The 288,358-nt window shown below is 38.3% G+C and overlaps 9 protein-coding genes across 17 annotated transcripts; 6 read left to right on the top strand and 3 right to left on the bottom strand.

The window, feature by feature from the left end:
* Positions 1-80,816: 80,816 nt before the first annotated feature.
* glb1l (galactosidase, beta 1-like) lies at positions 80,817-98,081 on the top strand. 2 transcript variants are annotated; one of them, XM_088930351.1, is made up of 16 exons: positions 80,817-81,068; positions 81,884-82,053; positions 82,680-82,830; positions 83,462-83,522; positions 83,723-83,817; positions 84,410-84,590; positions 85,171-85,229; positions 85,497-85,618; positions 87,036-87,076; positions 87,462-87,580; positions 88,742-88,816; positions 88,948-89,037; positions 89,579-89,692; positions 91,739-91,870; positions 94,039-94,266; positions 94,736-98,081. In XM_088930351.1, exons 1-16 carry the CDS (start codon positions 81,012-81,014, stop codon positions 94,937-94,939), a joined length of 1,899 nt encoding a protein of 632 aa, XP_088786477.1. In that variant the 5' UTR covers positions 80,817-81,011; the 3' UTR covers positions 94,940-98,081. The 2 variants fall into 2 exon arrangements, with proteins under 2 accessions (XP_088786477.1, XP_088786478.1); XM_088930352.1 differs by having other exon boundaries at positions 80,900-80,970.
* Positions 98,072-117,088, bottom strand: ankzf1 (ankyrin repeat and zinc finger peptidyl tRNA hydrolase 1). Of its 4 annotated transcripts, none has more exons than XM_088930348.1 (16): positions 117,049-117,088; positions 116,017-116,166; positions 115,139-115,251; positions 113,601-113,703; positions 112,152-112,363; positions 111,426-111,535; positions 109,338-109,491; positions 107,564-107,786; positions 106,606-106,707; positions 105,847-106,014; positions 103,614-103,757; positions 102,581-102,860; positions 101,392-101,503; positions 100,779-100,946; positions 100,064-100,134; positions 98,072-98,966 (listed from the first exon to the last, which is right to left on the bottom strand). In XM_088930348.1, the coding sequence occupies exons 2-16, from the start codon at positions 116,141-116,143 to the stop codon at positions 98,840-98,842; spliced, it is 2,214 nt and encodes a 737-aa protein (XP_088786474.1). In that variant the 5' UTR covers positions 116,144-116,166; positions 117,049-117,088; the 3' UTR covers positions 98,072-98,839. The 4 variants fall into 4 exon arrangements, with proteins under 4 accessions (XP_088786474.1, XP_088786473.1, XP_088786476.1 ...); XM_088930347.1 differs by having other exon boundaries at positions 116,853-117,055; XM_088930350.1 differs by having other exon boundaries at positions 105,847-106,011; positions 116,853-117,055.
* Positions 117,089-118,236: 1,148 nt separating this feature from the next.
* atg9a (ATG9 autophagy related 9 homolog A (S. cerevisiae)) lies at positions 118,237-134,199 on the top strand. Of its 2 annotated transcripts, none has more exons than XM_088930377.1 (16): positions 118,237-118,379; positions 118,757-118,812; positions 120,562-120,711; positions 121,317-121,360; positions 121,777-121,841; positions 122,122-122,283; positions 122,582-122,723; positions 123,842-124,590; positions 125,154-125,307; positions 126,076-126,255; positions 126,715-126,936; positions 127,810-128,051; positions 128,244-128,361; positions 129,257-129,461; positions 129,845-129,990; positions 131,014-134,199. In XM_088930377.1, the coding sequence occupies exons 3-16, from the start codon at positions 120,609-120,611 to the stop codon at positions 131,020-131,022; spliced, it is 2,541 nt and encodes an 846-aa protein (XP_088786503.1). In that variant the 5' UTR covers positions 118,237-118,379; positions 118,757-118,812; positions 120,562-120,608; the 3' UTR covers positions 131,023-134,199. The 2 variants fall into 2 exon arrangements, with proteins under 2 accessions (XP_088786503.1, XP_088786502.1); XM_088930376.1 differs by having other exon boundaries at positions 118,258-118,379; positions 129,254-129,461.
* Positions 126,234-139,941, bottom strand: LOC148821832 (uncharacterized). Its single transcript, XM_088930381.1, has 6 exons — positions 139,741-139,941; positions 139,379-139,479; positions 138,581-138,721; positions 137,048-137,220; positions 134,786-134,942; positions 126,234-126,312 (listed from the first exon to the last, which is right to left on the bottom strand). The coding sequence occupies exons 1-6, from the start codon at positions 139,810-139,812 to the stop codon at positions 126,282-126,284; spliced, it is 675 nt and encodes a 224-aa protein (XP_088786507.1). The 5' UTR covers positions 139,813-139,941; the 3' UTR covers positions 126,234-126,281.
* On the top strand, positions 129,985-155,877 carry LOC148821831 (hatching enzyme 1.2-like). 3 transcript variants are annotated; one of them, XM_088930379.1, is made up of 9 exons: positions 146,291-146,386; positions 147,840-147,891; positions 148,566-148,631; positions 148,855-149,007; positions 149,600-149,717; positions 150,646-150,824; positions 151,627-151,708; positions 153,893-154,017; positions 155,708-155,877. In XM_088930379.1, exons 1-9 carry the CDS (start codon positions 146,321-146,323, stop codon positions 155,719-155,721), a joined length of 855 nt encoding a protein of 284 aa, XP_088786505.1. In that variant the 5' UTR covers positions 146,291-146,320; the 3' UTR covers positions 155,722-155,877. The 3 variants fall into 3 exon arrangements, with proteins under 3 accessions (XP_088786506.1, XP_088786505.1, XP_088786504.1); XM_088930380.1 differs by lacking the exons at positions 146,291-146,386; positions 155,708-155,877 and adding an exon at positions 129,985-129,990 and having other exon boundaries at positions 153,893-154,034; XM_088930378.1 differs by lacking the exon at positions 155,708-155,877 and having other exon boundaries at positions 153,893-154,034.
* Positions 155,878-159,241: 3,364 nt separating this feature from the next.
* Positions 159,242-166,105, top strand: LOC148821830 (hatching enzyme 1.2-like). Its single transcript, XM_088930382.1, has 9 exons — positions 159,242-159,307; positions 159,661-159,706; positions 160,864-160,929; positions 161,613-161,765; positions 164,089-164,206; positions 164,427-164,605; positions 164,705-164,786; positions 165,515-165,639; positions 165,971-166,105. The coding sequence occupies exons 1-9, from the start codon at positions 159,242-159,244 to the stop codon at positions 165,982-165,984; spliced, it is 849 nt and encodes a 282-aa protein (XP_088786508.1). The 3' UTR covers positions 165,985-166,105.
* Positions 166,106-166,398: 293 nt separating this feature from the next.
* pcnt (pericentrin) lies at positions 166,399-238,917 on the bottom strand. Its single transcript, XM_088930798.1, has 55 exons — positions 238,792-238,917; positions 231,041-231,220; positions 229,036-229,086; positions 228,216-228,392; positions 227,136-227,285; positions 226,510-226,674; positions 223,758-226,013; positions 223,340-223,435; positions 222,947-223,111; positions 221,913-222,168; positions 221,422-221,501; positions 218,688-218,859; positions 218,156-218,289; positions 216,699-216,810; positions 216,130-216,376; positions 214,109-214,187; positions 213,522-213,738; positions 212,520-212,761; positions 211,006-211,472; positions 209,615-210,152; positions 207,531-207,764; positions 204,574-204,726; positions 203,490-203,636; positions 201,240-201,391; positions 200,820-201,019; positions 200,283-200,500; positions 199,559-199,721; positions 198,761-198,952; positions 195,950-196,182; positions 195,447-195,566; positions 193,867-193,887; positions 192,108-192,344; positions 191,858-192,025; positions 191,064-191,216; positions 190,683-190,853; positions 189,342-190,352; positions 187,006-187,176; positions 186,006-186,530; positions 185,586-185,685; positions 184,737-184,933; positions 182,111-182,305; positions 181,558-181,725; positions 180,924-181,119; positions 178,697-178,919; positions 178,243-178,393; positions 177,001-177,720; positions 176,473-176,723; positions 175,873-175,978; positions 174,125-174,295; positions 173,202-173,354; positions 171,562-171,797; positions 170,981-171,069; positions 168,451-168,598; positions 167,450-167,580; positions 166,399-166,815 (listed from the first exon to the last, which is right to left on the bottom strand). The coding sequence occupies exons 1-55, from the start codon at positions 238,837-238,839 to the stop codon at positions 166,772-166,774; spliced, it is 13,380 nt and encodes a 4,459-aa protein (XP_088786924.1). The 5' UTR covers positions 238,840-238,917; the 3' UTR covers positions 166,399-166,771.
* Positions 238,918-242,214: 3,297 nt separating this feature from the next.
* c13h21orf58 (chromosome 13 C21orf58 homolog) lies at positions 242,215-254,991 on the top strand. The gene is made up of 9 exons (XM_088931016.1): positions 242,215-242,271; positions 245,868-245,925; positions 246,664-246,737; positions 247,812-247,970; positions 249,404-249,518; positions 250,808-250,962; positions 252,133-252,374; positions 252,883-252,929; positions 254,024-254,991. Exons 1-8 carry the CDS (start codon positions 242,215-242,217, stop codon positions 252,926-252,928), a joined length of 906 nt encoding a protein of 301 aa, XP_088787142.1. The 3' UTR covers position 252,929; positions 254,024-254,991.
* A 3,863-nt stretch (positions 254,992-258,854) lies between these two features.
* On the top strand, positions 258,855-279,358 carry senp2 (SUMO specific peptidase 2). 2 transcript variants are annotated; one of them, XM_088931035.1, is made up of 18 exons: positions 258,855-259,303; positions 259,954-260,009; positions 260,517-260,632; positions 262,663-262,747; positions 263,786-263,864; positions 264,424-264,583; positions 264,919-265,025; positions 268,904-268,941; positions 269,163-269,220; positions 270,911-270,992; positions 271,146-271,232; positions 272,657-272,812; positions 273,004-273,135; positions 275,746-275,949; positions 276,715-276,794; positions 277,037-277,121; positions 277,210-277,305; positions 277,402-279,358. In XM_088931035.1, exons 1-18 carry the CDS (start codon positions 259,149-259,151, stop codon positions 277,462-277,464), a joined length of 1,839 nt encoding a protein of 612 aa, XP_088787161.1. In that variant the 5' UTR covers positions 258,855-259,148; the 3' UTR covers positions 277,465-279,358. The 2 variants fall into 2 exon arrangements, with proteins under 2 accessions (XP_088787161.1, XP_088787160.1); XM_088931034.1 differs by having other exon boundaries at positions 258,884-259,318.
* Positions 279,359-288,358: the final 9,000 nt, after the last annotated feature.

The following is a 288,358-nucleotide window of genomic DNA, read 5'->3' as shown; positions in this document are numbered from 1 at the left end:
GGAGAAAAGTGAGAAACTAGGATTTTTGTTATCCTTAGCAATACTTTGTATAATATATACATACGCACACACATAATGCTCTAATCACTGGTCATATAAATAATGTTTATAAAATCACTTTATTAGCCATATACAATTTCTTCCATTAGAATTAGTCAATTTGTCTTTTTCGAATATCCCAGCTTGCTCTCCATGAATAATGGAGAACAATACGAGTCTCAATGAGTCCCTTTTGAGTTTGAATAATGCACATTCCTTTGCATTGTATTAATGTACTATTTTAAAATGAAACAAAATGTAACTTGCAAGGAGCTTTCACAAGAACAAACAAATCAAATTCTCTTGGGGTCTGAAGCAGCTGATTTACAGAAAACCCAATATCATGGAAAATAATTGCTTGTATGTAATCTCTTTATATTTCATTTAAGTCTTGTAAAAAGTAAATTATGCAAATGTTGTAGCTAGAGTGCAGTATTCTTATTGTTGTCAGTCTTCTCATTTACTTAATATGTTTTTAATACAAGACTGAGCAGTGGGAGATTGCTTGTTGCGTCATGGAATGATAGAATTAAATCCATCTCTGAATCTAAGGAACGTTCAACCTGCTCAGATCAGATCTTGCAAGTCAGTCTGCACATTAAAATCAACACGACGTTATGGCTGTGGAGCCTTCTTCAGGTGTCATCAGGTGAATGTGCATCACACCCGAAGAAGGCTCCACAGCCGAAACTTTGAGTTTCTTTTCTTCTTTTTTCAGCATGGAATAAACCTTTACTTGTTCTTTTACATTTGTATATGTCTGTTTGTTTTACTGCAAAGAGCCTTGTAGTGATGCATCATGAAAAATAAGCAACGTTTATTTTGTTGAACATTACCGCATCTTATTCAAGAGACACACGCTCTGTTACAGGCAATATGTAACTTCAGGTGTCCTGGACAGTGACCAACATACAAGTCCTCTTCAGAATCACCAAAGAGCACATTTCATTTAAAGGGTATTATTCCCTCTAGACTACAATTTCCAAATCAATAGCTTAATGGAGACCAGGATGCTGAGTTTGTGGGAGGTGCTGTCCTTTGAGATTAAGCCAAGATCCTGACAACTTGGTCATTAAAGATCTCATGGCACCGTTTGTAAGTAGGGCTATTAACCCTATTGCCCTGGCTAAATTCCATTCTGGGCTAGCACAGTCTGCTCTCCACCTTATCTAATGTGTAGCAGGCTTGCAGATGCAGAATGGTAGCTAAATATGAGCCAGGTAGGGGCTAATCTGCAGTGGATTGTGCTCTGGGTCTCCTACCATACATAAAGTGTTTTGTTATAGAACTTATCAGAAGAAAAGTACACTTTTAAACTTCAAACTTCTTTTCACTTAAACCTAACACCATCAGCAATTGCTAAAAGCAATGAAGATTATATAATCCCTCCATCAAAAGACAGTGATAAAATATTTTCAGAAGGCTATATTTAAAACAGACATGAATCTGCAACAAAAAATCTGTAATTATCATTAATGCCATGAACAGATTTATAAATGGCATAAATGAACTTGGGTTGAAAATTCACTCCCTTTCTCATTTCCCACTAGCAAGTACATTAACAAAAATACAAGTAATAGGTTTATTCCATGCTGAAAAAAGAAGAAAGAAAACACAACGTTTCGGCCGTGGAGCCTTCTTCAGGTGTGAGCTCTCTCAGGTGTTTTCTTTCAGCATGGAATAAACCTATTAATTCTTCCTTTGCAGCCTACGCATGCTGATGCAGCTACCCACCTGAACTATTAACAAAAATATCTACTATCTGCAGATAGCTGCTATAATTTTCTTATTTAAACTCAGAACGGTCAAAAACAATATATGGATGCCCTAAATATGTTTCCCTAAAATATACACTTACCAAACTTGATGCTTACCTCATGTAAGCTTTCTCGTCTCTCTGAATTTTACTTACCAAAGCAATAGTCCGTAATTACAGTATTTAGGGGCTGTAAAATGTAAAGACAAGCCATATTTTTTCATTAATTTGATTTTTAAGGAGACAATAAAACAAAAAATACAATTTCCTAAAAAGAACCCCCCCTCCCCTCACGTCCATCAGGCAAAATTCTGAATTATCCTCCCGAATTTACAGGAGGAGCTCCTTACCGACTTGGGACCTGATTTGCAGTCTAGTGACAGAGTAGCACTGCTATATCCCATTGCATCTGGGGAGTTTCCCTGCTCCCTCATACAGTCTGAACATTAGTCACCCTGCCAGCATGGAGTTTCACTGAGACTACTTGTTTCCTTGTGTATGCCAATGTGGGCACAGACAACCACAAAAAGGACATGCACTGCCTTTAGCTCTCATTGCATCAGCTTGAGAGCAAACCAGACTAGCCAGGCTACTGTGTCTCTCTCCGAAATCCTGAGACATTTGTACTGTAAAATGTAAATGACATATTTCAAATAGTTAAAGAAGTTTTTTTATGAACAAAAATTATCCAACATTACAATTAGTACAACAACTCATAAAATAAAGACTGAACATACAGCCAATTAAAAGTTTATGTTTGATACATTTGTGCAACATATTAGAGTGCTGTTTTGTCATGATCTTATTATTATTATATAATAATAACAAATAATTTCTTACACTTATATAGCGCTTTTCTGGACATTCCACTCAAAGCGCTTTACAGGTAATGGGGACTCCCCTCAATCATCACCAAAGTGCAGCATCTACCTGGATGATAATGCGACGGCAGCCATAGTGCGCCAGAACGCTCACCACACACCAGCTATCAGTGGGGAGGAGACCAGAGTGATGAAGCCAATTCAAAGATGAGGACTATTAGGCCATGATTGGTAAGGGCCAATTGGAAATTTGGCCAGGGTGCCGGGGTTACACCCCTTTCTTCCATCACAATATAATAATTGCATGCTGATATTAACCACTAAAAAGTAAGACGTTTACGTGTCATATATTAAGTTACTTACCAGTTGCTGCCAAGGACAAATCCCTCATAATTATCTCTAACTTGTTTGTTCCAGGAGAATATAGGATATCCAGGACTAATACAGGAGAACTCCTCACAGGTTTGCTCATCAGTTTCACATGAGATCAGCGTCTTCTCAACATTTTCAGATTACCATAATTGCTAATGGTGCTAATCAAGTCCTGAATAACAAACCCGCCTGCTTTTGGTGCCTCCGGCTAGTGCATCATGACACATCCTCTAAACAGCCACTGCCATCAAGAGTCAAGTCATAACCACTCATGAAGACCTACAGTATTAGTCTATTAGTCAATGAGCTAATGTGTCTTAAGAAAGATTTGTCAATCCGGAGATTCTGAAGTAGCTCCCAAGCATTTATTTTTATCTCTAATAATTTGATCCTTTACACATACAGAATTCAAAAACATTGGAAAGGTCCCACATCCCCCCTGTATACTCATGGTTACAGGACAAATATCGGCTTTTTGCACAACAATTCAGATCCTACACACTACATCAGGCAATTATAGGCGTTTGTCCTTAAAAAGAAAATTAAATCAACCTGTAAGAGGAGCACTGTGAACACAGTAACAAGAAACTAATGTTTTTTGTTGTTACATCTAAAATAGTGACTTAAAACTCATGGAAGGACACTGCTTGTTTCTTTCCTGTCGAGGCACTCGAAATCCCAGGCGTGTTTAAGTCATGAAGTCCACAGCCACCTCCGTTCCCAGCCCCCTGTTCTAACAGCTGATCCCTGCTATCCTCTGAGCAGCTCCCTCCCAGGTGCGGCTCCTCCAGGAAGAGGGCCTGTGGTTCCTGAGGAAGCCACACGGACCAGCTGTAAAGCTTCCTGGCACAGCAAAAAGCTGAATGTATTCCCAGCTGGGCATTCCTAGCACTGCACAAAGAGCTAAGACAGCTTCCTACAGGCCACAATATTTCACAGGCCAGTAAACAACCCAACATAATGATAATCTTCGGAATGAATCACCTACCTTTAGTCACACCAGCTATTCATTTCACAATATCTGAACCTACATTAAATATTAAAAAAATGAAGAAAAAGAGAATATTTGATGTTCATTGTTTTTATTGGTTTCTTTCACACTGATCACCTAGCCATTTAACCTGGAATACACTAGCTGAGCAGAGAAAGAAAGATAACTACCACCTAGCTCGTCTGGTAGGTAGCAGCTTGTTGATCTAAGGTTCTCAGCCAGTTGTTTAAAGAAGCCAGAGTATGAGCTGTCAACAACATGGCTGGGTAGTTTGTTCCATACACCCAAAGTGCCTTCTTATCTCGGTTTTAAATACACTTATACATGGTTTCCACTTGTGTTCCTTTTTTCACGTTTGATCAAGCAGGGGAACTGCTTTATAACCAGGTACAATAACCACCTGGCTGCAGGCATTAGATTACAGCAGGCCCACTGTACAGTAGGTCAATCTGAGCAAGAAAATTCCTTCATTAGAATAATTAAGAAAGAAAGAGTATAAATAGAATAGATAATAAGGCATGGTATCAAAAATAAAGCTATTTTAAGTTTGGTAGCCATTTCCCAAGTACCACTGTTAAGTCTAAAGACGTTTCATTATTAAAGCTCAATTATATGTCATTAATCTCCTAATCTCAAACATTAAACTACAGATGCTCTGCATTAAACCGTCCTTTAACACCTTTTAGCTCTAGTAATGGCAACCAAATGAAAAGGAAGAGCTGAAACCCTTATTTCCTTCACTTTATTGTGAGGAAATCAAATACTTATCAGAACAGCATGCTGGGTCATGTTTTGTAGTTTAGGATTTGATGGCTGGAGGCAATGTTAATGTAACTTCCCAGTTGCTCAACAAAGGCTTTTCGATATCTATTGCTTATAAGATTTAGGCCTTTCCCAAGAAAGGACTACCTGCAGCAGGAAAAAAATATTGCTTCTTATGTACCAATTAGTATAGTATAAAATTCACTCTGTATCTCACCCAGACTAGAGAGATCAGGCTTCAAACATAACACATACTATGACAACCTTAAAAAAAATGTGAATTAGGTTTATAAATCAAACCACCAGGTTGTGTGTACATTATTACATGCAAAACTCCTTTAGTACTGGAGTTCAACCCAAGACCTTTATTCTTTAGTTTACTCAATCACATTTACACACTTCACAAAGACTGTTTTGTTTAGTGTCTTATATTGTCAAATACAGCAGTCCAGTTATTAAAGTCACTAATTTAAAAACAGGTTCTTGTCCTTATGATCAGCAATTTCCTCATCACCTCCAAAATAATGAAACAACAAAGCAGAGCTGAAAATAAATGAAAATAGTCATATTTTGGTGGTGATTGAAAACAAATGTCCAGGGTGTAAAAAGAGGGTGAAGACCAAGACATCTTGTACAGTTACGCAAAATATGATCAAAAACTCAATTCAAGTCCAAAGGTCCTGTTGTGAGTGTCTGTGTTTGTGTCTTGTGATGGACTGGTATCCCTTCCAGGCTGTATCCTGCCTTGCTTCTGTTACTTGCCAAGAGAGGCTCCTGCTCCCCCACAACCCTGAATTGGATGAAGTGGTTAGAAAATAGCTGGAAGGATTGGCTCAATATTAAAATTTGGTAAGCATGCTAAATGAATCTGGTTTGTGAATATTGTTAACTCCGCCTTGTTCATCCAATTCCAGAATGTGTGTGCAAGAGAGAGTAACGCTCAATCTGTTCCAAGATTATTGTATATATTTTGCAGACCTTGTTTAAAGATCTTTATTTGTTGGTTTTGTATTTTGCTTACACTATCTTGTTGAACAACTTTAAAAAGATTTTTAAATCCCATGCTAGTTGTGCACAAAAGAAACACCAGCAGAGCAGTGGCAAAAAAAATTACTGCCCAGATTGGCTGAAGGAGCAGAATAATACAAATAAAAACTTAATTGAACCCTCAGAATACATCTTTAAGGTCACAGCAAATGTTTAGGTATAAACTGGTTTGGGGGGACAGCTCACACACAGTATAAGGATTAGCACAGAAAGGTGACACTTGTGTTTAACCCATTTGATGTTGATCTGCATCCTCTGTCCTAATTACATCTGAAGAGAAACAGATTAATTAGAATGTTTACTAAGATATTCTATTACGAAATTGGGCCTTCTATCATGAAACTCAACATTGGTTGCAAATGGACAACAATAAAAATGTTTGCTCAAGTCAAGCAAAATTTGCTCAATGCTCTAAATCTATAAATAAATCTAAATCAATTATTATTCCCATCTCAAAAGCTGCCAGGCTAAGTGATCTTAACAGCTACAGGCCAGTTGCTCTAACATCACCCCAATGAAAAGTCTGGCGAAAATAGTGAAGCAACACATTAAAGAACACACAGGACCTTATTGACTCCCTGCAGTTTGCATACAGAGAAAGAAGGGGAATAGAGGACACAATACTCACACTGCTAAACATGGTTTATCAACATCATGACAAGGCACAGACATTTGTAAGAATAAGAATCTTATTTGGCATTTTTTCTTCTGCTTTCAATACAATACAACCACTCTCAAAAACTCTCAAAGCAAACCTTCAAACTAAACATTAACTTGATCAGATGAGACTTAAGACTTAAGACTAGGGGTGTTAAGACTTCTTAACAGGTCTCAGCAGGCCAAAGTGGAAAAATGGTTATATGATATATGTTACATTTCTACTGCATCATCACAGAGATGTGTCTCTATTGTACATTTTGTTTTGCAAGAGCAAAAACACAGACAGACATCTCATTAAGCCTGCTGATAACACAGCCCTGGTTAGCTTATTAAAGGACCTAGAAAATCACTAAGGGTCTATTCTAAATTATTTAACTAATAAGTGTGATGAGTTGTGTTTGATATTAAATGTTTTGAAAACAAGCTGAACATTAATTTCAGGAATATTGCAACACCTCTGCCACTTACTGTCATGAACAGACTGACTGTAGAGGTTGTCAGTGACTACCAATACTCTGCATTGGTCATAAACAAAAACCTGAGATGGCACAAAGGTTGTGACATCATTTAAAATAAAAGGTCAATCTTTTTTCCTCTGAAAACCCATCTACATTAAGGTAGACAGAACTATTTTAACACTTTTCTACAAATCATTTATTGAAAGCGTATTACGACGCTGTCCCACTGTCTCATTTGTTGGTTTGGCAACATCAGTACAGTAATTGTAACAGATTGGGAAAATTAGTGACGATAAGCAGCAAAATCAATGGGGGAAATTAAATAAACCTAAATGCCCTGTATTTTTAAAGACCACAGAGTCAGGATCTCAGTTTTACACCTCATCCGAAGGACGGCACCTTTTTACAGTATAGTGTCCCCATCACTATACTGGGGCATCAGGACCCACACAGACTACAGGGTGAGCACACCCTACTGGCCCACTAACATTACCTCTAACGGCAACGTTAGTTTTTCCCAGGAGTCTCCCATCCAGGTACTGACTATGCTCACACCTACTTAGCTTCAATGCGTTGCCAGTTGTGAGTCGCAGGGTGATATGGCTGCTGGCAAGATGTTTATGTGTCCCCAGCTGTAGTAGTGATAGACTCAGGAAATCTTTCATTCCCCCGTAAATGCCACTGTAAAACAATATAAATTTATTATCTTATGTCCTATAACACTGTTATACAGTATTCTTTGTTGATGATGTTTGTCTCCGTTTGTTGCATTGTTGTGTTATATGGTAGGTCCAACACATCACCCCCAGATGATGATAAAGCTTGAATCAATTGAATGAAGGTAAGAGAGCATATCAAATCAGTGTTTTTGACTGACCATCACAAAAATTGTATACTTGTAGTATGAGCAGATAACAAAGGTGAGTTGTATAGGCTCTGTATGTAGGAGTGTCACCTAAACATTATTAAAAAACCAACGGAAAGAATACTGATTGCTGGGGTAAAAATAAACTTAAACACCATGCATTTACATAAATATATTATAATGTTTTTTTGACAAATTTCAATTTATATACCCAATATTGAAATTTAAGATTTTACTTTTTTAAATTGCTTCCATCAAAAAATACTGAAGGTACAGTGGGATTTTCATGTTAAAATAACATTTAGTTACCATTCAACAAGAGCATTAATAACTTTGTAAGCTATTGTATATAGTTCAAGTAGTTCAAGTAGCTGCGTCAGCATGCATAGGCTGCAAAGGAACAAGTAAAGGTTTAGTCCATGCTGAAAAGAAAAGAAGCACAACATTTTGGCTGTGGAGCCTTCTTCAGGTGTGCATATCAGTGTGTTATATATATATTATATGTATATAGCTTGTTTTAAACTTAACATCCTGTGGAATATTGAAAGAAATGGTACATAATACCAGATTAGGCTTAGACTAAGCGTGCAATAACAAGTAACACACAGGAGCCTTTTCATATGATCAAAAAGTATTTATAGACATTTCTTATATTGGTTTCCTAGCTATGGCAAAGCAATCATTGTGTGCGACATTGGTATGTCTAACCACACTGGAGATCTGAAACATAAGAGCTAAAACTGAGGTTTCAACCAAAGAATCTCTATGGCCGATATAAAACTGAAAACTGCATCCTGATATACATCTATAAGCACATGATGGCATACCACATTGGAAACTGTAAGTTATATACAAAACGATTAAGGCTGAATTTTTTCCTCCTCCCACATCCCCAGACAAAGCTTCAGCAGACAAATTTCTAATGGACCTGCATTTTTCAGATGACCTGTTTCTTTTGGTTCTCTGTAAAAAAAAAACTTTTCTCTACTGTCGGGCTCCTAAACATCTCTAGCCTAATGCTGTCATTTTTGTTGCATTTCATTTTTTGTAATATTTTCAAAAATATTTGCTGGCTATCGCATAAATCATACGTGCAGATAACACACCCAAATTAACATCATTCTATTATTCTATATTTCTAATTAACACCTTCCTAGAATATCTGTACAGCATGGCACTCTCATACCACTGAAAATTATAGTATATGGTGACTACTTCTCACCTTCTCTCAATGGGATATGCAACTAAAACTTCTTGGATATCACAAATTTTTAATTCTTACCTAAATTAAATCCAAATGAAAAAGTGAAGAACAAAAGAGCAAATTGATTGTACTAAGTTTACATTCACACAAACTAAAGAAAGACTGCAGTTTATATAATCTGATAACATTGATATCAATATATCAATGTTTTCTTACTGAATGCAATTATGTGGAGAAAAACGTATGTTTTTAATTTGTAGAATGGAACTTTATGATTACAATCTCCAGAAAACCCATCAAACTTCTATCATGACCAAGATGATTTCTTTTATAGGTTCACAGAAAAGTAAAGGAACACACAAGCTTTTGCAAGATTTGGCTATTCACTTACAAAATAAGACACAGTATGATTTAATTAGGTCAAACAAACAAAAAAAAATAATTTCTACTTTCAAAATAAAATTGTATGAAATGTTCTGATGTTGTAAAGCAAACAGCACATTTCAACTGCTTTGTCACAGAATAAAATGTAGGTTGCACAAACTCATTTTCATGAATACTGAAGTAAATGAAATCTGCTTTACTGCTAGGGACTAGGTTAATTTGATATTTGAATATTTTTAACAACAAAGTTTAATATACAAACTGGATTTGGTGTTTAAGGCATAAATTATTCCATCACAAAAATCAGCACATAACTAAAGATAGCCTGGTACAAACAATGTTTAATAACAGCAGCATCACAAATAGATCATCCTCTCTCCTTAAGTGCAATGCTCCCATAAAGCACTGTTGAGAAATGTTTTTTGTACTATATATATACACAATATATATACAAAATGTAAAAAATGAAAAGGCTGCATCTCAACAAACATCTGATTTCAGAAAATGTGTATATAAACTCTCATTTTTTACTGTGGATTTTAAAGTGTGTGAAATTATTTCACTAGAGTTTCAAACCTGAGATCAAAGAGAAATTTATCCTACACTGTGATACAGATACAACAGAAGGTCAAGGCTTTATTGAGGACATTGCTCATTAATGCAGCCATTAATGGCAAAATATGTTACCAAGATGCTGATAAAGGTTAACTTCTAAGTGAGGTAAGAATTATTTGCTGTAATAAATCCATGAGTCACACCATACTTCAGAGCTACCAAACAATGTATCCCTCCTTTTTCAAAAATATTGCTCAGCAGCCGTTTTTCATGCTCTTTTTCAACCAGGAAAATGTGTATAGGCGTCACCAGTGATTAATAATAAATGCTAACCCAGTGATTTTGTTGGGCTTATTCAGGAACAAGGAAGAGTATATCACTGTGAGCATTCTACAGTACACTTCAAGTTTGAAATGTGTAAAGCCTTGCAATATTAACAACGTATAACTGATTTATTATGCTTTCAACTGTTCTGAAAATGTAATAAGTCCTCTCAGACAAAAGACACACAAACATTATCTCCAAGGACACATTAAGTTAAATTAGCAAAGCTTGCAATGGCTTCACAGGTAGGATTTCAAGTTGAATCTGAGCAGCAGGCTAGGGTTCAATATATGGTCAAACACCTGTAGTAAAAGACTATGCTAACAGAGCACACTCCACAAAACACAGGCATGGCCTCAACCTACCAATAACAATAAGAAGTAGCTTACACAAGACGAATAGAGGCAAAGGGTTCCAAAGTGATATAATCACATTAACACTTTTACTTAAGTTCAACCAATATATTTTCTCTAAAATTGAATTGATCTACCTACAATGTACAGCTGAATAACACTATTTTTAGATAATTATGCAGTCTGGGCAATTTACTGTAATTCACACTATATTGCCAGATCATCAGCAGTACCATGTGTAGCATGCTGTGCTGGGGTGCTTATTTCATCAGCATACGGAGCTCAATCTCTGCTATAGCAGCACTAAGTCCAGCACAGCAATAATACAGCTAACAATCAGGTTGGGTTAGCTGAAAAAAACCTACAATGAACACACTGCAGGCACTAATTTGGACACTGAGTGACACATAATTTGGCTTTATCCCCCAGCTATCAGGGAGACTAAGGGTTAATCTCAGTAGCAAGTGAAATGAATAAAATGCATAATTACATTTCTGTTTTTAGTGCTTTCTTTTCCTATAAACAAATTTAGATCAATCAATTCACCCTAGGGTACAGTGGCCTTAAACAGAATTGATCTGATTTCAGCATTTCAAATAATCAATTTTTAGTGTTGAGTTATATCACATTATAGCCAAGGGGTGTTAGAATTTGACTTTTTTTCTCAAGTTAAAACTATTTATATCATACAGACAAAGATTAAATTCAAGTGTCATTTTCCCACTTCATTACTTTTGTTATTAATTCCATCATTATGATACTTATGGAGCAGAAACCATGACGTATCATATCTAGACAAATGACTATTGATACATGAAAGCAATAAAATGGTCTCCCATCATCAGAATGTTAGCTGCACGGGGTACAGTTCAAGGTCAAAGTAAATGTCACCTGCAGTTCTGTAGCTGAAAAATCCTAGAGTAGATATCTATCATTTAGTTCCTGATGTATGAGATATTACGTTTTCACTCTATGCAGTAATTGTCATCTTTCGTTCTGCCACTGTGAAGCCAGCGGACTGCAGCGTGACCAGCACATGAGGGCAGAGATCAAGCTCCAGCTTAAATGTCCCATTTAAGCTTCGGGGGTTTTATAGCGTTGAAAATAAAGCTCCTCTCAAATGATTCATGAGGGTTCAAAGTGGCAGTGAGAGCTATAATGCAAACACAACTACACAGGCATTCTTAAATGCATCCCCCCAAAAAATCAAAGATGATTCCAAACAAAATTTACAGAATTAAAAAAAAAGATTATTTAATGAGAACACCAGATAACAGTTCAAGTATTTGCAGCATTATGCACTTTAGACTCCACAGTTGTATTTCCTGCTATGTAAATGACAGCTCATCTGAGGAATTGGGGTTATTAAATGATTGTTATTAAATTATTTGGGTTATAAAGGTATTACAATTTCACTTTTTGGATAGAAAAGGCCTGGATATTATTAACTGTAAGCATTATTATTACAACAGAACTGACTACTTTTTCTCCTTACACTTACCGGATTGATTTAGTTGTGCCAAATTGTAAGAATGCCCTGTCCTTGCCTCTGAAATGATTTCTAATTCCTGTTCTTAATCTTGCGTGTTCTGTGTTAAGTGCAGGGCAGGGTAACAAAATGAGTTGCTTCATTTCTGATACAAACATCACTGCACCTTAGCCCTAACCCTGTATCTTTCCTCCTCCTGCTCCACTGTAGTTATTTATTTTTGCCTTACAAAGTATTTTTAATCCAAGTGCCTTAAATGAAAAGGACAAATATATTCTCATTTATCTAAAAAAAAAGAAAAAATGTGCTTTAAACCTTAAGTGATGATACACAGTAAACTTAAAACAACTCGCAAATGGTGGACAGTAAAGATGGCACAAAAGCATACCGATATGGTAGAGTGAAGATTAAATTGTGTGGTCCATTTTCTGAGGCTAGAAAAAAAATGACCTACTTTAAATCATTAGTAAACACACAGCCTGTAGCTAATTAAATTTCACATCTTTTCTCTAACAAGCATGACTGAGCAGCTGATATGTCTTGTACTGTCCTTGATGAGAGCCAGGAGTGAAGTATAAAAAACAGTACTGCTTATGGAATAACACAGCAAATGTAAACTGCATCAAAGTTAATGATACTTTTTAATCTCATTTCAGAAGTAATGTGCTTATCAATTAATCTGTCAGAATGAACAGTTAGATAATAGTAGATAATAATCTACTATTTTTATATGCAATATCATTGGTGGTAAATTATATACTTTTAACACTGTTAACAGGATATAATGGCAATCACGTGATCAATAAAGATAGTAGCAGAGCCTCTATTACTAGCCTTCCATAATGATACTAATGGTCTTCCTGTGCTTAATGGGAGTGATATTTCATTATGGTAATAGTATATGGTACTAGCTCAGACCTCGAAATTGAGTTTGAACTTCCTTTCAGTACTCTAGTCTTCAAACCACAGGTTCTCTACAGTGTACATTCTTTAGAGCAGTACTGTACCATTGTACACCATTTGGACCATTAGAAATAAATCAATAATCCTCTCTGGGCAATGCAAGGGGTTTGTACTCAAACAGCTTGGGACAATCGATCATCCTCGTATTGAAAGAAAGTGCAACAGCCAACATTTATTCATTAGAATGACTAGTTTCTTATATTAAAGACTTCCATTTGGTCTCATGTCAACAAATCCCACAGCAAATGAAAATAATAATCAAGCTTCAAAAAGACAAGCAGAAAGAGAGGTGTACATACAAGGCAGCTGCAATTACATTTTTATTGTTTTCCCGTTTCCTTTACAACTGGAAACAATGGAAGTGCAATGATTTCAGATGGCTTAATAACCTTAAGAAAATGATCAATTGAAGGGAAGTGCTCTGCCCATGCGCTAAAAAGTCAAATGGGAATCAGAGGTGGGGCTTTGTTTTGTGACAGACACTGCAAAGAAAGCTCCCTTCAACAACTGGGCAATGAAAGGCGATACTGCCAGTATGTTTCGTTTCATCCCAGGACTTCCACTCATACCCAATGGCACCATGAAAAGCTAATGAAGCAAAGGATTAAGAGATCGATAAGTGAAGCACATGGAGTGGAGTGGAGCAATACTTTGCTTTTTTTCCCCAAAGGACACAGGATGGTGAATCTAAGGAGGTAGGAAGAGCAACAGTGAGAATGCTGTGAGGCCTGGGAACAGAACTTCCAGGAATTCCAATAACACATATGGAATTTAGGCAATTTAGCAAAGGAATGTTTAAGATAGAAGGAAGTAATCTGGGCGTTCAGGGAGGCCCTTGTCATCGCAAAGAGTTCACATGCCAGCAGCGACCTGCAGACAGCTCACAAAACTTGAAAAACATGTGAGCGTGTGCTGTCTGTCAATCGGGAACACATTTATTGGACACAGCAGCTGTCACAGATCGAATGGACCTGTGAATGGAGCTGTCTGATCAATGATTTCAAATATCTCACTTGAAAGTCTCTTGTATTCATTTGCAAGTCTCAATCAAAACCAGAAATAACATTTGAAAAAATCTTAACTTTTTTGACCAATTTATAAAATATATTGGATTGGGCTAAATAGCCAAGATATTCACACTTTGACATCTGTATAGAGTACATGGATTGGTACACTGGACATCAGTCTGTGGTGCTGTTAATCTGTCATCTTTTATGAGGGAAATAATCATGCAGTATGCATTACACTAGGATGATGCAATAAGTCAATAAGATGGACTGCATTTTCTTGGTTTTAATGAGTCAGTTACCAAACCCTCATTATTAAATTGGTAGGAAACTGAGTCATTGTGGCAAATGTAACCTTCAACAGAGCAAACACTTTCTTTTTGGTTCTGTCAATCCACAGTTTCTGATAAATTTGTCCTTTTCGTAGTGTTAGTCTGGTATTATCCATTTACTTTTGTGTTTTACTCAAAACGTCAATTAGATATGGCAAATACACCTGTGATACAGACCTAATGAGTATTAGGTATCTTATTACACTTCCCAAAAATGATGGCCTGATTCAGTCTCAGACTCACATTAATAGTATCTTAATAGTTGGGTACATATCTCAGCACACTAGGAATGCTAAAGGATAAGCAGAAACAAAATTAGGTCATATATATTTTTTTTCTTTCAATACACTTCAAGCTTTCTACATCTATAGCTGTGAACTTAAGAAGCAGAAATACTTATAACCATGATGTGAGCTATTACATGACATGAGCATTACAGGACATGAGATTAATTCTGCTGCAACCCACTTTGTACTTCAAGGAGTGAATGGAAATATGTAGGAACAGTCCTTCTTGCCTCTCAAGATTGCCAAATCTTCTGGTATTTTAACAGGGGTATTTTTTAAATAAAATTGCTTTCAGCTCTTCAAACGATGAATGGGATTTGTAACTGTTGATAAACCGCTTAAAATTTTCTGAGTTTCAGTATTTTCCTCATTCTGCTGTGTGGCCTGAAAGCCAACCAACAGGACTTCTGCGGGGAAAAAAAAAACGTATTGTTTGTTTGCTACACTGTCAATCTCAAGTGCGTCTGGCCTTTATGAAATTGATCACTTATTAATACATTTTTAAATATATTTAGTCAGAAATATATGTAAACGAGTTAAGAAGAGACTTCTTAAAATTGTGTTAACTTAGACTATTGGACAAAATACATGCTTGAAGTATTTTTGTAACTCAGAATGTACAAAAAAGTAAAAGTCTAAAGAGGCAAGCAGATCAATTAAAATGATAAATGAGCACTGCAGTTGAGAAAATGTAGTAACTGCACAAGTGTTACAGGAAACTCCTTCTCTCGCACTAGGTCATCTGCTTTACCACTTTTCTACCACTTCACTGAAAGATTTTCTGTGCTTCATTTATGCTTTTCCTTTCACTGCCTCCAAAGGTGCAGCCTGTTGCTCCTGGCTAATCTTCACATTACTGATACCTGTACTTCCAAACGATTCTAGTTCTCTACATCCATCCTTCTAACCAATACCTGGGATACATGTATAGATAAGGGTAAGATACATCTAGTTCAGATAGGTAACTGCATCAGCATGCGTAGGCTGCAAAGGAGCAAGTAATAGGCTTAATCCATGCTGAAAAGAGAAGAGAATCACCCAAGATTCTAATACTCTAACAATTTAAGAATTTGCTCAACCTCGTTCAGACATAGCCAGTTATGCATCGCTATTGTAATCAGGCATCTCCAAAAAATCTATATTACAGTCGTATAGAGTTTAAAACAAGTGTTTTGCTTAAAAGGAAACAATCAGTTGGAGAAGTTACTCTTTTTGTTCACCACCAAACTCAATTTTTAGCAAGTGAATTAAGTTGAATTTGAGAATTGTGGATTGTAGAGAGTATGGGGCGCTACTGTGAAAATTCTGAATTTCAGTATTTTGCCTCGGCAGGTTGCTTTAAAACAAGATGTCTGTCTCAGTGTTGGGACATCCTGATTAACAGTAGTTTTACAGTAGTCATGATTCAGGGACCAGTCAAGGTCCTGGAATGCCAGGGCGGCAACAAAATAGCTGTGTCCATCAAAACACTCTGAGAACGTGTTTATATATGTGGTGACTCACTAAAACCAAGGCCAGTGTCTGAGGAAGGAAGAAACTTAGTTTGATGATATTTTTTGTAAGCAACGGAGTTGTACAATATCCAGTGAATTTACAGTCACCAAAGACTGGGGGAAGTGGTTTACAAATAGACAGGGGTAGGGTTAGAAACTCACTCTGCTGTACTTTCTTGTATGACACAGAAGCCATGCTCTTCCCAGTTTGCACAGCCACACACTAATACATCTCACGAATGTCTCAATTTGATGTAGGGGAGACACTGAGAATCAAAGCTTATAACTGCCTCTAGTAAAACATTAATATCAGCATTTCTGAGCACATTGCAAAATAATTAATTGGATAAAAACAACCTATTTGTTAATTTCTCCAACAGTCAGATCAACAATAGATAAAAGAAACTATGTGGTCTTTAACTGCACTGACAGTTTAACAGAATCCTGAGTTTGCTCCAACATCTGTTCAATAGAAAGGACAGTTACTGTATATACCATACACACGACCGTTCACAGAGCACCATATTTTTATTTGACCAAGTCATAGAAATATAGAATATTTCAGCATTTTACAATCCAAATTCTGTAACAAATGTCTTAAATCAGTTCTGATTGACAAATATAATAGTTACATTACACAGCAATGACGTTTGCAGATATATATTTTTTTATGTTACGGCTGTTATTATGTTTTTCAGTTAACAAGGAGTTTATCTGGGGCAAACTTTGATGCACAAATAGATCTGCTTGCCAAACTGTCTGTGGTAATGGTATTCTTTCTGAAGTCACCACTGCCTTAAGGGAATGACAGAACATCCCATTTTACAGAAGGTGACTTGTGTCTGGATAATCTGACCTTCTTTTTGTTTGTGTCATTCCTACACAAGCTTCTATCCACAACTTAGCTAATGCAATTTAAATGACAAAAATGTGCCCCAACCTTGTCTGAGCTTTTAAAGAGTACCAGACATCTGAGGTTTCAGTAACAATAATACTTTACATTGTAGGACTACCACATGCCTGCTTCACTGGCAAGCAGCATGGAATAGTCTAAAAAAAGTCTAGGTTCAGGGCTTCCATTTCTTGTCCTCATAATTCAGCAGTTTTTCTGGGTTTCCTTCATTTATTATTACTATAAAACCCAAGGTATAATGTTAAATTTGTCCAATTATTGCCAATATTGTTATACTGGACCATTGGCCTGATTAAACAGGATAGGCTACTGATCTTGACGTTTTGGCCAGCACTGTCTGTCTGCATTCTCTTCTTCAACTAGATCACAAAAGTATATGAGCAGCAATCTAAGCACCACATTTAATGACTGTCTGTCATTTTTCACAGCAGTGTTGTCACAGGTTATACAGTATATGCTACATCCATCCCAATGATTTGGGACAATGTAGTAGCAGGTATTGTCATTGCTTTAGTTGTGCAACAAAGGTCGTTTAAAAAAAGTTCACCTCTTAATGAATATCACCTCTTTTTTCTAGCATTCCTTAAACTTGGCAGATTAGACGAGAGACCAGAATCTTTCACTAGACCACAGTTTCTCTCAAACCATGTTGAAGCACAGCTGCCACTTCAAAGGTGTTTCTGCAAAAATTCCTGGGTGCATAAGAACTGTCAGTTTCCTTGATTCAGCACTGAAATAATGATAATTAAGAGAACGGTGAACTGATTCAGTATCCTACAATGATACTGAGGTTAAATCAAGCTATAGTCTTCTGCTTGTTTCTTGAGCAGTATTAATTAATTGCAGTAAGTGAGGTGAAATGTCTCGTTATTATTATAATATGAAACTTCTATTCATTTGCTTTCCTCTCTATGATTCCTTATTTATCCAAACAGATGAAACAAAAACATACCCCCGAAGAGTTCCCGTGCAATTCCAAACAAACAGAATCTGACAAACATTACACCAGACCACATTTCATTTGATGAGATACGTCTACAATTAAGATGCCAGCCAGGTACTTCAGATCAAAAACGTTTACAGACAACCATCTTCCTCTTTTCTTAGTGACAAATGGTTGGGGGACTTGGGCTATGACCTCTGGACAAATGGAGAAATAGTGCCCCTCTCTCATGTATGCAGTAGAGATGGTTGGCATCCAACAGACAAGCTGAGGAAGCAGTGCTTCTGGCAAACATAACGTTCTGTGCATGCAGGGAACACATAAGCCCTAGTGTTTCATCTCTGGAGAAGGAAGACTGAAATAGAGCATGGGAGCTCAAATGTATGGAATAGTGAAGAGGACTGGAATTTCACATCAAATACATAGGGAATTACAAGGTGCCTATTTTGTTGTGACCCTCACAAAGCATGTGTACATACAGAGTTGACGTCAAAGTCATATACTAAAAGGCTTTAGAAATCTTAATTGCACCTTGTGTAATGTAATGCTAGATCTAACCCTGCAGGGAAGAGGTTTAACTTTTATTTATTAGGGCTGACACATTCCTATGCACAGTCAGGGGTGGGATGAAGTCAGTCAGTGGTTTTAGGCACCCTTGTGTATGACAGATGAAAAAGAGTGCACAGGTGTTCTGAAAATGGCCCTGAATTTGAGAATCTTAAGAAAAAGATGAAAGGCACGGTGTTGTATAAGTACAAGCATTGGCATGAAATTAACACCAAAAGAAAGCTGCTTAAAATACTTAATGTGTTTTGGTAGAAAGGCTTGTCATCTTAAAAAGCTTATTGCAGATTTTGCAATATGTCAAAGGATTTGTATGCAACAACTATATACCCATTCTATACATACTGAGCTTTACACTATGGATAATCTGACATGGATCATTTTTATGATAAAGCCACTGAAATGAAATCATGAATTTAAAATTTTACAGTCATATTGTGAATGATCCTTATGTAATGATTGCAAAAATAACGTATGCACTCAAGTTCCGACAAAATAAAGATAATCACAATCTCATGGTACAGTGTACATAACGTGCAACAAATTAACGGTTTTAAAAGTATTTACACTACATATTTCTCTTACCGACTACACTTAAGCAAGATTAAAAAAGCTCTGATGCTCAAATATATTTTGGGTAAAAGAAAAAATTTGATAACACTCATGTCTTTAACACCTCACCAACCTTAACTGAAAAACAACACATTTGCCTAAATTGCTAAGAACCATTAGTTTAAAAACGTTGCAGTGTGGAATAAAGGAACATCTAAGCCGCAAAAAAGCAGCAGATGCACTAATAATACATCCATCCAAAGTGCCATCGTCTACACTAGACGCAATGACAATCTCTACCTGGGATGACGGCAGAATTTGTCCTTGATATCACCGCCAAAATACACGAGTTAATAACGGGTACGATAGACAGATATGTACCGTAGTTTCTTCGAGACTGCAGGCGCTTATTGCATAAGCTTAGATCTGGAAAAGCAATGAGCGAAGCACCAGTTTCACCTTGGCCATAGACAAGGTGTTGTGTGGAATGTTTAATGCTACATTTTAATGTTAGAATCTACTATCTCGACTTTGAATGCGTTTTCGGTGGCATTGGTTTAAGTCTAATAACGCTTGTTACTCGGGTCACTAATATAAGCCTCTGAAAATCCATACAATACGTTTTGACCTGTATGGAAAGACGATTTTCTCTAGTAGCTCAAAAAATTAAAACCGAACATTGAATTTAAAACTACGTTTTCTTGACAGGATATTTCTTAATACAAAAGGATTTGAATAGCTTATCTTTGTGTAGCCCCCCGCCCCCTCCTATCTCACCCAGACTGATAACTTGGTATCACAATTTGCATCTGACTGCCCCCCTACTATCACAGCTGTATCATGCAATAGCTTTAAATGCAACGGCTCCGTAATGTCTGTTACTGAGAAAAGAACATCACTGTAAAGCGCCTTTGCTGAGCAGGGAAGTAAAAGCTTCATTCCTGGGTCAGACGCACTGCATCACAGTTGATAACTAAAAAGTCGAACAGTTATTCCAATTCAAAGGAAAACTACTCTGCATCTAAAATGTAATATAAACAGCATCGATTACGGAATTATATTTGAATTGTATCCTTTACAAAAACGTTTTAATTTTTACATGCGTAATCACGACATGTTGCCACATGAATCGTGTTCTCAGAACAACCATTGAATGCTCGTCCAACAGTAATCGTAAAGAAAACGAGAAACAATGGACTAGTTTAGAAACTCATAGCGTGTAACACAAAAATCCTCTGGAAACTGATCAACCAAAAATTCTTCAAAGAGACGCTATCAGCCCCTCAGGCTTAATGACATCATCCACGAAGTCTTACATTTAAAGCAGCATTTCGCTAGTCTTTGCGCATAACCTAAAACCACAGACCTGTAAAGCAGCGATTGTATTCAACTTTCATCTCCCTGTCAGTGAAAAGACTGCCTAACCACACACATACACACAAAATACATAAAAGGTTTTATGAACGCAATATAACACATACCTCAACGAAGAAGTTATCCATTTCCAAAAGTGCACGTCAAAATGACCCCAGTTGCAGTTATCAGTGAATTACACTACAACAGCTTGCGTACTGGAAGAAGGAGCTGTGGTCCAGTTTGCGGGCGCTTTCCATTCACAAGCCCAAGTAAAGCTGAGGAGGTCCCATCCGCATTCCCTCTCCCAGACTAAGAAACACGAGAAACAAAGCCGGTACCCTGCGCTTTCACTGCATCAGCAGTAACACGGACGTCGCTTGCCCTCAAGCAAACGTGATCCTACTTAGACCTTTCTTGCCCTCCTTGGACAGTGACCACTCGGTGAAATCTACTACAGAACAGCGTTCTAACCTCCCGGGTCTCCTGTCTTTCCTAACCAATCTAGTGTGAAATTGTGTACACCGGCAGTAATGAATGGACCCGGCAGACAGGGATTTAATTCAGGGTAGGCGGTGCATAACGCCAAAAACCCTGCCTCCAAGCTATATATGGAAAAGGTACAACCCATTTCATGACTTCACAGAATAATAACAAAATATTGAAAATGTATTTTTATTTATCATTTGTTAACAATACTACTTATTAGTAGCGGTATAACTGAACAATATTTTATACAATTCCCATTATTCTCATTAACATGATATTTCCTGTATAAAATGGAAGAAAGGTCTTTCCTCCACCTTTTCACGTTTCCACCATTAAATGCCTCTTTAGTATTGACAAAGTTAAACCAGTGGACTTCCTTAGTATCAGCACTGAAACCTGAACCACAGATCATAATTACAAACTATGTGGAAGTGCATTTATAGCTAAGAATAGGAGGCACTTCTTTACACAAAGGGTAGTGGGCATTTGGAACAAGTTACTCAGCCATGCCGTTGAAGCTGAAACCCTAACTTCTATCAAGAAAGGACTGGATGAGATCCCTGCATCAATTACCTACTACTAATTACTTTCAGATATATTTAAGGGCTTCTTCTCATTTGTAACTGTTCTTATAGTCTTTGGTTCTTAGAAGGAGCAATTTTCCTAAACGTAAGGTAAGAAGAAACTCCACTTATAATTATATATTACTATGAAAACTACAATTACTGATGCTAATACGACTGCCATGACATAGTTAGTAATAATAACAATGCTACTACTGTTGATATTACTAATATTGGTTCTAATACTTCTAGACCTACTATGTAAGACTGTAAAAAAAGGTACCAGTGAGAGGAGATCATTTAGCCTATGTACTGCTTGGTAGCTAATTGATCTGAAATATATTCAGCCATTTCTTGAAAGAAGCTTCAACAACATGACCAAGTGTCTGGTTCTAGACTACCACAACTCTTTGTGTAAAAAAACTTTATTTTCAGTTTTAAATGTATTTCCTCGTATTTTCTAGTTGTGCACACTCATTCGTATTTCACTGTTGATTAAAAGAACTTCTTGGGGTTAACTGTAACAATTCCTTTGAGCACTTCCTTAATTTTGGAGTACCCCCGTACACTTTCAGAATATGATCCAAAGCATACAATATTATGATCACAGGTCCATATTCTCTCACCTATTTTCTTACTCTATCTTGATTGTATGAAAAGAGTAGTAGCTCAATACAGACATTGCCTCTTGAAGGTGTTCTGACAAACCAAGTAAGAAAGTAATAGCTTGTGTATCACTTTGGTTTCTGGTGCTTAGCTTTTTGCTACCAATAAAAGTATTTTAAAAGTATTTAAGTAATTTTCTGTTGTGGGAATATTTCTGTGACATTATTCATAGATGTCCTGAAACACAGAAGAAACTATCTTCCAATATGACAATGCAATACAGTACCGTAATACTGTTATATAATAATATAATGTTGTATTATCCTCCTGAGTTCATATTTTAATTAAGTATTTTATGCTTTGATACAAAGTGCATCACACATAATTATTTTTTTCTAAGTTGTATAGGTGATACACTTCTGACTGCAAAACACAGGTGAGTAATCAATATTCATGGATGAGCTGATAAATATAACTAAATATTTTAGTTTTATGTAGTTAGCCTAACACATTCATTAAATGCAGCAAAAACATTTATGTGGTGGATGTGACTTCTGCTATTCCTTGCACTCAGATAGGGTGACAGAATAGGACTCAAGCAGTTGATATGATAGATAAATAGATATTTTATTAATCCTGTGAGGGAGATTGCAGGCAGTAAAGCTCCATCTCTCAGATCCACAACAAAAGGTGATTGAGGGAACCTTCTTTCACACACAAGATAAACTTAATAAGAAACGCACTGTAGGTTTCAGCCTTAGTCCTCTGTAAGGTAATGTTTTATTTTATTTTTTTTCCAGCAGGCCACTTTTATGCTATTTCTCTCCTTCACTGGAGAAAGAAAGGACTGGCTTTAAATGTGTATTATAGGATAAAATCCTCACTGTGATACTGTCATTCACATCATCAAAGCCAGGTCTGCTGTTGTACAGCATGATAACCAACATATTTGTGAGTTTAAAGCAAAAGCTGGTCATAGGAGTTCCTTGTAGTGAACTGTGTTTTCACAGAAGAAGATAATGCATATTTTGTGCATTCCTGGTTGTTCATTTGGTGTATTACAAACTAAGATATACAAAAATGTATCTCTTTAAATTCTGCTACATGTATCAACATTTTTTTTAATTTAAAAGAATGTATCTCTAAGATTTAAGTGGTCGACATAATGTCGAGCTTATCTTAATTGAGCTCACGCATACTTTGAGAAGTCTTGCAATTCTTTCATAATCATTTCATAAAAAGATAGAAGGACAAAAATTACACAGCCAAAAGCTAAAGCCAAAAGAGAAAAACAAACAGGTGAGTTTACCTTTAAGAACATTACATTTCTCTTATAGGAATCTTTCCACAGCCATGGTTATGCAACTCCTGGTGCTAAACTAACCAATGAGGTGTTAGCCTGAAGGTGTGACCTGAGCAGTGTTGTAGGTAGCTTGGGATATGAAACACTTGGACGAGTCACAGAGAGTCCCGGGGAGAGCAGGCCAAGGGAAGGGAGTGAGTGTGAGTCAGAGCGGCTTATTCACCCCTCTGTTAATGAAATTGATTGAAAGGTAGACTTGCAAAACATCCTTATTGTGAATAGATGCATGCAACATGATGAGACAACCAAATTACTCTATATCCATACAAAGCACACAAAGAATACAAGGAAGATAAGAAATGCTGAAGTGATAATAATAATAATTGCTTACACTTATATAGCGCTTTTCTGGACACTCCACTCAAAGTGCTTTACAGGTAATAGGGACTCCCCTCCACCACCACCAATGTGCAGCATCCACCTGGATGATGGATGGAAGTGATGGTCAAACCTTATCCAGAGCATAACTCAAACGGCCGTAAAGAAGTATAAAACCTAATTCTGTTTTCATTTTTATGTCATTCTTCATTGTAGTTACAAATTCTGAAACGGAAAATGTACACCATGAAATTGGGAGCTTCATTCACCAGGGGCTTTTCAGGTGCGGAGCTGGAGTATTCACAGCTGACTTCAAGATGACAAAACTGAAAGTGACAATGAAATATATGACACTGGCCTTCTCAGATGATAAGAGTTTAATGACTAAAAATGAAGCTTTATGCCTTGGGCTGTGGACAATGTGGACTATGGTTTAACCTGATGTAGCATTGACTCAATTTTTGAATACAGAGCCAGAACACTACCGTAACACTACAATGTGAGCTAGACAAACTGGTGCAGAGCTCAAAGAACTTCAACCTGTTGTTCAATTGTATAAAGTTTTAATCCTAGAGTTAAGCGTGTGGTCCCTGTTTCCTTTACACAGAAATATTTTAATGTAAGGATCTATATATAAAGGATGTGGAATGATAAGAACAGCTCTTTCATTTTAGGTTTTTGCAGGTTTACAGTATACGCAAGTAAATACTCAACAAAGTACTGTATGTCTTCAGAAGTATTTAGAGCACTGTGGCCTATTTTAAACAACCATTTAACCTTTTCAGATATTCACTATACTTAATATTTCAAATATTAAATATACCTGCATTTCCCCCATTTGCTTTGAACAGCAGAATTGTTTCAAAAGCTCAATACTATCCAAAGAGAGAGATTCTGTTAGGAGTGAATTTACAATCCAGTAGGTTACCCCCAAAAAACTTTGACCCATGTAAAAGGAAGCCATATGAATAAGTTATATATCTGTCCACACAATGATGCTTGCCTATACTAACAAAAAGACTAAGAAGAGCATGCTCATCTACACATCTTTGCCTTTAACTTTTGAAACGCAACGTAGATCAGTTGAAGTCATTGTGTTCTCCTCAGCTGGGACATAATTTAAAAAGTCCTTGATTGCATTACAGAGCTGTGAGGTATCTCAAAATTCCAATGTTCTTGGTGTCTGCATCTCTTCTAGTTTGTCTGTTATGTCACTCATCTGATAATAATGTGATAATGTTTGTTTATTAGCCCTATACAATTTCTTGCATTAGGAATTCGTCTTTTCATATATTTTCTCCATGAGACACAGACAAGGAGAGAAGCTTGGGGTCAGAGCACAGGGTCAGCCATTGTACAGCACCCCTAGAGCAGTTGGGGTTAAGGGCCTTGCTCAGGGGCCCAACAGAGTAGGATTCCTCTGCCAGCTGCAAGATTTGGCAACCTTCCAGGCATAGGCACAGATCCTTAGCCACAGAGCTACCGCTCCACCCCATAACTTTGGAGAATGCAGGCATCGATCCCGCTACCTCTCGCATGCGAAGCGAGCGCTCTACCGTTTGAGCTAATTCCCCTTCTCTGATAAAGGTAGATGACAAAAGAGGAATGAGCTCTTCCCCCAGCTTTTTCTGAAACTGTGAGCTACGAGGTGTAATTTTGTCATTAGCAATTTTCAGCACTTCAACTACAAAACAATCTTTCCTTTTTGTTGTTTTGTGAGAGAGTAATTCACAGCAAGGGCTATAAATATCACAGCGGCTCTGGGAATCAAAATAAAACACTTTCTGACACTTTTCTAAGTTTTCAGAACAGAACATGTTTCACATCGCATCAAGAAGAACCAAGACAGATAACCTAGTCTCTGAGTGAAGCATCATTAAACATTTTAAAAAACATTTGCATTTTGAAACTCTTGTAATTTTTCAGTGTGATTAGGTAGCAGTTGTTTTTTTTTAACTTCCCCAGATATATTGTTGAAACAATGAACAGGGAAAATAAGTTATTTAATGTTTTATATGTGCATAATCACAAGCCCATCAGTGAATCACATTCCCTATACTGGAGCTCCTTTTTTCATTCAAAGTGTAAACAGAACCACTACAGAAAACCATATTAGTCTATTATATTTGTAGATCATTAGATTTAAATGTCATAATAGAACTGCATATTCCATTCATCTCCTGATGCCACCAGTTCCTATTAAAATACTTAAGAAGCTTTAGACTCCACTCCTGTGCAGCAAGGTTATATCCAGCAGACATAATCCATAAAGAGTTGATTTAACTGAAGCTAAGAAGTTCCTCCATTATGAGAATCTTGCTCTTTCTCCTAGACTGTTGCTCTTTTTTGGTTCTGAAGTCACATGGCCATAATTGTCATAAAGCAAAGCCTATACAAAAGAGAATCTGGATGATCTAATCAAAATACCATTCTGGAATAAAGTAAGCTAAGAAAATAAGATATTTAAAGTCCATCATACAGACAAGTGTCTATGAATGTCCAAATAGCTTGTTAAATTACAGTACATATTGCATTTGTGATCATGCATCTTAGTTAGTGTTAGGTAGACATAAAGACCTCCTTAAACTTTTTGTAATAGGTTTGACATAAAAAGATGTTTCTTTTTTAAAGTGAACTTCACATCCCTAATTTTTTACAAACAAGTGATTGTAATCAAACCTCTCAGGACAGGTTATGAAACTGAACTGATAAAAAATCTAATAACTGTAGAAAACCATCTTGCAATTCACACAAAATATCCATTGCGATAATATACCTAAATCCATGAAACTGTCAAAGACACTCTACAGTTCTTATACTACTTTAGATTGAGAACCTGATCTTTGAGCTAATGTGGACTCAAAATGAATTTTAGATGCCTAGACAATAAACTATAAACATTTGTGTGGTGGAAAGTATGTCTGTGTTTATAAATTTACCATTCAAAATAGCAAATGTCAGCAATTCAAGTGAATTCAAGCTTAAATAATAAAGCTTAAATAGACAAGCTTAAATATGTTTCCTATGTAATTAATGATATATTCATAACAGATTCTTGCAGATACTTCATAGTTTTTTTGCCATACAGATAAGTTTGATTCACATTTGCTTATAAACAGTTAATTGATACTGTAGCTTGATATATTATATCTTGCTTTACTCAAGAAGGAAAATCAGACAACACTGTCCTTTGCTTGAACTCACCCCTTAGTAAAATGTGTTTATCCTCAGATGAAAGAATTAAATCTTTCAAAAAGTTTGAAAAATCAAAATTAATATTAAGCCAGGGCTGTCCTTTTTTGTTGTTATTTATCATTCATGTTTATCAATGGGGTGATAAGAGATTTTTCTTCTGCATGGAACAAGAGCTCTGTTTCTTCTGGCTAGGAAGTGGTCTGGTTTACCTCAACAAGCGAGGGTTTAAGCCTCTTTTCGGTTATAAAGGATGAAAGCCTAACCCTTTCTTTCTAGTGTTTTATCTGTCACCTGAGGAACAGTGCAAAGGAAGGATTAGGAGCAGTAATACTTATTTCAATTTAGTATTTCATTTTCATTTGTGCTTGCAGCTATTTAATGGCCCAACATGAATCTGCCTGGTTTTCTGCCTCTCTCATCTTTTCTCAAACCACAGCCTGACCTTTCTAATCCAGTTTGCCTTTTAATAGCGGTTTCATTACATCGGAATTCTTGAAATTCTTAAAATTGCAGAACTTCACAAGAGTTTTACGTAATATTCTCTGCCTTTTGTACTGGGTGTGCCTCTGATGCAGGCCTGTTGTGTGAGACTTGCAAATTCTTAAATTGCCGTGTGGCTCGAAATTTTGTATTTAAAATTAGCTGAAGAGAGTGACAAACTAGGTGTTCCATAAAATGAGTGTGGAATTCCAGGAAGCATTTCTTAAATTCCAGACAAGAAAATTTAAAACAGGTGCCAATCCTAGATTTAGCACTATTAAAGAAGACGGTGTTAAGCCCCTGCTCACTGATGACATTTGACACCAACGTCCATTTTCACTGGCAGTAAAATGCAACTGTTTTTTGGACTTGTCTTGATGGGTTCTTGAATCTCTACTTAGCATTTCTAATTTAGGCCTACATGCTACACAGACTGCAAGATGTAGTTTGGGGACCATGGCTTTAGTCCAAATCCTGAAATACTTGTCATTAGGACTTACGAAATGTTTCAGCCAAGAGGAGACCATTCTTCCCATCTACATCATTGCAATTGCTAATTGTTACACTAAGTGAACCAAAAATCACATTCAGGGGTTTCTTGATACAAGAACAACTTCAGCAACACAGTGGGTAGCTTTTTTAGAATGCTGTAACCTGTTGTGTTAGAGATTGCCCCTTTGTCTCAACTCAAGATGTACTGCCCTGTAGGTCCCACTTCTGTTCTCTGATTTGTGTTTCATTGTTTTGTCTTGGGAAAATGAATGAAGGAGCTTTTGAAGAAGCTAATTTAGGTCCAATGTGTATTCTTCTAAACATGTGTACATCATTCCATACAATTTTCAAATATAGATGTACTGTAGAACTGAAATTCTTATATGTTTTATATGCTTGTATTTTTTTCTTTTTGGAATTTACAATGATTTGCTCTTATATATTTACCAGATTTAAAACCCGGCAACATCTCTTGTACCTGGTCATGTGAGAACAAGGGATGTAGACTCTCCTATGGCACACCGACGTGGGTATCCATTCATCATTGTACACACTGGAAGCTCAAGAGCAGCACATCTCCCAGTTAGACTAGGACTCCCACATCTCCCAGGGTGTTTCTCGAAAAGATATTGTGTAAGGAATTATTATTATTATTATTATTATCATCGATGTATCTGTAAATCTGCATGTACCCTGGAAGTCAAAGGAATCGCTGTTTCGTCAAAAAGACAAGAGGACAAGTATTTCCACCCCCAACCAGTCAGTGCTCTGCTATTTGTGTGCTATCGTTTGGGGAATTTGACTCGCATTACTTAGGCATTACTTAGGCATGCATTAGCTTCATTTGGATAAAGAGATTTTAACTTCCACTGCAACCAAACCACTATTGATTGAGCCACTAATTGAACTCCATAACCCTGTGTTTAATCACCATTTCTCATTCCATCTACATCTATATTGCAGCCCTACACTGAGCCAAGAGGAAATTAAGTACAAACTCATGTTTCCTACAAGACGCCGACGTTGCTCTTTTTTCCTGCAATGTTCAGTCTCAATAAAGAATGATTTTTAATTGCCAAATTCCGCTTGATCAAAGACCAGTTTTCAAAATTCAAACCAGCACAGCCAAGGGTCCTCTAGCAACCGATCGGCTGTCGCTCAACAAGATTTCCACCATCAGAGGATTCTGACAGCCATCGCAGGTGAGCTGCACAGCCTTGCTTGTATTTTTATGACTCATACTTAATTTCAGATGGAGCTGGATGGATGTTTTATTTTGGACTAATATTAGCTTATTTAAGTTACAAATCCAGACAAACCAGTACTTTGGTAAACAGTTTATGGATCAGTTCTGTATGTACTGTAAATATAAAAGGAGTGCAACAGTCACACTGATAGTTAAGTTTAGAATTCAAGTTGTACTTAATTTTAGGGTACTGATCAGTGGGCAGTGTACAGAGGTGTGTCAGTTTAGCTCTTGGTGCACTCATTAGCACAGAATTAATTTTACATTGATGGCTTTGCATTTCCCTTAAATAGAACATGTATGTATCCATTCAATGGCAGGGTTGTTAATGACAATTCAACTTAATCAGTTATCATTTTAATATAAGCAAGAATCATTATTGCAATACAGTATTTCCCTTTGGTCATTCATAAACTGGATTAAAAATAACAGAGGTACTACTTTGCATATTCCCTAGTGTGTGTCTGGAACAAACGGTTTTGCCATTTTGCTGAAATTCCTTCCTAGGAATAAAATAGCTGTATGACACTTTAGAGTGCATTTGTATAATGCAGCATGTATACTGTATATTGTGGCATACCCAGGGATTGCGTGCAGTAACAAGAATTATTTATAGGAAGACCACAGGAAAAACAGGCACAGAAAACAGCTGTGAAGTAAAACAGTACTATTTTACTTACAGTGCAAAGAAAAACGAACCAGAAACAGAAGGCCTAGATCTCTCCTAGCTCTAGCCAAACGTTTTCATTCAATCACAGCTTTATAACCGCCCAGTGATGCTTTAAACATGTCTCTCTCCACAACACGTCCACAGATCCATTGTTCGGTCAGTTTCTTGTTCCCTTTTCCATCGGAGGCACTGCATCTCAGAGGGTCTGACCTCCGTCTTCATAGCAGTGGTCAGCAACCCCTGGAAGCCTCTTCTTCCTTGTTCTTAAATGTCACCTGATCATTGCTCTCTGGGGAAAGTGGTACAAATATCTGCATCTTGTCTTCACCTACCATCCTTTTATCATGCATTGAACTACCTTGAAATAATGACCAGTGTAGCTTCACATTCAGGATTATCAAAGAACATGATTTTGTTTGAGATAATGTCTAAGGTTTTAAGTATATGTCCACAGGTAGCATGTTCATTGATGAAAAATTCAACAGAGTTTAAACCTATTGTTCTGTTCTTTTTCTATGTATTTGGTAGGTGGCTATATTAAATCTGTTTTATAATACATTTCGGCCTTTGTTTCTGCCATTCACTGTATATGTCAGGGCATCTCATACATTTACAGGTCTTGATTATAATCAATACCCCTTTTGAATTTATAAATCAGTGAATTATTGCTTTTCATGCAGAATTGATATTTTATTTTAGGAGTGCAAATGCAAAGACACTGCCTTCATAAAGGATCCTGAGCACAGAAATCAATAAGCACAACAAAGCAAAAATGGCAATATAACCTTTCTAAGCCTGGCTACCTCCCAGCTGGTTAAGTAGAAACTACTCTTTGCTGTTTGAAAGACAGCATAATGCTTACCATCTTTCCTTTAAGAGCCTTAAAAAACAGCTGTGTAAATTACACTGATAGTCTTTTACTCTATAAATGAACAGTGCATAAAAGATTTCATTGCTATTTTTGCTTCTCAGTTGTACAGAAGATAAGTGATTGTCAGTCCCAAATGAATGAATAATACATACCTAAGAGTATATAAGAAAGTATTCATTAGCCATTCTAAGTAAATTAAAAAAATAATATCTACAAGTTACAAACAGGTATTTATGTAGTGAAGCTGAGAGTACAGGTAATGTTTCTCAGAAACATTAACAGTTGTAGTTCTCAAGAAATTTGCATTATCATCATCACAGTCATCATTATCATCACTTGCTGTATTCAGAACATAAGAAAGGTTACAAATAAAAGAAGGCTATGTGGTCTAAATCTGGTCATTTCTTCTTTAGCTTGATGGCTCTTTTACACTCCCACAACCCTATGTAAAGAAGTGCCTTCTGTTCTCATGCATTTAAATGTTTTTATATAGAGCATTCATATACTGTGATTTTTATACTCGGGTATCCCAAAGCACTATACGCACAAAGTGGACCCATTTCCACAGAATATCTCTTCATCTTTAAAAGATGAGAAACACAATGTTTTTAATGCAGGATATGTATACACACACACAAGCTAACAGGAAATTATTTTTTCCACAGGGTGGATATGAAGCACTAGGAATTCAGAATTAATAATATGGTATCTGTATAACATGGCTTGGAAATGCCTGATAGGAGAATCCTGAAATAAAGTATTACTGGATGCTTAACATTACAGGATGCTAAAATTATCACTAAACATCATTGTGTGCTAGCTTTTCTTTCATGGACTGGAATGCAGAACGTTTGCATGTCCTTTCAACTCCAGAGCAGTTATCACACCCGTAACTGCACTGAATGGCTTTTGTGCTCACAGACAAACAAACTAGCCCAGTGAAGTAGCTTTCACTCTCCAGCTATCTCAAGATTCCCGGCTAGTATAAATGGGTCCCTTCTGTTGATGTGGGCTGTCAGCAGATACCTGCTGGGTGAAGATGAAAGCAAATAAAGTACTCATTTCTTAATTAAACACTTGACACCTTTTTTTGAAGGGCCCTCCAGTAGTCTTCAGACTACTCATCAGCACGTCTCAGTAAAAGTTGTCTACAAGACCAGGGGTTATCACTACAGTAACACAGAAGAACAAAGAACCACACCAAGGGACTGATTTTACATAAAGCAATCAGAAGCATCACAATGAAACACAAGACCTTGGACGGCCCTCCCACTGTCTGAGGCACCTTTTCACCTAGTCATGATATTTCTGCTGACAATAGAATTACATTGGTTGCAAACAAAGCTAGCAGATTATATTTTGACGCATGCACTGTAGTCATACAACAATTAGATGAAGTGGTGCTGGAAACTGAATGCAATCCTCAGGCACAATCATTCTCGAATACTCGGTGAATGTTTGGGAATCTTTACTATCAGGCAAAAGTCAAATGTTTTTTAAATGTTACTAAACATTTTTAGTAATTAGTGTTTGAAGAGAAAAAATGGTACATAATGTAACATTTTATTCACTTTATCGCCCCCTTGGGCAATCTCTAACTTATTTTTTAATGTTATTCCTACCTTTTTCAGTTTTAAAATTCACACTATAATTTGCTATCTCAAAAGGTTCTAAAGCCATATAAGACATAAATGAAAAAGGATAAATTGGCCACCTGTAAATTCTGTTAGTATAATAAGCAGTGTTAGTATGTCACTCCTAACAATATTTTTGGTCCTGATTGCCAGAATGATATAATAGAGTACATAATCTATTCTGCAGCTTGAAATGTGATTTGTGGTCTTAGTATACTATGCACTAATTACATTGCAAAAGCTACAAATTTCTACAGGTTGGTAGACATTTTGAGCCTTTTGGTGCAAAGACAGCAAGAACAGAAGAAATGTTATCTTTACTTGAATGTTACTTGAATATATTATATATTATTGTTATACTAAAATAATAAGAAGGAAATTGGTTGTATCCAAGCATTTTTTTTCAAATTAGAATGTGATATTTTTTAAGATTATTGCTGTAACGTAGCAATTGAGTATATTATATTGCAACCCAGCCATGCAGGGTTACTCCTGCATGCCGGTCCCAAGCCCGGACAAATGGGGAGGGTTGGGGAAAGACCTGGCGACCTACCCTAGAAAACTATTGCCATGATAATACATGGAAAATCTCTCACATGTTTCAAATATGGTACCCAATGGTAGACCCCCCAGGCCAGCAGGTATCCAAAAAGCGACTGGGGAAGAGCAAGGATCATTTGCGAGTAATCCGGGATTTTATGATGCAAATGGGGGAAATCCTTCGGGAAACCCAGATGCTGATGCTGCCTGCAATGAAAGAAAGAATCTGCGCTGCATGAAAACGCACAAGATCTCAACATGGAACGTCCGCGGAATGAGTCATGGGAAACTGGACATCATCGAGCGAGAAATGATCAGACTCAACATAGATTTGCTTGGAATCAGTGAATTACACTGGAAAGATAACGGCCACTTCCAATTGGACGACTTTTCAGTGTATTATTCTGGGCATCAAGAACTTAGAAGAAACGGAGTGGCTCTCATAGCACACAAAAACATAGCCCATGCAGTCGAGAGCTACACCACCATCAGCGAACGCATAATGGCCATCCGTATCCATGGAAAGCCGCTAAATGTCACGGTTTTATAAGTCTATGCTCCAACAACAAATGCTCCAGAAGATGAAAGCGAACGATTTTATGCCAAAATCGAGGAAGCACTGGAACAAGTGCCCAAAAAGGATATCATTTATATCATGGGTGATTTCAACACGAAGGTCGGCAGTCAGGAAGAGGCGAACATCATAGGTCGGTGTGGATTGGGCGAAACGAACGAAGCTGGTGATTGTTTGGTCCAATTCTGTCATGAAAACCATTTCAGGGTCTCAAATTCATGGTTCATGCAACCGAAACGCCGTCTGTACACCTGGACAGCCCCCAATGGACAGCATCGCAATCAGATAGATTACATTCTTTGCAGTCAACGCTGGAAAAGTTTAGTCCTCGCCATCAAAACTTTCCCTGGTGCTGACTGCGGTTCTGACCACGAACTGCTTGTAGCCACCATCAAGGTGAAATTCTGCAACATCAAAAAGAATGCTCCATCAAAGCGTTTTGATGTCTCCAAGGTACCTGTTTCATACGCAGTCGCAGTAAAGAAAAGATTCGAACTGCTTGGCAATGGCAATAAAGACAAACAGCCTGACGATTTGTGGCAGGAATTCCAATCCACGATTATCAAAACAGCGCAGAAACACATACCATACAAGAAACTAGAGAAAAGGAGCAAGTGGCTGTCGGCAGAAACCATCAAAGTCGCCGATCAAAGAAGAGCAACCAATGCCGCTGGGGACCAAGACGAGGCTAGGAGGCTAAACAGAATTTCAAAGGGCAGCAAGGAAGGACAATATGTTCTTCATATATGTTGATATGTTCCCCATATCATTGTATGGGTGTGAAAGCTGGACCCTGAAAAAAGTTGACCGAAAGAGGATGAATGGTTTTGAGCTATGGTGCTGGAGAAGACTGTTACGGATACCATGGTTCTGGAGCGCATCAAGCCAGAAATTTCACTTGAGAGAAAGATCACCAGACTCCGGCTCACTTATTTTGGTCACGTGATGCAATCAGATTCATTGGAGAAAGCAATGATGCTTGGAATGGTCAGTGGAACAAGAAGACGAGGCCACCAAAGAACGCGGTGGCTCGACGCCATCAGAACGGACACTGGCTTAGGTATAGAACAGCTGAAAGGGAAAGTCCAAGACTGGAAAGCGTGGCGAGAGATGGCCTATAGAATCGCCAAGAGTCGGATCCGACTGACCGGATAACATCATCATCATCATATTATATTGCATTGATTTTAGATATTTCATTTAATGAGTAATTACAAATATAAAACAAATATCCAGGAATACTGTTTAACAGGACTGAAGCCAACAAAATACACCTTGTTGCTTAAAAACATCAAGAAAAATAGCACTTTATCCAACACTACAACCAGTGAAAATGGGTAAGAGGTAGCTTAGCAAGGTCAAAACCATTAACTTTCTGCAAAACAACTGAAATGTTAAATGGTAAAGAAGAAACTTAAACAGATTAATCTGTTATCTTTAGCAGAGTCTGCATTTCATGGACAATAAAATTATTTGTATTGTTGGTGGTGGTGGTGGTGCATTTAAAAATAAAAAAACATTTACACTACATGTAAAAAAGTTAAAAAACAAAAGGAATGTGATCGTGTAGACAGGTAATGGGTTTCACACGCTATACCAATTTATTAAGTTATAAATTTTAAATTCTTACATATTAAATGAAATTATTAAATATTAAATTATTACATCGACCATTTAAATTATTAAAATTATTAATTGAATTATCAAGCAGAGAAAACTTGAAAAGGAGGTGAAGCAGCAAAAACAGGCATGCAAGGAGGAGGTGTAGTAGTGGCAAGTGTGATTGAGAGAATGTGATGGCAGATATTTTTAATCTTGGTTGTAAATAGTGTTGCAAATAGTGAGCCAGGTAATAGGTAGTAGGGCAGTTAATAATAATAATAATAATAATAATAATAATAATAATAATAATAATTGTTTACACTTATATAGCACTTTTCTGGACACTCCACTTAAAGTGCTTTACAGGTAATGGGGACTCCCCTCCACCACCACCAATGTGCAGCCCCACCTGGATGATGCAACAGCAGCCATAGTGTGCCAGTACACACAGAACACAGTGATGAAGCCAGTTCAGAGATGTTGAATTGAATTTAAAGTTAGGCTTTAGCAATCAATTAACAATAAAGGATGGTTTTAGTTATTCACAATTTAATGGAAGAAATCTCTGGATCTATCAGACTTCATTGCATCTTTGTATTCAATCAGGTACTCCTTCCAAGACTGTAGATGCACATTCAAGCCAGAAGGATGCCACCTATGCCATATTCAAAACGATAGAAAAAGTGCTTTTAGTTCTCATATTGTTCTACCATAGTGTAGCTGGAGTGACTGACCAGATGCCACTCCCATAGTACTAGCATTGTGGCTAAGCAGAGTAATCAGTGCTCCTACAGTCAGGGAAAGTCAGGAAACCTAGGAAAAGGCTAAAACCTTCTGGATACATTCTTTGCTTTGTTTGCATATTTTAACTGTCAGCAACACTCATTGAACAGCTGTGTGGTGAGACTATGCAGGCTACATACACAAGAACAAAATTACTGTTGAAGAAAAAGAGTGTTAGACATTTTCTCAGTTTAAGGATAAACAGAAAACAAAATCAAAATGATTGGCCCCAATAATAGTCAGGTGTCCAGAGCTAGGCGGGTCGTTGATTGACGTAGTCCTCTGAGCTAAAGAACAACCCAAGTTTTCTGAAATTCTATAAAATTGCCTTTTCAATCACTCTGATTGCCTCATAAAACAGGCATATAGGTGTTTTTCATAATTGAAAAAAATCCTAAATATTAGGAGATTTTTTTAGACGCTGAAGTAAGAAAATTCTTCAGAAGTACAAGCCTATAAGAAATTTTACAATATGAAGGCTGGATTAGTTTTATATTGTACATTTGAAATGTTATACATAACATAACATAATCAAGTTATATTAGTTCAAACTTACAGTATATCAATGCTACAGCATAAATGCGTACAAATGACCATCTGAATTGTTGTTTACATGGAAATAGAACAATAAAAAAATTAATTATCTTTTTAAAGTGTCTGTGTTGTGAGTCATCCGTTGCCTTTGGGAATTTTTATCAGTTTCCTGTTAATATCATTTTTTTATATACTTGATAGGATGCCCAGAGATTGATAGACACTTCAATAAAATATTATTAAAAACCCATATGATGGACAGATAATTATGACATATCTATTTTGTGCTGCTACGCTTCACAGAAACTTGCCTATAAGGCCCTGATTCATACAAATGTGCCATTATCTAGTGTATCTCAGAATAGATGCAGCTATACAGTGTCCTCCATATTAGAGTTTTCCTATGAGAAATCAAGTTATTTTGATAATATGCATCAGTTCACTTGAACCACCGTGACAGAATTAATACGGGCTCTCAAGACTGAAATGACTTTTACTTCCAGTGAAACTTTCTACTATCATCCGGCCCCTAACATATTGTGAGCTTTTGCAAACTGATGATATCTGTTGAGTTTCTTTTACATGAAAAGTACATAGATTTTACAGTCAATGCAGCTGGGTTCCCAGGCACCTTTTCAGAAGGTTGTAAACATGTGGCTTCAAGCAGGGTCAAGCCAGCATCTTGCACCAGTTTTTCAATTCCTTAGCCCTCCATCAGAGAAAACCAAATAAATCCCTTTCTGATGAATGACAAAGCAATCAAAGCTGTTAACGTCAATAGTAATGATTTGTGAAAAAAGTCTAGTACAGAGAATAAAAAAAATAGGTTCCTCAGAGTTACTCACTTCCTAAATGATCTGTCTTAAGTTTAAGACTACAACATGCATTTGTTGAGTTGCACATTTACGTTTAGGTTGAAGAGAAAGATCCAGCCACTTCATAAGGCTGTAATGTTTTCAGCAAGATTTTATGAGATATTCTGAATAATTGAAGAGCTGCTTTTATGAAGCACAGAATCTTTAAAGTGATGAGATTAATGTCCCCCAATGATTTCAGCTCATTTAGAAGATGGAACCTCTGTACGCCCATGAGCAGATGAGCATGGCAACATCTAATTATTTAAAAGAGACAATATGGTGACAAAGGGGTTAAAATGTCTGGTAGCAGCACTAATGAAATTAGCCCAATTCCTAAAGGGAGAGTTAAAAGGGAAGGGAGGAAAGGGAGAACAGGAGGACGTCCAGCAGAGAAGAGACTTCAGTGGGAATGACCCAGAATAGCCATTACCATGCAGCTGCTCCTTCTGTGAGATGTGCAAATGAGTACGAGGAGTAAGGGTTACCAGATCGCTCCAGGTTCTTCCTAAAAATCAGATGTCATTTAGTTTCTAATCTGTGCACCAAAGTTTTAGGACTTTTATGCTGGTTGCAAGCTAAACACGTACAAAATGCCTTGAGAAGAACACTTGAATTGGCCTGATCTAATCCCCATACTTTTGGATCAGACAGGTTTTCTTAGGATTACTAAATCAATAGCACAAATTCTGTCACAGCTTGGATGCTCTCTTAGGGAGATCTCCAAGTACTTCCCAGGACACTATTTAAAACTGAAAGGATTTTAGAAAAACGACTAAAGTAACGTGCAATGTTTGCATGTCATTAGCCCCAACATGGATAATGAATTATATACAGACATCCCAACTTGGAAAAATTGATTTCAGGGAGGGGGGGTCCTCCCTCCCGTGAAAACTCGTAGACCAGGGGGGTTACCCCCCTTGAAAAAAATTGCAGCTATATAATTAAATAATTTGGTGATAGATGCTATAATATACATGCAATAAACTAAATACTATACTTCATCGGTCCAGTTGAATAATCTCCCTTTCTTGGAAAAATTTAATTGTACAGAGATGCGGGTCATATTATATAATTAAATGATTCACTTATGATTTTTTTGGACTGGGGTGTCGCCAACAGAAAAATTTGGGAGCGGGGGGCAATTTCTGGGAGATTATGGATCAGGGAGGAGACGCTGATTCCCAGGAGACTCCCGGAACTTCCAGTAGACTTGGGATGTCTGTATATAGTTTATTTCTTGTGCATGTTTTTGGATATAACCACCCTGTAGAAACATTCAGCCGAGTTATAGGAGCTATAAGCTGTTAATGAGAGACAAAATACAATTTACCCTCTTGGCCTTTACTTCCTTTTTCAATAATTTAACAGAAGTTAAACTGCTAGTTAAACACTGGGCAGGCTAGCCAAGATAGTTCTACTCATTCATCTTCACCTTGTCCCAGGACACAGATACAGCGGGTTGCAACTTGTCTGTACACAAACACACTTGTCCATGGCAGAAGGCATCAGTGTCTGTGGGTAAGGAAAAGCATACAGAAGCGGAATGAATTTCTTGTGCAATGTCTGGTTGCCTGCAGAAACAAAAACATTTAAACAAGTCAGTTTATTTTCTTTTTCACCAGAATGAAAGAAAAAATGAAAGGGAAGGAGACCTCCCAAAATCCAAAAAATCCAGAGGGGGGATAACTTCACTGTGGAAGTCTGCTATTACTCAGAATGGTACTGCCCCCTACACAGGACTTTGCTAGCCTTGATAGCCTTCTGCCTGAAGTTCTCTGCAACCGGACCAGGCCAGGCCACCACACACTGTGTTACTGAAGCGCATGAATGTGCATGACGGCTTCCTCTCTGGCCTCTTGAGGGGAAATACATAGACACTGCTCCAACTGCTTACACATTCTGTAGATTATACTGGTGCTCCCCTGAAACAATTCCACAGAGTGTCCATTAACAATCTTAATAGAAAGAATAGAATTTCAGAGAAACTACACTTGCTTCTTTGATTGCTGGTAGCTTATTGACAAAGGGACCACAACAAGCTGTATGTTGATGAATGCCAATATAGTTAGGCGGTCATTTCTGAATAGCTGTATTTCTTGGAATACCTGCCTAAGACACTTACATCATTATCAATACCAGAATTGATGCTTTCATGTTTTTATTTTGAAATACTAGACTTCAATCAACACCTAGGAAAACCACATTTGGATTCTGATGTAAAAAAATACATACACATGTAAGGAAAACAATTACCACATTACAACAAGTCATTTCATATCCTGCTGAAATATTCCTTCATTTTAGTCTATTCATTCAAGACCTTTGAAAACATATTTCTGTGGAGTTATATTTCACAGTAACTCTTCCTGTTTGGAACTCCAGCTTTGCTAATCTTCACTGATATAAAGAGATGTTTTTAAGAAGAAATAATGCATGACCTTTGGAAGCAACAGTGTTTGTTTGAACAGATTTTTCTAGATGTTTTGATTTAAGGGGGATGCATTTGCACCCTTCCCTAGGGAGAGATGGAATGTGAGAAACTAGCATTTAGGCATGTATGTACGGAGAGAGCTGACACTGACTGGAAAACTGTCACATTTCTGAAGAAACGAGGTGGAGATATTGGCACTGTTGAAGACCCACACACGGGTGCCAAGCATGCATTAAAAAAACAGCAACCAGAGGTGGTACCGGCATGATAACACAGAGGTTTAAATTAACTGCTTAAGAAAAAAGCATTTGTTTGTAGTCTAAAGTACCCCAGGCAATACTTGACTCTTTTCCTATAAAAACCTCTAAAATCTTTTAGCTCAAGAAAGCAAATTATACATAGAGAAAAACAGAGAAAACCCATATGAACCATTGCTTACATGGGTTGAACACATTATTTCCTACTGTTCACTGGCATTTACTGTTATTGTAAAAGGAAGATGAGCAGTGTCAGTGCTGGCACCAGTCAGGGTTCCAACCTGAACTGTCCAGTTTTTGTCCAGAAATGAAAAGTGATACAGTTTCATAAAGCTGAATCTGTATGGGAGTTCTCTGGCAAAACCAAGAATGTAAATTGTCATGTTATGTACTGTATTTTTCCATGTCATTCCTATGAGAGGTGAATATGGTTTTGGAGCAGGTTTTTCCACTGAAATTACTAAAAAGAGATGGAAATTGCACTTACAAAGTGAAACATTTTACCTTGACAGACATGAAAGAGCAGAGGAGACAAAAGGGGGTAGCTCTCCACAGTAAAACTGACTCACAGCAGGGGTGAGTTGTATTCAGACGGTCAGAGATAAAAAAGGATTTCACTTTTGAGAATCTGGTTCAAATCCATACAAGACTTTAGGGATAAAAGATTCATAGTCATATTTGCACAAACATTTTTCTATGAAGGGATTTAAAAAAAAAAGAATACTGTGAGTGTTATTTAACACCAATGTAACACAAACGATAAGTGCATGCTATCAAGGACAACTTGCGGGCTAATGCAACATAATTCTAAATTCGAAGACTACTGGGAAACACAAAAGCAGCAGACAAATGGAACCACAAAATGTCAATACCACTAAGCAACCAAAATGTGCTGCCATAAAATCAGGCAGAAATGTCCCTAAACATATTAAAATTAAATTGAGATGCATTGGATATGTTTAGCAAGGGTAGAAAAAGTCAGAGAGTAGGAAATAATTTTACAATGTATCACTGACAACAAAAACAACCAAGTTTAATAGCGATTAAATAATTGGAATTCACTCTTGGCCAGATTTGAACTGTGTGTTCAATATATTTAAAATTAAAGTAATGCAAATAGTACCTTCATTTTAGCCTGTAAGACACAGTTTGTATATTGGGGCAATGTTTAAAAAAAATCAAATTTTTCTGTATGGAGGGTGAAATTTGAAAGTATAATGTAATATATGTAAAGGAAAACAAAACAATTATTCTTCTGTAACATAAAATCTAAAAAGAATACGGGTCATATATCCCATTCTCCGCATTGTGATTGGCTTGTTGATTAGTGTTGTAAATATCTGAAAACTGCTGTGAGTATATACAGTACAGTGTATGCTTCTGAAAGAAGCTGTTTCTCCAGTCAGTAGGTTTCTGTAACAACATCTATTGACCCTACTGATATGATTTAGATCATATCAGACAGGCTTAGAAAATACTAGAAATATGACAAATTCATTGCATTGCTGGCATCTCAGCTGATGTTGTGTAACATTTTAGTGAATGAAGCTCTCATCCTTCTGTATGGACACATTTTTCCATGTTTCCATAATTTCAAATTCAGAAACAATAGTGCATGTGCATATCTAATCCCTCGAGCACATTGTGTCTATCTCAACTGTCAATCACTTTCACCATTTATAATGTAAAAATGTTTCAAATCTATTCAGCTAGGCCTTTTAAAATACCCATACAACTATAGAAGCAGACGTTGGCATAACTGACATATTACATTTAGGGTATAGCATGAAGAAATGCATTAGACTGCAGTTTCTTTCCTAAACATAAAATGTGAGTAATAGTATTAGAGCACCAAAATTCCATGTTGCCTCAAAAAGCCACAATGTGACTTCTTTTCTGTTTCTGTGTTGGTAGAACTTTTAAGTTTATTGTCTCCAAAACTAAGACAATAACTCTTAGAATGATACTAAAATTGAAAGTTGTGGATGATTGCTGGTATTACTCAGTAGCAGTGGCATATAAAGACAGTGGGTCAGCTTTATGTCCTAGCAGATTTCTGCAAATTATTATTATCAATGTTACAGTATAAGGTTATTTTGTTTAGATTATTAATTTGTTTAATCAGTGCTTTTATTCAAAGCATAAGTACCTTCTAACCTGATCTTGTCAGATTACAAAAGTTAAAAAGGAACTGCAGTCCCAATTTCTCAGGGTGGTTAAATCTTGATAACAAAATAAATTCATTGACAGTACAGAAAAACCTATACAAATTTTGAATTAAGCATAAACAAATCATAAACATTGTGAAAGTCCTGTAAGTCACTATGTTGTGGCATCCCCTAGTCTCGTCACGGGCAAGTATATAGAGGGTGTCAGGACCTCAGTTTTATGTCTCATCCGTAGGACGGCGCCTGTTTTCAGTATGGTGTCTCCATCACTATACTGGGACATTAGGACCCACATAGACCACAGGGTGAGCACCCCCTGTTGGCCCCACTAACACCTCTTCCAGCAGCAACCTTAGTTCCAGCAGCAACCTTGGTTAATTGATACACATAAGGCATATGATATGGTGTATAGATTTTTAGAAGGTTTTTGATAAAGTTCCATATGAATGATTCATTCTCAAATTAAAGGCAGTAAGTATTAATGAGAACATGAGTGTTTTGATTGAGAATTACTTATTATATAGGTAACCGAGCTTACAGATAAGGGATGAATAGTTAAATTGTGGAGAAGTAATTTATGCAGTACCACAGGGATCTGTTTTTCTCAATTTATATCAGTGATTTGAGTCCTGGAATAGTTAGTTAACTAGTCAAGTCATTTAGATAGAATTCAAGACTGGACCACTCCTGGCAGATGACATTTATACAAGAGCAGGGTATTTCATGCAGGCAGCAAAAATGTATACTACAAATACAGAATTGGAAACACTGAGCTTGAAGAGGCTATTTATGAAAAACAAACTAAGGTATTTGTGTTGAAACATTTACATCATTTATATTCGGATCAATATGGGGAATTAATTAAAAAGGCAAACAGAAATGCTTGGATTTATAGTTAGGCATAGGACTGAAATCTAGGGATTTTATACTAGTGATGTAATGCATTAGCAAGGCCTCATTTAGAATACTGTGGAAAAGTTTGGTCACCACATTATAGCAAGGAATCAGTCCAGAGAAGAGCAACTAAATACATTCTGGTGCTTAAGAAAATGCCCTTCACTGACAGTCAAAAGCAAGTGACCATTCTTAGTCTTGAACAGAGAAGACCATCAAAAAGTCAAGCGAGTGGATTACTTCAGAACGAAGTACAAACCAGGACACAAGTGGAAACTACAGTATGTTGAAGCGCATTAAAAACTGGAATAGGGGGCACTACTTTACCCAGAGGTTTGTGGAACATGCAACAAACTACCCAGCTATGTTGTTGAAGCTGGTGGACAGGCCTTTTTTTCTTCCAAAAACAGCTGGATGTGATTCTTGGATCAATTGACTATGAAGTAAAAAACTGGATAGCTGGGCCGAATGGCCTCCTCCTCTTTGTACCATTTATTATGTCGTTAAACTGGTAGACTAGTATCTGGCACTTTTCCCAGTGGGCCAAAATTTACAAACCTTCCATCCAAAGCCTGAACCACTAAGCCAGACTTTTCAGTGTTATTTATTTGTGTTCAGTTTTGACAACTGCACTTGTGAGTTTTATAAAGACAAGCTCTTAAATAAGAACCCCTAAACGTGAGTATAACAGCATACCGTATAGGTTTTATGCTGTCCAACACAATGACCAACTACAAAATAAAACAAATGACTTATGTCTGAGTTTTCTTAATAGGTTAAAATTTATCTTAATCAGATTAGTATTTTCTATTCACCTGTTGCAATGTTACAGATCTATTTTGCACAGTACAAAAAAAAATGGCTTCATCGGGTGTTGCTGCCATATTCACAGAAAAGTTTGATTGCAAGCTGCCAGTGCAATATAATATGTGTAAAATGAGCGCAGAAGTAACAATTATTAAATTCTTTAGGCTTTGCCAAGCTTTTTCATATTAAACTGTGAGAAACCTAAATTAGTTTGGATACTATATTTAGTTCATTCCATAACTGAAGTTTCCAACACCACAGAATGATGAGTAAGAGCCATTTGAAGGTGTATTATTCACCAGGGAGTAGCAAAACATTAACATCTCAAGGTGAATCCAAACCTCAGCAAAAGCACTTTTGTTATGTACTGTACAGCCCCAATATTCCTCATACTCCCAGGCAGACTTTGATATCTGATATACTAAATTACTTGGAATTGTAATTCTAGTCATTTATTGCATTATGTGGATTTATGCACGAGAGTCAGAAGAAATGAAATATATTGCTTTGGTGATAAAGAAGAGCTAATCAGCATGTCATCCACAGCTTGAAATAAGACTCTTTGGCATCTGTGGGGAATTTAATAAATTCCTGCAGTTTTTGTCATTAATGCTAGTATTATTTTATGATGCAGCCTAGACAGAATCTGGGTAAAGTCCCTTCACATTCAAAAGACATCACTTATTACATTACATTTAGAAAAATGGTCAAAGAAAAACTGGTATCGTGCTGTTGCCTTCTTTATGTACTTAACAAGGAATAAAATAAACAGAAGTGAGGGTGCTAATTTTCCATTCTCTGTATGATAAGGTTCATACCGGGGGAAAATAATCACCAGCTCTTAGATGGATGTAATTGAATGTGGCTAGCTGGTTGTGATTTGTGAAGACATTCAATATACATGTACATGTACTGTATGACAGATGAAGAAAAATACAAATGAAAGTGAATGACACTTCCTCTTTCAGTCCCACCCCCAAAACTTCTCATTTCCTAAAATATTCTATTGTGAAGTGGTTTGCAGTCATATAACTCTTTATTACTTAGGCCTCTGTGCTGGAACCTACTGTTAATCCCGAGTGATAGATAACACAGATCTTGATAGTGGCCTGAATACTTCTTCATACCAAACCACCTACAGTACTTTGTTGGAATGTGGTTTTAGAGCATACCTGGATACACAGTTAGAAAGAAATGTTTATACAGTCCATCATAGTTAATATTGTTGTCTGTCGTTAAACCCTTTTGGATAAGTACAGAAACCTATATTACTTCTCATCTTTGAACTAGGGTTCAGCTTCTTAGTTAATTAAGAAGGCATTAGGCACACAGTTACAAAGGAAAGAAGAGACAAAGGAAAATTAAATTCATTGGCATATTAATTGCAAAAATGGATAGCTAATTTTAGGTTGAGGTAAAGCTTAGGAGTATGGAGTGCATTACGGTTGGAATACTTCACTTTTGTTCTCACGATGACGCTTCAAAAAATAGTTTGTTCAGCAAACAATTTCATTCTCCCTATTTGGCATTTCTCCACTGGAAATTAAGAAAAAGACTTAGATTTTTAATGTATTAAAACATATCTAAAACCATATATAATTTATTAAATACATACAAAATGTGTTTTATGCACATCTGTAATGTGAAAAAAGATATACGTATATTTGCAATGCAAAGCCTGTAATACTTTTCTGCATAAAGAAACCAATCTTATTAACATGCAAAATAAATATATACAGCTTGAGAAAGCTCGGGATGGATCAGGATATTCCCATCTGATAAACTTTGGAGAATCAGCACACTGCTGAAATAATGTAAAATAAACATTTTATATGAGACCACATTACTGAATGGGTAAGAACATTGACTATAATTGGGAACCATTGAAATTAAACTGTATTTTTATTTGATTTTACAAGACAATAAAGCACAGGGTGTGCAGTGATTTCTAGGAATCTTTGCTGGCCACAACACCCAGGGGAGGGCAGCACTTTTCATAAACACCCCACACCCTGCTGAGAGTCTGCTACTGCTGGCTTGACTGGTGCTGTACTGTACAAAATCATTGTAGACATAATAATAATATTTGATTATATTTGTGTAGCACTCCACTCAAAGCACTTTACAGGTAAGGGGACTCTCCTCCACCACCACCAATGTGCAGCATCCACCTGGATTATGCGACGGCAGCCATAGTGCACCAGACGCTCACTACACATCAGCTGTCAGTGGGGAGGAGAACAGAGTGATGAAGCTAATTCATAGATGGGGATGATTAGGAGGTCATGATTGGTAAAAGCCAGGGGGCCAGGACGCTTGGGTAACACCCCCACTCTTTTCGAGAAACACACTGGGATTTTTAATGACTACAGAGAGTCAGCACCTCAGTTTTACATCTCATCCGAAGGACAGCACCTTTTTACAGTATAGTGTTCCCGTCACCATAATGGGGCACCCCTGGGTGATCACAGGGTGAACGCCCCCTGCTGGCCCCACAAACATCTAACATGTAGCAGAAGAGTGGAAACTTGGCATCCCATGCGTTTTATTCACTAATCAGCTCTTACACTTTTCTGCCAGTGGCACAGTTAGCACACTTAATATTGTGAGCCAGAAGTTATTTGGCACTCACATAAAACATGGAGCTTCCGGTCTGAAGCTCATTGTCAGTGTTTATGGGTTCCACATTTCCATGTATGAACTTATAAAGCATAAAGGAGATCTAGATGCTAACACATTTATGTTCAGGGCTAACAATGAGTGGTGTAAATGGTGTCATTTATGTACTATTCCATGAAAACAGCTTTGAGATAAATAGCTTGAAAAGACAGGAACTATAGGAAGGTCAACAGCATATTCAGTATTACTGTGTGTTGCTGCTTTCTTCCAGTTCATCGTAGCATAGTATATGAATACCCCCACCTGCTCACCTCCATCACCCGGGCACTTTACATGCTTTCGCTTCAGACTTTAGAAGTCTTTTCAGACGTATGTGTTTTATGAAATATTAAAGAGATTTTAACAAGTGCTAGAATTTCAACAGCAGAGGTGTTAAATATAAAATTGATCATATAAAACGCTACATCTGCTTTGACAATGTTTATGTTGGCAGTATTTGATGTGCTATTCTGCAATAGCACAATAGCATAAGAACATTTAGAATACTGGCAACAATGCAATTTATAATACATGCAACAATAGTATGAGAAAAATACATCACAGTACAAAGAAATACAATTGCGAACCCTTATGTTTGACAGGTCATAATTACTGTAGAAACCAGTAGCTTTAAATACTAGACTGAAATCATTCATCTTATTTATATAACTAATAAAATATTCTTTCATTTGAGTATTCACTGCACATTGTCTCTAAAAGCCCCTCAGCCCTAATTCTTGAGAAATACTTTTGCCTCAAGAATGAAGTCCAGTCATTCCTCCCCCACTCAGCTTCCTGTTCGTGTTTTTAGTAATTTATAGCGCTGCCTGTCTGTGAACAGTCAACATTTGTGGATGACTCAGTGGTTTTGAAGCCGTATGGTCTGCACCCAGCACTAATTAAATATAACACAGCTGATGTCTTTGGTACAGGAAACATCAACTGATGTGCACTTTGACAAAATAAACTTGTAATGTTTTTATTGATGGAGAACAAAATATATACTTCTGTAGCTAGAGGTGTGAAAAGAATTGTGCCCTAGTGTCTGGCAGAAATGTTATTGCAATAACAATTATTCAAGAGAATGTCTGATTACATATATGAAATTCCTGCATTTTCCAAGTTAGCTCATGACCTATCAAGAAGACCTCCCTGCAAGAACAAAGAAGGAATCAAATTTAACACATGGAACTGCTAGAAATGTGTTAATTTGCTGATAGTCAGCACATCTTTAGCATACCAAGCAAGCTACAGACATCTGGACCTGCTGCTATTTTAAACCAAATGCAAACCACCCTAGAAACAAGCAGAGAAAATAAAAATAAGAATCGTGTGTCCATAACTGGAAGCAGCGTATTCAGATTAGCACCCAAAAAGAAGATAAACTGAGCAAACTAAGATGTTAAAGTTCTCTAAGATGCGTGTTTCTTTATTTTCACAAAACTTCTGGGAATAAATCATGTTATTAATGTGGTAATAACTCATAATGTAATGTCTCATAGCTGAAAATGAGAGTATGATCAACTAACATGGATTACCAGCTTCGGGCCTATGGATCATTATTCAACGTGTCTTTATAAACAGCATTTTTTGTTTGACCTAAACAGACTTCATACAAAGACATTTCTAGCCCATGTGCTGTAATCCAGGCCCAGGCCTCTCCAATATTCTTTCCTCCTCACACTGATAGAGAAAATTGTACTCATTTATATGTAACACATCTGACTCAAAGTAATAAAAGCTAAGATTATTGCAAGAGGTGATGATTTTAAATGAGGTCCAAGCCAAAGACAATCTCTTGTGTCTCCTGAGAGCTTTTCTGATCTATGATATGTTCCCGGTTTGTAGTTGTTTTGTGTTCATTTTCCACTCAATAGTAAAGCATTAGTGTCTCCAGTCATCTATTATCAGAAAGCTGCTTATTTCTAGTAATGAGCCTATCAAGGAAAGATAGGGCACAAGTGAGACTACAATATGGATGGGAATGAATCTAGTACATTGCAGGGTACACAAACTGATACAATTTAGAGACACCAAATCATGTTCACAGCTTGCATTTTGGAAGGTGGGAGGAAACTGGAGCACCTGGGAAGCCCCACATGCACATGAGGGGAACATACAGACTCCACACAGAAGGTACTTCTAACCGGAATTGAATCCACAACCCAATACGTGTTGAGGCTGGCAGCAGGACAAGCCATCATACACCCACACTGGTAACAGTTTAAGCACAAATTCTAACTAAATTTGAAAGGAACTTCGGAATGCAAATTCACCTTTATTGGAATTAATTTTTGTATCTCTTGGAGAAAAACTTAACAACCCAGCACCACATATTCAAAAGACATGTTTAAGCATAATTATAAATTATGCAGCTCCAATCTTTATTTTCAATTAAGCACACCTTTGCACCCTGACATTTTTAATGTTCCACCAGATTAGTTTCTCTTATTGGGAGTGAGACAAATCTGTTAAAGCTTTCTGTCTCCTGCAGGTCACATTTCAAACCTGTTTGACGCAGGTAAGTTGTTTTATTTGCCCTGTCTTACATTGATTCCCTTTTCTAGACCACAATTTTTCATTTGTTTTCAGAAGCGATTAGCCCAGAAGGTACCCAAAAGTTTTTCTCATTGGCGTTTCACTTTCATATTGGTTAACTTATAATCACCAATAAGAATTAAATTATTATCCTGTTGGACCCCTTTCCCATTAGACCCTCCAGTACCCTGTAAAAAGTATTTTTAAAAAGCAATAGATACAGATAATAGTATTCTTAGGTTCGCTTTTAGAGTAAAGTTTTATTGTCTTTTACATCACTTTCTGTGTATCAGAATATAATGTAAAACTTAAATTATTTACAGTGGAAGGGAGAAACAGAGGGGAATACTATAGCTGATAAAATATCTTAGTGATACAATGATAAACCATGATTGAACTGTCCAATTCCAACCTGAAATCACATTTCCAGTTAAGAATTCAGACAGCATTCAAAGGTTTGCTTCAGAAACCTATGGTGCAACCGTCTTTTTAACATTAATAACTTTCTTCTCAGCTTGTATAAAAAACCTTACAAAGACTGAATGAAAACCATGAATAATGTCTTGGGTTACAACAATAAGAGTAAGGTTTTGTTGCTATTGAAAATGGTTTACTCTGCTGAAGAAAAGCATCCCTTGTTTATCACGTATAAACTATGGCTCTGATATGCAGTCTTATGTCCCCACAGTTCGCACTATGAAGGAGGCAGTTGATAACCCAAACTACAATAATCAACATGTATGAGAATCTGGTTTGAAAATGTAGACAGATTTTCTTACTCCAAGGATATCATGTGTTTGCACAAAACACAAGACATTCCTGGTATGTTCCCTGTGGCAATGGGGCCACAAGAATCTCTGCTCTTAAATGTTTTTGCACACATTATTGCAACATGCCCTAATGAAAACAACTGTGATAAAGCAATATTTGTAGACAAAAGAATATCACCATAACTCCACTCAAGAAATGTCTAGTAATCATTGTGAGTTGAAAAATGTAAATGTCCATGAAATCTGATTTTGTTTAACATGGGCGTTCTAGATCCTACCACACAATATATGTTTCCACTGGCACTGCAGAAGTAACAGAACATATTTAACTTGACACTGACAGGCAGTGTTACCTCTCTTACTCATTACACTCTGTCGTGAAAATAAAAGAAACTGGAAATTGCCTATTTGTTTCCATGCAACCCAAACTACTTAACTTTCAATGAAACAGAGTTCACAACGAAGAGGATAAGCAATCTCCTATTCCTTCCGAACTCTAAAACCCCTCCTGTTGGAGGGGACTATTAGATTCCACAATCCACTCCTACAATAATGTACCAAAGGCCAAATTAATCTGTGGACTGCAATTAAGAGAAATGAGCCATTAATGGATAATCAAGTATATTGAGATTTTACCTTTTTTATGTCAAAGCTACCAGAATGAAGACAGTGACATGAAAGAGTTATTGTACCTCACATTACCTGTGAGCACAGGGAGAAATAAAACTGCAATATTTGTGTTTTTATAAAAGGTATATTGTGCAGAAAACTGCATTTTCTACAAACACTGTTTTGGGATGCTGTTGTAGTAGGTTTCTGCCCTCCATGAATTTCCCACTGTTGACTACAATATTCAATGTCTTCAGATTATTGATCACCTGATCACAGTAAATATTATCTCCTGTGTTGTTTACAGCTGTTATATCCAGCCCCGACTCCAGCCCAGTACTGACTGGGTGCATCCAATAACAATTATAACTTGCTCTATGAGCAAACAATGACACATCATTAACCTGAGAGAGATATCATTTTGCAGATGTTAAAGTGTTGGTATTTTATGTCTTTATATTTCAATACCAACAAAAAAAAAGTTTTTAATAGAAATAACTACCAGTCATCATGCCCAACCTAAGGTAATCAAAGCATTAAGATGATACATGGATGGGACTTAAATAAATGCTTTTGCCTTTTAGCATAATCAGTGTCCTGTTGCTGTGGCAACATACAGTATGCACCTTTGAAAGAAGATATGGACAAACACTGAACTGAATTATATAACTCATGGGATCCACTCTGTTACATCTAACATCAAGGTTTAAGCAAATTAAAATTCACCAAGTATATTGCTGCTCTTGAAATATCAAAGAATGATCCTCCTTTAAGACCAGTTGTGTGTGTGTGCTTTTGGCCTAAGCTCTATTCACCAGCAGTGTTATTAGAAAGTGAGGATTTCAATATTAAAGTAATTCAATAGATATAATGGTCAGTCTGTTTCAAAGCCTGACTGTCACAACAGCATAAGAGATACTTAACAGATAAAAAAAAATCAAGTATTGGTGAAATTGTACACCAAGAGATCAAATTTTAAAAGTTCTTAAACTACTGTAGTCTACATCATTAATACTCTCCCATGAAAAAGTAGATACACCTCAGTTATTAGTGTTCCACAATGAGAATTATGTATTTTTAAACCAATCTGATTTTGACTGGATGCCAGGACCCATATGATAGAAATCTTTCATCTGCAAACAAGCTCTCAAAGCCTCAGATCTTGCCAAAATGAAAATAAGGATGAGAACCCCCCCCCCAACCACCATTACAGCAGCCTGTCAGAACTGATGAATACTTCTGAGGCAGTGGGAAGAATGCAATTTAAATCATCTTCACAAAATGGTCCTGCTGAGTAAACAGTGAATGTTTAAAATAAGCACTTCCGTGTTACAATGCACTGAGTGCATTTTTATAATGAACCCAAATGCACAAAAAGTCACAGTAAATAATTTATCAGATTTTGAGGGAAAAATCAGAAAATTGTGAGTTGTTATTTTTCATCTCCTGAAACCTCCAAGGGGATACAGATAAAGCAAATGTCATTCAGAAGACAGTCTGGACAAGAAGGGTGTGGACTCCAGTAAGGGAATATGATGTTGCAATGAAAAAAGGTCTTAAAGCTGAATCTTAACACAACACTCCTGTTTGGCAGTGCAGAGGAGAGTGTATTTGCATATCCACATGAGGGCCTCTACTGAATTTCACAAATTATATAGTGCTGTGCCAAATGAAATTGACTGTTGTGATGTGGCTTAGAAGCAGTATGAATTATTGTCTTTAAAGGGGAGGGTGATGTAGGAGTGTGTTTGTTACTTAGTGATTAGTGTGTTTGTGTTAGGTGACAAGAAGTCCATAAAGACCTTAAGAGTTAGTACATGACATGCAGTTAGCAGGTTCGCTAAAATTTGTTGAAATTTTTTCCCAACGTCTTAAAAATGCTGAATGATAACCTGTTCATTATAAGTAAAAGAATTGCTGTAAAGTGAAGAAATCCATTATCTATATTAAGTTACAAAATGTCTGTGCATGCCAGGGATAATTTAAATCAGGTCTGTAAATCCTGTAATCACAGCTACTTACAGATAAAACCTGACGATACTCCTACCAGGCATACCTTAACCCTAATCTATTCTCTCAAATCATCTCCTTTTATTGACAGAGGTCTTACATAATATGCAAAATTATATAAAAAATGTTATGCACATTTTAGATTTATTTTCGATAGGGTAGCATTTGTCATTGGCACTACTGCCTCACAGTTCACGAGTCCTGGGCTCAGCTACAGGCTGGGACACATTCTGTGTGGAGCTGGAGTTTCTCCCCATGTATACGTGGATTTTGCTTCCCAAAAAAATTCCAGTTTTTAGATAATTGATGGATGGAGGGAATTTAGATAAAGTATAGATCCAATGTAGAAAACACCCCAAAGCAAAGGTCGCTCTTAAAAAGCTCTAGGGTGTCATATGCATCAATGTGTTTCATGAGTATACGTAAATGCAGTTCAGACTTCAAAGCATTCTGCTTAAACATATCCATTTACCCTATGAAAATATGACAGAGTGGAATGCTAAAATAAAAGCAACCACGTACAGTATAACTGGCCATTTACATTTTGCCTCTCCAAGTAGCGTGGGCTCTGACCTCAGTCTAAACTATTACTCAAGAGTTGTAATCTCCCTTAATTCTCATAGAGACTCACTTGGACACAATTACAAAGTGACAGGGCTGATCTTTCTCATAACCCACTGATCCCTTAAAATATTCCATGAAAGCTTTCCCCCAGGAATGATACAGTATTTCCTTCATCCTCTGACTTGCATGGTACCACATCCATCTGAGTCAGGTTTCACTGAGAGGAAACCAGGGGGTGTGGGGTTCTCTGCTGTGCTCTGAATCATAATTTTAGATTGTACTCATTACCCATCTAGGCAAGAGCCTCTGATCCACAATGTGGGAAAACTAGACATTTAAGATGGTATGAGGAAAGTAAGCAATGAAACTTTAGGGAAAAATAATTTGGCACACACTGGTTCTGTTGAGGAAACCAAATTGGGGAAAGCCTATTTCAACAAAAAGCCTATATATTCAGTCACCAGGAGAAAACTGAGCAGACAGGACAAGTAGACATGTAATAGGAAGAGACCAGGGTATTAGCGATAAGTAGACAATGCGATGGAGTGGAGTCGGGAAGGTAAAGAATTTTGGATTTTATACATGTAGAAAATTAAAAGTGTAACAAAGAGCAATTGCCTGTAGAACTCTGTGGCTGCCTTTAAAACTTCGTCATGGGCCTCCCAAAGTCGTTCAACAGTTAAAGGGACTTGTCTGAGTGCAGATTGAGCTCTGTGATCATGGATTGGACACTAGCTTTCTGTGAATGGGATTCCCCATGATTTGGCAGACATTTCAATAAGTGTCACTGGATAAGGCAGGATTTATTTGCCAGGGCTCTTTTGGGTCTCACTAACAAGATGGCCATTGTGGCCTCCTGGGAGCTTGCAGTTAATGAGAAACACCCCTCTCCTTCAATTGGCTCATGGTCTCTGGAACAGGACTCTGCTGTCTGTGAAGTGTTAAAAAGACCCAAGGTGCTTGGGTCAGGGGAATCGGCCTGCACTTCATTCTCCTTGTGTGCAGTTAAGGGGTTCATAGCTTCAAGCTGATGCATGAAAAACAAAGTTTCTTATTAGAAAATTGGCATACTTTTTCATTTACCTGGTCCTTTGCTTCTGTAATCTGAGGCACACAAATGAGGAACTCCCTTTGCTGCAAGTATTCTGTGAAACAAGAATGTATATTACTGTTTTCTGTGTTGCCTTCTTCCAACAACACTAACAAAAAGAAAAATACAAAATACATATATCAACAGACATCATGAATTAAAATTGTGATATACGTGCTATTGTCATCCATTTATACAATTTATAAGAAATGTGCTTTGTTATTGTCTTACTTTTGATATTAATACACTTCCTTAAAATTGTTCTCGGTAACTGTGAAAAACCTATGCAGACACCTTTGTTCATATACAGTATATATATATATCCTGTAGATTTTATTTGCAAATACCATGCAGCATGGCATCTGTTAGGTGGTCTGGGTTGAGAGGAAGAGGGAACTCAGACATTAGCAAATAAGAAGAAGCAACAAAACCCCCTTATATAAGAAAGAACCATCTCATTTCATCATGAAAATGCAGGTGACCCTTCAACAACTGCTTAACAAAATGAATGAGATTCCAAGCTCCTTTGAAGTTAACAGCCCTTTGACGGTTTAAATGGTTTTCAAAATATTCACTTGTTTCATCCGCCCATTTTCTAACTGCTTCTTCTGTGGGCAAACTTGTTTTAATTATGTTTTTTTTTTAATTAGATGAACCAGACTTATTTTGCTTTATTTTTTATATTTCATAATGTGACGGTGAGTGTACAGTTCAGTTCAAGGCACTGAAAGCCATTTTTCAGGTTAATTGTTTGCTGTTCAGTGATATCAGAATTACAAATTTTGAAGGCACTGCGACTGTAAGCGTGACAGCCATCACCATATATTTTAATTAACACTCTTATCTGACTTACCTTATTTATACCATTAAATACCTTATTTAGTGCCTTATTTGCATCTTCATCATTAAGTCACACAGGGGAGCACAATGGAGTTAAACCAACAGCTATATCACCCTGCAACTCACAACTGGCAACCCACTGAAACTAAGCAGGTGTGAGCCTAGTTAGTACCTGGATGGGAGACCTCCTGGGAAAAACTAAGGTTGCTGCTGGAAGAGGTGTTAGTGGGGCCAACAGGGGGTGCTCACCCTGTGGTCTATGTGGGTCCTAATGCCCCAGTATAGTGACGGGGACACCGTACTGTAAAAAGGCACCGTCCTTCAGATGAGACGTAAAACCGAGGTCCTGACTCTCTGTGGTCATTAAAAATCCCAGGGTGTTTCTCGAAAAGAGTAGGGGTGTAACCCCGGCGTCCTGGCCAAATTTCCCATTGGCCCTTACCAATCATGGCCTCCTAATAATCCCCATCTATGAACTGGCTTCATCACTCTGTTCTCCTCCCCACTGATAGCTGGTGTGTGGTGAGCGTTCTGGTGCACTATGGCTGCCGTCCCATCATCCAGGTGGATGCTGCACATTGGTGGTGATGGAGGGGAGTCCCCATTACCTGTAAAGCACTTTGAGTGGAGTGTCCAGAAAAGGGCTATATAAGTGTAAGCAATTATTATTATTAAACCAAGAATTACAAATTAATTTGTAAGTAACAACTTGATTTAAAAATACAAGGAAGGGTACAAATGAGATTCAAATGCAGCACTTATTGAGAAAAACAAATTTATTTTATCTGCAGCAGGGTTTGCATGCATGAAATTAATGTATTGTCCCTATTAGTAACTGCAAACAAAATGGACTACAAGCAAACATGAGACAATCCTGTAATCATGTAGGACAACAAGTAACAAATTCACAGTGCATCTGTGGCTTCCAGTCAGACCAAAAGAACATAAGAATGTTTGCAAATGAAAAGAGGCTCCTCCTAGTTTGGTTTTTATTAGGTAAGATGATAGATATTTTATTAGTTCAAGTAGGTAGCTGCGTCAGCATGCGTAGGCTGCAAAGGAACAGGTAACGGGTTCTTCACACCTGAAGAAGGCTCCACAGCCGAAAAGTTGTGTTTCCTTTCTTTTCTTATCAGCATGGAATAAACCCGATACCTTAGATATTTTATTGTCCACTGCTGTGGAAATTTGTCTTTGGCTTCTCCCACAAAACACCCAAGCAAAACATAAGAGTCACATTAAATCACAACAACAGTATGTGATACATAAATAGATGGACTTCCTAATAAATGTTTTTATTTGAATTTGGTCCCCTATACCATCTTCCCGGTGGGAGCATTATGAATTGAGAATGGAGTGGGTGTGTGGAATCAGCTGTGATATTCCTTGCCATTCTGAGGACTGTATTATGATATAAGTCGCAGAGCTGGGGCTGCTGCTTCCCGATTATTTTTCCTGCCATTTTCACAATCCTGGGCAGTTTGGTTTTGCTTTTCAACCCCAGGTTTCCATACAAACTGTCATGTTAAACGCCAGGATACTCTCAACAAGGCATTTATATGCCATCTCTAGGACATTTTCACTAACATTAAAGTTCTTGAGTCTTTGAATTAAAAACCTCTGATTTGCTTTCTTAAAATTGTTGTCTATATTCTCAATGTAACTCATTGCCTGTGATCAATACGTGTTCCCAGATATTTAAAACACTCCACAATCTCGACAGACTGACCATTGAGTACTATTGTCTGCAAAGATTGCCCTCCATCGGTTTTAGCATTGAAAAGAAGCTCTTTAATTTTGGATCACATTTATTTCTAATGCGCTGGATTGGCACCAGCTTTCAAGGATACTGATGTTTTTAAAGTAAGTTTTCTCACCCAGAGGTTGGTCCTTTAAATAGAGTCCCACGAGAACCATGTCATCTGCATATTTAATCAGACTGGCTGTGCTACTCCGAATCTGCATCTCACTAGAATATATTGAGAACAGAAGAGGTGAAAATACACAACCCTGGGGGGTACCTGTATTTAAAACTAGTACGTCTGAGAATACACCACTCATATGGACTCTCTGAGGTCGATCTGTAAGGAAATCTTTGATCCAGTGTATAACATTCCCATTCAAGTCAAAAAGATGTTGTAATCTGCATATCATCTGTGATGTACTGTATAAGTAATGTGAAGATCTCAGGTTGTTACAGTGGCGCAGCACTCTGGCCCTGGGTTCAGTTCCAGACTTGGTGTGCTATCTGTGTGGAGTTTGAATGTTCTCCGTGTGTTCACATGGGTTTCCTCCAGGTGCTTTGGTTTCCCAAAGCCTAAAAAAATACTGTACTGGTAGATTCATTGGTTTCTGGGAAAACTGGTGGTGGTGTGAGTGTGTGTTCATGCCTGTGCCTTGCACCTGATGCTTCCTAGGATAGGGTCTGAAAAACAATGAATGGATGTAAGCTTCTCATCCAGAAATCTCTTGAAAAAAGTAATGATACAGTATAGTACAGTGATTGATAATATGGTTCATATTTATATTGATGGTTTACGGTTTTTCATACCTTCAAGTGACACTCACCATGTCTCTATATTAAATGGCATCACCCAAGTATTTGCCTGGTTCTGAATCTTTTCTAAACATTTTTTACTATCCTTTGCAGTTTCCACCTTGTTTAATAATACACCTACCATTTTGTGAACATATTATTTATTATTTAACTATGCCAGAATCATAGATCATTAATATAAATTGGGAAGTGCAATGATCCTAAAACAGATCTCTGTGGTACTTCTTTTATTATAATTAGTATTTCCGCCTCAACTGGGGCATTCACCCTATGTTTGTATCATTTGGTCATAGCAAATAATAATAATAATAATAATAATATTAATAATAATAATAATAATAACATCACTTTATTAACCCTTTACAATTTATTGCATTAGGAATTGTCTTTTCGCATACCCCAGCTTGCTCTCTATGAGACACACAGACACACAGATAGGGAGAGAGCCTGGGGTCAGAGTCTGGGGTCAGAAGTAATTACTCTGCTTGCTTTTTCAAATCTTTTAACAGATTAGTTAAGCAAAACATATTTGCTAAATTCATGCTGTCTTTAGTTTCAGAACTATAAAGATGAGCCTATTGTTTAGTTTTAATGATTGTTTCCTTAAGATTACATGTAATATAAGTAAGACTTAATGGTTTATCAGTATTAGTTCATTTTTGTCTCCCATTTCATGGATAAGTGCGACATTTGCAATTTTCCAAATAACTCCCCCTTAAGCAAGCACTTGTTTTAAGCCATTTTCTATGATTAACACCTCTCATTTCCTTAAACACAATAGCTATGATACCATCAGGCTTTGGGTATTTGTTGGTATCAAATGCTTCCAATACTGTACCTCTAACACTTCTACCTCTATACTAATATCATTTAATATATAACTTTGTTTTTCCTTAGTCTGAAGAAATTTGTTGTTTTTTTCCTTGGTAAAACCTAAGAGAAAAATTCATTTCATACATCAGCCATTTACTTGCATCACTGAGGCACTTAACACTATCTTTCACTCATCTTATGCTGTTATAATACTCTTTATGTATTTTAGCCTCCATTGTACTGTTCATCCCTATCACTCTCTTGGAATTTTTAATATCTACATTTACTTGTAGTTCGTTAAGACTAATTTTTAACTACATCCCGCACTGTTGAATCTTCTAATAAAGTGCTTTGTTTCTCTTTATATTTTTCATAATTTATTACTACATTATGACATTTGCTTTCCTAATTTCGATGTACTCCAGATGAGAACTGATTTGTGCTTCAGGCAGAATACATAACTGTTGTTACCTCACTCCATCACAGTCTGCTTACCTAAAATTGTAAACCTGGTTTCTGTCTGTACAGTTTTTGATTCCATTTAACATTCACTCTAGTAGGCCTTCAAAGTGAGTATGGAAGCAATCATTCAGCTTCATCTGCAATGTTGACATCCCTGATGGATTTTTCCTATCTATGTGAGGAAAATATTTGATTGTGGTCATCTGTAGCCTATTCCTAACACTATATCTTTGGAATGCTTTTTATACAGTAGGTCTGACCATATAAATTTGGAGAATCTAGGTCAGCATTAGTTAACTTCCCTGTGCCTGAATAATCTTTTGATGTACAGCACTACACCTACACCTCTTCCATCTTTCTTTTATTTTCAGAATGCAGTGTATCCAGTTATGTTTTATTCTTCACCATTGCTCTATGCTAGCCATGTTTTGCAAACAACAGAATCCATATGTCTCTGCATTCAACCCAAGAACTTTACATGTATACAACTCCAGATCTGGTATACAAATACCACTCATAGACTTTAAATTATTCATATTGTATCTTTTGTCTGTCATATTTGTTCTGGTACAGAGAAAACAAGCTTCTGTTAATGAGATGTGCCCTGAGGCCAGTCCCTTAATAGAGATCCCTGCAGGGGTGTAGACCTGTACAATTTGATTTTGTCCTCCACTGGGGTTATCGATGCACCGTACTAATGAGGGTGGGCTCTATTGTTTCCATGCAGGTGACAGGACAGAAGTTCCTTTACTGAATTAGCTGCCATAGCAACACAATACTATTAGAGATACCGCCTTACAAAAAGAGGCCTATTCTTTGGGATATACTAAAGTAAAAAAGAAGGCGTTGGAATGACAAGAATGAGTTATGGAGTTTATTTGACTGTTTTGTCAGTCATCATGCATTAACTATATAAAATACGGCAGTTTCAGGTTTATAAAACTGAGCAGGGAAAAACTACGCAGTACAATATTGCTAATGAGGATATTCTAACTCTTTCAGGAAAAGTATGCCTTTCTCCTTTTATTACTCATTAAAATAATTATTATCTTGAGTTAAATTATTAAATTAGCAGATTAGTTAGTAATTAGTATTTACAGAATGTATAACTGCATCATTTGGACAAACCCTTCTAACAGTAGAGTCATAATTCTTAATTATAAAGAAAATATAAAAAAGAATAGAAAAATATATTATAATTTATCAAAAAGAGTTTCAGATTGGAAGGAAATAAGTGTTATTTCATATTTAAGTCATTAATATAAGCATGATTTAATATGCGTGCCCAGGTGAGATATAAAGAAAATATCCTGAGGTGGCTGAACAGCATACAATTACTTCATCTCTGCAGACATATTTGCCTCATTAACATAAATTACACTTAGAAACAGTTTAAATTACATTGGTTAAAATAATCATGAGGTTACAGACATAATATACAGATTCTATAATTCTTAATTCATCCCTTCAAATCTGTGAGATTCATGTCTGAATAATCACTATTTTCACTGTAAATTAAACATATTTTAAAAAAGAAAATATTGTAATAAATATATCAGCGTAAATGATGAGAAAATGTCTACTTCTCATCACAGTCCATGCCAAGAAGTTGGAGTTAAAACAGAGCTTTACAGGCAGGGGAGAGACAAGTCCAATGATGTAATGCAATTAGGTTAGAGAATCAGGTTCCATCCTTGAGTGCTTTCATAAACCACAATTGAATCAGCTATTCTCTCCAAAAGGAGTGTGACAGATGGCAGACAAATATAGTTATATTAAATACACGTGCATGGCAGTCAGGATCATAAATCTTGTGTTGTTTTTCTTTTCTTCTAAGAGGGAGGCTTAGGGGCTGTTTAATTTTAAAAAATGAAATGATGATGGAAATCATTTGCATTCTGAAATGCATATTATAAACTTCACCAGACACAAAGAATCAAGAAGCCATCTTATTACCAATAAAAATCTCATCGCATGACTGTGTGGTTTTGCGCGGTTTGTTTTATCCTTTTTTTTTCCATAACTGTGGTTTTGTTATTGTTCTTTCTCTTGTAATGTAAGAAATAAATACTACTGCTGCCATCTGGAATGTCTCCACTTCATTTTCATTTACAATGCAAGTTACAGCACACGGTTGTTTTCTTTGTACTTTTAGGTGCAGTGGCTTATGTAATAGATATTTTTAAACGTGCATGTGATTCAGAGTAACAAAACGATATATTATAAGAAGTAACACAGCACGCAAAAATCAGATGAAAAAAGAAGCCAACATCTGGACGAAAGTTCTACAAAAATGTGCAATACAGTATATCCATCTAAATGAATACTATGTCCCTGTATGCTACTATTTCAAAGATGCTTCTGTGAGTTTCTGAGAGATGATTATTTACACAGTGTCTTACAACAACAAAAAAAAGGATACTGGAATCTATACAACATGTGATTGATGGCAACCATCCAGCAGTGACAGTAGAAGACTGTGAGGTGGATCAGCTACAGTATCTTCCATTCGAGTTAAAAACTACCAGCAATGTCAAAGAGTGAGACAAGGTATCTATCATCAATTACATGGATACAAATTACAGTATCCTCCTTCAGCCATAAAGAGATTCAAGAGGACAATACACACTGAGCCAGAGCATCACAGAACCTCTTGGCAACAAGAAGCTGAAGAAATCTTACTTATCTTGACTTATTCTGACTTCAGGAAGTCAGTTACAAAGGGCAATTAACTAAAGAGAGGTGATAAAGGAATTGAAAAATTCCAGTGACACCCCTAATACATCACTTTTTTCCATTGTTGCTTTAATCACCACTGTCATCTTATTATCACTCATTATTAAATATCTTCTTGAGGCAGTGTTTGGGAAAAATCAAGTCTTTTGGTTGTGGAACAGATTATCATTAAAACAAACAAACTGCTAATGTCAGAAAGAATAGTCAAAATAATAAAATCCTTTATTATTTTGTCACTCTCCCATACTACATGCACCAAAAAATGACAGTACTCATTGTGCCAAAATGTGTAGCTTGCGCCCTGATCCGTGACAACTACAACATTTAAGATCTGAATGATATCGTGCATAAATCAACCAGCTATTTAACGTGATACCACTTCTTTCCTCTTACATTTACTCCATGGGAATAGCGTTTTCACCAGCATACAGTATATCATTGAAAGTCTGAACAAGATCTAAAACAAGACTATTAACTGTGAAAACTATCAATGCCATAAGAACCTGTCTTAATTCTATGACTATATTAACCTAATGACAGTTTATCTGAAATGTAGTCTAAAAGTAAAGAATGAGAAGACTGAACCTTTAAATGACTTTAGACTTTAGACTGAAAAGCAGTCTAAAAATAAGCCATTCTCTAAGCATTATTGTTTTTGTTTCTTATGCCATCATACCAAAAAAGGAAAAAATATGAACAAAGCAGTAAACAAAAGTAAAACTCAATGGGAAAGGAATGTATTTGTTGTTAAGATGTTGTTGTTCTGTCTACATAATTCAAATTGTTCAACTGACCACTTTCAGTTTCATTGTCGAAGCCAGGTTTACCTTCCTGAACATATACATTTCTAGAACCGGGTTTCTTCTCTTGACATGTTCTATTCAGTGCCCTGTAGAAAGAAAACAGCCATTGTAGCCATTTCCCCCATGAAATGTGAAAACCTATCTCTGGTAATGCTGGCAGCACACAACCTCTCATAATACACATTGGTGCAACAGATGGGGTTGTCACAATGGCTGGCAGGAGTGAGTCAATACCATAAAGATCACGTTTTATTTGTCTCAAGTAGTAAACAGTTAAAGGCAGACAGGTTTATCATCAAAGGGAAAGGCAGCTGGAGGCTGTTCAATGAATAGGCCACATGTTGCTAAGGTGTTTCTTGACAATGGCATTTGCCCAATAGGTTGTGCCGATTCAGCTTTATAACAGTCTAATAAGTAGATTGACACATCCCTGTGTCTCCTTTCCATCACCAGATATTTTCACACCATAGAGGTTTAATTGCTTTCATATTTTGTTAAGCCTTTGGTCGAGATCCTTATCTGCACAGTTCCTAGCTCACAAAACACATAATTATTATTTTAGAATGACTCACTAAAATAATGTATGTAACTCACAGCTAATGTATTTAATAATAATAATAATAATTGCTTACACTTATATAGCGCTTTTCTGGACACGCCACTCAAAGCGCTTTACAGGTAATGGGGACTCTCCTCCACCACCACCAATGTGCAGCCCCACCTGGATGATGCGACGGCAGCCATAGTGTGCCAGAACGCTCACCACACATCAGCAATCAGTGGTGAGGAGAGCAGAGTAATGAAGCCAATTCATAGACGGGGATTATTAGGAGGCCATAATTAGTAAGGGCCAATGGGAAATTTGGCCAGGACACCGGGGTTACACACCTACTCTTTTCGAGAAACGCCCTGGGATTTTTAATGACCACAGAGAGTCAGGACCTCGGTTTTACGTCTCATCTGAAGGACAGCACCTGTTTACAGTATAGTGTCCCCATCACTATACTGAGGCATTAGGACCCACATGGACCGCAGGGTGAGTGCCCCCTGCTGGCCCCACTAACACATCTTCCAGCAGCAACCTTAGTTTTTCCCAGGAGGTCTCCCATCCAGGTACTGACCAGGCTCACACCTGCTTAGCTTCAGTGGGTTGCCAGTTGTGAGCTGCAGAGTGATATGGCTTTAACATTACATGGGTGCATCATCTCTCTCTCTCTCTATTATTACTCTCCAGAGAATGCGGGAAATGAAAATGCCCCCACTGTGACCCTTTAGCCTATCCACAAAAGTTCATCTTGGTCCAAGAGATTCATTGATTAGACCATCCAGGGATGTCATACTTCAGTCCTCAAGTCATGACAAAACTCTTCCACTGGAAAACTCTTACTCCATGGAATCAGGCAGAGAACCCCATTGTTTGCTTTCAGTGTTTGAATCCACTACTCTACAACACTAGACAGCATGAGTATTGTAGTCTATCGGTGATGTCCACTGGTATGAATGAAAGATGTGATCACATCATTGAGTTACCTCCTCTTACACACCAGGGAAATGGGAATTCTCTGGAGTCCTCTATAAAATTCCAAATTCCTTCATTGTACTTCCAAAGAGCTTCTACAATATTGTAGATTTGTTTTGTCAAATGTTTTTATATAAAGGATTCCCTACAGGTGTGACCCATGGTTTTTTGGAATTCAATTATTTATGACAAATATGACTTTGCTCATTCAATTCTATTATATTACAGTATACAATTTTAAGAATTGCTTTAAATGAGACACTGGAAATAGTTTGAATTTATATCAGTTTCTGTACTTTATTATGATTTCACAATCTACAGCTCTGAGGCTTCTTGTGAGCTAATTTAACTTTTTTTCACTGACCATGCTCCATCAAAGATTTATTTTGAAAATGTGTACCTTAATCACCTAATAGAAGTATAATGCATTTCCACTGTATGTTATCTGATTTTCCTTTCAATATATAGATGTGGAGGAGACAACGACTTAAGAGACTCTAAGGGAGGCCAAAAATACCCTGCACAAACCAGACCTAAATGAAGAGCAGGATTTACATACAGCAGAAATGGGGAAGTGAAAATGGGTATCATAAAAAGTACCCATTACTTTTAGACAATGTCATGCAAAGTCAGACAGGGAGTGTTATTGTAGTATAAATAGATACTGCTGTTTTTGATTAAATCAATAAATCTAGGTGGCACTGTACATTAATCCATTGGCTATAAAACAGTTTATGTTTACTACAGTACCTTTTGCTTTCAAAGACAGTCCGGAATGGCAATTTTTAGATTTTAGTAAAAGATATTTCAAGAGACGAGATAGATACTATACTTATTTGTTGCACATATAGAAATGGCTCTCAGAAATATTGAGCCAATTGCTGAAGTTTGAACTTTTTAGATAAAAATTATGATAAAGATAAATAAGAACTTAAATGGTGACTCGTTTTACTGTTTCTTTTGTCATTTTGTCATTGTTGGCAATTTCGGGTTTTGAATATTGTGTTTCAGGAATACACTTCTTTTTCTCTCTGACAATATGGCTATTTTATGTGTTGTTAGTAGCTTGTTTTTATTTTTTTATTTTTAAACTGTAAAATGGCTCACTGGGTGACTGGGTAACACATAGCATGATAAAATTGTTCTCAATGCAGGATACATTTTGAATTCCCTCACGTTAGAAGAAAATATTTTTTACAAAGTTTCACAGCCGAAATGTTCTGCCTATTTTCTTCTCTTTTCAGCATGGAATAAAGCTTTACTTGTTCCTTTGCAGCCTATGCCTGCTGACACAGCTGCCTACCTGAAAAGAAAATTAAGAAAGAAAGGGATTAATATTTAATTTTTACATTTATTTTAGATAAACAAATGTGGATGTGCCAGAGAATGTTAATTCGTGTTGAAGGTGAATTAATGACCGTGTTTACTTACAGACTTACTGAATTTCTTAAGAAGTAGCTTATCTTAGTTTTTGTAAATTTAGCCCAAATGATGCAAACTATTGCCTACGTTCTCATGCTGTTCTGCATCATTGTTGCAAAGTATTATTCCTTGTAATTATTTACAGTATATATCAATAATCTTAATTTCAATGCCACCGTTGTTTAGCAAGGATCACCTGCCTTTTGATGGTAGATTTTGGTGTACCTAATCTTATGTAAAAAAACAATTTAAATATGTTTGGCACCTAGAGAGGTAAGTGTTTTCCAAGTAAATGTTCAGATGCATTAGTCACTGGCCTGAATAAAAGTTAATGGTGAGCTGCTTCTATGAATTAACAGTTCCCTTTCAATACAAAATGTAGACTACAACAACAGGGAATTCCCTTGTCACTAACATCACGCTGTGATCACATACTAAAGTAGTCCAAAAAGGACTCAGTCATCCCATCTCCATTCTGTCAAAGTTGGAATGCTTGTGGCTGGTCAAGGGTGCATTACCTAACATAGTCTCAATAGCATTACCTTGACTACCAGCTTTTGGAAGCTAAAGAAGTTTCAGCACTACCCTGATATCAAACCTGAGACAGGCAGGGCAGTTTGCTGATGCAGACAGATACTCCTGCTGGATGCCCCAGACACATCAAGATGAACTTCTCTTTAGGTTACAAAAAGCAAAAAGCACCAGATGTCTGCCCTGGAACCCCACTACTGTGTATAACCACTGGCTCCTAAACACTAAAATTCAACAAATGGCTGAATTTTAAACATTTTACAACTTGCTAAATGTAGTATAAGAGACTACTACAGGTAGTGCACACCATCAATCAATCCTTGAATTGAAAAAATAAAAAAACTAACTAAGTTTTTCTGCAGACACAGACAGCTTAGGAAACAGCCTGGCAATGTTTCTAGAAAGTAAAAATGTAAAAAACTCTCCAAATGAGGTTCAAAAGTCAATCCAGAATTGATGATAACTGCCAAAGTCTTTAATGTGGCTCAAAACTCAAGTACAGTTCTGTTAACTGACAAGGTCACAGCAATTGTTTTTGCTGCCAGATTTTCTACAGTGCCTAGGGCCTACGAAATGTTTAGGGCCTACGAAGGAGGGTAACACTAGTGACTAACGAAAAATGAGCTGAAACAACATGCTTGTGATCGACTCTAGGTGCTCCAAATAATCATACGGCTGTTCTAGAAACTAGAAGAATCTCAGTGATGGTTGCTCGACTTGCTCCATCAATCACGTGGTTTAGCATGAGAATAGTTGAAAGTACATCATGTCAAACGACGTGATTCAATTGGCGTTTACCCCTCTTTTTGCACATTTTGGAGTGAAAGAGCCTAGGGCCTACAAACACCAAAATCCTGCCCTGCTGGTTTTATGTAAGTCATGGGAAAAACTCGATAACTCAACCTCAGTCAAATTACAGTTAAGCTTACATTCAAACTATTGTGTCTCAAATGCAATCATAGAGTACTGAAACAGCTACATTACACTCAGGTTATACATTTGATTTGAAAATCATCTGCTTCAAAACAATAATTAAGAACATATTTTGGTACTTGACCAATAAGAAATACATGAGTACCAAATAGCAGAGGCTCCAGGATTGAGCCCTGTAGAATGCCAGATGTAACCATACTAACTTCAGAACTAAACCCACGAAGAAGAAAAAATAAATGCTGCTTAGAGTGTTAAGATTTCAACCATTTAAAGGTAGTACTACAGATGCAAAACACACACTCAATGTGAAGAAAGAGGACACAATAACAACTCAATAATCACATCTAAACATGTGCAGTACGTGTAGCAGGAATTGAATGTAAACAAAACCTTTATATATACATTTTTAAGCAAAAATATTGTTAAATTGTCTGATTTGTCATTTATACTTTTAAAAATTATATATATGAACTCAAGCTTATCCGGGCAAGATGTACAGTAGTTCTGATCTAAGTAAAGGGAATTCTAATGTCGGTAACTGTTATTTTTCAGATTTAATCATACAGGAATATGCATTCAGAAAGTACTCACCAACTCAAAATTATTTCTGTTCAGAACAAGGTGTGCCTGGTCCTAGTACATATTGTGAAACAAAAGTCTTCACCATGACTCTGTACTGCTTTAAAGAAATTGTTCTAGATATGTATCACAAGCAGAAATATTAACATACCTGCTAATGTGTTGAAGATGGGACATTCCACTGATTTACAATTATACAAAATGTGACAGTCTTTAAAAGACAGAAGAAAGCAATACATGGGAAGGAAAAAGTACAGAGATATTTATTGCAATTAGCAACCCTTGACCAATATAGGTTGCAAAGTTTGCAAGAAAAACTCAAAATAAATAATCTACTGAATTTACTATCCATCAACTACATACCATCCATCCATTTTCTAACAGCTTTTTACAATACAGGCTTGAGGAGGAGCCAGAGTCTATCCCAGCAAGCAACAGGTGCATAACTGGATTCACCCTGGATAAGAGACCAGTCCATCACAGAGCACATAGACAAAAACACACACTCTCACACCAGTGTCAATTTTCCCAGAAGGCAATTAACCTACCAGTATAGTATGTCTTTGCATTATGGGAGGAAATAAGAGAAAACCCAAATTGTCCCATAGGTCCAGAACTGAACTCAGGGCTCCAGTGTTACGAGGCACTGCGTTGTCCACTGCATTGCCCTAAAATGGCCAAATTAACTAAACTATTATATGCCAATATCTTATCATATTTATAATATTTTTTGTAAATAAAACACCTGTTAATTCAATAGAGAAAGTACCTCTGCTTGCAAAGAAAGACCACCTGCACATATCCTGGGAGAGGTCTTAATTAGTTTTCACACTGCAAGTTCCCAGGACCAAAAGCAGAGCTAAGGTCCTTATTACACAACAAATCTTCTAAATGATCATTCCTATGCTGATGATACTCAAATCTATGTCCATACTAAACCTGACACTGAAGTAGCTGTCTCTAATTGCATCTCTAATGTAGAAACCTGGATAGAAATATAGAATATAGACAATATAGAATATATTAGAGGTAATATAGAAACCTGGATGAATGAAAATTTCCTTTCCTTAAACTGCAATAAGACTGTTGTCATTGCTAATGCAGTAACCCTAACCGTGAACTGAACCGTGCTTGAATTATAATCAAAATTAAATAATTTAAGGGAGATGTTTAATCCTGGTTTGACTTTTGAACCTTATATGCAGAATATTGTAAAAGCATCATTCTTCCACCTGAAAAAAATAGCTAGACTATGTCTTATGTTGTCTTTGACTCTAGCAGAAAAGATGGTCAACACCATCTGTCTTACTGCAATACCCTACTCGCTAGGGTATCTGAATCCACGCGGAACAAACGTCAATATTTTCAGAAATCTGCAGCCAGAATCCTGATCAGTCTACATCAGAATTCTCAGGCTCATCTACAAGACTCTACATTGCTTGGCGCCTATTTGATTTATTATCTGTCTGCTCCCCACCTTACAATCTTCATTTGACTCTGGTTTTCTAAATGCCTAAATGCCCCTCAAGCTCATTGACATTGTATGAGTGACAGGGCCTTCTCTTGTTATGTCCCAAAGCTCTGGGTTTCTGTCCCCAAGGACATCAGAGTCACCTACCCAGGGTGCAGTTAAATCTAGAGTCGAACCCTTTCTTTTCAGTTTTTACTTAAATAGTATCTGTGGCTGCTCCATTTTCTAACTTGCTTTGTAATTTGTTATCTTTAAAACTGTTTTTTACACCTACTGTAAGCAGCTTTGAGAATTTACTTGTCAAGGCACTGCATAGAATAAAGTTTTATTATTATTATTATTATTATTATTATTATTATTAGATGATGATGATGATGATGATGATGTTCCTGTTTTATTTTCTTTTTTGTCTGGGGAGTAAAAGTCTCCACATAACTTCATAAATATTTTCATTAAATTTGAAAGTGTAATAATATTTAAGAAATAATCTCACATCCCAATGTCATATAATCTGTAACTATTTATGAGTTTCAAAAGAGGAGTCACATCAGTGTAAGAGCTGGAAGAGGACAAGTGGAGTTTAATTCCAAGCTGAAAATGACAAAAACACAACATTTTGGCCTTCACCCTTAACACACCTGAACACTTACAAAACATAATCTATTACATGTAAGTTTTGAATTCAAAGGTATGAATTTCTTGGAAATCTGTTTGTGAGTTGTTTTATAAATAATATGGGAAAGCTTGATGAAACATTATGAGAGGTGTATGAGAAATGTTGAGTATTTAGAAAGATGAACATTCCAGATATATGTTTAATACATTTCTCATTCATTAACACTTCTGATTATAAGAACAGAAACAGGAGGGCGATTGCTTAAAAAATTACTTCAAGTTGATGATTTTACCTAATCTAAATCTCACTTCTGGTAACACACACAGCAGCACTTCAGGTTGGCTTTCCAAAAAGGTCAAAAACAAATGATGAAATATTTAAGTGCAAGAATATTAGATTACCTTAAAGAAAGTAGTAATTGTGGATCTTGTAATTGCAAAACTTATTCCTTTACACTATAAATGGTACAATCTTACATATAAGAATCAGAGATGTATAATTTTTATAAAATTCTATACATCATTAACATCATTAAATACATTTTTAAGTCTTTTAACATTCATCCATCAATCTTTTAATCACTTCATCCAATTCAGGAGCACAGGGGAGTCAGAGCCTATCCCAGCAAGCAATGAGTACAAGACAGGACATGTCCAAGGCCCCAGTACTGAGAGGCATCAATGCTAACTACAGCACCACTGTGCCAGCACACATTGTAATATGATACATATATTCAAATTATATATAGATTTCAGCTGAACCAAAGTCAGAAAATGCTGATCTTAATGCATCACATACTTGACTCACCAAATAGTAATGAAACTTATGTTGGATGTATCCATCAATCCAGTTTCTACCTGCTTCTTCCAATTCAGGATCATTTGGGAGACAGAGCCTACCCTGGCAAGCAATGGGCACAAGGTACAGTGCAATGCATCCAGTCCACTGCAGGATAGGCACAGCCACAAACACAGACACACTCATACTGAAACCTAGAGACAGTTTTCCCCCACGCAAACCCATGCAAACATAGAGAGAACATACAGACTCCACTCAGACAGCACCCCAGGTCTGGAACCGAACCCAGGGCCCCAGTGCTGTGAGGCAGCGATGCTAATTACTGACCCACCTTGCCTCCATGTAAGATTTATTTGTCATTTAAAACATATACCTTGTGTTTTGCATTTATCTTTATATTTATATTTTGTCTTGTATTATCTATACTTTAGATTTTAAACTAAAATTATATTTTATTATATAAATATTATCTTCTAATATCATAATAACCAAAAACGGATAATTTTTTTAAATCCAGTTAACACCTGACTTTTTTTATCATAAGTCTAACTGATGCCCCTAGGGACAAGGACACTTACATTCAAAATAATGTCGGACTGAAGAAATTAACCATACAAAGGATGTAGAATAGAGTGATAAAACAATAAGTATAGAATTAAATATTAATTGGAGAACCAGGTGGCACTGCCATTAATTCACCATACATATTGCAGTTCCACAGAAATGGTGAAAGAACTCCTTTTAACAATGAAAAGGACATCTAGCATATTGTAATAAGTTGCTTTTTACTGTCCTCTTATGTTCAATATGGAGAACTACAAGTTTGGCTTTCATTTAGAATCAGATTTTTGTATGGATTTTTTACATTTATAATATTAATAATAATAATAATTGCTTACACTTATATAGCACTTTTCTGGACACTCCATTCAAAGCACTTTACAGGTAATGAGGACTTCCCTCCACCACCACCAATATGCAGCATCCACCTGGATGATGCAACGGCAGCCATAGTGCACCAGAACACTCACCACACAGCAGCTATCAGTAGGGAGGGAGGAGAGTGATGAAGCCAGTTCATAGACGGGGATTATTAGAAGGCCATGATTGGTAAGGGCCAATGGGAAATTTGGCCAGGATGCCAGGGTTACACACCTACTCTTTTCAAGAAACGCTGTGGGATTTTTAATGACCATAGAGAGTCAGGACCTCGGTTTTATGTCTCATCCGAAGGACGGCGCCTGTTTACAGTATAGTGTCCCCGTCACTATACTGGGGCATTAGGACCCACATGGACCACATTAGCACCCCCTGCTGGCCCCACTAACAACTCTTCCAGCAGCAACCTTAGTTTTTCCCAGGAGGTCTCCCATCCAGGTACTAACCGGGCTCACACCTGCTTAGCTTCAGTGGGTTGCCAGTTGTGAGTTGCAGGGTGATATGGCTGCTGCTGCTTTTGTGAAAATGTTATATTTATATTTGTTTTTTTTTTCACCTTTCTGGACATCACACAACTAATTAACAAGAATTTAGAGTGGGATTGGTACTAGCAGGTCAGCTGAAAAGGACCTGATATAGGTTAATTCCACACTGAAAAGTAAAAAGAAAGAAGACAAAATAATATTTTGGATTGGAGCATTCTCCACGTGTTCTTCATTCCTGAAGAAGGCTTCACAGTCAAAATGTTGTGTTTTTCTTTTTACTTTCAAGTGTGGAATTATCTAACCTCTTCCTTTGCAGCAACAATATAGACCATTGTAAATAATAATGTAAATAACTAAACTCAGCAGCTGTCTTGTGATTAAAAACTGGACTAAGAGACAAGCACTGGATTGAACACAAAGAATGTTTTTGTCCTAATAAAATGTATGAATGGAATCAGCCAAAACTAAATCATATTGTATGTATTATTCATACTGATCTCATGATCACAAATACAAATTGCTTGACTGTTAAGCAAAAAAAAAACTGTTTAAACTTCTAGACCTTACTGCTTTAATTTTTTTAGCACTGTAGATATATACTGTACTCTCAGATGGATGAAGCAAAACATATAAGATAATCAGCTCTACACTTTTTTCTATAAAAAGAGAAGCAAGTATCCAGGTTCGTTACAGCCAGGCTTTGAATGTAGGTAGTCTGTCACAGCTGGCATCACATACACTATGGAGTGAGATTCTTGTGCAGATTGTGTTTCTGTTCAGTTTATTTTATTTTGGGAATTCACTGCAATGCCAATTCAGGCCAAAACTTTTAACATTTCAAGTTAAACCCCAAACTGTCTTAACACATTTAATGTACAACAATGCTGCAATTAGTACTAAATTGCATGGTTTGTCTCACCAGAGTTGTATTCCAGCCTCTTTTATCCAGTCCTAGTCAAGTCTTGAATCATGGTGGTCAAAGTTGAAGGCTATATCACACAAAGATCAACTAAAAGAATATGCAAAACAACACCACAGCAACTGAAGCCAAGACATTACCTGTAAATAAATTCACATCTTCCTTTTTGCTTTTTGTCAAAAATATTTTTTGATGAAAAACCGTATGATTTGTGGATGAATTGGAATTTGTCTGACTGTATGGTGAATAAATACGTGAGGAATATGAACTAAATCTTCTAATCTTTAAAAAATAGAGTGAACATGTTACCCATTAATAAATGTGGAAAATATTTTGTATAATTGTGACTGCTGTCATGTTTTTCATTTTTAAAGTATAACATATACATATCACTTGCAGATAATGTCATATAATATTTTCTCCATTGTAGCAGATTTTCTTATGACTATATTATTTTTAGAACCACAACTTTATGACTGGCTACACTGAGTCTTCTTAGTCTTCTAAGTCTTTATGTTTCTTACAATTATGTTATTGCAATGAAGCTATAATACATATGTTCTGTGAAATGAGTCAGATAACAGAAGGAAATTATGCTGCATTTGACTCACTCTTTCAGCCCAACCTCAGCCCAGCCCAGTGAGGAGGGGTGACATAAACGTTCAAACATACAAATTATTTTTTCCCTCTCAGTGTAATTTATACTCAGAATATACAATGTTTGCAAAAGCATCCCCCCCTTCCAGTGTACAATATGTAAGAGGGCAGTAGCTGGAGAAAAACTGTAAAATTGTTGTCTTAACCATACTCCCTAGAGAGCAATGGGTAATGACCTGCCATCCTCAGTCACTTGACCAATTGAAGGAAAACAACTGGTCAGGTGCCACGTAAACATTGGCCATTAACCTCTGCTAGCTAGGAAAAGAGCAGAAGCCTTTATACACTGCACCAGAGAGAGCAGGGAGCAGAGCAGGAAGCAAGCAACCAATGGAAACACGAGACCCTTGGACCTCTTGAATTTTAGAGCACGAGTTATTGGATTTTATGTAAGTTTCGAAGAAGAATTTTGGAATTTGCTCTCATTAAGCAGCTTAGCTGCCCGCTTACTCATAGAGAAAAACTCAAAGGAGAAATGTAGCAAGAGGCTTGCTAGCAAGATTTTGTTTTGTGGTATGTTCTTTTTTGGAGTTTCTCACACATTATTATTAGTACACATTATTATTACTATTATTATTATATTACATTATAATAAAAGACTACTGTCTTTATATCTTATGTCTGCATTTGTCTGTTCTCAACCATTTTAAGGATTACACCTACTGCACCCGACTCCCCAGGTATCACAGTCTCATTTTATTGATTGATAAATGATGTGTGAATGTTATCGAATTGTCAAAATTAAATTTCACACAAATAATCAATGGCGGCCCTTAATACCACTGAATCTGTATACGTAATCCTAGAAATAACACAATACTTGTTGACTATGAAGTTTGATTTGGATCTGAGTATTATTTCTCTGAAGGTGTGAACAAATTAATTTGAAACTTGACTTTGGTCTTGTTTCTTTGCACATACTGTATGAATTTGCGATTGATTAGATGTGAAAAAATGGATAGAGAATGTTAGAAATTCTACAACTTTATTGTTAGAGTTCCAACAGGGTAATAACTGTGTTTCAATATGAATTACTAATAAGACATTTTATTTAAAATAGATTTAGCATTAAGCCTAACAGGAGACAGAGAAATAAAATCGACCCAAACAAAAAATGCAATCCAAGGATAAACTACATATCATATTCTCTCATTTCAAGCTTTTAAAATGCTAATGTAGCAATACTTTTTATCAAAGCCTTTTCTACACCTAACCTCAGGGGTCAGCTCAATGCCTTGTTAACACTATGGTGTACATTTGGCAAAATTTTCAATGATAAGATAGAAAATAAAAGTAGAAATCAAAATCTACCTGGTGTTAAATTTATTTTGATCTGACTGTAGATGATATTGCAGGCCTTTCAGTCTAAATTGTTATACATCACATAGTGCAGAAAGCTTTACATATTATTTACAGCAGACCTAGGGTAGTTATAAAGCATTGCTACTTTTGATGTAAAACCAATCCAAACAAAGCAATATTTGTGGTTCCAATTACTTTACTCAAATAATTGCTATGCAACTCTGGCCCTACATTCCATTTATGTCAGAAATATTTTTAATATACATTAGACTACTAACATAGATTAAAATGTCAGAGCTATTTTTTTTAACATAGTATTAAAAGTACCATTCATCTATCCATTTTCTAACTGCTTTAGCCAATAAAAGATTGTGCAGAAGCCAGAGCCTAACCCATCAACAGGCAGGATGTACCCTGGGCAGGACATTGGAGGCATTGCATTGGAGGGCATTGAAGAAAATCTGAACCCGAACCCTAACTACCCAAACCCTTAGCTAGGGTTAGGGTTAGTATTATTAGAAAACATAGAGGTTGTTTGATGGCATAGCTGTGTTTTAGGACAGAAGTGAAATTTAGGAAAAGTGATACTTTAATGTTGTCTTCACATTTTTTTTTCTTGCATATATGGCTCTATGTACTGCATTGCCCTAAATGGGAATGTTGTCTAAATGCCCAAAAAGCAAAAGTTTGAAAGACAGTGGTTAAACGTCTCAATCTTTTACATTTACATTGGCATTGAAGGCACTGGCATTTTAACAGTTGTAGCTAAAATGTATTGGGTTTTCCAGACTCTTAACCTATTTAACGCTGATACCATGCTCGTGGAGAGTACCATTCCACACAAAATTTCCAATTACAGAATACTTGTCAAAAAATGAAATTGTACCACAGCTGATACATTTTGTTTGGTGTGGCAAGGCTGCTAAGTCTTTTCAGACTAATATTTTGATGCCCTGAGTTATATGTTCTGCTTAAATGAATGTTAGGTTGCATTGAAGAAAATCTGAAGACACAATCATGCACACAATCACACCAGGTTCAGATTTCCCAAAAGCCAGTTAACCTCCAGTATGTCCATGGAGTGTGGAAGCAAAACACGACACCTGGCAGAAATCCACACAATCACAAGGAGATCATATATATTCCAGGCCTGCAATTGAACCCAGGACTCCACTCTGGCAAGCAGCAGCACCAACCACACTGCCACTCTTAAAACTCTAAATATCCTCAAAATACACCAATACCAACATTCAAAGTATAAGGTCAACGAAAGCATGATACTCTTATTTTAAGCATTTAAAATGCAACTACAAAAGCTCCATTCATCAAAGCCTTACACTATTCTTAACCCTGTCTCAGACCAATCCCCTCAGTCAGCTCAAAGTCTTGTGAACACAATGATCCCCTAAGTGTTATTTAGCACAAATTTCAGTTCAGAGCTAGAAAATATTAATATAACACAAAAGAGTTAGTCTCTATGTTTTGAAATGTACTTTTACCTGATTGACAATGATATTTCAGGATCAGCATCAATATTTAAACCTATTTGCATTTTATTTAGATCTGGGTTAGTTCTAGCAAATGCTAAGGTTAGAGAGTCAACAGAGTCATATGTGTGGTTCAAATGATATTAATTATTATTACAGTGTAAGTCCTGCCCTCCTTTAAATTTTGGACATGGAATTACTTTACAGATAACTTTAGAATGAAAACTTTAAAAAAAAGAGACCCCATAATAGACCTATATAAAAATCAAGTTGAGGTCAAATTAGACACCACACAATCGTATTTTAAGCATTTAAAAAAAAGTTTTTTTTTTCTCCATGGCTTACAGTTCCTAACTTTCCCAACCCTGACTCAGATCAGTCCTGAATATCCTCAGCACATCATTAGCTCGTATATTTTAAATTTCAGCTCATTTTTAAGATAGAAAACACTACTATACAATAAATTAAATGTAGTGCACATGGTGTGAAGTTGACCTCTCTCCTCATTGGAAATTATGTTTGGAAGAATTTGTGTCAAAATTAAGTTTCAGAGGTTATTTAGATTTTGGGTCATTCTAAAGTATACCTAGCTTAACCTGTATTGTTCCAATACAGTAATGGTAGTAATAGAACTGGGATTACTAATATGATTGTAATGTGCCCTACACAGAAAGTTTGTGAGAACATTTACAGAGGTAAAATGACAACTCATAGCGATGACTTGGTGGAAAAGCCACACACTTTTTCAGGCTTCCACGGGCAGAACCATGTATGAGCAAGGGTTTCCATGCAAATACGAAGAATGGTTCTCGTATGTAAAGCATGTACAGTATGGGTTCAGCAGTTAGAAAACTCACAGCTGGCCAGAAAAACAACTGTAGTTACACATATGTGACTACAAATATTGAGATTCCATTTTTTAATCTTGTTCATTTTGTAAAAGAGTTAAATGAAAAGAAGTCCTCTTTGACAATTTATACAGTATATACTGTATATTTTTAACAATATTTATAGGAAAGAGAAAAGGTTGTTGCACAAATGTTTAATGGCATGACAGAACATGCAACCCACTGAAGCTCAGCAGGTGTGAGCCTGGTCAGTACCTGGATGGAAGACCTCCTGGGAAAGCTAAGGTTGGTGCTGGAAAAGGTGTTAGTGGGGACAGTAGGGGGTGCTCACCCTGCAGTCTATGTGGATCCTAATGCCCCAGTACAGTGACGGGGACATTATGCTGTAAAAAGGCACCGTCCTTCGAATGAGATGTAAAACCGAGGTCCTGACTGTGGTCATTAAAGATCCCAGGGCGTTGCTCGAAAAAGGTAGGGTTGTTACCCCGGTGTCCTGGCCAAATTTCCCATCGGCCTTTACCAATCATGGCCTCGTAATAATCCCCATCTATGAATTGGCTTCATTACACTGTTCACCTCAACACTGATAGCTGATGTGTGGTGAGCGTTCTGGCGCATTATGGCTACTGTTGCATTATCCAGGTGGATGCTGCACATTGTTAGTGGTAGAGGGGAGGGGAGTGACTGGAGTGTCCAGGAAAGTGCTATATAAGCATAAGGAATTATTATTATTATTATTGATAATTAACCTACTGTGGCTGTTTGCAAACAATTTGGAGGCACTGCAGCTGTCACGGATGTTGGAAAGGACGAACCGTGGAATGGCAGGAGAGCGTAAAAGACCCTATGCGTAGCAGCGAGACAGGGGTTAGCCCGGGCTCAGCTGTTCAGGAAATACCATATAGAAACCAATGCCCTCAGGTAGCGGACGTGGGGCGACCTGGTGCTAGGCGGGACTCAGGACATCCGAACGTCAATGCTGACCCAAGGCAAATGAAAGACCCAGAAATATATAGCCCCAGAGAGAGAGAGAGACCGGAAGGATAGCAAAGCACAAGAGACAGGAACAAGAGACAGGACAGAGAAGGAGCGCCCTCTGGCTGCAGAGGGCCTGACAGCAGCAGTCTTGGGCAACATAGTGGCACAGTAGTTAGCAATTCTGCCTCACAGAGCTGGGGTCCTGAGTTCAATTATGGACCTGGGGTGCTATATGTGTGGAGTTTGCATGGTCTCCCAGTGTTTATGTGGGTTTCCTACGGGTGCTATAGTTTTCTTCCACAGTCTAAAGACATAGTGGTAGGTTAATTGGCGTCTGGGTAAATTGAATCTGGTGTGTGAGTGTGTGCATGTCTATGTGTCTGCATTGGCCCCATGATGAACTGGCGTCCGGTCCACGGTGCACTCTGTCTTGCACCCAATGCTTGCTGAGATACTGTAGGCGCCGGCTCCCATGTGACCCTGAACTGGTCAGAAATGTGGCGAGAAAATGGATCGCCGTAGCAGCCTCTAGTGGCAGTTCAGCTGTAATTACAACCGTCTCAGCACCTGGGCTGCCACATTGCTAGATATTGTGTTGCTTACAATATCTAGCATTTACAATTTAAGTAAAGATTATTATTTAAAACCTTGCCAGTGATAATAAGAAGCCATGTTAAGAGAAATCAACATATTTGACATACAGAAATGCAAGCTGATATACTTGAAAAAACACACACACTACTAAATTGCACGGTTATATAGTAAAATTGCCTATAAAACATGGGCATATTGGAACAGGTAATAGGTTTATTCCATGCTGAAAAAAAGAAGAAAGAAAACACAACGTTTCGGCCATGGAGCCTTCTTCAGGTGTGTGGGTGTGCTTCGGGTGTGCTCACACCTGAAGAAGGCTCCACGGCCGAAACGTTGTGTTTTCTTTCTTCTTTTTTTCAGCATGGAATAAACCTATTACTTGTTCCTTTGCAGCCTACGCATGCTGACGCAGCTACCCACCTGAACTACATGGGCATATTGGGTTCTCTTTACCCATTAACACATCTTTAGGGTATAATTAAATAGGAGATATTTACTGGTTCAGGAAATCAAAGATATTAGATTTAACTAGGCAGTTAATCTACTAGCTAGTTAAGAAGAATAAATTGCATTGTTCTCTCTCTGCCTCTTTGTCTGTGGTGTTTCCAAACATTTGAACGGTTCTGTATATACAGTAAATAGCTACACCATATGAAACAATACGTAAGGCCTGTTGGGATGACTGAAAGTAAAATTCAGCATTCTTTCCCTGGTCTGTCTGCTCAATGAAGTCAAACCAATGGCCATTGTTCAACAACATGCATGTCACTGTGCTCATTTCAGTCAGCTCTCTGGAGGTTTTTTGTAGCCCATTCATTCTGAACCAGTTCATATAGTGTCACAATGTCAATGCGTCTGTGTGTATTGAGAAATCTGGAATTACAGAGAATGGTCTAGATTTGTCCATTTTTTCTCAAGCATGCTGAAAATAGATTACAGATATGTACAAAAACAAACTAACGTTTCATGCCAGAAGACATGTATTGAAGGGTAATAGTTATTAACAGCAATGTTATTATTCACTTGCACTTACGTGCTTTTTACTGTAGTCTAGATATGGTGATGATGAGCCAAAGCAAGGCCAATTCCTTAATCATTGTTTAAATAAAAAAGCTGTTATACATAGAGATTTTTTTTTTCCTTATCTGCTACCACAGGGACAGTTCATTTGACCTACATAGGGCCCAGTTTATGTGGGAAATTTGATGTTGGGTTGTGCTTATTTTAATAATTTTTACAAATGTGTGCTCATATCCAGTTGCCTTGCAAAATTATTCACCTCTTCCAACTATGTTTAGATTGAACATTCAAATTTTCACTAAAAATTTTCACTTTAAAATACAGTATGTCTACAAATTTGTAGTTCTTCCAAATGGGATGTCATTGGAAAGGGGTGAATAGATTTTGCTAGCTGTTTAATTTAGTAGTGACCAGGCAGTACCCTTAGTCAGCTATGCTATCTAGCAATTATAAGGTTCAAGGACCCCTTTCCCTACACATTGAATCCCCCAGAACCACGGGCACACCCAGAGACCAGCCCAAGAAATTATATCACATACAGTAATTGTAGTTTTGTTTCCTCTAGAAATTACAACAAAGTATCACCATCTACTCAAAAAGAGAGAGTTCAAACAAGTATCCGTAAAGGATGGACATACACAAAATAAAATGAACAACATCTACTAAAAAAGAGAGTACCGAAAGAAAATGTCCCAATGAGCACTCCTTACATGCCATAGCCACAGCCCTACACCAACTTTTAGCACCCTATGACAAAGGCGCTATATGGACTCAAATATGTACATATCGTCACTCAACAAGGGAAATATAATCAATTGTTACAAGCATTGTAATTCAACAAAACTGTGTGCAAATATAACCTTCGTAATAGTCACAATGTATCCGTGCTTTATTTATTCCTCCATTCCTCCTATCTGCTTTTTGTTCTTGTTTTCTATTTGAGGGATATTAGTATATAGTAAACGCTACTATTTGTAATATATAAAGTAGAATGTTTTGTACTAGATTAAGTAAACAGCTTCATTGACCTTGCACATACAGTATAGCTGACCTCCTTGAAAAAACAGAAATTGTTACCGAAACTTCAACTGCAAAGAATGAATTTCATATATTCATTCAACACAGAGCAAATTAACCACTTTTAAAATAACAATACGTTGCTCTCTGGGATTATGACTGCTGCAAAATGTAACGTAGATATTTTAATATGGTTTAAATCATATATATTTATACATATATTTAAAAATATATATTCGATATGTAATGCTGCATTTATTCTAGTTAATTTTTCACTTGACAAAATCCCTGCAAAAGAGGGAAATAATCTGATCAGCGTTAGAAGATGCCTGCGTCCGCACGTAGCAGAAAGCTCAATTCTGTTTAGGACCCAGCGGAAACACCTAATTTGAATCACATGATGGTCTTCTGCAAACTGGTCTGCATGATAGCTTCTGCGAACTCTCGTTACTGCAGACGAAAGAGAATTTTGTGATTGGATCGAAACATTTTTTTTATTTTCTATATTACTGAAAAACGTTTTGTAGAAAGGAATATGCACGAAGTAAGAGATGTGTTAAATCAGTAAATCGACTATTCGAAATTATGAAATTCAGGGTTGGTTTCGTTTTCGCAATAAGCTTTCTTTTTTTAATAATAAAGGTATGTTAATTTTGTTTCAATTGAAGTTCACATCTTGTGCAGGAAAGTGTAGCCCGCATTATGTCAGTTGTATGAAGCTGAGATAACATTATATGAGTGCAGTATATGCTGTTACATTAAAACTATTTGAGATATACTGTACTTGGCTTGCTTTTTAAATGGAAATGATGTTACTTGTAATTTGACTGAAATGTCACGCATAAGGTGAGGGCAAGTTTTGAAAAACTGGTAAAAGAAAAGATTCAGGAAAACTACAGTCTCATCAGGCAAACTCTGGCCTGATCTGAGATCCTTTTTTTTATTTAAAAAGTGACTTTTCAGACCAAATTTTTAATTTTTAATTTTAAATACGACAAGGAATGTTTTAAGGTGTTCAATGTACCTGAATCAATGCCATTAGATTCCGGAAGACAAAGTAAAATAATTCTTACGACCAGAACAGGTCTCTTTTTATGCTTAGGTGTCATTCATAACAGCGCAAACCAGACTGGATTCTCTTTAAAAAGTGTTGGTTCACCTTTCGTTTTCCTTTAAACATATAAAATATGCGGTTTACAGCATCGAAGGTTATAACTGTATGAAGTACCAGAATGGCGTTATTTTAGTGCAAATGCTTATTTCTCGTAGTACATTTAGAAATTCTGATAAAGGTACACATACATATCTTTATATGACAACTAAGAACCCCAAGAATGCTACATTAGCAAGTAATGAATCAAACTGGTTGAGAGCTGGTGAAAATGGAAAATTCTGCAAACTCTGTTTACTCACCTCTGCCATAGATGGGTTAAAACATGATCCCTCTGTTTGTCCAGGCATCAGAAAGTCGCAGTTTCAGTATTGACTACAAGAACAACTGCTTCCTGAAGGATGGCGCTCCATTCCAGTACATCTCTGGAAGTATCCACTACTCTCGCATCCCAGGGTTCTACTGGAAAGACAGGCTTCTGAAAATGTACATGGCTGGGCTCAATACGATTCAGACGTAAGTTCAGACCGAAGCATAGTTAGAATAAAAGATAAAGGGGAAGCCTTTTACAGTTGAAATACAAACTAACAGTATATTATTAAGTATAAAACGATTAATAACCAACAGTGAGAAATTTGCCATTATAAGAAATTTTAGGTTTTTCTGTGCCATAGAAAACTGCATTGTTGGGGGAAATATTCAGACACACTTTGTCAAAAGCAGGTTATCCCAAATTACGTTGCCTTCATCCTGCTGTAAGACTGAGAAGTTTACATTTTTATCAATTTCTGTTAATAGCTTGGGTGCAGTAGAAAAACTCTCAGGTACAGATGTGATTTCAAATCATAGTAAATAATCCTTATTACTAAATTAGTAGTAAATAAATAATGAGAGAGAAGAAAAAAAAACTTGATGTCAGTTGCAAATACATCTGTACTATCTATGTTTCTATGGCAAGCTCTGACCTTAAACATCTTGAAATTTTACATTTTAACTGTAACATGCCTCAGCACCCCTATGTGGTGTGAGTACTTAGAAATGATATGATAAAATGCCTGTTATGACAAGAACACAAACAGGAGTTTGTCACCATGGATGATTCACATGATAATCAGATGGTTTGGTCTCCTGTGACATTACAGCTATGTGCCCTGGAATTACCACGAGTCTGTGCAGGGGACCTATGACTTCAATGGTGACCGAGATTTGGAGCGTTTCCTGCACCTTGCGAACCAAACAGGCCTGCTGGTGATCCTGCGGCCAGGCCCATACATCTGTGCAGAATGGGAGATGGTGAGTTTCACTGGCAGGGCCTTCTCACTGCTGTGTGATAAACCAAAAACGGTTGTGTGTTGGGGTTAGGGTGAGGGGCTGTTTAAGCAATGTGTACACATGAAAGTAACAAGGTTAAGCACTTAGATTATACAGTAAGAAAAACAGAAAAGTCTTACCTTCCATTCATTTATGAACCTTTAAAATGCACTCATGGGCTGTTGGAGCCCTTCATTCTAATCTTTCTGATATGAAAAATGTGCAACGAATCCTGCTTAAACACACCAGTTTAAAGTGCAGATCACATTTATTATAGTTCTTGGTTTGTAGTTTATAGAGTTACAAGGTTCTCTTTTTTGAACAGTGTTAAATTACATATTTTAGCCACTTTTTCCCCATAGTTAATCCAGTAAAACGTCATAGTTTACTAGCAGTGTGACAGACAAACCAAGCAAGTGGAAAACTGATATATATGTAATATTTTTTTTGACAAGTCAGTTTGTAAAAATCTTTATCATGGTTTAGAATTTTATTGTCAGTCCTGGTCCAGGTGTACACTATTTACAAATTGACTATTTGTTGTTCCAGTAACTAATGTGCCTACAGGTTTAGACCTTTTATAAAATCACTATGATATTTCAACTTTTCCCAGGGCGGCCTTCCTGCCTGGCTGCTCCATAAACCCAACATTATCTTGCGCTCCGCAGACCCAGGTATGACCTTAATGTGTGCTATCAGTTTCAGGGAATTCACATTTTTTTCAATACTCATTTACAGAAAAGAAAGAAAAGCATATGGACATTGTCATGCTCATTTAACTTCCTTTTGAGTAAAATATCTTTTGTAATAAATTAGACTTACAGACTTATTCCAAAAGGTGAGGAGATGGAGTCTCTCTTATTTCTTGTTCTAGATTACCTGCAGGCGGTAGACAGCTGGTTAGCAGTTCTCCTGCCCAAAATAAAGCCCTGGCTTTACAGCAATGGAGGAAACATCATCAGTATCCAGGTACTACCGTCCTACTCTGAATGCTGATTGACTGTCAGAGCTGGTGTCACTTGCACTGTGAAATGAGATTCTGGAACAACCGGGTTTATGCTTTTCTGCGAAACTTAGAGTAGTACCCTCAGTTTTGAACCTTCAAAGTGTTCTTCAAGGGTGTGATTTCCATTTTAGACAGAGCCCACGTATTTTAAATTATCAGCACAAATAGTGCAGTTATCTACCTTTACCATAACGCTTCTCTTCTTATGGTATAAATTAAGGTTCCTCAAACAACAAAGGATCTGTGACAAAGGTGTGAAAAAGGTCAAGCTGTTATTACTAAAACAGCTATGTGTGTGACCCTGCTTCATTTCCGTCAACTATTATTTTTTTATCCATACTGTATACCACAAAATATTAAAAATGATCATTTAGTCTTACGCTGCCCGTTACAAAAAGAATACAAGCTCATGTTAAAATCATTTACAGTAACATGCTTTATCTTAATGGTAGTGTTAAGACTTAACTGTTTCAGCATTGTTAAAACAGTCTATGCATCTTTTAAATGAATTCAACTAAGAAAGTAATAATGGTTTGTACTGTATATATGGAAAAGGTGGAGAATGAATATGGAAGCTACTTTGCCTGCGATTACAACTATCTTCGTCACCTGAAAACGATATTCCAGTTCTTTCTGGAGGAAGACACTGTCCTTTTCACCACAGATGGCAACACCAACTGGGAGATGACTTGTGGAACCCTGGAAGGCCTTTATGCTACTATCGATTTTGGGACAGGTAATAGAGACAGCCCTACAGTGCCACAGTACAGCCACTTATTGAAAAGATTCATAAAGCACCACTATGTTGAGAGAATGACCTCATTAGTGTCATTCAGCTTGTTTCTGAATATGTTAGCTCTTCTCCCATTTAGGTATTTTAATCAGCAAAATGTTTTGAATGAGAAAAGGTTTAAAATATTTTTTTTTGTTGAACGTAGTTTAAAACTCTGGAGAATTTCTCAGGAATTGCTAAATATAGTACTTGGCATGACATACAGTTGTTGTAAAAAAGCCTTCACACATTAGGAAATCTGCATAGATCTTGTTCTACTACTCCCTACAGCATAATTTGGTAAAATGAGCTTCCAGATTGATTCTTATTTGGCAATACTGACAAGTTGGAGAGAAGGTTTTAAGCTTTGTTCAGAATGTTCTATCTGCCATTATAAATAAACTGAGTATATTTGGATTTTAACGTAACATGTACAGCTGTATTGGTTTTGCAATGCAGTGTCAGTATCCTGCATGATTTCATGCAGATATAGAAAGTTCAGCATGATTTTGCATGAGCTGATGCACAGTGATTTCTACCTTAGACACCAACTTTACCACAGCTTTCAAAAGACAAAGAAGATTTGAACCAAAGGGTCCTCTGGTGAGTGAACTGTGATCATAATTATTGGTACAAAACATCATCTAGACTGCCTTTACATTTTTAACTTGTGGTTATTCAGTACTAAATAGAATACCCTTAAAAAAGCAATAAAAGCTTCTGAAATTAGAAAAACCTACTCAGTGTTTGAAATACTCAATTTTATTTAGCAGTCTCTTTGTAAATTCCAGGCAGTGCTACTTTTTGAAGAAACAGCTGTGCAAAGAGGAGTGAGAAAGCTCTCACTGACGGAGGTGTGCTGTGTTGCAGGTCAACTCGGAGTTCTATACAGGCTGGCTAGATCACTGGGGGGACAGTCACGCCCAGGTGGACACACAGAAAGTCAGCCAGATGCTGGGGGACATGCTGGCCATGGGAGCCAGCGTTAACATGTAAGATACATCTCACATTGTCAGGACAATGCCCTCACCCATCCATCAGCGGTTCACATGGCGCTTGGCCTTGATTCTTAACCCAAATCATGTAGATTCCACTTGTGTGTTTTCCTGTTGATTGAAACCTCCATTAATCTAATTAAATGATCTTAATTGTTCTTATTGTACATCACAGAAAATTCTGTAATTTCAAATTGGCATATTTTTTTAAGCTACTGGAGACTTGATTTTACTATTCACACAAAAAATGCTGTTATTAAAATGCCAAACATCCACACACATCCCTCCCGCCTCTCCACCCCCCACACAGACTGAAAATGTAAATTTCCGACAAAACGAGCAGGTATTGTTATCCTCACATTCAGTAATTAATTACATTAACTATCAAGAGTGTGTTACTTTCAAGAGACCGATTAGGTTCTCCTGCACCAGTATAGGGGTGCCGAGTAAGATCACGCCTCCCCCAAAATAGATGATATATCTTGGGAATGAAAGCAGCTCAGAAGCTACTTTCAACAGCACAAACTAGCACTAAAAAGTGAGATCAGTTTGGTTCTCCAGCACTTCTGTAGAGGGAGCTGAGTGATGTCACATCCTGAAAAAAGCAGCTATATCTCAGGAACGAAAGCAGCTCAGACACTATTGTTAATGGCACAAATCAACATTAAAGGAGCACTAACGAATGAGACTAGTTTGATTGTCACATGATGTCAGGAACAAAAGCAGTACAAGTGCTACTTTCAGTGACACAAATGAAGCACTAACGAATGTTGTGGGTGTCATTGTTTGTAGGGGGGCCAACTTCACTTCACACTGTCAGTTTTTAAACTGTTGGATGACTACTCATCCTGGTCATGAGTAATGGCCTCGGGAATGTGAGTGTACAAAAATAAAAGATCATTCAATCCATTACTGCATCATCCATTATTAGAAATCCTTATTCCTGAAGGGTTGCAGTAAGCTGGAGCCTAAATTGGTAGACAATGGGTGCAAGGCATGGTACACCTGAACATGATGCCAGTTCAATTTAGAGACACCAGTTCACCTAGCTAGCATTTCTTTGGAAGGTGAAATTAAATTGGAGCATTTGGAGGAAACCCATATGATCAGAGTTTATGCTTTAGAACAGACAAACTGTATTTTACTGAAATAGGTTTATTTATTTGTGACCTGCCAAACAGGATCTTTAAGCTTGAGAATCAGCCTTGATACTGCATTGTTGAGAATTGAGTATAGAAGACTTTGTCTACACACCTAAAGATAAGACTATCGACTCTGACTCTTTTAAAGATCTTTTCTAGAGCTTGTAGACACGACATTGAGAGTTAAGACCAAACAGCATGGCTTTTCAAAGCTCAGGTCCATTTCCCCTTGTAGATGTAGAAGCATGACTTAATACAGTTTCTCTTTGCAGGTATATGTTTGAAGGAGGAACAAACTTTGGCTACTGGAATGGCAAGTTCTCTTTTTTATGACTTCTTTAAATTAGTCACACCATGTTAGTTTCTGATGTTGTAGAAACATCCAGCATAGCTTCTGTATATCAGATTCCAAATTAGTGTTCGAAGCTGTCAGGGGTTTTTCTTGAATGAATTTAAGGTATTGTATTAACCTTTACTGAAGAGTTTATGGAGAAAAGAGGGTTGTGGGCAGTTAAAAAAATAACTCAATTGCTTTAAGTCCCAGAAAAGAAGAAAAATATTAATGAAGATCAATGGAGATAAAACTAACAATGCCTATCTTTTGTATTTTTTTACTGTTGAAGAAGGAAAAGTTTTGTAATACAGAATAAAGTGCAGGTTTGGGGATATGCACTGATTTTAAACCAATGCTGCTCTAGGTGCTGATCATGACAGCAGATTCAAGCCCGTGGTGACCAGCTATGACTATGATGCCCCGCTCTCTGAGGCTGGAGACCCCACTGACAAACTGCTGGCTATTAGGGATGTGATCAGTAGGGTAAAACTATGTTAAACATTGATCATTTGTATTTCAGTACTTGAATCACATTCTAATGATGATGAGACATGTCATCAATAAAAAGGGATAGCTTACTTAATATTTTAGTGTTTGGCATTAACTCACCAGGCTGAGGAAAGGACAGTCTTTGCTGTAAGGTTAGGACTCCCCTCATCCCCGAGAAATGAACCAGGGAGTCTGCTGCAAAGGTGAAGATAGGGTGGAGGGAGAGGTGTTAAAAAACATGTGTGAAGTTGTACAGCAGGCAGGTATTATAGCAGGCAGAACTGAGCAATTACACTGTGAAGTCCTACCAGACTTTTGTTTAGCACCTCCTTTTCAGTAGTTTGATAAAAAAAAGAACAGAATAAAGGAATCCCAAAACTCTAATGCTGATTTCTTTAGTGTGTGAGCTTTGCTTGATCAAGTTGGTTAGGATATGCAAGGTTGGTATGCGATGTGCACCGTAGCGTGATGCAGATGATTGAACACAAGTCAATGAACAGGTGACAGTCAAGTCACTGAATCCTAGATCAGCCGAGACTGGAATTCTGTGATGACCTGGAAAGCATAACCTGAGGTCAAGTGCACTGACAGAAAAGTAGAATAAGAACTGATAGTGAGTTTCCACTTGCTGAAGTTTGCTACAACTGGAAGGATGAGGATGGATTACACTCAGAACCCCCGAAAGAAGAATAAATACTGGCTATGAAGCGGCCGCAGTAGTTCCAGAGCTCCAGGGAGGGTTGACAACATCAGGAGAACTGAAAGAAAAAGAGCAGACACCATGGCAATTTCAGGGAGCTGGTTGTTTTCTGTCGAGAGGCTGAGGGTGAAGGGCTGTGTGTTAAAAAAGAGGAAACAAAGCAGCTCCTGTCCAGGATGGAGCTCACTGTGCGAAAACAGATTGGCAACAACAAGTGTAGAAGACACCAGTCTCTGATGAGACAGATTTATTTTCTAACAAGAATATTTCTCTGTAAGAAGTACACTTTGGAAAGGATTTGGAAGACAGGAAACTGCATATCAATAATTATATCAACTGCATATTGACTTCTGTTAAAAGCCAAGCTTATGTTTGAAGTAATTCTAATATACTTTTAATGGGTGCAACACAATCTCTCCTGTCACTCAGTGTTATTTCCTCTCTTTTTTCCCCAGTTCCGTGAGGTACCTGAGGGACCCATGCCTCCTGCCACACCAAAGTATGCCTATGGATATGTAACACTGAAAAAGGTTGGCATCATTTTTCAACATTGTTTAGTTCCAACACATCATTAGAATCAGAAATACATTCATTGTTAGTACACATTTATTTTGTTTTTTGCAGTACAGATGGCCAGTACTCTTGACCTCCTTTTTTTCAGGTTGGCAACATCACAGGACTGCTGGATACGCTGTGCCCACAGGGTCCCCTTCAGTCTCTGTATCCTTTGACCTTTGAGGCAATGAAACAGGTAAGAGTTGCCATGAGAACAGGAAGCTGAATTCCATCTATCCGACGAGGTAAGAATAAGGACGTCTTAGACAATGCCATAGGGTCCTATACCACCAAAGCCTCTAACCAAGGTGAAGAATAATAAAAATTATAATAATAATGGCTTAATATGCTTTTAAGTGCAAAACCTGCAGCCACAGTATCTGTAGACTGACCTTCAGATTAGTATTTTGGCCCTCGCAACATAAAGCTGATGGGACATTCTGAAAAACATAGAATGCTGTTTTAAACATAAAGACTAACATTAATGTGGACCATTTTGGTTTTTTTTTCTCATTGTATGTTCCATTTGTTTCTTAAATCAAAATAAGCCTGATTTTTCAGAGCTCCATAAAAACATCTTCTGTCAGTTTAAACTTGAACATACAAAATTAACATGCCAAAAGTTCTTCTGAACAAAAACGTGAAGTAAAAAAGGTGCAAGAATCTGTGTAGCTGGATTAATTGAGATTTTATCTGTCCCTGCAGTGCTAACCTCACTTTGCATGATTGCTTTTCAGTATTATGGCTACATGCTTTACCAGACTAAGCTGCCCAGGACACTAGAAAAAGCCACGCCACTGATCTCACCTCTGAATGGTGTTCACGACCGTGGATATGTGCTGGTCAATGGGGTAAGAGACCTGAGGAAAACACCCTGGTCTGCAACACTGCCACACAATCATGTGCCCATCAATACCTGAACAGCAGCCCTTCACCAACACAGAAACAAATGTGAAATAGAATCTTACTACAGATTGCAAAACAACAACAACCAAAGAACAGACACACTACACAATTTCCTGTTTTGAAATTAACAGTACAGCATTTTGTTACTTCTGTGTAAAACTACCAGTGGCTTAATTGGTTAAATTTAAATTCTTCCAGTAGTAAAGTTTTTATTTAAGATATAGAATACTTTCTAAGCTGTGTACCCTGAAGACCAGTGTTAGAATTCCCTGTACCAAAATGAGAATAAATATGGACCATCTCAGGTAGAGTTAGTTGAAAAATCACATTAAACAGAACTTCATGCATATGCATGTTTTCCATTATGTTTTCCATAAGGTTGTTTCTAAGTTGGTTCAGAACATAACACAGAGAACATATTTCCCATAGAAACCAATTTCCCATAGGAAGAATATCAGAAATGTTGGTGAGGTTCCCAGCATAAACTGCAAAAACCTATTTAACTCATAACATGTCATGCTTGCCCTGGCTGCTGCACTGAGGGGTGAGCAAGCTGTGATGTCATCCTCAGCCTGTCTCTCTATGCTCCTACTGCAGAATCTAATCACCTGAAGATACTAGCACCTGGAGTCTGTTTACAACCACACCTGTTCCTCCAGGTGCTCTTCACAAGAAATACTCAGACCTGACCGTGCCTGGGGCTCTGTCATTGCGTTTTGTCTCTGCTTTGTCCCCGGACCTTGTCTCTTGGATTACCCTTTGGCTTTGAACTTGGACTGGACCTCAGCCACATCCACCTGTGCATTTCTACAGGGTCTCCCCCATTTCAGCCTTCACTTGTTTGGATTTTAGCCCCAGACTGTGTTTGCTTGCATAACACTCTGGTTGCCTAGCTAGCCACAGCACCATGGCTGTCTGTGTGCGTGGCTACTCGGCTCGCCAGTCAGCAAAAAGCCTGCTCCTCACTCCCAGAGTGGGCGTTCCCCGTTCCCTCCCATCTCAGTAACACTCTGCTCTAGGGAAGTCCCTGTGTGCTGTTTGCAGGCTCTGCAACTCAGCTGCTTTTCACCCAACAAGTGGGTTCTAGATAGATAGATAAGACTTTATTAATCCCGAAGGGAAATTGATGAAAGGTTCTGAGGTTCTTCCCCACCTCTGTAGTGCAACATTACATAATATAACCGAAATGTCTACATTTGCATTTTTTATATTAATATTACTATATTATATGATACTATAATATCATTATATTATAATGATGGCATAGATGTAAATTCATCCATGTTTTCATTCAGATTGTAGAACTACTTAAACCAAGCATGTACCCAGTCTCCGACAGTGATTCTCATTTCTCTAATGAGTGCTTGATATTAAATCTAATTTCACTTCCAAACTCAGACTTTTCATTGATACAGGTAGATCACATGCACTATTCTCACCTCTTCTTAGCAATTATTAGGGTGATTCTTTATCTCACAAATAGAACAAATGCATGACACTCTCACTCGGAGGACGACAAACAACTGAGTAGCACACAAGCAGTACTGTACTGACCTCATCTCAGAATTGCTGCAATTTTTTTTTCCAAAAGTATTTAGGTGCATAGGTGTGCTCAAACAAAATTAAGAAAAAAGTAAAAATGTTGCTTTGAATAAAAGCTTTAGATTAGCTCAATGATTAACCTGTATTAAGCCAGGCCATTATGGGGTAATCTACCTCTAAAGAACTGTGCTTCATAAAACAATAAAGGGCTTGATTGAAATGTAAATTCATCCCTCATCACGCCTCACTGCTTAAGTGAACAACCTGAAACAAGCTGGTCAGTGTTATGGTACATAATTACTCTGAAACACACCCTCTTACAGCAAGACAATCTCTTAGCCAAAATATTACTAATCACTTGCTTTCAAGCGTAAGAAAATAATCACTCTCCTGTATGCTGTCTTTCTAAAGTTGGTCTGTTTCTCTGTTTGTCCCATCATGTGTTCCAGGTGTTCCAGGGTGTGCTGGAAAGAGACACCACTCTGGTGTTGAATGTGACTGGAAAAGAAGGAGATCAGTTAGACATCCTGGTTGAGAACATGGGGAGGGTTAACTTCGGGAGTCACATTAACGACTTCAAGGCAAGAACAACCTCCGAACTGATGAAAAGAACTCAAGTTAAATAAATAAGAGTCATTGCTGGTTTGTTCTAGCTGTTGTTTATGGACAGAAGTACTTCTTAACTGAAGTCATATAGTAGTTTGTTTTATTTATTTATAATTCAGCTTTGGATCAGTCTTTTCTTTTCTTGAGAGCTGATCCGTGGTTGTGCAGTGGTTTGCAGTTATTTACTGGTATTGCTCTGAATAAGCATAAAATGCAAGTTTTCATTTAATAATATTGAGACTGTGGGTAGCTGAGTAGTTAGCGCTGCTGTTTCAGGGCTCCGTGGACCTGAATTCAATTCTAGCCTTTGGTATTTATATATCTGAAGTTTATCTGGGTTTTTGCTCCAGCTTCTTCCCATCTCCCAAAGACATCTGGTCCAGAGTGACATAGAGGAGGGTTGTGGACATAAGATTGGTGTGTTGCTCTTGTATAAAACCAGACTTTCTTGAGAACCTCCTCTGTCGAGGAATTCTATATATGTATATATACTGATGGAAAAAGAAACACAACATTTTCTGGAATGAGAATACTATATTTAAGGCTTATGTACTTTCACAAAAAGTTGTCAAATTGTTTTAAGCCCTCTGCTCCAATACAGCTTGTGCAGTGTGGCATTGCAACTTGCCAATCACACGAAAGCTCGTTGGGTGCACTTTTACCCAACGAGGTCCAGGTGGAACAATGCCTGATCAGGTCACCTTTAAAAAGGCCTTAAGTCAAAGCTTAGGTCACTGCAAGAAAAAGGCCACATTTAGTCAGTTTTCTGTGCACTCCATAATGCCTCGAATGTCACCAGAAGCAAGGGAGAGGGCCATTGGCATGCTGCAGGCAGGCATGTCATGTGCCAGCGTTGCCAGACACTATGGAGTAAGTTGCTCCACTGTGTCCCGACTGCAGAGGTTTCAGTAGACCGGCAGGACAGATGACCGTCCAAAATCCGGTTGCCCTCGAGTGACCACACTAGAGCAGGACTGACACATCAGACTGGTCCATCTGAGAGATAATTTCAGATCTGCCACCTGTACTGCTGCTGAAACTGCCGGCAGACACAATGCCCACATTAGTGACAGGACAGTGAGGCTCCATGCTGCTGGCCTTAGAGCAAGGCGACCTCTCAAGGGCCCTCTGCTCACACCTCCTAGACGTGACACTCGACTGGCTTGGGCCAGACAGAAGCTGCGATGGATTCGTCAGCAGTGGCATCAGGTCCTCTTCACGGATGAGTCACTCTTCAGCCTGTTCCACGCAGACGGGAGGGCCAGAGTGTGGAGGAGGAGGTGTTGCGTTTCTTTTTTCCATCAGATTATAATCGACGTACTGCAATCTTCATCTATGCTACTAAATACAACTCCTCTTAAAAGTGAGAATGAAACCAGAGGTCCAAAGAGACTAAACCAATTACTTTTTAACAATAATAATAATTGCTTACATTTATATAGCGCTTTTCTGGACACTCCACTCAAAGCGCTTTTACAAGTAATGGGGACTCCCCTCCACCACCACCAATGTGCAGCATCCACCTGGATGATGCAATGGCAGCCATAGTGCGCCAGAACGCTCACCACGCATCAGCTATTAGTGGGGAGGAGAGCAGAGTGATGAAGCCAATTCATAGATGGGGATTATTAGGAGGCCATGATTGGTAAGGGCCAATGGGAAATTTGGCAAGGACACTGGGGTTACACCCGTACTCTTTTCGAGAAACACTCTGGGATTTTTAATGACCACAGAGAGTCCGGACCTCGGTTTTACATCTCATCCAACGGACGGCGCCTGTTTACAGTATAGTGTCCCCGTCACTATACTGGAGCATTAGGACCCACATGGACCACAGGGTGAGCACCCCCTGCTGTCCCACTAACACCTCTTCCAGCAGCAACCTTAGTTTTTCCCAGGAGGTCTTCCATCCAGGTACTGACCAGGCTCACACCTGCTGAGCTTCAGTGGGTTGCCACTTGTGAGTTGCAGGGTGATATGGCTACTGGCCAAGTTAATTTTGCACTTAAAAATACTTCCTGCTGAGTTATGGGAGTCATAGGCATGGCTGTATAAAGTTTTAGTGGTCACAACTTACAACTCACATCTTGCAAGAAATGTAACTTTCTCAGTGACTGTTTTTTTTCTGCACTGTTCATATTAGGGCCTCGTGAGCAACCTCTACCTGGGAAGAGACGTTCTGTCTAACTGGTTGATCTACTCTCTTGACATTGACGGGGCCATAGCCTATGGTTGGCCACACTCCAAGCTGAAACACTCCAGGCACAAAGGCAGCAGTGAGGATTCCAAAGGACCCACCTTTTACATGGGTATCCTGGAGCCAACAGGCTTGGCCTGGGACACCTTTCTGAGGCTCAGAGGGTGGACCAAGGTAAGTGTCATGAAAGTCATGAAAAGTAAGCACTCAAGGTTTTCCTTCCTGTAATCTATTGCCAACATGCCAGTAAATCTCAGATTAATATTTCAAATCTAAACCAGTCTGTTATATGTGGGTCTGCCACAAATTAAAACGTTATTGATAATGCCTGTATGTGAGTAAGGTTTGAATCATGATGGGATTCATATTCACTTTATACTCTTAGTTGTTTGTGCTAGAAATGTGTCACTTAAAATGTATTTTAATAGTTACTATTAAATATATTGTTTTAAGTAGTTGCAATGTAAGGAAAACCATTCTAAAAATGATTTTTGTACCTTAAGTGAAATGTCATAAAAAGTCCATCTTTTACAAAGTGAAGGTGAAAGTGTATCTTAAATACTTTATTTTAAAATGTCTCTCAATACAGCAGATTTTCTAAAGAACCCTGTCCCCTAAACATTGTTTGGTTTGACTTTCTTAGGGACAGGTGTGGATTAATGGAGTAAACCTGGGTCGATATTGGCCCCAGAGAGGCCCTCAACAAACTCTGTATGTTCCTGGACCACTTCTCAGTACCTCCCAGCCCAATAACATTACCATTCTGGAGCTGGAGCAGGCTCCTTCAGACACTCGAGTGCTTTTCATGGACAGGGCTCAGCTCAACAGAACTGTGGGGAGATTGTGACACTGTTGCCATACAAATCAGACCAGGGAAAGCAAGATCACCACACAAGGTCCGTCTATCAGTGCCCTCAGGTTTCATTCCATACTACTGTCCGATGATGTCCACAGTTCTCTGTCTGTCTCAGTGTCCAGGAAAAGCCACTTGTATTTACATATCAGGTGTACACACTTCTTATCTAAAGCTATGCAGTTCATTTATGGTGTAGTATGCTTTGACAATCTGTTTCTGGTTTCCTTCACAGACTAAAACATCACAGCTTAGTCTTCATATTCACAGTTAGAGTGTTGAGCTGCACCTCAACAGGCCACCTTAGACACTTAAAAAATCACTGTCTTGACTGCAGTTTCGTGGAATGCTTTGCGAGAATGTTGTTGCTAATAAATATAGACTGACTTCAGACATACACGTACATCAGCTCATTAGCATGCATTTTCAGAGTTGCATTTCAACAGATACGTTCCAAGCATTACAGCCATTTAAAAATTGAATTTTTGTTGGAATTATTTGTAGAAAAATGTGCCTTTAAAGCTTGCCTGCCTCAACTGCTAATTCACATCTTGTAAGTTTTGAGAGTATTAAATTTGTGCTGCGTGATTATTTGCATTAAAATGTGAGGTTTATTTTAACAATCTGGTAGCATTTAAAAGAATGCTGTAAATCATGTAAACTTTTTTATTGGCTTATAAAACAAATCTGTAGTTAGTGTAACAGAGGTCAATCCGACTTTCTCTGTACACCTAAAGTATAAAGTACTGTATATGAACACCCTAAAAAAATTCTTACATGACTTTGAAATGTGCGATCACTAAAAGGAATCATGAATTGCCTAGTGTTACCATAATTCTTCACAAGGAGGAAGTAGTTATTGTGGACAATATGTGAGAAAGGTAACTGGTAAATAAAATAGTTGCAATTTAATGCTGTGCAATTTTGTCTCACTCCATGATTCTGTAACATGTTGCAACAGAAAAAAAGATATTCAGGGTAGGTTGGATAAAAAACAGGTGAAACTACGTGAACACAAAAAATAATTAAAAATAATTAATTAATAATAATAATTAAACTCATAATAGACCCACAAACATCACTCAAAGATTTACTAAGTCTTTCAGTCAGTACCTACAGCGGGAGTAAAGAAAACTGCTTAGGATTGCTACCTTTGACTGCCTCTGAAAGTGAGGAAGAACTTAAGTCTAAATGGTACCAAAGGATGGTGCAGATCAAGGAAAAGGACAGGTAGTGTCACAAAAATATGTTCTGCCATAACAATTCTTTACTTGACATGCTGAATGTAAATTCAAACTTAATTCTTACAAGTAACAAACCCCCCATAGACTTAAGCCAAGTGTTCATGGGCAAGTATCAACAGGTCTACATGCTCGTTGTTCTTTTGAAAGACTTAGTGCAGCAAAAAATAAAGGTGGGTTACCTAATTTTTACAATTATTACTTGGTATTTGGCTCAGTCCAAGCAAAGGTTTAAAGCAGAAATAGAAAAGCACTGGGTACAAATTGAGCATGAAACAGCATCGGAGCTAGATATCTCCTTAGAAAGTTTGTATTATAGCAAGGCATGTCCTAAATCTTTAATTGAAACACCAATTGGTTCTTCTTTTAAAATATAAGAAACAGCTGCAATACAATTTTATCTTATGACACTTCACTATCTGTACAACCATTATTTAGATCACCAAGACTTTCTGTACTGTCAAGACCAATTAATTTAATTAATTTAAAATGTAATTAATTAAATTTAAATTACTCAAAACTTACAAGTTTTCTGTCTAAAACCTTTCCGTTAAGTGAATTAAAACAAGAACTGGATAATTACAGCAATAAACTATTGCATACTACTATACAAGTGAAGGCTCGAACATTTTACAACCTTCTTAACGCAAGGTCAGACACGTCTTTTGATAGGTGTGCATCTCTGTGGACAGCTGATCTCTGTATAGGGTCAGAGGACATAGACTGGGATACTGTGTGGCATAATGTTAGTTATCCATTTAGAGCTATACATAACAAACTGCTTCAGTGCAAAATTTTAAACAGACTCTATTATACCCCAGAAAAATTGAAAAAGATGAAGTGGTATAATACAGGAATGTGTTCCAAATGTAACACACATAAAGGATCACTATTGCACTTATTATGGTATTGTCAGCACATACATTCTGGACCTCCACAGTGGGGAAAGCTCAGGTACCTAAATATCTCAATTCCACTTACTCCCATTACATGTATCCTTGGTGATTTATCAAAGGTTAAAGTAGCAATTCAATATAAAAATACTTTTTTGACTGTATTATTGCTAAAAAAATAATATTGCAAAAATGGGTAGACAGTACAGGACCATTGACAGAATGATGTCTCAACATAAACACCCATGTGGCCTCTTCTGTCTTTTCCGTTTTGCACATATTCATAGGTTTTGCTACCTGCATGCAAAACCCTATTACGTTTATATTATATGTCATCTGCCAGGTGTTTGCCCACTTTTGTCCAATAAATGTAGTACAACACTCAACAATGATTTTGTGCATTTGGAGTGCCTCGTTTTGCAGGCAGACGCATAGTGTGCAAGGCAGGACTAGATGGGATGGATGCCAGTCTTCCTCTGAACATAACACATTGAAATCAGCTATCTTGCCATCTTCTAGTAACTATTTTTGATAATGCAGTATGAAAATGTGAAACCCTTCTTGTATCAATTATGCAAAAGAACAGGTTGCTTGTTCTATAAATCACAGATTACTATAAAAATACCTAATGATGTAATAATAAGTCATTTTTGGGGAAGGAGAGGGGAATGTGTACCACAGGAGATCAGGTTTCTGACTTTGTATTTTTTTAATCATTTTTAATTTTCATCTAGTATCTCTTAAATTCAAAGAGTCACACTTTTGAAAGCGGGGAAACATGGTGGTGTGATGGTTAGCTTTGCAGCCTCTCAATGCTGGGGCCCTGGGTTCAATTCCAGACCTACAGTAAGATTCTTTCTGTGTGGATATGGTTTTTCATGACACCTTCTAGTAATGGAAATGCAGAACAGTGTAAACGTGTTTTACTGTCTAACATAACTTCTTGACACAAATGTGACATTACTGATAATGAGCCAATAAACAATCTTTCCTTTTTATCACATTTGACATGTCTGATTTATTATTTCAAATGAAAAACCCGGCAGGTTTATCTTGAAACTTTTACTTCAAAGGAAACAAAAAAATAACTTCTGCAGAATCCTTTATTTTCAGTAAAATGTTTTAAAATGTTTAGAAGCTTTTTTAAATTATATTACAAGCATGCCTGTTTAAAACCAGACTCCCCTTTCACACAATTGCGGGGGAGTTGGATTAAAACACTTGCGATAGATTGTGACGTTTCAGAAAAACATATTCTGAATCTGGAGCTTCCAATAGACTTTTGCCATAAAGGAGATCTTGCAGTGTGTTAGCCAATCACCTGTACATTCTATGAGCTTGCAGCCTTATTGAGATTTAACTCAAACTTCAATTTGATGCTAATTAAAATAATTGCCAAATCTACACTGTTGACTAGTGAATATAAAATGGGCATTGGAAAAAAAAAATGGTGATTTATGATGAAGACAAAATGGCTGATGGAAAAATAGATCAAAGTGGATTTCTTATAAGTTCTGCAAAAAAATGTGCAGCATCAGTTTGTTCAGTGCTCATTTCTATTTGTAGTTAATGAGCTCCAACATGGAGATAATAGAGCTTCTTCCTGTCACCAGCGTTAGCTGCTGCTCAGTGATTTGAAGCTGGGTTGGCCTACGGTGGTCCAGACTCCATCAGGACTAGGTCTTGGAGGTGTGAGCTGTCAGGACAAGCTTCTTGGCCTTGTCCTGGCTGGGGGACTGGGGGGCTAGGCAGCTGCTGCATCAGGGCCTGGCAGTGGGAGCTCGGCTCCTCCGGTGCTCCTGCAGACAGCGTGTGGTGCAGAAGGAGAAGTCCAAGTATTCAAAAGGGATTTTTCCCAGGAGTGATTCCCCACATTGCCAACAGCGTCTGAAACACAGGGCCAGAGGTCTTCAACAACAACACAAGCTCCCCGTTGAGTCACACAGTATGTCAGCTTCTGAGAGTTACTACAGCTACAGTACATACTACAGCTTAGGAGTTCACAGGTACCAAACTGCAGGACAGAGTGAAATGTTCAAAGAGCAGTAGTGTACAGACACACAAGCACATTAATTTGGTTTTGTGTTTTGGACTTGATATACATGTGAAATCAAAACCACTGTAACTATAACTCCTTGACAGTTTGCAAACTCGACTAATTGCCATCCAGTTATGTACTATTACCACTAGTTTCATCATTGAATAGTAAACAAAAATGGAAAACACAACCACAAATACCAAGTTGAAAGGAAATGTTATCACTTCACATGCTTAATTTACTATAAATACGTATGTAAACCATGTTCCTTGTATTCTAGGATTTGTTAACTCCACAGAATAACTCCCTTCCAGGATTGATGTTTTGTTCATGCACACTATTAAAATGATCAAACTTGTATCTTTACAAAACTTTTATCTCTACAAATCACAGTCATAGACATTAGACTGCTCTTTTATTAAAATATTCAGTTCTTAAATACACTATATTTTTACAGTAAATAGCTGTAGTATTTTACTGCAGTATGGTGACTGTATTGTATTGTAATCATGTGAATTATCATGTCTATAGCACACATATTTTAAGAAAGCAGGTAGGGTGAAGGCATAGCAGAGGCCTCAGCTACTAGAAAGAATTATAGTCTGAGTCCAAACAAAGAAAACTCCTCCTATCAAATATTCAATAAATACTAAACATAAAGAATAAAATCAGACACAGAGGGTTCCATTCCTGTTCCAGGAGAGCCCCATTCCAGCGAGTTTTGTAGGTAATAAATAATCAATGAAAAAGCATATCACAATTTAAGATTTCCGAGTTTGTTTAGAACAAATATATGATCTTCATCTTTCAAGAACCAGAGTTCCCAAACCTGAAAAAAATAAGTACTGTACTTGATTTATTTAATAACTCACCCATTTTCCTAATCTTTATTTTTTTCTCCATAGTTTTTATAGGATTGAGGATTGAGTATATAGCCCCACTGTACCTTGCATTAGAAACTGTGCCTCCACTTGTTGCCATCTGGTGTGCCAACCTTCTCTCTGCTGCCACAGCTCTCTGTGGAAGAATTAAAGAATTAATTATTTAATTCTTTATTATTATTACAGAGTTCAGAGTCTGGCTATTAAACATTGTTTTTACAGTGAATTTAAAATGGCTCCATAGTTTATACACGCTGCACTGTTTTCAGATTTTCAAATTGCTTGAAGACTCTATAGTCACATTGGGGTGGGGATTTTACAATGCTAGTATTTTGATCTCAAAGTACTGTCCAATAAAATTAAAATTCAGAGGTCACTGAATATGACAGTATTATATACTATACATAATTACATTCATTTTCTGTTTATGAATAAAAGAGTCATTCTGAAAGTTTGAAAAGGCAATTTTCTACAGAGGAAAAACTGATTCTTTCCAGAGATAAAAAAGACCAATATTATTATAATATTATTTATATTATTCTGCTGTGTATAAGACATTATGCCAGACAAATATGCTTTTCTAATAAACAACAGATCTCGATTAGTGGATTAGCAACTGAAGAATTAACAATCTAGTCACTATATTTGGTATTAGTAATTTTCCCCTTCTAAAGGACTAATCTGACTCCCCCCAGTGAGTGAGCACATTAAAGTTCTGTTTTCTCGGAGAGATAAGTGAACACAGCAGGTGGTTCATTCAGCTCCACGACTCTGTCTTACCTTCTCTCGATCGCTGAGTGCCGCATATCTCCTCTTCTCTTCCTCTTCCACTTCCTGTTTCTTCCTCTCCTCTCTCTGTTCCTTCTCCCGCTGCTTCTTTGCGGCTTTCTGTGCCCGTTTCTTCTCCATCTTTTTCGATTCAATCTCCGCCGTCAGTGGTCCTGGGACCTCGTACACAAACACAATCAGTTTATTCCACACTCTCAAATCCCCTGTGTATCACAGCAATTATAACTGCCATCAAGCTTTCACAGCACATTTCCTTGAACCCTTTCATGTACTGTATATCACTATTAAGATCTAATCACAGATTACAGGTTAACTGAATTACTTGAACAGGGCAATATCACCTTGGCTAATGCATGATACAATTTTAACATTACAACTCTTGATTAGAATTCTATGCTTTTATCTATATATTTGAAGCATTTTGTTTGCCTTTAATTTATCTCCTGGCATTGTCTGGAAGATATAAGCAATGTGTCAACATAAACACCCATGTCTTTTTCATACGTAGCTTGGTCTGGTGGAAAGTTAGCAACATAAAAGCTCAGATACTTAAAGTTGTTTCGCAACACACAAAATGTTTACAGAAGTCATCCAAAAAGCCTACCTGTGCTTTGCTATAATCGTATTTGTTAGGGTTCTCAGCCATGTACTTGCGAAATTCATTTCTGGTATCCTTCTCAGCAGCCACTGCGTACGGAGTCTGTCCTTTCTTGTCTCTAAGAACAATAAGAGAAACTCAAACTAAAAACACAGCTTCAGCTAAGCACTTTTTTTAGGATAGATGAGTTATTTTTATATTTCTCTGCAACTTTATTTGTATATTTTACAATGTATTTATTACATTTTTATCCAAATAATTATTAATGATTAATAATTTAAAAGGGAACTGCAATTTCTCAGACAAGTTATTAAATCTGGGTAACAAAATAAATTAATTGATGATACTGCAAAATTTTATAAATTCCAAATTAAGCACAAAATAGTGAACTTTTTTACAGTATGTGAAAGTATTGCATAGTCGCCATGTTGTCGAGTTTGCAAGAATTGAGATGTGAAGCGGCCCTTCCTGCTCACTAGTCACTGAAATGACTAATGTAATGTGATGTAAAAGCAAATAATTAAGAGTTGTACAGCAGACATTTTCAAATCGTGAGCCGAGAGTTAACAAGTAGTATTTGTCGGCAAAAACTGTCTCGAAATCGAGAGCAATATTTCTATTGGATTATAAGAGATGTATTCACAAGCCTGCTTGTTTACCATGTAATAGGGACACTTCACCTAAGCAGAAGACTGGTTGCCTTGTTCTGAATCGCAGAATATGGCACTGCACATACCTGGAAATGTCATCTATTTTGTGATGTAAATTAGAGGTTTTACATGTTACTGTGTACATTTTACTTTCAGTGTGGTTTGAAATGCACTCATCAATGCCAGTTCTTTCTAACCCCAAAATCTAAAAATAATAATAGCTAATAATTACTTTAAAGAACTGAAATTCTTACCACAGGACAATCAAATCACAATATACTGTACATTGTTTAAAAATCCTACAGGCTTTCACTGAAGACCATTACAGAATGACCATAAGAAATTAAAGGTTAAACAATTCTACTGTATATTACTATTTAGTATTCATTTTCTTTTTGGCAAAAGGGGCTTAAAGAGGTGCTGTTAGCTCATTTTAATCCTAGACAGGAAAGAGTTAGACAAAATGAAAGTTGTTTGTGATACTCTTGTTTCCCCTCAGTTTTAGACATCTTGTTCATCTGTGCAGATGACTCTGCTATGTGTACCTGCATGCAGGGTCGCTACCAGCATCCAGCAGTAGCCGGATCACAGCTCTGTGCCCTGCTGCAGCTGCAACATGCAACAGGGTGAATCCTGCGGGGCCAATCTCACTATTCAGCAGGTCAGAGGTCACTGGAGCCTGCGTCTCCACAGAAGGACAGGTCCCATCCTCCCTCCCTGGGCCCTGCGGCTGGAGTAGGCTCAGCAGGGTCTCCACATCTCCAGTCTTACAGGCAGTGTATAGGGAGTCCCGCAGGCCGTACTCAGGGTATTCTGCGCTCATGCCTGGAAAGGAGCAGATCAAACTGCGATGTCATTAAAGCACAGCACAGGAATCTTGCTGAGGTTTTCCCTTTCCTGTATGTCCCGGTTCTGTATACTTTCATGGAACATTTTTGAATAGAATACACTTTGCTTCACTGATTACTCAACTGTCTAATAATACTTCACTGTGTATTGCAAGGAAATGTACTGGGGAAGAAAACTTGTATTATTCAATGTTCTGAGATTCACAGGTAAAACACTGTAAGCCCAAACCAGCACAACACAGAAAGTGAAGATGTGATGTTTACCAGACAGTTAATATGATAGAATGTTTTTTCCAGCTTGTAGTTTGTTTATGACAAACTAAACAGAAATCTTTACAAAAATTACTTACTAACACATAATAGGATACTGTGAGATGTAAAAGTGAAACTAAACGACATAAAGGAACAAGTAATAGGTTTATTCCACGCTGAAAAGAGAAGAAAGAAAACACAACGTTTCGGCCGTGGAGCCTTCTTCAGGTTTGTCAAGAAGAGAAGGCTCCACGGCCGAAACGTTGTGTTTTCTTTCTTCTCTTTTCAGCGTGGAATAAACCTATTACTTGTTCCTTTGCAGCCTACGCATGCTGACACAGCTACCCACCTAAACTACATAACCTTCCTTTTCAATTTTTAATTAACATATTGCTCTTCATTCACTAGGGAGAAATACCCTTACTACAAAACATGTCATAACAAAAGAAGGAAGGTAACCATTCTCATTCCAGCTCACCCTGCTCTGGAGGCTGAGCTTGAGCCTTCCTGCTCCTCCTGGGTTTCTGCTTTGCCACAGACCTCTCTGGTCCCTCCACGCTGTCTGCTGGCTCTGGGTTCTCAGAGTACTCTCTCTGCTGAACTGACTCCCTAGACACCAGGTCTAAACACAGACAGCCATCAATCACATTTCAAAACTGCCTGCATCTGACTCTAAAGTCACAGTTTAGAAAATCTGAAATAGAAAACAATTAGGAATCAAACCAAATGCCCGGTACAACCAGGAAACCTGTAGAATTAAAAAGGTGAAATATACAGCAAACCCCTTCAAGTAAAACATGAGATAAATTCTGATTTTAATTCCATTTTTGTGTCACTTATCTCCTTCTACAGTATTGAGGGTTAGCAGAAGCAAACAAATTGTGTAAATCTAATCCATTGAAACAAAATGTAATAATAATTAGCAGCACCTGAAAGCAGTGATATAACTTGTCAAACCACACATGTTAATAATAATAATTGCTTACACTTATATAGCACTTTTCTGGACACTCCACTCAAAGCGCTTTACAGGTAATGGGGACTCCCCTCCACCACCACCAATGTGCAGCATCCACCTGGATGATGCGACGGCAGCCATAGTGCGCCACAACGCTCACCACACACCAGCTATCAGTGGGGAGGACAGCAGAGTAATGAAGCCAATTCATAGATGGAGATTATTAGGAGGCCATGATTGGTAAGGGCCAATGGGAAATTTGGCCAGGACGCCGGGGTTACACCCCTACTCTTTTCGAGAGACGCCCTGGGATTTTTTACGACCACAGAGAGTCAGGACCTCGGTTTTACGTCTCATCCGAAGGACGGCGCCTGTTTACAGTATAGTGTCCCCATCACTATACCGGGGCATTAGGACCCACACAGACCGCAGGGTGAGCGCCCCCTGCTGGCCTCACTAACACCTCTTCCAGCAGCAACCTTAGTTTTTCTACCATCCAGGTACTGACCAGGCTCACACCTGCTTAGCTTCAGTGGGTTGCCAGTTGTGAGTTCCAGGGTGATATGGCTGCTGGCATGTTGAGAGTTTATATTTATTTTTGTTTAAATAGTTCTGACACTTTCCATTTCCAGTCTTACACTGTAATGACCTCTGTATGTCAATGGTAAATATGGCAACTCTGGTGTTTAGTTCATTTTAGGGGTCTCTCAGGGCAAAATTTAAAATTAATAATGAATTGAGTCCAGTAATGAAGATTGCAGGGTAGACAAAAAACAAGAGACAAACTGTCCAAAACTGTCACTAGCTGTGCACTGTGGAACATACACAGTGACAAATACCAGACAAGAGTTTAGTTCTGCATCTGGGTGACTCTCCCCTTTAATTTATTTTCTGTTTTTCTTCTATCCTAAGCCACCAATCAGGGTCCGAGCAGAGCCTTCCTTGTTTTGGAATTCCATTCCCTGGGCTCCCTCTGGGACTGTGTTGTTGGACAGGTTTTGAAGCGAGGATCCATTCCCAGCAGATATCTCTGTCAGTCCTGTCTCACAGGCACTGGGGATTCTGACTCCTTCCATACAGACCACCAGGAGAGGAGTTTCCTGCCCTGCCACTGTAGCTGAACCGCCCTGCTCTCTGAGGCCTACCAGACACAGCACGGTTACTGACCTGAGTGCCTCTCCCCTTACTTTTTCTTTTTCGCCTCCTTTTCCTCGGGAGCTCGGCACAGGACCCGATCGCTGGTGGGCTCATCATTCTGAATGATGATTGAGCGCCCGGTCCATCAGAACCAGTGCCAGTTTCCTATTTTCCAGGCTGTCTGGCCAGAGTTATTTACATTTAATCGCCTTTCTAATTCTTCACTTTCCCTCAGTTGATCCTGAGAGTTCATAACCCTCACACTCGGCTCTTTTCGGGCTACTCCGTATCTCTCCGGTCCCTTGCGCTTGGATTCTGACCAATCTCACCCACAGCTGTGCCCTGTGTACAGCAGCACTGTAACAATACCACTCATAGCTTGTGGCATACAGAAATACAAAGCATGGTGAACTGGTCATCAACCATCAACCATGGTGAGTATGTCATCAACTTTACATTTGAAGTAAACAAGTGCGAAGTGTGTGGATCAAACTCCTATCTGATTTACTCAAACTCTGCTTTAACAGCTTGAGATAAGATAGCATGAGATACCTTTAATGCATAACCTCATTTTTATTGTCACTTTTTGTAACTGTAAGATGTTGACCACCTGTACCTGTTGCTGCTGCAGCCTGCTTCTTCTTTTTCTTGTGCCTCTTCTTGCGTGGACAGATCTCGAACTCCTTCAGCTCCAGCGTGCTCAGGCTCAGCTCCACTGTCTCCAGCTCCACTGCAGGGCTCTCCTCTCCAGAGCACTCCTTCTCCACCTCCTCCTCCACTGCTGCTGCCAGGGACAAAACACACAGCAGATCTGACAGGTGTCTGACTCCCATGCCATGGGACAACAGACACATGAGGGAGAAACTGTCCTTGGGAAAGCATACACACATACTGTCGTACATTAATCAATGGAATATTTCAAAACTAGCTAGCCTCACTGTAATTCTTATGCAATATATCCATCAGTTTTTGCGGGTTGCTTTACATTATCAGCCCTCTGTCAGCAAAAGTGAAACAACTAACACAGTAATAACTTGATTGTTTAAATTGTGAAGAATTAAAAACCTGCAGATCCCAAGGTCCTATACAGAATAACTTTCATGCACATTGACTAGTTTTTATTTAAACTTATAAATGGTTCAAAGCTCATTTCTGTGTATGAAATACAATGCAATGAAAAAGCAAGAAAAGATTATCAGTGTACTTGGGGTTAATGAACAGTTTTCTGGAGACACAAAATTCACAGTAGTAACAACTTCAGGGAAAACAGAAAAAAAGAAAATCCACAAGTCCAAATCACTGCCCTTGTAAAATGTTAATTCTGTAGTCAATACTATCAATTCAGCCCATCATGCTTTTAGGACCACTAACTCACCATTTATCTGCAGGACGGGAGTGGCTTTTTGTGATGGTTTCAATGCCTTCTTCCACACCTTCTTTGGAGAACTGATGATGTTGGCAATATCAGTGTCTTTTCCTGCAATGCAAAATCAATACTTATCCTCTTGGTGTAATGTCTTCTCCCATGGACACCACTAGAGGCCACCAAAAATATGGGCACAAAAAATTCTCATCCCTGTGGTTTTTTAGCACGGTTCATCGACCCAAACCAAGACAAAAATACAAATTTTATACATGGGATTAAAACATAGCTCATTATGAATAAGCAAGATTTAGCTTTACATACAATGTTTTCTAATTAACACTATAATTTACTGACCACAGTATTAAAAACAAGTCTCTTCTTTATAAATTAGAAATGTCAACTATTTTTATTATAATCACTGAATTTGGAAGAGTCAACTGATATTTTTCACATCTTGGTTTACACGATGTAAGCCAAGCGATCACACATCGGGAAAAACAAGACTCGCCCACCTTCAAACCCTCACCTTCGTCTTTTAACACATCGAATGGCGGTGCAGTGCCAATCAGAGGATAGGCCCACTAACACCACTCCGAGCCTGAAAGCACCTTGGAGGCCACAGGAGTTGCCGAGGGCCGAGAGATCCCAGGCTGACTAATATCACCCTAAACTTGCTAGCGCCTGGGCAATCGTGTGTTGCTGCTTGGGGAATCCATGTCATAACCAACTTAACAAGCTTCTCTTGGCAGAAGTGTTAGTGACTCTAGTGGCAGCTATTCAGGCATGGCGTTCCTTTGTCCAAGATACAGCTCCACGCTGAGAATTAAAGATAGCTTAAGCAATAGTGAGAGTGGTTACCATTCATGTCTCTTTTCCTTTCATAGCTAGCATCATATTGATCCACAGATCTCAGCTAAGATTATTTTATGCAACATTTTTTTTAATTCTAATGCCAAACATTGTTTACCATAGACATGTAATGTGGAGAGGGCCTCATGTACCCTCTTGACCTCGCGGAAGGTGGGGCGACGGGTTGGAAAGGGCAGTGTGCGGATGCGCTGGTCGTTCCTCTCCAGCGGGGCTGGGCGCCCCCCAAAGAACATGGCCCGGTTATAGGACGGGGCACGAAGGAATATGGCATTGGCGTCACTAAGGTGATTCGCCCAGCTCTCCAGCAGATCCTGGATATCCTGCAACACAGCGCATGGTACCTTCACCAATCTTAAGTACTCTACACCACTCTACACCAGTCCCATGTACAGGCTCTTCATGGGAGCCCTAATAACATGTTTAGTTAGAAAGAAATTGTTGCTGCTGATCAATAGGGACCAGGAGGGTATAGCCACATCCACAAAAATATGAGAAAAAACACACATAAAAATAAATGAAAACAAACAAGCACGTGGCAAGTGCAATTCATTGTACATTCTGTACTAAATAATGTTCTGCCACTCGCCGAGATTAACATGCAGGCAAGTGATGAGGGTGGCTACATGACAATAGTACAAAGCAGTAGCTGCAGCCAAACACTGTATTACTGAGGGCCAGAGTAAGCCAGGACCATCCTGCATTGCTTATTCTACATTAATATGAAACGGACAGTAGATAATGCTACAGATGTTGGTGCATGTACTGTACCATAATGCCCTTTTTATTCAATCAAGAGACCGAATTCACTTCAGCAACATGCGTTCAAATGCAAGTGTCTGTGACAGGTTTATTTTTTTATTAAAATCTTTTTTTCCTGCATTTTATTTGGATGCATTTTTTACATACAAAACAAAGCACTTTTATAATAAAACAGAAAGTCATGCTGGGAAGCTCTTATCAGTTCTTGTCAGTTACTTACTTAAAGAATAAGGCTCTGTACAGTATGAACAATATAAACACCCATAAATGACCAGTATAAACACCTAAAAATAAACACTGTGGAGTTTTTATAAGGATCTACTTAAAATTTTAATAAAAGATACAAATAGAGCATTTAAGGCCTCATATCCTCTCCTATGTATTGATTACTAAAACAAAAAACACAAACTTTTAACTACATTTTATTTTTTGATTAAGAACACTAAGTTATGTTGAATAAATAACAATTAGTATTATTACAACTATTACTTCAGCATTTTTTACACTGGCCAACACCAAAAAGAAACTAGTGAGCTGTAAAATGAGTTTATAATGAAGCTTGATGAGACTCCTGAATCCTTCTCAAAGTGTGTATTTCAAAATTCACAAACGTTTATATTTGCAGAAGAGGAAGAAAGACAAGCGACCAAAACCATTAATCACAATAATATAGATGTTTATTAAAACAGCAACAGCTCTTCAAAAGCAGGAATGTGACACCTGCACTCCTCAGGCAAAAGAGAAATGTATGTCTCTCAGTCCAAATAAATTTGACTTATTTGTTCATTCATTTTCTTAACTGCATATAATGTCATAAGCAATTGATTACCTAAACCTTTTCTAGCTTTAGAAAAACCCCAATTTAACGGAATCACTTTGAATAACAACATATGAATTATTCTATTATTAAGTAAAAAAATAAAAAGCACAACAACAAATGAATAAATCCACCACGAATACAATCAAAAGCAGATCCATTACATTATAATGTTGATTTTGCACACTAGTACTGAAAAGCTTCCTTGACAAACAGCTTGAGACTGTTCAGCATAGAAACTGAATGGGAAAGTGGTCGAGTTTAGTAAGAAAGCAGACGGAGGAGATGGCCCTACCTTCAGCAGTGCAGCCTCATTGTACCTGCGCAGGGCTGCGCCAGCAGATTTGGGAGCATGGCTGCGGTTCTGGGAGTCTCTCAGGCCCTGTGCAGTACCACGCTTCGCACGAACTGTATACCGATGGAAGGTCTTGTGCTGCAGAATGTCCCTCCTGGAAAATCAGAGGAGAAAGAAGTCTACACAATTGTTTACGTGCTCCAGCTAACAGAACAGAACTGGAGATGAAAAGTATGTCAACAGGTGTCTCTACAGATGCAGCATAGAGACTATACATATTGTAGATGCCAATATCTCATCTATAAGAGGATTTTGCCTTTCTTTCCTAGAATTAGACCAATGATCTAATAAAACTCAGTTCAAACATCAGAACAAAGAACGGCACAGTATCACAACGAGATCCTTTCTTATTAAGACTGCTTCAACAACCTTTATTTCTATAGCCTTTCCATTTATAACAAAAGGTCCTCAGGTGTTTAATAATTTCACCCAAAGTTAATACATGGTTTTACAATGAAGAGTTATTCCACAGACGAAAGGATACACTATACTGTAAACAGGCGCCGTCCTTTGGATGAGACGTAAAACCGAGGTCTCGAGGTCTGACTCTCTGTGGTCATTAAAAATCTCAGCGAGTTTCTCTGAAAGAGTAGGGGTGTAACCCCGGCGTCCTGACCAAAATTCCCATTGGCCTTTACCAATCACGGCCTCCTAATAATTCCCATCTCTGAACTGGCTTCATCACTCTGCTCTCCTCCCCACTAATAGCTGATGTGTGGTGAGCGTTCTGGCGCACTATGGCTGCCGTTGCATCATCCAGGTGGATGCTGCACATTGGTGGTGGTGGAGGGGAGTCCCCATTACCTGTAAAGCGCTTTGAGTGGAGTGTCCAGAAAAGTGCTATATAAGTGTAAGCAATTATTATTATTAACATGTGTGGTTTGACAAGTTATATCACTGCTTTCAGGTGCTGCTAATTATTATTACATTTTGTTTCAATGGATTAGATTTACACAATTTGTTTGCTTCTGCTAACCCTCAATACTGTAGAAGGAGATAAGTGACACAAAAATGGAATTAAAATCAGAATTTATCTCATGTTTTACTTGAAGGGGTTTGCTGTATATTTCACCTTTTTAATTCTACAGGTTTTCTGGTTGTACCGGGCATTTGGTTTGATTCCTAATTGTTTTCTATTTCAGATTTTCTAAACTGTGACTTTACAGTCAGATGCAGGCAGTTTTGAAATGTGATTGATGGCTGTCTGTGTTTAGACCTGGTGTCTAGGGAGTCAGTTCAGCAGAGAGAGTACTCTGAGAACCCAGAGCCAGCAGACAGTGTGGAGGGACCAGAGAGGTCCGTGGCAAAGCAGAAACCCAGGAGGAACAGGAAGGCTCAAGATCAGCCTCCAGAGCAGGGTGAGCTGGAATGAGAATGGTTACCTTCCTTCTTTTGTTATGACATGTTTTGTAGTAAGGGTATTTCTCCCTAGTGAATGAAGAGCAATATGTTAATTAAAAATTGAAAAGGAAGGTTATGTAGTTTAGGTGGGTAGCTGTGTCAGCATGCGTAGGCTGCAAAGGAACAAGTAATAGGTTTATTCCACGCTGGTGTGTGGCGAGTGTTCTGGCGCACTATGGCTGCCGTCGCATCATCCAGGTGGGGCTTCACATTGATGGGGGTGGAGGGGAGTCCCCATTACTCCCAAATTTGGTGATTTTTGTGATTTTTGTGATTCTTGTAATTTTTGTGAGCTCGCAGAAAAAGACATTTCATTGCCAGCAACTACTGCTGCACGCCGTATTGTTGTGCATTTGATAAATAAACTTTGATTTGATTTGATTTGATTACCTGTAAAGCGCTTTGAGTGGAGTGTCCAGAGAAGCACTATACAAGTGTAAGCAATTTTTATTATTATTATTTGTTACATTATCTCTGGGTCAGACTCGTTGTTGTTTTCTGGCTATGTGGTGGTGTAATTATGAATCTAGAAATAACTATGTAGCATCTGCTGAAATAAATGTGTCAACAATGTAGTGTCAACACTTTCCTGTCATAAAAACTCTTTCAAAAAGGGAGTTATTGTACCCTTGAAAAACTGCTCCAGCAAAATGCCCTCCTCCAGCCATCAGGATGACCCACACAGCCTTCTTACTGAGCTTCTTTAGGGAGGCTGCCAGGTCATTTTCACTCTCCATCTGCAAGACAGCAGGAGAACTGAGGAAGAGTTTGACACAATTAAACTTTATCCAAAGGACAATATCATTTGGGACAGTACTGACAGCATTAACATCAAAGCATTCTTAACTCCCCCTAAAACTTACAATAATGCTGGTTCTTAAATTGTAAAAACAGCTGGACTAGTTAAAAAATAAATTGAATCAGTCACAGTTGCCTAGTTATAAGCAAAAAGCATTAAACAGGGGGGTACAGAACCATAACATTAGACTATCATTTTTGGAGCATTCTGTCTTTATATCAACAGCACCTGGGGATCACATTATAAAGTACCTGCACTGCCTGGTGTTAAATCTGAATTTATAACTGAGAGGGAAGAAATTTAGAAGAACCTCATTTCACTCTGGGGCATGGATGCAAGAGTGGCCACAATGAAAAAAAGATTTTTTTGTATTTTTAAAATCATGGCTTTTACACTCAATATTTAAAACTGACACATTTGCCAGAAATGATCCAACCATACAGTCTGTAGACCCAGGCACCCTAAAGTGAGAGAATGTATAGAGAAAGGATACACAAGCAGTATACGACAGTGTTTCTGCTCTCGACTGGCTTATCCTCTTTCCTTGCTTGTACCTTCTTGCTGCACAGTATGCAGCGATAGACAGACAGATACTGCCCCTTGGAGTTACTGAAGAGGACTCTGCAGGAAATGCGCCCAGTCGACACCTCGCTGTCAGGAGGACTGTCTGTCCCAGCTGAGCCACTGTCCCGATCACCACGGTAACCCCAGTCACTGTCAGAGCCTTCATCTTCAGAGTCTGACCCAGAGATACTGGACAGGTCACCTGACAGCAAACAGCAAGCACTGTTATTTCGCAAGCATTCAAAACAATAAAATCCTAGGAGCTACTCTTGCATCGCTTTGTTGGTAATCAAGGAGCCCTTCAAATACATCTCAGCGCAGGTACTAGATCTTGTGAATAACAAATCCACCCCTGCAACGTTGTTTTCAAGAGAATATTTTTAAAAGCATCTTTCTGATAAAGGTGCAGTTGACAGAGAAAAAACAGCAGACTTTCCAAACCGCAGACATTTCAAGTGTCAATAATCAATACTATTGATCAATAATCAATAGTTCAGACCCATCAAGTAAGAGAAATAAAACACAATACCAAAACGTTTGTGAGGCAGACTGACCTGTAAATGAAAAAAATGTATTTTCTTTTACTATCACATGGATTGACATTAAAGTACAGTGTTAGCAAATCAAACAGGAACTTATGAAACAATTAAAAACAGAGGAAGAATAATCAAAGTGAAATACCCAATAAGCCTTATCTTGAGCTGTGCTTCCATGTAGAAAATATAATGCCTAAATCTAAAACAATGCTCATTAAGTATCAAATAAAACTTCTAAAGTCAGGATTTACTTTTAAAAAATGGTAAATGCTCTATGTTGTCTGTTATATAAGACGTGGGTTACCTACCACAAACCTACTGGTTTTGAATCCAGTCGACCCTAATTACCTACAGGTAACTAGAGCCTTAACTGAACTAACAAGCTGCTTAATTGGAATATCTGCAAGTTTGTTTTCTACTCCAAATTTTGGGATTTTATTTTATGCAACAGTTAAAAAGGCAACATGTTTAGAAACTGAAATAAAACTATTGTTAAGTCCAAAAGGGTACAACTGTGTAACTGAGAGTTCGGCTGAAACAAAAACCAGCAGGTGTGTAGGCTTTTAGGGCCAGGATTGGGAACAGTTGAAATAATAAACAACATTCTTTAAAAAATCTAAAGAAGACCAATTTGCCACTAACTTCACAGGCAACCCACTGTAGCTGAAAGAGTCATCAGCTTTCAGGCAGGTCATCTTTGCACTGCTACTTAAACAACTGCTCCAAACTCTGCGCCAAAACTCTACTCATTATTCAGTTCATTAGAACATTTGACAATTTTATGGTGGGACTGTAAGCAACCCGACAGCATGACTGTTTCTGAGGTAGTGTGAAAATCTGTAACTACTTTCCTATCACGCCTGGTACCCCTGCCAATCTAGACTATGCAGCGCCATGAGGTACCTGCTCCAGTCCGGCTCTCAAACTCCTCTGCAGTGGTGGGCTGTGACCCCAAAAGCCGCTGCCGCAGGTTAAACCGGTGCCAATCCAGTCTGTAATGTTCTGTCTGAGAGCAAAAGGAGACCAGCACACATCATTGTTTTCAGACGGTCTTAACCAAAGCACCTTAAGCATGGGTCATCTCCAAGACTCTGTATATAAGTGCAGCTGAGAGTCACTTACAATAGGACAATAGACGACAGGACAATCAGATTACATCTTATGTTGAATTGATTACTGCCATACCCCAATCACTGTGGGATCTAAATCCAAACTAAATAAATTTCAACTTCAGTACGTACAGAATTCGGCAGCCAGAATTTTGAACAAGCTGCTTGCAAGCAATCACATTACTCCTGTCCTGGAGTCCTTGCACCGGCTTCCTACCAGGTTTTGTGTCTACTTCATAATCCCCATGCTCACCTATAAGGCTTTATGTGGCTTGGCACCTCAGTACCTCATTATCTTCCTACTCTCCACCTTGCAATCTTTGTTCAACTGATTCTGGTCCCCTGTTTGTCCCCCAGACTAGCTTATACTTTATAGGTGACAGACTTTCTCTTGTTATGCCCCAGATCTCTGGAATCCAGTCTCCAAGGATATCATATAATAATAATAGTACAAAACTAGTAGTTTCTCAGTGAAGGATGCATTCAGACATTGCTGTCTCTGAAAGTGACATACTGTGTTTGTGAAGAGAAATCAGAAGAGAAATAAGTTATGTGAACCCCACCCTGGCTACCTTGAAGGGAATTTTCAAATATTTAAATGTAAATTTTAAATAAATAGACGTACTGAAGACATACTAATTACAATTGTATTTTTTTATTTACATTCGAGTCTAGGCTGTGTTTTCATTACCTATCACTGACTGGTGAATGCCTTCTATGATATGATTTGATATTATTTAAAGAAAAGTAGTGAGTGAATTATAAGTAAAAATAGCAAATTAAATAGGCCAGTATATACTTGAGTATATAATAATTATTAAAAAAAACAACAAATAATAACCGAGAGGAAAATTACCGATGTATTCAATGAACTCAGGTATTCACCAAGGAAGAATGCGCCTCAGCCTAATGAACTAACATTAGTACAGAAGAGTTAAGTGTCACAGTCACTTAAAATAAAGAAATCTCTTAAGATAAGGAATTCTCAATGAATTCTCAATCTCAATGGCATTCTAATGTGAGTGAAATGTGAAATCTCATGTTGTTAGACGACAGACCACCTTGTTTCAAAACTATTTCTAAAAATGAAATCATTTCTTTTTTGAAGCAAGCAAAGTACTTATCATTACACTTCTGAAACTGATTTAAAAGGATTAAAAGGATTACAGAATACTATCTACAGGTATTTGTCAAACATTGGGATTTTGGAGGCTTAACTGTTTCTTCTTTACTAAACTGTTTATGTTGTCTACAGACTAGGGACTTTAGACTGGGACTTCTGAAATTGTAAATGAGCTTACAAATCAGTCTTTCAAAGACTAAGAGGCTCACCTGCTCTTCCCGACTCTCAAAAGGGCACTGGCAGGCAGAGCAAAACATCCTGTCAGATACCTCGACGATAGTTACAGTCGGACCCTTACTGCTATCTGCTAAAAGTTTTTCATCTGGAAGAAGGAAAGAAGTCTTCATTAGCGACATACCCACACTGTAGAAAGGTCTTGTGCATAGGCAAAGCCCCCTCTTGTATCACCACCACTTCAGCACACATTTGGTCACCTTTAGCTCTTTTGTGTATTACAGCAGGAGAACTGTAAGAGCTCCTAATGACTGATGATCGCGATGGAGTTAAAGCAGTCTTGCATCAGAAAATGATCTGACACTGTCTAAAGACAGCTGTAAAAATGCTGTGAAAAACACTTACCCAAACTCTAGCATTAATCAGTATGTGGTGGTAAAATACTACAGAGTATTTTTGAACTATATTTTGCTCTACCATCCAGTGAACAATGGAAAACCTTCAATGTAAGTAAAAGAGATAAAACTGATTCATTCACTAACAACTGGAGGCATAATTTACACTACATTATTTACAGTTTTTTTATAATCCTGTAATTGACATTTTTGCATAGCTAAAAGTTACAAGTAAAAAGGCAAAGTAGAAGAAAGATCCATAACTTCCAGATTTAATAAAGCACAATAGAGACATATATTGCATTCCATAAATAAATGTTTAAATTGGAGGGCAGCAAATCTCTCAGATAAAACTATATGAAGTTCTAATAACATTTTTGCTAACGCTTAAGCAATGGGTTTGACTAGTGTCTTGGCTTTAAGGTGAGTTAAAACACATTTTATGATCACAGGGGGATCTTTCTGGAAAAGAGGGTGAAAAGAGGCAGAATGAAAGCAGTGCACACATTAAAATGTACCTGTATTAGGAGAGATGGCATTGGTAGGCATGGCCAGTCCTTGGGTGTCAGTGACCTCCTGCAGCCCCTCCAGCAAAGAAGGTTCTTGGTGGCAGTCAAACACTGAATGGGATTCTGGATGTGCCATGGCTGCCAACACGATGAGATCACCTGCACCACACAAGATCTGACGCTCAATAATCACTAAAGACACCTCCTCTGACTCAGGTCACTGCTAATGACTCCAATACAACCATATGGGAGAATGGATCGAACTACCCAGTGACAAAAGTACCAGTAGTTGAACAGCTAAAATAAGAAACTTCTTAAAGACGCCTACTATCTTGTAAAAACTCGTTGTTTACCGTCTCCCAAGATAATGCTTACTCGTCTACAACATTTGCTAAACACGACTGTTGTCACACATTGTGTTTGAATGCAAATGATGCAATACCGGGTTTCCCAGTTCAAAGTTGGCTGTTGCGCTGTATGTAAAGTAAGTAATGGAACACCAAACCAAAAGACTCATGAGCAAGTTAAATTTGATATGACTAAGCAACACCCAACTTTGTCTTTAAATGGAAGAAAAAGTACTATATATATACATATGTGAACATTATAAATTCTCAAAATGTTTCGAAAAATTACTATAAACACCTCGGACTCTAAGTTTAAACTGATTTTTGCGCTGGTATCGTATTAACAAATTCTTATCTGTGTCAAAGTTCACTCCTGAAAGTTAACACGTGTCGCAACAGCATAAGAAGCACCAGAACTTTGTTCTTGCCATATTCCCCCGCAAACATATAGTTCGGAAAATCAGGTATACAGAAATACTAATTGCAGGCTGTACCCACAAGTTAATACTGTAATAGTCCAGAAATGACAATGTCTTTTGCGTTTTCCCCGTCAGGTTATTTTCGTCTTTATAAGAAAGAATCAAATCGTACATCGATTATATTATACTACTTGTATATTTCCAACGATACGATTATCAATTCAGAAACTCGTGCTATTTAAGCATACCGTACTACCGTTTCAAAAACAACCTACCCGAGGAGGACTTGAATTACTGCATAGTACGGAAGCTGAAGGGGGACAATCAAAATAGATTTTACTACAATCCTGGCGGCAGCACATTCAGTGCATTTTCTGGTGTTGCTGCTCAGATTCTGTGTCCCGTTCAAGCCTTGACTGAAAAGCTTTCTGTGTGGAGTTTGCATGTTATCCTGTCTTCATGTGTTTCGACTTCACCCACCTTCCAGAGACGTACTGGCTAGGTGTGATAGTGATACTCTGTTCTATATTGTAATACTAGTAATGGGTAGATTTTTGGGTTTCTTTTTTAATTGCAATTCAACACTCAATAGGTTAGACATACATAGTATCTATGACTTGGAAAATTCCATATTATATTGACTATTTAAACTTACAATGTGCCCATTTAGAGCTACGAGTTTGTATTGAATTACTGTAAAATACTTAAATTACAGCACAACTGTAATGAATTTAATTTAATTAATTTGCGCCTCTCCTTGAATAAGATCAACCAGGCTAATTATTGAAATTATTTTACAATGCATGAAATCTTATCTTTTTAAATAGCAGAATAAATTATTGGTCATGAGATATCCGTTTACATTTTTATTTGGAATTAAGAATATTATTAAGAATAAAACGAACAAAGCTGGGACACCTATTTTTAAAAATTGAAGTAGATTTCACTTCTTGTGTTTAATTTTCCAGGTTGTTTTTGTCCCCGAAATCTATAGTGTATTGACAAAAATGATATACATCAGACTAAATCCTATAATTGCATTATGAATTCCATGAAATTTTAAGTACTGCACCGTATCAATATTTGCCAAATTAAATAATAATGATGATAGATGGACAGGCAATTATGATTCATACTGTATGTATTGCCCGCGTTCAGGAGAAAAAAAAACGTAAAGGTCCAAAATTATTTGGCAGCTTCGTATCAAGTGTATAAAGGACTCCAATCATTATGTTAACCGGTAACAATCTTTGGTTTCAGATTTCAGATTATGACTGGTATGCACATACATAAAGTACATACTTCTGGAGTCTCAATTTGTAGAGGTGCACACTGCACGATTGTGTCATTTTGGATATATTATCAGACAGAAAAAAACGGAGGGGGATAGTCGAGGACTGCTTCGGTCTAAATCGATTGGTTGTTGTTGTACTTTTTCTTAAAGAATCCGTCGTGGATTGGCTGTAGTGGCTGTCGATCACTACATTGACAGGTTCTGGATGTATAGTGTGAAATGAAACCAAAACTGCTTGTCTGTGACTTGCCAGAAACATATGAAAAGATACATTCTCTCAAATACAGGTTTAACGGAAACGAAAATGTAGAGGTAAGTACTTGTGAAGGACAACCTGCAAATTACCAACCGCACTGCCGTGTTTATGTAATGGTTTACGGATCTACATTACATGTACATTCGATTTACCTATGACAGAAATGGATGTCAGTGACTTCACTGTAGGTTTTACATTAAACATAATTTTATCGATATAAGTGTATTGTTCATAACGACATGTAATACAGTTGCCAAGTAAATAATAGATGTGGTCGAATGTGGACAGATTATGGGATTTACAATAACACGAACCAAATCATACTGCGATGCACAGCTCTCCAGACCAGTGTGACTTCGTGTGTAAATAATGATTTGAAGACATTAGATTATCTAGAGGAGATGTAATTCACTGTGTTGTTTTTATTCCACAGACGCAGTTTATGAGGCTAGGACTGGAATTTTAAACAGGTCGATTGAAATGCAAGAGGTAAGAGGTTGGAGTTGAGCTAGGAAAATCTTGTCGGAAAGGAAACTGGACCTTCGTTCGGAAAAAGAGAAAGGATACCGCACTCGTCTGCTTTTCTGTTTTCGTTTTAACATGACATAGTGTTGACCCGATTGAGGGTGCTGTGTGTCCACTAATTACTCCAAACGCCTGTCCAAAAGGAGTGTCGCGACTTAGGAGTTTGGCGTCTTTGTTAAATTGATATTTTTAAGAGAGTTCGGCTAATATAATACACCAGGTAATGAGAAAGCGATTATTACAAAACGCAGACGGATTAAGGAGTGCTGGCGATCGTTGTGTGGGTGGTGTGCAAAGCAGGCCAATCCGATTCAGCAACCCTGCTGCAGAAACTAACTTAGTTGTTTACCATTGTGGCTTTGGCTGGTGATAGAGGTATTCAGAGAGAATCAGAAAACGGAAAGTATGTCCATGACGTTTGTCGTTTTATATATTACGGTCTGAAATTTGTATTGGCGTTTAGTGCAAAGATCCATCTGTAGAAGTACCTGCTCAGATTCACCAGTCGATAGCATAGTTACAGCTCTGCACTAGTAGTAGAGACGCAATTTACTCTTCAGAGAAGTCAGGGCTGTTCTCACCAGTTCGCGAGAAAAAGCTTGCGCTTGCTATACTATAGTGTATTTATCCAAGTTTTCCTTTTCACTTTTGTTCCCTCTCTGCAGGGAGAATATCATACAGTTTTATAAACAACAGACTTTTAGGGTTACCCGCCTTCTCACCACAAAAATGAATAATACAGTATTTTTGCAAACCAATAATGTTTCAGTAAAATGTACAATAATTAATACATTCTGCAGAAAAAACACCAAAAGAAACTAGACAGAAAGCTAGAAACATTATAAACCAAATACAAATCATGACGGTAAGAATAAAGGTAATTTTAAGAAATCATCCTTGTTACATGAAGTGATATTCAGCATGATTAAAGGTTTATTTGTGTCTCCTCCATTTTACATGGTTCAACAAATCCAACTCCTCCCACAAGTGTTTGGAACATAGAAGAGGCATTAGCACAAGGTGGTGACTTCAGAAAGACTAAAAGATCAAGGATATGTGTGTAATAAGTCACCTCCTTGTTTTATACTTCTTTGGTTATAGTTTTAAACTATCCCTTGGTTATCTCCTCATTTTGATGGAGGTCCCAGCCTCCTCATGCTACGACCATGGGGTCAAATCTTACTATACTTAAATACTCAACAAACATCCTCAAACTTTGAATTGATTTTTTATTGGGTTGGTTATTCTCAGCATGACAAAGATTGAGAGTCCAGTCTCACAGAAGTTGAATTGCTTCAGTTATTTTCTTGTGGACCTAAATGATTACATCATCACATGCAATACAGAAAACTAGCTGATTGATTCTTTGGCTTCAGAAGAGCTGGCAAAAATGAAATCATTTCTTTTTTGAAGCAAGCAAAGTACTTATCATTACACTTCTGAAACTGATTTAAAAGGATTTAAACTCATACATATTCATATAAAAACACCTACAAATAAAAAAAGGAGAAAGGAAAGGAGATTCATAATATTTCTTTTACAGAATACTATCCATTTGTCAAACTTAAGGATTTTGGAGGCTTAACTGTTTCTCTTTACTAAACTGTTTATGTTGTCTACAGACAAGGGACTTTAGACTGGGACTTCTGAAATTAAGCTTAAGCTTAAGATTACATGCAGAGTTCTGTAGCTGTCCCTGTGTCTCCCACCCAGACGAGTAATGGCTCCGAATGAGGCATGGTGTGGAATGAGACAGTAACATGGCCCACTTTGACACCGAGTACCAGCGTCTGGAGGCTTCTTACAATGACTCGCCACCAGGGGAGGAGGACATGCTGGTGCATGTCCCAGAGGGCAGCAAGTGTAAGCATCACCTCTTTTCATTCACTTTACCCTGGAGATTGTGTTTTCTTAATCCTTCATTTTCCTTCCATTAGGTACCCGTGTAGGGCAAAACCTACTGGGCTTTGGCACCCTTCTAGTGATACCTGATTATTGTCACCTTTTTAAAATGTACATTCTTGAAGATGCAATGGTGCCAAATTATTGGAACCTGGGGAAGAAAGCTCAGCCTTTCTACATATTTCATTATTGTTAATGTGCAGTGATATGTTTTACTGTTATCATTTGAGTTCTGTGTTTGCTATAAAGGAATGTTGTGCTTTAAACAGTAAAACAACTGTAAATAACTGTTCTTCGTGTAAAAGACCAAGCCTAGCTTTAGCCAGAAGTACCATTATATTTAGTCAGTCGGAATACTGTCCAATAAATCACATGGCAATCTGTGAAAAAAAATATCCTTCTCTTTCTAATGGTTTTAGCTTCAGTGATGAATAAAGATGGTTTATAAAAGTTAATTCATTTATTGGTCTAATACATCTTACTGAATATACAGAGCACACATTGTGCAAAATTTTTTGTACTTGTTGATCCTGTTTAATAATGTACTCTTTTTTTCTTGCATGCAGCCCAGTGGCATCATATAGAAAACCTGGACCTCTTTTTTCAGAGAATATCCTTTTTGTGAAGCCCTGAATACACGGTTAACTCAGAACAGTGATCAGTTTTCCTATCTAGACTATTTTATTGTAGCACATGTATAGTCTGTTTGAGAGTTTTTATACAGCAAAAATGAATTGAAAGAAATAAGAGACACATACTGTAACTCCAACCAAAATTGTTTCAGTTTCTGTATCACCACATCATACACAATGTGCACATTGCTGAGGATGTGTTGAGAAACTGGGGGTGTTTTCCTCCTCACTACTCAGTCAAGGCAGAGTCTTCAGTCTTTTTGCCTCACAGAAGTTTTCACTTTCAAAATGAAGAAAATATATTTTATTTTGTAATAAAATCCTCACAAGCTGTTACTGGCATGGAAACTGTTGCACTGTTTACTGAACTATCCCCTTAACTTTGACATTCTACGTCTATAACCTGCACCAGAAAAATGGCTTCACATGTATGCTGCTTGGGGAGATCTTTGAGCTTGTGTGAGTACATTTAAGATATTTTAGTATACTTTAGATCTTTAGATTTCAAAATTCACAAATCATTTTTGTCTAAAGCCTTTATTTCCACTTTGATATTATTGATTGTTTTAGCAATGTTGTACTGGTGATTGGAAGGCCCTAAAACAATTCTCTTATAAAAAATACATTCTTCAAAATTAACGCTGAACTATATGTTTTACTTTGTCCAATTGATATTAACTGTTTCAACAGGTTATACATCTGTGATTATTAAACATTATTGTTATTTTCTGTCTCACAGGCAATTGGTATTTGTTGTCACCTTTACCGTGTTCCTGGCAAACTGCATTGATTATGACATTTTGTTTGCTAACAAAATGGTCAACCACACTCACCAGACACAGGAGACCTTTAAAGTCACACTTCCCGATGCATTTCTGCCTATGAATGTCTGCAGTTCCAGGTAAAACCAGCTTTATGCTTTAGAACGTCTCCTTTTGATGGCCTGTTCTAAACGTAGATGTACTTTTTGAGGTAATATTACCCTTACAAATGGCTCCAAATGACTCCCTTTTGTTTCATATAATGTCATGACTATGTCATGTTTTGGGTCAAGTCATTGATAAAGGGACTTTTTTTAGTGTCATTAAAGTGTTACTGTTTAAAATTTTTTGAAGTTAATTTTACTGTACTTCACAAAGTCATGCTTTGTTTTCATTCATAAAAAGATGAAATAATCTTGTGTCTTATCTCTTTTCCAGGATCCGAAACAATGTCTTTGTCATCTTCATTTTGATAATAGCTGGAGTGTTTTGGCTCCATCGCCTGGTTAAATTCATCTACAATATCTGTTGCTATTGGGAAATCCGTTCTTTCTACATCAATGCTTTGAGGATGTCCATGGTAGGGAATGTCCATTGTATTCCTGGAAAAGTTTTTTAACTTACTGCAAATTAATTTCAGCTTAGTCAAAAACATGTTCCTGTCAATAAAACTGCCAGCATATGCTGGAGAGAAAGTAGTAGCACACTATGACTCCATAGTCTCCATCTTACTAGTTTTCTTCTGATTATTGTTATTATAAATGTGTAAGGTCTATATTGATTAATAGAACTAAAAGTTCTGCAGTTTATTGTTGGGTTGTGGATTTTTAAGAGTGTCTTTTTGAAGAGTTAGCTGTACATTTGAATTCTATACACTTCCAAGATTGAAAGATGACCTCTGATTTGGGCATCAGTTTACAGAATCTGAGGAACTCTTGAGCTGAATAAGAACTTGGAAATGTACAGTGTATCCTAACACTAGCCACAATTGCATAACATAACAGAACATCTGATCATGCATTCATAAAAATGTGCATGGAAATCACTAAATTATAAATTGAGCTAACTGAAACCAAATTCTTTTTTTTAGGATTCTTTAAGGATTGCCCTGAAACTTTTAATTTCTATTTACTATTTTTTTTGCACACCCAGTCAAAGTACCATACTCCTGTTTCTTGATTATAGCCCATGCTGAGTAGCTGTTTAAACCTAATTAAATGTGTGCAATTGATGTAAGAAGTGCATTAGGACTGTGCAAAGTTCAGGATTCTTCATCCGTCTACTGTGGATTGATGTCTACAGTGGATAAAAGTACTGTGCAGAAAGTTTATTGCAAAATGGCAATATAAACTGAAACACAGATTTTGATTTTTCACAAGGAACATCTCAGTCCTTTTTACTTTGCATTTACAATGCCATCATGAGCCAGCAATCCCACAGTACAGATCTTCATGATATTAGATGTGCAGTATGGTCATCAGCACCTATACTGTAAGTGTTTCATTCAGTGGCACTGTGAACAAATATATTTGCATTCTACTACCTGTTGTTACATCCAGAGCAAATAATGTACTACAAAGTTTGATGTCTTTGAAATGCGCCTGATCTTGGAGTATTATTAACTTAAAATAAGTTAATTTCATTTATTATTTTTCACAATGGAGAAATATGAACTAGCTCTGATCTTGACCCCCACAGGCTGACCTGCCCTACTTCACATGGCAGGAGGTACAGGCGAGGATCATCGAGATCCAGAAGGAGCACCAGATCTGCATCCACAAGAAGGAGCTGACTGAGCTGGACATCTACCATCGCATCCTGCGCTTCAAGAACTATATGGTCGCCATGGTCAACAAGTCCCTGCTGCCCATCCGATTTCGTGTGCCTGTCCTGGGTGACGCCGTCTTCTACACCCGGGGACTCAAGTACAACTTCGAGCTAATCTTTTTCTGGGGCCCAGGCTCTCTCTTCGAGAATGAGTGGAGTCTGAAGCCTGAGTACAAGCGAGGTGGCAATCGACTGGAGCTGGCAGATAAGCTGAGCAACCGGATCCTATGGATCGGTGTGGCAAACCTACTACTGTGCCCTGTCATCCTGATCTGGCAGATCCTCTATGCTTTCTTTAGCTACACTGAGGTCATCAAGAGGGAACCTGGCAGTCTAGGTGCCCGCTGCTGGTCCCTCTATGGGCGCTGCTACCTGCGCCATTTCAACGAGCTGGATCATGAGCTCATGTCCCGGCTCAGCAAGGGCTACAAGGCTTCCTCCAAGTACATGAACTGCTTTATGTCACCGCTGCTCACTGTGGTGGCCAAGAATGTGGCCTTCTTTGCTGGATCTATCCTGGCTGTGCTCATTGCTCTCACCATCTATGATGAGGATGTGCTGGCTGTGGAGCATGTGCTGACCAGCATCACCCTACTGGGCATCTGTGTCACTATCTGCAGGTGAGTTTGCCCAGCTGTCAGGAAAGTGAGTCTAAACTGAGGTTTAAAAAATTGAGTCTTAGAAATGTTTAAGGGACTATAGACTGTTGTCTCATTTTCAGATTTATATAAGTAAAACTTGCGGCAGAGCTCCTTAGAAGAAATGTCATTTTTTTACTCTTGGGGCAGCATAGTGTAGTGTCTATGGCTCGGTATTCATAACTAGAAGGTTTTAAGTCCTTGCTGTAGACACTGTCGTTGTATCCTTGAGTAAGATCATTTATCATACAAGCATTTCTGGTGGTATACCAGTAAAGGACTAGCATCCAATTGAAAACAGGGAAAATCTATTAAAAAAAGACCAGATGAGCATCAAGTCTTGAACATGAGCCTTCTTTCCAGTGATAATGCCTAAATGAAGAGCATGTAATTCTCGTGTAATCTTACTGAGTATGGAATACAGGTTTCAACAATAAGCTTATTATGAAGAGAAATACCATTCTGAGTCTTCAAAAGTTTACTTTTGAGTCTTTTATGAGTTAATTGCTGTTGTACCATAGTCCATTTCTACTGCTTAATTGCAGGTCCTTTATCCCAGACAAGCACATGGTGTTTTGCCCAGAACAGCTACTGAAGGTGATCTTAGCCCATATCCACTACATGCCTGACCACTGGCAGGGAAACGCCCATCGCTATGAGACTCGTGACGAGTTTGCACAGCTCTTCCAGTACAAAGCTGTGAGTAAGAGAATGCAGGAAACTGTAGACTTTGTGTTTGGTTAACTTTGGAACCTTTGAGATAATTAAGAACTGTCCAGTGTACCGTGATGCACATTATAAGGTGTTTCCAGATCAAGATGAAATTGGGCTTACAAATCCTAATTTTACAGGCCAAAACATCTATTACTATAATTATATTTTCTTTTCAGAAATCTACACCTTACCTCAAATGATTATTAAAAAAACTTGTAACTGGGGATAAGTTGCTGAGGTTGAATTATTGTGGTCCTTCTAGTATTGCTGGGTTGAACTGAAAACCTAGCCTTCTCAACAAAAGCAGAGGATTCTAAAAGGATTGAACAATCCCCTGCCTCTTTTTCCATATTTGTTCTTGAAGGATTCATAAGAACATAAGAAAGGTTACAAAGGAGAGGAGACCATTAGGCCCACACATCCTGTTTGGTAGTTATTAGTTAATTGACCCAGGGATCTGATCCAGCCATTTCTTGAAAATACAACCGTTAGGGTACTGCCTAAGTACTGCAAAGTTGATTGATTAAGCATTCTGTAATCTAGATCATTTACACAATTAAGACAAGCAGTGGCTCTAATACAGCCTGCAGTACTCCACTAATTACATCACCCAAATTTCAGTATTTACCCCTTACTTGTGAATACTCAGATATTAAATGTATAAAAATAAAATCAAACAAATTATTCTAATTATCTGTTTAATAACCACATTTTTAACATTTAATTTCATTAACACTTTCATTTTCCTGTTAGGTGTTCATTCTGGAGGAGCTAGTGAGCCCAGTGATAACTCCTCTCATTCTGATCTTCTGTCTGCGCCGGAAATCCCTGGAGATCATCGACTTCTTCCGCAACTTCACGGTGGAGGTGGTGGGAGTGGGGGACACTTGTTCTTTCGCACAGATGGATGTCCGGCAGCACGGCCACCCGGCAGTAAGAGCTTTGGGCTTTGAAGGGCGCTATGTTTGACCAGGCTTTGCCAGTCCCAGACTGTTGGAGAGAAGTTGTTTTAGACATTACTGCTGGCTCATTTTGTCTGATTCATTTATCATTTTTTTCATGGTGTTGATATCTTTCATGTGTTTAAAACACATCAGACTACGGTCATACAGTACATGCTCCTAGGAATCCAGTGAAATTTACAAAGCATGCTGCATAGACTTTATTGGTTTTGCAGCAAACTATAACATTACAAATAGGCATCAATGATGAAACCTTCTTCTCTATTTTCAAAGCTCTCATTGTTCACTTAGTAGCATGTCATTATATTTTGAGTTTTTACACTCATTATTACATATAGGTTATGTGTATACTGTATACAGTATTGGTATAATTATTTCATTGCAGTCAGTCTGTTATGTCTTTGACTGTAACTTACGTGCTGTCCTATAGTGGATGTCAGCTGGGAAGACCGAGGCCTCAATCTACCAGCAGGCGGAGGATGGGAAAACAGAGCTGTCTCTCATGCATTTTGCCATCACCAACCCACACTGGCAGCCTCCTCGCGAGAGCACACACTTCATCAGCCAGCTCAAGGAGAGGGTGCAGCGCGAGGCAGCTAGCGCGCCACTGCCAGAGAACCACCTCTTCAGCTCAATCCAGTCGGAGTCTGAGGTACACAGGCTTACAGTCTTGCTGCCTGTCCTTTTATTTTATGCTAGTTTGTCTATCACCACACTTGCAACTTATAGGGCAACTTCCCATAGTTACAATACAAGCGATTTATGGTGAAACATTTTTGACTTTGAAAATGTTTTTTCAAAAGCCACATGTGCTTATGGCTTGAATTTCTTTGAAATGTTAAAAATGAGAGGATGACATTAGATCCATTTGCATCTTATTTGCACCTATTTGTACCTTATTAGTCCAAAGAACTCATCCAGATATTTCTTGAAGGATCCCAGGCAAATGGCTTAGACACCACGGCTGGGTAATTTGTTCCAGACATACATGACTCTTTCCAGCGAAGCATGCCTCTTATTTTTAGCTCCTCTTAGTTTCCACAAGTGCCCTTGCACCTTTTTTTCCCACTGTTGAGCACAAAGTTACCCATAGAACGGGCTTCGTCAGTTCCTTTAAGATTCTTCTTTATGCAATATTAACAAAAATGTTTTTCCCTGTGTGCTACTTTGCAATGCAGGTCCAATTTTCATACACAGTATCTGCCCAGTGCATTGTGTAATCTTTACTTCCCTTGATTCCAATTTTACACTTTATATTGGATGCCCAACATTTTGTCAGACATTTCTAGCACTTCTCCGCATGATCTAAAGGAGAACTCTTCCAAGTGTGGTACTAATATTGCATTTTTAAGTCATTATTAGGTTTACATAACAGTACTACAAATAACATTTGTAGTGCAAGCATCCCACTACAAGGTGGGTTTGTTTCAGTGGTTAATATATTTCACATTAAGATGTTCAGCAGAGAACCTCTGTATTTACCCAGGGTTTTCAAAAGACCACACTGCTCGTTTCTGTCTTACAGCCTCACAGTCTGATCGCTAACCTTCTGGTGGGACCCCCATCTCTGCTGTCGCTCCAGATGGGCCGGGAGGGTCCTGTGGCCAATCAAGTCTCAAGCACAGCTGGCAGTGACGTGGCCTCGGCCCTGCGCTCCCTCTCCCCTCTGAGCACCAGCCAGCATCTCCGGGGGAGCTACACCTCCACACGTCTGCCCCGCAGCGACCTGGCCCCTCTCACAGGGACCAGAGCCATGGCGGGCTCAGGGTAAGAGCACACGCCTGACCTCGGGCTCATTTTACAAAACAGTCATGTGCAGAAGCAATAATTACATTGAAAAAGGAGATTAATCCTTTTGGATCATGTACTATACTAAAAACCGACTAATACTAAAAGCATATCTTAAATCTTTTAGAAAAACATTCAGTAACACAGGTGTTTTCTATTCTGACAATAAAGAACTGATGCCCACACAGCCAGCTCTGGCAGCAGCGCGTGGGAGGGTCAGCTGACCAGCCTGGTCCTCTCTGAGTATGCCTCTACAGAGATGAGCATTCACGCACTCTACATGCATGAGGTATGGTCCTTCAATAGAAAATAAAAAATACTCTTTACCCTGTGTTCCAACAATGCTTAAAATTGCAGAGCCCACAGATGGCCATTTCCATTGTTTGTGCTCATATAGTAGGTTGCACCATTTAGTGAAAGCATCATACAACAGTTGTAAATAAAATTGTGATTTATTTCTTAAAGTACTAGTCTTTTCTAGACCTCTGAAAAAGAAATCAATTGGCGGCTTAAATGTAATTATTTTAAACTTGCACATACAATGTACAGTATACTGTGGAACATTACAGCAACAGTTCCAGAGGTAGGATGCACATGCACTGAGGGTGTAGCCTGTAGCTTCCTCTTTTGTGAGTGTATTGTGATAGAGCATTTTTGAATTTACAGGGTTAATGTGCTGGTGGTTGTCACTAGTGTGACGATAACACTATCGTCCTAGACTGCTCCTTCTTAATGATGGAGCTATAATTAGAGAGTTATAATTAGTAGGGAGTTATAATCAATGACTATTAATTATGTGGGACTGAGGCATGTCAATAAAAATTCTAGGGTTGGGTGGAGGATTGGATATTTTTTTTGTAGATTTTGTTTTTAAAAAGTCCTGCTGTTTGCTAGGACAGCATGGTCTATGCCTTTTCTATGGTATATGCTCCTGTTTAACTGGTCATCTTCTCCTGTTTTTTTCTTTTCCATGTGAGCTTCCACTCTTGCTTATTTTTTTCTATGTATCCTATCATTTTGTTCTCAAACAAGTAGAGATTTATTTTTTAAAAGTCCAAATTTTCTTTCCCAGTATGATGAACTGAAAAGGATTCATTTCAGGGACAATGTTAGTACTTGATGGTGTTCAGAATATTGCATATCTTGACATCTGAGACCACCAATTGGTGTTGGTCTTTAAGCAGGTCCACAAGCAGCACTCCAGAGCGGAGGTGTCACGGCACACATGGCACCGGCAGGAGAGTGACGAGAGCAGCGAGAGTGTTCCCGATGAGGGTGAGGCACTGCCCACCCTGCCTCGCTCCAACACCTTTCCCTCTGCTGCCACACACCGACAGGAGGGGGCGCCGCTGCACCCCACTGGGCAACGCCGCTATGGCGGAAACACAGGTACAGGGCATCAGGAGGTAGTGGGACAAGAAAACGGGAAGGACGATTGTGTAAGAAAAGAAGATAGCCTATGGGGGAAAAACTGAGGGAAAGGATTTCTTTATTGTAGTCTTGGTGGTGGTATTTACTTCTTGAATTCTTTGTTTTCCTACAAATATTGAGTAGATGCAGGAAGTGATTTTATGTACCATCTTATAATATAATAAAGTAAAAGTCCAGATTTAAAAGCCATGCTTTCAATTTGTTTTTCAAACTTTATATTAATGTATGCTAAACGTGTCGAGGCCTGTTGTTGAACTCCCACACCAAGGTCTACGAGATCACTTATGGACGGCCTCAGCAAGGGAAGAGAAGTTGTGATGCAATCTGTTTCATCTCCCTAGATATTCTCACCGGAGGAGCCAGAACCATTGCCAGGGGCCCCCGCCTCCCCATGGGCGGCTGGGCAGACGAGGCCCAAGCAGGACGGCACCATGACACCGTGCCAGAGGAGGGCTCTGAGGATGAGCTGCCCCCACAGATCCACAAGGTACCTTGTCAATCACAGGATCACCTATTATTAATTGAGCAGATGCTTGTATCCTAAGTAACTTACGTAGATGTTAATAACCTGTTTTTTTACAAACAAATCCAGTTACCTGTTTATACAGCTAGGTTTGCTGGAGCAATCTGGGTAAAGTAGCTTGCACAAGTGTACGCACAGCATTGTTCCCACCTGGGAGTTAAACAGTCCTCTGCTCAACAAGTCCAGAGGCCTAACCGCTACTCCACACAGCCACCTCCCTAGTCACTGCCTACTCATACAGTCTTTATTGTTTATGGGAAAGCTTAACAAAGAAAAAAGGCTCATATGTTGAATAATGCAGTTGTGTTTTATGATTCTTCTATAGGCTAACAACACAAGAATGTGTTCTATTATTGTGCTACATAGTGAAGTACAATAGGGTTGTCCCACTAACATTAATGTAATATGACCATGTAACACCTTTGGTTCACAACTGATAAGAGATTCAGACCAACACTCTTAAGAAATGTTCAGTTAGTGTTTGTCTGACTACAAATAGTGCCTATGTCAAGAGCATTACATTCACCAGCAGTGAATATCGTGTGCCTAATTAGGCTCTAATCAGTTTGAATTGTGTATATCTCAAAAGCTTTCTATGGGACAGAGACCTTTTGTATATGAGCTTTTAAATTCATGTGTTCTTCACCTGAACCTTACCCCAGCTACAGTACATCAGAACAGCACCTTAGTAGAGCTACAATAGACAGGGTAAATTAATGAGGCTGGGGCCCCATTCTTGATTCTAATGGGAAATTGGGAAAAAAGTTTATCTTTGGAAGGTGGATGGAAACCCATGTGAACAGATGCGCAAACATCCCTACATTCACACACTACAGAGCACTAAAACACACTGCTAAAAGTAGGCAACCTCTGGAGGAAGGTGAGTTAATTGTAATTGTGGAGGTTGCATCAGGGATGCTCATAATACACTGAATTGTACACAAGAGCCTTAGTAATGTTTTCTGATTGTTTTTGCCTCGGCTTCAGGTGACGTAACTGACATAACCATTCACCAAGAAAGTGATGGCTACACTTCCACGAGAACCTCAAGCACCATCAACAGAGACACATCCTCTCTATAGTTATCAACACTGTGGGACTGCAGGAACGTTTTGAGCAAAACTCTTGCAACTCTAGCATTCACCATTCTTTCTCCTATCTTTTCTGTTAGAAAAAATCTTTCAATGTTTTGTGTGGGGAGGGTGATGAGACATTATACTAATGAATACTCCTTACAGCCATATGAGACATTGACTGAAGTCAGTGCCAAAGTGGAGACTACCACACCAAGTGACTGTCTGTGTTCTTATGAAAAATGTTAGGTAATTGTGCTTTGAATCACTGCAAGAGCCAGGTTCCAGAGAAATTTGACATCTATTCTTAAAGTAAGGAATATGAATAGTTTTTTATGCCGTCCTGCCTCTTTAGGTCTTGGCAACCAAAGGTGACCCAATGAATTTGAAGTCATACAATAGTCCAAACAATTCAACAAAAACAGATTGTTATGTTGACAAATGGAAAAAAAATAATTCTAAAGAGAATATCTCAAATCAGTAGCATGTTGCAACTAAGGATAGATTATCATGTGAAACGTAATTGCTGTCATGTTTTATACAATTGAAGACAGTCAACCAGAGAAAATTATTAGATTAGGATTATTAGCAGGCCATGATTGGTAAAGGCCAATGGGAAATTTAGCCAGGACGCCAGGGTTACACCCCTACTCTTTTCGAGAAATGCCCTAAGATTTTTAATGATTACAGAGAGTCAGGACCTCAGTTTGACGTCACCTTTTTACAGTATTGTGTCCCCGTCCCTAATTTTTGAAAATTAAATTAATCAATGAGTCCAGTTTCTTCATTATAAATATCAATTAAGACTGGAGAAATAAACATTTCAAACATCTAGGCTCTCTAGCCTACTTAAACTGTCTTACTTGATGATGGGTTTATATGCAGTATTCCAAGCCACTGTGACTGCTGGTTTTGTACCATATGACCTCTAAATCATCCGTACTAAATGACATCCTTGATTAATTTCTGATGTATAGACACAGGTGGGACTGGTAAAGTGTTAAACAGTCCCACAATGAATATTACTGATTACAAATACCATTTAGCATTTTAACAACTGACAGCAAATTTAAAAATGACCCAAACAGAATATTAAATTAGCTTGTCATTATGTACTCAGCTGGAGCAAAAACCTAAAAAAGCTTAATAATAGCTTAACAACCAGTTTAACACCTTCTCCCAGCTCTTCCGTTTGTCATTCTTTAAAGAGTTCTGGAAAACCTGCAGACACTGGCTCTCCACTTGGCCCTTGAAGACACTGCAGTGCTCTTCCCAGCAGATGGCAATCCTCAGCAAACAGGAGAGCTGACCCTGGGGAAGTGCTGTACATATGTCTTGTGAACTAAGTACATTCAGAAGTTCAGTTAAATTAAGATATTTTATTTTTGCACTTTATTAATCTGGTATGGATAACTGTTAAGTTCTGGACCTGTGTTTTAGAAGGATGTTTATATACAAACCTATTCCATTTTTTTTAGTGATTTTTATATGACATTTCTAAATATGGCATGTTATCCTTGTAAAGACATGACACTGAAACTATCATTTTGCTAGTAGTGACTCTTCAAACAGTATATAATTACACATAAAGATAACGGTAATCTTAATGGCAAAAAATAGAAATGCAAAGTAATTCTTTGAATATATGTTAATACAAATAAGCAGCTTATATTTTGCAGTGTCCATGTGGAAGTACACACAGTACACAGTACACACAGCCTGTGCTGTGAGTAACTATAAAGTAAATGTTTTGATTTGGGAATAAGGATTTAATTTAAAAATTAAAAACTATCATTAAACTGACAACAGTTAATTGATCAGAAACTTTAAAAGTTTTTTTCAAGAAATTTGTCCTGAAATGCCTTCTTTCAAGTTAAAGCAGTCTTTTTGCAGCTGTGCTTTAGTTTAATAAATTGTGCCATATTTAGCAATGCTTAAAATTCCCCTATGCTTTCGAGAATTGTAATTTGTACGTATGTTCCGTTTGTAAAAACTGCTTAGAACCACTAAAAATCATAGCTAATATCATTGAGTGAAAGTAGCCCTGTGGTTACAGTATGTAGAGTACAAGCACATTCTTGAGATTAGGGAATTATGCAGTCAATAGAATGTTGTTGTTTGTCGAAATGTTTTCATCTATTCAAAATGCACTATTGTTTAAAAAATCTTAAGGATGTCTTTTACAGTCAGCATTTTTGGGAGGAACAGTTAGAGGGTTTTCAACTATATCTCCTGTTTTAAAAGTGCTTGATTATTGATTATTGTGAATATAAAAGGGTTCACAGAAACACGTCATAGGGTTTGAGGTATATAGGGCTTGGAGAGTTTACAGTGTTAGAAAATACAAATGAGAAGAGACTAAAAATATACACTGAAAATAAGAAGGGAATGGAGGGGAAACCATAAACTATAAGATAAACTTGAAAGTATGCTTCATTTTATGACTGAAAATCCAACTTGCTGGTTTGACTAACGCTTCTGTACTGAAGGAATTTTTTTACTTCAAACATTGTGAGGCCCAGTTTCTGATTAATCAATTCCATAATCCAAGTTTACAATTCTTAAATTCTAATAAAACCGTTTTTTTTGGCACTTGAGTTAACTTATAAACAAGTCACAGAAGTAATTGTTTTTTTCATAAGGGAAAGAGAAAATAACCCATAACTAAACCTAAATGAAGCGTTCCCAGTTGCAAATATGAACAATGGTGCCCACGGCCTTTGCACAACACCAATATGAATTGTTCCAAAGAGCTGTACAGACTTCAGCATAAAGTTAATTTTCAAAGGGGTGTGATAAGAGAATCCTAATGTAGAAATGTCTACACATTTCCTGTATTAAACTGAGGTTCTTGCTGCAGAAATATGGTTCTGAAATGTTTTGCCAGACAGTGCATGACTTGACTCCTTCAGCTGCTGTCATGGATGTGTGATAGTAGATAACATCAATCTGACATTTACTGTAGGTCAGATTAGTTTTCAAAACTCAAGTGTGACTATCAATAGTACTGTGCATAAATGTTTCTTTTTTATAGATTTAATGTCTGTATATTGCATATTTTGTACAGTTAGATATCCATTAATAAAACATATACAGTATAGTGAGTTTTTCTTCATTAAATGTGACTCAATGCCTTCAACGCCCTCACTGCCTCCAAATATTAGGATTTAGTACATTAGTCACAAAAAACTTTAAGCTATTCACTTAAAAACTTACTACTAATATCAGTCTTTAATAAACTTAAAATACACATACAAGGAGGTAAAATATTTTCCTTTAGATTTACATTTTCTTTTGCAGTATAATACACAACATTTTAAGAAAACAAAAAGCTGGATATTCCTTTTCACCACAACACACAACAAAACTTAATATGTTCTGTTTTTCCAACAGAAATGTCAAATTATACTAAATATTACATACATGGATATTGAAAAGCTCTGTTACATCTTTACCAGTACTTCCCTATTATAATGTTTATTTAAATCAAAAGTTATTGCAAACACAGTGAGCTATTGGCTCCTACGATTCACAAACCTACTCCTTTTGCAGACTCAATTTAACATAGTAAATTCCAAGATTAAGTGAAAACTATAATCCAGGTAGGCTTGCAGAACAGAAAACACCTCTATCTTCTAAAACTGCATGAGAGGATGTTCTCACAAATGTGTGGATTTTAGACTCACTTGACCGTCTTAGCATTCCTTCGTGCAATGCCAGCTTTTCCTAAAGTTGCAGGGATACCCAGGTTGGCGACATATGCTTCCAACAGCAGGTCCTCCTTCTTTTTCTGGGAATGGTTGGATCCTCTCTTCTGGGTATCACTATTTATTTTCTCCTCCACTGATATACCAAAGGAGACAAAGAGAGGAAAACAAACACTATTTCCCTTATGTTTACTTCATTCAAGCCCCAGAGAAATCTTCTAGCAAAAGCAGATTTGCAGTGTGTAGTGGATTTGTTACTAGTCTGTAATAATTCCTTCTACTCTCACTGCTTTCTGGTCAAGTCATCCCAACACGTGCAATGCCAAAAAATGTTTATGAACACCAAGATAAATATGGGGTCATAGTTTTTAATTTAATTACATTTCGTATGTTTACCATGACAGCCTTCTTGAATCAAAATGATATATTATATAAATATCCAATAAAGTTTATAGTAACTAATTCCATGTCTCATGAAACAAAATAGTGTATGAATTAAAACAATAATGAGTAATTAAGGAATTAGGGAATCTCTAGTTTTATTAGCTCAGTTAAGGGAATAATTAGAATCAGATGTTTTAACATTTAGGCAGAGTGTAAACGTTACATTTGAAAAGTCCCACCATATATAAAGATCAGAAACCAGAGTTTAGTGCTCCCCATACAGGTGTGTATAAACAAGTTATACCATAATCTGAGGAAATCGCCAAGGATCTCAGAAAAAGTTATTGATGGTCACGGGTCCAGAAAGGGTTACAAAACCATTTCTAAGGATTTAGAGTTCCGACAACCCACTGTCAGACAGTCTAAATGGAGAAAGTTCAAGTCACTTTACCAAGTGGTCGTCCTACCAAAACCCCTCCAAGAACAAACTGGAAAGCATTGAAAGAGTTCCAAAGAAACTCAAGAGCAAAATCTAACGAACTGCAGGTCACCTTTTGCCTTGGCTGATGTCAATGTTCTGGATTCAATCATCAGAAATTGGCCAAACAAGAATGGTGTTCGTGGAAGGATAACAAGGAGAAAATCGCTGGCCTTCCAGTCTGAGGTTCGCCAAAGAGCACACAGATGATCCACAAGGCTTCTGTAATAATGTTCTCTGGACAGACTAGTCAAAGGTTGAACTCTTTGACTTCAATGAGAAACATTACGTTTGGTGAAAAGAAGAACTAGTAACCTCAACCATCAATCATGATGGGGAGTGTGTGATGGTTTGGGGCTGCTTTGTTGCCTCAGGACGTGGATGGCTGGCATTCACTGACACAACCATGAACTCTGTATTGTATCAGGAGATTCAAGAGTAGAATGTCAGACCATCTGGCTGTGACCTGAAGCTGAACTGAAAGCAGGTCTGTAGCAAGACATCCTAAACATACAAGCAGATCTACAAAAGAATGGCTAGATAAGAATAAATTCTGCGTTTTACATGTTCGAGTCAAAGTCCTAAACCTCAGCAAAATGCTGTGGCAGGACCTGAAGCGAGCCGTCCGTGCAAGCAGTTCTGTAAATACGAATGGGTCAAAATTACTCAAAGACAATATGAGAAACCTTACAACCGTTACAGGAAACCATTCAGATGCTGTCATTGCTGCGAAAGGGGGTGCCACCAGTTACTGAATCTACTTTTTCACACATGGATATTGAATGTTGCATCATTTGAGGATAAATAAATTTTGAGAGAGTTTGTTTCATCACTTTACCTTTATCTGTTTTTAGGCCTTACATTAGGATCTAATAACATTTTAAATTTCAAATATGTGAAGATCCTAATGGGATCGCAAACTTTTTCTCAGCAATGTGTTTCAAACTTGCTCCATGTTTTTGTACATTAATTGTTAAGCATCTCGAGACTCAGATGAAATAAAGTTACTATACTATTGCAAGTCAATTTCTTTGTTAATCAGTACTGCAGTACTTTATAGGTAACACAGTATACCTTTACTCTGATTTGGTGTTGTAATACAACTCTGCATAAGATAACATATACATTGCTCTTCTTATCTGTACTCTTTCAATCCCCTCAAGAAGAATGTCTTAACTGTTGAGTGTATTTCTGTAAATGGCCATTGATTCCATGATACCTAGTGAAATTCAATTAAACTGGATAAAATGTCACGCAGATGCCCTTTTCAAAGATAAGACAAAACTACCATTTAAACAACATCCCTTCTTAAATGTCTTGCTTCTTGGGTCAATCAAAATAAATTGCTTGTTTTCACTGATGTTCTGTTTTGGACTAACCTGCCTGGCACAGGGCCTCTGTCTCTTCGAGAGACTCCCTGATCTTGCTGCACTGGAGGCTGACAGCTTTCTTCTGCTCCCACAGGGAGACTTGTCTCTTCTCCAGAACATCCATCTCCCTCCTCATGTCTTTCTCCATTGCCTTCTGCTTCCTCTCCATGCTTTCCAGAGAGCTGCAAAGAGAAAGTTCAGAAATATGCACGCACTAGGTCTATTAAACCAAAGTGTATTGTAATCAATTCATATTAAAGGACTGGTTTGCGCACATCGTATTCCATGCACTGATGAAGAATACATACAACCTGACAAAATATCTACAGTACTTGTGTACAGATTAATTGATCATATTGACCAAAATGACCTGAGAGTGGCTAATGACTTGAATTATATTAATTTTTATTGAAGATAAATCCTGCATGAGGATGGAATGATGTTTGACCCCAAATTAAAAAGGAAATTAAAAAAGAGAAAATGTGGAAGATGACAATACCTTTCTTCACCATTCCACTTCCATGTGTAATTTTCACTCGTCATTGTACAAGCAATACATGCAACTAATTCTGAACTCTGCAGTCATTTTGCAGAAGAACAAAATTAATGAAACATTCAAATTCGTTTACAACAAAAAAATCAAGTACAATAATGTCTAAAGTAGAATGCTTTTGTTAAACAGAATGCATATCTTGCAAGAATGCAAGGATGGCTTAATCAGAGCTCATATTAACAGATACATATGTTCAGTTGTTCCTTGTTAACCAGAACAAAACAAATACATTAATGGTCTGTGATTTTTACGAGACATGATAACAGATAATTATATAAAGAGTATTGTGCTTATGCTTGCACACAAACAACCCACATGTACCATTTTATAAGTTTGTATAGGCTTCCTCTTTTTGCATGTTGAAATGTTATTTTATCATTCCCTCCCTATGTTCTTGAACATTTCAGTTAATTCTGAGCATTCCCTAATACAGTCTGAATAATTGTTCTAGTGTGTGCTGCTAAAAAGCCTCTCAAAGTGTCTTTTAAAACACAAGAAATTAATGTGCTCTGCGCCTTTATCAAAAATGCTTCGCAAGGGAATATTAATGAACCCACATCTCAAATGTGATATTAAGTCACTGTTGCAGTTCCATGTGCAACAACTAAGGTTATTTCTTTAAGATTCCTATTTATGTTCTATCCCATTAGCCCTAGAGTAAATACTTTACCCTGTGATCAAAATCTGGCCCATGGTTACCCATCTCAGTGAAAGGAAGCAAAACTAAATACCACTAAATTTTAAAAAGTCTACAATCTACAAGAAGATGAAGAAAACAAAAATCACACGTAACTAGACCGAATGTTAAGTTGAGCTTGTCAGACCTTTATTTTACTAAAACTGGAGTTACTAATTTTAGTATAATTTTGGTACAATTATAGATTATCTGGTTTTCATTATGTGTGAAACATCAGTTGGTCGCCCATGAAGTTTCAAGCAGTGTATTCTAGGTGCAGGGTGTCCGAACAATAACCAGGAAGATACAGTACCTGTGATTTGCAGCAGTTTGCTCCTTGAGTTGATGGGACAAGTCCGCTTGCTGCTGCCTCACCCTATCCAGTTCTCTCAACGCTGCGCCCAGTTCTCCTGTCTCAGCCTGCAGTGGTTGCAGTCGGTCCCGCTCCACAGTGCTGGAAAATGGACAGGGACTGTCACACAGCATGGCACATGTGCACGAGTCCATAGCAAAAATGAATTCACATTTTCATTGTCCGAATTAACTCAAATTAACCAATTTCTCCAAAACTGTATTTCAGCTAAATAAATTCTCTTTTCAATGCCTACTCTGCCTGATGTTGCTTGATGTATATTTCACCTTTAAAGTGCTTAAAAATATGAGTAGCAAATCATATATACTCTGGCACAAAAAGCTTTGAAATGTGTGCAAGAAACTGTCAGAGACTACAAAATTCTGATTCTTATATAAGAGAGTAGCAAGTTTTGTTTCCACAGCAACTAAGGACTTGAGGAGGTAGTGTCAAACAGGCACAGGTGTGTGCACAGTGTAAATGTTTAATCAATGTCACATTTCCAGTGCTTTTAATTACTAGTTAGTACCTAGCCAACAATGACAAGATGAAACAGATACGATAGGTGGACATTTTTATGGCTACAGTAACAAGCAAATAAGAAAGATAAACAAGACAATAAGAAATAACACTCGCCTTCTGCAAAAAGCTTTTTACAGTTTCTGGCAGCCTTCCACACAAAGAAATGAGTGCCAGTACTGTCTGATCTGTTTATGATGCAACAAGACACCGGTAAAAAGAAAAAAGGAATTGGGGTACCTCTGCTCAATATCTTCCTCAACCTGTTGAATCTCATCTCTGACAGCTCTCAGTTGCTTTTTCGACATTTTGACCGCATTTCTCAGTTCATTCAACCGTGCCTACATGTTGTGGAGAAACAACACTGCGTAAGCTTTTATTTACCAAAAGTCTTTAATTTTTACAATTGTCAAACTGATTCCTCTGCCCTAAACATTCTGCTACGGCAGGGTTGTCCTAACATCCGTCTTTAAAACAATGTTAACTGTCCCTTGCTGCCACATTTTAGCTATTTTACTTTCCTAGTGTGGTTAAGATAATATTACATACAAATGCCATACAATATAAAATAGAACTAGGAAGGAGACTTTTTCGACACTTACCTCCAGTTCGTCTTTGCTGCAATTAGACTCGTTGTCTTCTAAAAGATGTTCATTTTCTAGATGCTTCTTCATCCTGATGCGTCCTGAAGTAGTAATAAGCGGGGAACGTTTATTTAAATGGTATAAGATTATACAAAGCAACACAGCACTCCGGTACTGTAAATATTTCTATACTACAGTGCAATTTGCTTCAGAACAGAGTGTTAGAAAAACAAGGCCGGACACTATTCTTCCTAACCATGTTCCAAATCTACCGCCATCCTTCCAAAACACTTCTCTTTTTCCGGTTTCCTCTCGCACCGCCCATTACGTCTTCGGTCTGCTTATACGTGCTGTAGACCGTCCAACTCTAAGAAGGTGACGATCAATTCAGTCGAATTAAATGCGTTTTATGAGGTGGGGGATAGTATTGACACTTATCTAACTGTGCATTCATCGTTTTGGTTAAGTGTTATACTCTGATATTAAAACTGACAACTTGCTGAATAAAAATGTAACAGCAAAAACGATGTAATTGAAGAGTGATGTACAGTATTTACAAGCTAATGTGTAGTGGTAGATGTTATATATCGAATATAACGTATATTGTGTGGTTACCCAACCTTTACAGTAAAAGAAATTTGGAAAACCCTGGATTTTGCAGACCTGTAACAACATGCACCGAACCAACAGTCAGCTTGAAAAGTAGAGGGGTTTATAACTGCGTAGATGGCAATCCGTAGACCATCATGTTAATGACGTGTTATATTATTCTGTTGTTCTGTGGACTTTTAAACAACCGCATCGAAATGTTACTTGTTCTTATATATAGATCTTTTAGCAGTAAAATATTGTTACATACTGGGGATTACGAAAATGGTGAATAACAGGAAATGACCGGGCGGCTTAGTCAATAACTAAAATTTAAATCATAACTCCATCTTGTAAGGATATCTCCAAGAATATACTTGAGCGGCTGGTATAATTAGAGGCACGTGAATTCGTTGTCCTCTAGCACAGTTTTGGTGAAAAGAGTAATATTTCAGGCACACTTGGTTAAACAAATGTTTATCAACAATGACCGTGACACCCACTACACAATATGATCACTCGCCACATAGGTTACTGTATTTACAAGTTTACAAACAAGGAGTTTCAGAGTCTAGATCAGCAGGTAAACCTCAGACTGCCACCAGGTATTGTCTATAGAGGGCAAAATAAGAGATTAGCTGCCTTCTAAACCAAATGCAATACAACCTGCAGTTAAATCTCTCTCTCTCTGCAAACCCACATGCCGCAAAATAAATAGGAACCTACCTCCCTATTCTAAAAGTGCTCCCACCAAGCAGGATAGGCTATTTTAACTGAGATATTCTTCACTCAGGAAAGCAAGCTGTCTTTAGCAAGGTTCAAATACTTAGCTCCAAACAGGTCTTCTCTGATGATCTTGAAATAGGGACTCTGGCCTGACTTCTAGTTCCCTCTCCCCCGTTTGTCCTCTCTCTCTTGTGGTATGTTCTTTTTCTCCATTATCTTTATCTTGATCTAATCTTATAGGTGTCTTTCTGGACTGTTGATTGACACTTAATCATTTATCCAGAATTAGATTATCTAAGGTAAACCAGAAGATTCTTGTGATCAGTGTGTTGCACGCCCAGCACAATTAAATAAACATCCCTTAATTTAAAGCTCTAGCAAGTGTAAATATTGACACTAGTTAGGTATTGCCTATTGGGTCTAAATTCTCAGAGAGATCTTCATTTAAGTCAGCCTCAGGTCATCTAGCTCAACCTGTAACAATATTACAATCTGAATGTAATCTGCCATCAATAGAAATATAATTTCAGATTTGTTTGAAAACCTTACCACTCTTCTGCAAGGAAGATGGGTGTTATTGTTGGGGAATACCGATTATTTGGCTCTTAATTGGATTTGATATTGATGCTGTATAGTCTCTACTTGAGAGTTTTTGACAGCAAAATAAAGACTTAATGTGCAAATAACACTAGTCTATTATGAAACTGTACCAGTGAATACACAAAGATTATGTTTGTATGTATATTAGTTTGTTTTTGTGTGAGACTACAAATCTGTTAAGAAATCCTTTAATTTAAGTTTCCTGTTGACACTTTTGTGTCCCATCTTACAACATTAAAAAGTCAAAGTAAACCCCACTTCAGTTTAACCTGTGAATGGTTGAATGGCTTTACCATTTCAAGATCATTATCAACAGTAATTCAGCTTTGATATTTGGAGATAATGTGTAGAATGTTACTTTAAAATAAAAGGGGAAATGTAACACCATAATAGAATAATTCAGCTATGAGCATATTCGACAACAGAGTATAAGCAATTATCATAGAGAGTATGAGTATCAGCTTGCTGTGAGCATGTCTAAACTGACTCTCGTAAGACAGATATGACTCGAATCATATGCATTAGTCAATGTTCCACAACCACTAGATCTGCACATCAGGAATTAGTAAACAGGTAGCACAAACATATGGTACAGTAGCAGTCCTGAACTGAAGTGCTGTTTAGCTAACATGACTTTGCAAAAACTAGCAATCACTTTGGAAAAAAACACTGCAGCAGCAACTACTGTCTAGACAGGCAGATATAAATGTAATTCTTCATAAAAAGTAATAACAATAATGATGGTGGTCAGATTTTCTATAGGCAGTCAATATATCAAATCACAGAAAATGGTATTTGGGAAAAGGTAAACTACAGTATGTAAACAAGCACAGCCCAATGATGAAATGAAATTACAGGACAAGAAGAAAATCTCTGGACCCTATTTATTTAAACAAATCACAATTTTGTTATTTCTTTAAAGACTTATAGAGGCTTTAGATGAAGACGAAGAGTTATATATTCAATGTTCAGCTTTAAGAAACTGTTTTACAATGCAATACATTAAAATGAAATTATAGCACCAAATACAAAAACATTTTTATGGATTTATTTGAAATGTACTGTAGAAACCAGTGGCTCTCCTGTTGCACTTTAAAAGGAGAAAATTATTATTTCATATGCACTACAATAATATATGTGTTATAACGTATTGTATTGACTCGGGGTTCGTGCAGGACTTCGCCAGTATCACCGCGCCGCCTCACTGAAAAAGGCTGGCGTTTCCATTGGGACTCGGACTGTGACGTGGCTTTTCGCTGGCTCCACGAAGCTCCGGAGGGGGCCCTCGTCTTGGCCTTCCCCGACCCAAAGTTACCGTATGTGTTGGACACTGATGCTAGTGACTCAGAGGTGGGCGCAGTATTCGCACAGGAGGGGCCGGACAGGGAACGGGTTGTCGCATTCTTCAGCCGGGCTCTAATTAAGGCCCGGAGAAATTACTGTGTGACCCAACGAGAGCTGTTAGCAGTGGTGATGGCTGTCCGGCACTTCAGGCCGTATTTGTTTAGGACCCGATTCCAGCTGCGGACGGGCCATGCGTCCCTAACCTGGCTGCTTAACTTCAAAGAGCCGGAGGGCCAGATGGCACAGTGTATTAAGATCCTGCAGGAGTACAATTTCACTGTCATGAACTGCACGAGATCTCGCCACCGCAATGTAGACGCTCTCTTGCGGCGACCCTGCGAGGCAGCGGACTGCCGCTACTGCGTCCAGCGGGAACTGCATGAAGGGGCCATCCGCGTCAGGGGCGGAGGCGAGTATCGCAGCCACAGCCCTGGACGGGCTGCTGGGGCTGGATTTCGCGGGCCTGGCACAGCAGCAAGAAGTGGACCCCGACATCGGGCCGGTGCTCCACTGGAAGACAGCTCACTCCTCACCCCAAGTCCATCCAGGCTCTCTGCTCGTGAGAGACTTTGAAAGTAAAGGACGGGGTGCTGCGCCAGGGATGGTGGGTGCCCTTCAGCAGCGAGATACGGTGGCAGCTGGTGGTGCTGTGGGTGCTCTGCGAGCAGGGCTCCGAGTGGTGCCAGTCAGTGGGGCGTGGGGCAATTCGGTTCCAGGACCACCATGCGGGATTCGCGTGGAGGTGGCCGGTACGGAGACCCAGGAAGAGCCCAGGGCAGCCAGAGCTGGGGCCTCCCAGTGGCAGTGGGGCAAAGGATCGCCAGCCATCACCTCGCCAAGGCTGGCGGACGCATATGGTCCCTCGCCAACTGGAAGATTATGAGTACAACCAGTACGGTCTGTTTGACGACGGCGGGATGCCGGATGCCTCAGGTGGGGGCAGTGTGGCGCTCGCGGGACGTCTTAGCGGCTGCACACCCAGGTAGAGGATGCGCCGCAGTGCAGGTTGGGAATCGCCGCCAGGGGATGGACTGAGGGTCAGCCGACTGGCAGCTGGCTGACCCTGGTCATGTACATAGTTGTGTAGAGAGATAGTAAGCACGGATGTAAATAGTTGTGTTGCTGTTTAGACCTGTTTCTCCCAAGACCTGTATCCACCCTTGTGTGCCTGTTCCCATTGCTGCCCTCGTGTATTCAACCCTGTGTTCAAGAATTTCTATGGTCTCTGTTGCTCTTGCTGGTGGATGGAGGTCCAAAATGAAGTGGTGCCTGTGCATCCAAATAGGAGCGTAGTCCTGTTTATTTCCCACACTAACCCCCAAGTTGCTACAGTATTATAAAGTTATACTGTTTAAACAATGTCAGTTATCAGACATGCAGACTTTTTAACAACATATTCATTTGTGCTAGCTTATCTATCATCACTTTGAATCAATACAACATTAAAGACCTACCCCACTGCCAATACGCTGAGAATAATATTTAATATTATTAGTTAAATCTATAAATATGATCGATATTTTCATGTGCCTAAATGCAAAGCAACTCAAAGTATTATACATTTAAAGTTGCAGAGACAAGAAAAACATTAGGATCACAAAAAAAGAAATTCAAAGTGTGAAAAAAACACAATTAAAAAGACAAGAACCCAAATTATAAACAGCAATTACCGTACAATATACAAGAAACTTTGACCATGATAAATCCTAGTGTTTTAAAAACATCTCTGGTTCTGAATACTTTGATTACTCATTCCAGAGCCTAGATACATAATAGCATAATGTCCCATTGAACAAAGCCTTAACCTGGCAATTGGTAACATTTGTGATGAATACAACACAAATTATACACAGTAATATACAAATATTCCAATATAACTATATGTAATAGTTTAGTGATGTAGGTGGGTGCTATCCCATTAATTAAGGGCCTTATGGGTTAGCAATAATGGCTGAAAATCAGTGCTGCTTTATTTTATTTTTTTATTTTTTCATAGCTGGCTTAACTATTGTACTTGAAATGTTTTTTTTTATTCTTCAAGGGTATTTTAGTATGTGAGAACCAAGATAAAGATATAAAGTGTATTTTCTAATGGATGGTCATGTGCATTGACTTAAAATACAAAAGGCAATCAGAAGAAGACGGCACTTCTTTACAGAAAGGGTTATAGTTGTCTGAATCAAGCCACCCTGTAGATTCTCTGGGATGCTTCATGAAACATGTAGGTCAGATCTTCCAATCAGAAAGTAATGAACAACCATGTGTGTAAGATGGGCTGAGTGTCCTCCTCTTATTTGTAACGTTTTCTGTGTCCTTACAGGACAAAGAAAAGTGCTCAGAGACATGACGTTGATAGTGTATTGATCAGGGTAGCTTCATGAAATGTTTATGGATGAAAACAGAACTGAAATGATAAGAAACATCTAAGAGAAAGCGGAACTTTGGGTACTAAAGTAGAAGAAAACTAAAGGGATCTCTTGTGTTTTGGATATGAAAGCTCATCTACTATCAAGCACATCGCATTTTCATTTCCAAGAACAAGATAAGACCATAGTGTTATAAGAGACCACTTTATTGGCCATATACAATTTCTTGTATTAGGAATTTGTCTTTTTGCATACCCTAACTTGCTCTCCATGGGATACACAGACAGAGAGAGAAGCCTGGGGTCAGAGCACAGGGTCAGCCATTTATACAGCACCCCTAGAGCAGTTGGGAGTTAAGGGCCTTGCTGAGGGGCCCAACAGAGTAGGATTCCTCTGCCAGCCGCAGGATACGAACCGGCAACCTTCCAACCACAGGTGCAGATCCTGAGCCACAGAGCCACCGCACCACCAACAATGTTGCTGCTGTCATTCAGACTAGAGAAGGTCCAATCTATAATTATATGAATTCTGTAATATTTTTGATGGAGGTGTACATGACAGCAAAATAAAACCATACAAGGCACTCTTAAAGCTACTTTAAAATTAGGTAGTCGGTTATAAATGCAGGATGTATCCAACAGGATTGCATCACCAGCTCATGAGAGAAGCAGATGATAGGTGCAGGCAATGACTTCACTCATCCTCACTCAAAGGCCCTGTGTGGATGGTTCAACCCTAAAAGTGTTAGATAGGTCGAGCCAACTACAGGGTGTACAACAGGCAAGGATCATCCATTTTTTGATGACCATTTAAACACAGTGACAGAAGGGCCTCTGCTTATTTGGCACGTGTAGGATAGCTGTGCATCAGCAAATCCCCTGTAAAGCACTTGGGGCAGAGAGGAGTATAAATGGCCAAAGCTGGGACAGACCCAGAGCAGTACAGCTGGAGTCAGACCTATCTGGTGCTCGGCAATGAACTCCACTATGATCTTCATTCTCCTGGGCCTCACTGCATATGCCTGTGCATTTCCGATTCAGGTACAGTACACTTTGTTGCTACTGCTGTTTCAGGAAAAAGAATAAAAATTCCATTGCACAGGAATTTGATCCCGTACCTGTTTTAAGAGTAGAAGGCACCTGTAAACATTGCATTGACGAAGAGGAAGAAAACATGTTTATGTGTGCTAAATTTAATTTTCAATCAACCATTTTCTAACCTCTTCTTTCAGTTCAAGCCCGCTGCGGTGCGGGATTCTAACCAGGCAAGGAGCAGGTGCAAGGCAGGGTACACCCTGGATGGGAAGCCAGTCCATCGCAGGACAGAGACACGAACAGGAACACTGGCACTCATACCTAGGGCCAATTAACCTATCATGTCTTTGAACTGTGGAAATAAACCAAAGCACCTGGGGGAAACCCATGCAAACATGGGAAGAATATACAAACTGCACACAGAGAGCACCCCAGGTCCAGAACTGAACCCAGGGGCCCAACACTGCAAGGCAGCAGTGCTAACCTCTGTGAATAGATTGAAAACTGTGTTAACATGAAATACCCATCATCAGATGCTGGATAAGGGAGAGCCTTCAGCTCAGGTTTACTGAAATTACTCTAATGTCTATACAAGGCAAGTTTCATTTTCATCCATATGACTGACATATGGAAATCTTTAAACTGTGCAAACATCTGTTTGATCTGAAGAGTCATTTGAGAGGCTGTTATGTATCTCCCAAGACATAAACTAAACTGCAGGGAAATTAACATCAGCTACAATTTCTTAATAGCTCTTGTTTGCCAGTGATTACATCTTTTTTTGCAATTAGCAAATCCAATTTTAGGAAATATATTTTCAATATTTAACTTGTTTTTGGAATGTCTCCTACCATTTGAATACCTCACAAAAATATGGGGTATTATGTAGCAATGCATATTCAGATATATAGTGAGGATCTTCGTAGTACGTATCTGCCAACCAAATGTTTTATATTAATATATACAGTGTATATATATAGGGTTTATTTTGCTAACTGTAAGCACACAGCTCTGAATTCTGAGGAGCATGTTACAGAAAAACTGGTTAATGTGTTATTGGAAAACACAATTGGCAGTTTCTAGTTCTAAAGTAAAACCCTAATAACACATCACAATGCAATATGCATTTAACTCTGCTATGCATGTCAACTATAGTTATATAAACACAATTCTGCATCGGTAAGGTTTAGTTTGTTTATCAGTTATTGCTCCCTGCGCAGGGAGGTAAGTAGATTGTATTCATATCACAACCGGCCATTGGGCCTGGTTTCCATGACGTTAAGTAAACAGAAAGTACGTGACTCCCCCTAGATGGGATGCCAGTACATCACAGAGCCTACTCCCAGCAAACACTAGTCTACATTCATACTCTTGGGTTGCTTCAGAGCAATCGGGTTAAAGGTACGAAAGATGCAAAACAGTTTCATATTTTTATGTCTCCGTTTAATTTCTTTTCCAGAATGCATCTGACATAATTGAAGAAACCAAAAGATTTAAAAGAAGCTTTTCAGGTAAGCAAAGCCTATTTACTTTGGTTCAAAGTACATTGTTTATGAACAGCCATCTCAGGATCTAACACGTGATATCTTCTGTGCGTCTATGGAACTGTCTTTTGTTGATGCCAGTTGTGCTTTATGTACTGTATGCTTGTATTTTTCATTTCTCGTGATATTCCCTCATGTTAATTCATGAAGGGTGGCACTATGGTACAGTAGTTAGCATTGTTAGCTCACAGTGCTGGGACCCTGAGTTCAGTTCCTAGGGTGCTATCCGTGTGGAGTTTGAATGTTCTCCCTGTGTTCATGTTTGGTTTCCTCCTGCAGTCCAAAGACATACTGGTAGGTTAATTGGCTTCTGTAAATTGGCCCTGGCATGACTGTGTGCATTATATAATTTCTGTCTGTGTGTGCCCTGCGGTGGACTGGCATCCTGTCCAGGGCATATCCCGCCTTGTGCCCATTAGGCACGAGGTTAGGCTGTGGCTCCCCTCGGATAAAACTGTTTAGGAAATAGATGGGTGAATTAATGGAACCAGATTTGTCATTAATGTCTGTTGCAGTTGCTTTCTTCCTAAATTGAGATTTGAAAACTATCATTTTAATCAAGTGGCAGAATGTGCTGCAGTGTTAGGAAAATACACAGACTCATGTAATGTGTCACTGTGGTGTTAATACAATTATTTCAGAAGAGCTTTTATCTCAAGATGAGATGACTGCGATGGACAAAATCATGGAGGCAAACGAATATCAAGGTAAATGTCCATCCTGGGCAGAAAAAAAAAGGAGGTGACATTTTCTTTTATTATGTTTATTCAATGAAACTGCTTTCTTAGTGTTGAAAAATGCCATTATATAAATTGGTTTATAAAAAACCGTCAGCCTATTAGCAGTGTATAAGAAAGATGTGATTTTTCTTTGCCTGTTATATATTTTACCCTGATATATATATATATATGCACTTGGTGTACACTGCAGCAGCTCCACCTATGCCAGGAATGAGCTTCAGAGAAGGTGACATTGCGGTCTCAAAGGGACAAAGATCGATGTCCTGTTTTGCACGTAGCTGTCTGTGGCCCAAGTCTGTAGACGGATATGTCTATGTTCCCTATAACATGTCATCAGACTACAGTAAGTATACTCTCTTGCCTCGATCACTAAAAATGCAAACATTACAATTTCAATGGGTGCTTACTACTGAATATTTTTTTCTGCAAATAAAGTAGGATAAAGCAGCGAAGACACGTATTTATTCTGTTGTTTGTTTTATTAATCCATTTCTGTATAGAGAAATACCTTTACAAAATCTTCTCTAAAAGCAGGACTTTCAAGTCCATGAGTGACTTGTAATAGTGGAAGCAAAGATCAAAGAGGTTGTTCAGGATATAGATGTCGAAAAGCAAGAAGCAAATGTAAGATTTATGAAAAGAAGAATCCTCCCTTAAAAAATACAGTTTAAAAGGCCCCCAGAAAGGAGCTAATATTTAATTAACAGACAAAAAGGGAAAACAGTGATTTTTTAATTGAAATCAACTCTTCTGTTAAACTAAAGAATCACCCACATTATTTAATCTTTTTAAAAAGAGGTCCTCTGTTTTGTAAGGAGCTATATGCTGATAATAATTATTACAAACTGGATCTGTGGATTTTCAGTCTTCATGCTGACTGGTATGTTAATCAGCACTTTTAAGCACATGCTTCATCAAATGAATCTGTCCTGTAGATGAAATTGACCGAATGATCATTGAAAGTGGGATGGAGAGTATTTCTAACAGCACCTGTATCAGGTTTGTGCCATGGACACACCAGAGGAACTATCTCAACATCCAGCCCATGTCTGGGTGAGTCACGTTTTCTTATTATACTGCTTTAACAACCAGAAGAATTTTAGTTTTTTAAATTAGAACCCTTTTTCTTTTCATAATTATTTCAATGGCATCACTTCATTAATATAAAAAACTAAGATCGAAAATGTCAGCACTTTAAATTAGAAGAAAATCTAAAAAAACAGTTTTACGAGACCACAGATACCTATATATGCAGGACATAAAAAACTGTAAGAAAAACTGTATGAATCCAATGTGCCAACATAATGAATCTAATTGATCACATTTCAGATAAAGTAAGTTTTTAGCAGACAGTTTGATTGTGTTTAGCAAGAAGAATTCTAAGAAGGATGTGAAGCCATAAGAAAGTTAAATGATATAAAGCTATTAAAAAATTGTTGTGCTCTAGATTCAGGCATCCCTGGTTCTCCTCATCTCTGTTTTTAAAGGCAGAAAACAGGCTTAGTGGAGCTTATCAATAACTGGGCAAGTTATAACTGGGTTTGCATTTTTATATTCATACTTCAAACATTCATATTCCATGAATTTACCAAGTCTTTTGTGTAGATTGAGCTGTGGTTGTATAAATTCCACACCAACTATATCAAATTGGTATCTAAAAGAACAAGGTTAAAATGTTGCAGTTTAAAAATGGAAGATTCTGTCGCATTAGTGTCAACATCCATTAGGTGAAATTTGGCACTCTAAATGAATGGACCCATGCAAGAGCAATCCAACATGTTTGTGAAGCTCCAGAACACAAAAGCAAATCAGTTGATATCAAGTTAGCACTAATTTGCCTTTGTTAAAAGTCATTATTGTGATAACAGTTAAAGGAGAGATTCGGAAATAAAACAAAGGCACTGGCCGCATCTGTCCCTCTGAGTGAATCTTCCTACAGTTTGTCAGCTGTCTCCTTCAGGTGCCTCTGTGTGTTTTGCAGCTGTTGGTCCTTCCTTGGTGTCCACGGTGGAGCACAGACACTGTCCCTCCAGAATCCTGGCTGCATGTGGGCTGGCGTCGCCACTCACGAGCTCATGCACGCCCTGGGCTTTCTCCACGAACAATCGCGCGCTGACCGCGACAAGTACATCACCATCCTGTGGGGTAACATCTGGAAAGGTAGGGAAGATGGCACAAAAGACATGAATCACCATACTGTATACTGGTATCCACACAGTGAACATACGCGCCTTTTATTGAGCTCTAATTTTTGGGGACCTCTGTTATTATTGAATAACTATTAATATAATTATTGAATAACTGGCCTATGTTATTATTTAGCTCTGGAGTGCTATCCTTGTATGTGGAGTCAGCTATGGCTATACTTTCTTCAGCCTTCTTTGCAACGCCTTGAACACTGTTACAATAGTAAAAGTGAACTGATCGTATTAATTATTTGCAATTCCAAAACAGAAGACAAATACCTTAATAAGCAAATATTGATTTTATTAAAAAAAGAGCAATGGAAAATCAGTGTCCAAACCACTACACTTGCAAATGTTTATTTTTTTATTTTCTTTCTAGGGAATTTTTGGTGCATCAATTTACTACGAGAGTTAGTTTTGAGAATACATTGTTGTTGTGTCTCTTACATATCTGTGCATGTCACGCAGAAATGGTTAGGATAAATTCTATTTGGATGGGAAATGAGAGCTGCAAGCCAGGACAGTGGGGATTTACTTTTGGATCCCCTTTGATGGTAGAATAACAAATCATGACTATTCTTTCCTTAAACCCTTCCTAAAAATAACATTCAAATAGTGTGCTCTTTTGCAATTTTGCCTGACAGATATCAGGGCTCTACTGGGATTTTGGTTTCCCTTTATTTGAAATCCATAAACACAAGGCCAGGAAACTGCTTTTTTCTTCTTTGCATAACTTTCATTAATTATTTAAATCTTACCTCTTCTAACCCTAACAGACCGCGTGAGTAACTTTGAGAGATACAAGACTAACAATATGGACTCTCCCTACGACTATAGTTCCATCATGCACTTCGGAAAGTGAGTACTTTCAGTATAAACAAGGCATTTTTTGAAAAGCAGACTCTTCACGAAAAGGGAATCTGTGAATAAATCCTAAATTCAATACAATAATCACTTAACATAAATAATTATATAAATTAGTTCAGGTGGGTAGCTGCGTCAGCATGCGTAGGCTGCAAAGGAACAAGTAATAGGTTTATTCCATGCTGAAAAAAAGAAGAAAAAACGCAACTTTTCGGCCATGGAGCCTTCTTCATATGTGTGTAATTATATAAATTATATATATTTTCTTTTAGTTCCTACTTTATCAGCTTCTTCTTTACACACATAAGGAAGATTTCACAGCTAAAATTTGTGTAGTATATTTTCCTTAACTTCTGAATATGAAATTTACTTGTTCCCTTGCAGTTCCCACATTGATACCACTCCCTACTCTTACTCTTAACTTTTCACCTGATATAAAACTCAAACTGCTATAAAGCTTCATTTTGTCAGTACAAATGAAAGATAGTAATTTCATGAATGCTTAAAATATTTTATTACACATCACTTTTCACTTTCAGTTAATGTAAGATTGCTGAAACCTACTACTGGCCTTTTATTCCATTTACCCCACTAAGAGATGTTAAGGTTTTTTTAAAAATTGGTCGTGACAAAGCTCTGTGGAGAAAGGATGGATGGCAAATATGTAAAGCTAGAATGTGTGTGTTTGTGTGTATGTGAGAATTTGACTTCTTCTTATCTGCCTTCACTAAAAACTACTTACAACAAAATTTGCTCCATTTTAAACATTTTTAAACAATATATACAAATTTGCAGCATACCCATTTTTTCAAAATAACATAATATTCTGTCTATGCAAATGGAAATAAAAAATACACAATAACATGTTATGGCATGTAGAGAGAGAACTGTGGAGAGTATCAGTACCACTGATACAATGAATTCGGCGGAGACCTTCAATTGACTAGATCAAAAATCTGAAAATGCTCGAATCTCAAATGGAGATTGTATGTCAGTTTTTCTAGTGGTAAAACTACAGCTACCTGTGAGAGCCACATTTCAATAGTCAGACCCTTGGAAAAAGACCACAGCAACAAAATACATTTCTTTGCAAAGTGAACAAACAGAGAAAATAAACACTCTGAATCTGGGTCCAAACTGACTGTATAGTCACTGTGTTGGAGGTAAAAGTCTGCAGACATAGTAAAATGTTTGCCCAAAGTTTTTTCAATGATACAATGCAATGTAACATTTAATTTTATCACATAAACATAATAAGTGAATGAAGATACACTATCTGAGAACAGCATTTAAAACACTGGTTAGTCTATCTGGGAGTATATTTTGTAAGCAGACTGGAGTAAGAAATAATTTGTTGATAAATTTTAAATTAAACTTTTGTATTACAATAGAGGTGCACTTTGGACCAGTCTAAAAGAAAGCATCAAATCTCCCTCCCATATAGATTTCAGGGTTGTATAATATTTACAGTTATTAACCAATATGCTATGTAATTTTGATCACATTCCTTTAGAATTACCAGGAGTTACCAATGCTATTTTGATCTCTGCGAGCACAAAATGTCCATCTATAATCTTTAATAAGAGACAAAATGTAATTGGAGAAATTTGTAAAACTCTGATCAAAAGATTTTAAGATTTCTTGTGAAAAGGCACGGGAAAATTCTCTTTCTAGTGCTATCCAGTGGTGCTATATTTTGATTTGCAGAGGGTAGTCAGGATTAAGAACACTTGGAGATAACAGGAGATGGACAAATGAATATATTAAGACGTGATTTAATCCTTCCAGACCAGAAGAGTATTGTATACTCCAAATTTATCTGACAAACTCCACAACTGATTAAAGTTATAAATAAAGGGGAGGGATTGCATGGGTAATGGGTAACATGCTATTGATTCTGTACTAACTCAAAGACAGTAAGACCTATCAATGTACCAACAAACCATGTGCTTTAACTGGGCAGACCAATAATACAACTGAAAAATTAGAACACTAGAAACTCTCTTGTTAGTTTGCTTTTCTTATAGTTTAATTTTGAAATATGTTTTCAAACCTACAAATTGAAAAGCGTGCTGGGATTTTAAAGGAATAAGTTGCATTTCACCATACTTTTCCGCTTCAAGCTATCAGGATGCAATGGGCTACTGCAGAGTGAATAATTTTTGTATTCTGATGCAGGTATGCCTACTCTGAGGATGGCGACCCAACTATTCTTGCAAAATCCAATCCAGCCATTCAAATCGGCCAGAGGTTTGGCCCAAGTGCTATTGATATAATGAAGATCAACAAGCTCTACAAATGCGGTGGGTTCACAGAGTAACAAAACACTCCCTTGCTTCTGCAAGTCTCGTCCTAAATACACAAAACTGCTATGAAAACTGATTTCACATTGACGAAAAAGAGGTCTTACTAGTCAAAAACTCACAACTAGCAACCCACTGAAGCTCAGCAGGTGTGAGCCTGGCCAGTACCTTGGATGGGAGACCTCCTGGGAAAATTAAGGTTGCTGCTGTAAGAGGTCTTAGTGGGGCCAGCAGGGGGAGCTCACTCTGCAGTCTGTGTGGGTTCCAATGCTGCTATAAGACATTGTAGCATAAAAGGCACTGCCTTCAGCTGAGACATAAAACTGAGGCCCATTCTTTAAGTGGTCATTAAAAATCACAGAGCACTTCTCAAAAAGAGTAAGGGAGTTAACCCTGCTGTCCTGGTTAATCACAACCCCCTAATAATCCCCATCTAAGAATTGGCTTCATTACTCTGTTCTCCTCCCCACTGATATCTGATGTAGCGTCAGCACACATTGGTGCTCTTACATCATCAGGAGGGTGCTACAGATTGGTGGTGGAAGGGAGTCCCCACCCCTAGTTACCTGTAAGTGCTCTGAGTGGAGTGCTGGATACACAGCACTGTAAAAAGTACTATATAAGTGTAAGGATTTGTTTATATTTTAGGACAGTCTGCAAAACAGTCTGATTCCATTTTTGTAAAAAAAAACTTTGAAAAACGATTTCTGTGATGATGAGTAAAAAATTTTAATTTCAAAATAGTTTAATTTTGTTTTGTTAGTTTAATCTGGCTAGCTACATCTCTGATTCAGGTGTTATTTCACCCTATCATAAAGCAGCTTTGAAGAGTGTTTTATGTTAAAGTAGGAGTAAAGGAAGTCTGCATGTGTGATAAAGTAAGGCTGCTGCTACATTATCAGACATGCTTTGTTGACTTTTCTCTATTTAATACTTAGCCTTTATTTTTGAAATAACCAGAAACAACTAGTTTGAAAAAAATCAGAAAACAAATTAACTAAAAAGTTAAAAAAATTAAATGGTCCATCACTAGTCAAGAGTTTGTTCAAGATTTTGACATTGATGTTGATGTTCATCTAACAAGTAAAAAGTAAACAGGTTTTTGAAAGGCCTTGATCCTGGTCAATCACTTTTCCACACAAAACAAATAAGTGTTTTGTACAACAAAGAAAAGACCAGCATACTGTAGGCGAGCTTTATGACTGACAGGCTGACTGCCTGTGATGTGAAGAAGAGCATTCTCATGCTGTTCAGTCAGACAACATTATTAATTAATGTGAAAATATACTTATGTGTTTTTGTGGATTCACCTGTTCATTTGGGTGCTTCTTGTCACTATTGGAAAGATTCTATAGTATTCACTGGTATTTTTGTGTGTCAAGACACAGTTTTTAAAAAGGCTCCATAGTGCAAAACTCCTCCTTCTCTTTGAACAGTATCCAACTTCTTCTTGTTTAAAGGGTGTTTGGAGCAGAAGGTCTGACATTTGAGTACGCAGTCTGATTGCCTGTGTTGTCTTTATATAGTACAGAAGTCCTAACATCCATAGGTTTTCCAGATTTGCCATTAGTTCTGAATGCTATTTTTCCTTTTTAATGAGTGTGAAGTCAAAGACCTGAGTTAAAAGTAGCAGTAAGGTTTAAAATATTCTTTTGATTCATAATACTGCTTCTTTCCCTTTCTTTTACAGATAAAGACTTGTAACAGGACAAAGCAGCAAGACAGAATCTAACCCGAGGCCCACCCATGAGACCTTAAAGAAGAGCTAGTAGCAGAAAAACACTATCTTATTTAGAACAGAGTTATTAGAACAGTGCTAAATTATCAACTAGTCAATAAAGATTTTCATGCCTCATCTCAGATCATGTCTGTTGTTTTATTTTCATTTAGAATCTCAAGTTGTTTTTGTTATGCCCGCCACTTGGTATAGCCACTTGTGTATTTTTCATGTCTTTGCTCACAGCTACAAACTCCATGACCACACACATGGGAGATTGAGGAACAGTAGGCAGACTCCACCAGCCCACCTACACGTGTTTTCATAGGTAATGGTTGTAAAACACTAAAATAAGGGCCCAGCTGAGCTAAGCAGTACCACACTGCTATCACAAACACATTTTGACCCACACCCAATGTCTGTCTTATAGCACAAAATAGCACACATTACTGCAAATATTACACATAACTTTGAAAAAACTTGCAAAGCTAGTGGATTTATTTTATAAGCGAATAATAATGGGGTAGTGTAATGAACTGCTTATTCTCACAGACAGCTACTGTAGGTGTTTGTGCACAGCAATTTTATACCATGTCTACAATCCTCAAAGTGAGTGCAGAAATGAGGTTCATGGAAAACATACACAACCACAAGTCCTTCATCTTTGTTGTCATGTTATTTAATAAGCACATTTGTGATTAAAAACAGTGGTTGTTCATGGTTTAGTACTCTTAAATGGCACACATAATTTGTTGGTTTCAATAACCTTTGAAAGCTTTTGATCAAAAACTTGCTTTATGGATGATATTAAGGATAAAAGTTCTAGGTGTTCTGAAGATCCTGCTGTCTTCAGAAAGAGTCCAACCTCAAGCTTATGTACAGTACAGCAACCTTTGCTATTTAGCAGGAGTCCACCCAGTATAATTTTATTCACATAGTTCTTTTTTATAGTACAGGTTATACAACACTGTACATTCACCAAATCTTTAGGACAGAAATAGGCACCAGAAAAAGACATGATCATAGAGAAAATAAAAGGATGTATGTTTTTTTAATAAAGTCAAGGACTAGTTAAGATACCAAAAATTATATTAATCCTATGAATTCCTCAGGGATTGTACCGTGAACAAGAATGATGATAGACAAGAATCATGATTGGAAAAACCTGAGCTTGCATATCATAACAAAGATCCTGAAATCTTTGTCTAATAGACAGTATTGCCACCTGCTTGATTTCCAGTAAGTTAAATAACACCCCATCACCATTCATCAGATAATATCAAGCGGGGGGGGGGGGGGTGTTCTGAGATAAAGGGGCACAAATCAATAAAGGCATTTGTAAGATCTCCAGCACACAACACAGTATTGGGTTTCCACTACCTTGGCAGAAAGCCTTATAAATCAACCAAGTGCCACAAAATACCATTTTAAAGATATAGCTCTTAAAGATTTTTTTTCCAAATTCTCTGCTTAGAAATTCTATTTCCAGTTTCAAAGTGAAAACATTTATTGCACACATACACAAAACAGCAACCAAAAGCCCCCTTTTATATAAAATTATTTTGATGACATTGGCCCCAGTTATTTTTGAAATGGTGTTCTACTGACTTCTCCCCAGTCAGTTTGTTACTTTATGTTCATTTCCATTATTAAAATGATCGTAGGCTCCCCCACCTAACATTGTTTCCAGGGCAGCAACAACCCAATAATAATTATAGTTCACTGTCTTGGGCACCAATGTATGGAAGTCCCATTTTTTCCAAGCTCAGGCACATCCTGCTGAGATTAACTCAGGAGCAGCTGCTGCGCATGAAAGACAGGAGGAAAGAATTTACACTGATGTGGGCAGCTCCTTCAATAGGTCACCATCACCATCATCAACATCACCTGCTTCTTTCTTTCACTGTAAGCACAATGATTTCATGGGGTGTTACTAAAGGCAAATGTCAGTAATAAAGTAAAATTTTGAAAGGTTAGATGATTTTGAAAAATTATAAAAGGGTATGTAGACTTTCAGAGTGCCTTACCTAATCAGTTTTCAGTCTATAAAATACTGTATTCAGCAATGCTATACAAAACCTAAGTATGACTTAACTACAAAGCTACATTAAGGTATAGAATAATCTTGCCATCCATGGAAATTGTCCAGAAAGTCCACCTGAATTATTCCAGCACTAGTCTTGGTGGACAGATTTGTGGAAGAACCAACCCTTGTCTTGGAATTACACTGGGAAGGGACATAGAGAACAGATAACACACAGACCGGAGGGCATGTAAAAAGAAAGCAGCAGGGTTCCAGTTATACAAAGCTGTTCATCGCCATGTATCTTTACTGCAGTTAAATTACCTATCTATACCTTTTCTTTCCTTATTTAAAATCTTGGTAACTTGTTAATAGTAAAAGCAGAAGTATTGTAACCTTTGTCCCCACCCAGTCTTGGCTAGTTGTTTGTCGTGTCCGATGATGACTGAGACCTGTGTGGGAACTTATTTTAAGTGGGAAAGCTGTTGCACTTGGGCTGTCTCACTTTCTTGACCTTAGGAGCCTGGGTCCAGTAGTATGAGGAACTGTCATGACTGGAGACTTCCTTGGTTGCAGAACCTTGTGCCCAACATAGGAAATGAACCCACTACCCTGAGATTATGAGGCTATGCTCTACCAACAGAGCTAGTCGGGGGCACCCCCACCCAGTAAAATAATTTTTAAATTCAGGAATTGTAATTTACTGCTTATGGTATGGGACATGTTACCATAAAAAGGACTCACAGAATCAAAGTTCTGTTGCCATGTGTGGGAGAACTATATTTTTCAGAACCACGGTGTTTGATCATTAAATTGAAATGGTCATGATAAGAAGGAGATAAGAATGTGGAAATTCTTAGAATAATCTTACAATTACAAAATACAATTCTAACAGGAGGGCATTTTATCTGAAGATCTTCTGCAGTTTCTGGAAAGAACCCCTGTTGTACTCATTCAGGCAATGATAAATAAGGAAATCAGACTGATCCTGTATATTTTTTTCCAAATGGTATAAAACTAACTTTTAGAACAAATCTATGTATAATGGAAAAGCAGACCAACTAGAAAGATAAATGAAAAATAATGTTTACATGAAGCAAATGGAACATTGCATAAGCAGCAAGTTAGTAGTATAAGACCACGTCACACTAATCGGAGAAGATGGATAAAAAAATCCACCCAATTCCCATTTTAAAATGCTTATTCTACAGGGTGTGGTATAATCCCAAAGCCCCTTTCTCAAGGTGAGTTTTGACTCACAGCAGTTGTAATTAGGGCCTATGTTAATATCAGCATGACTTCATGATCTGTAGGTGACAATTGGAGGATAGGTGCAATGCAAGTCACTTGTCTGAAACTTGTAGGAAAGTCGCGCATCAGCAAATCCCCTGTAAAGCACTTAGGGTTGAGAGGAGTATATATGGCCAAAGCTGGGACAGACCCAGAGCAGTACAGCTGGAGTTGGACCTGTTTGGTGCTGTGCAATGAACTCCACCATGATCTTCATCCTCCTGGGCCTCGTGGCATCCATTTATGCACTTCCTATTCAGGTAAAGTACACTTTATTATCACTGCTGTTTCATGGATGAGAATAAAACTTCCAGTTCATAGAAGGTGTGTTCCATTTTAGGTTTTAAGAGACACTGGCTGCTGTGCAAATTGTGTTGAATAAATTAATGCACTTAATTTATATACATTTTACATATATGGAATTGTCTTCACATTTCTTTGGTATGATATTCCTTTGAAAGGCAGTTATATGCAAATAATCTCACAAGATACAGTATTAGGTGAACCACAAGGTAGTTAATGTCAACTAATAAAAGCCATGCCTGTATCTTCTGCAATCAAAACCTCATTCGACATTGCCCTGTTTGTAAATTGTCTCATGTTTCCTTCACAGAATTCTTCTGTTACAGAAAATCACAGGTTTAAAAGAGGATATTCAGGTAACTGCTTGTCTTCAAATTTAGTATTGAATGACAATTTTCAAAGGCAAGGTGGAAGGGTATTTTTTAAAGTATTTGTAGGTCCAGCCAGACAAATACCAGCCTTATTAATCTATCCCGTATCAGACAAGCATAGTGCATACAGCATAGGCTAGTCAGAAACAGAGAAGATTGGGAGAAACTCGTACAGATGAACAGAAAAAGGGAAAACGAAGAACAAATCTGTAAACTACACAAATACTTTATACACACACAGGGTGAACAATAGAGTGGGAGGTTTTTTGGAGCATTACTTTTCTGCAACATTTCTCAAGAATTGTTTTTCTGAGTAGGAACAGGGACCCTAAATGTTTTTCCCAGTATGTTTGGTGATTCCCAGGTTGAAACACACTATGAACAGCTATATTTTATAAGTGACTTTAAGATTCTTTCACTCTGAGTCCTACTACAAGGCAGGTTTGTTTAGAGACCTACAGTATAGCGAGCACAAAACACACAGGTACTGTAATTCCTTGTTGATACAGAGAAAGATATCATGCTGGCTACTTTGTTCACCTCATTGTGTCAGAATAATACCACCTAAGCAGGAACCAGCATTGTCAAGTGAAGGGAGTTTAGTTAAATCAGAGGGAAAACTTCAATATTTATACTTACTGTACATGTGAGTCATTGTTCAGGTCCAGCATCATTTCTACACATAAAGTTCTCAGCAGTTCCATTCTGGAAAAAGAAAATTAGGTACTCCTTCACTGACAGTGCAGGAGAGACACCACCTTCCACTGATGTCTGTCACTGCTGATGAGCATTACAAGTCCTTCAGAACTTTAACTAAGACACAACAGCACAACAGGACATGCACACACGTGGGAGTGAATTTTAGCAAGTGACACACTCATTGAGCCAAACGTCATGACAGTAATAATGTCACAGGCTAAACAATGACTTGAGATGAGTTTATTCTGTCCCTTTAGGCAACATATTTTGTGGTGAAGTGAAAATTGAACTGATCATGATAGGTGGATGAAAACAATTGTCATAACTGCTATTATATAAGAGTGACATTTTTAAAGGGTTTTAACAAGTAGCATCAGGGACTGTGCTAGTAGAAAAAAAAACAAAGCTGTTAGAATGTAACCCAAAAACTTTCTCTCACACAGGAGAGCGCATGGCTGAAAATGACATGAATGCAATGGACAAAATCCTGGAGACAAACGAATATCATCGTAAGTGAAATACTTACACAGAATCAAACTCTTACATTGTTGGAGAAAAAGCATATACTGTAGTTGTAGCATAAAAATACCCAAAAATGATCAGAGAAAGGCAGCACTGCAGTGAAAGACAGAAAAGTTAAGAAGTACCAATGAATGATACAAGCAGGAGTTGGCAAATAATGGAATACACTGACTTAGCCAGCAAAGGTCTTCTGGCAGACAGCCTAATGAGCCTAATGGTCTAGAGGTGTTCAGACTAAGGCTACTCTATATCGTAAGACAACTTTGGCTGGTGTTCCTCCAAGGGTAGTGTGGAGCTGGCCAAGAGCTGCCTGGATCAGGAGAGTCAAGCAGGGTGTCCTGTACATCAGCTGGTCAAATGGTACTCGAGTAAGAGGTTTCAGAAAAAACAGCAACAGAAAAATAGCACATTGTTTTCTTGGTAATATATATTGTTTTGCAAAGTGGAATACAGCAACAGGAAAGCAGTCTTGAGAGCTCTAACATTGTTTTCAGAAAGTCATGAGCACAAATGGCACTACAAAAAAACAACAACTTGGGAAATGTGAATATTTCAGGTAATGAAATGACCAAATCACCATAAAGGCCAAGAGACGCTCTGTGAAGATTTTTCAGGTGCTCCCAACTATGATGCAATCCATGCAATTTTTTTACTCTCTGTGTGCATGCAGTGTCCTCGAAACATGCAGGCTTAACCTTTAAAGAAGGAGACATCGCCGTGCCCAGTAAACGCAGCGCAATTATCTGCGAGGGGAATAGTTGTCTCTGGCCGAAGTCTGTAGATGGCTATGTGTACGTGCCTTACATCATATCTCCGGATTACAGTAAGTATATCAACTCACTTTCTCCATAGCTGTTGCTCCAAGGTGCTTTAACTTCTGAGTGAATTTAGAGCACAGAAATAATCACAGTGCTGGCGTCCCAGCCAGGGTGTGTCCTGCCTTGTGCCCTCTGCTTGCCGGGATAGGCTCTGGCTCCCCCGCGACCCTCTATTAGATAAAGTGCTTTAGAAAATGGATGGATGGAAGTCATAAGAGTCATTTGGCAGATATTTTTACCCCATCCAGCAGACATGCTGCAGATTGTGAGCCACGCTTTAAAAACTGCTGCTGTTGTTCAGCTACGATTGGAAAGCATTTGCTAAGTGGAGAAAAATCTTACAGGAGTCAGCTTGAGCAAACTAACAGGTAGTGAGTCTGCGCAAAGCCAAAGTTCAAACCAGAATCTTCCAGGAATCAAGCCTCAGGCCTCCTTAACTACATCATTTCATTTAATATTTGCACATTAACAAGATCATTTTTACATTTCTTTGCTTTAGCTGGGTTATCACTGAAAGTATTTTTGGCAATAGTTTTATCTCCATCCCATGCAAGTTATTGTTTTTACGCAGTTTATTTATTAAGTAGTTATTATTATTATTTAGTAGTTGATTAGTATATATTTCATGGTATAAGTAGTTTCATTCCATAGAGAAAAGAGAAAAAAACTATGAAACACATGTGAAGACACCTAAAGCAGGGTCCCTAGCCAAAACTTTGTATTTTCTTACTTCATTTCAGCATGCAATTTACCTCTATTTCTTCCTTTGCAGCCAACCTACACTGATGCAGCTTCCCATTCAAACTACTACAGCTTCCATTTCTCTGCTCTGGAAAAAAAATAGATACATAAGCTTTGTTTTTATGAGCATGAAGTAAACTGAGCACCAAGAGAAGGTTATTGCCCTATAAACAGTACGCATGTTTTTTGGAGACATACACAGATTTTGGATAATGTTTTCAGCTTGATTTTGATTAAGAAATTATTCATGACAGGGTGCCACTGTAGCAGAGTGGTTAGAATTGCTGCCTCACAGCACTGGCATACTGGGTTCAGTTCAAGGCCTGGGGTGCGGTTTCTGTGGAGTTTGTATGTTATCTCCATGTCCCTGATGGTTTCCATCCACAGTCCAAAAACATACTGGTAGGTTAATTGGCCCTGGTATAAGTCTTTGCATCTCTGTATGTTTACCCTGTGATAGGGTGGCATCCTCTCCAGGGTGTACCATGTTTTGCACCCATTGCTTGCCAATATCCAGCCCAACCCTCAATTTGAAGAAATGATTAGAAAATGAATTGATGGATCATCCATGACTGACCATGATACCCTTGATTGAGAGTGTATCACTAAATCATCTCATGACTCATGAACCATCCAAACTCACCAGCAGCAGCCCTCTTTAGCAATGAATTAAGGCTTTGTATAAACCAAGCAGATGGACATCAAGGAATTTGTCACATCTGTAATGAATGATATACTAATTGATGGGGAAGTCCAAGTGGGATGGTCTGGGTTTCTGGACGCTAAAGAACTCTACATTGATCATGTCCTTTGACCTCAATTTCTGTCCTTCCTGTGGGCTGATCCTCACCCTACAACATTCCTGTAGAACAGCACGCATCCTCTTGCTGCACATGTAACAGCATTGACACATGAAAATGTGACTATGACACAGACGCCTAGTCCTAGACCTGAGCCACATTTACTTGTTGGAGGAGCTGGGACATTGTGTAGCCATAGCGCTCAGTGACCAGCTTATGCTTGCTCAAATCTCCCAGAGGAATGGAACAGAATCCGACAAGACAGTATCTGCACCCTGCTCTGTATGGATGTGGTTTGGCAATGCGCACTAATAGCCTGTGAATTAAAACATTAGAACAGTTACAAATGAGAGGTCATTGGTTCAGCTATCCCATTTGTTAGCTAGGAGCTTATTGATACAAGAATTTCATTTTGCCATTTCCTATAAAAAGCTAAAGCATTCCTATAATACCTACAGTATAAGCTTTAACAGTATGGCGGTCGAGTTTATTTCATATTCCCACAACCCTTTACTTTAAAAATTGCCTTCTGTGCTCAGTATTTAATGCACTTGCATATAATTACTAATGCTTACTTTCACAGCAGTATCTCTAGTTATGAATAATTGTCATTTCTATAATGAATTTACCTATGACTGTTCAATAAAATAGTGCATCTGCTTAAAAAAAACATTTTCTGATAACTGAATTCATTGCCATTATAAGCACTTAGTTTCTGCTCAGAGTATATTTGAAGCATTCAGCTGTACAGAGAGTGGCCTATCAGTCTGCTATTCTAATCTCACAGACGACATGGACAGAATAACCATTGAGATGGGAATGCAGGACATCTCCAGTGGCACCTGCGTGAAATTTGTACCACGCAGCCATGAGACCAACTATCTGGACATTAAGCCTAAATTCGGGTGAGCCCTTTCTTAAAATGAGTTTTACTGGTCAGTGGGAAAGAAATATGGAGAAAAATGTATCTATTTTAAAATAAAACCATTCAAAATGTTTGTCATTGAGGTAACTACCATCTAATTTGAAATCTTGACTTTACAATTAATGAGCTTTAGCATTTATAAATAACCACAGCAGCTGAAACGGTTGTAAAGTCCATGGTGTTTTTATCCTATCATGCAGCTGTTGGTCCTTCCTTGGTGTCAATGGTGGAGCCCAGCCACTTTCACTGCAGGCTCCAGGCTGCATGTGGTCTGGAATTGCCTCCCACGAGCTCATGCACGCTCTGGGCTTCGTCCATGAACAGTCTCGCTCTGACAGAGACAACCATGTTACCATCATGTGGGAAAACATCATGAAAGGTCAGGACAGCATAATCCTCTGGCAGTTTCACAGAAACCAGAAAATATTTTCAGAATAAAAAAAACTAACAGCCGTTATCTTGTATTTTGTCCCCACAGACAGGAATTATAATTTTGAGAAGTACAACACAAACAACCTGAATACTCCCTATGACTATGGATCTATCATGCATTATGGAAAGTAAGTATTGCCATATAAGGAAATGTGCATTTCTGGTAAAGAAAGTGAATTAGAAGAAGGATTAAGATACAGAAAAACAGTAAACTGTTTACTGAAGGCAACTAACCATTAAGCACATCTTTTTCTTAAAGATCGTAAAGACAAGACGAGATGAAGTAGCAAGAGCTTATTATGGTTTTAGGTTTAAAATTGTCAAAAGTCATAATAGTTTGTAGTGACATCCTGACAAATAGAAATTGCAGCACTGGAACTAAGCTTCCAGTGCTTGTAACAGTAAAGAAATGGCTCAGTTTTAATAACGTCTTGAATAAAAATATTCTACATAGAATTGAATATACTTGTTAACTTATAAATGAATCATAGCAAAGGAATTCAAGATTGCAAGATTCAGTTTTACTTTAATAGAGCCTTGGATTTACAGATTATGATCCAAGAATACTCCCCCCCCCCCCACCATGACACAGCAAAACTAGTCAGCAGATAAAACGCATAAAAATCAATACTGTTGAGTGAATTATGGGAATTCTGATACATTCACAGCGTTCCTCAGGTCACCGTGACAAGCTAGGTGAATGTAGGAGTATATGAAACCCAGGGAGTATTTGAAGTGTCTAAGAGCTGGATAATTGTCATTATACTTGTCACACAGGTCATCATTGCTATTGGTGTAGATTCAGCACTGATAATTGCTGAACATCACAACTTTACATTGAAATGTTTTTATGCAGATACGCTTTCTCAGAGGATGGTGATCCTACAATTGTCCCCAAACCGAACCCTAATGTTCCAATTGGACAGAGAGAAGGCCCCAGTTCCATTGACATACTGAAAATAAACACCCTCTACAAATGTGGTAAGAAACACTTCTAGACTTCCCTACCTCTCTCGTAATGCCATTTGTAACCTGAACTACTAGTTATTTTGGACAAGTTCCACAGATGACCACCTCTGACAGCCATCAAGACCACGACCATACAGCTTTTAATTAGATGCTTTTCAACTGCTTAAGACCTCTAAGGAAGTAAATTAGTTTGTGGTTTGAAATCCCCTAGATCGCACGCACCCTCAAGAAGAGTTTAGAATATACTCTCCCAATGTCTTTTAGTCAAGTGAGATTTAAATACTGAAGCACCTTAATTGGATTAACCGTTTTTTTAAATAATGTTTTGCATTTCCTCCATAAGGTGGCCTTGTGTAAGAAACGGAAAAATCAAGATGGATTTGGTTACGAGACTAACCCGCAACAAACGGAAGAACTTACCCCTCAACCCCTATCAAATTCCTCAGGATGTCTGAACTTCAATAAAAAATGTCACTTATGAAATGGATCGTTTATCAATTTTGTGCAGAGAACATTTAAGCAATCTTAGGGCACAGGGCAGGCAATTCATCTACCAGAACCATGTAGCCACAGTAGGGAAAATACTAGGTTTCTCAAATATGCTTCACCTCCCATGTAGTTATTTAGAAATCAGTACATGGGTAAAAAGGATAGAATACTATTAAAGTATAAGGGTATTTTCATTACTGATGTATGAAAAATATTTTGTCAAATGTTCTGACCAAGTACGCTTATTACTCAATGACCATACCACCAGTTTCAAGATTTATTGTCTTTAAAATATTTATTTAGTAGAAATGCCAACATAAAAAATAATTTTAAAAAATAAAACCTTTGTGCTAAACATTGTGCATTCAAACAGTGATCAACCTATTTGGCTTCATTTACAAAATTATAGAACATGTGCAATAAGTGTAGTAACAGGCATTAAGAAAACAGGTAAATATTTACAGAACAAAAACAGGTTTCAGTCCTTCAAACCTTTCATATCGACACCTCAAAGTGATTCAATTTTCTTGGGCAACTTCAGATTCAGCAATTTAAAAGACACAACTAAAAAAAGTTATTAAAAATCTGCTGTTCATTACATATACAGTGATAAAGAAGCTTCTACAGACTAAACAGAGGGCACTTCAACGTTCCTTCATCGGTTAGATTTCCTGGAGTAGGGAAGCCCAGCAGGAGAGCCTGCAGAAGATGATTGCAATGTATTAAAGTAAAAAAGGTTACCACACTTACAAAAACAGCCAAAATGATCAAGGATTTAGACTGACTCTTGTATAAAGCATTATAGCCCAGATAAGCAAATGTTCACACAAATTCGGTCTTTTGAAACATGTAATTTCTCAGCAATCCTGCAAATTTCGGAGTGATTCAAAAGATATTCACCTGCGTTGTACTGGAAAAAGGGTAGCAGACACTCTATAGTTCTCAAGCAACCACTTCCCAGAACAGCAAATCATACCAATGACACTACCTGACACATAGTAACGAATAATAACGCATTAAAAATCTGCAAAGGGGAACTCGGAATTCAAATATATTTTTACCTGGCAAAAAGAAAACTAAAATGAAAACTAAAACTAAAACTAAAAACATCACTGAACAACTAATATTTGGTAATTTCACAAATTATTCAACTTAATATTTTGAAAGGTCAAAGTACAATGTATTAAAGATTACAATAGTAATTTTCACAGAAAGCAGATAATCATAAGGAAAAAGTGAACTTCATGTCAAATTTTGCCCCCCCATGTGATTATTAGGTTGAAAATCTATTCAATTTTATCTCTTTGGGTTTATTTTGGTTCCCTCTCCTCACCTGGCTGCAGACCCCCGAGACGCTGCTGTATGGCCTCCAGGTGATGAATGTACTCTGTCAGGGAGTGCTCTGGGTCCTGGGATGGACTGTGGGACTGATCGGCTTTCAGCAGGATAGAACTAGGGCAAGACCTGAGGTAAAGAGTTCACATGGATTTATAGCACAGATCTTTAAAATTTCAAAGGAAAAACCAAAACTGGACCAGAATTAAGAATTGTATACTCCAAGGCATTTCTTTTGCCTAACTTTAAAATTTCAAGTCAGTCCTGTGGGTATAGGTTGCTGCTTAAAGGTAAACTAAAGCAAATGAAAGAGGCCACATGTAACCAAAGGAAAATTGTTTTCTGCAAGACGTCTGGCAGGTCAGACAGGTAAGCACTCATTTTACACATTATGCAAATAATCATGGCTGTTATTTGTACATAAATTGTAGATTATAAAACCCATCATTTCAGTAAACCACTTAATGTTTATAGTATATTCTGAATTAGATGTTTATTCTTAGCTTAAATGAAAGTGTAGAAGAGCCAAGCTTTCTATTAAGCAGATGCTACATGGCGCATTTAAATAGCTAACACCAACAGTTACGGGGTGAGGGGTGCTCCTTCAGAGAAACTAAGAAAATAGAGGCCATGTCTCCAGTAACCATGGGATTACATGGGATCCAAATGGCTCCATGAGCTATTGATGAACTTCAGCAGGTATCGTGCCCTTTGAATATTGAAATCACATAGGACTGTGCTGACGTGCCCTTCAATAATGTGAACCTGAATACTTTACCTCCATAAACGTTACCTACACAAACTACTGTACCTTGAGGTAATTACAAAATTCATAAATTCTTCCAATGCACTGCCTTACAAATTCAAATCCCCGTAAGTCACAAGTACATGATCCCTTATTGTAACAGTTACAAGATAAAGGTAAAAGCACAAAGGGAAAGAAAAAAATCAGAAGGACCAGAGTCTCCTATCTAACTTGCGACTTTGCAGATTTCTTACCTGTTATGAAGCCTGAAAGGTGATTTGGGTGAAGAGACCACCTGTGAAACAAGACTCCTCTGGTGAACTCCGAAGTCTCGAGTGGGCGGAGAGTTGAAGACGAGGCCAGAGTGATGCGGTCTCAGCACTTCAGTTCTGATGCCAGGGACTGCAAAAACGAAGTTATGATTTTTAATGCAGATGTTATATTGTTATACTGCAGTATCCTCATGCACTGAGAAGAGCTGTAAACATAAGATTGAGACACATGCTTATCTTATTACATTTCTTCGGGAAATTTCATGAGACAAGTGAAGCGACAGCTTCTGACCACGTCTGAACAGATGATGCATGATAAACCAAAGATTTCTATCTCACTATTAATATTTCCCATATTGAGCTGTTGTACTGCCCGAGTCCATGATGCCCAATGATGTGCAATTCATCCTACAGTCCATGTAAGAGCTGGCATAAAATCTGCCAAGAAACACTACAAATCCTAGATAGAACACCAACGCTAACCCACGACGCATGTGGCAAGACAAATACAATCACAAGCTACAAGAACAAAACAAGCCCTGTAAACGCTACTGACCCCTCCCTCCCAAACAAGCTGAACACCTTCTACGCACGCTTCGAAGCTCATAACCCTGAACCAACCACCTGGACCACTGACTCCCCTGCCACCCTGCCACCCCACCCCCCCACACTATCCAAGCTACATGTGTGGAAATCACTAAGTAGAGTGAACACACAAAAAGCTGCTTGACCTGATGGTATCCCTGGCCTGGTACTCAGAACATGTACCTGGCAGATAGCTGATGTCTGTACTGACATCTTCAACATATCCTTGGCCCAGGCTACTGTACCTAGCTGCTTCAAGACAACCACCATCATGCCAGTACCTAAAAAATCAGCACCCACATGCCTGAACGACTACCACCCTATTGCACTCACCCCATCATAATGAAGTGCTTTGAAAAACTACTTACTCCACACATTAAAGCCAGCATTCCAAATCCTCTTGATCCTCTCCAGAGGATGCAATTTCTATACCTTTACACACCACACTAAACCACCTGGATAAAAGGAACACCTATACAAGAATGCTGTTCATTGACTTTAGCTCAGCATTTAACACCATCATAACCATACAACTTGCTACCAAACTCTGGGCTCTATGTCTAGAAACCACTCTCTGTAGCTGGATCCTAGACTTCCTCACCAGCAGACCCCAGACTATCAGGATTGGCAACCTCACCTCCAACACGCTCACCCTTAACACTGGTGCCCCTCAAAGCTGTGTGCTCAGCCCACTGCTTTACTCCCTGTTCACCCACAACTGTACTGCCAAGTTCAGCACAAACACCATCATCAAGTATGCTGACGATACCACAGTCATGGGCCTGTAGGATGAGACTGCCTACAGGGAGGAGATAAAACAACTTGCAGACTGGTGCTGAACCAACAACCTATGTCTCAACATCAGCAAAGCCAAAGAGCTGATCGTTGACTTCAGGAGACAAGGAAAAGTCCACTCCCCCATCTACATTGAAGGGTCTGCGGTGGAGATGGTGAATAACTTCAAATTCCTAGGTGTTCACATCTCTAAGGACCTCACATGGACACTCAACACCTCCAGTCTCATCAAGAAGGCACAACAGCGGCTGTACTTCCTGAGAAGGCTGAAGAAAACACGCCTGCATCCAAAGAGCCAACTTCTACAGATGTACGGTGAAGAGCATACTGACCAGCTGCATCACAGTCTGGTACGGCAACTGCACCGCATCCGATCGTAAGGCACTGCAGCAGGTGGTAAAAACCGCCCAACACATTATTGGCAGTGCCTTACCATCCATCCAGGAAATCTACACCACCAGAAGTTTGAAAAAATCCACCACAATTATGTCTGACCCCCCTACCATCTGGCATAAGGTTCCAGACACTCCAGTCGCACACAACCAGATTCCAAAATAGCTTCTTCCCTAGAACCGTCAAGCTGGTAACGCCCCCACTCCCTCCCATCATACTATGATCTCTCCTCACTTCTTCCTGTACCCACAATGACTGTACTCCAACACCACTACATACACAACAACCGAATGTAAGCCGAAATTGTACTTAAAACTGTACTAGTTGTAATATTTATTAATCACCGTATTATTTTTGCACTGTTTCACGAATTACTTTTGCACCGTTTTTGTCCGTTGTATACTTTTCTTTTTGCATATTTGCACTGTTTTTGATTACACTGTTATTGTGTTACTGTCTATTGTCTTGTCTTCTGTTCTATTTATATACTGCACCTGAGAGACTAATAAGAAACACTTTTCACTATACTATGCACCCATGTAAGTATAATGACAAATAAAGTTGAGTTGAATTGAATTGAATGTATTGAGGTCTATAACTCTATAAAAACCTTAAAGAGTACAAATGTTTATCAAATTCCTAGAATGCACTTGTTACAATGAAAAATCGTAGGGACTTGGATATAAACTTAACATTCACCTCTTATTTTTCATACTACCATAACTGGTTAGCCACTTACCCTTGCTGTGTTCAGCTCCATTTACAACAGCTGTAGGCAGCTGACCTTTTCTGGTGGCCTTCTGCCACTTTTTAACCAAAAACCTCAATCTGTGCAAGAGAAGACAGAGAAACAGTTGACAATTGCTAGTCAGCAAAATGGCCAAAGAAGTTTCTGGTAACCATAGCTCTAAGAGTGGCTTTAAATTACATGATTGAAAATGCTGTAAAATGCTTTATATTTTAGCTACACATCACTGGCTTACCACACAACCAAATAATTTGGGGGATACCAAGGCTACACATGTTGGGTTCCTCATAAAATTGCTGGCTCTCACCTAACTTCCAAACTAATATTGAAGTCACTGCAATAAGCAATTCACACAAGGCAGAAAACGCTGATGAGCTGGTATTAGTCTTTCAGTTCTAAACTATTCAACTTCCCTTTAGTTTATTCTACCAAACCAACAAGTGAGACTCAGCACTATTTTCATGTTGTCACTTTCGAGTGCCACTATTTACTGCATTCTTCCCACTACTCAGTTTAGATTTCCACAGTAATGGAGCCAGTTGTGCAACAGAGTCTGACCTGGCCATACTTACCGGGATATGGCAATGACGACGCGGACTGCAGATCTGAACCTGCTGATCGGTTGTGAACGCGTTGCCTCCTGGAGGTCCCCTGGAGAGGGATAGACATCCATTCTGGCAATCAGGGACAACGTGGCCTGCTCACAGTCCTGAAACCCTCCCAGCAAAAGCAGCAGGTACTTCTTCTGGTACACCAGTGCCTTCCTGAAGCTCTCTGCCCTCAGGTACTTCCCATAGAGTCGCTGTAGCTGTTTAAACACAAACAAAAAGAGTTACTAGCAGTTATGCCAGTATTTTGCCTATTCTTTGAACTTGCTACCAAATTGCCCCTCCCATTTTTATTTATTGCTGAATGAAAAAGGATCAAGTGTGCTCCTTTGTACAGAAGCCATGTACATTACCAATGAATATACATCAGGTACATATATTATAGTTATTAAAATGGGATTTACTCGCTTAACCTTAATTTACATGACCCAACAACTATAGAGATGGCACAGCATGAACTGGAGTTGTGATTAGTCAAGTTCTTTTTACACTAAGACTGAGGGACAGTTTGCAAAATGCCTCTTAGGCTCAGGTGACCCAGGATAGCCAATTAATTTAAAGCATAATTAAAATTAGTTTGTGCAAATTGAGCACTGTTCTGAAGTGATTTTAGTAGTTTAAAGGATGTACAATTGAGTACTTTTGGGGAGCACTGCAGTGTACAATCAGGTTACTATTAACCTCTACAAGTGAAGATCTACTGTACAGCAACTAGACATTGTTGATCGAATATTTACCTTCATATCAATTTGTTCATTGTACAGAACAATAAGTGCATCGTTCCGCATGCTTGCGCTACACTCACTGATTCATTAGGATGGTCTACAGAAAACCTTCATTCAGTAAAGAAGAGGACTTTGCTCCAGTTCCTAGGTGAAGTGACAATCTAGCCTCCAAGATACCAAAGGAATGAAAGTGTCGATGTCTTGAGAAGCAAGGCATATTGGTCTGTGTTTTTAATTTATCAGGCCAAAACATTTAACAGGTTTAATTCTTACTCATGAGGCGATTACAAACTTAGCCAAGCAGCAAGTCCCCGATTCTGATGACCGGGTTTCTGCACGATTGAGTTTTACAGCTCAAAGGCAATAAATAAAAATTACCTCAATGCTCAGCTTTAATTCAAAAACACAGAAAGCCCTCAAAAGCCTCTATGTTCTTTTTATTCAACAAGACTCTTAGACTTGCAGGATTCAAGTTCCCATTCTATATGCTTTTTTGCATTTGTTAGCCGAGAATATCGCAATCTACAACTTATCTTTACTGGTATTGTGGTTAAAAGTGAAATAACATGCAATTTATCACTTTGGTTTACCTGCTATAATTTTTTTTTTAAATTAGCTGTGATTCTCAAGGCCGTCAGAATTGAGCAATTAATCAAATTGCAAATTAATCAACCCCCACCAAAAACATTAAATCAACATTTTCTAAGTTTCTTTTAATGTTCAGTATCTGCAGAATGTTGTAAAAACTGTAATAGTACACAGAACTGCACAACACCAAACTAAAAAACCAGTGGTGCCCTTTAGGTTTTTTGTTTATTGACCTACCTCTTTAAACTGCCAAAGAAGAAACACACTGAAGTATAATCTGGAGATAGTTACCTTGCTGGAGCTCTCAGGAACTGGTCTGTTCTCTATCTCTGCAGTAACGTGGGAAAGCTCGGATTCTGCTTTCTTTAGGGCCATCTGTAGGGCTGCCTTTTCCTTCTGCCAAGCTAGCTTCTCAGACAGTGGGACAGTATCAGCTGGCTCCAGCTTTGGAATACAAAGATAATGAAGTGCAACTGACTGCTCTTAATGATTTATACATTTAACTCAGACTTGTATAATGCTTTTACCCCATTTCACTCAGTATTTGATGTTCCAAATCACATTTAATGGGAAAGGTACAAAAACATTGGCAAAGTAAGAAGCATACAAAGCTATCATAAACCATATTGCTTGTGCCATGATGAATAAAGGCTGATTAATTCCAATTAAAAATAAATTGTCCAGGCTTTAGAGATACTAATCAATTATGTATGGGAGAATATTTTAAATCTACCATATGTTTTGACACATATTGCACTATTGAGGATGATCACGTGCAAACACTCCATTTCAATAATGGAGTACTTGATTTAAATTAATTTTGACTCTAGTAAACATGACAGAGATGACCACAGAACTATGCTTACTTCAGAATACCATAAGACCTCAATAAGATCTGATTGTAAGTTATACTATAGCAATACTTGCTGATTCATGGCTATAAAAAATACCTGACATGCATAAGCTAAAGTACTGTACAACTTAATTTTCGTATTCTACAGATCCACACTATACTTGTGCTCTCTTCAAGATTTCATCCAAACAGATTACCTAGTCAGCTTCATCTGTACACAAGCCGCAAACTCAATGCTCAAATATTTCTAAAACCTGCTGTATATCTACAGCAAAATTATTTATGGACATTAACAGACCACTGCTGAGGTATGCCAGTTCGAACGGAACTAGAATGAAGACTGAAGTGAACCTCCAGTTACCTGGTCTCTGGCTTTCCTTTGCTCCGTGTACATCGACCGTTCCTTCTCCAAGCGGGTTACAGAGCGTTTCAGCTCCAATTTATCGGCAGTCAGTGCTGTCAAACGGCAGGTTAAATGTGAATTCTCTCTCAGCAATCGGTCAGCTAGGCTTGAAGTGGTTTGTGCTGGGCTCTGCAGTGGAAAAATTGAGGTGCTTTTATTCTTTCTGTAAACATCACATACTGTAAACTAGACAAACTATGGCTGTATTGCTTCTTGATTAGAAAAGACGTGTATTGTTTGTATTTTGCTACATACTAGCAGGGATGTCAAGACAATCTAGTGTTATATTCATAAAACTTAACATTGAAGCTTGCCACTCCAATTGTCTGTACTTGAAACTGCATGAAACAAGTTTAAATTAAAATGACCAAAGACAAATTTAGTGATAAGGAAATTTAAAATAAGTAACAGGATAAAATATCCAATTTACTAAAACATTCTTTTGATTTCACCTATTGAGCTCTTTGTTGATTATATCAAATATACTTGCTGTTTAAAGAGGGTTTCTCTGCATATCTTATTCGGGCCTAAACGAGAAGAGGAGTTTTTGTCGAGTGATAGAGGCAAGTCTTAAAACAATCTGCAATTCCAAATGTGTGGCTTTGAAACCAAAGGGCTTGTCAGGCAGATATATTGATTACATAATTCACATTCTGCAAGAACCTGAAACCAAAACAATTCAACAAAAACTGTTTACATACTACTGTGGAGAAATATACAGTATTAAGATATCATGGTTAACTAGTGCAATTGTAACTGTTACATAAATTAAACTAAAATCTAACTTGTGGCTGTATTTGTACATTGAAGAATTCTAGGAGATTTTTATATCCATCTAATTACTGTTACTCAAACTGCCTATCCAATCACACCTTATTTCATAACATTACCTTCAGAAGCATTTCACAGTCTTTCACAGCAGTAATTTGTTTTGGTTCTTTATAGGATCATCCAATTTTCAGGTTTAAGAGCAATCTTTACATCTTTCTTTTAGCCATATTTCAAATAAATTGACATCCCATCTACTTTTAATCAAATGTGCCAGCTGAAAACTGTTCATGACCAAAAACAATGCTTCATTTGTAAGTGGTTGAACAAAATGCAAACCTTGTACACAAGTATTTGTGCTGCATTTTATAAATCTACTTAAATTATTCTCTTTATTTAAAAACAATGTTCTGAATCCAAGAAAATCATCACAACACTGGCTCAGAATCACAATACAAAGTTTTTTGATTTACAAGATCAACAGACCAGCTTAGTTTCACTCACCTGTGTAACAATGAACAACTACCAACTAAAAACACTAGTGTGATGTTACAAAGTTCTATGGCACTCAAAAGCCTAAAATTGTATTGGCAATTCAACATTTCCCATGGTTTATCCTTAGGGCCCAAAGCAAAGGAAGTGACCAACTACATATTTGATCACTAGGTAAAATGTAGTATATTACTGCAGTCTCTGATATTCTAAAAGTAAAAATGATCCCAATGCAAACCATCTTGGAACAACAGTGCTTGGGAAAAAAATACAAAACCCAAATGTATTTCTCAGATAAATGCAGAAAGGCCTGACAGGTGATTTGCCGAAAAACTTTCATTCCATTTAGAGAGCACAAGAAGCTAATACGAAGAACCTGTATATGTTCAATCCTTTGCCAACCTGTCACTTCATTGCAAAATGCCAGACATCTGCATCCCACTCACCTGACTGCTGGAGCACAGCGTCTTTAAGTCATTGTCCAGGCTGCTCAGGGTACTTAACAAGTACTGCAGATCCTCTTCTTCAGACTGACTCTGGCCAGGTCCACCCCTAATAAACATTTCAATAGAAACAAAAGATCTGTCCACTACTGTCACAAAGGATTGTTGAGGTCTGGAAGAGGCTGCTTTTTGAAGCCAGTATTCTGACTTCTTTCAAGAATCGATTGAAGATTAGATCCTAGAGAACCTAGGATCAATTCGCTATTAGCAACCCAACAAGTTACTCTATAGTTGCCAATCTTACTTGCGATCTTTCGGTTGTTATAAACAATGCCTGTTTTTTTATAAGAAAGTTTCAGAATATGCAAAGAAGTGGTTAAGGGGTAAAACCAATACATTTTCAATGCAGAAAACTCCCGTTTTCTGCAGTAATGATTAATAAATATGGACATGTTCCATACTAAAAATATTTTTAAATCCATTCTCTTACACTGTATGTAATGCATTTGCAAAACATTTTACCAAGGCAAAAGCTTCCATACAAAGTTAAGGTTTATCTACACAGAGGTGGCTTGGCTCTTTTTAAAGTCACCACTCCATTACCTGTCTTGGGAACTGTGTATGAAGTCCTTCAGTCGGAGCGTGGCCAGCTGAAGCTGCTGCTGCATGAACTGCAGTTGTTGGTGGTGCCACAGGAGAGCGTCTGTGTCCCGAGCTGGACGGAGGTTGGGTGTGTGAGCTTGTTGCCGCCTTTGTGAAGTCAGTTCCCTCTCCTGTTCTTCCAGCTCTGCCAGAGCCTGCTGGAGCTGCTTCATGCGCTGCTGGTCCCTCTGTTTCTGCAGCTCCATCTCATGCTGTGGAAAAGCAAAGCACATGAGTGCTCAGCTACACCTCATAACCCAATTAGCACGTGCCCAGGGAGGAAAACGGTCAGAAAACAACAAAGACATCCACTTTTATATTCTAATTTTTCAAAAAGGTTAATCAAGTCTTAATGCTAAACTTGAACACTGGGATGTTAATATTGCTGTGCATAGTTCTTTATGCTGTATATGTTATTTTGCTGTATCACCTAAAAAGGCTCTAGAACTGGAGCTTAATGGCGAGATTCATGGAACCCCAAATCCTCACCAGTCTTTCAATGGTCCTCGCATGTTTGCGCTCTCTGTCTGCCAGCTCTTGCTGCTCTTGTTTTCTTATTCTTTCCCTCTGCTCCTCCCGGGTCCTCTCCTTCTCTTTCATAGCCCTGATTTTCTCCTGCAGTGCTTCAAGGTCAGCCTGCAGTTGGGAAACTCTCTGCTTCTCTGTGTCCAGGCTACAAGCCAGCTCCTGTTTCTGGATCTGCAGGTTCTCCAGAGCAATGCGGAGTTTGACGCTGACCTCCTGCTCTTGTAGCAGGCCTTCACGGGTCTGCTGGGTGTCTGCCTCCAGCTGTCGTTTGGTTTGTATGGCCTGCTGCTGGGTCTTCTCCATCATGGCAGCCAGCTCCACGCTGCGTGCCCTCTCCTGCTCCAGGTGGGTCTGCAGCTCTTGAATGAACGTTCTGTCCTGGCTAGCTGCTCCTTCCCTGCGCAGCGATTCCTCCTTCATCCTCTGCCGGTACTCCTCCACCAGCTGCTGCTGTTCATGGCTGAGGCTGTCCCGAAGCTTGTCACAACGGGCCCGCTCTTCCTCGAGCTGGTGCTGCACCTCACTGAGCTTGCTCCTCTCCTGCGAGATGAGAGCCTCACAGCGGGACTGCTCAATCTGAAGTTCCTTGCGCAGATTACTGGAAACGATGCGCTCTTGTTCTAGAGCGCTACACAGCTGGCTGTTCTGGAGGTTGCGTTCTTCCAGTGACGCCCGCAGCACCTGAAGAATTTTGTGGGAGGGAAGGGTGAAGTGTAAAGCAGAAAAGGCTTAGAGCACAATTTTCTTATTTTCTGTCAAAGCACGTTCTCAACCTTTTTAAATCAATACACATGTATATAAAATGAGTGAGACATACATTTTACAGATACTAATTATAGGTAAAGGAAAAGCATGATTTAATGGAAAGAAAAAGATAAGTTGAATTTATCTCTGACAAGTTGAGGACAATGATAAAATTATGAATTGATCAAATGTTATTTAAAAGAGGAAAAATGGAAAGGAAAATAAACTCAGGAATTATGAACAGCTGACCTTTAGATCACAGACTCCACTAAATGAAAACCTAGAGACAGAAATTTATTAACAGAAAATAAGCTTCACCACTGAGTAATTGATTCTAGGGATTACTCTAATTGCATTATTAGTTATTGCCCATTCTGTTAAGAGAATGTAACACGTATGTATAAACTGAAATCACTAGGTTGTTTAAACATATTTAAACAAATGTAAAGTGTTGTGTACCTCATGTGTCTTTCCCTCTTGGTGAAGTCTTTGTTGAGATTCTAGTCTCTCCTGGTCCAGGTCATGCTGCAATTCCCAAATTTTCTGTTTCTCCTTCTCCAGTGCTTCCAAGCTAGTCTGCTGCCTAGCTTCCTCATTCTCCAGCTTAGATCTACAAGGTGTCAGATCATTCTGAAATTAATTCTTTACATTTATTCACTAAAAATTCTTAACATTTTAAGAATGCCGTAATCTCAAAGTACATACATTGACTTTTCCCAGGGCTATCTTCCAACCTGCCCAATAATGCTAATGAAATACATTTACTAGGCCTAAATTCTGTTCTCTGCACATCACAACTATAAGTGGCCAGAAAAGAACAGAAGAATACTGAACTATGTAAGGCGTAACTTTCAAAATAGACCAAAATAATAGACCAAAAACATATGTAAGCTTCCTTAAATTTAAACTGTACCTGAGCCTTTGGATCTCATTCTGAAGCTCCTGCTGGGCCTTAGTAGCTGTATTCAGCTCCTGGCTGGAGCTAGAGAGCTCCTTCTTCAGCTCACACACAGCCTCCTGCTCTGTCCTGAGGTGAGCACGCAGTTCAGCTGACCTGGTCTGCTCCGCTCTCAAGGAATTCTGCAGATCGCTCACCAGTGTCTGCTCCTGCTGCAGCTTGTACTCCAGCAACTCCACTACAAAGAGACATTGTTACTATTGATGGAGCCTGCTAGCAGCTTTCACGTGCTGAACTCTGACCATCACGCTTACTTAAGCACAGATGCTTCCCCCCCGTACTAAATCCCAAATGGTGAATGTTTACACTAAACTCCTGATGAGAAAGGAAGGTTTAAGTGCTGTCTGAGTCCTGGAGTATTGTGAGAAAGTTACCTCAAAAACAGGAGGGGGAGAGTGTAGAGAAACGTATATATAAGCGGTGCAGAGTCATATCCCCTTTGAGCTACGATAGGTATACTATAACTACTATGGTCCTTATTGTGGTTCCTTGAATGCATTCAATAAAGCTTGGCTGGACAAACGAACACTTCAGGCTCACATTTCTTGGTTTCTATACTATGTATCGAGTGCATCTTAAAAAACTAAATTAGCATTTTGCTGATCCCATGTTACAGACTGAAAAGAGTATTATTAACACAAAACCTTGAAAAAAGTCATCTTTAAAACATGAATATTTCAGGTGGAATAAAAAAAATGTAAACAAATCTTCAACAATCAAGACTCAGTGCTAGATAACATCAGTAGATAACGTCTCCGGGTGTGAAGTCTCACAAGCAAGGGCCATTACAAGCAGGTATCGTAATGATACACCTTCAGCAGCAATGAAGACCATATTTCTGCTGATCACAATCCTTTAAAAACAACTTTTTCCCCAAAATTGGCATAAAATGCAATGCATTAAACCTAATGCAGCCCCAACCACATATACATAGCTAAACATTGGTAGCAAAGTCACAAAAAATGTAATTAGTTCTGACAGCTTCCCTGTATAACTGTACCAGTATATAGTACAATACAAAGATTACCAGAATGATAAAAATATAAAATAGTTTATTACATTTTTGTGTTATTTGTTTTTAATCATATACACACACACACACTACTAAGGAACATCTCACTTTGGAACACTCTTACCCTAAACTCTCAGAGTTGGCACAAATAATTGCCATCTACTGGTGTAGAAAGTAGTGTAGGGTAACCAGGCAGTCCCCAATGGATGTCAGGATAAGGGACTGAAAAGTAGCAACTTAAAGCAATACATAGCGGAGAATTTGCCCCACAAGAAAACTTTTAAATACTGAGGGCCAAAGACTGCAAAACCATTTTCTTGTATAAGAATAGGTAGAGATGTATACCATCTCCTTAAAATTCTCTTAATATAATATAAATGATACTTATTTAACCTTAATGTACCTTAGATGCTTTTAAGTTGTTTGCTTGATAACCTGTTGCAGTATGAGAAAAAATGTTACTATCATAATTATATTAATGATGTATTTATACCCTCATCATAATTATACAGTTAATTTTTCTGAAAAACATGGACAAACAAAACATGACAAAAAAACATGGAAAAACAAAAAACTAGGACAGAAAAGACCATTCATGGGTAGTCTTGAATGGTCTTTTCTGTCCTAGCTCCTTCTGTAAGTATTGTAAAAGCTTATGGCTATGTACTGAAAGAGGGCTAAACTAATATGAGATCTTCAATCCATAATATCAGCAATTGTACCATTTCTTCACGGTACCATTATCTCACTCCTGTGCCATGCCTTTTTATACTTCTGAATGCTTTAAACCATCCATTTCAGCAGCAAGTAACTACTATATGTACTGATCTTGGTGGCAAACAGAGCATGGCCAATGTCCACTGCACGTTACCCTTATTTACTACATTCACATTGAATTTAACATCCAGTATAATACTAAACTGAGAATCGTGCTAGTGTAGTTTGTACATTAAAAAAAAAACACTGTTACATGACTGAGAAGATAACACAAAGCATCACATCATCTCAATGCGAGAGAACATAATAGGACCTAGAAGCAGCTGAACATTCTGGTACACAAGTTGAAAATTTGTGAAGCTCCTCAGTTCATCAGACTCGAGTGTGAATTCTAACCACCTGTACTCATATGCAATGTGAAGAGGTAAGCACACATGAACAGAACAGACTCACCCTGTCTGCGCAGCTGGTGCTGGCGCTGGTTGCTCTGCTCCTCGACAGTACTCAGAGTACTCTGCAGCTGCTGCAGCTGCTCCTGGCTCTGTAGGCTGGAGATGCGAAGCTGAGCCTGCAAGGCCTGCACTTCGGCTAGTAGGCTGCTGCGGTCTGCCGTAAGAAGTCGCTCCAGAGACACTTTCCACTGCTCGTCCTGAACACAAATCGGAGGTGGTCAAGTTTTCAGGATCTAAACAGCCACAACACACAACCCCAAGCCAAGCCAGTGTAACACAATTAAGGGGATGTGAGGTGAGGAAAAGGCATAAATTGTTCAAAAACATAACTTGGGTCAATCCAATTAACCTAGAGAAATTACAGCCAGTTTACTTAACTGACTAACTGGGTTTGTTTTACATAACATTAGTAATTTTATACTCCTTTAATAATTCAGTATGTGAGATGACTTCACTGCAAAAGCACTTTAGCTCGTCATTAAAAGGTTTCTTGATTGGTCCATAACTTATATGAATACAGATGAACATCTCTTAAACTTAATTTGTAACAAATGGACACGGATTGTCTACCTGAACTGCCCACAGCTCATTCAAAAGCAGAGACCAGATCTGACATGAAGGGCTGGTGCCGTTACCTGTTCTTTTAGGAGTCGCTCCAGTCTGTCTAAGAGGGGGCTAATGTCTGCAGGGCCCCGTGAGCTGATGGAGTGGAGCTCAGATCGGAGCCAGTCCCTCTCTCTGTCAAACACACTGTGCACAGCCTGTAGCAGCTCTCCCCACCAGTCTGCTCCATCATTACACTCCTGTTTGCACAGTGGGACAAGAGTTATGAACCGGAGCTCTTACTGAACTGTTAAAAATCGTAAAACTTTACAAGCAAATGTCAATGGACTATTCACTAAGATTTTATAGTCTATAATTTTTAATTCCCTAAACCTAAGGTAACCAAAACATCATGGCAAACTACATTTTTTAAAGTTTTGCACTATTTTGCAGTTTCTCAAAATCTTGGTTAAGAATTCTAGTTTCTAGATCTTGCATCTAGTTTTGCACAGGAATAATTTAATAGTAAAAATGTGTAAGTTATTTTGCTACACTAACATCTAATTGCCATAGAAAGTTGAAAAATTGTGCTGTGATTCAGTTTAAGAGGAGAAACTAGTTGCAGTGTATTCAAACCATACTGACCTTTTCCTTATCAACCAGCTTGGAAAGGAGATCTTTGAGTGATTGGATGATTTCTTGCAGAGCTACCTTCTCTCTGTGCCAGCTCTCAGGCATAACACCAGTTGGAAGCTCAGTGGGCATAACAGAGACGGGGACAGAGCGTTCGGAAAGCAAAAGCACCCGGCAAGCCTCATCATACACCTTCTTCAACAAACCCTGGTAGAATACACAACAAAAAAATTGAGATTTTCATCTTCCAGTCTCAAGCCTTCTCACAAGAGAACTATGTGCTATACTCCATTGTTAATTCTACTAATGTCCTCCCACGTTCTGCCCTGTCTTTGTATCTGAACTGCTGACAACACTAAGGCCTATGACTTGTCCAGTCCAGCCTTAATGCTTGGCGGTTTTAACATTCATGTTGACTGGAATGCTTTGATCTGTCTCAATTGGTGAATTTTCCTACCCATGTCTGTGGTCACACCCTTGATCTTGTTTGTGCTTCTGGCCAGAATGCCTCTAAAATTTGCCATCTTCACAACATTGACCTACACATTTCTGATCACAAAGCTATATTATTTGATGTCTGGATCAATCTTTCTTTCTCAATCTCACAATTGTTTTTGGAAATCTGAAATCTCCAAACCACTCCGATTTCTCTAATGCTGTATTTAGTTCTCTCCTTTTAAAAAACTGGTCATTTACAACAGCTGAACTGTCGATATTCTAACGGTATTGACTAATGCTTTGGATAAACTCGCATCCCTTAAAACTCACTTGGTTTCCTTCAAGCACTCGTCTCCATAGCACACATCTGAACTTCAGAATCTGAACGGCTTTCAGAACGCTTAAGTGAAAAATCCAGCCTAGTGGTTCACACTCTTATAACCATTACCTACAAATTTACAGAGCTGCTCTAGCTTCTGCCATATCCTCCTGTATCTCTGATACAATTAGCACAGGACTAGGAATTCGTAAAGCACTCTTCTCCGTCATCAATAAGCTCACTTAAACACCCTGACAACTATGCTCTCTGCCACCTCGACCTCTAAATTTCTGCAATTTTTTCAATAAAAGATTGATGCTATCCAACTACAGTTATCTTGAACCAAGCCGCAGCCTTGCAATGAATTCAGACAACTACTTGTATCCTAGTTTTTACACTGACTTTCCCTTTGTACCCGATTATTCTGAATCTAGCTTAGTTAACACCATTCAACTTACAACTTACATCACATCCCTACCTCTTTATTGAAAGCTTGCCTCGCAGACATCTGCCATTTAACTGTCAACATCAACAGCTGTCTTTCCCTGGGTGTGGTCCCTAATACCTTAAAGACTGCACTCCTATACTGAAGAAACCTGGCTCGGACCCTAATATAATGTACTACAGACCAATCTCTATTGAAAGTTTTAGAATGCGTGTTTGCACGTCCACTATGGGCACATATGATGGCTAATGACTTGTTTGAGCCATTTCAGTCTGGCTTCTGCTCAAATCATAGCACTGAGATTGCTCTTATCAGGGTTGTGAATGATTTACTTATTGTCTCTGAGTCAGGGGCTATAAGTATCCTTTTTGCTCCTCTATCGTAGTGCTGCTTTTGATACAGTAAATCATTTAGCGTTGCTTAGATGCTTGCAGACATTCTTGTCTATCAGTGGAAGGTAGCATTTTGTCTAAATCCACCATGTGCCTTTATTTAGTTATATGCTACCTCTCGGCCAAATTATACACAAACATGGTCTTCAGTTTTAATATTATCCAGATGATACTCAGATTTATGTTAAAACATCTTCCCCCTCCGTCACGTCTCTTGTTTGCGCGACATCAAACTACAGACTTTTGGTGACCATGGCTTCTGTGCCGCTGCTCGTGTTGTGGAATGACCTTCCTCAGACAACTTAACTCTTTAAGCCTAAACTACCTTTACCTCTACCAAGGTCTACGTTTGATTGCCTACAGTCAATTTTTAAAAAACTGTAGGCTTTTTTTTCCCCTTCATTTTATATTCATTTTCTTGTCTTTGTTCATGATGTACAGCATCCTTGGGTTTGGAAGTTGTTTTATAATCACATGGCGGATAACCAGTAAAGCCCTTAGAATCTGTCCTCAACTCAGTAGGTTAGGTACTGTATCATTTCCTTATTAATGTTTACCATTTTAGCTTCAATCTTAGAGACTTCAAAAAACTTTACTCCAAAACTTCAGGAAAAAGACTGGGGACCATCTGATCTAAAAAACTAATTTGCACAAAATAAAACTTGTAAGATCCAATGTTACTGTTCAATACATCAAAAAACATGTTAATGTGTATCTTGTTCATGGTTTCCTTCATAGTAGAGTACCATGTACCATGAGCAATATTCTGAAAAATTCTCAAGTGACTTACAATGACTTGACCTACATTCAGTGCAATATAAATTCAAACTTTAGACTTAAACTTAAGAGCACCTTAAGATTAAATTGACTAAAATGAAAATTAGCTTAAGCTATTGTTCTGGCTGTAATGCACCCTAATTATGTGGAAGAGAATACCCAATTAATGCACTGAAACTGCTACAAAATATGACAAAGTTCACCAAGGTCTCTGCCACTGACATCTTTATGAAAACAGAAATTATATCTAGTCATGCTGCTCTGTACCTGCAGCTCAGGAGAAATATCTTCCTCTGGTTTGACTGCACTCTGTGCCATGCTGTTGTCATCTGGTAGGGTCATGCCACGCTGACGGAGGTACTCCACAAAATTGGCATCAAGGCGTTCGGTTGTCTCCAGCTCCAACTTCAGTCGAGCCCCTACTTCTGAACTTCCATCTGGAAATGTATTGCACTCTAATGAATCTGAGATCAAAGGCAAATGAACAACAGATAGCTCCTATATACATGTTTGAAATTCACAGCCATTTTACTAGCTCTATTTTAAATAAGGGTCAAATGAACATGTACTCTAACGCAAATTGTACGAATCTTATGAACATGCCATTTAGTCAATAAATTGTAAATTGAATCTATATGACCAAAACAAAACCTATTACTAGAAGTATTTTTACATTTCTTACTTTTCAATTATGTATTTAGTCGAGGGGACAGGAGATTGTTTCTTTGTCTAAACAGCGGTACTGATGAAATTGTACAGCCTGGTACTGGTACAAGTTTGTGTACTGCCAGTCTTTGGTCAGAATGGTGTGTTAAAATACTGAGAGCTCTATAGCAACTCTATCTCACCACTATTGCAGACAGTATGCTATTGCTTAATAGCTAAGTTATCACATATTATTCTGTGTATATTAAATTACTTCTTGAGCTCACTCCATGTTCCAGATGGTATGATTTCTATACACTATGTAAAAATACAGAATATACCAAGTGAAGAACCAGTTCATAGTTTAACAGAATCAAGAATTAAGCTGCACACACTACAAAAGATTTTAACATTCATCTCACAGCAAAACTACATAAACACATCAGAAGTGTAATGACAACTGTTACTTACTGCTTCCATATCCATCACTGACCCACTCATGAACAGAAACTGTAGAAGCAGTACACTCAGGGGAAGGAGACTGAAATTCAAGGTTGTCAAGATCCTTTGCCTAAATATAAGGAAGTATTTTCATTTAAATAATTACTATTCATGTAATTTTAATTATAAAAGAGCACAAATGTTGGAATTTAAACAGGGGTTACTTCACCTATAGCAAAGAGAAATTCCCTTATAATTTGGAAATGCAGAGAAAAAGATTTAAATCTTTAAGTTTAATGTTTCTACAAAACAACAAAAACGGTTTTAGCCAAGTTCAAGATCTCAGTTGGGATCGATGGCATAAAGATTTTCATATATTTCAACCATTAAAGAAAAGCCAAACAAAAAAAACACCAGATTAATTTTACGCAACGCATGCAAATGACAAACCTTCTCCACATCAACGGAGTGCAGGAGGGAGAAGTTCCCCTCAGAATCCAAATGGGAGCCCAGGGAGTGGGTGCTAGGATGCTCGGAGTCAGTGGGGATGTGGTCTGGAGGCTGAGAGCGGTTCCTCTCCAGAGTGGAAGCCTTGCTGTGCAAGAGGTCCAGGCCAGTGCTGTGGAGAGTGCTGAGCTCCAGGAGGTTAGACGACTGGAAGTCAGGACCACGCTCCATACTAGCATCATACTTCCGCAGAACCTCTGGTGAACACGGGGAGCTCTCCCCCGACAGGCTGAAGAGGTACCCCCTGTATTTCTCTGGAGACTTCTCATCTGGACCACAGGGCTTCACATCTGCATCTCTGACAACTGAAGGTGCCCGGAAGCTGTATCGCTCTCTCATCTGCTCCAGTTCCCTTTGCTGGTAGGCCAGCTCCTCTTCCTGCATTACCAGGTCTGCCTGCAGGCCTTCTAGCTCCGATTTCAGCTTCTGGTTGTGGATCTTCAAGTCAACCAGAGCTTTGTCTTTTGTCTAATAAGACAAATAGAGGCCATCAGAAAAGGCTTGATATAAAGAAAAACATTTGTGTTTTATAATTGTTTAAGAATCCTAAAACTATCAACTTACATCTGACAGCTGACTAAGAAAGAGAACATGAAATAAAGTAAATAATAGCCAAATGTAAATTTTAAATGGTCTCAAGTATGAAAGTATGAAACAAAAGGTCATGAAAAAGCTGCAAAACTATGAACCTTAATGTAAGCTCTGATTACTATTAGAAAACTAAGCTAGCAGTATTCCACAGCCATTGAGGCCATCACATGTAACAGGATCATATGATGCTTTTAATATTACCTGGGCCAGACGAGAGGCTAAACACACTTACCTGTTCAAATACAAAAGACAGTACTTTAACAGTAACCTCAAGTGGTTTTAAAAAGTAAATGCGAATCACATTAAAGGAGCATGGCATATACAAAACAATGCAGCTTGTCTATCACAGTACCTGCCCCTCCTCCAGCAGTTTCTCTGCTCTCTCTGTGCTGGAACTCAACCCCTCCTTCACAGCTGCTAGCTCTGCCCTTAGAGCCTCGTGCTCCACCTTCAGCTCAGCCAGCTGCTCCTCCTTCTCTCTAAGGGCACACTCGGCTTTTCCCAATGTCTCCTCTGCTCCCTTCTGATGAAGACAATAAAAACATTTACTTATCTAGCAAACCTCAAGACTGAGTATTTTTAACTGAGTGACAAGCAGAACATTCCTGTCACTGTCAATATTCGCATATACTGTCTGATACAAGCTCATGCTTTGTTAAAGGAAGAACCGAGGCAGCTTTTAAGCAGGAGGAATATCACAAGATTCCACTGTTTAATTTCAAAACTAGGTCAAGCACCTTTAAAAGAATGTAAAGAATAGCTTGTTTAACCCGTATAAACAGTTCGAGATAGTTTAAAAACCAAAGTAGAAGATAAGCCTCCTAAAAAAAAGCAGTTGTAAATACCATAAAACCGTACAGATGTGCTCCCTTCCAACCATTAGCTCTTCCTCTTTCCCCGAGCGCACACTTCCTTTTCCTGCTAGTGGCCAGCTCAAGATCAGATGTAAAAGCAGCCAGCTCACTAACAGCTAAATTAATCCAATATGTCTTTAAATGAGGGTATACACAATTTTTTCCACATAGCTTTAGTGCCTTAGTACAGTGTAGTTCTAAGAATACAACATTATTCAGTCTCCTCCTCTTCCATTTTGTAATTATCTGAATCTAAATAGTATATAATGCAAATTAAAAATGCTGAAAAATAAACTGAACAAAGATGTAAACAACCTAATGCTAAACAGGCTTCACCACTTGCAAACTGCCCACCAAAACTTTATCCCTGAAATATTTTGAGAAAAACATTTTTTCAGATGGCAGCTTTTGATTCTAGCAGTGGAACAAGAAAGAGCAATTTCTTACTCTCCAGAGTAATAAAAACCAAGCAGGATGATTAAAAAAAAAAAGAACACGGGTACATCCATTTCAATTTTGTAATGTGTCAACATGATTTGAACATCTGTACCCAAAAATGATACCCTACCACCACTCTTGGCTAGTGCTCTGTGAATAAAAGTTCCAGGTGAGCTCTGATCTCTGCCAACGTGGTGTGTGAAGAAACCCTCGACAGCGATGGCCTGACTGCATCTCTGCACTACTGCTGATGTGTTCATGTTCCCAGTAGTGTTGCAGATCTATAGATGGCAACAGAAAACTACAAATTTCGTATTTTTGCCAAATGCCTTTTACACTTAAAAAGAAAAAGGCTGAACCCAACACTGCTTGCTGAGATTAACCACCTAACCAATTTGATTTGTTCTGGACAAGAGTCAAATGTACAAACGTAAAAAGACTTTGATGACCATGGCAAGTAAAAAAAAAGTACTCCAGGGCATTAATGAATGTAAGTTGTAGTACTTGGAGTAAACTCTTGTCCATTTTTAGTTTAACAATGTCATCTTTGCCATTGTTCTGTGTGGTATACTCATTACTTTTTGAACAGTTTTTTAGAAGTTGAAACAAGATCTTAAAAGCTTTATATCCTAACGTTATGTATGGCTATTAAGCATTAGTTGATTATGTGCTGAAGTTCGATCCCAGATATCTGTATTTTGATATTCAAACCATTAGACAGGTGATTTCATAGATTAAGATCTCGCTTTTTATGTGTATTGTCTTTTCTGTAGATGAGTACAATACAGTATTCACAAAGGATAGGGGGGTCTTTCTCAGATACTCTGGCTTTTCCCCAACACTGGTGCTTGAAAAAGGGAAAACTGGCGATTGATGAATGGAGCTTGATAACTGATTAACAGCCTAATATTCAGCCTAACAAAATTTGGAACCCATCTATCGAGACCTACTTACTGTCAACATGTTCACAACATTTCAAAGAATTTGAAGGGATTTAAAAAAAAGTTACCAATAAGCATTTATGCATGGGTGCTCTACTACCATATATTGTTTCTTCTTGGACAACTAGGGACTACCCAGGCAATCCACTATACCACGGCCAGTTAGCTGCATTAATCAAATGTATACTAAAGATAGCATTTGCTACAAAATGGTCAATAGCTTAGAAACAATTTGAACCAGCATCCTCCAGGCAATAAGACTTTCTGCAACAAGAGAACATCAGGAGAGACTTTACAGTTCCACTTTAAAAAAAAAAGTTCCTATGTTTTACACTGTAATGCAAACTAGGGTGAAGTATTTTCCTTTTAGGCCTTGATGTCACCACTGACTTCACAAACCGAGAATACTATTTAAACCCAATTATAAAAGTCTGAATTGCATTGCAAAAACTTACCAGCACTTCTTTCTGTGCTTCCGAGTTCCTTGCTATCTTCTCCTCTAGCTGAAGGTTCAGCTCCTGAATCTGAGTGTTTTTAAAGGTAACTTCATTCTTCAGTCTTTCGATCTCCTCCTGAAGATGGCCCTCTCCTTGTCGGAGAGCCTGACACTCAGTGTATAGTTCAGTTTTCACAGTCACCAGATGACGAATTTCTGCCAAGCCATCCTGAACCTGGGTTTCTAGTTTTTTTACCTCGGCATCTTCCCTGTTCTTCAACTCTTGGTCCTGCAATTTCAGTAGCTCCAACTCCACTGCAGATTTTTCTCTTTGCAGCCTAAGAAGCTCCTCAGTCTCAGACGTCTTCAACTGCAGCTCCTTCTCAAGTTCCATTACTTTCCCTGGCAGGTGTCCCAAATTGGCAAGTGCTGCATCTCTTTGCTCTTCAGAAGTCTTTACCTGCAGCTCAGTCTCTACCAACTGGGCCTCCCGCTGTCTCAAGATGTCCTCCAGCTCCTGGACACGGGCAGCCAATAGGTCAACTTCTGCCTGCCGCTGGGAAAGATGGGCTCTAAGCAGACTAGATTCCTCCTGAAGGGTCTCCAGTTGCTTCCTCTCATCCTGCAGACTCTTTCCCAGATTCTCAACCTGATTCCGAAATGTCTCCTCCTGAGTCTGGAGTAGGTGCTGAATGGCCTCTTTCTCTGTAGAGGCCAAATCCAGTTGAGCTTCCAGCTTCTTCAGATGGGCTCTGGATGACTGAAGGCTTTGGCTGGCCAACTCATGGCCTAGGCTGTCTTCCTGGCTGGGGTGCTGCCAGAAGTCCTGGAGCTCCAGGCTGTCCTGGGAGTCACTAACCTCATGGCGGTTGGGTCCAAGCTGGGCAAGCTCCTCCTGCAGCTTCTCAATTACCTCGTGCAACTGCTCCACCTCCTCCTCTTTGTCCCGGCGCATTCGCTCCTGATCTACTCGAAGATGTTCAACCTGAGACCTCAGCTCTTCGACTTCAGCTTGCTTCTCTTCCAGCACCTTAAAAAATTGGCAGAGAAAACTGAACTCTAATCTTTACAGAACACTATCTGAAAGCCACAAAACCAGCACTCCAGAAAGACTTTTATATTATTCTTTGAAATCCCTTAAAGCACTTCCCAAATAGCGCACAATATACTGTTATTAATAAGCATAAAGCAATCTAGTTTAAAAGCACTGTGCTGTAACTTAATTCAAACATGTTTTGTAATTTACAAGGAACAAAATTTTGCAGGGTACTTCTGGACCCTATTTTCTAAAGAAAATTACATTCAAACTGCATTTCACCTGGTAATGAAAAAGGCAAAACAGCTCTTCCATTCTTGCTACCTTGTTATCCTTGATGTTGTCCATGTCTTGCTGAAGTCTCATAATCTGCTCATTTAGGTGGTCAATTTCCTGGTTCTTCTCCTCCAGCAGAGCCTGGGGGAACAGCAGCATAGAAGACGCGCTGTCCTCAGTGTCCTCTCCCTGATGTCTGCAGAGACTGGACACCGTCTCCTAATGATACATAATACAAACAGAAAAAGAAAATGATTGCACTCAAGATGACTTCAAGATGAACACATTAAGCAACTAAACTTGAAAGAAAATGCTATATATATATATTCAGTTTTCTTCACCAAAAGCTTTCTATTTTGGAGATGCTAAGAACTCTGTGGTCTTGAATTAAAACAGTACATATGTGAATGACTATTAGCTTTACACTACCTTCAGTTGAATAATTTCTTCCTGCAATTGGTCAACACAGGCAGAGCCCTGCTTCATCTGTACCTCCAGCTGCACCTTAAGCTGAAGAACCTCATCTGATTTAGTGTCCAGATCCCTTTGGATGTGCTCCAGCTGAATGTTGAGAGCCTCAATCTGGGCAATAAAAATATTTTCACTCAGAAACCACATTCCACTTAAGTAGGAAGTCTTAAAAGTTGATAAACAAATGCACGTTAAAAGATCTTTTACTCCAAGGATTCAGAAAGTTAAAATTCTGTATGATTTTATATACCTTCACCTAAAACCCATCAAACACTTAAATTATTTTATTATTCATTAATAAAGTTTGGGAGATTTGGGAAATTTTGGGAGACTGCTTTTGGTTGTCTGTACTATCAGCCATTTCAGTGCTTTGATATATATATATATCTTTTGCCATATTCGTTTTTCAACCTTCATAAAACGACCCAACTCCAAGAAAACTGGACTTGGCTCGACTAGGGCAAATCTTTTCTTTAAAAACACTTGTAAACTGTGCTATATGACCACTAGATGGCAATGCAACTTGAGAAATATGAATCTTTCAGATCCAAATTATGCAATAAACAAAACAGCAAATCAACAATCTTCTGTTTGAGCGCTATATAAAAGATATTTCCTGGACAGTTTGCTTACATGAACTGAAAGCCTTCAAAAAGACTCAAAACATAGTGCTCTACCTTGTTAACTACATTTCACATGGCCTGTGACATTCAGGCCATGACATTCATGCCAATTAACTGGGTACAGCACACCTGTTTCTCTTTGCCAATCAGAGCCTCCTGTCCAGCTTCCAGCTGTTCCTTTAAGACTTGGTCCAAGTTACTCTCTGGGAATCTGTGGCGAGTTTCATCTAGTTTAGACTGCAGAGCTGAGATTTGCATTCGGTTTGTATATTGCTGCTGTTGAAGAGCATCTTTATCCTGGAATAAAAAGTAAAAAGTGCATCAGATCACAAGCACTCATGAGATCTGCCTCAAACATTTGGACCTTGTCTGTCTTTACCTGAAGAAGATCCTGCTCGATTTTCTTCATCTTCTGCAGCTCCTGCTCAAGATGGCTTACTCTCTTAGCTTCTTCAGCATTATTAAGCGCGGTCTGTTCCAACTCACGCATCCTTGCTGCCATTTTATCAATCTCTTCATTGAGTTCCATAGCCTCCTGCTGGTACTGTTCTTTGGCCAGCAGGAGGACATTGTAATCTTCCATCTTGTCTTTGAGGTTGGTCTGCAGTATCTCCACCTTCCAACAATAAAACGTCAAGTCACATCAAGCATCATAGAAACTAGAATATTTATTCACACTTTGCCACAGAATTTGGAACGTATTTTAACATTTCAAACAAAACTTCAGATTTTGTAAAGAGCATCAACATTTCATAATGATAGTTTTTCACTTTTTTTTTTAAACTCATTTGTAGACACATCCATCGATTTTGTAGCTGAATGTTACAAGAAAGATTTCTACCAGGGCATTAATCAGTCAATTGCAGAGACTAAAGACGAGTTAAAATGTAGTGCACCCACTCCCAGGGTCATGCAAGACTTAAACTTGAAAGCCTCCCATGGGTTTAAGTTTAACAATAAAGTTAATCTGAGAAAACAATAGCAACCATCATCAGAATCCACCTGCATTACACCCTCTACCTACTACATGATTAGCACACACAACTTTCAACCCCTGTCCTTTCCTTCTTCATAGGCCAACACCACTAGGGAAAATAAATGAGGACAGCTGCCATATCAATGTTTATTCTCTGTTCATCATTACACAACAGCTAAGAAAAGGTAGCTTCCGACTATAAAATTAGTCGCACAAAGACTTTCAGAATGGAACCCTTACATAACCCAGGGAGTGTGTCATTCAATTGTTTGTGCTGTCCCATTTTGCATCCATGCATTTCAGTAGTCCCTTTCATTCAAAAGTAAATAAGTTTAGAAAAGCATACTACAGTGAGGGAGTATTTAAAATAATAAGCGCTATAGGAGCCATTCAGATTAACTGCAGTTACAAATAAGTAGCAGCTTTTGCAGTAAATTGTGTTATTAGTGAAAGTCAGCAAAGCAAAGAAGCCACACTAAGATTTTACGAAACCTAAATATATAGTATATTTTTTACACATACTCTTATGTATTGAGCACAGGATCATATGTAAAATATCCACAGGGCCAGGACCAAGGGCAATTTAGGTTAAACATCAGAGTTTAAGTGTTGTGATAATGGAAAGCTGCCTTTATTTTCACATTAAAAGGTAGCTTTCCAAGAAATGTTGATTTGCCCTCACTATAGAATTAATAGGAGCAATACATTTACTAAATAAAGTCTTCTTTAAAAGCCTAGAATGATCTACCAAGATACCTTTTTAAGGCACTGTACAACAGGTTAGAGTACTATACACATTCACAAAAAAGATTTGATAAAACAAAAATCTTGGAAATACTACAGTGTTGAATAAACAGAAAATGCCACTATTTCTAAGACTAAGTTCGAGAAATCTATAAAATCTTAGTGTTTCTTTACATCAACATTCCTGCTCACTGACTTGACACAACCCATTTTTAAACCATCTGTATTGAACAGACAAAAGCTGTTATTTAACTGAAACGAATTACACCAAGCCAGTGACTGCTACTGTAAAGATCTTCAAAGCACAAGGCAGTATGAGAAGCAGCAGTATTTATCAAGCTATGCAGAAGTCCACATACACAATTCCATCATGCAAAAATAAATGACTAGATACTAAGCAACACTAAAACTGTCATACCTGGAGAACCAAGTCCTCAATCTATAAACACATTAAGAAAAGAAAATCATTACAACAATGGCATGATGATCAAAAACACTTTTGAACAAAGGTTTCAAAATAGGTCCACATCTCAAATCAGTATTATCTTTGGATGGGGGGGAAGTGAACAAAAACAATAGAAGCTAACTAGTCTTATGAATCATAAGCATATTAATGGATGTTTGCCCGTCATGCCTTCCATCATGTAGGGGCAGCAACATCCTGTTGCCGTTTCCATAACATTAGTTTTTTATGGGACAGGGTTGTTAGCCTTGTGCCCAACCTCCAACACCGAGGACCTCACGCCCAACGTGGGACACTAATCCACTACCCTCAGATTGAGTCTCACGCTCTACCAACAGAGCTAGTCGGGGCCCTAGTGTATCAGGACATGTGTATTTAAAGTATTATAAAAACTGTAAGGCAGCAAATAGAAAACTGTACATTAGACAAAAAACAGATTTAATACAACTTAAATTGCAGGGAACATAGCAGATGCAGAGCTCTCACGAACAGCCTTCCATCTCCAATTGCACAAATTGAAGATTCATTCTTGCCATGCATACAGGCCAAACTGGTTATGATCATCCCAACCCCTTAACTTGAGTGAAAAAGATTATGAACTCTGAATTAGACACTTGTCTTGCCTTGCCTTTCCCCTTCGTAATTGTTTTTGGTTTACAAATCATTCCGAGGGTGATGCTGCACAAAGAAAGCTTCGGCATGCTATAGGCTCTGTAACTAGTTCCCAAAGCGTAGCTCAAGTCTCATGCCGGATTTGAATTTGTAAAATCCCCTGCATTATTTGATGTTTCATTTATTTTTACAACACCAACCACATATGCACAAATTTGCATACATTTTTTCCCACACAAAACAAGTCTACTGTATTCTCTCCAAAACATTTGAAATTACCCCAAGTGACTTGTAGGTCAGATTTCTTCGAGAGGAAAGTTTGAAAAGGTTTCAATCCCTATCTGTGCTGTGCATCCCAGTTTCATGTCAGACACTTAAAACAGAGCTAATATCTTTCTTAAATAAAGCCTGGAACACACATTTTTAAATAAAGCCCTAGAACACTTAAGTGTTCTAGGTCTTCTTTTAGAGAGCTACTGGAAAAATGTTTTGTGCATTTAAGAAGGTTCCTTTCACGTCATCATCGATTCCTAGATAATACCTGTTATTTTTCTGTACATCAACAATCCCTCACATGGAGAGTCCTGAAGAACAATTTGTTAACTTTGAACAGGGCTTTGATACTTCCTTGTACATACATGCTTGTATTTTATTCTAACAAACTTGTGTAAAATTAATTCTGACATCACCATAACTGTTAAATTAAGACCACATTCTACATTATGGCTCACTTTTAAGTCTTCTTTCACAGTACGTCAGTAAAATAAATTTGGAGCACAGGACCTGACCTCAAGAATCCGTTTCAGAGACTGCAGCTCGCATAGCTACTCAATATGCCAATTTATGTACAGCAATCGGTTAGTATTGTGCTTCTTATAGCCTGTTTCGAGTAAACTGAAAACAATCAGCATAAGCAAGACTACCTTCTGGCTTCCATTGTCCCCTCCAGCATGTGATTTCACAGGGAATCTCAATTGGGCTTCCAGTTTCTGGATCTCTTGTTGAAACTCATCCCTTTCATGCTCTCGCTCCACTGCTTGTTCCTAAAGAAAAAATGTATTTTGGTTTTTAGCCACTAAAAAAAACAAACTAGTTTCAACTTCTGGCTACGAGCTTCAGTGCAGAACAATGATTATACAAGTTCTTACATCTTGCATGCTTTAAAAACAGAAGTGTACCTTTTGAGTCTTTGATTTCATCATGTTACTCAATGTCACAAGTGTAAACTGACCCATTTACACACACACAACCATACAGTGTCCTAAATTTCCCAAGCTAATTCTTTTCTACTGGAAATCAGAAGTAAGGAGACGAAACAAGCATCCACTTTCAAAATACAGTTTACAGAAATTCTAACAAGAAACTTCACAGATCAATTCCTTCCATCTGTAATGTCAAAGAGCACAGCAGTGACGGTGCTACTTGCATCGATGAAGTGGCGGTTGTTGCGCAGCTGCTTCTCCAGTGCCTGGATCTGCTGCTGCAAGTCCTCGGTCTGAACGCGCCGCCTCTCCTCCAGCTCCTGGCTTCGGCTCATCTGTTCCTCCAGCTCGCTCTCCAGGAGTTTGAGCCGAGCAGTCAGGCCCGAGCGGTCCTTCTCTGCCTGGCGCTGCAGGTCCAGTTTCTCCTGAGCGAGACGCTCCGCTTCCTCCAGCAGACCTGTCAAATTAAGTGCAGGTATTTGCCAGTGCCTGCTCTGATGCTCCCGACATGCAGCTGATGGACCTTTCGTCATCTTAAGACAAGTCTTAAGATCTTAAGATCCGTCCTTCGGATGAGATGTAAAACCAAGGTCCTGACTCTGTGGTCATTAAAAATCCCAGGGTGTTTCTCGAAAAGAGTAGGGGTGTAACTCCGGCGTCCTGGCCAAATTTCCTATTGGCCTATACCAATCATGGCCTCCTAATAATCCCCATCTATGAATTGGCTTCATTACTCTACTCTCCTCCCCACTAATAGCTGGTGTGTGGTGAGCGTTCTGGCGCACTGTGCCTGCCGTCGCATCATCCAGGTGGATGCTGCACATTGGTGGTGGTGGAGGGGAGTCCCCATTACCTGTAAAGCGCTTTGAGTGGAGTGTCCAGAAAAGCGCTATATAAGTGTAAGCAATTATTAATTATTAAGTTCTCATGGAAGGTAATTTCATTGCTCTACGTTACAGTTAAATAACACTTGTCAAACCTTACAGGAATCCCTAACTAAGCTGCTGAAAGATCTAACCTGTGTTGCCATGAAATAAGAACCTTTATTCACTGATGGTCACTTAAATGTTATATGCACAGAAGGACACCATAACAAGAATAAGGCAACTAAAAGGCTTGAACAGAGGCAAATTACAATGAACAATCCTATTGTACAAGGATGTACTGTAAAAAGCTACTTCTGCCTCAAAGGATAATCAATGTAGGTGTTAATCTCTATGCCTTTTGTCCATGTTATTTCAAAACATGATCTCAAAGCTATGGATATTGACAGTGCTCTTTGTTCGTGATTTTGAGAATATATTTAAAAGACTGATAAGTGTCACAGGAAATTTCTTCCTACAAAGGTTTTATAAAAAGAAAAAAACTCACAGCTCTGAAAATGTGTAAAAAGGTAATTCACAGCATGATTCCGAAAATTCTATCCTATACATTGTAACATTAAATCGTAATCATGCATTTCTCTTAAGTGAATGTTCATAAATTGCACTCCGCCACAAAAAAAATCTAATTTCACAACTCTGTGCAGTCTTATTTCCAATCAAAAACAGCATTCTTATACTATAACTACGAATGCATTTCGGCTTTGGCACCAGTCCTTACCACAGTTGTAAATTTTTCGGATCAAATGTGTTGTTAAGATCCCAAAATGTCTAAGGGTTCAAAATTAAGCTCTAGGTGGATTACTATGAAATCAGCACCAAAACCCAGCACATCTTATTTTCAAAGGGTTAATTTCATTCACTGAAAGGGAAGACACTTATGCACGTCAACAGGCTGTGAGGTCATCGTGATGTACAAGTACACAGAAGTAGTAGTGTGAACACTTGTCAAAGGCTGAGCTCCCAGTTGAGTGAGAAAATGCAGCTGAACTATTGTATCTTGGGTAGCTGGAAAGGAGTGGGACACATTCTGGACTTTAAGTAGGCACTGCACCAAAAGAATAATTTTCCACACTTTCTCCATCTTACTCAATTTCTCACAAACTGCATCTGTTTCAAGAGCTACAACTATCGGCTTCCCTACAGCAACAGTGGGAGCAATCCATGTTCTCAATTAGGACTGCAAAGTCTAAACTTAAATCCAACAGAAGTGACATTTGGTTTAAAGTTTCTTGTTGCAATTTTGCCTAGTTTAGAGCTTTTTAAAAAGATCACAATTAGTGCCCCCATAATTTGGAAATGAAACAGAAAATGGAAAAGTTAGAACTGAATGATTATTTAAACTAAATGACATACTGTAGTAAAAAAGTGACTCACTTCTGCCATTGAATACCTTTCAATAACTTCCCCACTAATAAAAAAATCTGTTGTTCCTCTGTCATGGTTCCTTTAAAGCATAAACTAAAAATCACAGTAAAACAGGTATGCTGAACATAGTGAATTTCCATGAAGTAAGCTGTATATCACCAGCTAAACTAAAGTATGAAATAGCCCCTGTTCTCATCAGTTAAGATCATTTGTCAATGACCATTTCAACAAGGTAAAAAATTATCCTTTTAGATTAAATATTTCTTAGAGCACTGCAAAGCTGACGCGATAGGATATACAATCCCGAAAAACACGAAATAAAAGTACTCGGCCATATTCACCTTTGAGGCAAAAGCATATGCTGGATTTTCTTTGCCAAGCAAGATAAGAATGAAATTGAATAAAGGCATTTTCAAATACAATGACATCCTGGGTTTGGTATAATCAAAATACTGACCCTATCTTCCCCCATTGCAATCCATAAACCCAGAACTTAATGTTTGCTTTCACAGAGTCTCCAAGTCACTTAGTGAGTCCAATGGGATTTCAACAGTAAAAAGCATACTAGAATGAAATGGAACTCAAGACTAGAAAGAGGAGAGAATTCTCTTTATGCACAGGGTTGCAGGAGTATGGAACAACATCCAGGCATTGTAGAAGCTGACATCAAGGCTTCCTTAAGAAAAACAGCTATCAAGACCCCTGAACCAATCACTTACTAGCAAACAAAACATCTAGATAATAATGGCAGCCTCTCATTTGTAACTGTAAGTTCAGGCCTCCTACCCTTTTGGTTGTCATCCATGCTGCCAGTCAAAGCATCCCTCTGGCGTAGCAGCAGGCTGTGCGCCTCGCTCAGCTCTGCCAGCCGCCCCCTCAAAACCTCCAGTTCCTCCACCAGCCGCTGCTCCTCTCCTTCCTTCTGCTGCACAGCCTCCTCCAAGGCTGCCTTTTCCACCACATAGCCCTCGAGCAGACCTGCCGGACAAGAGACAGAGGCGAAGAGGGACGAGGTCACGTCCACATTCAAATAAAGCCAAATGCCAATGCTGCAGCTGCTGCACCTGCCAAAATAAGGCATGAAAGTATTCAAAGCAGCAAAAGCTCCTCATTTAACCCTCTGAGGTGTGGCACGTTTTGTGCAGAAGATATTCAAATGTATCCCCATGTCCAAAAAAGAAAACCTTAGTCACTTTTAATTCATTTACTGTACATATTAGTGTCATGAGTGTTATATACATTCAAACTGAAGTACCAAACCTGAAATATTTGTAGCCTCACAATTGACTTACTCGGAGAAGACTGGTTTGAAGGACAGAACACATTGTCACGTATAAAACAGCTGTTCTGTAGCATTCCACAAAACATCTTAAACAAAAAAAAATGGTCTTGTCTTTATCAGCAATTAAACCTGACTGAACTACTTCAATGTTAAATCGTCTCCTATAGAACCATGGTTTGATTAAAATCAAAAGCAACCTCTTACACAGCAGGTCTGAGAAATCACACATGCAAACAGAACTGAGATAAAGCTTCTGTTTTGACAGTGAGAAAACAGGTGAGATGCCCTTTAAGATCTCTCACCTTCTGCTTTATGCAGCTCTAGCTCCAGTTGGTTCTTGAGCACAGCCTCCTGCTGCAGCTCCTGCAGCACTCTCTGATGATGGGTGACTAGCTGGGCAGTGTCCTCCTGGCCTTGACTGAACTGCTGCTCCAGGTGGGCCTGAACACCCTGGGTCTGCTCCAGCTGCACAGCACAGCACACAACTCCCATCAAGACACAAAGCCCAGCCCCATCGCTGCACCTGGGCTACTGCAGCATAGCTCTTCAGGCAAATATTTGAATGAGAGTGGCAAAGTCTATGCTTCTGTTTCTTTGGTTTTAAATTTAAAAGTTAAGATTTACACGTGAAGAGGTAATGATGCAACTCATTCATAAATTTAAAATCCCAATTAAAAAAAACACTGTATGAACGTAATGAAAATTAGGAAGTGAAATTAACCTAGAAAAACAGTTTGGGAGTTTGACGTTATATTTACATTCATGTTGGGTTGTAGACAATTTTAAGTGAAACCAAGTAAGGCATGAAAAGCAAAGAATGCAAAAACATGCTAACTACCAATAACTCACTGCTTACAATCAACTCAGACAAAATTAGCTAGAAGAACTCTATGTGAAGCCTTAAATTTTACATATTTCCCTCCAGCAAGTGCTAAAATTACGTGATGCACTAAACACCATTCCAAACATGCACTGCGTGGAATCCTTAAAATGTAACATGTTATTAGCGATATTCTATGGTTGTACCTGTCTGTGGGACTCGGCAACTAAGTCCAAGAGTTTTTCTACTGCCGAGTGTATGCGATGACATACTTCCAGGACCACTTCCTCGTGCTCCCGATCAAGTTCTGGGCCAGTAAAGATGCTCTCAGACAAGCGCTGAGACAGTTCACAGCCCTCATCTGTCAGTGCTGACCACAGGCTTGAATTAGCCCCCATCTCACCAACAACACTCTCCGCTTCACCTAAGGGAGGATCAGGACAATGCTCAGCAACAGTAGCACAATCAATTCTTTGTTCAGTCTCATGTCGGCAGGTACCAACTGGTCTAGAATCCTATAACTAGGTCACTGTCAGGATTGCAGTGCCTCCTGATTTTCAGCTGGGTTTACGAATTCCAGCTCACTGTAACTATGCCCTTAGAAATAGTTGTACATAACTATTCATGCTACTGAGACTAAAAAAAATAAATAAAACAGCATTATTATAGACAATACAATTATTGGGTAAATTTAAGCACAGTGTATCAGGTTTTATTCAGGTTTAATCTCAAGCAGACCAAACCTTTCTCTTGCATGTCTCTGGTCCCCCACTGAGACCAGGCGGCTCCTGCTTTCTCAGCCCCACTCTCCTCTGCCAGCTCGTCACCGTGGCCCATGCACATTGCAATCTTTCTGCTGATGAGGTCTTCGGTGGCAATAGCGTTCTTCACTACTTCCAGCAACAGCTTCAGTACTCGCTCATTGGCATCTTGTAGGTTATTCCTTAAATGGAGATAAAAATCCAAGCCTTTAGCATAGCAAAATACGAACTTTATACCCTTCACTCACAGCGATATCTTCCTATACATCTCCGAGTATTTTTCTTTAATGTAAAACTGCAAAAAAAAACAAGCCTTTTGCCTTCATGGGTAACCATTAGCAGCAGGCCACACTTCAGCAATCGTGTTCTAGGCCCTCCACGTGGCATCTCCCTGTCCTTTACCGTTGCTCTGTGACGCAGCTCAGGTCAGCCCTCAGCATAGCCACCAGGTTATCCCCCTCCTTGTTTTCCCGCTCCCTCCGCTGCAAGAGGGTCTCCAGCTCCGAGTCTTTCGCCTCCATCTCCTTCTTCAGCACAGCCACCTCTTCTTGCAGCTGGGGCAGAGACAAAAGAGAGGCCAAGGACAAGAAGCCCGTCATCACACCTTTACCGCTGATTTCTGGTATCGGAGTCCCACACCAAAATATTACAAGTTGCCATTTTTAAGCTGCGCAACCGACATTGTGTCCTTATTCAACGCATCAGTCTAGTGAAGCTCAGTCTACCCCAGTAGACCCATTTTCTAGGGATTAAACAGGCTGGCGAACTCAGCATAGCACGTTACGATTTCCATCTGCCTCTTTCAGTTTCAAGCACAAAAATAAAGCTCCTGCAATCTGCGTCAAAGTTATGTGGGCGTCTTTCCGCGAAGGAATACAACAATTTCTGACAACCCTCGGACAACCATTGCAGCAGTAAGAAAAAAAGCCGCTCTTAAAAACAAGCCTGGAAGAAAAGCAGCTCCCAGAGGAATATTCCGTTCATGGCATTTGTAAGATCCCTGCCAACAATGTCTGTCCGGAACCGGCATGACCATTGCTCTGAATTTTAGCAAAGTTTTCGAAAAACAAAAAAACAGTTTTAAATCCTGGTAACCACCCTGTCTGACAAATCACACCTGACCCCCTTGCCGTGTATTGCCACAATGTTGCCATGACAATGGAGAGGGGGGAACAAGCCTCCCGGCTGGCACTAGATTACACTAGAGAGAAGGCGGTACAGTCAGCCAAACAATCTCCTGCTATTCTTTGCACAGTTCTGCTTTTTGAGTTGACAGCATTAAGGAAAAACCCATTTACAAATGCTGTGACATACTCCGCAACAAATTAAAACACACCATATGGCACAGGGCTGAGGGCACAGACCCTGGATTATTTATTTTCAATATGAAGCATAGGGAACAAAAGATTTTAGCTTGCCTTGGGAATTTAGTCAAGCATTACCTGCTACAGATTACCCATATTAAGCAGATCAGGTAGGTAGCTGCGTCAGCATGCGCAGTCTGCAAAGGAAGAAGTGATAGGTTTATTCCATGCTGAAAAGAGAAGAGAAAAAACAACGTTTCCACTGTGATGCTTTCTTCAGATGTGAGGTCACCTAAAGAGGGCTTCACAGCCGAAACGTTGCGTTATCTCTCTTCTCTTTTCAGCATGGAATAAACCTATCACTTCTTCCTTTGCATATGAAGCAGATGTCATGTTAATAAGACCTGAGTGTAAAGATGATAAATTGCATTGTCAGTGGATAAATCTTTAGCAAAAGGATTAGCACATTGACAGTTCTCTGAAAAGAAAGTGTAAACAACAGTACAAACAAGGATATGTAGATAAACTAGAAATAATTCCAGTGATTTCTTTCAACTAAAAAAAAAAATCGATATATCCAATAACCAAAGAACATCTCAACCAGCTTATCTTTTTTATTTGCTTAACATCTAGCAACTATTAGTATACAGCTATGATACTATAGCAACTATTTCTAAATGATGTGAAAAGTTTATACATTTGGTCTACCAAAACAAAGTTACTATATGCTATTTCAGTCCTTGTCCACAGCCCATAAGCTTTCCATGCCAAGCACGAGTGCACATCTGATAATTACTGTAGGTCTCTCCAAAAAGCGTGTCTGGACTTGCCTGAGGAACCAGAGAGTGAAACAAAGATGCTCTCAAGACCACGAAAAAAAAAACACTTACAAAACGAAATATTCCTTATTAATATTACTATGAAGCTGCTAGTGCCTTTCACTGTTTTTAGCTAAATTTGACTTGGGCTACAGACAGCAGCTACAGTTACGTACAATATCATGTAGAAGCTAAAAGTGTTAGAAAATGTCAGTATAACTTTTTAAAAGTAAACAGCAATTCTATCTTCCAGATTTGAAAACAAAAGAAATTAGAGGATTTACAAAGCACATTCATTATTTATTGAACTGCCCTAATCTTTGTGCTACAGTTATGCTACAGGATCACTGCTCTTTCCAACAGTGAAAGAACAGCTTGGCCAGGTCTCCAGTATCTGTCATATGAGAAGGTTCCACTGTGCATGCACCTGTGGCCTACAACTGAACAACAAAAGACTGGCAAAAGATGACTAATGCCTCAAAACCGTGTAACTGTTAAAAGAAGCCATTAAGATTTATTTCAGCCATTACTTGTATAATCACAGCGGCCTGCTTCTGGAGCTTAGTTGTGAGCTGGTCCCTTTCCTCTCTGTGATCCTTGTCTCTCTGCTCATGCTCTTCAAGCAATTTCACACTCTGCTGTTCAAGAGCAGCTCTCTTCTCATCTTCAAACTCCTCCTGTGAATTTAATAAGAATGAAAATTAAACAATGTGAATTTTAAGAAAACACGCAACCCTGAAGTTCTTTTGAGTGTAGCTGAAACCGTATACAAAAATGATCATCATAAACACCCATAAAGATGATTCGCAGTTTTATTTTTTACATATGAATCGTAAAATTATCAAAAGGGGGCTAGGCTGTCATAGATCCTTCCAACTATAGCCAAAGATGTCAATTCCATGAATTAATTTATATGCTGGGACAAAACTACATCTGGTAAACCTCATGGAGCTCTTCTTAAACTCTTTTACAAGGTCAAGTAACTTTTAAATTTGAGATTCTTTTGCGTGTATTATCAATTTCTATTTAAAACAGTCCACACACTGACCGAAAGAGTTTCAGAATACATTAGCTTTGATTGTTTTTTTAACAAGACAAAAATTACATTTCCTTTAACCTTGTTGCTTGTCAAGCACAATAAAAACTGCTGAAGTTTCAACTTACGGCAAAAAAATAGTGCTTAGACATTTACACTTACAAAGTTAAGGTAAGTGCATAAGGTAATTGGGTTTTAATGATACTACATGGTGCCAAGACTAAGCACACAAAAAAAGATGGAGCAAGCTCTAAGAACATTAGCAAGAACAGCACAAAATTAAGTCATTAAGGCCTATCCCACATAATATCCCTATTCCAGCAGTACCACCAACAGGAAGCAACTGTGACCTAGACAACTGACACCACCGTCAAAGACTTTCTGAAGGATTTCTGTCGAGTAACCATTGCTACTACCAAGTGGGCACGAATACAGTTTAGGTGGCTGTAGTACAATGGATGTGGCAGTGAAATTTCGCATTTAACATTCACCTGCACAAAATAAATTGGCCTCCTACTGCTACCGTGGTACAAATGTAATTAAGTGATCTATTCCTCTCTACATGTTGCTTGGCCGACCTTGATCTGGGTGATCTGTTGCTCCAACAGTACTTCTGACTGGCACTTGAGCAGCTCCATCTCCTCCTGGAACTGCTGTTGCTGTCTTGTCATCTCCTCCTCCAGCTGCCTTTTCACCCTCTCTAGCTCCCCTGCGGAGGTACTGGAGAGCTCCTGAAAAAAAAAACAACAACAACTCATGAGTTTCTAAACCCCCAACTGCTACACTGGAACATGTCTAAAGAGCAAGCAGAGTGGTCCTGGAGATTAAGGGAAAGAAAGGAATGTAAAATATTGTTACAGGCTGAGGTAGGTCTCTCTAGACATCTATTACCAACAGGCAATACCTAACTACTAACTAGTATAATACCTAACTAGGGACAATATTTCCACTTTCTAGAGCTTCAATTCAAGGGATGTTTACTTAGTTTTGATGGGTGTGAGACACACTGATCAAAAGAATCTTCTGGTTTACCTTAGTTCATTAAATTCTGGGTAAATGATTAAGAGTTAATTAACATTCCAGAAAGAGACCGTATAAGATCAGATCAAGACAAAGAATGAAAGAGGAAAAACAAAAAGGGAAAGAGAATGCGAGACCACATGAAAGAGGAGACAGACAGTTGAAACTTGAAGCTAGTGCCTGGTGAGAGTCCCTTCTTTATAATCATCCAAAAATGATTAGAGCCAAGTATTTGAATCTTTCTAAGAGAGCTTGCCATTCTGTAGCTTTTAGGGAACTTTGCGTTCCTGGAGTGAAGAATCCCATGGTTTAAAACAGTCTCTCGGTACATTTTAGAATAGGGAAATAGGCTTCCATTTATTTTACATCATCGGGGTTAGAGAAAGATTTAATTATAGGCTGTATTCTACTTCGTTTAGAAGGCCTCTGTAGGCATTGTTTAGGAGCCAAATACTTGGTAGTAGCTTGGGGTTTTATGGGTGACCTAGACATAGGTCTCTGAAATGCCTTGTCTTTAAAACTTGAAAAAAAAAACAGTAACTGTGTTGTATGTAAAGTGCCACCGTCATTGTTAATTTGTTTAACCAAGTGTGCCTGAATTACTCTTTTCACCAAAGCTGTGCCAGAGCAACAATTTGCATGACGAACTATACTATGCTCAGGTATATTCCTTGCAGAATTCTTTACAAGTTGGGGGTTACGATCAATTTTACGTATTGATGTATCCACTCAGTCAAGTCATTTTTGTAGCCTCCCATTTGTAAAAATATCTTTAGTGTAAAGTAACTACCAAGCATGACTTGATCATTCATGACTGAACAACACTCAAGTGACTGTTATATAAATACTGAAATAGTACATGATTGGATGCAGAGTTAACTTGATGAAATCAAATCTGATCAGACCTAACCTGATGAAAATCAAAAATGAAAAGCCACAGAAAAAATATCACTACGCTGCCCAATGAGTAATGCCTTCATTGGGTTGGAAGCTAGACTATTTGCACACTATCACTCATTGCGGAACCAAGTCCTCTTGAGCAGCGAGTCAAAGAGTTTTGGAATGATACGAGATGGGCAGAACAATTTGGTAAATGTGTCCAACTGACCAGTCAATGAGGAGGTCACAGTGTGTTGGTACAGGTAGGAATATCAAGTAACTACAGAACTCGCAATTGTAGTACTTCATGATAATCTGACTCCACAGCACTAAACTGATCCAAGTACCTGGATCACACTTGCTGCCCTTCTGTGGGCTGGTCCTGATGTAACAATCCAGCAGAGCAATGGAACAAGACATCTGCACCCTGGTGCAAAGCAGTTAACAATGTAGAGCTTGTATTGCTTCCAGTGGTACATACACTGTTAGACAATATTAATTGTAAATTCCTTGCCGATGTCAAATGTTAATCAGTGCAATTAATTTTATTGAACAAATGACTTACAAATGTCTGTGCAACTGCTAGAAAAGATTGCTATTTTTCCTGATGATTGAAATTTGCTGCAGTTATAATTTGATGTTACATTTGATGCTCGTGAAATAATTACAATTACACACCAAGTATCAAAAACACCACTGTCTTGTTCCACCAGCTTGTCTTTGTAATTGTAAAAAACATATTAAAACAAGTCCAACTGAGCCATTTTAACAACTTACACGATTTTTACATAGTAAAAACACTCAACGGACACCTGATGTGGTCAGTCAGTAATGTCACCATTGCTGAGTTTAGATAAAATCATTATTTCTGAGTGTTATGACATTACAGGACCAAAATTGTATAGTACACAACAGACCAAGTCCTGCTAGACTGTGACCAGCCTTTGTCAACAAATGCCCTTAGTTTGCACAGCTATGACTCCTTTAACTTACCAAAGGCATTTGGTACAGCGTATACGATTAATTACAGCTGCATACATTTTTCTGTTATGCACTTATTCTGCTACAGAAACTGGGGTGTCTTGAAATGTGAAAAATGGAAAATAATCAATTAACCCTTTTGGGAGAATGAACTGTCCTTCTCCTTTTTATGCTGGATCAAGAAAATATTTCAACTTTTCCCAGCTAGTGTTTCCTGGATATACCGTACTATATAATGCAAGAACACCAGAGAAAGATTCAGAAGTCTTTGAAAATCTATACAAATTTAAAAGATGGACAAAATCCCAGATTTTCACATTCTACCATCACCTAGAGTACGTCCAGACATTTTGTAACTACTTTAAGCTGCCTTAGAGCTATCTCTATTTATACCATCCATTTTAGAACTTATTTTCAATAGTAACAGACCATCAGAATTAAGAACTTAATTCACCTTATTAGTAATGGGACTCTAACCCCAGTAACTTCCTTCGCAGTCACACTAAAATAACATTAAAACTATAGTTTGAAGCACTTCAAATTATGCATCATATTAAGCGATGTAGCGGTTTATGGTTCCCTACAAAATGCATCTTAGAAAGCAGTCTACTGAATGACCCCCAACATCCCAAACCCACACTCCACCCCAAGTGACCTGGAGCTGCAGCTCATGGTGAGCCTTCAGCGTGTCGATGTCTTGAGCTAGCTGCTGTGCAAGATGCTGCTCATGGCGGCGTCTCTCCAGGCTGTGCAGCTCACTGAGCTCCTGCAGGGCCTTGCTGTGCTGCTCCTCCAATGCCTGCACCTCTTCTCGCAGTGCCTCCAGAGTTCGGCCCCTCTCTGCCTCCAGGCACTGCTGCTGATCGCTCAGGGCTGCGGCCAGCTCTGCCTGCACAAACACAGAAGACATGGATAAGGGCCCAACACCTGGCAACACGTGTAGTCAAGGAAGAGGAGATCGAATTCTTACAGGACTATTTTAGGGTTTTGCATTCACAGTTAAGAAAATCGAACTCTAAAGTAATGGGCATTACAACCTCTTAAGTCTAGCATCTTCAAAAGGTCTCCAAGACCCAGTCTGGTCAACCATCACAGCTGTAGGCCACACAAGCCATCTATAAGGGGTGTAATGGGGTCATATTGCATCATTGGCCCTGGCCAAAAGCAAGCCCAGAAATCAGGACATTTCGCATAAAATTAAAAAAATAAAGCCATCCATTACCAACAAACACTACAAAATTTAAATCGTGTGTAAACTGTTTTGTTAATAAGTATGTTTGGAGAGTTTAACCATTTAACGTCTGTACCCCACAAATTTGACGAGCTTGGTTAGGCACACTAAACAAAATTGACCTCAATTCCAAAAAGCATCATAAAGGCCTTAGTAAGCTGTTCTTGAACCTTAAACACTCTTTTCAAGCTTCTGACTAGGTTAATGTTTTATTCAATTATTTCATAACTGAATTAGAAATAACCATGTTAAGAGCTTTAGATTCAGAATTAAATCTAATCTTCTTAATCCACCTTCTAATTAAAAAAGGAGCAAATATTCTGAAGGCAGAGCTACTGTTCTAATGGGGTTGAAAGATTACCATACTGAAAACCTGATTGTGAAAAGAAAACCTCACTCTATCAGAAAACAAATTTTGAGTTAAATTATCAAGGAACAGTTACTTTTTAAACTGGACACTAAATAGAAAAATCTTGAAAGCCATCTATATGGTAACAGAACATTAAATACATTTTCTAGAAAGATGAATACTACATGTATGAAAGTGCTGAATGACATTTCCTCGTCTTTCAGAAGACTTAAAGGCACTATTTCATAAAAAAATATTGCATCAAGTTTAAAGGGGATACTTTTACCAGTCAATTAAGACTGGTTTAGAGAGCTGTTCAACATAGCATCTAGCACTGTAAAAAAAACTCTAGTAAATCAGATTTCTACTAAATCTAAAAATGTATATTTTAAGTCAAACCTGGGCTATTAACACTTTTCCCTGAGCAACTAGCTTATGTTTGTAGTGCTTGTTATATTAGAGATTTTCAAGTAACTAGTTATAGTACAAACTCTTCCACTTTTATGTTAGTACAAAAACACAGTGATTATGCCTCAACAAAATACAAAATAATGAAAATGTGGTCTTAGTGCTTGCTGTATGGCTAAAAGTGCTTATTTTACATAGAATAGTGTGAGGCTTTTGGTCATGTGCTCTTATTCTGTATTAATACTATATTAACACAGTAAAACAAATTCATAGCACTTGCACCGATTTTCCAACTTGTGTAATGGTGCCATTATGCAAATCTTATGTAACCAACTCTGAAGCAACCTGTTCTTGGCTATTGCATAAAATCAAATATGCAATATAGCATTCTTTAATTTACAGAAAATAAATTAAACATAGGAGACCCAACACTGTACTGAGCAGTTATTAAACTGATCAAAACCTGCACAATTTTTGCAAAAAAGTGCAAGATATTCAGAGGATGCAGGAGGTGAAGTTTATTTATCCAGGGAAAGAGCTCACACTACAGTATGCTATTTACATATCAAACACAAGCATTGTATAACGCCAATTCTATTACAGAACTTAAGTGAGGTTTTATGTACAAGACATCTTGCATTAGTTAGTAGGAGAGAGAAATATTAATTTACATATCCCTCTCCTAAAAAAAATCACAGACTGTTTAAGATGTATATAGTGTAATGAATGTTCAGTTAATGAAAAAAGTTACCTTGTGAGCTTCTTCCAGCTCAGCTGCCATAGCTTTGAATTTGTCTATGTGAACCTGAGCCAGCTCCTTCCTCAGCTCTTCTGTGGCAGATGTCAGCTGCACCTGGTGTTCTGCTCTCAGCCTCTCCAGCTCTACAGTGTGGTCCTTCTCTCTCTCCCGCTCCCTCTCAGCAAAGTGAGTCTTCAGGTCCTGGAGAGCCTGCTCTTTTTCATTCCGGATGCACTGAATCTCTGCCAAGTAAGTGGACTCCAAAGTGTCCATGTTGGACAACATCCTGGCCTCCAGCTCGTCCTTCTCAGCCTTGTGTTTGGCCAGCAGCTCTGCCTCTAAAGCCTCAAGCTCTGCCTGATGCCTCTCTTTCAAGTCCTTCTGAAGCTGATGTGCATTCTTTAGCTCCCCTAACTGGTTACAAAAATGTTCTTGCAGTGCTGACCTTTGTGCTTCTAGGTCTTGTACATGCTTAACCTTCAGTTCATTAAGAACAGCCTCCTGTTTAAGGGCAAACTCTTCTCTCAGCTGATTTTCCTCTTCCTGGAACCTACAGACAAGAATATGAAAACAGTACTAAAAAAGCTACTATGCAAAGGCAAGTCACAGGTGAAAACAAGACTAATAATAATAATAATAATATTAATATTATTATTATTAATAATTCCTTACACTTATACAGGTAATGGGGAATCCCCTCCACCACCAATGTGCAGCCCCCACCTGGATGATGCAACGGCAGCTATATGGTGCCAGAATGCTCACCACACATCAGCAATCAGTGGGGAGGAGAAGAGTGATGAAGCCAATTCATAGATGGGGATTTTTAGGAAGCCATGACTGGTAAAGGCCAATGGGAAATTTAACCAGGACGCCAGCATTACACCCCTACTCTTTTCAAGAAACACCCTGGGACTTTTAATGACTATACAGACTCAGGACGTTGCCTTTACCAGTATAGTGTCCCCTGGGGCATTAGGACCCACACAGACTTCAGGATTAGCACTCCCTGCTGGCCCCACTAACACCTCTTCCAACAACAACAACCTTAGCTTTTCCCAGGAGGTCTCCTACTGACCAGGCTCACACCCGCTTCGCTTCAGTGGGTTGCCAGGTGTGAGCTGCAGGGTGATATGGCTGTTGGCTAGTCTATAATACATCAGATTGTCTGACTGAACCTGCTGTACCAGACGGTTCTTATTTTGGTTAACTATTAAATTTCATATTAAAGAATTTGTTCTCCAACAAAAATACTTTGAAACACAACAAAGGCATTTAGGGAAACCTGTTGGATCTGAAACAGAAATTTAAATCTACTTTGGTTTAGACCATAAAAACTTAGCAGGTCAAATACTACCATACTATAAAAACACCATGCAGCAGTGGGTCTGCCATGATCTTACTTGCTCTGTGCCTCCCGCAACCTGGCTTCTGTCTGCTCCTGCAGGGCAGCATTCAGTTCTCTGAGCTCCTCTGCCATCGTCGCTCTGGCAGTGCTGAGCTCACTGTCATACTGTGCTTGGATCTTGTGTTGGACAGCAAGGATCTGGGGATTCTGCTCAGTCTCCAGGCTGTGATGGAGATGCTGCAGTTGCCTGTGCTCTTCCACAAGCTGCTCTTCCAAGCGGTTCGCCTCTTCCTCTCTGGTCTGAAGCTCCTTCCTCAAGGCCCCTCTCTCCTCCTTCCACAGGCATTCCAACTCTTCTCTGAGAGCAGCGAGACGCTCCTCTGCCTGAGCCTGCAGCTCCTCCCTCTGGCGCTGCAGCTCTTCCTCCTTCTGCCCCAAGAACTGCCTCGTCACCATCTCGCCTTCCTCTCTCCTGGCCTCTTCCACCTTGCGCTGGAGCTCCTCCAGAGAATCCTGCTTAACCTTTTTAATTAAAGAACATTAACCACAGTAAACAATTTATATCCATGAACCCCAGCTCACTACCACAGAACAGCACTTCTCAACTGGTGTGCTATAGCACAAAGAAGGGCCATCGGTGTGCCAAGCTGATGGTGTGCCACAGCGTTTTGGAGAAAAGTTACACATGAGAAGAATAATAAATTATACATATTAGTTTTGCAGAGTAATCTAGGTCTCAAAGTGCACATTTGGTATATAAACAAGAATGAATCCATGCTCTTAAACTCTAGAAGTAGGAATCGTGTGGTACAAGTGTTCTTTTTTGACAAAAGCAGAACATCTGAAACCAAATTAGCAAGAGCTCCATGTTTCGTGGTTAGCAGTTCCCAACAGAGTAAGGTGACAATGACAATTAGCGGGAAATTCAAATTAAATATTATAGGTTGTTCTTAATAATGTCCTTTTGATGGCGATTTGTATAAGGGGAGGGGACAGTGTGCCGCAAATTTGAGAAAAACTGTCGGAGAACTACCATCCCCATCCCCACAAAGCATTGTTGCTCTGAAAGTTGTCCCCATTGACTAGTAGCTCCTACATAGAGTATATTCAATAGCATTAATCTGAAACATTATTCATTTTACACTTAAAATGTAACATACAAATCCACACAGATAAGGTTTTCATACTAGCATTTGAAAGTTGCAATAGGCCATTATACAATGTTTGCTTTGATCATCCAGGCCAGCTACAAGATCATAAAATAAATCGATGTGTTTTTGGAATTTGTTCATGACTGAAAAGTGACTTGCATAAATACTTCGGCACTTTCTTAATGAGAGTTGATTGGGCACAAGTGATGAAGCAACATTTTCAAGACTGGTGAAAATAAAGAACAAAAGAAATGCATTTTTGCAATATGTTGGAGGCTGGACTGAGCATGTATATTGGTCGGTGAACATCCAACAAGATGTTACAGATCTGAGAGAGTGCGTCATGAAACCTCGTTAAGATCAATGGGGAGGCCTAAGTGTGACAGTTGGGACACTCAATAATGCTCCATACAATTACCTGCTCTACAGCTTGTTTTTGAAGTTCCTCATATTTTTCACCAACACTCTTCAGGTTTTCAGCATGTTCTTCCTTCAGAAGGGCAATCTGCCTTTCCAGCTGCTGAACTTGCTCCCTCTCCAAATTAAGGTGTGCAAGGCTGACAGAGTGTTCTTCCTTAAGAGCATGAACCCGCTCTGCCACCTCTGCCTCTACCTGCCGAGCTACATCCTGGGCACTCTGAAGACGCAGCTTTGTTATTTCTGCAGGGAAAAGATCAACAGTCAATGGAAATGTACCTCTGTGCGTGCAAACCAATTATTATACTGAAACACCAGATTCAAGAAAAACATTTAAAAAGTATTAAGTAAAGTTTATAATGTCCCAACCCAATGTATCCTTTTTAAAATTTATGAAAAAGGAAGATCTAAGGTCATGTTTGATGCCGATTGTATGATGTATTCAAGTCAGGTAATTCATCAAGCGATTAAACAGCTATTGTGTTCACCACTATGTTGAGTACACACATACAAACAGCTACCACAGGTTTGTGGTGATGGACTGAAGTTATGCAATTGGTTCTTCAGATTCAGTGAATTTATTGGACAATGCAGACTGCAAAACAAATGTGCACCAACATGCATCCCTAAAGACAGGTCAACCTCTCATAAGATGGTACTCAGACTGTTCAATTAACTGTGTCTTGACTAATCTTTAAGTTTTCAAAAAGTTAGCTCTCAACACAAGCAAATAGTTTAGTTTTAGTAGTCGGTTATATTTTGATGGTGAAACAGGAAAGTTTTTCCAAACCAAAAAAAAAAAATAAACAAACACTGTTACACAGAATCGCAAAGAACAACAAATGTTTGTTAAACTTAAAAACGGCAAGGCATTAAACAAAAGTTCTGTGATTTTTCTTTCAGATATATTTTAATAGCAGGAAGTCACAACAAAATTAGGTTAGGTTTCTGATTGAGAGACTTAAAACCAACCATAACAAATTAAAAAAAGTAGATAACTAACCTTTGATGTGGTTGTCGGACAGTTTAGCCCGCAACTGCTCCAGATCCAGAATGTGTTTTGTTTTTAAATCTTCAATCTCCGAGAAATAACGGTCAGCAAGGTCAGTTTTCACTTGTAATAAGTCCTCCTTATACTGAAGTAACAAGTAAGATTTCACATTTTCAAGCTCTTGCTTGCGTTTCTCCTCCAGTTGCAGGCGAAGGGAGTCCAGCTCCTCCTGTTCGAGGGAATAAGCCACAACTGAGCCTGATAATGCACAATTTATTTAAAGGCTTTTGTGTAGCTGGATGATTTAGCCCTAAAATGTACAGGTACATGTAAACTTTCTATCCTCTTCTGTTGTACAAAAAAACAGAGTACAGAATTTCTAGGTTTGCCAAATTTAACATTAAAACCCTTCTACATTAAGGAATAGGAATAAAGTAGCACTGCTCACTATAACATTGTACATCCTTACAAAATACTACTGTGAGCTTTCCATATTGCAGGATAACATTTATTACCCATCATTTATGTTATGTTAACTCATGCATGAAAGCACTGACAACCGCAACAGGTCTTGATAAGGTTTTCAGAAAATTCCTTACTTTATGCTTTTCCAGTTTTTGAGTAATTTCCCCTAAGAGGTCACTTCTCTCTTCATCCACTATTCCTTCAGATAGGCAACTGCAGCAACATGAAACATTCAAAGTCAACCAAAAAGATTCAGTAGAGCAAGGAAAAAATGGTCAACCTTGACAGATTTCAAATTAGAATGGCTAAGACCTCGCATTTTATTAAACTACATTTCAAATGTTTCTGTAACAAGGCAGACTATCAGAATTAACTTACAAGATATGACTTGAATGTACCATAGTTTAAAAAAAAAACAGCTTTGCTGAAAATGGGGTGTGTAACAATGTGATCCCTGAGAGTCACAAATGTAATGTTCAAATAATCCTGACTCTCTGTGGTCATTAAAAAGCCCAGGGCATTTCTCAAAAAGAGTAGGGGTATAACCCCGGCATCCTGGCCAAATTTCCCTTTGGCCCTTACCAATCATGGTCTCCTAATAATCTCCCTCTATGAACTGGCTTCATTACTCTGCTCTCCTCCCCACTGATAACCGACGTGTGGTGAGCGTTCTGGCGCCATCCCTCAAATATAAAGTTAACATATCTTCCACCACTCTTCCATTTCTAGACATATATTTATGTATTAACCATCTATAACTCTCTACCTCGGTCTATTACAAACCCACAGATTCACACAGCTATCTTCTGAACAGCTCTTTTCATTCCCTTTTCACAGTCCTCACGCTACGTCGACTCTGCAGTGACGATATAGATTTTTAGAACCAAGCACTCAAAATTCATTCCCCCCCCCCCCCCCCCCCATCAACAGAGGATAGCCCACCCAGGTTATCGAGAGGGCCCTCACCTGGGCCAAAAACAGCCCTCGGATCATCAACTAGATCAGGAACTCCTGGTCTCATAAACACATTCCCTTGGTGCTTCCCCAACACCCTAATACCCTTTCTATCCCCAAGACCATCATTAACAACTACTCCATTTTACAGGAGGATCCCTCCATCGGTACACTTTTTTCCCCGACCACCCAATCATCATTTATTGCCGACCACCCAAGCTATATAAACTTCTTGTTCATAGCTCCCTTGACCGCACTCAGCAATCATCCCCACCAGGCACTGCAACAGAACTCGCTGCAAATACATATCTATCAACACTCTCATTCAGGGCCCTTCAGGTCAATTCCAGATCACCCAGATGACATCCTGTATCTCCAGCAACCTCATTTACTGCATGACTAGGAGACCGCTTCAGAGAACATGTTAGGGCTGTGAAGATTAAAGATTTCTCCAAGCCCATAGTTTCTCATTTCACCTCAGATGGCCACGATCACACTGATCTCTCTGTCTCTGTTCTCAAAGAAGGGTTTCTCAACTCCCATAGCAGAAATGCAACAGAAACTAAACTCATCCTGAAGCTAGGTTCACACCTTCCCCCTTCTCTCAATGATACTTATTTTCGTGTAATCTAGTCTTTTCTCATGCAGGTTTTGGACTTCACACCTTTCTCCACCCCTCTCTACTTTGCACTTCCTGAGTGGCCTCTCTGCCCCTCCCTCCTCCACTTTTCCAGCTTTTGTTCTCCTGTCTATTTAACCTTTGCCAGCTACCCTGTCTTTCTCAAAATAGAATAAGCCTCAACGGCCAAAATGTATTCCCTTTCTTTTCAGCATGGAATAAACCTGTTACCTATCCTAAATTGGGCTCTTTTGTTCACTACTGAAATGTTTATTAAGGAGACACTCAAGACATTTTTTTACCTATTTGTCACCTGTTTTTGTTCCAATACTATGCCCTGCCAGGAATAAGCAAACCAAGTGACCATGATCGGCATTCCCTGGCTAGTGGAATTTTAATTTAGACAGATGCTTTGAACTCCACCTGCTGAAGAGTGTGACAATACTACCCTAAAACATTGCCACATTCATCACTGAAAAAGTGCTTATAATACATAAACCTTCAAATGGCAACCTAAGAAAAAAAAAAAGTTGAAGTGCACATACAGCTTTCAGATACTGTCTAAGCAGAAACCCAACCAACCTGACATCCCCAGTCTCTAGGAAAGATTCCTCCTTGGCTCCTTTCTCCAACCTGAGCTGCAGTATTGCTATTTCTTCCCTGTAGCTCTCCTCCGCGTAGCGGAGTCTTTGCTCAAAGTATGTCCGCAGGTTCTCTAGCTCAAGCTCGTTGTGTGCCTGGAGGTCTCGGCGCTGCTGGTTGAACTCCTGCTTGAGTCGCTCAAGATCTTCCACATGGGATGAACGTGCTAACAGCTGCTCTTTAAGCTCTGGGGGGGGGGGGCGTACAAAACAATCAATACCTAATGAATTTAGCCCGGTTTACATTGTGCATGCCTTCTATGCAATTCAGTTTTTGTTTAACCTTTCACCATAAGGTAATGTTTATGGTGAAAACGGCAAAGCTTCAAAAATAAGACATATTAATATAGCACATAAAATCTATCAAATGTCATCACATTGTTGGGGGTGGGGGTGATAGTGTCATTTTGCCTTAAAACATTTCTCTGGAAAAATATTGTTCAACTCAGGAAAGGGAAGAGGGAATATTTTCCCCAAGTTGGAGACCATCACAAATTTGGAAGCACCTACCACCCAGTTCCTGCCGGCTGGTACGCATGCTCTCTAGCTGAGACCACAGGTTGGCCACTTCTTGCTCTGAGCGGGACTTCAGCTCATCATATTCAACCTGAAGCTTCTCCATCTGTTAATCCATGCCAAAGAAAGAAAAAGGTTTAATAGCAACGTATGCACTGGGAGAACAGCATCTGCAAAATCAAACTACCTTATCCAAGAATTATTTAAATATTCGCCTAACAGAAAAAAAGGCAATCAAGCAAATTGTTTAAATCAGGGATGTCCAACTCATTGTAATGATGGGCCTGATTTGATTTGAATACTAGGCAAAACCATTACATAGTGTTTTGCACTTTTGCAATCCAACTTTGAAAAGCAATAAGCAGTCATTTTATCTTCACTAAATGTCAGTTTGGCAAACAACAAATCTACCACTTGCTATAAACACTTGATTTATGAGTTTTAGCTAAAATGAAGCATGAACGTTAATAGCATAACTCTATTTCACCATTTTTGCTACAAAAAGCATTTCCCTTCAAAGGATTTTATTGCCTTATTTTTAAAATATCAGCAAAACATTCCCGGTGCTTCAGGTGTTACGTACACAAATAAGGAAAGCAATTCCCTAGACTATAAAACTAAGTAATAGAAAGGAATGAAAGACTAGCAGTCAAAAACATTTGCATTGCCTTAAATTTAGTACACTAGTACCACATGACATAATATGTAAAAGTTAGTACAGTTAAATGCACTAATAATCATACACAGTGTTCTTATTTTGACAATTTAGCATTCTTGATTTTCTTATCAAGTAACAGAAATGTAATAGAAACTGACTTATGCAAAATGTTGCATTCTCTGGGGGAATGACTATGGGTGTATGTTACAATAACTGCAGGTAAACCAGATGACTGAAATGCAAGAATATGGGCTTTGGGATTAGTGATCACCTGTAAACTTCACCTGAGGAACCAACAACACTAACATGAAAAGTGAGAGGCAATCAACTTTTTGATTTGGTGTTGTTAAATGGGGAAACCAAATTCACAAAGGGCAAGATTATAAAGGACACTGAACTACAAACTGAAAAGGCAGAACAATATTTTCTAAGCAATAAACTTTTATAGCTCTTGTTCTTTTCCAACATGTACCTGTCAAAATCAAGTATGCTAGTTTTCCATTCGCTTCTACAAAAATATTTAAAATTCCACTTCTCGTAGACAATTTTTGTTCAATGAAACAATAAGGCTCTCATTACTAGGTTGAAAATGCTCCTTTTGAAATCACAAATACTTGGTTCGCGAGACAGATCTGGCATAATGTTTGCCATCCCTGATTTAAATGAAATTCTATGGATAATTTTACAACTCAGGTTAATCAGCTGTAGTCACACTAAAAAGACAGGTTACGAGAACAGGCTACTCCTGTTTCAATGAGACAGAACTATGAAGTTCTAAATAAGCTGCCCTTGCCTGCTGCTGCAGCTGTCCTTTCTCCGAATTTCTGGTGGTCAGCTCCTGCAAATGGGATGCATGCTCCTCCTGCAGCCTCGTCTCCAGCTCCCGCAGAGCGGCACCGTGCTTCTTCTCCAAGTCCTCCAGCGCACCTGGACACAGCAACACTTTGGGTACAGTGCAAGACTAACAGTATCGGAAACCCATGGAAAAACTGAAGAACACACTATATATATATACACAAGCAAATGTCTGTGGTCTGTTTTTGAAAAAGGGAAAGTTCGCCCCCCATCTGGAAAAAAAGGTTTTAAGATTCATTTAATTTGCTGTTCCATGGATTGAAATGTACAAATGTGCTGTAACTTGAAAATAGTCTCAGGACCAGTATATCACGCAAATCACTGTACTTTCCAACAGGTGCACCAACAAGAGGTTAAAGAAGCAACTAGTCTTTTGACTTCCAATATTTTTAATACATTACTGCTATCCTTCTGCGAGATCTAAGAATTATGATAATGTGATGCATTATGCAGAAGGAAGATGTACTCACGGGTAGCGCCGTCTCTTTCTGAACAAGTGATGCTGAGCAGCTCCTCCAGCCTGTGGATCTCCTGGTGACTTCGGCTTTGCAGCTCTTCCAGCTGAGCCTGTTTCTCATTCAGTCTCTGCTGCAGCTCTCCAAGGCTCTTCTCCGACTCCTCCTTCCATTCCAGTTTCAGAGCCTACACATAGAACAGCAATGCAAGCACTGATTCCAGTGTTTCACCGGATATTTGGAAACTTTTTGAAAAGCTCATTTCTACTCAGTAGAATTTAGTACTAGATTCTCACTATTAATCAGATGTATGCTGTCAAGTATACAGTTTCATTAACTGACCTGTAAACACAAAGGTCTTAAACCCTTTGTGTTAAAAATGAGCAAAGTGTTAAAAATGAGCACACAATGAGTGTACAAAAACATTTACAAATCAAATTTTAGAAAACAAGAAGCACGATCTTTGTAGGAAAAATCCAAATTAGCAGCACGCAGCAATCACTAGTGACAAAACCAATGTATAAGTTTTAACCTTTGAGAGTTCATAACCAAAAAAGTCATTTGAACGTAGAATCGATTACTTTAACTTCAGATATTGCCTTATCTGATTGTTAATAAATAATTCACTGAATTTTAATATTCCAATATTAACATTCATAAGTTGTTGCTTGGGAAAAACCAAGCACACCATAACATTTTATATATAGGTAGTGGACAGAAAACGGAAATGGCAATATGAAAATCACTTTATGGGGCAATGGGTCACCTTCACTTGTTTTAGAAAGCTCAGTCTACCAATGTCTAGAGTTCTGCAAGACAGATGCATCAATTAACTCAAGCCTGGAGGGTGGAAAACTTTCAGACATCAATCCAAATATCCCATAAATGCACAGTTGGGCTCATATCTGCTGACTAAGAAGGTCATGACATATGGATGAAAGTGTCATACTATTCAAACCATTGGGTGACACCACATGCTCTGTGGATGGGGGGGGAATGGTCATCCTTGCCTAAGAAAAGAAATGCTTTAACATGGCATTAAAATGATCACTCAGTACTATTAAGTAACAATTAACACTGATTTTGACTTTTAACGGAATAAGTGCCCCTTAATATTACAGAACCCATCACTGTCAAAATCAGGGGTTGCACGGCTGTAGAGTTCTTTAGGTTGGCACCACACATGCACTTGTCTGTTCTTTTCAAGCAAAAGAGAGATGATTCATCTGAACACATTTCTCCAATGCTTGATAGGCATTACCTGTGCTTTTGCACCACCGGACTCACAAGCATGCATTTCCATTTGTGATGAGCAGTCTGTGCACTGCAACCCAATTACAATCTGTGGAGTTCTTAGCAGACCGTTTTTGATTAAACTGGATTCACACCCCATGTTAAAATTTGCATTCAATTGATTTCTTAGCTTCCTGCCCGTTTTGCCTTGCATTTCAAATTAAAGCATAGATAGCATGATCTTAGTGGACAGAAGTGCGTGCTCAGTTACCCTATGCCGATGTCCTTCCCTCAGACCTTCATGTATCTGTCGCTTATAAAATTATTGTAAAATGTAACTAAAATTGCTTTCCAGTCACTTGACATTAATTTAATTTATTAATATATGCTATTAATAAGTGTCATTGACTAATAATGACTTTTAATGCCTATTATTATTAGTAAGAGTATTACAGCTAATGCATGTAGAGCCTTTAGTATGTGATAGAGAATATTCTGATATCTGTGGGAGTAATGAGAACTGAAATTAAATACATATTTAAACTGAGTGTAAGTCTTAAATGTTTGCCACATCTGAGTGTCATTTGAATGGATTTGCTGTATTTTTTATGTGGTGGGACTAATCTTACGGTTCCCAGGGAAAGCAGGGTTATTGGGGAAAATGGGGGTGCAGAGAATACGTTATGTAGGCAAACATAAGGGTACACTGAAAAACACTCTTGGATGAAGTGCAACAAAAGTTATGCACTTTCACAGGCTACTTTATAGTATTGCAGACAAATGTAGCCTATATATAAAACCTAAAGGGCGATGTTCGCTTATGTTTCTGAAGGAACTCCTATGAATAATTTATCAATGGAAATAAAAACCGCTTTATGACAATTTCAAATTCAAAACCAGAGCTGCTGTATTCATTTGTTTCATGACTGCTTGCAATTGAGTACCACATTAGTAGTTACATACCCTCATCTGGTATATCCAAGCATAAATGCAGTTCTTAAATTAAAATTAACATCAGGGACATTGGTATATACAAAGATGAAAGACAAAGGAAAAATTATATATTAACATTTGAATCTGTTCAGTAAATTCTGATTCACAGCTCCCTTCAGTTCTTGCCAATTAGAACAATGCTAACCCCTTAGCACAGGTTCAGCTGGTCTCCAACTTTGACTCACACGTTTGTGGTTGCAATTTAGCTCAGAGCTGGAGGAGATCTTCACATAGTACTGGATTAACTAGTCCGCAACTTAGTACACAGCTGCATGCTAAATCTAAAAGTTCTTTCCATAAAGCTCCTGCCAAACGCACCCCAACAATCGCCCCTATTTCCAAGTCACTGAGGTCTCCTCTTGCGGTCACACGAATCTAAATTATAGACAAACAGGTCTCATTTACCTTGGCGTTTCAATTTTTGCCTACTAGTAGCCTACTGTTATGATCGTGGCTGTGTGTATTATAGAGCCATAAGAACAAGGTCGGAAAACCTTTAATGTGAATAAAGCAATCCCAATACCTCTATTTTATTGGCGTGATTTTCCTCCATTTGGGTTTTCAGTTCCGATACGTCAGTCTCCCATGCATTCTTCATTTCATCTGGGGGAAAAGAGAATCAAGAAACAATTTGCCATTGAACATGTATCTCCATGGAAACTTTTGTTTTGAAAACTTATCTGAATGTGGAATCAAATGGGGTTTTAAAATCATTGTATTTTCATGTAGACAATATGATTTTAATATTCACTGGCCCACTATTTATACACAAAGTTATAACAGAGGCTCAAGGGATGTGAAGAAAAAGCTCAACTAACACTGAATAATTACTACAGACAACCCACTTGTGCTTTAAATAGGTGAGGTGAACATGGAATAAAGAATAAATGGCAATAAACCTTTCCTTTTAAGCTTAAAGTACTCAAAGAATTAATGAAAGAAGAAATAATTATCAAATGTATTCCAGGAAATTAATACAACACCTTAAAACTGATGGTTTCCCATTTAACTCACCAATCTCCTGCTGATACTGCCGAGCAACACACTGGCTCTGCTCCCGGTGCTGCTCCCGGAGGCGCTCCAGCTCAAACTGCATGCGAGTCTGCAGCATGGCACTCTCCTGTGACCTCTTGGCATTAAGACTCTCCTGAAGCTCACTCAGGGCCGCCTCCTTGTCGCGCTGCAGGTTGTTCTGGGACAGCTCCAGCTGAGCTGTGTGCAAGTTGGTCAGACTCAGTCTCAACGCCTCTATCTCCAGGTGCTTCTCCATCTGGAAGGAAGGGGACTTAGTTGGGGGGAGTTCGACTGCTTTGCCATAATCACCAAAGAAAAACCCTGCTTCCAATATTCACTTATATCAATTTCATTTATCTATTCATCTTCAAAATTGGGGTTAGCCTACCATACCAACGAGCCACAGCACAAGTCTTCTAGGAACTGAATCATTATAAGCTGACTTAATGACCGATTTGAAATTTAGTAAGTTTCTTGGTTCAACGAAGTCTTGTAGCTTCCAGAAGAGGTCCTTTGAGGCTCCATTGTTTTTATTTTTATTAGAACATCTCTAAATCACTTCACTTGAACAAGTTGAGAGCTTTGCCGTACAAAATTATTCCACATAATAAGAAATTATGACCTACTGTATAAACCTGTGGAACTAGGGTTCTCTGGACCAGAGTTGAAGAACATTACATCCTTACATACTGAATTTGAAAATCCCTTCAAACTGTGAGAAATGATAGCTAACCATTTTTCCTAATTACCCTTCCTGCGCCCTATATTAACCAGTACCATTTACACTACCCCCTGTATATGGTTTCCTAATCTGTGTAATCAATCACAGAACTTTTTATATAAAAGTAAACCAGCAAAGAACCAGGAAGACAAAAATATAAAATGTAAATTATGAGCTAAATGTGAAATGTTTTTTCTATTACACCCTTACAAAAAGCATTCCTTAGCAACCATTTTTAGCAGGATGGAACTCTTTAAGAAAAATGGAATAAATGAATGCATACAAAGGGTTATGGGATGTGCACTGATCTCACCTGAACTTGGTGAAGCTCAGCCTGGTAAGCTGCTTCCATGCGCTCTTTCAGCTCATCAAACAGCTCCTGCTGTTCACTGTTCAGCTCTGCACGCAGACACCTCAGCTCTTCCTTCTGTTTCGTGAGGAGCTCAGCAATCTCTCGTTCATGCTCACGCTCGTGGATCTGACCAAATCAGTATGGGCAATAAAACAATTTTGGTTTGCAGTCCTTGGTAAACTGTCTAGTACTTACTAAATACTAAGGTCCTGAATGGAAAACTCAACTAATTACTAAATATTCTCAATTTAAAAGATCTAAATAATTCATAACACTATGCAAAACAAACTCTGGCCTCAGGCAGTAGAACTGAACACCACTAAGAGCAGAGAACAATTGAAGGCACACGCATACCTGTTTAACCAACCCAATCTGCTTCTTCTGCTCCTCCTCCAAATTTGATTTTAGCTCTGACAGTCTCTTCTCCATCTCTACATTCAGCTCTTTGATCTAGAAATACAAGCAGAGCCAACACTTCTAAAGCACAAGTCAAATTACTCTTCTGCCCAAGTATTTTACCCCAGGTAGACACTCATTTCCTACAAATTGACTTCAGTATAAAGAACAATATCAAAAATAAATATTAATATATAACAGTAGAAGTACAAGTCTTCACAATCAATTTTCACAAACCATTATAACCCACTTACACATTTCTGTGTTAGCCCCTTTGCGTTGTACTGAGATAGATTTGTGCCCAAAACATTCGAATATAAAACTCACAAAAGAATGGGAGTACTCTTGCAAAATGTTTTGCAACTTCACCCCTTACCTCCATTCGATGGTGCTCTTCAACCTTGCATTTTTCTTCTTCAAACAGGCTTTTGAGCTGAGCCTCAGCCTGTTTCACAGCCTTCTCCAGCTTTTCTGCTTCTTCTAGTGCAAGAGATTCCAATGCCTCTCCATGCACCCTTTCCTGTTCCGCCATGGACTCTTTGAGCTTCGAAAGTTCCAGCTCCAAATCGCTTTCTTTTTGGAGGTACAAAATATTAGCTTGTTTTATCTGCATCTCAAACTCCTGAATATCCTGGCATTTAATCTTTAATTGACTGCTGAAGTCCACGCGTTCAGACTCCAGGACACTTCCTAAGTTCTTGACCTTGATATCTAATTCAGCAAGTCTCTGCTCCAGATCAGTCTTCTCTCTGTTGCTCTGACTGAGTGCTTCATCCGCATTCACAAGATTTTGCTCAATGCATATCAACCTTGATTCCAAGTCATTTTTTTCTTCAACAATCTTCTTCAGGTTCTGCTCCTTCTCTTCAAGCTCCGTCTTAAGTAGTTGAAGTTCTCTATGCAAGGAATCCTCCTTTAATGTCTTCTGCCCGAGAAGCTCAGAGGTAGTTTGGTGTTTAGCTTTCTGGGTTTCAAGCTGAGCCTGCAGCTGGTCTCGCTGTGCTTGCAGGGCCAAGAGCTGACGACCAAAGAGTGCCTGGACCTCACTTGTCACTGAGTCACCAGCCAACTTCTGTTCTTGAACATCCTTGACTAACCTCTCCTGTTCTCGCAGTTGGGTCAAGAGAAACTCCTTTTCCTCTTTTAGTTCCTTAATTATATAATCCATACTAACAGTAAAAGAGGCTTCTTTAACCATGGGATTGGTTTCCTGAGTTTTTTCATGATGGTCCTGTGGATTTCCAAAAAGGTTAAATTTATCATTTAAGTTCTCTTGAGATTTCTTACAATTTATCTCTTCATTAATTTTCTGCTGTTTTTCTACCTCCAACCGCATAACTTCAAGTTCTTCACTTGCCTTCTTCCACTTCTCCGAGATCTCATTTACCTCAGCTTGGAGTATTTCCAAATGCTTCTCTTTGGCATTAAGCTGTTCATTCAAATCTGCACACTGTTGCATTACAAGAGCTTTTTCCACATCTATGTCGTTACCACTTCCATCCAGCTCCTGCAAGGCAGATGTATACTTCTGCCACTGCACTGAAGATAAAGACTCTCCACCTAATTCAGGCTTAAGATTGTTTTGAGGTAAAAGTCCAGTTAGATCCTCGGACAATTCAAGCTCATCTTGAACTGAACCTGCTGTATCTGAGTGAAACAAATGCTCACTGTCAAGTTCAAACCTGTGATTCTCAGAATCCTCATTAAGGCTTTGTTCAACACATTCATCCACCCATGAGCTATCTCTTGGCTTTGTGGAAGTCAAGTACTTCTCCATTAACTGGCCATCATCTTGAGCAAAGGAGCAATCAAAAACTTCTTGGGACTCGCTAGCAGTTTCTTTGTTTGCCTGATCTTTTCTAGCTTTGATTTCATTCAGATTCTTCTTTAGATCCTCAATGCTCTGTCTGTAAATATCCATGCTTTGGCCATGCTGAGTTTCTAGATGCTGCTGAAGTTGCTGGACTTCCAGCCTGTGCTCATCACGCAAAAGTCTTAGAGCACCCTCACTAGACTCAGCCAGCTGAGCCAAAGCAGTCTCCTTCTCCCGCTCCAGCTTCTGTAGCTGTAAATTGCAATTCGAGATATCAGCTTCATATTTCTCCGTGAGCTGTCTAGTAGCCTCCTCTCCCTCTTGAAGTTTTACTTCCAGCTTCTGAACAGTAGCACCTAGCTTTAGGATCTCTTCATTCATCTTCTCCTTTTCTTCTTTGTACCGCAAGGCTTCTTTTGCCTGCTCTCTTGCAAGTCTCAAATCTTCCTGAAAACGCGCAAGCTGATCTTCCATGTCTTTCCTCTCTTTCTCCATCTCTTTGATCTGATCTTCCAAATGGGAGGCACGCTTTTTTTCATCTTCGTTTACTTTATTAGCTTTCTCCAACTCATTCTTCAGCCTCTGGAGCTGAGCACGAATACTGTTCTCATGGTTCCAGACATCCTCAATAGACATCTGCTGCTCCTGACTTGCAGACAACACAAGCACCTCATTTCGGAGCTCCAGCACTTCCTTGTCCCTGAGCAAAAGTATATGTTGTAACTCAGATATAGTACTCTCTGTGCAACTCAGTCTTTGCTGCAGCTGTGTAATTACATCATCCTTCTTCGTAAGCAGAGTCTGCTGATCTCCGGTATTCTATAAAGCACATAAAAAGAAAGGTTGAATTAAAGTATTAAGCATTTTCATGCAAAAATCATTGATCTGTCTATTTTATGATATAGTACCTCCATACAACAAATAAAATCCCTTCAGCATTATTTCATCAAGCTATTTTGATGAATCTGGGGGGAATTTGAAGACTATAAAAAGGACATTTAGATTAAGTGTTTAAACTATAAAAATGTATACACGAGTGCATGTGTATTTAAAGTAATAGATCTCTTGGTTGTGTGAAGTAATATTAGTACCATTTTGTAAATAGTAACTAATGAAAACCAATAAATCCCAAAGTGAAACAAATACGTAAACCTACTTTACTACAACATAAAGCTTTAAACCAACACGGTTATGCTTCCAAAGGACATCACAGTTCCAATCTAATTTACTTAAAATAACCAAGACAATCAGGTGTTTAATGAAGTCTTTGTTTCCTTGCTTTCTCAAATCTTGTCATAATGTTGAAAAGACTAACCTGCTGCAACTCTTCAACTTTTTGCTCTAGTTTCAGAGCCTCTTTCTGTAATGAATCCAGTTGTGAGCTCTTATCCTTCGGATTCTGTGTAAAGGGGTGTATCTGCTGCTGCGACTGGACTATCTCTGCACACCCAAGGCACTTTGACCTCAAGATGTCACTTGCCTGCAATTTAAGAAGTGTTTATAACATACCATCTTAATACATTAGACATAATTACACAATCCCACTGCCTCAATGTGTGCAGCAGGTAAAGAGGGAATCAAAGGTGTCTCGAGAATTCTGTGCATTCTAGTGCTGGGATAAATGAGGTAGCTGGGTATTTGTCATTATTTTCATATATCGATCTGTAAAATTTAAGTATTGAAGCAATATTATTGCATCATATATCAAACTCTCTTACATCTTAAGCACTGCTATATACTTATGCATTGCCAATGGTGTGGTGGGCTTAGTTGGCCAACTCACTGGGGTGAAGCAAAAAAAAAAGTTTTAAAAAATTTGATGAGTGTGCAGGCGATAGTATTCAGATCAGCTTAAACATATGGTCAAGGACCTTAATGACATGCCTTTTCGGGGCATGTACAAATTATTGTAACACTCCTGATAAGATCCATCTTACTCACGTCTTGCAGCTGCAGCTGAAGCGCTTGGATTTGATCAGTGAGCTGTAAGGCTTCTAATTGAACCTCCTCCCTGTTCTGATAGGCCTGCTGCAGGTTGGTGGTGAGCTGGGAAATGACTTCATCACGGTTGCGTACAGCCGTTTCAAGTTCCTTAGAGGTTGAGATAGAAAAGGTATTTGGAATTAAAATCTACCTAATGATTGCAAAAGGTTATCATTTGTGATTTAAAATAAATGCACCAAATTAAATCATGTAGCTTGTATATAAAAGCTATATATAGATTGTCTGAGCAAAAACAAATGTCAGCATGTTTCACTTAATGATCTCTTGCTGGTTTATAGCTCTAACATTAAAAATACCTATGATTAACATTTAAAAAAAAGGTTATGGTTTTACATAAAAAGGAAATTAGTTGCTTAGAAAAAGTTGCTTTGTTTGCCCGGGTAATTACTGCAAGAAATATATAGCAACACTAATACACGCAGTATTTGGGTCTGTGAATGCTTTAAGAAAAGGCAGGAACAAAATTCATTTCAAATCATGACGAGATGTTTCAGGTTATAAAACTCAGAGACTTTATCACTTTCAAAAGTACAGAAGTGCACATTGCTAACCCTTCAACCTTAAAGCCTTCACTGCCCTTAATTTTTTCCTGAACTTCCAGTTAATAGTTATACCACTGTCACTTGCCATTCCTGGTGCTCAGAGAAAAATATGGTTAAATTTGAATTGACAATTTTCCAACATACAGCAATTTTTCCATCATTCAGTAATTGAAGATTGCTTTGAGTAATTAAACTGAAAGCAATTTATTAAAAATGAACAGGATGTATAGTAGCAAGCAGCAGGTTTCCAGACCTTTGGGGTTTTAATATTGCAGATATCTGCAGAAGTTCATTCCAGCTCTCCAATTTATTATCTTAATTAGCTTATTATTGGCCTAACTGGATGAACATAACCACTTCTCCCAGTGATTCAGTCATTCAAACATTGCTGCTTCAACAAGACCTAGAAAACATGCAAACATACCAGCACTCTGGACCAGGACTGGCCATCCCTAAATGAAACTATCTCAATTACCTGAAGCTGCTCGGCACCAGTCTGCAAAGCCAATTTCTCTTTAAGGTGCTCCACCTCAATGCTCAGTTGATCAACCGCAGTTTGTTTTCCCAGGAGTCTCTCTTCCAGGTCCACTATTCGTGCCTTATAAACCTCAACATCCAGTCGGGCCTGATCTATGCTGGAATTCAGCTCTTCCTAAAAATAAAGCCAATACGTATAATCATCCTCTTATGAAGGATTAGTTGCGTCACTGTCTCTTTACAGCAGCTCCAAAGATGGCCTATTTCCACACTGCAGGAGAAGGTGTCTTCCCTCAGTTGCTTGCATAAAATTGAGACTAGGGAAACAACAAAAATGCCAGTACACTAACCACTATTCTCAGATCTACTCTATTATTGATCTGAAAGACAAGTAAATTTTTCTGATCATAAGCCTTGAATGGAATGAGCCAGATTTTTGCATTTTTATTTTAAATGATAAAAACAATTACATTTCAAAGCAATGTAACTGAAAGAGGAAAAAATATTATTATCATTTTTTTTAAATAGTTGATCATCAACAGCATGAACATAGTACTTTAGTAGCTTTATTGCATTTCTGTTAACATATTCCACAGAACTGGTTTTGCCCAAAATGTTAACCGTTTGCTACTAGGAAGGACAGTTCTGAAAACCTGGCCAGCAAGGAACAAATATTATGCAACCTTAACTACATTTAATATAATAATTTAAATGTATAATTTTCTGAAGTATAAGTCTACACTACAGCGTTCAACAGCAAGAAATCAAATGGGGATATTTTTGACAATGCTTTCTGGAAAAAAAAAACCTTTACTTACTTCTGTATGAGAGTCTCCTATAGTGCTAGTGCTTGATAATTCACCTTCAGTCTAGAGAAAGAAAAACATTATAAATTATGTGCACCTTCAAAAACAAACAGAAGCTACATAAGCTAGCTGGCATGTCTTGCATGCATCAATGTTCTCAAAATCATATTTTGCACACAGTCACATTAACAATGTTCTGACACAGGCTGAAGCCTTGCATTTAGATAGAATAAACCAGTATAAAACTGGACCAGCACGTGTCTTGTAGTGGGGAAATAATGAAATGTTGATCAACTTTTCAGGTGCTAAGTCATTTTAAATTTGATGGTTTAATACAGATTTAGCATTCTGACCTACATTTTCTGGAACAGTATTCAATTGAAAGCTGTACTGCTGCTCAGCTGTTAGACTGACTACCTCATCTCACATACGACACAAAAGTAAATTCTAGTTTTCAATAGTACAGCTATCGAATCAGATGAGGCAGGAGCTTTTCAGACATAACCAGTATTTGCAGGGTGTAGCACAATGGTCTTGGTGACTGAGTAATGAAGCCAAAGAATAGGTTGAAGCACCTGTTTCACAATACATTGAACTACTGCTACATAGAAATAAAGTTTCTCAGACAAAAACCAAGCAAGAAAAGGCAAACCAAATTCTATTTTAATCAATGGATTACAAAACTTTAGTTCAATATTCTCGTCAGCCATGAGAAATGGAAAAAAAACCCTCATGCCAGAAATCATATTTAAGTTATAGCTAATGATCTAATCCAGAGGTAAGTATTGCTAGATTTGTAGCTGCTATTAATATTTGATGAATCTCATCGACAGTACATCGATTCTCAAACATCAAAAGACAATACGCAGCCATAAAGTATTTTTAAGCAAATAGGAACATAAAGGTAGAGTACAAAAAATGGAAACCCCAATGGATAATCACTGGCTCACCACATGTGTCCAGTGCAGCTGGCAGACTATGTCATGGTGCAGAAAGGTGCCCGGAAATCTGCAGATGTGGCACCATTTTACAAAAAAGTCAATCGGCTCATACCTGGTGTTGTTCCAGCATATCCCATAAATGCTCAATTAGGATCAGATATGGTGACTGAGAAAGCCATGATATACGGATAACACCAGGGTCAGACTCATAACACCACTGAACGACCACTTGTGCTCCAAGAAAGGGGGAGTTGTCACATGGTAAAACCCCTCGCATCCAGAAAGAAATGTTATAGCTATTAGAATAGACATGTCTTTTAAGGAAATGGCACATGCCGAGTTGCAGAGTTCTTTAAGTTACTCTTATGTGCTACACACACTCATCCATTTGTTGAGAACATGGTTAGATTAATCAGTCTGAACCATATTTCTCCACTGCCTCTGCTCTTTGCACCATTAGGCATGCAAATGTGATTGCTAGTTGTGACCGATTGTAAACTGCAACCTGACTATGGTATCCTGATCTGTGATGTTCAGCAAACCATTCTTAAAGCTGGCATAATTTGCAGTCAATTGATCTGCAGTTGCTTGTCTGACTTGACTTTCACGTCGAATTCATGCACGGACCCTGGAATGATCCGAGTTCCATGTTGACATCACCTAAGACTCTTCAAACATCAGCAAGCTGAGCCATTTTGGTCACTGAAGCCCCTGCAAAATGCACCCCAACAATCACTCATCTCTCAACGTCACCAATGTCTCCTCCTGATGCCATCCTAGCCATTATTATAGGCAACCAAGCTTGTCCAGCATTTTTAGACAAGCCCCAAAGCATGCTGGGATGTTATATTCTTATTTAACATGAGCCACACCTGTGTGGAAGCCCTTACTTTTAATGCCATTTTGTCCCTCATTTTATTTTCATTTTTTGCCCACTACACGTAAGAGCAAATACAAAATACAGTAAAGACATGCTCTTGCTCACAGATTTCAATAGCCAAAATAAAAGCACAAGCTTTCCACATAACCTAGTGTAAATTAGTAATTCAAAATAATGAGTAGCTTGTATGAGTCACCTCTTTGGCTGTCCTGTTGCTTTGTTTTAGTGCACTGTCAGTCAAAAGTTCTTCTGTTCCTAGTGGGCGCTCTTGCGCTGAAAGGTCATGCGAGTGGACAGCCGCGCCCTTCCTCTTCGACGTCTTTTTCGGCGGATGCGTGCTGTCACCTTTTGCTTTTCGCTGTCGGAAGTGAGCAAGCTGCGAAGGAAGGTAAAGGAAAGATACAGGGAGAGGTAAGTGAGGAAGAGGTAGCAGGACCACAGGATCAGCATGCTCTTACAGGAGGAAGACTGATCGCTGGTCAGAGAGACTAAGCTTTAGGAGACTCACAGGTTGTCCTTTCAATGATCATGAAACACTTATGATTTAAGTCTTAAAAAAAAATCTCAGAATCCTACAGAAAAAGGAACAGAGAGCAAGGAACACAAAAGTTAAACAACAGCATTTAATCCCCAGAGTTCAATGGTGCTGCCATTAATTGTCCTATTAGCAAAGCAAGTTAAGGAAAAAAGCCTCTGAAATGTATCCTTATGCGAGAAAGTGTCCGTTTTGATGGCTTCTCATCACAAAAGAGAATCCCTCTTAAAAAAAGGAATAAAAATAATTTTGCAACAGGTCATCATGCCAGTTTTAGTCCATACAGCAAGTATCTGAACTTCTTAATTTCCAGCATGTTCATTACTTAAATCCAGATAGATTGCAGGTTCTCTAACAGCAGTTGAATAAAAACCACACTCTGCTGCAAGCCTTCTACAAACGTTACCGTGTCCAGCAGTAACACTACAATACCGGCGTCCCAGTATTGTAGTTAATTCCACTGCCCATCTCTCTATTTCTCCTTAAGCAGCTTATGATAGATTAGAGCATCTGAAACAGAGACACTTACGTACAGCCAGCATTGCTCATGACTGCCTCCCTTGACAAATAGGACTTGATCACCTTCCAACAGGGAAGCTCTTCACCAAGGTTAATAACAGTAAGTGACAGTTATGGATTCAAATAATGCACATTGGTGGACAAATTTTAAACCGTAGAATTAAATTCACCTCTAATGTTCTAAAATTGAGAAACAACAAAATGTCACTTCAAAAGGCTTAAAACTGTCAATTTAGTTTTCGTTGTAAAGGCTTCTGCTGAGGAAGAAAAAACATCTCCAATCAGACAAAGTACCGCCTTTTGTCACAATGATTTAATCAGAGCAGAAACTCTAGAACTATGCATAAGGGGACTGTGATTGCGACCTACTTCTGCATCCATGTGTGAATTGGAGAAATCAGAAATGCATGAAGTTACATTAGCATTGCTTGTTCTGTATAATATTCATCAACCCAAACCCTTGATTTACTTCTGGCCAACTCAATTGAGAGTAAAATAGGCTTCCGAATTGCTTAACACTACTATTGTTTTTCAATCATTTCTACATCTTGAAAAACGGCAAAGGCACACAGCACAGAAAAACCACGTGGAGACCATTGATCACTCCCCTATTTAACACAAGCACCTGAGAAAGGCTTCGCAAAATAATCAGACACAGATGATCATTTGCAAGCTTATCACCCAATCTGTGGTGCAATCTGCTGTTCTTTGCATTTCATCTATAACACTGGTTTTGAAATCTTACTGCACACTTGATTTTGGTACGACAACTTGAGACCAAAACCTTCACGAGCAACTACCCTCCGCAATGAGGGCAATCTTTAGAACACCGAGATCTACCGTAGTGCGGCCACTCTGGTTACCACTCCTTTCAAACGTGGCCCCAGCCTCCATTTATCAAGATGCACCAACACAAATAATCAAGACCTCCCCATTCACAGTGAACTTCGGAACCTCCCAAATCACCTCCCGGTTCTGCAGAACCCTTTCTGAACATGAATTGAGCACTTCCAACTCCATATTACTTATAAAGCCTAGAGGAAAGAATTTTCTGCCCAAACCTTTCCAGGCATGCTTAGATTCAGACCCAACATCTCACTTAAAAGGGGGTCAATCTCCGTCGAAAAACTGACCAGGCACAGCTGATGTAGCCACTTGATCTTCAAGTGGCACCTCAAAACTTCACTTGATTGCAACTGGATATCCTAATCAAACCATGGAGAACAGAACTGCATATTCTGTTTTTTGAGCAGCATGCAGGAGTTATACTCCAGCAGGACACTACATTTGATGGGAAATTGAACACTATTTATTGAAATTCTACTACTAAAGCCAGACAAAAGAAGGCCTGTTGCCTGGTAGGATAGGCTCCAGCTCCAGCTGGCTCCACCTCCCCACAACCCTGAATTGAAAGAAGTGGTCAGAAAATGGATAGCTGAATGAAAGACTTAGTTGCTAATCTCCTTCATAACAGCCAATTCCAGAGCACTCCTAATTGTACTATTAATATGTCCCCCTTCGTCAAATACTAAAATTGCTTTGTTACAATTCTCATTTCTAAGCGGGTGATATTCTCATTATGTTGACACAAAGCCTGACTTGAAGGTAGCTTTTTTTGGGGCTCCAACTGTATTTTGCAATAAAGATTTGGATGACCACTTTGTCATGCCAGTGCTTGTCAGACCACTAATAATCACACCAGACCCACTGCTAACAACCCTAACCCTGTTATTCAATCAGTAACCGCAACTACATGCTACAGGAGGCAATCGGAGCCAGTTGTCAGACTGATTCCTTCCAGTATTTACAACCCACCTTCTCATGTGCTGTGCTAAGCCTTCTCTTCTAGTCAGGGTAGTCCTCTCCAGTAACTTGCTAGTCTTCTTAACGTGTTCCTGAGTTACCCCTATACTGTGCTTGACTTCACTGCAGTTTCTATGCTGCTTCCATACTATCCCTTTGGTACTTTATACCAAGTTTTCCTGGACTTTGACCTACACCTGTTCTGGGAAACAATTTGGATTACCTTTTTGCTTCTTTGCTATTACTCGAACCTGCACCTGAATCTAGCCTCCTGCCTCAGACTGCTTCACCATTCCTGCGAGTACACTGACATCACACTTTTCCATCTTAATCGCAATAAGCCTGAGGTCATGTTAAAAGATAAGATCACTTTATGGCTAAATACAATTTCTTGTATTAGGAATTTGTCTTTTCACATACCCCAACTTCCTCTGCATGAGACACGCAGACAGGGAGAGAAGCTTGGGGTCAGAGTGCAAGGTCAGCAATTTATATGGCACCCCTGGAGCAGTTGGGGTTGAGGGCCTTGCTCAGGAGCCCAGCGGAGGAGGATTCCTCTGCCGGCTGTGGGATGCGAACCAGCAACCTTCCAGCCACAGGTGCAGATTCGGTTCTTCCCATGAGTTATGGGACAATCCTATAACCTAGTCAAATGACAGTATTATGCTTGACTTTTGATCTAAAACCTGAGACATTATGGGTGATCTTTGATGATACTCATCTGTAAACCCTTGTAAAGACATTTTCCCATCTGAAAAATATTGCCAGGAGAGACAGCAATCTCGAACTATACTTATGCCACAATATACACAAAACATTACTCCTGCCATGGGAGTATTTGTAATGGATTCCTGTCAGGTTTCAAGCTGATTTTGAAATCCACCTGTTTTACAAGATTCTACATGGCTTAACTCCCCAGAGTCTAGATGTTATATACAGTAGCTGCACCATAAAGATGCTTTAGAAAAACATCATGTATGCAGCACCCAGTAAATGAGATGCTGAGGGAAACAGTAAACGTCAGTAAAAGCTATAATTAGTAAATATTACAAAATGTACACGTCAAGTTAAATGCTGCATTTTTTAGAAGTGGTCTGTTTTACCTATATTACACCAGTTTTAACTATATTAATAGCAATGGCCAACTTCCGACTAATGCTACAGAAGGCAGAGTCCTCACTTTTAAAAAAATACACTGAACAACTAGATAAGAATTTGTTAGTATGTATGCAAGAGGCTAATCAGAGAAAACCTATTAAGGTCAAAAGGCTGTCTAAAACATGTCAAAACAAGACCCTATCCAGCATTAGGTCTAGTAGGTAGCTGCGTCAGCATGCATAGGCTGCAAAGGAACCAGTAAAGGTATATTCCATGCTGAAAAGAGAAGAAAAGAAACAACGTTTCAGCTGTGGAGCCTTCTTCAGGTGTCATCAGGTGAATGTGTATCACACACAAAAAGGGCTCCACAGCCAAAATGTTTTGTTTCTTTTCTTCTCTTTTCAACATGGAATAAACTTGTTCCTTATCCAGCATTAGACAAAATTCTAATTCAAAATTCTGTTGGATTATGCTATAACCACTAAGAAAAAATGACTACTGAACCAATGAAAGGTTCTAATTCCCTGCTAGTACTTCAATACCGCAACTGGTTAATTCTCTTCTACGTGGCCTGAATGTTAGACATTCAAATAGATCACAGTTAATTTACAGGATTCTCACAATATTTTATATACAAACTTATTTTCTGTTTTCAGCCACTTGCTGCCAAGATCAAGCAGACAAGAGAATGTTTGCCTAATTTCAGAGCATCACTTCCCCAGGGTATTCCAGTGTGAACACAGGTTCTGCAATTTCTTCATTCCAGAAGATTTTTCATGTTTTACTTTCTGTGAAAAAAACTACATTTATTATGTAGTTTGACCATATAAGCATTAGTGAATACAAGTTGTATTCATAAATATTAAGATGCATAAAGACAATTTAATTGGCAAACTATTTTAACCCTAATTGTCAAAAGGGATTATTTTTATAAAACCTTTTTAAATATTGATTAAAAGAGTCCACAGAACCGATAGGAAGAAACATTTAAATAAATCACCTTATTAGACTTAAAATATTACCATCATGCAATGTAACAATACATATAATATATAACAATAGTATACATTACAATCTAGTTTTTAAAATTAGAAAGCTTCAGGGATAACAACTGCTTTGCCAGCTTACATTCTACTTTCCTCCTGGTCATATATCCTCCAAACCAGGCCCTCGTGCACCACCTACAGCATCTGCCCTGTAATAACACCACACTGAGGAGAGCTGAAGCATGGTACTTCAAAACGACCTGCTTAACAAAAGAACTGATATCCAGAAGATATCACTTCAATATGTTTCCAGTAGTACAAGGAACCTGTATAGCTCATGTTAGTTACTTAAGCTTGCCTATCCTGGTAGGCATCAGGCACAAGGGAGGATAGACATGTAGCCTACTTGGGACACCAGCCAATCACAGGACACACAGAAACAAATAATGATTGCTTATACTTATATAGAACTTTTTTCTGGACACTCCACTCAAAGCGCTTTACAGGTAATGGGGACTCCCCTCCACCACCACCAATGTGCAGCACCCACCTGGATGATGCGACGGCAGCCATAGTGCGCCAGAACGCTCACCACACATCAGCTATCAGTGAGGAGGAGGAGAGCAGAGTGATGAAGCCAATTGATAGATGGAGGAGGCTATGAATAGTAAAGGCCAATGGGAAATTTGGCCAGGACACCAGGGTAACACCCTTACTCTTTTCAAGAAACACCCAGGGATTTTTAATAACCACAGAGAGTCAGGACCTTGGTTTTACATCTTTTTACAGTAAACGCCCTGTCACTATACTGGGGCATTAGGACACACACAGACCACAGGGTGAGCGCCCTCTACTTGCCCCACTAACACCTCTTCCAGCAGCAACATTAGCTTTTCCCAGGAGGTCTCCCATCCAGGTACAGGCCAGGCTCACACCTGCTTAGCTTCAGTTGGGCTGCCAGTTGTGAGTTGCAACTCAAACTCACACCAAGGCCAAGTTTCCAGAAACCAATTAACCTAGCAGTACATCTTTGGAGCACTGGAGGAAACTTACACAAGCATGGAGATCATACAAACTCCACATAGATGGCACCCCAGGTCCAGAAATGAACCCAGGTTTCCAACTCCGAGAACCAGCAATGATAATCACCGCACCACCGTGCTGCCCATTTCCTTCATCCAAGAAGTTAAAACCTAAAATTACCACCTAATGCTGCAAGAGTGACAATACATCAAAGGTATGTACAGTATGCACACCCCAATCTTAACCCAAACTACTGTGCTACAAAGCCAGAGCTACCGAAGTCTTGCAATACACTCATTCATATACTAAATTAATATTAACCTCTTCAGTTTCACAATTTAAAATTGCTATAATGGCAGTAAAAATGACAATAACCCATTAATTTTTAGACGTTTTTCTAAAAGTGTATTTAGTACGGTACACATCGACGAAAACATTCACATACCAAAATGCAAACCGTATCACAGGTTCAGCACTTTCACTGAGCTATCGGGTCTGCGTTGTTAATAACAGCTTTCTTTATTCGGATTTTTTTTTCTCCCAGACAACTCAAGAGTTCAGTCAATTCCGTCTACCGCTCAGACCCTGACTGCTCGTCAGCTGTGCTACATTTACTAAATTTAACTGCCACCTGCGGGACAAGCTAGTCTTACGCAGAAAGAGGAATTTGACACTGCTCTAAGAGACACCCTACATTTCGTTTACTTTAGAGAAGACTTCAGACTTGAAATAGTTTCCACTAAGGGCATGTTCCTAGCTGGGGGTTACTGCAGGACTGACTGTATTCTCTCGTCTCTTTGACCTCATCTAAGTGCAATGCGCTCCCAAATACGTGCTTAATCGAAGTTAACATTACACATTAGCTAACTGCAGGCAACCGTTCTAGTTTAATGTTAGTGCCTGCCTTTCCCAGGTCTAACTGTAGCTATTGACTTTCTGTACAGAAAGAACCAGGACATGTGCTGGATAGCTTATGAAGGGTTTGTGGCAGCTTGCCGGCCACCGAGTTATTTCCATCGTAACCAGTAATAACCAGCTTGGTTCACATGTATTCAAGGGGTCGTGTAGGACGCGACCTAAATGCAAAGTATTCAAAACAGAGGCCAAAGAAAAAAAAAACAGATGTGCCAGCTGCTGTCTGGCAGAAGCCCATTTTGTAAAGCCCGGGCAACGAGCAGAAAAGAAACTTGAGAAGATAAAAAGAAAGTCGATCGGAAACGCATGATTGCATTTAAGAGAAAGCCAGGTAATAGGCTGCAGACAGAGTAAGTATGATGCACAGGCACGTGAAATTGTGAGTGGTGCAAACGCAAAACTCATTTATTTTAGCAGGTCTTCCAGCAAAGGTAATACGAAATTTCCCCGACAGGATAACTCACGAAGTCGATCTCCGCCCCCCCAAAACAATCACCACGGACACCCCAACAAGTGCACCCCTCAGACTTTAACAGTTTGTAATAGGAGTTCTTATCTTGTACAATGGATAAAGGCAAAAATTCTCGAAAAAAGCAAAGATCAAAAGATAAAGATTTATTAAACATCGAACTTTGTAACTTTAACCTAGAAAAAATAGCTACATGATTTCAGAAGCAAAACAAGGTTGTAACTACTCCTGAACGCAAATGCAGCTCCCTAATATCTCAAAGTTTAATACAAAAGAAGAAACTAGGCTGAATACGAAATAGCAACCGATACAAATGTAAGCTTTTAAATATCTGTACAAATAACAGACTATTCTAAAAATCGTTCAACGTTACTTTCCTGATTTTTATGTTATATGGTTGACTTTGCGAATTTAATTATTTCAAACTGAAGATATTCATAAATTTAAACCATACAAACTGGCCTTTCTTAACTATACCCAGAACAGAGGAACATGCAAAAGCATATTTTACCTAAATTTCACTTGTTAAAAAAATAAGATGCTTCAGTAACGTAGCTAAACTTTCTTTGCATTTTTGCATACTTATCTAAAGAACTTACCTTGGCTCTGCCAGCCTCTACTTTCTTCTGTCGCTCCTCTGGGTCCATTGTTGAAGAGAAAAAAAAATCTAACAACAAATCTTTTCTTCTCTGTTCTCTGACTGCAAACTCTTCCGAATAACTGTCAGTAACAATTTCAACATGGCCGCCTTGTGCTGTTAGCTCCGCCCTTATCGGGTGCTCGCAGTTAATTAACCAATCAGATCTCTGAAATGCCATTTCCTAGCCAATTACAGTAGAGATCCGGGTCCTTTCTCCTGGGTACTGTAGTCGGAAATCATTCCTCTGTAATTCCTGAGCTCGAAGGGTATGAAATCAACCAATAAGCGGTGGTCTTTAAAAAACGAACTTTTCAAGACTTTGTTACAGGACAGCTGTTAGGACCTATCAGTGACACGTTAAAAGTATAGAAATCGATGGCAGCCTCCCGCCCACTTCTGTTTATCCGAAGCTGCGCGTTGTGCGTTTTGGTCAGAGCTTTTATGATGGGGTAATTCAGTAAGGTTTAGGACGTCGTCTTTGAATATCTACCGATCGACATAGGTGAATGCTGGACCCGGTTAGATTAAGTGAGCCAGTTAAAATAACGCACGTTGTTTTTTCCAGCCCACCATAACCACGTAAGGTGTTTTAGGGATTTGCAATTACCCGCCTAAAGCACCGCCACAAAGGTGCACTGTAAAGTACACGAAGGTAATCCTCAGTATACTGTACTTGTTTTTACCCCCCAACGGCTTCTCAGTATAAAATGAAATACTGTACATAATTCACACGTGAAATTAGCACACGGGGAAACATTTTCATTTTACTTGTTTTTTCACTTTTACACACTTAACTGTATTAAGTTAATACAATTTGTTTTTTAAAATGGTTCTCACCGCTGTTATTTTGAGCAAACATTTTTCTATTTTTCTTAGATATTTAATGTAGAATAAATTACAGTAGCTTTCTTAGTCGTGACAGGTGGACTTAACTGGATATAGTTTTATTTTTGTAATTGGGTAGGACTACTCAACTATATACAGCATGTTGCATATATTTCAGGTCAGCAACTGAGGATAATAAAATTGATTATCAAACAGTCAACAGTTTTACTTTTGAAATATGTGCTTAACAGAGGACGGTGCAGTGGAAAGTGGTGCACCTCTATTGCTTATATTGAGATGGGGAATAATAAGCTGGAAGAGACTTCAGGTTCACTGATGCTGCTTTATTGCCATTTTATTTTACAGTGGGAAGTGCTAATCACAAGGAAGACAGCAAAGACTATGGAGAGAGAAAGGCAGATGCACACAGTTGGAAGAACACAAGGCTAAAGGGAAGAAGGGATTCCTCACAATTTCTAGTGAGAAAAGGCAGGACAGGATTAACCTATATTAATATGAACTGTTCAATTGTTATTGCTATTTAAACATCTTGCAGGTTAACTTTGAACTATTGCACTTCATAATTAACATAAAATTCCAAACTTTGGAGCAGAAAGAAAAACTCACAAATCTTCCAATTAGTCTAAAAGGCTTCAATTAATTACCGTACTGTATGTAAGCTCAGACAGAATGAAAACCAGCAGCTTTATGGGCTTCCAGGATCAGGATTTCAAAACATCTAGCCTATCGGCCCAATTAAACAATTCCTCCATTACATGGTGACACTTTGGAATAAGCTAGAAAAAATGCAGATGCACAGGCCCCTCGGGACCAGAACTGGACCAACCCCTTCTACACAATACCAAGTTTCAAAATAGAATCCTAACCTCATGCATAAGCATAACTCCAATACGTATATTTCAACTCCAATATAAAGTTTAAATGTATATATTGTACAAACCGTACATCTACAATGTTGACATTTATGTGTGTGAACTAACTACTGATACTGTACTGATACTGTCTTCACACATCTTTAAGACATTGTAATAAACATATATTTCTATTTATATATTTAAAAATGGACCTCATATTTCAACAAACTATTCTATCTTTCTATACTAGGCTCCACATTTGTATTCCATATAGTATAATTAGACATTAATATTCACATAATTCCTAATTAGCCCTGGCTGTTTCACAATGCAGAACAATTTAAAGCAGGGGTGCACAACTCAGCTCCTGTAGAGCTGGAGTCCTGCAAGTTTGCGTTGCAGTCCACCTCCTACTTGCGCTGTTGAAATAATGAGTGGTAACAACTGGAGCCCTTAAACAGATTTCCCCATCGCTTCTGATGCTGCCTTCAGTATCAGCTTGCTTGCTCCTAAAAAAGCATCATAACATTGAAAAGTGTTCTTTACAATATTAGACATTTTTGTTCTATTAATGTTACACATATCTCCTTTTTGCGATATTTAAAGCTTGATTGCTTTTTAAGTGAAGAAAAATAAGTTTGAGGCCGTATTAATTTAATATGAATTATGTCATTAATAAAAATAAATTCATGGATCTCTTGCCATAAAACAGGGTCTCCAACCCTACTCTCAGGGAGTCCCACATCCAGCAGGTTTTATGTATCAGCATTAAATCACCAGTTTCTGAAAACCTGGAAAAGTTTGATTCTGATCAATTAAGCAAGCAGTTTGTAAAATTCAGAGATCATTTTGGACTGAACTATGATTACCCTTCTGCCGTTAAGAACCAGAGCTCTCTTAGTTTAACAAATTGATTGCTTAACACTAGAACTACTATTAGGGTCAAATTGACCCCTACACCACAGAAATAATGCTACATTTTAGTTTTCATTTACATTACGTAAATTTATTTTTATTACTTTTCCTAAAATTGCATGTCACTCTATAAACCTTGATCACATTCTGCCAAATCTGGAACAAAGATAAAACACGCCCACCCCACAAACCACTATAAGGGGTCAAATTGACCCCTGTGTTATGTTGTACTTATTTATTTTACCTATGATTAATAAACAGTTTTGAAAATCAGGACCTCTTAAGATAATCAGATAATCATCAATGTCCACTTCCCAGTCCATGTCCAGTTAAGGCTGTAAAGTCACTCCCTGGGTGTGTGTGTCTTTTCATGTTTATATCGCATGGTTGCACTTGCTTGGAGATGGAATTGTTTGGGAGCAAGGCCAGGCTTAGCAACCAGCAAGCTGGGCTGGTCAGAGTGCAGCAGACAGTGTCTAGCAACCAGGTTGAAGGCTAAGGCTTGGCATGGAGATATAGAGGGAAACACTGGATAATACTTGATTTAGGCCACTGGCACAGGGAAACAGGGCTTCTGGAGTTGCTAGAATGATCCAATTTGGGAGTAAAAGACACCTGCACTTGCAGATTTAGTAGATAAGGAAAGTAAGTTGTGAATGTTTAATCAGTGAAATCAACAGGTCAAAAATCTGCTGAGCCTTAGAAGGAATTTGTCAAAAACCAGCACTCCAGTTGTTTTTACTGGCCTGTCTCATCCTTCTTTTGCCATGACAGACCCTATGGTTGACCAGATGACTAGGCTTAAGCTCAAACTTTTAGAAAAGGTAAGTGTTTTCTGCATTTTAATAGGGATATCACACAGACTCTGGTATCTTTTTGAAACAACAAGACTTATCAGAAGTCCACTTTAGCATAGCCTGGTTATAGAACACCATAGGGAATTTCAGTTGGTGTACTCACTGAAATTCCTGAAAATAAAATTAATAATAATAATCCGTCAGTCCATCCATTTTCACTCCGCTTCTCCTGGTGAGGGTTGCGGTTAATAATAATAATAAACTTTATTTTATATAGCGCCTTTAAAGGTGGCTTCTCAAAGCACTTTACGAAATGACAACAGCAATAACAACAATTAAAAATATACAAGATAAAGAGAATACACAGAGGAGACAGTAGATGGTGGTGCTAAGTACAGTAGGAGCAGAGAGGTAAAGAATGGAACCAGGTAAGTAAAGGCTCTTCTAAGGAAGAAGGTTTTGAGTCTGGATTTGAAGGAGTTTAAAGAAGGTGACTCTCTGATATCCTTGGGGTGAGAGTTCCAGAGCTTAAGGGCATAACAGGAGAAGGCCCTGTCACCCATAGAGTGTAGATGGGCTGTGGGGACAGATAGGAGACCAGAATTAGAGGAGCGAAGGTTGTGAGATGGGAAGTAAGGCAATAATAGTTAAGACAAAATGACAGTAATAATTTCCCTTTACTGTAGTGGATGGTAACAAAACACAGACAGATTGTGAATTTCAGTTAGCAATAACTTTTTGTGCATTATAATAAGTGGAAATTATGTTCTGTTTTCAATTGTCCTGTCATTTGTCAGCACTTGTAATTTGCTCTGTTTTCGCCTGTACTTAAATTAGACTTTAAATTTACCATTGGAAGTTATGTAAGATCTTAAATGTACTTGCTTCATATCTACTGTAATTCTGTTCAATATCCATTATTGCTTGTAGTACATACTATGACTTAGGTTTAGTCGTGATACAAATCATATGAGTATAGGCACATGACAAAGATGTGATCGATATGGGCGATTGTATCTACTGAACTTAAAAGGCAGAGTTTTGAAATTGGGTTTTAACAGTTCTTGTTACCATTTTTTTTATTTTTAAATATTGTCATGGAGGAGAAGTTCCTTTTTACAGCAGATAATTAAAATACCCATGCAAAAGAAAGGCAAGAAATGAAATTCCTGAAGTGACATACAGTATACTGAACTTTACTGTGTTATTTACATGAGATAATTCATTATTATTAATTGTTTTTATTTACATTTCTAACACATAACTAAATCAGGGCCGTCAATCATAAATGATACTGACTATTCCATGACTAGTAAGTAAGATGAAGACATTGACTTCTTACTCATGGACATTATGCCTGTACATTTAGGTAGTAATCTTGGAATAAGTCTCATATGAAGCTCTGTCCACCTTTACAGTATGTGATTCCCTGTTGGGTGGAGCTCTTTTTACTTCCTATATGGGCAGCCGGAGAAGGGAATGGCAGCACTTTGCCATTTTGCAGACAGAAATGTCTTTTTAAGAAACTAATACAACACAACTCAACTCAGCTTCCATTCTGCAATTTTAGTTATAATTAACATTTAAAAAATCCTACAGCATTTTCATGGTTGTTAAAATAACAATGCACATAATTTATTTTACTGAATTCTATTAAGTAAATTAGGTCCTTTGAGTTTCATGTTAAATAAGCTACACTGTGGCTGCTATTTTAATGTAGTATTATGGAACTTATTTTACAATTTATTATGTAATACATTTTCATATCTCCCAGAGACCCTATTATTTCAGTAAATAAAATTAGTTTTAAAAAATTGCATGTATTTTCAGACATCTTGATTCATTAATATGCTCTTATACAGTATATTAAAAATCAGAGCTATATTTCAACTTTTTCTCGTTAGCAGGTGTGTTTTGTTCTTGAGCAAGGTGTGATAACCTTTTGCAGTGCTTTTACAATTGTTCCAGGGGAGATATGTATGCTAACACAATTGATTCTGATTATCTTAGCAGGTGTACAGGGTGTTCAATCAAATCGCAGAGCAACCTGATTGCAGGCAAGCAATCAATGGTGATTTCAGCAATATAATGAATAAATATGGAGTAAATAATATGTTCTGCATTGTAATGTATCAGTAGGAGCCTTATTCAAAGCATTGTCTACAGTACATCTAGCCATGGCAAGAATAGTATTCCTCACTATCACCTGATTATTCACTCTTCAGTGTTGATGCTATTGCAGTTCATTACTCCAAATACTGAGTGTTTCCACTAAAACAACAAACAAAATTATCCATACTAATCTCCTCCAGTCCATCAATGACAGAAGCCCAATTTTTGAGAAATGTCTGTTAAAACAGTTTTTTGTCACTCCTTGGCACAATAGTTGCTTAATGTCTTACTCACTGCGAAAGCTTTCTCTCTTTTGTCTGGGACACATAGAATAAAGTAGTGTATGTGCCACTGGCGGACGCAGAGTGGTGGCTCTGTGGCTAAGGATCTGTGCCTGTGGCTGGAATGTTGCCAGTTCAAATCCCGCAGCCAGCAGAGGAATCCTACTCTGTTGGGCCCTTGAGCAAGGTCCTTAACCCCAACTGCTCCAGGGGCACTGTACAATGGCTGACCCTGTGCTCTGACCCCAAGCTTGGTCTCATGGAGAACAAGTTGGGGTATGCAAAAAAGACAAATTCCTAATGCAAGAAATTGTATATGGCTAATAAAGTGACATTACCTTACCTTACTGGCCATGACATAAGGTGCACTATGTATTCGATTTAGTCATTAATGGCACTAAATCTCAGTTTTTCTTTTGCTCATGTAATCAGTACTAAAACCCAAAAGTCAAATCCGTAACAACAGAACCAACAAATGCAATATATTTCAGTACAAAAACATCTTAATCACATTCCTACAACTACAATGTATTTTCAGATTATATTCCTAATCAAAGCAAGCCCATCTTTCCACCTAGCAGCTCTAAGTAATAATACCCAGTAAGTTAATTTTGCATAAGAGAAAATAATTTGCTACAAAGATTTTATCTAATTGTTTTTTAATCCAGAATTGAAGTTGGATTACTGTACCATCCAGGGAGCATTCTCAGTCTTCCTAATGCAGCAGGAACTGGGATAAACCCAGACCTGATGAGCCACTAAGTTAAAGTACTTGCAACCTGGCCCTAATGCCTTTCAAACAATCAATGTAATGGTCTTTCATCATTCAGTGATTCCCCTGAAAACTGGTGTTAATGAAGCATGCTTCATTGAGACCATCAGATAACAGATGTCCTATTGTAAACAAAAACTACACTTACTGTACACTACATATGTTATAACTGTGTTTTTCTATTAACTTTCTTAATCAAATATTTATATCTTTTGGACAGTGTTTGTACTCTTCTTTTCTATTGTCACAAAATGAAAGTAACTCTTTGGAATCAAGAATTGATGAGCGTGCCCCCATGGGCAAAACAAAATTGTCAAATGTTGTTTTACCTGTTTGGTTTAATGAGTTAATAATGCTGTCAGTTCCATTAATAGTTTTGGTCTATGCATGGTTATATGCAGAGCAGAAACCAGCTAATCCCTGTGAGCCAAGCGTGACAGTATTATTCTTTTCTCCAGAGACTGGAGAATGAACGGGACAACTTGGATGAAAGATTGGAAACTTTTTCCACAGCAAGTAGGTGTTTTTCTGTCTTACTGAATTTAACCAGGATAGTGCCAATCTGAATGTGTGGGAGAGTTTAATCTGACTTTTGGGAACCTGCGTTTTATTTTCCCATTTAATAACAGTGATAACTTCCACCTACCCACCACCTATCAGCTACAGATTCCTGGTAAGGGTCACAACACTCTGTAGCCTGTCCCAGAAGGACAGGGTACAAGGTGTGACTACCCCTGGCCAGGATGCAAGTCCATCGCACCAATTAACCTAGCAATCATAACAGAATAACTGGAGAAAACCTATGTAGACATAGGGAGAACATTCAAAGTCCACATGTAAGTCCCCCTGTCTAAATCAAATCCACAACCCCAGAGCTGTGAAGCAGCAGTGCTAAGTGTCTGGCCACCCTGTCTCCCACTGTGACTAACACCTGATAGATCGGTTGCATTTTCATAGAATTGACCAGTTTTAATTCCTTTTAGCAGGCCATATCCAACCACTCCAGAACAGAAATTCGGGCTCCTGTTAATATTTGGTGTTAGGAAGAATTTCATGCAGGACGTGAACTTTCCAGACCCACAAAAATTGTACTTTGGTGCACTCATGTGGCCTGAACTGGAAATGTTTTTTAAATCAGATTTAATTGAGGGGGTTCCAGGTTGCAAAGGGGTTTGTAAGGTTGTGGCATAATAAGCATGTTGGAAAAAAATGAAAAAAGGTCTGTCCTGCTTCTAATTACTTGTTTTGGCACAGGAAGCATTGATGGACATGAGGATGCACTGCACAGCGCCCTCCGAAGAAAGAAGGACCTGCTGCAGAAACTCAGGGTACCATTCACTGCCAGTATTAATGATATTGGGACAGGTCTGACGTAAAATAAAAAAATACCAAGATTCATCTCTGAACAGTCACCTTACTAATGGCAGGAATATGCTAACACAGAATGGTTTAGCCATTAGGTTTTCATCATCATCCACTAACAAGACAAATATAAACTGACCATACTTTTTTGGTCACTAGTGTCACCACTGTAATACACAAGCACAGGTTGTTATGCACCCACACCCACCTCACAGTTGGTGTCCATGACACTTCTGATAAGTATACTTCCCTATTTTGAAAATTTCCCCAAAAGCTTACAGAGATGTATTGAACGGCGCATATAAACACAGCAATGCTAATTTAATAAATCATAAATCTTGTGAAGGGGAAAACAAGCCTGTAACTTTTTTCCTTTGGCTGTGAGTAATGATGCAGAGATCTGGCGTTATTCATAAACCTGCTGTCAATTATGAAAGCAAATTGCACTACTTATCTTGACATAGCATTTAAATGTTTGAAGCATTCCCTTAGACCTCTCTGTGAAACCAGTTGAAGACTTTGTAAAGAGTTAAAAAGTTAAAGAGATTCATGGCCTATTGTTGCTTAGCAACTTAACCAACACAACGTTCATTTATTCTGAGCTTTCTGAGGGCTGAAAGTTAAGCTTCCAGCACCTTCAAAATTGAAATTGCAAGAAAATTCTAAATTAGAAGAAACCAAAAAAGCAATACTTTCAGAATATATTAGTATTTTTTATCAATCTTGACTTTATACCCTTGGAGGGAAACTTGTATTATCAGTTATTAACAAAAATACAGGGGAATTTGTTTAGTAATGTTTAGAAGAGGAATGCTTTTTTAACAGACTGTTACTATTTGGAGTACATTAATGTGAAGCATGTTCCTGTTTTAGACCTTGCTTTTGACTTACTTTTTAAGTTTACAAGTTTGCAGGTCAATGTTCTTTTACAATAATAGGGCTAGGGCCCAAGCCCTCAATTATTAGTTAAGACTTTATCAGCTTTAGAAAAGCAGGACTCAGGTGCTTCTCTTGTGTGTGTCTTGTGTGCATTGCCATAGGAGCAGCACGTGCTGGAGGAGCTGAACCGTCCACACACCTGGGGAGGGACGAAGACCAGGTACCGACAGGGCACCAACCCCCAGCAGCAGCCTATTCACAACTACCAACAGCCCCCACCCCTACCTCAGCCACAGCCCCCACGCATCATCCAGCACATGGTGAGAGGCGACTGACTGACCTACCCCCTTGCATGCTTGAACTTAAATTCCCTTTCAAAGTGACATTAGAATAGCTTTAAAATCTAAGGTACAACTGTTTAAAGGATTATGCACATCATTCTTGGAAAAAGATTTAAATGAAGAGAGTGTAGAATTTTAAATAATGGAATATTATAAGTATAAATTGCACTGGTTAGAAAGCAATGTGGAGAAGTGGGTGGAGTGTTGGTGTTATAGTTTTGAAAAAGGTAGTTCATCCAGATTGCTTCAGTTAAATTCATAGCAATATGAATAGGTGCACATGTAGGCCATTTTGGATAAAAGTGTTACCTAGTTAACATTTTGGACCACTGTGATCAGTTTTGGTCACCACACTACAAGAAAAACAATGCAGTTCAGAAGAGAGCAACCTGATCTTTGGTGCATTTCATACACGGGACAGATCTGGTTTTTAGCCTGGATCAAAGAAGATTATGTGTGAATTTGATCCAGGTATTCACCAGTCCAGTGGACATTAAATTTAGATGTGTTTGTGGTAGAAAACAGGGGATACATCTTCTCACAAGTCATTGAAGTCTAAAGCAATCTTACTACACTGTAGAAGATGACTCTGTGAGGTTCTTTTGTAATAGACTCGATGGTTCTCTTGGGCCCTTAAACTGCTAGTGAACCATGTCTATCATGGACGTCTCCGTAAACTTTCTTAATTTTTTATGAAACAGCATTATCTGCACTGTTATACTACCCTGTATCCATTAAGGTTACAGAGTTTAAGGTTTTACTTTCAATATTGACTATGTAACCATCTAATTAATTAAATAACGTCATATGTCACTACTGTATACTGTCACCATACCTGTCCCTGTCCTTGCCTTGAAGAGAAATGAAACAGCTTTTGAACTGTAGGTAAAACATGCAGCATGGAATTTGCATGCAGGTGAAAACAAGGTTGCAATGTAGCCTCATACTGTTATGTTACATATTGAAATGTGTTCAAGTAGGTAGCTGCATCAGCATGCGTAGGCTGCTAAGGAACAAGTAAAGGTTTATTCCATGCTGAAAAGAGAAGAAAAGAAGCACAAAGTTTTGGAGCCTACTTTGGATGTCATCACATATTGAAATGTGGACAGTTTTAATTTATGCAATATTATAATTTATATACAATATAATCCTAGCGGTCAAAGCTAGCTATTAAAAAAAAATCACAGTAGCAAACTGTTCTTCATTCTTTTATATACCAATATATAGGATCGTAATGAGGATTTAGAATGAAGCTTGCTTTTCAGTTTGCTAATGAAATCCCTGTAATGAAAGAACAGATTATAATAAACACTGCTAGATTACAGTATACTAATGTGTACCGAGGCTATGCTCTTTTTAGGAACACTTCATAATCTGGAAGCTGTTTTTCCGTACGTGTTTCTGTGCTCCAGATGCCACAGCAGCCTGCAACAATTATTCAACAGTTGCCACAGCAACAACCACTGATCACACAGATCCCACCTCCACAACCTTTACCACCAATCAAATCCGGGAGCATAAAAGAAGGTGGGTTGTTGTTTTTGATATGGTGTTCGTCTAAATCAGAGCACAATTAATGGATTGCAATGTAATGCAAACTACATTGAGTTAAGCGATTCTGTATATGTTTTTGTTTTTAAAAGGACAATGAATTTTAAAATGTTGGGAATAACATTTGCTGTAAAATACTCAAGTTTAATAACAATAATTGCTTACACTTATATAGCTTTTTTCTGGACACTCCACTCAAAGCGCTTTACAGGGTAATGTGAACTCCCCTCCACCACTGCCAGTTGTGAGTTGTAGAGTGGCTGCTGCCTAAGTTTAACAGACAGAGGATATTTGTTTATTGAAAATGGCTGCCTTCTAGAATAGACTTATTGACATACAGTTCTCAGTTTCTTCAACGAGGATATGTCTTAAAAAGCTGTGAATTCTAATTGAGTGAAAGCAGTTCAATCTCTTCGAGCAATGAAATATCAGTTTATTTTCACAAAGTTCTCTATAAAGCATAATAACATAAGATTTGAAATTGAAATATATTTGAAACTTGTTTGTTCCAGTTTTGAAACACATACTTTGAAACATTGGTGGCCAACCACAGAAGAAACTGGGTAGATGAAAGGCCATGAGAAATGAATCTAATTCGTCAAGTTCTTAGTCCTGGTCCTGGAGGTCTTGTGCTTCTACTGAGCCCAGCTGGGTTCATAACTAGCTGAATAAACTCATTATTGGATACTTAGACCAGTTTAACTTTTATCCTGCAGTTCTTCAGCTAGCACTTTAAAGAGACTAGAAAACCTGCAGGTACAGTAGATTGACCCTCTAGGACCATGAGTAGGGACCAACCATGCATTAGACACATAAACCGGTTGTCCCATACTCTGACTTTTGCACTTTAAGAAGTGTGTTAAGCAAAACAAAAACAAAATGTCTGAATGAGGACAGCATGTTACTACTAATACCAACAAAATGTTGCAAGCCCAGCACAGTTTGGGCGACCAATTTTGTATTAAAAGGACATGATACAACAATTATGATATCTTTATATTTTAATAAAGGTATACACCTTAATGGGATCACTTCTATATGCAAACTACTTTGGGAGGAAAATCACTTTGCATCTGCAATGATTAATAATACTGAAGTAATATATATGTAATACATCAGGAAAATGTGAAGTTTTCAATAAATAATGTTTAAGACTTTATTGACATGTTAAATTCACTAAAAAAACTTGTACGTTGCAGTATTGCTATCCATGAAATTGTTATGTACTTTACAAAAAGAAAATCACACTGCCTTTTGTTTCTTAGATATGGTAGAGTTAATGTTGATGCAGAATGCCCAGATGCACCAGATTATCATGCACAACATGATGCTGAAGGCCATTCCACCCATGGCATTTTCTCCCGCTGGAGGTGGTAGACACCCTGGACCTGCTCCCCAGCAGTTCTCTCACCCCAACCAGGTTGGTGACACCAGCTCTCCATCCCTAAAACTTTAAAGTCAAACCAATTGGTTGGCAAACTATGGGGCCACGGATCTTCTTGACTCACTGTACAGTCACAAACTATCAATATATCATATTGTAGGAATACAAGAAGTCACAGCTCAGCTCAGTGAAAGAGAGAGGGAAAGTGTTCTATAAATGTTAAAACCAAGAATATTAGCATATTCAGGGTCTGTTTATTTACAGTCACTAGACTTCAGCAGTGCTGACAACATACAGGAACCGCTTGTTTATCATCCCAATGCCAGTAAAGTCACTAGGGACTTGTGAGAAAAGGTGGTCGGACCCTATGCGGTGCTGAGAGAGTAGGTGTCCAAAATCCTGGGAGCCAAAGGCAGTATACGAGGTTGGGGTAGGCAGGCTTGGTCGGGTTTTCGGAGAGTCTGGTCGAGAGTAAACAAATCCAAAAGACGCTAGGCAGAGACGAAGTCGAAGCCGGAGACAGAGTTGGGTCGGGTATCCAGAAGTCAGGTCAGAAAAGTATCCAAATCCAAAAGCCGCTAGACAGAAACGAAGACGAAGCTGAAGACAAAACAGGGTCGGAATCCAGAAGTCAGGTCAGTAAGGTACGCGCACAAGAGAAAGGCTAAAGTCGATCTCAACAGTGAGCGAGGACTGAGAGGAGTGAGAGGGTAAAAACAGGGACAAAGGGCATGAGCGGTGCTAATTGCTTAACTAGGGTGCAGGTGTTGACGCCGAGAGATGCACGCGGGAATATGGTTCGTGACACCCAGTCAACCATGTGAAACAACTGAGGAGACATCTTCAGAATTATTATTTCAACACGGCAACGGATACAACTGCTAACACAGTATCCTGGCAGATCTGTGATGGACTGGTATCCTGTCCAAGGTTAATCCAGCCTTTCACCCGTTGCTTGCCAGGACAAGCTCCAGCTCTCCCATGACCGTGTATTGGATAAAGCAGTTAGAAAATGGATGGATGGAATATAACTGACAACTGCTCATGTTACGTGGACTGCAAATTGAAGAAATCAATTTGATTTAATTACCAGCTGCAATCCTATGTATGCAGTGTTCAATTTTGAAAGTTTTTTCAAGTTCTATGTATGCAGTGTTAAATTTTGAATGTTTTTTCAAGTTTTTTATTATCTTCATCATCTTCTAGGACAGTTATTTGGGCTCGCCCATCATCCTGAAGTCAGAAAAGCCCCGCGGAAGTTCAGTTCATCATCACCACCACTACACCCCTCCTCCCCTCCAATTCCCACCTTTTCCTGGACAGCTTCCACCCGTCGGCTACCCCATGTGGCCACCTATGGTGTCCTCTAATTCCATGGGCCAGGGAGGTGGTTACCAACCATCTGTGCATCACCTGACGGGCCCCACTACACTCCCACCTCTTAACACGTAAGAATCTGCACAGCATCTGTGAGGTACAGAAACTGACGCAAGGATGTGAAGTATTGCACTTAAGGTTTCATCAATGTCCTTCTGAGACACGTGCATTCTCAAGTTGCTTCCCTAACACACTCTTTCACAATGGATGTTGGAAGGTACTGTAAACATTTATTGGGGGTATACTTACAGTATTTAACCTAGCAAATCTCCACTGAAGCAACATTTGGAAGCAACAAATAAGGAATGAAATTATAGTGAATGCTATGGGCCATAAACAACCCTTTAAGTGTGATTATCCTCACAATAAATCCACTTAGACTATTAGACAAGAATATAAGTTTGTGTGAAACACTAAAAATATGAGTCATGGTAAATTAAATTTTTATAATAAACATTACATTGGTTCTAGAACCGAAGTAAGACTGGATCCTGATATGGTTAAAGTTTTCTTTCACGAAAATTGAAAATTAAAAAAAATGGCTCAAAAATGATTTTTTTCCCGTGTTGTCTTTATAAGGGTAACAATGGATGGGTTCCACAACAGAGTCCCACTGGGCCTTTGAGGTGAGTTTACTTACTTAATTACTTTTTTAAAACAATAGCTTAAGAACTAATTTAGGTACTATTTTAAAATGTCTCATTATGCTTGCTAAACCATGAACCATGTGAATTTGTATTCAATGCAGCCTAGGCCAACAACTATTTTTGCACGGCCTGAGAGTTCATTTGTCTTACACTTCATTACATATTCCGCACTGTGTACATTTTAATGTGAATGTATGATTTTTTCTTAATGTAACATAATGGTTTGGCGAGCTGCATGTCTGCTTCAAAAAGACATCAGTCAAATAATTGAATAAAAAATATATCTGATGAACATTTGTCAGACAAGCACATTAAAGCCACCTGCCCTATGTTTTCTGTCAAAGTAATGCCGCAGGGAATCTTATCCTTTCTTAAAAGGCTGAAACATTTTAACCAAAATTCACCCCTTCACAATTTATTCTCCTTTGTTACCCATTTGGGCATGTTTCCTAAAAATCTCTGCACATAATGACAGAAACTAGCCTGTTATCTATTGAAGTGTCCAGTGAAGTGATTATTTTAAGAGAAATGTGGGATTTCTCCCCCTTTTGTTTCAGCGTATTTCTTGTGCAGATCATTTTCTTGAAAGAAAGTCTACAAGTTGCTGATTCAGTTCAATTTTATCTTTGTGTTGCACCCTTCACATCAACTATGTCACATAGTGTTTTTACTGCTATTAACACAGATTACACAGACGGGGAAATACAGTTAAATATGTCAAAAGGAAATTAGTGTAAGTTGATGTAAAGTAGTTTAATGTATTGTAGAGTAACAGTGTAACCATCGAGAAAGGATCAGAGAAAAACAAAAAACTCCAGTAGGAATAAAATAAATCTCTGGGGTTCCATGGCTCGATGGTTTTCTCCCTTCCAGAAACAAGCTGTGTGTAGCGAGAAAGTATTTGAGTGACAGTATACTGTATATGTGATCCATAATGGGAGAGGTTGTGCTTGAGTTTAGTGTGTGAAAACAGATATTTACTGTGAGTGGCAATGGACGTATCCCAGTTCACTTGGCTGATCAATCTAGGATCTCTGATCTACATTTATAGCACTTCCTTCTTATTTTGACAGGCATTAAGTTGACTATCCATTTTATCTTCACAAAGAAGTTGCATCCATCTTCAGGCAGTACCTTAAGCAATCTGACTGGGAGTGTATAGGATGGACATTGCTGACATCCATACAGAAGGAAGGGACCAGACTGTTTGAGATCCTTGCAGATTGTTGCAACATCTTCTTTCCTGTGCAAGGCTGCAAAGGAGTGTTTCAGTATTTCAAATGACTGTTCATTTTAAACTCGTTAGTTGCTGATGATATCACTTTGAGCAAACCATGGAATGTTGATGCAGATGTATGAAAAATACATGTAGTTAGAAGCTGAAATAGATTTTATGTTAAATATTCTTCATGATTCCGAATACAAATCTTCTCTTAAAAGGAACAAGTAATAGGTTTATTCCATGCTGAAAAAAAGAAGAAAGAGAACACAACGTTTCGGCCGTGGAGCCTTCTTCAGGTGTAATATATCTATTACACCTGTAATATATCTGCACAAGTATTTCTTGTATCTTATATCAGGTGTAATATATCTATTGGATATATCTATATCTATTGACACCTGAAGAAGGCTCCACGGCCGAAACGTTGTGTTCTCTTTCTTCTTTTTTTCAGCATGGAATAAACCTATTACTTGTTCCTTTGCAGCCTACGCATGCTGACGCAGCTACCCACCTGAACTACTTCTCTTAAAAGGGGTTATTGAAAGAAAAAGCCATATTATTATATGTTATCTTAATAATGCTATATTTAGCCTGAAATGTTTGCTTCTTTTCAGTAAAGCTTTAATATATCATGTTATCTTAAAGGACTGTTTTCTCCTTAATTTAGTGCATCTATCCATATGGTATGACCTTTCCAATAGTTTCACCTACTGTTGTCACAAACTATATCTATTTCTTACTTTTCTTTGTAAGCTATTTATTTTTGTATTCGTGATTTTTTGCAAAGTGCTTGAAATTTTAATAAATGTCGATTCTAACAACATATGTTTCTTTTTATGAAACAGTAACTGTTTATGTTTGGAACAAAATCACTATAAGACTGAATAAAAAGAATATGAAGTAGACTATTTTACCAATTTAAAAGCCGTTTATAAAACAGTCTTTTGTTTTCTGTTTGTATTCTCTAAACCAGGAAACAACTTAGTGTTTATTGTATTACGCTCTTTGTTGGTAAATAATTGGGTTACCAGCTGCCCTGTATTCCATTTTGAACTAGACAGACTCTATCACAATGACACAGAGATTCCTGGTTCTGGAGAGCCACCCATATATACTTCATAGCAAACATAATCAATTTATATTTAATGTGTTTTACCCGAACACATACAGTATAGTTTTTGTACAGAGCATGATCCCTAAATGCAGGATAATGTTAGCTTTTGTTGCTAACTACTCCACCTAGCAACATTGAGAGTACTAGGACTGTTTTTGCTCCACAACAGGTTCCTCTATTCTACCAGAACCATCAGTACACCCAAAGATCTGCACAGAACAGGTATCATACATAATTACACTTTTTAATACTTTATTATCAATCTATTCATCACACAGGACCCACGACGCGACAGATTCTATAACTGCCTACCCTATACACAGATACTCACAAAACAGTAAAAGATCCCCATGCATCCCACTTACCAAAACCCAAATTTCCCAGAGGAGCAGTCCAAAATCTCTGCTCTCTAAAACCAACTCCAGTTGGTGAGCTGGCATGCTTCCTTCCGCCACAGACAGAAGAAACTCTATGTAGTTTTCGATATCTCCTCAGTCCTGGCCATACTGGACAATGTGGTCCCTTATGTGCCTTCCCACCCTGTTTTGCTCCGAATCTAGCTTTGGTAGGGGAGAGGAAGATGATGCTGGAGCCTTCCTCTTATTCTCTACTAGAATCCTTAGTGTCTGAGTCCTTACCTGTGTGCTGTGGTACAAACGGTTTTACTTTAGTTTCTTCTGTCTCTGTGTGCCCCATGAGTCCTAATGACTGGGGTGTTTGAAGCTCCTCCAACCAGGTCTCTGGACACATTCTCAGGCAGGTGGAAGTCTCCCTTTGATGTCTGGGAAGTGGGTAGAGCTAACTGCTTGGGGATCATTGATCAAGTCATGCAAATGACCAGGATTAATGCTGCATTGCGTATTTATCTCAGTCTAAGGTCCAGTTAGACCTGTCTCACAATCACACGTCACCTTGAACTGTCAGGTAACTGCACAAGGAGGGCCTTTGATCTATGGGAAGCCCCAGAACAAGGAAAGACACAGAATGTACCATCCTTACAGAGACACTAGCCATTCTATGCAAACTTCATGTCAGTATAGCCCTAACACCTCCAGTCACACACCAGTTTTTTTTCACTTTCTCCTACCTTTTCACAGCTGAAGCATTCCTGCTTTTAATGTTGGATGCTTGTAAGGTCTGCTAGCCTGACACTGAAAACTATGCTGTGTATGGCAGTAAAATTCAATTTTACAATGCAGATAAAGCTGGCATTGTGAGTATCATGTTTGTATGGACAATTAATTTAACAGTGATGGCAGGTATAGTAGTTACTAGTGACTAGTTTCCATGGGAATGTATTGGATGTCAGGGTACCAATGTCTTGTGCATACAATTTTGCACACGTTTTATGATAGCTGTTAGAGTATGCCAATGTTGCTTTATAAGTGCCACTATATGGCTTTGTAACAGCTTCTTTTACTTAGTACTAAATGGACATTTTGCTAAGGTGGCTGACATAAGCAAAGAGGAGACTGGATATGTGGTTGATGAAAATGTATTTAGCCCATTAGCTATCCTTTTCCCATTGTAATGGGGTTTCCATCTGTTTAGTGGCTATTCACCCAGTGGATGAACAGAATAAAATCCTGCAACTCACAACTGGCAACCCACTGAAGCTCAGCAGGTGTGAGCCTGGTCAGTACCTTGATGGGAGACCACCTGGGAAAAACTAAGGTTGCTGCTGGAAGAGGTGTTAGTGGGGCCAGCAGGGGGCGCTCACCTTGCAGTCTGTGTTGGTCCTAATCCCCCATTATAGTGACGGGGACATTATACTGTAAACAGGTGCCATCCTTCGGATGAGACTTAAAACCGAGGTCCTAACTCTCTGCGGTCATTAAAAAACCCAGTGTGTTTCTTGAAAAGAGTAGGGGTGTAACCCCGGTGTCCTGGCCACATTTCCCATTGGCCTTTACCAATCATGGCCTCCTAATAATCCCCATCTATGAATTGGCTTCAGAACTCTGTTCTCCTCCCTGCTGATACTGTAGCTGGTGTGTGGTGAGCATTCTGGCGCACTATGGCTGCTGTTGCATCATCCAGGTGGATGCTGCACATTGGTGGTGGTGGAGGGGAGTCCCCATTACCTGTAAAGCACTGTGAGTAGTGTGTCCAGAAAAGTGCTGTTTAAGTGTAAGGAATTAATTAGTTAACAAAATAACGAGGTGTACACAGAGGCACTAGCATGATCCATGAGAAGTGTCTTGTCCTGAGAGATAGCTAACTGGCAGTTGTTCAACTTAACATTTTCCACATTTTTACCTTTCTGTTCATGTATTGTAGTGTGGGCTACATTAAGTGTTGTAACAGAAACATAAGCAACGTTCATGAAATAAAGAAAATAATGGAGTATATATGACTGTATAAATGTTTTGCCTCGCATAGTACTGTAATACGTCGCAAATTAGTTTTTAGTGTGAAGAACACAATTAAGAGTGATTGAACCTGTTAAGGCTAGCTTGACGCAGACGCAAAAAGAGCGTGATACGCTGTTAATGAGGGTACGACTGAAAAACTATATAACAAATCCTTAACCCCGGTCTTTAAACTAAATTGACTTTAAATTGTTTTAAACAAATTCGACTTTGTGGCCAAAAAAGGTTTCCTGTTCTGTCCCCCCAAAGCTTCTCATCACAAAAATACAGCATGAGGCGGTGAGGAGAAGTCGAGAGGCAGAAAATAAAGTCTCTTGGTATTATTTAAAAAAAGGATTGATAAACATTAGTGAACTTCATTAATTAAAAAGTATATACATTCCTTTTTAGTTCTCAGGAGAAGAATATCAAAACAGATCTGTTTTAAAAACTGTAACAAGTTGTATGTATATAGTTGTAAGTTCTAATCATGTGTGATAATGAAAATTGTAAAAAAAAAACTTGTGACAGGACAATTTGCTCATATTAATTAACTTTACAAATTATACAGAGCTATTTATAAAAACGAAGTGTTTATTTGAACGAGACACCACAAAATAAACCTACTTCATTGAGTGTTTAAAATAAACACCCACCTACTTCATTGTATTCGCGCAACTGTATCGACTATGTTATCTAAAAAGTTCACGTTTCGACAGTTGACCGCAGAAGAAAATCCGAGATTTTACCCATATAACGGTTTATCAGCCTGACATGTAACAATACGTTAGTAATATACCGTTTATATACAAATACAGTATGTTTACGCGGAGAGGACTGAGAAGTCTGTTTTTCATGGTTCTGCTTTCTATTGTTGTCTTGGTTTTTTAATTATAAAGTGTAATGTATTAACTGTGAACACAGTTCAGTTTATAATTGGTGTAATTGTAATTATTAATGTAATTGTAGGACTAGACTGAAGTTGCCTCGTTGAAAGCTTGAAAAAAACACACGTTGTTAGTTTGACCTGCAACACTATAAAACATCACTCACAGTGTTTGTAGAACTACATATAATTAAATTTCAAAATACATTTGTACCCTTGCAGTGCATTTTCACAAACGGAATACTTCCCGCGGTGCGGATGTCCACCTTTGCATTGCTATGCTCGGTGACTCGCTTGCTGGTACGCATGCGCATCAACGAGGTTCGGCCTTATTGCGTTTTGGTCCGTGCTGATCTGAGAAGGCTGGGTTTGGTACTGTAAATTGAGAAGTGCGTGTTTGACGCATTGTTGTCGTTCAGTTAGCCAATGAAACCCCAGGATGTAAAATCTTAATGTTTTGTTTAACCAACCAGATAGTTTATTTCAGTTTTTCAGACGTATTACCATGAGACGGTCGTGACGCGAATTGGTGTCCCTGTTTGGAGGCTGGTCAGCCCAGCACCCTTCAGACCTGGCCCTGACAGTGACAGACGGACAGGCGGCCTTGTTGTCGTGGCTTTCTGATATGTATGAATGGATAGTTAACGGCATCACGTCGTTCTTTGTTCCACGTTCCCGGCAAAGGACGCGGAGTCCGCCCGGCACCGAGACCCCGCCGGGTTCCGCCGCCGCTCCTCGGCAGCAGAGCCGCGTCAGCCCCGCTAAGAGAAATTACCAGAGGTCGGTGTGTTGCAGGTTTGAGCGACGGGGGACGGGTGTGCAGACCAGTGCCTCATTAACTTTTTCTTTATTGACATGTTTTGTTTCGAAATCAAGTGGCAGTTTGATAAGAATGACGAGAAACAAAAACGGTTAATGAAATGAAATAGTGTGTCGAACACGTTTTTGTTCGAGTCATGCCAAGTTTGTTTCAGCGTTTTAAAAACGGTAACTTAGATAATATCGTGGAGTTTACTTCAAGACGTTTTGCTTTGCTAGTGAAGTTAAATTGCACTTTTACGCATTAATAGCTCGTTACCCGTAGTTGTATCGGTGCTAGAATTTGTTTGGCAGAGAATACAATTTTTAACTATTGTATTAATTCCGTTTGTCAAATAGCGGAATCACGAATAAACGTGTGAAAAAGAAACTTTACATTTTAACCTGCCTCTCTTAGGATAGTAATGTATCCCCCTAAAACCACTAGAGGTTTTCCCATAAAAGCTATTTTCATTTGGCTGTCTGGCGCAGTGTTCTTGCTGTTGCAGGACATGTATTTGTACCGGTAAAATTTACAGGTATGGCACCTTAGTTTGCAACAGCATCGAGTTTAGTGAGGAATAATTTTTATTCCAGGTTTTAAAATGGCCTCTGTGTTTTTCCCCTCCCAGCATCCAGACATCAGACACCCTGACTGAATGTTCGGGGATCAAAAGACCCAGAAGAGGTATTTATCAGGATTTTCTCTCGCTGGTGAAGCTGTCAGTGCAGCTCTGATCTCTAGATTTGTTTTGTTTTTTTGCTTGTCGGAGAATTAATTCATAGGCTAAAAACGAATTTAGTTGGGCCTAATAACGCCTGTTATTAAGTCCGATCACCCTGTTTATGGACTTGTGCCCAGAAACACTTTTTCATATGGGGTAGAAAATTATCTTTGCATTTACATTTCAGCAACGTGTTGTTCGGTTCAATTAAGATTATAATAAATCAGCTTGGATATTTGGAATGTAAATCATTTAAACTCCCTAAACATGAGTAATAAAGTAGATGGTTGCGAAGGTTTGCACTTCTCTATTAAGCAGTTAATGCATATTGAACAACTTATTCTAAACAGAATGTTCCCTTTTTCGTGCTTAACAAATTTCACAAGTAATTGTCTAAGTTCTAAATTAAAAGTGAGTATGCTCCAGTTTTGTCATGTGGTGTCTTGTAATGTTTAATCCTTTCTGCCTAGATGGAGCTGTCAGTATTGTCAAAAAAACACTGACTGGAGTCACCGGGTTTTTCAGATTTCAGAATCCTTTTACTGCTTCTCACTGTGAAACCCTAAAGGTGAACAGCGATTCTCAGGTAGGTACTCTGTGTTTTAATTAAATACCATTTCAAAGAGTAGATTTTCTTTACAGGTTATCTAGTCCAAAACTGTTTTTACAGCAATACCATCTTTAAGAAAGGACCATTGGAGGTTTAAGGAGTATTATTAGATTCTGAAGTGTTTCTTTAAAGTGCCATACAAAAGTATTCAGACCCTTGTTGTTTTAAAGCTTGCACTCTGTGTAACATTTATTTTTGCTATATCAACAAAGTTATCCATACAAAGCAGGAAACAAAAATGAGTCAATTGAAAATTCATATGAAAGAAAAATGGAAACATCATGATTGCGTAAGTATTTAGACCCTTTGGTAAGGCAAATGTAGGTGCACAAAATTATCTTAATGAACCACACAGCTGAGTGGCTTTTGTCTGTGTGCAATAATACTGTTCTGTGTGATTTCACAATAAATACACCTGTTTCTATAAGGTCTTTTATTCAAGTTGTGAATTTCAAGCAAAGATTCAACTATAAAGACCAAGGAGGTTTGAAAACATCTATAAAGTTGTGGAAAAGCACAGATCAAATGAAAGCTATACAAAATTCAAATGCACTGAATATCCATTTTAGCACTATGAAGTTGGGCATTAAGAAGTTATTTATGGTGCTGGAATAATAAATCTGAACATCTGCACAATGCATCCCTCCGCTATCTTCATACCTGCAATCAAGCAGGGAGCGGGAAGCTTGTCAAGACTGATGGGAACATAGATGAAACAAACTACTGAAGGATCTTAGACCTCATTTAGATCTAAAACAGGGGCAGAAATTCACCTGGATAATGATCCATAGCTTCATTGGAGTGGCTTACAAAAGAAAGCGAATGTCTTTGAGCAGGCCAGTCACAGTCCTGACTCAAATCCTATTGAGAATGTGTAGCAAGATTTGAAAACTGCTGTTAATAAGTCTTCTTGACTGCTGTTTGGAAGAATGACAAAAGTGGCACTGGCAGAGACATAACCCAAAAAGACTTGAAGTTGTTATTGTTGTCAAAGACTTTTTCTCCCAAATATTTAGTTCCCGTTTGAATATATGCGCAATCAACATTGTTTTTTTTCTATTTTTGAGTTAAAAACAGTATGTATAACATAATTTTACCAACTGGGACACTATAGGAAGGGTCTGAATAATTTTCCAAGGCACTATAAACCCTGGCAAATCTTTTCATCTGCTTTTTTAGTCTGTGAAAGGAATTTTGTACACTAGACATTTACAAGGGATGTGTATCAATTACGGATTTAAATGTCTAAAAAAAACATCTGTGTAAAAGCTAAATTAAAAGCCACTTTTCTTTCTTGGACACAGTGATTAAGATGATGTTTTTTAAATTGTGTGCTTTGAACCAGAGCAATTTTAAAATATTCAAAATTGCATCATACATAATAAAAAGCTTTGCTTTACAATGATGAAAGACTTAAGTAGATAACTCAAAGGTGAAGTAATTAACCTGGTTAAAAATAAAACAAGTTTATATAGTACATAGTAGTTCGAGTAGGTAGCTGCATCAGCATTCATAGGTTGCAAAGGAACAGGTAACGGGTTTGTTCCATGCTGAAAAGAAAGGAAACGCAACGTTTCGGCTGTGGAGCCTTCTCAGACCTGAAGAAGGCTCCACGGCCGAAACGTTGCGTTTCCTTTCTTTTCCTTTCAGCATGGAATAAACCCGTTACCTGTTCCATAGTAGATTATAGTCTGTTACACAAACCACGAGTCACAGAGGCACAAAATGCAGCATACAAAACATGATTCTGGATATTTTATTTACTTGAGTACTCGCTTACAAATAAGTGCACAATTGTCTCTCGTTTTTGTGAACTGTCCGAGAACTCTGTAAACTAGGTTTTGGTATTGTACAGGTATAAAGAAAAAGATCAATGAAACGAGGATGCCCTTCAGGCCATCTTTTCCTGTGACTTTCCACATGTTTGAAATCAATTCTTATTATCTTATTTTATTAATAATCAATATACATGATAGTATAAAATGTTAACTGTTACTTTATTCAAGGCTCTTCCAGCTACGTTGTCTGGGGATAATAACATTCAGAAGAAAAGCCCAAATAAGTGCATTAAAAGAATGGAGTTAAATTTGGGTAAGAACTGCATTTAAATATTTCTGCAGTGATCTAGCCCACTTATTAAACTATTTCATGAAGAAACTTTTGTGAATTCTCTCATTAAAATGGAATATCAATTTAATGTTTTATGTCCAGTTCAACCCCTTAAAGTGTATTAGATCATTTTTGAAGTTTAAAAAATATTTTAATGTACCAGCTTATTTGGGGTTTAAATTTGTTATGCAGTTAAGGATGCAACCTGCAATAAAATACTTTGTCACATTGTATTACTTTACTGATTGTACAAAATGTCCGATTCGATTTTGCATTACATGATGCTTTGATGGGGGGGGAGTCTAACCTGTCACTGATCACTTACAGTGTACAGTACCATAATGTTCATATTTTATTTTTCTATTTACCTCATGTGTGGTAGGCTTTCTTTGTATTGTTTTATCTTTGCACTTAAATTTTCACCACCAATCGAATGAGATCTGCTACTTCAGTGTGAAATATCCATAGGCATATAAGCCATTTGAAAATCAGTAATGTAGCATATGAAGTTTAAATTTGTATGTAGCATAGAAAATCCAAGCAGTGCCAAATGTTTACAATTAAGATGCAGATCCTATTTATAACAATTAGTAAAGTGTTTAAAATTCTTTGCTAACTGAAATAAATACATTTCTTGCTGTTAATTACTTGCTACATCAGCATCCTTGTTTCACTAGTAGTAGAGGATTGTCACACTTGGGACATTTCATCTTGCACACTTGTGCTAACTTTGCTACAGAATATGTACTGTGGTATTCATGTCCCTGACATTCAAATTCAAATATGCTGTACATTTGTTCTCCACTAGACAGTAAAGTGCAACATGCATGCACTTTTACCAGAATTTTAATTGAAACAGTTTCATTGGGTGGAATTTACTATTATATGTGGCAGACATGTAATTATGACTAATAATCTTCATTATTGAATGTATTGCTTTTAGAATTAATTGATTATAAATGAGGAATTATAATTTTTACATTTGGTATTGACCAGAGTGTAAATATTCTTTATGTCCAGATAATCCAGGCGTCAGTAAGAAAGAGAAAGCTTGGAAGAATTTTCAACCTAAAATTGTACCGATGATTACAAAACACAAGTAAGTCTTTTATGCCATATGTACTATATAAAGATTCCCTTTACAGTCAAAGCAGCCAGTCAATAAATAAAAGTCTCCAAGTGTAAAGTGTTACTGTATAAGACAAATGCTGAGTATGTTTGTTTCTCATTTTATGCCGCTTAAGTAATTTTCTTCAGTATCTATTTTAATCCTCTTTCACACTCATTCTCTAGCTTTGTGTGCCTGATTTATCCAATCTAACTCTTTAGTCTTGAACAGTTTTTCAATTCCTGAAAAAAGTCAGCCAGGAACACCACTTCAGAGCCTAAATACCCAGGTGAAAATGATTTAGGAACCCATTTAAGACTGTAAAAAGGATTGCACAAAGTGCTGTGGAGGTTTTGTACAAAATACCCAATCATTGTTGGAAGCAGATTCCCTGGGAGTCTTCGAAATGATTTGGATGTGATCCTTAGATTACTGAGGAATTATCCTCCTAATGTGCAATATAAACGGAATGGTTTCCATTCACTTGTAACGTTTGTTCTTATTTACTTTTTCTGTCTTGCACCAAGGTGTCTCCTCTTGTCTGTTGCAGTGGTGCAGCCTTATGCACATACAGTGCAGAAAAGGCAAAAGGCAGGAATCCATGGAGACCCCTTCAGCTTTTGCCCTCTCCGCTGCATCTTAACCACACGATGATGTCTTCTGCTGCAGCCCCCAGCCGAAGCCACAGGCCCAGCCTAGCAGTGGAAGAGGTGTGCCAAGAGGATTGCTTCTTTCTTCTGTGTTAGGTAGCAGTGAGTGTGAGCAGCTTGTTTGAGCTTTCCTGAGGTACATTACCTAAGCAGAATGGCAGAGAGCATAGTAAAAGGAATGAACAACTTTACCAATTAGTAACAAAGCTTCCTCATGTTGAAAAGACAGGCTGTAAACATTTACTATGTTCAAGTACTGAGACTTTTGTTGGAAGACCTGATTGCCAAGGGTCTAAACATGTCCAGTCAAGTAATGTATGTGGTGTGACAGAGCAGTTGTTTTTCTGGGCTACTAACAGGAGCGAATATATGATTAACCACATTCTCTTTTTTAGGCTCTTAAAGAAAATGACAAAAAACATTACAGAGTGTTAGTGGAGATGGTATCCAGCAAATACACAAAGAACCACCCATTGCCCTTCGGCAGGGCCAAGCAGTACATGTAAGTATTCCATTGTTCTGAAGGTTTTATTTATTCATTCATCCAAGAACAAATGAGTTAGTGATCATCTGAGTGGCATAAGAGCTGCACAGAGTTATTTATGCATATGTCCAAACCTAATCTTATATACTTTAATTTTATTTCTCTGATGAAAAAATTTGAGAGATTTATTGACTTTGAATCAGACCAACCAAAGAGTTGTTCTTGAGCAAATAGGTTTTGTAGCTTTCACCAAAACAATTGTACACGTAGATGTGTGCTTTTAAAACTATTTAAATATGCATAATATGTCAATGTGTGGCCTAGAAATTTTTAGATATGAATCACTTGGTTGAGCTACGTGTGCAACACATAAAACTCAGCAAGCTGATGTTACTTTGAATATTAAGTTGTGCTCTTGTTTTACAGACCTCTAAGATATAAAAAATAAGAATATAAGAAATATCAGCAAAAGAGAGGAGGCTGTTTTGCCCATCTTGCATGTTTGTTAGTTTAGTAGCTAAGTGAATCCAACATTTTGTCCAGTCATTACTTACTGGAAAACAGTCTTAAGTCTAATGCTTAGTTGTGCCATTTGCTTTGAGGAATTAAAGCCTATCAACAGCCAGGCTTCTCAATCTTTCATTTTGAAAGGCTTTTCCTGGAAGTAGGGCAGCATTCACAGTCTTGGATTAGATGACAAGGGCAAGTATTTAAAACCTTGTTTAACTTGCCATGAAAAAGATGGCTGAGAGTTATTACTCCTAACATCAAAGGTAATCAAAGTACAGTAAAAGTAAAAAGTAAAAATAAAGTAAAAACATATTTACTTTACAAATACATGGAGCTAAATAGCTTTTAAGGGTGACAATAATTGCTGCAATATCTACATCGACGTCTGTTACGCCTCTTCAAACTCTAAAAACCTTACAATAGAAGTTATCCCCCTTCCATCATCCATCATTGCTGCTGCATTATGCTGGTGACGGCCACCGCAGCACACCTGATATACGCATGGATGTGTAGGATTTCCTGTGATGTGCGTATAGATTACTGCATTCATTTTTCTTTCATATACTAGTCAAATACCATTAAGAAAAACCAGTGTCGTCCCTGCGTCACACCTACATTACGTAATTCCTTGCACCATGGGTATTCAAAGCATTTTAAATATAGGTGATGTTCCACTGTTCCAATTAGGTCATCTTGGACCTTATTCAATATACCAGAAAAGAAACATCAAGTTTTCCAGATGTCGCTTGAGTAAATGACAAACCCCACTGACTAATGGAGTTGGCAGAATGTTTACTAAAACTGAAAGAAAGCTTTTCAGAGAAATTGCAGTGGAGCATTCTAGGGGAGACATGTAATGCATGCTGTGCAATTTTTTAAATATTTAGTATTTGTAAACCTGCATGTGAGAAATTGACACCTGTATGTTTTGCTGTCAACACGTGTTGCATCTGATTGTTGAGCATTGTGGTGCTAATTGCATTGAACCCCCCATTAGGCAGCACTCTGGAAAATGTAGCTGAGCCGTGCATTTTTAATAACATTATAATATCTTTTAAAGGGATGTACTGTAAAACACACCAATATTAAGTTTGCTAAAGCAAATACAATTTTCCATATTTTTTCTCGTTAGATCAATTCCCAAGTGTCTAGATCAAAAATGTGTAATATTATGCTAAGCTTTGAAGAACTGCTTTTAGATCATTTTTTTATTATTAGAGAAGCACGCCCGACTCACCCGAAAAAGGCTCCACAGCTGAAACGCTGTTTCCTTTCTTCTCTTTTCAGCATGGAATAAACCTTTACTTGTTCCTATGCATGCTGATACAGCTACCTACTTGAACTACTATTAGAGAATTTTCTAAATATTTTTACAAAGAAAGAATGTAAATGTTTTTAAAGTTATTTAAATTTCATTAGTGTGTGAAATTTGTTTTGGCTCGGTGTCCGATAGTACAGACTAGGTCCTCTGGAATCTGTGGCCAGTGCATGCAGTATTGTCATGCCTTTCCTGACCCTAATGTCATTCCCTAAGTATAGATTGGTGAATCACAAATACACGCTTGACATTTGTAGGATTCCAGATCTGAGCTGCCCATTTATAATAAGAAGTCATGTTTGTCAACCTTTTCAGTACCTGTAAACATAGCCACATGTGATTTAAGTTGGTCAACCAACACATCTGCATTTGTCATGTTCAGTGGGCCTTTCATTACCTTGCTGAATCCAAATTTAAATTACATCATGCACCTATGGGAAATCAGTGATTATTAGATTATTGATTATTGCTGTGCTGAAAGGCTTAAAGCTTGAGTTGGAACACAGTAAATCAGTGGTTCTCAAACTGTGGTACGCGTACCAGGAGTGGTACACGGAGCGCCGCCAGCTGGTATGACATATGACCCTGGAACTTTGTTTTGTGTGTTGAAAAATCGGGACGGGTTTTCATATTTTCTATTTTAATACATGTCGAATACGCAGCCTACGTACTACGATACAGCGCGCTAATACTTGAGTGGACACAGAGCTACAATGTAATTCTATACCACTCTATAGGAATGCATGCCATGAACGTAAGTGACCAATTGTATTTAAAAAAACTTATCTCCAGCAAATAGAGAGATAGGAGAAATGTGTGTGATTTTGGAACAATGCCAATGTTGTTAACACAGGAATGCATAGAAATGCGTGCTAGGAATGCTGGTAATCTTGTGAGCACAGGAAAGCGTGATGAATAACTGAAAAATATTTAAGAACTGTTCTAGGTTAATTTGAGAAAAATACACCGAGCGTCTCTTGTGTTTCGCTCCCATGTGCATGAATTAAAAACTTTTTAACTTATGAGACAGACTCCTGAAACGGAAACGGGGAAAAATGCAAGCTTGCAGTTTGCTAACACAGGAGAGCCCCACACTGTTTTTGAAGAACCTTATTTACCGTTGGCAAAAGAGCTGACACGTATTATGTGTGGAGAAAAAGCTGCTAAACAGCTCGACTTGCTGCCCCCTCTGAAAGACACAGTCATTCATAGAATTATTGAAATGGCGGATGATATCAAAAGTACGCTGGTAGAGCATGTTAAGATGAGCAGATGCTTTTCACTGCAATTAGATGAGTCTGTAGTCAATTTGGCCAATTTGCTCGTTTACGTTAGATACAAGTTTGTGGGCATGTCCCATGAGGACTTTCTGTTCTGTAAGCCGCTACCAACAGGAACTACAGGAGAGCACATATTTCAGCTTCTGAATGAATTTATCGAAGAGAATGGCATCGACTGGATAAAATGCGTCTGAGTTTGTATAGACGGTGCTAGAGTGATGACAAGCCGACACAGCGGTGTAGTTGCACGAATTAGAGAGGTTGCTGCAGAAATGAATGGGCGCATTGCAACATCCACCGCGAGACCTTTGCTGTCAAGAAAATGCCTGACGATTTAAAATCTGTTAGACTCTGTTGTGAATTGTATCAAGGCTCAAAAAATGAATTCACATCTGCTTTGCTCGACTGAACAGGCTCACCCCTCTCACTGAAATGGTGCTTTTTTATTGTTTATTTTTATTTCTTGTTTCTTGTTTTTATATCATTCTCTCAAGTTTATATTGTGAAAAGGTCAGTGAAATATTGATAGTACTAGGACTGGTACTGACACTTTTTTAATAATTTAATTTGAAATATAAAGTGAATTAAATGTGTGTAAGTTAGGTTTAACTAAATTACAGTGTTATGGAGTATATAGGATAAGGGGGGAAAACTTCAGTTTATTAGCATCATATCTGCTCAGTTTTTATCAGAGCAGGATATTGCTCAGGAAAAAAGGTTCTAATAAATAGTTTTCAGCCAATTGTGTAATCATTTTTACTTTAAAACATGTTTTTTGTTTTTTGTAGGACCTCTGATGCTTCAACCAAACTCCCACCGATAGCAGGTAAAGCTTAATAAGTCTAATTGTGAATTAGAGAGATAAGAATAGTTCTTTATGTAAAGAGCCCCCCAAGCATGAGAGAGACCCTAAAGGAAAATATTTTATACTTTTGAAAATAGATATTTCGATAGATTATTCTTCAAACAGCTGGTCTTTTTCTAAGAAAGTAAGAGCATTAGTGGCTTTTAATGCAGCCCATAAGCATTTATGTCATTTCCCTGCAGCTAGCCCCTGTACTCCATTGTGGACAGATGGATGCTTGACAAGAGGTAGTCAAGAAGGGTAAGATTTTTCTTGTCTGTTTCATTTCAGAAACATCTTTCCTGATATAGTTTTTTTTAACTGAAGTCTCCCGTTCTCCTGAATTTATCTTGTGTGATTTAAAATTGAACAACAACCATTCTTGTGTGCAAAAACTGCCAAGTTATACAGTACATGGAGGACAGTGAAGATGATACCAATTACAAAAATTACAAAAAATACCAAGTTACAAAAAAGCATCCTTTAATGAATGTATAAAACTTTCTAGTTAAACAGGATCAGTTTTGGGTTGTCTTGTTCTATTTTTCTATAAATGACAGAGTTTGAATGTCTATAAGTGATCACAAGGTTTGGAACCAGATTAGCATGAAATGCCCTAAATAATCTCCCTGTAAATGACAAATCATTTTCTCCCCTATTGTTTAAGTTCTTCTTGACTGGTATCACATCTGTATACTAATCCCTATGCCTAAACTTGTATTTCTATATGGGGGAATGGTTTTGATAAAAGAATATTACATTCACAGAAGAAGTGGTTTTAAATGTTTCATTATAAAAGTGAACCTTTGAAAACTTTTAATCTCGTTTAGTCTCCCAAGGATGTTTAATTTGTAACTGCCTTCAACTTTGAAGGCACTGTTTGACTGTACAGCTATTTAATAGATTATTTTTGAATCACCTGTGGTGATCATGGGATCTCTGTGTCGAAAGATGAAGAAAGAACAAGTTTAGATATAACAGTATATTATGAGGTACATGGTTTAAAAGGAGAAAAGGTAAAGGCACTCACTTAAAGTGCTGTTTGGCTCAGACATTTTGCATTTGAGCCAGAGCCATTCTTAACCACCTGTTAATGGTAGTTCCTAAGGGGTGGAAAGCAATTGACCTGATCGGTGTTACAGATATGTTAAAGATTAGGTAGCCAGTTGTCTCATCAAAATGTTGAAGATAAACGACTCCTGCGTCTTTTCAGGAGCATCCAGAGTTGTCATGACGACCGTGTTAGATGCTGTTCCTCCAGTCAGAAAAACACTTCTGTTGGGTACTGTGAAGCTTGCAGAGTGTCATAGCTGAATGCCTCAAATAGGTGCATATATGGACTATATGACTACCCTCATTCTCCCTGTGTAGTACAGAAGTCGATGCTGTGAGCTGAGACCTAAAGGACAAATTTTGATTCTTAATTCGGTGTGTATGAATTGAAAAATACAAAATGTTAAGAAAGACGTGAAAACAAAATTAACACCTTTGACTGCCTCTCTTGGAAATATGGAATTGCTTTTATATTTGATGAGACAGGCAAGAAAAGCATTTAGACAAATTGTGGACTACCTCATATTTGACCAGAAGAGTATATACGGAAACCTGCAGAGTTTTTACAGTTTTAACTTGGCTTTAGTCACTGCATAGTAGAGCTTTGGAGTTCAAGAATGATTCGGTCTTTTCTTATTCAGTGTGATTCATTTTTCTGTGATGATTCATTGATTTGATTTTGTCTCACAGAGACCAAACGGAGGATGTAGCTAAGTGAATCCACACAGGCAAATAGCTCCAAGTATGTAGAAATTGATTATTTTATGGTTAACTCCAAAACCTGCTGGTTTATTTTTGGAGCTTTCCAGAACCAGGGTTGGCAAATCCCCCTGTAAATAAGGGGAATACAGTAAAGGAACTGGACATGTTTTTAAATGGCACACTTTTGTGTTTACAGATTTCTTGAAAGCGGCTTTCACAATTCGTTTAAAGATTATGAAGAAAGAAAAGTGGACAATCGACCAGAAGTAAAAGAAGTGGTAAGGACTTTGAGCCATTTTGTGCTCCAAATACCTGATGTGTAAAATACATATTTAGTGGGTTTGTTTTGACTTGATTTAGAGTTTCTGGGGTGAAAGTCGCTGTTGACTAATACTTTTACTTTGTGTTCATGTTTGTCACAATATGTATAGGTTGGAAGGGTACAGGCGAAGAACAGCGAGAGAATGGACACTTCTGCATCACTGCGAGTCAAGGCCAATCTAGACAATCTTGCACTGGTTTGTAAAACTCTGTTTTGATCTTGTTTTGAGGTTGAGTGATGGTTCCACTATGTGGAAAGGGTGTGGCAGTTCTATACAGGCATACGTATACTATATGGCTAATAAAGATTGGAAATTTTTAATGTAATGGCGTGGTGACTTAAAAAATTAAACTAAAAACCTAAAATTGAAAAAAACATTAGATTCATTGTTTAGCTGATTAAATATGTTAAAGCTTGATCTATGTATAACACTCCAGATGTTTGTAGTAATCAGTCTGAAATCTATGAGAAGTATGAATGTTCGTTACAGCAGTAAGCTTTTGCAATAAAAGTAAAAAGCTAAAAAGTTAAAAACAGAAGTCATCATTATTTATCTTTTTGGTATTATAAAACTCTAAAATTCTGAAGTTTATGTGGATGTTTAATTTCAGGGGTTGAAAATTGTTGAACCTCTTAGTACCTGAACTAAAATGATCTTTTGCTGCAGGCACATTCATCTGTAAAGAGGCATCTCAGGTGCCAAAGAATTGGCACAATTGTTACATTCGATGCAACTCATTGGATTAGGTGAAACAAAGAAACGATACTCAAATACCCAGATCAATGGTTCAATGACTCAGTGGAAGAAGAATAAAATAAGAATAAATGTAAATACCGTAAACAACTTGAAAGTGTTGACTATTTGTTTAATGTATAAAGTAATGCATATGAAATGCGTTTCTCTTACAGGCCAACATACACAGTAAATGGCACTGACATTGCTGTAAGCATCACATTTAACATTTAGCTGAATAAAGACATTTAGCAGGTACAATCAATTTTAAAATGCACAGATCTGGTACTCCTTTAAGAAAGAGTTTTGTTAATCTTGAGATTTTTTTTAATGCTGTTAATTTTGCGACCTTTGCAATGGTGTTTTCACTTACAGTAAATATTTCAAATCAACTGTTAAAGAGTAACATTAGGGTGAAGTGCTGTACACAGTTATTGTTTGCAACCTGCATTAACCTTTTTTCCAGTGCTTTTGTAGTAGCTTTGTTGGTAGGTTTAGAGAAAATAAATTCTTGTTTTTTATACTACTGCTAAAGTGACTGGGGACCTGTTAAATGTATTTTGGGATGGCATTAGTCATTTGTTCAGTTTGTAATTAAAACAGTATTCCCCCTATATGGTGCACTAGCATAATCGTGGTCCTATAATGTTAGAAAAGTACACTTAATCTAATTTATCCTTTGTGGTAAGGAAAATAATTCTTATTTAAGTGCGCTTAAGTACTGGCAGTATAATGTTGTCTTGTTGTCACTAAGATTAATTTTAAAAATTAGAAGATTTGAAAGTTGCTCTTTAGATGAAAATGGATTACAAACATTTGGATAAACTTCATTGCTTGCCCTTGTTTAATTTGTTTTCTTACTGCTGTAATGGTTTCCTTTTTGTCAGAAGCAGCCTGTGGACTTGGATCTGTCAGACGAAGTTGCTACCAGGTTGAATTTGATGGACTTTGAATCTGCTGTTTTTATACAACCGGAAGGTGCACGTGCTCATCAAACACTTGAGAATATGAAGGATGCAGAGGAATTCCCTAGGCTGACACGAGTTAGTAAAGATCTTGAACATCCAACCAGTGACTCATGATGCACGGTTATGTACTCCATATAGCTTTGTACTCTGCATTTGTATTTTTTTAACTTTGTAGCTTCATTATTTTCTAGGTATCAAAACAGATTGCCTAAAATCTGGCATTTGTGTTATAATTAATATAATTCATGTTCCTTTTGTCCTTAAAGGAAATGAATGAAGACATCATCAAAGCGCTGGGTCACAGTGACCCTGATAAGGTGCTCTGCAGTGCTTTCAAACTGAGAATAACCCAGCGAGACCTAAGCACACTGAGAGAACACAACTGGCTCAATGATGAGGTATGCAAACATGGAGTGGGCTTGTCTAGTTCTATGGTTTTGTATTAAACAGTTGTGTGTGACATGGCACTGCTTTACAGAAGATTGCTATAGACTAGTACCAAAAAAAGAACATTTTCAGGGCTCAATCCATGTTATTAATATTATGAGAATTGTTCAGTGAGTTTTCTGAAGTTCTGTTTTATAATGTTTGACACTGATAGCTGTCCATTAAAAAGGAAGTTGAATTTAAAAAAAAAAGTTATTGCTCTCCACCTTGGATGTAGTCAGATTGTGCCCAGTAACTCCTACATGTTGGAGTGTCCTGTGACAGCATTCATAGTGTGATTATGGGAGTGATGTACTTTGGGAAGGTGATGATGTTTCTAGGTCAAGGTGCCCTAGACTATTTTGCTCAATAACTTTTTCCCAGTTTACTAAATCACAGTAAATGGACAGATTACATGCAAAATTGGGAGAAACATTCTTGGAAAAATACATTTTGTTTATAGGACTTGCTTATTTAGGCCCCGTTTCCTTCTATCCTTCTTTTTACTGTATATTTAGCATGACTTCTTATATTGTCCTTTAATGTTTGTTGGAAAACTTAACATATCTTCAGAAAAAATGTTAATTGTGAGATCAGATGCTTTTCCAATTCATACCCCGTGATCTAGATAGAGCTGTTAAGCCTGAATATCTCACTGTGACACATTTGTTAAAAATGCACAAAGAGTGCACTGTCTTGTTTTTTAATCATGGCAATTGCCACAATTTCATGTAGAGTTGATAGTAATTTCACACTTATAGAATGCCTCTGTATTAGTGTAACTGTATGATGTAAATATCCCTTTAGAAGCCAGGATACAGTTTCCCTTACAGAAAAATTATTTTAACGTTAACGTTAACATCTTTTCCAAAGTAACATAGTTTGTGGCCTAGCAGCCTAAAATCAAGATGCATTAAATCAGAATTATTTATGCATTGTAACTCAGAACCTCCAAGTGAACAACACTTTGAAAAATAATTATAAATGGAAATCTAGAATTGGATCCCCCCTATAGTCAGGGCAATTGTAAATTAGCTCTGGTGTAACCCATTGCCTTCCAAATCTCACAACAAGGGAATGGATATAAAAAGATTTCTAGGCCATAAACATTTATTGGAACACAGTCAAGATCATCTTTAAGAAGTAGAAGGCGAATGGTACCACCAAGGCTTGAAGGTTGTCCCTCCGAAATGGATGACCTAGTAAAGAGAAGACTGATCAGAGAGGCCACCAAGAATCCAATTGCAACTTTTAAGGACTTGCAGGCCTTTATCTCAAAGACTTCTTAGTGTATACATGTCACAACAATCGTGCAGGCTCTGCAAGTCTGGGTTTTACAAGAAGGTGGTAAGAAGAAAGCCACTACTAAAAAAAAGCCCACATCGAGTCTCATTTTAGGTACACAGAACAAGCCATGAAGAAGCCATGTAGAAAAAAAGTTTTGTAGTCTGATGAAAGCGGTACAGCACTTTTTGACTTAAATGCAAAACGTTACATTTGTTGAAAACCCAATACAGCACATCACCCACAGAACTCCATCCTTGTGTGGTGGAGGCAGCAGGAAGTTATGGGAGTACTTCTCTGCAGAATGTACTGGGGTACTGGTCAGGACTGAAGGGAAACTGGATGGATGAAGTAAGATACAGACAGGATTCTTGAAGAAAAGGTGTTGCCCTCCGCAAGGAAGCTGAAACTTCCTTGAAGAAAGTTTACTTGACAATGACAATGATTTTAAGCACACAGCCAAACCAGCAGTGGAATTGCTAAAGAATAAAAAGGTTGAGATCCTCATGTGGCCCAGTTTGTGCCCTGACCTCAATCTGGTTGAAACTCGTGACAGCTTGAAGGTTGCAGTCTATCAATGGTTCCCTCACAATTTTAGCTTGAACACCTCTTTAAGGAGGAATGGGCAAACATGTAACACCTGTAGTTTTAAATCATTTAGCCTGTGGTTGTCCTATACAGGTCCTGGAGGACTAATGTGTCAACAGGTTTTCATTCCACCTTAGCCCTTAACAACATAATTAAGCTTGTTATTGATTTGGAACAACTAACAGGTTTTCAGGTACTGCTGTTTTAAAGAGATCGAGAATACTGACGCACCGGCTCTATAGGAAAAAAGTGGGATTGACCTGAATTAGTCCATCATATGTTATTACCCATTGTGAAGTGTGTTCTTTTAATTATCTAAAGTGATTTGAATTAGATGCGTTATAAGACAGTTGGTGTTGATTGAGCCTTTAACCCTAAAAATCCTAACTGAAAAGGAAAATCGTGTCTGGCAATTAACACATTTTAAGAGATCCATGTTGGTCTCTAACTTTTTAAAGGACAAATCTGGAAACAATATTGGAGAAATTAGTAAACTCTTTACTTGGAGTCCTGCATTTTGCCATTCGTACTATATACTGTAGAAACTACACATACATAGGGCAAGTAGGATAAAGAGCTATTGTCTTGTGTGTGTTGCATTTAATCCCTTCCTCTGGAGTTTAAATTACCTTTAAAAGTAATGTTGACTAAAAGTGAACCCCCCCCCCCCCCCCACTCACAGTGTATTTAGTAATAGTGCGTTTTTTCAGGTAATCAATTTCTACATGAACCTTGTGATGGCACGCAGTGAACGAGAAGGTCCCTTGAAAGTCTATGCCTTCAGTACCTTCTTTTTCCCCAAACTGTACACTGGAGGACACGAGGCAGTGCGCCGCTGGACCAAAACAGTGGACTTGTTTCAGAAGGACATTGTGTTGGTGCCTTTGCATTTGGGAGTTCATTGGTCTTTAGCTGTAAGTTTACTCTTTATTATTTATTGATATTGTTTACAGTATTATCCAACATCTTAGCACATTTAATCCATTTCCATCCATTCATCCATTATCAGAATGCTGCTTTTCCTGTTAAGTGTTTTTTGGGATCTAGGGACAATCTTAGAAACATATGGTGCAAGATGGGACTAAGCGCATGACAGCTTATGGCAAGAATTGCACACCAGTCCATCACAGGGGCACAGAGAAAGCCATGCTGGCATTCTAAACTGTGCCTTTGGAGTGTGGAAGGATACTGGAGCAGGTAGTCAAAAGCCCACACAACGGCAGGAAGAACATGTAACCTCTGTGCAGAAGGTGCCACTGTCATGAGTCAAAACCAAGAACTTTAAGGCAGCAGCATGAACCACCATGTCACTGCTGCCCAGCCAGTTCTTTTATAAATATTAGTCGTTTTTTCCTTAATTTTTAGTTCAAAGCTCTAAATGGTCTGCATGCGGTTGTTTAGTCTTAACATTCTTTGAATGTTTGGGTAATAGTTGGACCAAATGGATCTTTTACTTAATTTTGAATATATTTTCTGAGATGTATTTAGTGAAGAAAATATGAAGAACTTTTGTTTATATTTGCAATGAGATGGAGTTTTTTTGTATTGTTAGACTTTTGTGTTCCACAGTCAGGGCAGACATGAACATGAAAGGTATGTAATTTTAATACAAAGCTGAAACTGAAGTGTATTATCTTGTAACAGTCAAAATATTTATTCTTTTGTATTCAATATTTAAGGTTATAGACTTCAGAGTGAAGACTGTGAAATACTATGACTCAGTGGGCCAAAGTAATGAAGACATTTGCCAAATTTTACTGTAAGTGCAGCATCATCTTGAGTTGGTTTCACAGTAGATTATTAGTAATGTAGTCATGACATTTTCTTCCTTTATGTGTAATCTTGCAATGTTCACTTTTTTGGGGGTTGATTAAAGATTCTTTCACTTGGCAATACATGTATGCTATTGGATGGGATGAAAGTAATTCTGAGATGTATTTTTGTGTGAAATATGTTCTCAACGGAGCATTGTCCATAAAAATTGTGAATGCTTCTTTGTAGGCATTACCTAAAGGAAGAGTACAAAAGCAAGAAGAACAAAGATCTCAGTGTTTCCAAGTGGACAGTGACCAGTGCTAGGACAAGTGTGAGTATGATGTGGAGAAGGGGTTATGTATCTGGTTGCTACGCTTGTCAGGCTTCCAATTAAATTCATATCTCTTTCACTCTGCTAGGAGATTCCCCTGCAGCACAATAACAGTGACTGTGGAGTCTTTGCATGTAAATATGCTGATTACATTGCCAAGGGCAGGCCCATCACATTTACACAGGTACTTGGGGTTTTCTCAAGTGGTTTTTGGCTTTGGGACAGTTATTTTTCCTGTTTTGTTGTAAACTAACTCCTTCTACTATGTTGTATCTTACAGCGTCACATGCCATATTTCAGAAGGAGGATGATGTGGGAGATCTTGAACAAGACGTTGCTGTAGAAGTCCACACTGGAGGCTACATTGTCCATCATAGTACTGCCATTGATAGAACATATACCTCTTTTTGTTGTGCACTTGTTAGTACCGGTACAGTATGCTGCTAGACCAAAGCATAGAACTGTGAAAGGCAGCTCATTCTCTGTTCTGTGGTTTAAATTGCACTTCCTATTAACTGTTCATGATTTTTTGTTGTTTGGGGCACAATAAAACCTTTTTAAAGATTTAATTAGCCTAGCAATAAATATTGCTTGCTAAAGTATTACCCTTGGAAATGTAGACATTTCTTTGTTTTTCCATGAGCCCTTACTATTGGATCTCTGTGTTAAACTCTCTGTTTATGAGACCTAGGTTCAAATTCTGTACTAACATCTAAACCTCACATTGTAACTAACAAGATCAAAATAGATTTGGTCCTTGCTGAAGGTGTTTGTGTTATTGCTGTGAATAACAGAAGATGAAAATGTGAGTAGCAGTACCATATGCCTATCAGATTTTTTTTTCTCCCGCTGTTTGTCATTTTAGTTCAGAGTTTGGCTTCTCTTCCTGCCCACATTTAATCAGACTTAAAATCAAACAAATTGTTGAGGTGAAAAATAAAGATGTGCTTGAAGGAGTTATGTAACTAAAACAAATGGTTCATATCTGCTCCAGCCACTTTTGCTTATTAGGAGTTCATGAGTTTTTGGAAGAAAATCCCATCTGAGCTGTGCTTCAGTGTTTTTTTTTTTTCAGAGAATGTGTGTCCTTATTGTCAGAACAAGTGGTGTGAACTGAATGAAAAGCTGATGATAATGGAGGTACTGCAATATGAAGTCACTGCTTTGTACACTGTAACCTTTGCATACGTTTCTCACAATCATTTGTGCATCCATTTGGATCAGTAGGTATTTACATTAAGACACATCAAGAACCTTTTTCACTGAATATGAGGTCAAGAAATGGATGCAAGATAGTGATATTCGATCAACCATTCTGGATGTAATTGTTTCATAATTTAAACCAGAACTTTTCTTAAATTATTTCTCATTTTGGGTACAAACACTAATATTTATTAGCTATAAATATTTTATAACATTCTAAGGAACCATGGATTCTGATGACTTGGAAAAACATATCTCCTGCTCAGCTCTCATCTCCTTAGAGCTTGAGCTCAAACTCTTGTAGGCAGGTGAGAGAGTGAATTTGTGTTTGTATATTTATTCCTGAATATAAAATGAAAGTGCCTTAACTTTAAGTCTTAAGGTCATGCACATAGGAAGCCATTTGCCATCTGTGCATTTAGATTAGGCAGCACTACTTTGACATGCTCAACTACTGTAAAAAGCGGTTACCCAACATCAGTCATCTCGTTGCAAGCCTTGTGCAGGTCGGGGTCTATTTTTTAATAATGCCTTCTCTTATGTGTACTTATGTCGGATAGCAGAGGTCGGCATTCCTGTTTCAGTGGGGTTTTTTAAATAGTCTGTGAGTTCAGATTGGAAAATATTTCACAAATTCAGGAAATAATTTATGATTAACTTATTCAGAGTTTGGAATGAATGAAAACTGGAGACATAAAATCAGGGTTGTGTATCCTGACTTTAGACAATGCCGGAGAATGTAGCTTTTGTTAAAGTTATTCCAACTGATTTATAATGAAATCACTTTCTTACTTTTAAAATGTTATCAAGTATTTATTTGCAGTTGGAGTCTGTATTACCCATGTGCTGTATAAATACTGGTTTGACTCTTATTCTATATCTGTAAACAAATTCTAGTTTTGTTGGTTTAAATTTGTGAGCTGTTGGAAATGGATGACCTTAAAATGGTAGGGAGGCTGTAAAAACTCAACAGTATGTTCATCCATACAACATTGTGTACAGTTTATATATATTAAAGGAAAAGAAAAAGACAACATTTATTGTTTCTGCAGTTTTTACTGTGAATTCTTGATCTGTATCTGATGCATTAAAGGTTCTACTGATGGGTTAATTTCCATTGTCAAAACTTTGATCATACTGAATTATCATCTGTGACTCATGTGGAGTCATTGGAAGCTGACACAATGAGTTTCTCATACTTTTCCAACAATATATATTAGTCATTATGGTAAACAATATCAAAACAAAATTACTCAATTTTTGATTCAAGAATGTTACTTAATACAGAGCTTTGCAATTATTGATACAATTGTAATACAAAGAACATAATGATTATCGTTTCAGTATCAAATGAAGCATCCTTTGTGTGCCAAAGTGTTTTGGAGCTTCTTTTTTTATTATAATCCATAATTCCTTGCCCACATACTGAAAATACCTTCCTCTTCCAATATTGTTTAATGGTTTTAATGAACTTATTGTTCATTTAATATTGTATGAATACTTGATATACTGTAATATGATTTTGGTTGTATAGAGTAACCTTCATATTCATGCATAGCTTTAAACTTCCAGAACAATGTTCTAATAAAGAAGGCAGATGTACATCGATATTTTTAAAAGATAACCTAATTACATTTAGAATATAAATTGTAGTTTATTTGCTGAATGCTTAATTATCCAGTATTTTTTTTACATTGGACATTTAGTGGTAGTTTCTCAAAGCCTTGGTTTATAGATGCTTTTGGATGTCCATGTCATTACCACTGTGTTGACTGAACACAGATGTAAAATCCTGCATTTCGAAATATGTAACTGTTTTTGACATTTTCTGTTATACTGTACATACACTTTTGAAAGCTAATACAAGTCTAAATTTATGTATCTGAAAATACTGACTGCACACCTGCATTTTCATGTTAATTTTTTTTTTTAATTCTAATAATGCGAATAAACTTCAGGCAGAATACTACAAAGCAGTAGAAAACAAAAACCCTGGCAAAGATCTGTTTGGTGATGTTTATAGTTAGGGATAATTTCCATGTTGTTGTAATGTTGTTGAATAAACATTTAACCTGTAGAGCATTAAAACTGATAGCTGACCCATGCTTTATTAATGCAGTATGATTTTGGATGTTCAACACAATATTTGATTCTTTAGCAGGTTAAACAAAGGAAGCATCTTACATATCTTAACTCAGTACTGGATAGTATAAATCAAACTTAAGTATTTATCACATTATTGGCAGGTGCAGAACCAAGCTGAGCAAACATCACACAGTAAAGTAAGACTAACTGTCCCTTCTCCCTTCTGGAAACCTTGCACAGCTGCTGACTGGTGTGGTTTTCAATAAGAACAGCAGGGGATGCTGTTGATGAGTCCATACAATTAACAAAATGTGCTTTCTGCTCTAATGCACGCACTGTCTTTGTCATCATTTAATTTTTCAATCAGGACAATCATTTACCGATCTTGGCTGTTACAGTTAGAGTAGATCATTCTTACTGTATATGCAATATGATGCAATGACTTTCTTATGGTCTCATCTGTATATATACCAGATTTCATCAGTCCACAATTTCCACTTTTCATTCAAAAGTCGTTTGAATATGTTAGCTAACTTTAAAACTGCCCACTATTAATATTTGAGAATTTTCAGTTGGTAATCTGTTGATCTTTTAAGATCCTTCAAGGCCTCTGAGAACTGCTGCACAGAAAAATGAGTGGATGTGCTTTTCCAAAGAGAAGCTACTAAGAAATTTGTAAAAAGAAGGGTTTTATAATTTACAGATATTCCCTCATGAACAGCCTAATGTTGAAGCCATGCATGATAACACTGAGAACAGTAAAATATGAATTTGTAGAGTAAATACAGTTGTCTGGAAAAAAAGCACATTGTTTATAAATGGCTGAATGAACATGCAAAGATAGTGCTAGGTGCATTTTTCCAAATGGCGCCATGGGTGGCATTCCAGCTGTGTCAGCCGGAGGTAACCTCTTCTGAATCACTTGGCTCCTGAGCATTTGACAACAGAGCTATTCTTCACCAGCATTCTGTACAAGGTGTGAATAAAGTAAAATCAAGTTATGTTTTTTAGATATTACCCTAATTCCATTGCAGTGTGTAATGCGGTTGTCTACAATAATAATATTGAGGAGGTATTTTGTACAAATTTTCCATTACAGACTAACATTTGACAGCAATGCTGTTTTGTGCGATTTTGTTACAAGGTTCAAAACAGTCTCTCATCCTAGCGTTAATCCCGCATCAGCAGGGTCCACTCCATTTGGTGGTTTGAACCAAATCTTTGAGCTGACGTTGCCATTAAATGCAACCGTGAATACTCCAACCGGCGCGTCGCTCCGCCTGCTGTCGGAGGGGGGGAGGGAGGAGAACAAAGTAATGTAGCCAATTCATAGAGGGGGATTATTAGAAGGCATGGGAAATTTGGTCAGGATGCCGGGGTTAAACCCTTACTCTTTTCAAGAAACACCCTGAGATTTCTAATGACCACAGAGAGTCAGGACCTCAGTTTTACATCTCATCCAAAAGACAGCACTTGTTTACAGTATAGTGTCCTTGTCACTATACTGGGGCACAAGGACCCACATGGACCACAGAGTGAGCACTCCCTGCTGGCCCCACTAACACCTCTTCCAGCAGCAACCTTAGTTTTTTTCCCAGGAGGTCTCCCATCCAGGTACTGGCCAAGCTTCAGTGGGCTGCCAGTTGTGAGTTGCAGGGTGACATGGCTGCTGGCTTACAAGGTTCAAAACAGTAACAAAGAAAAATTCCCATACACTTTAAGATAATTTACCCACATTATTTACTGTAGTACCCAACACTCTTTGAACCTTCTTGTAAAGTTTGAATTCAATTGTAAAGTTTGTTCCCATCCATTGCCTTTTGGTATTTATCACTTTTGGTGTTTCTCTCCAAAACACTGCTATGACTGTTCCTTCCTTGAAGCCACATTTTAAGGCTTTGATTTAGGCCTGCAAATGGTCTCCCATGTACTGGCATTTTTTATACAGTTTTGATGATACAGTTGCCAAAATTGGCTAACTAATCTTCTAAGCAACATGTTCTTACTTAGTGAGTTTCCACTGTATTTGCATCGTGTCATCTGTGAATATTAATGATTTATGATCATTTATAAATATGCAGGTGTCTATCAGCATATTTGTCAGGATGCATTTGTACCTAAATTCTATTGAAATAATTTCTAGAGCACAACATTTTGCAAAGATGATACCGGATTTAAAAACAATTGACATTTTTTCAGCAAAAGAGAAGATAATTCAGTTTTATTTCCTTCTGTTCCTATCCGCTACTTGAGGAAATGCAATCGGCCTCCTCTTCCTGATTGGACAGGACAGCTGAGGGGTGTGAAGAGGCCTGACAGCAGAGTGAGTGCTGTTGTAGACTGGTGCAGGAGAGGCCCATGAAGGCTCAGCTGGGCCGGGCCACTGAGAGCTGCAGAGCAGCCAGGAGCAGGCTGTGTGCTGACAGAGGGTCTCAGAGTGGTGAGATGATGGGGCTCCCACAGCTTGTCATGTCTTGTAATCTGGGAACAGCCTAATGCTTTCATGGCTTTGTTCCAATGGAGTGCCATGGAAAAAGACCTCAGGCATGCTTCCTTCACCCACCCTTTTTAAACCTCCTACTTCCTCTGTGATAAAAAAAAAAATCTGTCTGGGCTGCTGATAAAAGGTGCTTCAGGGCTGTTATTTGAAAGAGGTGGATAACTACCTCTATTCCCTGAACAACCGAGTCCTTAACAACAACAGGCTGGGCCCAGCTGAGTTGTGCAGGATCACCCTGCAGGTTTTGGCTAGTCTGAGCAGCCAGTTGAAGCTAATTCCTGAGAAATCCAAAGAGCAAGGTGTGATGTTAATTTTCAACATACTGTACATACTGTTTTGTCATAATTACTTTAAAAGGATTTCATATGAAGTACTCTCTCCATATCTTCCAGGTATGCCAAAGGTATGCCCATACTATACCTTTGGGATGTTAGGGAGAGCACATTAACTGGTTATATAACAACATTTCCATGTTTTGCATTGGTAGACGCTTCATCTATTAAAATTGTTTAATATTTTTAAAAATTAATAATACAAATTCCAGCAACCTCCCTTTGAACTTGTTGCATTTAAAATGCCACACACAAGTAAGCTTAGAGAAAATCAATGGGTTTTAATACTTGCATCTCAGTACAGATTCAGTCATAAGTGTATTGCAGTTTTTGTGAGAATATTTATTACAAAGTCCAAAACAGACATCAGCATATTGTTAATGTGGTACATTTGTTTGTCAAGTGAGCTTTGATATGGTTCAATAAAACTTTCCACTAATGAGATTAAAAGCTTCTTTGTCTGAGCTGGAGTCAATTTCTTGAAGGCGTTAAGCACTGGAATGCTCTTCTGGTCAACCCCAGTGGGAAAGCAAGCGTTTCCAGGGAACTGGGAAGGGAAGATCCCTGCAGTGCTGTGGGCGTCAGTGTCACACGAGGTACAGCTCTCAGCATGTTCCACGCTGGTTGAAAATTGCTGGGTTTGAAATTCATAAAACCAATCATGGTGGTCTGCCAAACGGGGCTTGCCAGAGATGACCTCAGAATAAAAGTGTACAAAAATCTCTTCTCAGTCTGATTCGCAGCCTTGGAGGAGTCCTAATTAGGGAGGAACCAGGCCTGGCTAGGAGAGCATTGTTTTTGTGTGTATTGTTAATGTTCATAAATCCCTCTTCCTCCATGACTCCTCAAAGAGGATACACATTGCTGGTCACAGTCAATGAAGGTTTTCCTGTTCTAGACAGATGCCGCACAGAAAGGTTTTATAGAGGGGATCTGCTCTCCTGCTTGCTCTGGTGCCTCAGAGCATTAGTGATGTGTTCCCCTGTTTGTACCAGAGATCATGAAGCTTAGTGCTGCTCCCCTAGGTACTTCCTATTTCTCTTCCTGGGGGGTGCATCACAGCTAGAATGGAACTCCCAAGCCTTCATTGAGGCCTACAGTACTACCTCACACCCCAGTGCTTCAGTCCCATAGCTGTCAGACCTCAGCAGAGCAATTCTGCTAAGTTTTTGAAGAAGATTTAGAGTATCTTTTCAGAGTTGTCATCGTAGTGTGTCACTCTACAGTTTTTCTCCCCAATTAATCATGTTTCCCTTTAAAAAGACAGACCTGTAGAAAGGAAGTAAGTTAAAACTGCATAAAGCAGTAAAAAATAACGTTTGGAGCCTATCATGCTGTGATAATTCTGATAAACATGGTTTCAGTAGCATGAGCAATTCCGATTTTTTTTTTTAATCAATCTACACAATTCTCACCGGTGGTGCTGGGGGTCATTTCGAAAACCAGGACAAACAGATATACTTTGCTCTGGCAAGTTACTGAGAACCATACAAAATAGAATACAGTTACTGTAGCACAGCATACAGTGCCTTCCAACAATGTTTCATTTTGTTGAATTACAAATTATGCATAGCAGTATGCATAGCTCTTTTTAAGTGGATTTTTTTATTCACAATCTTAATGCTCAAATTTAGCGTGGGCACATTTCACAACTTTGTGTTCAATGTGCACAAAACAACTATAAAGTAAAATCCAAAACCAAAATGTGTTGATTGCATAGGTATTTACCCCCTTTGTTATGATAAATCTAAGTCAGTTCAAGTGCACACATTATTTTGATAATTAGTTGAATGGTTTTCTGTTTGTGTGCAATAATAGTTGATTACATCATTTCATAATGAATACACCTTTCCGTAAGGTCTCTCGGCCACATAGTGAATGAATACTACTTAATTCCAAACATTTATAGAATCTGTAGATCATCAAACCCCTAGTAACACCAAACCCTCTGGGCACTCTGTAGTGACCCTTCATCAAATATAGCTATCTATGCAATTGACAAAGTCATGCAGGGAGATAGGTGCAGATTTCTACCATGTATTTGATGTTACAGTATGCCTAGCTGAAGAGGATATACTGTACTGTATATCTAGAATCAAAGCAGAATTGAGATGGGGACAGAAGATTTTTCACTCCATTTCAGCAATACTTGTAACAGCTCTGCTCACCTCCATTTCCAATAGTTTTTTGCCATTTTTTGATGGCATCTCAACACCAAAGAAAAAAAGATTCTACAAACATTTCTGTTCTTGATATTTCCAGGGTCTAATTCTGCCTTTCAACTGGCAAAGAAAAAGTTTCAGAAGCAGTGTGTTGAGTTGAAACATGTGCCAACTTGACAGTCCAACAGGAAGTATAAACCTGCACTGCAAATATATTGGGAGAGGTGTGGCACTGCAGAAAGTCTTACATCTGTCCCTAGCATGATTAAATGCTCATCAAAAGGAAATAAAAACATCAACATGATCAGGGTGCTGGCTGTTTTTAAAGAACCTGGCAGCAATACTACCTAAGTGTCATATAAAACATTACAACATCATAAACTAGCTACCATAAATCACAATAAATAGAACATTAATAAGATTACTGAGCTAGTAATGACATATGCTTGGGATACAAAAATTGTAGTTTTGTCTTGTTTTGCTGGTTTGCACAGAACCATTTTAATAATCTTCTATTTTCTTTCTTTCTCAGTATCTTCTAGTTATTGCTGAAGAGCCGAATGTTTAACCAGATTTGTGTCTTCTGTTTGTCCTTATTAGCTGGAGTGAATAATAACCTGAGGAATTCCCAGAAGAAACAATAGACATTTACCAGGAAGTCATGAAAGAAAGCTTTACATCTCAGATAGCATGGAGACTGTGATATCATCATTGTCATGTGTCACCTCAGTTGTCTAGCTCGAACTCTGAATCATTCAGTCTGATTATTTATTTATGCCCTACAATATCAGACTTAATTAACTCTGCATGTGGCAGTATTATTTTATTAATCACACTCATCATAAGAATGTTCCTTCTTTAGGAGCTTTTTATAAGTCTCCATTGTACAGTGGATGAATTGAGTAGTCGAGCATAAACTTCAAATTTGTCTAGGGTAGGGAAAAAGTGTGAGACACTGGTGCTGATTCCAGAGACAGAAAGGCGCTCCTGTCTCTCAAAAGAATATTGCCCAATTAAAAAAAATTTGTTGGCAACAAATAACAAAAAAGCATATCTAAAAGACAAATTCGAGCTTTAAGCTTTATTTTATAACCAGATTGAAGGTCTAATTTGGCTGTAGAACATGCATTTTATTTGATTATTTTGAAGGTTTTATTTTAACTAGTTCATCATTCATTGGTCTTAAAAAGCATTTTTGTTATTCCAAAAGTTATCAGTCATTTCTAGAACTAGATTGCAATCTTGGGCATCATTGTAGCACAGTGGTTTGAATTGCACAGTGTTGGGGCCCTTTGTTCAATTACAGACCTGGGATGTTATCTGTGTGGAGTTTGTATGTTCTCCCCAGGTTTGCGTGAGTTTCCTGCAGGCGCTCTTGTTTCCTCCCACACTTTTAAAGACATGGACTAGACATTAAAAACTGGTTAGCTGGCTTCTAGAAAAACTGGCCCTGGAGTGAGTGTGTGCATGTCTGTGTCAGAATGTGCTCTGCGATGAGTTTATCCTGCCTTGTGCCTATCAAACTTGCAATGATGTGAATTAGTAGTGCCGCCGTGAGTGCAGTGGTTTAGGTGTGGACATGTGGTTTGTAAAATGTACTGTAATTTTAACTATAAATTTAATTTGCAGCTGTATATTGTAATAGGCTTCACTTACTTGAACTGCAGCAGTCTGAAGCTGAATCCTGGATCCAGTAGCAAGTATGATGAACTGAAATGAAAAAGATGAAATAGTAAACAATCTGTTCAAAGTCCGAAGACGAGTCAGGAAACAGGCAGTGGTAAAAGCTGAGAAAACTCAAAAGCAAAGTACCATAGGGAATCCGATAAACAAAACCATGGAAAGAAAGAAATAATCCAAAAGACACAAGAGAACAAGTCACAGGGTAAACTGAAAAACAAAGTAAAAAACAACAACAGTTGATATTAAAGCAGATCGCAGGAGAAAACACCAAAACCAGGTGAGAACAAATTAAAATTGAATGCTGTAGTGTCTCAAAGGTAGGTCTTAAAAAGCCTGGTATTAAGTATGCACAGGTGGGATTGATTTTCTTCCTGATCTTTTTGTCACAGCAATGGCCTGACAGACAGATCTGTAAATGATTGCGGTGTTTCCAGTGCTGTTAATTATACTACAGTGAGAGCAGGCATGATAAAGTTTTCATTTTCTCCTCTTGATTGGTGAGGTACATCACATTCAGATTCAATGTGAACAGATATACACTGTTCTTCCTGTATGTGACTAACAACCTGGTATAGCAGGCACAAGGGAAATGAGAGAGTAATTAAACCTTCCTGCCCACTCATCTTAGATCTCTTGTTGCACTGCATTACAACCTCTTTTGGAAGCTTAGAGACAAATCCCAGTCAGAGCTAGAGGGTTTTTATTGCTCTAGCTTCAGTCCCCATGGACAGTGAGTAAAAAACAAAAAAACAATAGTAATCTTTGCATTTGGAGAACATGGGGAATTTTGTTATACAGACAGCTTCCCACTAGAAAGTAAACTAAGACAAAAAATATCACAATCTTTTTTATAACCTCCTGAATAAAATCTAAAGTTGTATGTTTTTCTCATCTCTGATCAGAGCTACGAACCCTACTACCGCACACAGGGAGAGTGAGGAAGTGTACCCATTCACCTTCAAGCCACTACACTTTTAACATACCTCAGGTTATGCAGCCTCATATAGGAGGGAAAAAATGCTTTTGCAAGCTTCTGTCGGCATTTTGTCAATGATGTCACCACTCTCTCACACTAATGCAACCTTGAAACCTTGAAATGCGAGTCTTCTTCTCTCAGAAGGTTCTTTAAATCTGTGTGAATACTAAGCAGGCCTGCCTCATTTCACATCCCCCCAGCTCTGAAAGCCTACATGTTGGCAAATATTGTCCACAAAAAACAAGGGCCAACATATAAAAACAGCACCAGATGGACAAATGAGGAAGCTTATAGGA

Source organism: Atractosteus spatula, chromosome 13 (assembly GCF_055471065.1).
Source record: "Atractosteus spatula isolate fAtrSpa1 chromosome 13, fAtrSpa1.hap1, whole genome shotgun sequence".
Classification (NCBI taxonomy): domain Eukaryota; kingdom Metazoa; phylum Chordata; class Actinopteri; order Semionotiformes; family Lepisosteidae; genus Atractosteus; species Atractosteus spatula.
This window is presented reverse-complemented; position numbering and strand designations above follow the sequence as displayed.

Bases quoted from the DNA above. Each gene is read 5' to 3' on its own strand.
- LOC148821830 (XM_088930382.1), top strand. From the start codon at position 159,242: ATGAACTCCACCATGATCTTCATCCTCCTGGGCCTCGTGGCATCCATT. The intron at 159,707-160,863 runs GTAACTGCTTGT...TCTCTCACACAG, and splicing joins GTTTAAAAGAGGATATTCAG to GAGAGCGCATGGCTGAAAAT. The intron at 160,930-161,612 runs GTAAGTGAAATA...GTGTGCATGCAG, and splicing joins GGAGACAAACGAATATCATC to TGTCCTCGAAACATGCAGGC.
- atg9a (XM_088930376.1), top strand. From the start codon at position 120,609: ATGGCCCACTTTGACACCGAGTACCAGCGTCTGGAGGCTTCTTACAAT. The intron at 121,842-122,121 runs GTGAGTACATTT...TCTGTCTCACAG, and splicing joins GGGGAGATCTTTGAGCTTGT to GCAATTGGTATTTGTTGTCA. The intron at 126,256-126,714 runs GTAAGAGCTTTG...GCTGTCCTATAG, and splicing joins GGCAGCACGGCCACCCGGCA to TGGATGTCAGCTGGGAAGAC.
- LOC148821832 (XM_088930381.1), bottom strand. From the start codon at position 139,812: ATGAAGAAGCATCTAGAAAATGAACATCTTTTAGAAGACAACGAGTCT. The intron at 139,480-139,740 runs GTAAGTGTCGAA...CACAACATGTAG, and splicing joins GCAGCAAAGACGAACTGGAG to GCACGGTTGAATGAACTGAG. The intron at 134,943-137,047 runs GTTAGTCCAAAA...TTGGTATATCAG, and splicing joins AGAGGCCCTGTGCCAGGCAG to TGGAGGAGAAAATAAATAGT.
- LOC148821831 (XM_088930378.1), top strand. From the start codon at position 146,321: ATGAACTCCACTATGATCTTCATTCTCCTGGGCCTCACTGCATATGCC. The intron at 148,632-148,854 runs GTAAATGTCCAT...TGTACACTGCAG, and splicing joins GGAGGCAAACGAATATCAAG to CAGCTCCACCTATGCCAGGA. The intron at 149,718-150,645 runs GTGAGTCACGTT...TGTGTTTTGCAG, and splicing joins AACATCCAGCCCATGTCTGG to CTGTTGGTCCTTCCTTGGTG.
- pcnt (XM_088930798.1), bottom strand. From the start codon at position 238,839: ATGGACCCAGAGGAGCGACAGAAGAAAGTAGAGGCTGGCAGAGCCAAG. The intron at 227,286-228,215 runs GTAATTGAGATA...TCAACCTCTAAG, and splicing joins CTGGTGCCGAGCAGCTTCAG to GAACTTGAAACGGCTGTACG. The intron at 196,183-198,760 runs GTAGGAGGCCTG...TTAATTTGACAG, and splicing joins CATGGATGACAACCAAAAGG to GTCTGCTGGAGGAAGCGGAG.
- ankzf1 (XM_088930348.1), bottom strand. From the start codon at position 116,143: ATGGCACATCCAGAATCCCATTCAGTGTTTGACTGCCACCAAGAACCT. The intron at 109,492-111,425 runs GTACAATAACTC...CTGATTTTCCAG, and splicing joins GCTGGAGCAGTTTTTCAAGG to GAGGGACATTCTGCAGCACA. The intron at 106,015-106,605 runs GTGAGTTAGTGG...TGTCCCTGGCAG, and splicing joins TCCCGTCCTGCAGATAAATG to CAGCAGTGGAGGAGGAGGTG.
- glb1l (XM_088930351.1), top strand. From the start codon at position 81,012: ATGAAATTCAGGGTTGGTTTCGTTTTCGCAATAAGCTTTCTTTTTTTA. The intron at 81,069-81,883 runs GTATGTTAATTT...CTGTTTGTCCAG, and splicing joins TTCTTTTTTTAATAATAAAG to GCATCAGAAAGTCGCAGTTT. The intron at 91,871-94,038 runs GCAAGAACAACC...TGTTCATATTAG, and splicing joins GTCACATTAACGACTTCAAG to GGCCTCGTGAGCAACCTCTA.
- c13h21orf58 (XM_088931016.1), top strand. From the start codon at position 242,215: ATGACAGACCCTATGGTTGACCAGATGACTAGGCTTAAGCTCAAACTT. The intron at 242,272-245,867 runs GTAAGTGTTTTC...TCTTTTCTCCAG, and splicing joins AGCTCAAACTTTTAGAAAAG to AGACTGGAGAATGAACGGGA. The intron at 250,963-252,132 runs GTTGGTGACACC...ATCATCTTCTAG, and splicing joins AGTTCTCTCACCCCAACCAG to GACAGTTATTTGGGCTCGCC.
- senp2 (XM_088931034.1), top strand. From the start codon at position 259,149: ATGTATGAATGGATAGTTAACGGCATCACGTCGTTCTTTGTTCCACGT. The intron at 277,122-277,209 runs GTGAGTATGATG...TCACTCTGCTAG, and splicing joins TGACCAGTGCTAGGACAAGT to GAGATTCCCCTGCAGCACAA. The intron at 277,306-277,401 runs GTACTTGGGGTT...TGTATCTTACAG, and splicing joins GGCCCATCACATTTACACAG to CGTCACATGCCATATTTCAG.